The 222342-nt window shown below is 44.9% G+C and overlaps 3 protein-coding genes, 1 non-coding gene and 1 pseudogene across 4 annotated transcripts; 3 read left to right on the forward strand and 2 right to left on the reverse strand.

Annotated features, from left to right (window-relative positions):
* Window positions 1-34121: 34121 nt before the first annotated feature.
* On the forward strand, window positions 34122-144007 carry LOC101608835 (agouti signaling protein). The gene is made up of 4 exons (XM_004668102.2): window positions 34122-34224; window positions 137247-137413; window positions 139154-139215; window positions 143831-144007. Exons 2-4 carry the CDS (start codon window positions 137257-137259, stop codon window positions 144005-144007), a joined length of 396 nt encoding a protein of 131 aa, XP_004668159.1. The 5' UTR covers window positions 34122-34224; window positions 137247-137256.
* Window positions 114840-115906, forward strand: LOC101608548 (C1GALT1-specific chaperone 1-like). Its single transcript, XM_004668101.2, has one exon. It carries the CDS (start codon window positions 114921-114923, stop codon window positions 115872-115874), a length of 954 nt encoding a protein of 317 aa, XP_004668158.1. The 5' UTR covers window positions 114840-114920; the 3' UTR covers window positions 115875-115906.
* On the forward strand, window positions 133644-133746 carry LOC123463125. The gene has a single exon (XR_006638735.1). It is a non-coding gene; the product is annotated as a U6 spliceosomal RNA (small nuclear RNA).
* Window positions 144008-153117: 9110 nt separating the features above from the next.
* On the reverse strand, window positions 153118-171801 carry Ahcy (adenosylhomocysteinase). The gene is made up of 10 exons (XM_045157676.1): window positions 171668-171801; window positions 163690-163880; window positions 161546-161621; window positions 159652-159801; window positions 158819-158931; window positions 158014-158221; window positions 157846-157933; window positions 157636-157753; window positions 155838-156032; window positions 153118-153892 (listed from the first exon to the last, which is right to left on the reverse strand). The coding sequence occupies exons 1-10, from the start codon at window positions 171693-171695 to the stop codon at window positions 153761-153763; spliced, it is 1299 nt and encodes a 432-aa protein (XP_045013611.1). The 5' UTR covers window positions 171696-171801; the 3' UTR covers window positions 153118-153760.
* Window positions 171802-181249: 9448 nt separating this feature from the next.
* LOC123462888 lies at window positions 181250-181845 on the reverse strand (annotated as a pseudogene).
* Between the last annotated feature and the right edge of the window lie 40497 nt (window positions 181846-222342).

Below are 222342 nucleotides of genomic sequence, written 5' to 3' on the forward strand. Positions count from 1 at the left end.
TTCTTTTGCAGTGACTGGATGCCCTGGTGTGCCAGTTCTCCCTCTATCTGCCTCTTCCTCTCTCTTTCCCATCTCAAATAAATAAAATATTTTTAAAATTTCAGATTCATACCTAAATGAGGATCCTAGGTTACCCCCCCCAAAAAAGGGGGGAAATCAAATACTCTAATAAAGGAAAGAATTAAAGTTTTACTGGAGTACATTTTGGAAAAATCTGATGTATTTACAGCTTATTCAATAAAGCTAGAAGGCAGATTTGGAAAATGTTAATTGAAATATTTTCCTAATTTGCATAGAATATTCCTGATGGGATAATTATTTGGCTGAAATAAATCTCATTGTCTTGCTTTTAGCAGCTCTTGAGTCATTATTTGTTTTTCCCTAGAGTTCTTTTGTTTCCAAATCTTTCACACACCAATTGGGGCCAATTATCTTCCACACAATTAATTCAAATACTTTGTTCCAAGCAGTTTACAAGCAGCTGTTTTTCCTTAATCTTGAGCATTTTTTAGGAGCCCCTTCCCCTTCTTCCTAAAGCTCTCCAGTTAGGTAAAACTTTCTCTGGGATTCTCCAAATTTGCAGAATGTAAAGAGCTCTTGAACCATTTAAAAATGGCTGTGCTAGGTTGCAAAAGGGCCAGTAGCCGGTCATGTGTCCCTTTGTGTTTTATTAAAACAATATAAGACTTTAATGAATATTAACTACTTATGTGATGTGAGAATTGGAGGCACAAATGACAATAAATGAAAGTGTTAAATGAAAAGCAGCTCTCACCTCAAAAGGAATAAGAGATGAAAATTTTAATTCATAAAAGAATAATTTTAAAAAATGTTATTTAGGAAAAAAAAAGTTATTTAGGACTGGAGAGGTGGCTTAGCGGTTAAGGGCTTCCTGTGAAGCCTAAGGACCCCGGTTCGAGGCTCGATTCCCCAGGACTCACGTTAGCCAGATGCACAAGGGAGCACATGTGTCTGGAGTTCGTTTGCAGTGGCTGGTGGCCCTGGCGTGCTCATTCTCTCTCTCTCTATCTGTCGCTCTTAAATAAATAAATAAAACAAAAAAATTTAAAATATTGTTTAGATCGGAGCTTTAATCCCAGACTCAGGAGGCAGAGGTGGGAGGATCACTGAGAGTTCAAAGCCAGTCTGGAAATGCAGAGTGAGTTCCAGGTCAGCCTGGGCTAGAGTGAGACCCTGCCTCAAATGCACACCATGTTACTTATTTATATTTTTGCACATGTCTCTTTGGTGTGCATGTGTATTCTTATGTATGGGTGCATGGGTGTGTGTGTGTGTGTGTGCGTGTGTACATGGAGACCCGAGGCCAATGCTTACGATTTCTTCAGTAGCTTCCATTTTATTTTTTGAGGCAGAGTCTCTCATTGAACCTATAACTCGCTGATTCAATTAGACTATCGCAGTTTCCTGTCTCCACCCACCTCCAGCACTGGGATAACTGGTACCCACTAAGGCTCCTGGTGCCCTGCATTTCACATGGCTACTGGGAATCTGAATTCAGGCCCTCATGCTTGTGTGGTAAGCACTTTACCCACTGAACCATCTACCCAGCCCCAGTGAAAATATTTTTTTTCTTAAGTATTTTATTCTTATTTATTTACTTGAGACAGAGAATGGGTGCACCAGTGCCTCTAACCCTTGCACACAAACTCCAGATGAATGCACCACCATGTACATCTGGCTTATATGGGTTCTGGGAAATCAAACATGGGTCCTTAGGCTTCCTAGACATGTATCTTAACTGCTAAGCCTTCTCTCCAGCCCAGAAAATAGTTTTTTTTTGTTTTTTGTTTTTTTTTGAGAAAAAAGTTTATTTTGGCTTATAGGAGAAAGGGGAAGTGCCATCATGACAGGGGAAAAGGATGGCATGAGCAGAGGGTGGGCATCAACCCCTGGTAAACATAAGGTGGACAATAGCAACATGGGAGTATGCCAAACACTGGCAAGGGGACACTGGCTATAATAACCATAAGACTGCCCCCAACAATATACTGCCTCCAGGAGGCATTAATTCCCAAAGTTCCATCAGCTGGGAACCTAACATTCCAAACACCTAAGTTTATGGAGGATAGCTGAAACAAACCACCACATTCCGCCTCTGTCCCCCATAAACTGATAACCATCCATGATGTAAAAAGCAATGCATTCATTACAATTTTAAAAGTCCCCATATTTTTTTATCAATCCTTAATGATGTTCAAACATCCCCATGATCCAAGACCTTTTAATTGAGCCATAATACAAAAAAAAAAAAAATCCCCCAAACTCATAATTACACAGAATAAACATTCATACTGCAAAAGATAACACTGGGAATAGCAAAGAAATATTCAACCAATACAGGATTTAAACAAGGCAAACATACTTTGTAGCTCCATGTCTGATCATTCTAACCAGCAACAAGTCTCTGGAGTTCCAATTCCATGCCTCCAACAAGACTACTCACAATCCTGGAAAGCTTCATCTGGGGCTGGCAGCTATCCTTGGCAGCCATCTCCTGGTCCTGGCATCTTCATTGGGTCTCCACTGCAATCCACGGTTCATCCTCATGGCTCCATCAGGTCTCCATGCAGGCATCCAGCAAACCTGCTTCACACTGCCCATGGCCATTTCCAAAACATAAGACTGTGTTGCAAAGCCAATGACCCTCTCTTTCCTGCATTTCTTATACTACACAATACCAGGTAGAGTGCCAGTTTGTTAATCCAGGGGGGTAAAAAGCAGACTTTGAAGAACAGGACACTCCTTGAGCACTCAGGCCCTTTCAAGAGTCTACATTCTTCCTGTTGCCCCAGTGCAGGTCAGCTGGTCAATCTCAAAGGTTGTAATTGCTCAAATAATTGCAGCTGAATAGACAGAAACCTCAGCCCAAAGATTTCACAAGTTCTCAGGACATGGGCATAACCATAAGCCTCTCACACAAACTGCTTGTAGCTCAGTCCAGGCAAAGCTCTTTCTCACCCTCATAAGCCAAACCTCACAGTCCATAGTTCTTACTACATTCAGCGTCTTTCAACTATGTCCAAAAAACAGTCTATCAAACTGCACTTATAGCACTGCAAGGCATCTCTTTGGCCAAGGTTTCAAATCCTTCTACACTCGTCTTGAAAATCAGCTCCAAAGGCCAAAGCCACACAGTCAGGTGTCTAACAGCAACCCCACCCCTTGGTACCACTTTAGTGTTGCAGTCAGGTTCGCATTGCTGACAGAAATCACCTGACCAAGAGCAGCTTTTGGGGGGACTGGGGGGAAGGTTTATTTTGGCTTATAGGCTTGAAGGGAAGCTCCACCATGACAGGGGAAAGTGATGGCATGAGCAGAGGGTGGACATCACCCCCTTGGCCAACATAAGGCGGACTACAGCAACAGGGGTTGTGCCAAACTCTGGTAAGGGGGGGCACTAGCTATAATACCCATAAGCCCATCCCCAACAATACCGTGCCTCCAGGTGGCATTAATTCCCAAATCTCTATCAGCTGGGAACCTAGTATTCAGAACACCTAAGTTTATGGGGGACACCTGAATCAAACCACCACACCATATTGTGGAGATATAATTTCTATAGCTAAGATTTTCAAAATTATACGGAGTTTTAAATTAACTTTATGACCACAACTATACTCAATCAGTACTTCCTAAGTAGAACATTAAATTTAAAACATCTTTCAATTTACTGAAAAGAGAAATATTAATTTCTCAATAGCCATATGAGGTCTTATGATTATATATACTCAGTACATTCCTAAAAGCTTCAGCACAGCTTTGTACCTTCTTTAATTGCATGCTGAAAATATTAAGGTACTCCAGACGTATAATATAAATTACCAATTTTTGTAAATTACAAATAGTTATAAATAACTTTTCTTGGCTTTGTTACTCCTTTCTTTGGTGTGATTTTATTTATTTATTTATTTATTTTTTGGTTTTTCGAGGTAGGGTCTCGCTCTGGGTCCAGGCTGACCTGGAACTAACTCTGTAGTCTCAGGGTGGCCTTGAACTCATGGCGATCCTCCTACCTCTGCCTCCCAAGTGCTGGGATTAAAGGCGTGCGCCACCACGCCCGGCCTGGTGTGATATTTTTAAGAGAACTATCTCTCTTCGGGTCTGATGCAGCTCCTGATATAATGCCCTGATTTCTTGGCCTGCAGTATAGATAGTACTACCATCATTTTCTGTGAAGGCTTCATTGAAGGTGGAATTTCCTGTGAAGGCTTCATCTTGCAAGTGGAAGACTCTGTTTTTCTCATATCCTTTGCACTAGAAGCAATTATTTCCTGGTAGGTGAAAAACATCTGTCAGGAAACACCATCCAACTTGGAAAATATCTTGTGACTCCTATCTACACCAATAATTAAATGCTCTATTCCAGCCATCCAAGATAATATGAACCTGATCTTCTCTAACAGCTCCAATTGTAGCAGGTATATCATTCCAGGATTTTTTTGGTCAACAGCTTCAACCTTCATCCCAACTTTAAAATTATTTATGGGTAGTTTTGTTGGTTCCTTCTTGAAGAACTTGGTGGGTGCAAGTTTGGATGCAGTCAGTGTCCACGAAAGAAAACATTGGCCAAGATGAGATACTCATCTGGAACCCTTCACAACACGGCTCACAATTCGGATAGCTGCCACAGCTCATTTTGTTCTGCTTTCCACCGGAGCGTCCTCCGGGCCGACGTTCCCCAGCGCCCCGAACAGTCACCGCGCCGGTCCCCGGACGCCGAAGTCCGCCGAGTCACCGCGGCATGCCCACAGCCCTGCGGGCAAGACGGCGACGGGGCTCCGGAAGGACGCGGGGGCTAGTTTTTTTTTTTTTTTTTTTTTTTTTTTTACAGAGAAACATTTTGTCCTCACTTGAGATCTTATGCATATACTTTCTTTCCTAGGTGAAAGTCTCTAGGTGTATTAATCACACCTATTTTCCCTGCTGTATGTTCATGGTTGGAGTTAAAAAATGAGCACAAGGGCTGAAGAGATGGCTCAGTGGTTAAGACACTTGCCTGCAAAGCCTGACGACCTGAGTTTGATTCTCCAGTGCCCACATAAAGACAGATGCACAATGATGCGTGCATCTGGAGTTTGTTTGCAGTGGCTGAAGGCTCTCACGTGCCTTTTCTCTCCCTCCCTCTCTCTCTCTCTCTCTCTCCCTCCCTCCCTCCCTCTTTCCCTCCCTCCCCCCTCCCTCCCTCCTCCCTCCCTCCCTCCCTCTCTCTCTCTCTCTCTCTCTCTCTCTCTCTCTCGGCTTGAAAATAAATAAAATAATTTAAGCCAGGCATGGTGATGCATGCCTTTGATCCCAGCACTTGGGAGACAGAGGTAGGATAGCCATAAATTCAAGGCCACCCTGAGACCACATAGTAAATTCCAAGTCAGCCTGGGCTAGAGCAAGACCCTACCTCACAAAAAGGCGGGGAGGGCTTCAGAGATGGCTTAGCGGTTAAGGTGTATGCCTGCAAAGCCTAAGGACCCAGGTTTGATTCTCTAGGTCCCATGTAAGCCAGATGAACCTGGTGGCACATGAGTCTGGGGTTCATTTGCAGTGGTTAGAGGCCCTGGAAAGCCCATTCTCACTGTCTCTCTCTCTCTCTCTCCTCTTTGTCTCTAGTAAATAAATACAAGTAACAAAAAATATATATATATATACAGAGGCTAAGAGAGCTAGCTCATGGGTTAAGGTGCTTGCCTGTAAAGCCTAACAACTCAGGTTTGATTCCCCAGTACCTACATAAGTGAGATGCACATGGTGGCACATGCATCTGGAGTCCATTTGCAGTGGTTAGAGGTGCTGGTGCGCCCATTTTCACTCTCTCTCTCTATCTTTCTCTCTCTCCATCTCTCTGTCTCTAATAAATAAATTTTTAAAAATCTTTAAAAAAATCAAAATCTAGGACTGGAGACATGGCTCAGCGCTTTAAAACACTTGCCTGCAAAGCCTAACAACCCTAGTTTGATTCCCCAGTACCCATGTATGCCAAATGCACAACGTGACGCATGCATCTGGAGTCAGTTTGCAGTGGCTGGAGGCCCTGGTGTGCCCATTCTCTCACTGTTTGTCTCTCTTCTCACTGTCTCTCTCTGCTGGCAAGTAAATAAATTACGTACACATATGTATATATGAACTAGGTATGTGTGTGTATATATGGAAACTTAAAATGGAAAACACTGGATTAAGGACACAGCTCAATGGAGAAAGAGCTTGCTGCACAAACAACTCCGACCTGAGTTCACACCTTCTGAACCCACATAAAGACCGAACACAGCAGCAACCACCTGTGATCTCAGCCCTCCTGCAGGGAGATTCGGTATGGAGACAGGGAAATCCCGGAGGTTCCCGGGCCAGCTAGCCTGACGTATGCCGTGGTGAGCAAGAGGCCTTGCCTCAGACAAGGTGGGAAACAAGAACCAGCGCTAGGAGCCGTCCTCTGACCGCCACACCTGCACCATGTCACATGTACGCCCACAGTCATACATATGTGTGTGTACATGCACATACACGCACACACACACATGCGCGCGCGCACACACACAGAGGAGAAAGAGAGACGGTATACATAACTTTTGGAGACAATACCAAAGCAGCCCAGCCTGGCCTCGAACCCTCTATGTAACCATGTGCTTCCATGCCTGATTTAGGTGGTGCTAGTGGTTGAACTCGAGGCCTTGTGCACGCTAAGCAAGCACTCTACCAAACAGAAGTACAAAAACAAAAAGCAAGGGCTGGAGAGGTGGCTTGGCGGTTAAGCGCTTGCCTGTGAAGCCTAAGGACCCCGGCTGGAAGCTCCATTCCCCAGGACCCACGTTAGCCAGATGCACAAGGGGGCGCACGCGTCTGGAGTTCCTTTGCAGTGGCTAGAGGCCCTGGTGCGCCCATTCTCTCTCTCTCCCTTTTTCTCTTTCTGTTGATCTCAAATAAATAAATAAATAATGTTTTAAAGAATATTTTTAAAAATGCAAGTGAAAAAATCAGCTGTTATAACCTACAGGATCTGACCTCATTTCCCCCCCCTCTGCTAAGGCAGATTCTTTTTTGTTGGCGGGGGTGGAGGGGCGGGGGGGGGGGATTGAGGGAGAGTCTCCCTGTAACTCAGACTAACCTGGAATTCACGATGGAGTCTCAGGTGCCTCAAACTCATGGTGATCCTCCCACCTCTGCCTCCAAAGTCCTGGGATTAAAGGTGTGTGCCACCACGCCCGGCTCAGATTCTTTTTTGTTGTTGTTTGTTTTCTTTTCTTTTCTTTCTTTCTTCTTTTTTTTTTTTTTTGTTTGTTTTTTGAGGTAGGGTCTCACTCTAGCCCAGGCTAACCTGGAATTCACTATGTAGTCTCAGGGTAGCCTCGAATTCACAGCAATCCTCCTACCTCTGCCTCCCAAGAGCTGGGATTAAAGGCGTGTGCCACCACACCCAGCTTCTTTTTTCTTTCTTTCTTTCTCTGTCTTTCTCTTTCTTTCTTTCTTTCTTTTTAAAGGTAGTGTCACACTCTAGCCCAGGCTTACCTGGAATTCACTATGTAGTCTTAGGCTGGCCTTGAACTCACAGCGATCCTCTTACCTCTGCCTTCCCTGTGCTGGGATTAAAGGCATGTGATACCACCATGCCTTGGCTAAGGCATATTCTTTAGGCTGTCACCTTAACCTGCAGGAATTCCTGTGATCCATCAGGAGTCTAGACTTTGTTTTCCCAGTGAATGAAGACAATGGAAGCCCTGGGCAGGCAAATCAGTAGATTAAATCCTCACAGGCCATTAGCAGCTGCGCAGGACCTTAACCTGGTCTCTCACTTTCTGGCTTTGAGCTTTGAGTGTGAGAGTCCACTGCTCCTGTGAGCCAAGCTAGCGAACCTCTTGAATATAGACTTCAAGCTGCCGGATGTCCTCATAAGGTTCAGCAAAGTTTTGTTCCTATTCATAATTACAGTAATGTCAAGGGTGGCAATCGCCTCCTAATTTATTTCCATAGTTGAAATGATCTAAAGTAGATGTCAAGCCAGTTGTCACTGCAGATGCTTCATTGGAAACATGTTAAGGAGTGTCACCACAAGACATCAGGAAACAATTTTAAATAACTATTTTTCCCCTTCTAAAAACCCATCTACTGACTTGTTTTGAGCGAGTCCTGACGGCTCTTCAGAGTAGAACGAGCCAGGAAAGAGAGAAAATGTCTAATGCCTGGGATCCAGTTTATAGCATTTTTTTTTTTTTTCTTTTTGAGGCAGGGTCTCACTCTAGCTCAGGCTGACCTGGAATTCACTATGTAGTCTCAGGGTGGCCTCGAACTCACAGCAATCCTCCTACCTCTGCCTCCCAAGTGCTGGGATTAAAGGCGTGCGCCTCCACACCCAGCTATATAGCAACTATTTTGAACAAGGGAAGAGTCATCCTTTTTATCCTCCCATAATTTTAACAAATCAAAGGTTGTTTCAAATGTAGTACTTTTCCTCCAAGCCAATTCTCCTAGAACTCTTAAACGTGAAGAGAAACATCTGTCAGCACAAGTTTGCAAGGACAGATGGGGAAAGAATTGCTTCTCCAGCAGGTAATTTACAGCCGAACCCTACCTTGACAGAGGCCAGCCAAGGAGCATGTGGATCCCTGCATCGCCAATCCCTATTCTCTTACTGCAAGAAAGCCACCCTATGGGTAAAAGCAGACCTCCAAGGGCTCTGCACACCACTGCCGGAGCCAGCTCCACATGTGTTTAAATTGGATACAGACTCTAGTTTTACTATTCTTTATGATTTCCTCCCTAACGCTGAATAAATCTTCCCAGCCCAACTGAAATCAGTTTCTCTCAACTCTCAGCCTTTCTCTGGGCACCTTTTCCTCCAAATTATTGTCTTACTTAACGTGGTCAAAGGCGTCACTCCATCCAGAACCCCGCTCCCAGACATCGGAGCTGGCTGGTTCCTGCTTTTCTCCTTAAGCGCTCTTCCCCCTTTTGGCTAGTGTCCTGGCTCTAGATCTTTACCTCCCATGCCAACTGTGAGCACTTGGTTCCTTTGCCTCGAGGGCCCAGTTGTAACAGCTGGCACGTCTGCCTGATGCCCGAATGCACATCCTTACACACAAGCGCCTGGGCGAGAGAATCAACGCAGTGTATACAAGATAGGCATCTGATGCTGTTTGGATTCTCACAGCCGCTTTAAACATCACATTCGGTCCCAGAGCTACTTGCATAAAAGGTTATTGCACTATGGTTGTAGAAGCCATTATGAGCAAATATCTCAATTTAGCTACATATTTTCTTAGGGTTTTTTAATTTTTTTTTTTTCACAAGCCCCTAAGAAATAGAATCCAGTATTTGATTTCCTGCACTCACACAAAACTCTCATTTTTCAAAGCCTCTCACTGATGGGAGGCTGAAACCAAATCCTTCAACCTGCAATTTACTTCTTTTGAGGTTAAGAGTCGGCCCTCTTTCTTCATCGGCCTGACAGGATATTGAGGAACCAAATCAAAAGGCTCTAAATGGCCCCATTCCAGGTAATTGCCTTCGCATGGGCTGGCCTGCGGAGGCCCGTGCCCAAGGTGAAGCCACCGCAGACACGTGTGTGCCTGGAGCGCGAGCCTGATTCCTCCCCTCCGCGTTCGGAGAAGTTGGAGCCAAGGACGCGCATCCTGGTCGGGTGCGGGCCGGCGGGGGCAGGTCTAGGCCGGCTCCTCTGCTCCCTGGACTTTGCTTTTCGGATGGCCTGCGTTGTCAGCTCGGGGTCACACGGCTGCTCCCCAAAAGGCATCTTCTCCTTTCCACCCCTCGCTCAGCAGGGCTCTGCACCCTGCTACTGCCAAGGGTTCAGACCTCCAGCCTTCTGGTACCATTCTGGCTACATGGCATGAACCGTGCAAGCTGCCTTTTCCAATAACTTAGGTGCCTCAACATTTTTAGAAAGTCTGGCACCCGAGTAATATTGTCATTCTGAAACTAACAAGCAGATTATGCCAGGCCAGTATCACCCAAATACCCAAATGAAAGAAACGTTTTACTATGGAAGTAGCAACCAAACAAAAGTAAAATAAGGCCGGGCGTGGTGGCGCACGCCTTTAATCCTGGCGCTTGGGAGGCAGAGGTAGGAGGATCACCATGAGTCTGAGGCCACCCTGAAACTTCATAGTGAATTCTAGGTCAGCCTGGACTAGAGCAACATCCTACTTTGAAAACCCCCCAAAAATAAATAAATCAAAAATAAAATAAGATGTAAAGGAAGGAAGAGGGAGGGTACGCAAAAAGGAGGGAGAGAGAACAAAAATGAATCCGTATACACATTACTGTTATCATAGCATCCTGCATCATAAACGCCTGCTGGAGACTATAGAAGGAATCCCCCCTCACACTGGGTGGGGCTCAATGCTCATTTACAAGGCCCTGTCCTGGACTCTGTAGCTGCATTTTTTAATTCAATAACAGATAATTCCAAATAAAAAGAAGCCTTCTGAGATCAACACGATTTTTTTTTTTCTAATCTAGGACTTTCCAAGTGGAATCTGGGGATGTCGGTGGCTAGCATAAATTCTGCCAGTGTTTCTGTGGGCTAGGTCAAAATGCAAGACACACAACTATTCGGGGCGATTTTACTTTTCTTTTCACGTGTCTTTTTTCCTTTGTTTGGTTTGTTTGTTTTTGAGGTAGGGTCTTACTCTGTAGTCTCAAACTGGCCTTGAATTTACAGTGATCCTCTTACCTCTGCCTCCCAAGTGCTGGGATTAAAGGTGTGTGCTACCATGCCCGGACTTCTTCCTTCTTTTTTCCTTTGAGGTATATTTTCTTTTTATTTCTCTCTGTCTCCCCCCCCCCAACTTTTGTTTTGTTTTCTGAGGTAGGGTTTCACAAAAAAATTGTTCACTTATTTTCATTACATTAATTCTTATTTTTGTCTTTTTGTTTTTCAAGGTAGGGTTTCACTCTAGCTCAGGCTGATCTGAAATACACTATATAGTCTCAAGGTGGCCTCAAACTCATAGCGATCCTCCTACCTCTGTCTCTCAAGGGCTGGGGTTAAAGGCATGTACCACCACACCTGCTTGAAGTATATTTTCCACTGGGAATTTAAATTAAAATCTTAGCCAGGCACAACATTTTTTTTCTTTTTTAAAAATATTTTTATTTTTTATTTATTTATTTGAGAGCGACAGACAGAGAAAGAGGCAGATAGAGAGAATGGGCTAAGCCATCTCTCTAGCCCAGGTACATTTAATCTTACTCATTCCAGAAGTAGGACAGGAGTTTCAGCCTAATCTCTGTAGAAAGTTAATGGCCAACATGAGTTACATGAGACCCTATCTTTAAAAATATGAATCAGTTGGGTGTGGTGGCTCACACCTTTAATCCCAGTCCTTGAGAGGCAGAGGTAGGAGCATTGCTTTGAGTTCAAGGCCACCCTGAGACCACAGAGTGAATTCCAGGTCAGCCTGGGCTAGAATGAGACCCTACTTTGAAAAACAAAAGGACAAAAATATGAATTATTTTAATGAAAATAAGTGAACAATTTTTTTGTTGTTTTGTTTTTGTTTTTGGAGGTAGAGTCCCAGGCAAACCTGGAATTCATTCTGTCGTCCCAGGCTACTCTAGAACTCATGGTGATCTTCCTCCTGCCTCTGCCTCCCAAGTGCTGGGATTAAAGGTGTGACACACCACACTTGGCAAATGAACAAATTTTGTTACATCAACTCTGGTGAAAAAGATGTCTCGGGCTGGAGAAATGGCTTAGCGGTTAAGCGCTTGCCTGTGAAGCATAAGGACCCCGGTTCGAGGCTCGGTTCCCCAGGTCCCACGTTAGCCAGATGCACAAGGGGGTGCACGCGTCTGGAGTTCATTTGCAGAGGCTGGAAGCCCTGGCGCACCCATTCTCTCTCTCTCCCTCTATCTGTCTTTCTCTCTGTGTCTGACGCTCTCAAATAAATAAATTAATTAAAAAAAAAAGAAAGAAAAAGATGTCTCTTGCAAATCACACCTTTTTGAAAAGAAGAAAGTGAGACCCATCTACCTGGGACTTCCCATTCCCCGGTATCATTTCTCCCTGGTCCTATGGTCTAGCCTGATGCCCATAGTCAGAAACCACCACCATCCAGAACCTCCCAGGGATGCCTCAGCTGTCTCTCCTGTGCTTTCTCTTGCAAGGAGCAGGCGTTCAGGTGAAGGGCAGTCCAGTGAGACTGCAGCTTAGGAAGATCTGTTTTTCCTCATCCAGGCCCCACAGAAAGAGTTAACCCCAGGCAAGCTGGGCTACTAGAGGAGAGCTTGATGAGCTATCTAATGACCTGCTTGTCACCCACACAGCACACCGACAAAGCTGCCAGAACGTTCAGGATTCTCAGATGCCATGAAATATTCAGTTGTTGGTTAGAACAGTTTGAATAGCTATAGTTTTCTCGGAAGAACTCAGAACAGATAGGTTTTCTACAACCACAAGTAAACAGTTTGGAAGTTGTATATTAGAATGGACTTGCAGACAACACTGTCTACTTATCTGGTAATTCTATCAATTGAACAAACTGTTGTCTAACCATTCAGATGTCACCCTGTATTACCCAGATGGTCTAACCCAGGAAAGAAGGAAGCAGGCAATGTTCTTCCCGCTTTGCTTGATAAGGTGAAAACAACTTGTTCACTCTTTGAATATGATTAGGAAAAAGGAAAAAGACGAAGAAGAAAAAGAACAAAACCCATCTCAACATCTGGATGGAATTTACTACATACTTTCTGAGACCCCCTGGCTCCTGAACGTTTTCAGCTAATGACTCCCTCTTCTGAGTCTGTAGAGGCTCGAGCCTGCTGGAAAATGATGTTTGGGGCTGCCAGTTACTGTAAGTGGGTTAAATCAGTTGTCAGGGTGCTGTAGCCCTGACCAAGCCCTGCTGGGGGTGTGGTGGGCGTATAGGGTGGGGGTAGCAACTGCCATGCAAGCATGCTCACGTGTTACTGGGTAGACACCCAGCAAAAAGGGCATCCACCACGTCTGTCTCCAGAGCTGGAAGTTCTCTTCTGTACTGCATGGAGCCTCAGCCCTAGGGTCTGCCTCACGCACGAGAGGTCCATGGACTCGCTCACGTCTTTGGAGAAGAGCTGAGGCTCCTGTGACAGATCGTGTTTCTGGACCCCAGGGCAGAGCAGAAAGAAGACCAGAGGATCACAGACCTGGCTTGAGATCCATCTGCCACTCCTGGCTCTGCTGTTGAGCTGGTTTATCTGCCTTCTCTGAGCCTCGGTGCTTTGTGGATAATGTGGGTAAATAATGTCCTCTGTGGACATTCTGCGAAATGGATAGAGCTACTGACATCTGCTGGGATTGGATGAACATGAATCTGGGTGGGGACACACCTTGTCAGAGGGGGGTTCTGGCTCCAAGGGGGAAGACCCCACAATTACAACATGAGCCCAGGGAATGAGTCCAATGACGCCCAAACCCTGCGGTCTTACTGCACTTTCTGGGAGATGCTTGCTCATACAGTGGGATGCAGGAGAGAAACTACACTGAAATCCAGAAAGCCAGTGTTTTAATCCTGCTTCTAGTTAGACCAGAGATTATTTTGAGTAAAATACTTAATCTTGTTTTGCTTCCCTCACATAAAATAGCAATAATCACACTCTCCAAAAATATATTATTATGGTGACGCTTTATAGTGATAAGGGGCTGGAGAAATGGCTTAGTCATTAAAATGCTGTGCAATGTGAGGATCTGCATGCGGATCTCCAGAACCTTCATAAATGCTGGGTGTAACGCCATGTCCCTGGAATCCCACCACTCAGGAGGTGGGGACAGGTGGACTAGATAGATTAACCAAATCCTTGAGCTCTGGACTCACTGAGAGACCCTGACTCAAAAAATAAGGTAGAGATTGATTTCAAAAGATAACTTGGGGGTAGGGGACTGGAGAGATATCTCAGTGGTTAAGGTGCTTGCTAGAAAGCCTAACAGCCTGGGTTTGACTCCCCAGTACTTACATAAAGTCAAGTGCACAAAGTGGCACATGTATCTAGAGTTTCTTTGCCCTCTCACTCTCAACTCCTTGCCAAAAAAAAAAAAAAAATGCTTTTAAAATAGATGCTTGACATTGACCTCTGTCCCCCACATGCATGCACACATGTGCAACCATATCCACCCCCACACATGTACCCAAACTCACACAATCATGCATGCACACTACACACATGCACTAAAAAATGAAAAAAGATGAGAGCCAGATGTAGTGGCTCACATCTTTAATCCCAGCACTTGGAAGGCCATGGTAGGAGGATCACTGTGAGTTTGTATAGCCTCGGCAATGGCCTGTAATGTTTTGGAAGTATCAGTGACCTCCATGCTCCAACTGTCACTGAAGCAGGAAGGTTGATGTGGGAGGAGCAGAGAGGTTAAGTCAGTCCTCCCCTGATGCACCCCTCTCCAGATTGCCTGGAAACAATCACTCCTTCCATATCGGTGAGAATAGGCACCCATTGGCTCTACCATAAGTTCTGGCATGTCAAGTCCCCAGGCAGATCTATTTTTTTTAAGATTTTATTTGTATTTATTTATTTATTAGAGATGGTGGGGGGAGATAGAGCGAGAATGGGTGCGCCAGGGCCTCTAGCCACTGCAAATGAACTCCAGGCACATGCACCACCATGTGCATCTGGCTTACGTGGGTCCTGGAGAACGAACCTGGTTCCTTAGCCCTTGCAAGCATGTGCCTTAACTGCTAAGCCATCTCTCCAGCCCTATTTTTTATTTTTATTCTTTGGTTTTTCAAGGTAGGGTCTCACTCTAGCCCAGACTATCCTGAAATTCACTATGTACTCTCAGGGTGGCCTCGAACTCGCAGTGATCTTCCTACCTCTTGCCTCCTGAGTGCCCGGCTCCCAGGCAGATCTAAAATCCATGTTCTCACACTGGATTCAGATAGCCTTGTCCTTTTTAAAGGGAGGGCATTAGTATTAATTTCTTTTTCATGTTTGAGGATTCTATCTTGGGAAAAAAAATCTAAGACTCTCAGAGAAACTAACATCTGTTAAACTACATAGGGAGCACACAGATAAGGGGCTATTATTTACTTAATATGTCTAAAATGCGGGATTTGTCAGTTCATTAGAGAAGAATAAATAAGGACAGTTTTCACTTTAGGGGGCACCAGTCAGCAAGCTATTAGGGGAGCTTGACATTTTCAACCTCTCAGCATTTATCACTTGAACCTCCCACTGGCCTGGGCCTGAAAATAATCCAACTGGGCCAGAAGTCCGGTAGGAGTCCAAGAACAGGAAGCCCCTGGGAAGGCCCCAGCACTCATGCGTCCAGAGCTGCCAGGATTCGGATAGGCACATCATCTTCACTCCAAAGAGCTTGTCCCTTGGCTGGCCCTCCTCTCTCATATTTTTCAGGCCCTGTGATCTTTACTGCAAAGAATACCATATGGTTTTGATCTGGGCTTCTGGCTTACAGAGAGCTTTTCATGTCTCTGGCAGGAGGAAGTCCTCCAATCCCTGTAAGCAGCCACTCTGGCATCTAGGAGAGGCTAGCTGTTTGGGGTTTTCTTGCCATTTGGGCATGGGAGTCCACCAGGAGTGTGTGCAGCATCCAGAAAGCGTGCTGAGAATATCTGGCAGTGTGGAGAGAGGGTCACACCGCTGGGATTCACACAACTGAACTCCAGGCTCAAGCACCTGTGGGTGCTAGAGAACCAGAGATCTGCCTTGTTTTTCCTTCCCTCCATCAGATTTCCATCTGACTGTTTGTGTGAGATGGCCCTTCCTGGAGATGAGAGAACAGAGCCCAGAGCTTCTGGAAGAAAAGAGGGGAGGCAGTGTCACCTCACACGAGGGACCGCACAAAGATTCAACTCCATGAGTTGGTTCTTCAGTCACCGAGACAACTGGGATCAGATGAATGTCGTATGAGCAGTGGATTCATGGAAAGAAAAGTGTGTGGTTTGAGTGGTAAGAAGGTGAAGGCTGAAGAAGTCACTTCCCAGAAGGGATCAAAGCTACTCTTAGGTGAAGGCATGGAGACACACTAAGAAAATCTCTTTTTGTTTTTGTTTTTTTAAGGTAGGGTCTCACTCTAGCTTAGGCTGACCTGGAATTCACTATGTAATCTCAGGGTGGCCTTGAACTCACGGTAATCCTCCTACCTCTGCCTCCCGAGTGCTGGGATTAAAGGCGTGCGCCACCATGCCTGGTGGAAATCTTTGTAGAAGTACTTTTATCAATTAAAAATATTTTTTTTCTTCTTCTAAATCATTTATTGCAGGTACTTTTCAATTAAAAAATATTTAAATTTTTTTTTATTTATCTGAGAGAGAGGCACAGAAAATATTGAGTGAAAAAGAGAATGGGCATGCCAGGGCCTCCAACCACTGCAAACAAACTCCAGAGGCATAAGCCACCTTGTGCAGCTGGCTTACATGGGTCTTGGGGAATCAAACCTGGGTTCTTTGGCTTGTGAGCAAGCACCTTAACCATTAAGCAATCTCTCCAGCCCCCTCAAAATATTTTACTTATTCATTTGAGAAAGCTAAAGAGAAATGCAGATTAAAACTACATAGAAATTCCATCTCACAAGCCGGGCGTGGTGGCACATGGCTTTAATCCCAGCTCTTGGGAGGCACAGGTAGAAGGATCACCATGAGTTCAAAGCCACCCTGAGACTACATAGTGAATTCCAGGTCAGCCTGGTCTAGAGTGAGACCCTACCTCAAAACAAAACAAAAGGGCTGGAGAGATGGCTTAGCAGTTAAGCGCTTGCCTGTGAAGCCTAAGGACCCCAGTTCGAGGCTCGGTTCCCCAGGTCCCACGTTAGCCATATGCACAAGGGGGCACATGTGTCTGGAGTTTGTTAGCAGAGGCTGGAAGCCCTGGTGCGCCCATTCTCTCTCTCTCCCTCTATCTGTCTTTCTCTCTGTGTCTGTCGCTCTCAAATAAATAAATAAATAAAAATAAAAATAAAAAAAAGTAAGAGTTTGGGCAGAAGTACCCTGTGAGGATGATTAACACTATGTCCAGAAGCCATAGATGATTAAAAGAAAATTTCAGTGCCAAGAGTGGGATGTCTTCCAGAAAACTGCTGGTTGGGCCCCTGATGTTTCCCAAACACTACAGACTATTGCCAAGGCTCTTGGTTGTCCACCAGAACTAGTTGGTAAGACCCATTTGCTAAAGTGTCTACATGCTTGGGCTGTAGGCCACTGAGAAATGAAGCTGGAGTTGAGCTGGAAGTCTCCTCCCTGTTAACTAGCTATCATGATGCTGGAAAGAGCTATGCAGCCTGCTGGATGAGGGTGGGGAGAGTTATCAATGGACTTACCAGCAGTGGACCCTGCAAACATTACACCTGGCCAGCTGGGCCAAATGTGTCAACTGGTGCAATAGTGGCATGTCTGTTATGGGGGAAAACAACTGCTCTCTGATTGGACTTGAGGCCTGCTCCACAGAAGGGAATTCATGCCTGGTACTGAAAACCTAACCGAAAGTCTATGGTTGGGAGACCATAAGCCCTAGGTGAGAAACTATTACTGTTGTCTGGCTAAATGGATATACTATACCGCCAAAGTGCCCTCTAAATATTTGTGTTTATGCCTATATATTAATGCTATTCTCACTTTTGGTTAGAGGAGCTTTTCTTTTCAAGTGACAGAGACCACTGAGGAGACTCAAAACTCACCAAGGTGCTTAGAAGAATTGATAGTGTATGTTCAGCATTAAGCAAGACATCTCTACCACACCTTCCAAGGCTCAGGATCTGCTGTAGAAGAGGTGGCGGGAAGACTGTCACTGTCAAAAGAAGGGCAGGAATGCTTTGCAATACTGTCTTCCAGACACAAAGTGGCCCTGGTATCCATGACCTCACAGTCTACACAAGACTGCATAATATTGGGGGGGGGGGATGATGGCATCAAAATAAAAATAAAAGAGAAGGGAGTCAGTGAAGGGGCACTTGGAATGAGGGAAGGGAGAGTGGTGAGAGGGGATTACAATCATGGTATATTGACTATATGTATGGAGGTTGTAAATAAAGAGGTTTATTTAGAAAGAAATAGAGAGAGAGAGAGAGAGAGAGAGGAAGGAAGGGAAGGAGGGAGGGAGGGAAGGAAACCAACCATGGTGGCACACACCTTTAATCCCAGCACTCGTGAGGCAGAGGTAGGAGGATCACCATGAGTTCAAGGCCATACTGAGACTACATAGTGAATTCCAGGTCAGCCTGGGCTAGAATGAGACCCTACCTCAAAAAAGAAACCAAAAAACGGAAAAAAAAAAATCGCTACATAAGTTTTTTGACATTCCATTCCTTGTCTTCATTTCAAGATTTATGTGCTTGCTGATTCCTCTGGAAAACTTTCTTTTGTAAACAATATCTTATTTATTTATTTGAGAGAGAGAAAGAGGCAGCTAGAGAGAGAGAATGGGCCTCCAGCCACTGCAAATGAACTCCAGATGCATACATCCCCTTGTGCAACTGGATTATGTGGGTCCCGGGGAATCAAACAGGGGTCCTTAGGCTTTGCAGGCAAATGCTTTACCTACTAAGCCATTTCCCAGCCCTGGAAAACTTTCTTAACATATTCCCATATAGCTAAATCCTTGTGTGGCAGTCAGGTTCACATTGCTGGAAGAAAACACCCGACCAAGAGCAGCTTGTGGGAGAAGAGTTTATTTTGGTTTACAGACTTGAGGGGAAGCTCCAGGATGGCAGAGGAAAATGATGACATGAGCAGAGAGTGGACATCACCCCCTAGACAGCAGCAGAAGAACAACAGCAACAGGAAAGTGTGCCAAACACTGGCAAGAAGAAGCTGGCTATAATACATATAAGCCCATGCCCAAATTGCCATCAGCTGGGGACCTAGCATTCAGAACACCTAAGTTTATGGGGGACACCTGAATCAAACCACTACACCTTGTCTTTCCAATTTCAAGTATCTTCTCCGCAGGTATGGCCAACTTTTCTCAAATTATTTCCTATTTTACTCTCTATCATGTTATCATTTTTCCTTCCCAGAACTCATCAGTATTTGGAATTTCTTGTTTGTTATTTGTCTTAGTCTAGTTCTTTGACTAATTAAGTTAGGTAATTGACTAGTTAGTTCTCTAGCCACAATTAAGTTCTATGAAAATAGCCCATCACTGCTGCAGCTTCAGTATTTGATTTTGTTTTGTTTTGTTGTTTTTCAAGGTAGGGTTGCACTGTAGCCCAGACTGACCTGGAGTTCACTATGTAGTCTCAGGCTGGCCTTGAACTCACGGCGATCCTCCTACCTTAGCTTCCCGAGTGCTGGATTGAAGGTGTGCACCACCACGCCTGGCATCTTCAACCTGCAGGGCTGGAGTGATGGCTCAGTGGTTAAAGGTGCTTGCTTGCAAAGCCTTGTGGCCTGGGTTCAATTTCCCAGTGCATCTGGAGTTTGTTTGCAATGGCAGCAGGTTCTGACATATCCATTGTCCCTCCCTCTCTCATCCTTTCAAATAAATAAATATTTAAAAACAGGGCTGGAGAGATGGTTCGGTTGTCAAGGTACCTGCCTGCAAAGCCTAATGACTTGGGTTCAAGTCCCCAGTACCCACATAAAGCCAGTTGTACAAGGTGGTGTGCACATCTGGAGTTCGTTTGCAGTGGCAAGAGACACTGGCGTGACTATTCTCCCCCCTTCTCTCTGTCTTGCTTTGCTTGCAAATAAATAAAAGAAAGAAAGTTAAAATAAAAGAATGACTACATTGTGCCAGATGTCTCCCAGCTTTCTTCACATTCAACAAGTGTTTAAGCACTTCTCATATGCCCAGCATTATGCTAAGAGCTACAGATACAAAGATGGATGAAGTCATAGCCTTGCCATAATGAGGAGAGAGATTGAGCTTAGGAGTGGTTTCTGACTGAGCTTTCAAGCCATTCACTGAGCTCATCATCTCAAGGATGATCCAGAGCTCAGCTATGTGAAAAGGTGGGAAGAAACTTAAAAGGTGTTAGTGAACTTCTAGAAGCGTGTTGAGCTAAACTACAGAAGAGAGGGTTTTAAAAAGTATATTTTAATTTATTTATTTGCAAGCAGAGAAAGAATGGATGCACCAGGGCCACCGCAAATGAACTCCAGATACATTTGCCACTTTGTACTACGTGGGTAGTGAGCAATCGAACCCAGGTTGTTAGGCTTTGCAAGCAAGCACCTTAACCAATGAGCCATCTCTCTATTCTTAAAGAGAGGGCGCGTGTGTGTGTGTGTGTGTGTGTGTGTGTGTGTGTGTGTGTGTGTGTGTGTGTGTGCATGTGTTTGAGTTCAGGCTGACCTCAGACTTAGTAAGTAGCTGAAACTGGCCTTGAACTTCTGATCCTCCTACTTCTCTGTCTCAAAAGATGGGAGATTGGATTGGGGCCATGACTGTGAGTAAAGACCTCATCAGGCAGAGAGAAAGAGAAAGTGTATTCTTTCACAAGCAAGGTGACCACATGACAAAGGCATGGAATACTGAAAGGATTTGCTATGCATGGAAAACAGCAAGCAAACTCTTCCCTAGGAGCAGAGAGATGAGACTAGAAATGTGGATGGACTCGCCAAAGTGCTCAGAAAAAGTGACAGTGGAGTGTTCAGCACTAAAGGAGACATCTCTGTCACACCCTCCAGTGCTCATGATTGAGGAAGAGGTGGTAAGAAAGAATGTAAGAGCCACAGGAAGGGGGGACTTTTGACAATACTGTCTTCCAGACACACAGTGGCTGACACTACCTACACAAGACCTGTATAATAGGAGGGAACAATGATGAAATCAAAATAGAAGAAAGACTATTGGAAAGAAAAAGGGATTCAGTGGAGGGAAGGCTTGGGAGGGGGAGAAATGGAGTGGTGGGAAGGGATTATGATCATGGTATATTGTCTTTATTTATGGAAGCTGTCAATCAAAAGTTTTTAGAAATCTGGATGGCATTAAATGGAAAAGGGCTTTCCTTATTATGACCCACACTAAAGCATATGGACTTGCATCATTAGAGTCTTATAATCAAATTCTTGGATCTTCATGTGACGCCTAATGAGCGGTGGTATCTCCAACTATGACCAAAAAAAAAAAAAAAAAATCAATAAAGGACTCTTGGTTTGATGCCCAAGGATGTCACAGGAGTAGTCTCATCACAGCCAGCTGAAGGATTAGGAGAAATGCTAACCCAGGATGCCAGACCACCAACTCTCACCCAGGACCAAACTGGGGTGTGCTCACCCCACCAGGGGCCTCACGGAGTCAAGCCAGGCCCCTCTCCACATCCTCCATACCACAAAGGCTCCACGTAGCCCTGGAAGAAGCAGCTATTCATTGGTACACTAGGGTGAGATGAGCAAACTCTCAATTATCCAAATTAATTACATGTTAATGAATTTTAAAATAATTTATGTTAAGTAAGTTAGTGTTGAGGAGACTGTTCCTCTACCATCATTGTTTTACTCAGCTTTTTACTCAAGGATAGGTTGGTCCTGGGATACCTTTTTCAAACTTTCTTTTTTTGTTTGGTTTTTCAGGTTAGGGTCTCACTCTAGCCCAGGCTGACCTGGAATTCACTATGTAGTCTCAGGCTGGCCTTGAACTAACATCACATCCTACTTCAGCCTCCCAAGTGCTGGGATTAAAGGTATGGACCACCATGATGAATTTTTCTAAAACATATTTTTAGGGCCGGGCATGGTGGCTCATGTGTTTAATCCCAGCACTCTGGAGGCAGAGGTAAGAGGATCACCGTGAGTTCAAGGCTACCCTGAAACTACATAATGACTTCCAGGTCAGCCTGGGCTACAGTGAAACCCTACCTTGCAAAACCAAACAAAACAAACAAATTTATATATATATATATATATATATATATATATATATATATGTAATTTTTTATGTATTTGCAAGCAGAGAGAGAATGGGTGCACCAGGGCCTCTAGCTACTTCAAACAAACTCCAGACACATGCACCACTTTGTGCATATGGCTTTACATGAGTACTGGGGAATTGAACCTATGTCGTTAGACTTTGCAGGCAAGCATCTTAACCACTGAGCCATCTTTCCAGCCCTCTTCTGCTCATTCTTAGTTGAGCTGGAGTCTCTTACTGCTCTTGGAGCTTGCTGTTTTTTCATAAGCGCTGGTGATTCTCAAGTCTCTACTCCTCTCTAGGACTGGGGTTCCAGACGCACATGGCCAATGCCCAGCTGTTTTTTGTGGGTCTTGGGGATTGAACCTGTGTAGTCTCTCGGGCCTCCTCAGGCCCTCATGCTTGTCAAGGCAGTGCTCTTACCCACTGAGTTCTCTCTCCAACCCTCTCAAATGTATCTTTGAGATCAGGCAAGGAGAAGGCCTAAACCAGGACACCTGTAGGAACTGGAGCCTTGGAGGACTAGCCTGGTCTCCTCGTTAATCTAGGATCCTTCCTAGAAAAGGGGGAGATTTTGCTTACTTCCTACCTGAAACACCTCCCAGTCTGAGCTGGAACCGTGTCACAGTAGATGTCATCCCGTCACCCTCCCTCCTCCAGCTCTTCCTGAAGAGGCCCGAGACAAGCCCTGCTTCACTGTAGGAAACCTGCCTGACTCAGTCCTGTGGTGTCAGCCATTGCTGCTGTTCACGAAGAATGGAGCTTTGCCTTTTCCTCAACACTCCTAACTCCGAAGAGTAACCAGACCTTTTTGTTCTGAACAATCAGCCTCATCCGTCTCAGAAGAACAAAACAAAACAGACAACAACAAAACAGAGATCAACAGACTTTGGATTTTTGCTGTTGTTGTAATTTAGAGGTAGGGTCTCGCTCTAGGCCAGGCTGACCTGGAATTCATTATGTAGTCTCAGGCTGGCCTCGAACTCACAGCGATCCTCCTATCTCTGCTTCCCGAGTGCTGAGATAAAAGCGTGTGCCACCACACCGGGCCAGGTTTTGGATTTTTAAAATCATCCCAGAATCTTAGAGATGATGGAGTTGGTTTGACTGAGAGAAAGAAGAGCTCTCAGGTTTAACGGAGGACAGCACAGAGGGAATTTCCAGAGCCGGGCTTGGAGACCATGGTCATGAAGGGTCCTTATGTGGTTAGATCTTAGCTCCAGCTCCTTTATAGCCCCATTGAGACCACAGGGCCTTGGATGGGAATGATTGTGTGGCCTGGGGGTTAAGAAAAGAACTTGCTGTTGGGGAGCCTCAGCAGACCCCTAGGAGAGGGTCCTGGAAGAGACCACTGGGGACAAAGAGCACCAAAGGGCAGCAGGTACTGGCTGAGCAATCTCTTCTCCCAAATGTGGAAAAGAAATATGTTCTATGTATGTCATAGAACAATGTCAGACCTGTTGACAGTGTTAACTTGCAGCATACACTGCTACCTGTAAGATTTATATGGTTCTTGGCTCACTAACGCCTCCAGCTTTATTTGTTTAACCCTGCCTCTCCGGAATTGGAGCAGGGACATGTTCCAAGATACGTACATGAGTGTGGAGGCTTCCCTGTGAGTGAGCCTCACCCATGGGCACAGGGCCCAGTCCCTCTCTAATCAGTTCAGTGGGAGTCCGAGTTAAAGATGAATTCAGAAAATTACATCCCCCCACCCCAAAGAGGGAGTGAAGGAAACCGGGCAGAAGTGATTTGAGATTGCTCTGGAATGTGGTCCCCTAACCGCGCTGCAAAATCCATCTGCAGGACCACACTGCCCTCACGTGGCCACAATGGAGCTGCACTTGGTGGGCTGAGAAAAGGAACTGGATGAGATGCCCTTGTCTTCCTTTGAGTTAGAGCTCCTTAGAGTCTCAGTAGAGGGGGAAAAAAAGTGAGGGGAGAATTTGAGACCTTGTACATTTTTCTGTAGTTTTGCAGATTACCAACTGTTTTCATATTCATTATCTAGTTTTTTTTTTGTGCGTGTGTATATGGGTATGCCTAGGAACACATGTGTGCACATGCATGTGGAGGCCAAAAATTGATATTGGAATTCTCCTTAATTTCCCTTCATCTTAGGATTTGAGACAAGGTCTCTCACTAAACCTTGAACTCTCTAATTCAGCTAGACTAGCTAGCCAGCAAGTCTGGGAATCCCCTGTCTCTACCTCACCAGTGCTGGGAACACTAGTGAACACCACCACACCTGGCTGTACACAGGGCCGAACTCAGGTCCTCAGGCTTGCATGGAAAGTACTTTACCCACTGAGCCAGCTCTCCATCCTCCACACCCATTATTTTGTTTGTTTGTTTTGTTTTGTTTGAGGTAGGGTCTCACTCTGGTCCAGGCTGACCTGGAATTTACTATGTAGTCTCAGGGTGGCCTCGAACTCAAAGCGATCCTCCTACCTCTGCCTCCTGAGTGTTGGGATTAAAGGCGTGTGCCACCACGCCCGGCTTCCATTATCTTAATATATATATGTATATAATTTATTTATTTGACAGCAGAGAGAGAGAGAATGGAAGTGAACGGGCCTCTAGCCCCTGCAGATGAACTCCAGATGCATGCCATGTGCATCTGGCTTGCATGGGTACTGGGGAATCAAACCTGGGTCTTTAAGGCTTCACAGGCAAGTGCCTTAACCACTAAGCAATCTCTCCAGCCCTACAGGCAAACACCTTAACCATTAAGCCATCTCTCTAGCCATTTTTTCTTTTTTAAAAATTTATTTATTTGAGAGAGAGAGGGAGAAACAGAGAAAGAGGAAGATGAGAGAGAGAGAGAGAATAGGCATGCCAGACCCTCTAACTAGTGTAAATGAACTCCAGATGCATGTGCCACTTTGTGCATCTGGCATTACGTGGGTTCTGGGGAACTGAACCAGGGTCCTTAGGCTTTGCAGCCAAGTGCCTTAACTGCTGAGGCGTCTCTCCAGCCCCCTGATTATCTTAATGCTTATCTGAGAGGTTCTGTAATCTACCTGAAAAAGCGAGGGGGCATTGGAGTTATGCCAAGGCTGCAAGAAACCTGGTCCATTAGACAAGCAAGAGGTGGGGGCTCGGATACCGTCACAGAGGGTGTTTACCGCAGCTGCGCTTTGAAGGTGCTCATGACACAGTATGATCCCTAAGAGGATCTGAAAACCTCTTGTCTAGCGAGGCTCTTAGTTAAGGGCATCGCTGGCCTGTGGCACGTGGGGACAGTGGTAGAAAAGCCAGAAGCGCGGCAGGGGCCTCATCCCCAGAAGCAGGTGCAGCGGGCTTGTGGCCCAAGATTGGGGAGGGGGGAAGACATCCTTTTCAGGGACACGGAGGAGGCAGCAAGGACACTTGCTCCCTCCTGAATTCCCAGCACCGATGGGAGGCATTAGGGTTAACCTGGCCCCACAAGGAGGTCCGTGAGGCAGCGTGGCACGCGGCGGGACAGACAGATGGACGCGGCGAAATGACGCTCGGTTCCTGGGGTGCAGTCGTCACTTGATCCGCGTCTCTCCCGGCCCGCAGCATCTCAGGGCTTCACTGAGTTACGTTGTGCTCTGCTGCTCCAAATGCTCCCTTGGGTGCCTCAGATCTCCCATTTGTGTGTGTGTGTGGCTTCTCCAAGGGCCTACCTACCTTGTTCTTAGAGGATCAAGCAGGGGCCCATGTAGCAGGGGCCCCAGGGGCCAAAGAGAGGGTGTTCAAGAAAAATCTCCGAGCTACTTCTTATTGCTTGAATAACCAAGAATAATTTGTTGTCGTTTTATTTTATTAATTATTATTATTATTATTTTCTTCAAGGTAGGGTCTCGCTCTAGCCCAGGCTGTCCTGGAACTCACTCTGTAGTCCCAGGCTAGCTTCAAACTCATAGAACTCCTTCTACCTCTGCTTCCCAAATTTTGGGGTTAAAGTCATGCACCACCACGCCCAGCTGTTTTATTGTTAAAAACCTCTCTGAGAGCCGGGCATGGTGATGCACGCCTTTAATCCCAGTGCTCTGGAGGCAGAGGTAGGAGGATCGCCATGAATTTGAGGCCACCCTGAGACTACATAGTGAGTTCCAGGTCAGCCTGAACTAGAGTGAAACCATAACTTGAAAAATAAAAGTTTCAACCATTAAAATAATCTCCTTGGGTTCAGTATCTTAAAGCCTCATGCTAGGGAGGAATATGATACTTATTCATTTTAAGATTTATTATCACAATCATGAATTAATTTAGGTCAAACAGGGCAAAAGGGATCACAAATAATATTGGTTGGCTTGAAGGTGGGGAAAAGAAATGCGTCAACCATATCCCAAAACTTCCTATGACATTTATTTATTTTGCAGTTTTGGGGACTGAAACTACAACTTCATGCATGCTAGACAAACACTGTACACTGAGCTACATACCCAGCCCTTATTCTTATCATTATTGTATGCAATCGTTTTTCTTTTTTTTAATTTTTATTAACATTTTCCATGATTATAAAAAAAAATCCCATGGTAATACCCTCCCTCCCCACCAACACTTTCCCCTTTGAAATTCCATTCTCTTTTTTTTTTAATTTTTTAAAAAATTTATTTATTTATTTATTTGAGAGCAAGAGACACAGAGAGAAAGACAGATAGAGGGAGAGAGAGAGAATGGGCGCACCAGGGCCTCCAGCCTCTGCAAACGAACTCCAGACGCATGCGCCCCCTTGTGCATCTGGCTAACGTGGGATCTGGGGAACCGAGCCTCGAACCGGGGTCCTTAGGCTTCATAGGCAAGCGCTTAACCGCTAAGCCATCTCTCCAGCCCTGAAATTCCATTCTCTACCATATTACCTCCCCATCTCAATCACTGTACTTACATATATACAATATCAACCTATTAAGTACCCTCAATCATTTTTCTTTAAATCAACTGGCTCTTCCAGGAAATTTATATCATATTAGTGTCAGTTATCACAAACAGAACATAATCCCAGAAAAAATTAATAAGATAGTTTCTAAATTCTAAATAATTACTATTTCCAGAAGAAACATTTAAGCTTAAGGTCTATTTTTTGGCTTAAAAAAGATATTGGAATCTGGGTGTGGTGGCACACACCATTCATCCCAGCACTCAGGAGGCAGAGGCAGGAGGACCGCCAAGAGCTGGAAGCTACCCTGAGAATACATAGTGAATTCCAGGTCAGCCTGAGCTAGAGTGAAACCCTACCTTAAAAAAAAAAAAAAATCAGATTGAGATGGGGAGGTAATATGATGGAGAATGGAATTTCAAAGGGGAAAGTGCAGTGGGGGGAGAGGTATTACCATGGGATATTTTTTATAATTATGGAAAATGTTAATAAAAATTGTGAAAAAAAAAAAGAGTGCTGGGCATGGTGGTGCACACATTTAATTCCCAGCACTCGGGAGGCAGAGGAAGGAGGATCCCCATGAGTTCGAGGCCACCCTGAGACTCCATAGTGAATTCCAGGTCAGCCTGGACTATAGTCACTGGACTACCTCAAAAAGCCAAAATAAGCAAATAAATAAATAAGAATTACTCAATCCAAACAGGATCCAAGAGGGAAGTAAGTTTTCTTTTTTTTTTGTTGTTGTTGTTTTTTGGGGGTTTTTTGGTTTATTTTTATTTATTTATTTATTTTTTATTGTTATGATGATATCATTTATTTATTTATTTAAGAGTGACAGACACAGAGAGAAAGACAGATAGAGGGAGAGAGAGAGAATGGGCGCGCCAGGGCTTCCAGCCTCTGCAAACGAACTCCAGACGCGTGCGCCCCCTTGTGCATCTGGCTAACGTGGGACCTGGAGAACCGAGCCTCGAACCAAGGTCCTTATGCTTCACAGGCAAGCGCTTAACCGCTAAGCCATCTCTCCAGCCCTGGAGCACCCTTTAATCTCAGCACTCAGAAGGCTGAGGTAGGAGGATCTGGAAGTTCAAGGCCAACCTGAGCTAGATGAGACTCTTAACTCAAAAACAGGCAGGGGACTGGATGGATGGCTTAGCTGTTAAGGCACCTGCTTATGAAGCCTAAGAACCCAGGTTCGATTTTCCAGGCCCCACATAAGCCAGATGCACATGATGGGGCATGCAACTGAAGTTCATTTGCAGGGGCTAGAGGTCCTGGCGTGCCCATTCTCTCTCTCTCTCCCTCCCTCTCTTTGTCTCTAATAAGTAAAAGAAGAAGGAAGAGGAAGAGGAGGAGGAGAAGAGGAGGAAGAAGAAGAGGAAAGCAGGGCTGGAGAGATTGCTCAGTGGTTAAAGGAGATTTCTTTCTTTGTTTTGAGACAGTGTCTCATGTAGCCCAGGCTGACCTTGAACTCACTATGGAGCCAAAGCTGGCTTTAACTCCTAATTCTCCTACATCCACCTCCAAATGCTGGGATTATAGGTATGTGCCACCACACATGGCTATGACCCACCAATTTTTAAATGAGCAGCTGCTTTACCTTTGTGCTATATCCATCAATCACAAAAACTACTAATTACTATGATTTTCAACCCAACTTCAACATAGCAGAGTATGAAGCCAGTACCATCCCGATTCCCAAAGCCAGATCTAAATGATTTGGGAATCGTTTGTTGTTTTAGGGAATTCCTTGCAAAATCCCTATAGAAAATGAGAATTGGGGACTGGAGAGATAGCTCAGTGGCTAAAGGTTCTTGCTTGCAAAGCCTGATGACCTGGGTTTGATTCCCCAGTACCCACATAAAGCCAGATGTACAAAGTGGGGCATGTGTCTGGGGTTCGTTTGCAGTGGCAGGAAGCCCTCGCATATTCATACTCAATCTTTCTCTTTGTGTCTCTTTCACTCTCAAATAAATAAATAGAGCTGAAGAGATTACTTAGTGGTTGAGGTGCTTGCCTGCAAAGCCAAAGGACCCAGGTTCGATTCCCCAGGACCCACATAAGTGAGATGTACAAGGTAGCCCATGCATCTGGAGTTCATTTGCAGTGGCTGAAGGCCCTAATGTACCCATTCTCTCTCTCTCTCTTTCTAATAAGTAAAATTTTGAAAAAAGAATTACTTTATAAAATAAATAAATAAATAAAAATATTTATAGAAAAAAATGAAAATTAATCTTGTAAGTAAATTATGTCATCATCAATGATGTGTGTTCTCTCCAGCTTTGGTAGTGATAGCCTTTGGTCATCAGGGTACAGTTAAATAGATTCTTGAAACAATTCTCCCTTGGACCTACCTAGAGGAAATTTCTAGATGGGAAGGATGATAAATAGTCCAGGCTTTGGTTCAGAGTTTTGGAAGCCTGAGCTGCTAATGACTCCAGCTGTGGGAGCACCCTCCTGACCAGTCTGCCTGGCCTGTTAGAACCTCAGTGCTTCTCGGACCTTGGGGCTCGTAAATTCTTCCCCTCAGAGATTTCCATCTTCAAGGTGCTATTAACAGCAGCTCAACAGGGTTTGTTTCCTCAGTGTGAGTTCTGTTGTTTTTCCCCTGCTTTTGTGTGTGTGTTTTAGGTTTTTCCGAGGTAGGGTCTCACCCTAGCCCAGGCTGACCTGTAATTCACTATGGAGTCTCAGGGTGGCCTTGAACTCATGGCGATTCTCCTACCTCTGCCTCCCAAGTGCTGGGATTGAAGGTGTGTGCCTGGCTTTTTTTTTTTTTTTTTTTCGTCTTTTTCTATCAGAGACAGAAAAAGTACAAGAATGAGAGAGAGAATTGGTGCACCAGAGTCTCCAGCCATTGCAATTGAACTGCAGACACATGCGCCACCTAGTGCACACGTGTGGCTTTGCATATGTGTCACTTTGTGTGTCTGCCTTACCTGGGATCTGGAGAGTTGAACATGAATCCTAAGGCTTCTCAGGCAAGCACCCTAATCACTAAGCCATCTCTCCAGCCCTTGTTTGTTTTTTTTTTTTTTAATTTTTTTTTAATTTTTATTTATTTGAGAGCGACAGACACAGAGAGAAAGACAGATAGAGGGAGAGAGAGAATGGGCTCCAGACGCGTGCGCCCCCTTGTGCATCTGGCTAACGTGGGACCTGGGGAACTGAGCCTCAAACCGGGGTCCTTAGGCTTCACAGGCAAGCGCTTAACCACTAAGCCATCTCTCCAGCCCAGCCCTTGTTTTTTTGAAACAGGGTCTCACTATGTAGCCCTTGTTGGCCTGGAACAAGGCTGGCCTCAAATTTATGGAGATGTGCCGGGCGTGGTGGCACACACCTTTAATCCCAGCACTTGCGAGGCAGAGGTAGGAGGATGGCTGTAAGTTTGAGGCCACCCTGAGACTACATAGTGAATTCCAGGTCAGTCTGGACTACAGTGAAACCATACCCTTTTGAAAAATGAGAAAAAAAATTTATGGAGACCTTCCTATGTCTCTGTCTCCAGAGTTCTGGGATTTGAGGCATGAGCTACCACACCTTGGAATAATGTGAGTTTTTCATTTGCATCAACTGAGTAGTTACATTTCCAATTAAAAAGCAGCCTGAAGTTAAGCTGCAAATCCTGAATTTATAGACCAAAGGTATTTGGCACAATTGCATCTGGGGCTGTATGAAGTCCAGCCTCCTTGTGTGGGAAGCTCCTGCTCAAGGTTTTGGATCAGTTAGGTAATTTGAAATGTCTCTTAGGCACAACAGAGATCTGGTGGAGCCTGGGTCTGACAGATTTCTCAACTAGGACTCCACTAACTGCCACTCTCCACGTCTAAATCACGTCTTTGCCATTTATAAGTTATGTGACCTAGGACAAATTAACAAACTTTTATGGACCTCACTTTTCTCATGTATAAAGTGGGAGAAATGCTAATTATTTATAGTGCTAAACTGAATTTTAGGGGTTTTGTGTGTGAGGGGGTATTATTTGTTTTTTGAAGCAGGGTCTCACTGTAGTTCAGACTGACCTCAAATTCATGGTGATCCTCCTGCCTCTGCCCCCCAAGTGCTGGGATTAAAGAGCCACCACACTTGGCTTTAAATGGAATTTTATTTTTTAACTTTTTATTTATACCTCCCATGGATCTAAACAATATGTCATGATCATAATCCCCTCCCACTGCCTCCAAATTCTGGGATTAAAGTTATGTGCCATCATACCAATTCTCTTCTTTATTTTATTTATTATTATTATTATTTTATTATTTGGGGGGGTTCAAGGTAGGATCTTGCTGTAATCCAGGCTGACCTGGAATTCACTATATAGTCTCAGGGTGGCCTTGAACTCACAGAGATCTTCCTACCTCTGCCTCCTGAGTACTAGAATTAAAGGCGTGAGCCACCATGCCCAGCCGATTCTCTTCTATTTTGAAGTCATCATTACCCCTCCTATCAAGGAAGTCTTGTGCACTTTGCTGAGTTTTGAGTTACCCTAGTGGTCACCACAATCTGTAAAGAGAAACTTCTCTAACCAAAAGTGAGAGTAGCATTAATATGCAGGAATAAGCACAGGTATGTAGAGGGCAGTTTGGTGGGCATAATATATCTATTTAGCCAGACAATGGTAGTAGTTTCCTTGCTAGGACTTCTGACCTCCCCAGCCATAAGTTTTTGATGGGGTTTTCACTACCAGGTTTCCAGTTCCCTCCTGTGTATTGGGCCTCAAGTCCAATCAGAGAGCAGTTGGTTTCCCCATAACAGACATGCCACTATTGTAAACTGAATTGTAAATGAGGTGATACATAGCACATAAGTAAAGGCTCAATAAAATTTAGTTTCCTTAACCTTATCCATTACATTTTGGAGGGAATTTATTTGCTGCCTGCCTTACCTTGTGCTTCATAGGCAAGATGAGGCTTGGGTTGAAAAACATGTTACTCGGGTTGGAGAGATGGCTTAGTGGTTAAGGCACTTGCCTGCAAAGCCTAAGGACTCATGTTTGGCTCTCCAAGTCCCACATAAGCCAGATGCACAAAGTGACGCAAGCGCACAAAGTCACACATGCACATGAGGTGGTACATACGTCTGGAGCTTGACTGTAGCGGCTGGAGGCCCTGGCATGCCAATTATTTCTCTGTCTCTCTCTCTGTCTCTCTCTCTTGCACGCGCGCGTGTTCTTACTCTCACTTTCTCACGTTAAAAAAAAGTGAAAGGGGCAGGTCTAGAAAAGACGTGCATGCTTAGGTAGTCAAAAGTGATTGGTGCCTCCCTTTCTCAGGTACTGGGTTACAACGGCAAGACCACGAGCCTTGTCTGAACTCAGCTGCACTTCACAGAGCACTTGCAATGTTCGCTTCTGGATAATCTTCCTGGGGCGCATGACCAGGGCTCTTCTCTAACATGACGCAGCCAAGAACCTTTGAGATTGCAATGATTATATTTTTCTTATGGTATTGGGGGCTGATCACAGGGCCTTGTGCCTTGCACATGCTGGAGCAAGTGCTCAATGCTAAGCCACAAGCCAAGCCCTCCTTTTGATACCTTGAACACATCAAGTTATTTCTACTGAGTGCCCTTTGCACACACTAGCCTCTGTGTGTGAGGAATGCTTTTTTCTTGGCAATACTGGGGATTGGACCCAGAGCTTTGTGCACGCTAGGCAAGAACTCTACCACAGAGCTACATCTCCAGCACGATGACTTTAATCTTACATTATTGTGTGGAATGTGCACCTCCCCCCCCCACACACATAAATATGGCTTTCAAAAGCACAAGTGCTCATCCTGAAAACATGACATTTCTGGGTCCATATTGAATAAATAATTTATATGACAATCTATTGACTTACATATTAAAGTTGCCCTACTAAAGGGCTGGGGAGATTGCTCAGTGGTTAAAGGTGCTTGCTTACAAAGCCTAATGGCCTGGATTCAAGAAGTCCCCAAGCTACACTCATATATTCTCTCTCTTCCATTCTCTCTCTCTCTCTCTCTTCCCCCCAGTATATAAACATATTTTTAAAAACTTTCTATATAGCCAAGGATGATCTTGAACTCCGGGCTGTAGTACCTCCAACTCCCAAATGCTGGGATTATAAGTAAGTGCCGCTATGCCCGCCTGCTTGAATTGTCCTCTTTCCAGCCAGAGTGCTCCTTTGCTTCAGTGTGCTCCCCACATTCAGATGTAGTTCCTATGCCTCCAATCTCAGCAGATGTCAGTAGCTCTATCCATTTCACAGAATGTCCACAGAGGACATTATTTACCCACATTATCCACAAAGCACCGAGGCTCAGAGAAGGCAGATAAACCAGCTCAACAGCAGAGCCAGGAGTGGCAGTTGGATCTGAAACCAGGTCTGTGATCCTCTGGTCTTCTTTCTGCTCTGCCCTGGGGTCCAGAAACACGATCTGTCACAGGAGCCTCAGCTCTTCTCCAAAGACGTGAGCGAGTCCATGGACCTCTCGTGCGTGAGGCAGACCCTAGGGCTGAGGCTCCATGCAGTACAGAAGAGAACTTCCAGCTCTGGAGACAGACGTGGCGGATGCCCTTTTTGCTGGGTGTCTACCCAGTAACACGTGAGCATGCTTCCATGGCAGTTGCTACCCCCACCCTCTATGCCCACCACACCCCCAGCAGGGCTTGGTCAGGACTACAGCACCCTGAAAACCTATTTAACCCACTTACAGTAACTGGCAGCCCCAAACATCATTTCCCGGCAGGCTCGAGCCTCTGCAGATTTGGAAGAGGGAGTCATTAGCTGAAAACGTTCAGGAGCCAGGGGGTCTCAGAAGGTATGTGGCAAATTCCATCCAGATGTTGAGATGGGTTTTGTTCTTTTTCTTTTTCTTCTTCTTCTTCCTCCTTCTCCTCTTCTTCCTCCTCTTCTTCTTTTTCCTTTTTCCTAATCATATTCAAAGAGTGAACAAGTTGTTTTTACCTTATCAAGCAAAGCGGGAAGAACATTGCCTCCTTCTTTCCTGGGCAGGTCTGCAGCAAGGCAGTATCTGAGTAACACAGGGTGGCATCTGGGTTACTGAGACACGTAGATGGCATTTCGGACACTCACGCAAGTCCCCTGAAGTTTACAGCTTCTAAACTCTTTACCTGTGGTGCACAGAGCGTATCGACGTTGAAATCCCTCTAGAAAACTGTGGCTGTTCAGACTGGTCAAATAGTAAAATGCGCATAATTGCTTCGTTAGAAAGGGAGAGAATCAGTACATTATTTTTTCTCACAGCACCTGAGCATCCTGAACGTTGTGGCCACTTTGCCATGGGCTGTGAGGGTGACAAGCGGGTCTTTAGATAGCTCATCAAGCTCTCCTCCAGCAGCCCAGCTTGCCTGGGGTTAACTCTTACCGAGGGGCCTGGATGAGGAAAAACAGATCCTCCTAAGCTGCAGCCTCACTGCCCTTCACCCCACACCTGAGCGCCTGCTCCCTGAAAGAGAAAGCAGAGGAGAGGCAGCTGGGGCATCCCTGGGAGGCTCTTCTTGGCAGGGGCCGCTCGTGACTGTGAGCTGAGGGCATCAGGATACACTGCAGGACCAGCAACAGATGGCACCAGGTAATGGGGAGCCCAGGGAAGAAAGGATCTTACTTTCCTCAAAAAGGTACGATTTGCAAGGGTCATCTTTTCCCCCTCTGAATTGCTGAGTTTAAAAATTTTTTAGTCTCTCCTACTTACTAGGTTAAACAGACAAACAAGGAAACAAAAGCCACTTTTGAGGTGTTTTGTAGAATTCCTTCTGATTATTCATGGCTCCCTTCAACAATGGTGGCTTTTTTTTTTTTTTTTTTTTGGTGCTTTTAAATTTTGATCTAAATCTTCAGTGGAAAATATGTTTGAAAGGAAAATAAAACCACCCAACACACTTTGTGGGCCTTGAATTTTGAGGCAGCCCGTGAAATGACCAGGAGAATCTCCGCAGAGATCCCTGGATCCAGTTTGGAGAACCATCAATCTGAGGACTATGTCTTGATTTCAGACCCCTTCTTTTCTTCTGGAATTATCTATTATTGACACAGAGGGTGGCTATTGATAAATCCTGGGACAGGATAGAGTGACAGGTGAGCCCTTCTAGGAGAAGAAAAAGAAGAAATTTCTTCGTATCAGCATCGATTTCAGTTAATACCATATCTATGCTGTAGAAAATATCTAGAGGGTCAGTATCACCTTTATTTTTCCTCTTGTCTATCCTCCCCAACCTTCTTCAGCATTTTACCTTATTTTTCTTTGCTTGCTTTATCTATAGTAAAAATTTTCCTCGGATTAGGTTTTCATATAATTTTGGCCTGGCACATTCTGCCTGTTGGGTTTCAGCATGATAATTTGTAATTTTGGGGGGTGGGGAGGGCAAAATTCCACAATGTTTAAGTAACCTAAATTACTGTAAAGGGAGCTAGCCATTGCTCACAACCTTAGGAACTGGCAATAGCAGTAGTAGGGTGCAGAGCCCTGCTGAGCTAGGGGTGGAAAGGAGAAGATGCCTTTTGGGGAGCAGCCGTGTGACCCCGAGCTGACAACGCAGGCCATCCGAAAAGCAAAGTCCAGGGAGCAGAGGAGCCGGCCCGGCAGCCGCCTAGACGTGCCCCCGCCGGCCCGCACCCGACCAGGATGCGCGTCCTTGGCTCCAACTTCTCCGAACGCGGAGGGGAGGAATCAGGCTCGCGCTCCAGGCACACACGTGTCTGCGGTGGCTTCACCTTGGGCACGGGCCTCCGCAGGCCAGCCCATGCGAAGGCAATTACCTGGAATGGGGCCATTTAGAGCCTTTTGATTTGGTTCCTCAATATCCTGTCAGGCCGATGAAGAAAGAGGGCCGACTCTTAACCTCAAAAGAAGTAAATTGCAGGTTGAAGGATTTGGTTTCAGCCTCCCATCAGTGAGAGGCTTTGAAAATTAGGATTTTGTTTGTATAGAAACCAAATACTCGATTCTATTGCCTTGGAGACCCTGCAAAATTAGACATAAGGAGATGTGCAGCTAAGTTAAGACAATTTGCTTTAATAGGTTGTTGAAATGCTGTCCAGTCCAGTGACCTTCACTTCGTTTAAGAAGCCTTGGGTCGGAATGCAAGTCTTTAGAGAGCCCATTTCAGGTTCTTCAAGACAGTCTGGAGGAATCTCAAAAGTTAATACCAAGCAGATCCTGGTTTTACCACAAGTGTTTCTCTCGCCCAGGCGCTTGTGTGTAAGGATGTGCATTCGGGCATCAGGCAGACGTGCCAGCTGTTACAACCAGGCTCTTGAGGCAAAGGAACCAAGTGCTCACAGTTGGCATGGGAGGTAAAGATCTAGAGCCAGGACACTAGCCAAAAGGGGGAAGAGTGCTTAAGGAGAAAAGCAGGAACCAGCCAGCTCCGATGTCTGGGAGCGGGGTTCTGGATGGAGTGATGCCTTTGACCGCGTTAAGTAAGACAATAATTTGGAGGAAAAGGTGCCCAGAGAAAGGCTGAAAGTCGAGAGATGCGTATTTCAGTTGCACTGGGAAGATTTATTCAGATTTTGGGAGGAAATCGTAAGGAATAGTAAAACTAGAATCTGTTTCCAATTTAAATACCTGTGTAGCTGGCTCTAGCAGTAATTTGTAAATCCTTCAGGGGTCTGCTTTTTGCTCCCAGGGCAGCTGGCTGGAAGAAAAAGGAAAAAAAAAAAAAAAAAAGGGGGCCTGGGACTAGAGAAGGGTTCCAGAAATGTCTCGACTGGCTTCTGCAAAAGTAGGGCCCAGAAGTGACTTGCCTGCGAGGGAGCCTCCATCCAGTTCAGTTCCCCAACCTATGCTTACAAATTTTCTCTTCCGAGTCAGGTGTTTTTTGGAAACTCTGGAGGAAAAGTACTAAAATTAAAATGTTCTAAGTCACCTTTTTTTGGGGAGGGGTGGTTTTGAGGTAGGGTCTCACTCTAGATCAGGCTGACTTGGAATTCACTATGTAGTCTCAGGGTGGCTTCAAAACTCACTGCAATCCCCCTACCTACTTCTGCCCCCCAAATGCTGGGATTAAAGGCGTGCGCCTCCATGCCTGGCTCTAAATCACCTTTTGAATCTTGTTGAAAACATAGGAAAATGAGAAGTGTCTCCTTATTACAAATAATACTTGTCTACTCTTCTATACGCGCCTCTAATTGCCTGTGAGGATTTAATGTGCTTGTTGATCTGCCCAAGGAGCCCCTCTTGGCCAGCGCCAAGTGGGAAAACAAAGAGTGGCCTGGCAGGTAAGGTGATGGCCTAAAGAATTTGCCTTAGCTGGAGGAGGGGGGCAGCATCAACCCTGGCGGTTGCAACAGTTGATTACTTTATATGATCGTTTCATTCTAAAAATCATCATTTTTTTCTCCCCTGGAATTTCTAAATGTTCTGTACTTGCTTGTGTTTTCTTTTGTGGTTTGTTTTAATTTTGCTTAGAGACAGGGTCTTTTGTAGCCCAATAGCTTCCGTATTTAGTCAACGGTGACCTTGAACTACTGATCCTCCTGCCTCCACCTCCCAAATGATGGAATTACAAGTGTTTACCCCTTTTCTTGCTTTTACTTTTCTTTCCCTACTCTCCTTCCTCCTTTTTTTTTTTTTTTTTTTTAATTTCAAAGTAGGTCTCACTCTAGCTCAAGCTAACATGCAACGCTGTAGCCTGGGCTGGCCTCCAACTCACGGTGATCCTCCAGCCTTAGCCTCCCTAGTGCTGGCATTATAGAAGTTCACTACTATTCCTGGCTTTTCTTTTATAAATAATTTTTTATTTGAGAACAATTTTTAAGAGAAAACACAGAAAAATGTACAGCTTGATGAATTTTTTTCCTGTGAATACACCAGAACAACAGAACCTACATCTGGAAACAAGCAATGACCAGCACCTAGAAGCCCCTGGCTCCCAACCTCAAGTCCCTTCTCCCCCCAAGGACAGCCGCTAACCTGACTCCTCACACCAAACTGTAACTTTTTTTTTTTTTTTTTCCCCTGAGGTAGGGTTTCACTCTGGCCCAAGCTGACCTGGAATTCACCATGCAGTCTCAGGCTGGCCTCAAACTCTCGGCAATCCTCCTACCCCTGTCTCCCGAGTGCTGGTATTAAAGGTGTGCGCCACCACGCCCGGCTCAAACATGAACTTTTGTGTTTGGAGCTTTCTCTATGTGAGTAGGTGGGTGCTTTTTTTGTGGGGGGGGAGGGCTTCTTTTGCTCTGGCTATGTATCAGGCCAACTTGTGTTATGTTTCTGTGCTGTTTTAAAAGTTCAATTCATGTTTCCATCAATATTGGCAGCTCAAGTTTTTGGTGAGATTTTTAGAGGCAGCCTATAGCCTATATGGGAATTTTAGCTTGTTCACCAAGTGGATAAGAGATTCAAATGACTGATTTATGTGTGTGTGTGTGTGTGTGTGTGTGTGTGTGTGTGTGTGTGTGTGTGGTGTATGCCCATGTATGTGCACTTGCAGTGCCCTACGTGCCCTGCTGTGGTGAACATAACATAGGGCATCCCATTCCATCGCTCGTCTGCCAGATCTTGTTTTGTCCTAGAGTCTCTTCCTGATACCAGAGCTCGATGTTTTCCTCGAGTCTGGGCAATTCCCAGGTCCCTGCACCCCTCTGCAGGCCTGGAGTTACCTATGGCTGTGCCATGCGCAGTTGTTTATGTGGGATCTGGAGATGCAAACTAGTGGGTGGTTTCAGGCTCCCTCAGGTCCCATGCAGGCTCAGGATACACCCTTCATTGCAGGCATGTCCCCAGCTCAACTGATACACATTTAAATCTTTCCTGACTTTTGCAATATTCTTAATTCCAGGTGACTTCTTGGTCCCTCACTGAATATGTGTAAAGCAAGGTAATACTTTGTAGTGTCCTGTAACATCCACTTTTTCTTTTTTTTTTTTTCTTTTTTTCTAAATTGCCCACAGTACTCGACGCTCCTGAAGCTAAGGCAGCTGTTTAGAGGAGAGGGAGGAGGTAGCAGATGCCAAAGGATTTCCATTTCTTTTTTTTAAATTTTATTATTTTTATTTGAGAGTGATAGAGAGGGAGAGAAAGAGGCAGAGAGCGAGAGAGAGAATGGGCACGCCAGCGCTTCCAGCCACTGCAAACAAACTCCAGACGCATGTGCCCCCTTGTGTATCTGGCTAACATGGGTCCTGGGGAATCAAGCCTCAAACCGGGGTCCTTAGGACTCACAGGCAAGCACTTAACCGATAAGCCATCTTTCCAGCCCAACATCCACTTTTTCAAGTTGGAGCACACTGTTAAAAATCATCTAATTTATTATGTTTTTTATTTTTATTGCAAATTTTCTTTAAATGATCTCTGTAATTTGTTTCTATGATAAAATGAATTTAACTTTTAGCACTATTTATTTATTCATTTATTTTGGTGCTGGGACTTGAAGCTAGCACTTCTTATGCTAAGCATTTCATACTGAAAATTTTAGTACTTTAAGATCATGGTTTTCTCCCATAGTAATTTTTTGTTTGTTTGTTTTTGTTTTTTTTTCGAGGTAGGGGCTCACTCTAGCCCAGGCTGACCTCTCAGGGTGGCCTTGAATTCACCACGGTCCTCCTACCTCTGCCTCCCGAGTTCTGGGATTAAAGTCTTGCGCCACGACGCCTGGCTTCCCATAGTAATTTTTTCTCAATACTTGTACCAGATTCTTCCAAGAAATTCTTGGATATCTTTTCAGATAAAATGGATTGAAAGAATGTGTTTCTCAATTATGTTTTTAGTATAATTTTTAAACAACTTCATACTTGCACATGATATATATGTATGTGTGTGTGTATATATATATATATACACACACACACACACACACACACACTTATATGTATATATAGTTGTTGTTTTTTTCATGGTAGGGTCTTGTTGTAGCCTAGGCTGACCTAGAATTCACTATGTAGTCTCAGGGTGGCCTTGAACTCACAACAATCCTCTACCTCTGCCTCCCAAGTGCTAGGATTAAAGGCATATGCCACCACGCCTGGCTGACATAAAATATATTTTATTTAATCATATTTACCCCACATTACGTCTTTGGTCCCATTCCTGTTGAACCCCTTCTTTCAAGTATGTTATATACATATATATATATATATATATATATTTTTTTTTTTTTTTTTTGAGGTAAGGTTTCACTCTAGTCCAGGCTGACCTGGAATTCACTATGTAGTCTCAGAGTGGCCTCACATTCATTGTGATCCTCATACCTCTGCCTCCCAAGAGCTAGGACTAAAGGTGTGCACCACCACGCCTGACAAGTATGTTTTCTACTATTAACTTAGGAATTATCTTTCTCCTTCTACCCTCAGAAGATGGTTTACTTATCTAGCCAACAAGTATTTAAGTTTTTTCTATGTGGTAGGCTCTATTTTAGACAATGGAATATGGGGGTGGGGTGGTTGTTTGTTTTGATTTTGTTTTGTTTTGTTGAGGTAGGGTTTCACTCTAGCCCAGGCTGACCTGGAATTCACTATGTAGTCTCAGGTCGCCTCGAACTCACGAACTCACAGCAATCCTCCTCTCTCGCCCTTCTGAGTCCTGGGATTAAAGGCATGTGCCACCATGACCGGCTTTGTTTGTTTTGAGATAAAGTATTTGTGTAGCCCTGGTTGAGCTGGTACTCACTATGTAAGCCTTAAACTCATAGCAATCCTCCTGCCTCAGCTTCCTGAGTGCTGGGATTATAAGGGTGTGCTATCATGTCCTGTTTGGAATACAGAAAGAAAACATTGAAAATAGAGAAAGATGAAAATAAAGTACATACAACAACAAAAGACAAATTGTAATTAATAGAAGCCAGGAGTGGTGGTATGCGCCTTTAATCCCACTTGGGAGGCTGGGGGTGAGGGTTTGGATAGAGGTAGGAGAATCACTGTGAGTTTGAGGCCAGCCTGAGACTACATAATGAATTCCAGGTCAGCCTGGACTACAACGAGACCCTACCTGGAAAATAAATTAAAGAAAAAATTGTGGGCTGGAGAGATGGCTTAGTGGTTAAGCGCTTGCCTGTGAAGCCTAAGGACCCCGGTTCGAGGTTCGGTTCCCCAGGTCCCACGTTAGCCAGATGCACAAGGGGGCGCACGCGTCTGGAGTCCGTTTGCAGAGGCTGGAAGCCCTGGCGCGCCCATTCTCTCTCTCTCCCTCCCTCTATCTGTCTTTCTCTCTGTGTCTGTCGCTCTCAAATAAATAAATAAATAAATAATTTTTAAAAAATTAAAAAAAATTGTAACAGATAGTGGCAATGCTAAAAGGGAAATTAATAAGATAACATCAAAGGGTAGCTGGAAGGGGCCCACTTTAGTCAGGGTGTCAGGAAAAGCTCTGTGAGGAGGTGATGGCGGGATAAGACTTGAGGAATAAGAAGCCAAGTATGCAGAGAGCTGCAGGAACTGTCTTCTAAATAGCAAGTACCCTGATCATAAGGGTCTGGCATGTTTGGGGAACAGAAGGAAGTGTGTGGCTGTAGCACAGAGAACAGGAAAGAGAGAATGTGGTGTCCTGGGAAAAACAGAGGCCCAAGCATACGGGCCCTGGTGCGTCATGAGAAAGAGTTTGGACCTTAACAATAGGAAACTCTAGCAGTGTTTAATGTATTCAGATTTTTCCTTTTTAAAGTATAGAGAAAAAAATTTACGTGCAGGAAAATACATAGGTCCTTTATGCCTTTAGTGTGATAAGTATTAACAATTGTACTCTAAACAAGCTTCCAAAATGACCAGAGTATGTGTGTGCACATGCATGTGTATGGGTGTTCAAATGGGTGAGTGCAGGTGTGCATGTAAAGGCATGCACGTAAAGGTCAGAGGAAACCTGGAGTGTTGGTCCTCGCCTTCCCTATTCTTTGAGGCAGGCTCCCTTGGTTGGTTTGAGGCAGGCTCCCTTGGTTGGTTTGAGGCAGGCTCCCTTGGTTGGTTTGAGGCAGGCTCCCTTGGTTGGTTTGAGGCAGGCTCCCTTGGTTGGTTTGAGGCAGGCTCCCTTGGTTGGTCGCCACTGCATTCTCCTGACTTGCTGGCCTGCGAGCTTCCAGGGATTCTCATCTCTCTGCCATCCATCGGGCACTTAGACACACTAGGGTTACAGGAGCTCACGCTAGAGTCGAGCTTTATTCAGGTTCAAGGGATTCAGACTTGGGTCTTCATACTTGTGTAGCAAGCACTTTATCCACTGAGCCACCTCCTCAGCCCTTGTTTGTTTGTTTTCGGTTTTTTGAGGCAGAGTCTCACTTCTGGCTCAGGCTGACCTGGAACTCACTATGAAGTCTCAGGGTGGCCTCGAACTCATGGCGATTCTCCTACCTCTGCCTCCTGAGTGCTGGGATTAAAGTTGTGCGCCACCATGCCCGGCTCATTTTTAAAAAAAATTTTATTTATTTATTTACTTAGAGAGAGAAAGAGGCAGAGAGAGAGAGAGAGAGAGAGAGAGAGACAATGGGCGCATCAGGGCCTCCAGCCACTGCAAACAAACTCCAGATGATGCGCCACCTTGTGTCTCTGGCTTATGTGAGTCCTGTGGAATTGAACCGGGGTCCTTTGGCTTTGCAAGCAAACGTCTTAGCCGCTATGCCATCTCTCCAGCCCAAGTTTTGGTTTTTGACAAGATCTCATTATGTTGCTCAGGCTGATCTGAAATGGCCAAGTACAAGTGACCTTATAGCCTCGGTCTGCTTGTCAGTACCACACAGACCTCCACTACTGCTTCTGGTAACGAAGCACTTTCATGCCGCTAGTCACATAGAAGAACCATTACTTGGGAAGCTGAGACAGGAGCATCAAGAGTTTGAAGCCAAGTTATCAGAATGGATTAGAGGTGTGGAATGATTTACATCTTGTATAATTAGTATGCTAGAATTTAGTTCTATGATTATATCATTTGTTTTCTGTTTGTTTCTTCTCTTCTTGACCTTTGTTTCTCCTTTCTGTCTTGCTTGGAATTATTTGAATATTTTAAATTTCCATATGGTGGCTTAACATTTTGTATAGTTTATTTTTTATGAATGCTACAAGGATTACAACATATATTTAAATTTTCAGTCACCAGTGTTTTATAAGTTCAAGGGAACATAGGAACACTACTGCTATATTATTGTATTTTTTCTTTTTGTGCTTTTTATTGTTTTGTTTTGTTTTAAGATAGGGTCTTGCTCTAGCCCAGGATGACCTGGAATTCACTATGTAGTCTCAGGGTGGCCTCGAACTCTCCGCAATCCTCCTACCTCTGCCTCTCCAGTGCTGGGATTAAAGGCGTGCGCCACCACACCAGGTCTGTATTTTTCCTTTTGCCTATTTTATGATGCAGCTGTCCTATATTTCACATCCAAGTGTGCAGAAAACCCTATCAGTATGCCCTGTGCTTTAAACCTCAAACATCCTGAAGAACTCAGGATTAAAAACAGCCTATTAGATTTATTTTGGTTTTTTAGTCCATTTCTGTGGCTCTTCCTTTGTTCCTGATGTTTCCGGTCCACCCCCCCCCAACATCTCCCTTCGCGCTGAAGAACTGTTACCTCAGTCAATCTTTTGAAGCAGGTCTATTAGCAATATACTCTTTTAGCTTCCCTTCCTCCGCGAATATCTGTATTTCATGCTCATAGCGTTTTCCCTGCAAGTGGAATTTGGGGTTCATTTAATATTTGTTTAGCATGTTGAAAATATTGTTTCGCTTCTTTTTGGACTCGGTATTACCGATGAGAAACCTACAGCTTGAAACCTACTAAATAAGCTAGATGGGCAGGCCAGCAAGCCTCAGGGATCCACTTGTCCCTATGTCCCCAGTGCTGGAATTACAAGCACGTGCTACCAAGCCTAGCTTTTTTTTTTTTTTTTTGGTGGAGGGAGTGCTTTCTTTTCTTTCATCTTAGTTTCATTCTCACCCCTCCCTCCCTCTGTACTTCTCTTTGTTTTGCTTGTCTGTTTGTCTAGCCTCTTCACGTGGAAGCTGAGATCATCTGCCTTCAAATCTTTCTTGTATTCCAGTATATTCATTTAGAAGTAACCCTTTCCCTCTAGACACTGGTTTAAGTATAGCCCAGAAAATGTCATTATATGGTTTCAATTCTTATCCCTTTAAAATATACATTAACTTCTTTCAGACCCATGGGTATGTAAGAGACAGGTGTGCTTATTGTCAAAATATTTGGAGAATTTTCCATATAACTTTTCATTGTGGCTCCTAATTTAATACTGTTGTGGCTCCATAATAGCTGGCAGCAAGCTCTGTATTTTTTCCATCTTTTAAAACATATTAAAAGTTTTTTTATGGCCAAGCATACGGTTTGTATTAATGAGTATTCCAAATATGTTTGAAAAGAATGTGTATTTTTCAGTTCAGGGTGGGGCAGTCAATAAATAGCACTTATGTTCATTTGGTTTGCATTGTGTGATGATTTCCTTGCTTAGTCTTTATCTGCCTGTTCTACCAATTTCTAAGAGAAAGGTGCAGAGAGCTCCAACAATAATTGTGGGTTTATATACTTTTCCCTTCCGTCTGCCAGTTTTCATTTCACATGTATTTTGAAGTTCTGTTATTACTTGCATGTGCAGATAGCAATGCTATGTTTTTCTTTTTGTTTTTTCATGGTAAGTTGGGTTGCCCTGTGAACTGGAAATTGAATCTAGGGCCTCCTGCGTGCCAGGCAAAGAGGCTCTATCACAGAGCTACGTCCTCCATCTAATGTGCTGTGTATCTTCTTCTTCTTTCAAGGTAGGGTCTCACTCAAACCCAGAGTGACTTGGAACTCACTCTCTGGTCTCAGGCTGGCCTTAAGTTCATAGCAATCCTCCCACCTCAGCCTCACAAGTGCTGGAATCAAAGACATGTGCCACCACCGTCAGCAGAGAGAAAAAGAGAATGGACAAGCCAGGACATGGGCATCTATCCACTGTAAACAAGCTCTAGTCACATGCCCCACTTTGTGCTTCTGGCTTTAGGTGGGTACTGGGGAATCGAACTTGGGGTAGTCAGGCTTTGGCAAAGAAGTACCTTTAACCACTGAGCCATATGTCCAGCCAGGGAGGGGAGAATCTTTTAATTCCACCTTCTATACCATCCTTATAATTAATTTTTTAAAGTATATTTTATGCCAGACATGATGGCTCATGCCTTTAATCCCAGCACTCAGGAGGCAGAGGTAGGAGGATCGCTGTGAGTTCGAGGCCACCCTGAGAATACAGGGCAACTTCCAGGTCAGCCTGGGCTAGAGTGAGACCCTGCCTCGAAAAACCAATATATATATATACTTACATATATAATTTATTTATTTGTTTACTTGAGAGTGAGAAAGAGGCAAAGAGAGAAAGAGAGAGAGAGAATGGGCATACCAGGGCCTCCAGCCACTGTAAACAAACTCCAGATGCATGCGCCCCCTTGTACACCTATGATTAATTTTTATTTTGAAATTTCTTTTTAATTTTATTTGCTTATTTGAGAGAGAGAAAATGGGTGCACCAGGGCCTTCAGCCGCTGCAAATGAACTCTAGGCACAGGCACCATTTTGTGCATCTGGCCTATGAGGGTCCTGGGGAATTGAGCCTGGGGGCTTTGACTTCGTAGGCAAGTGCCTTTACCGCTAAACCATCTGCCCAGCCCCTGAAATAATTTAGAATTATTCAAGAAAAGGCTACAAAATATTCAGCTCTACATACCTGTCACTCGTTTCTCCTTCAGAAATGACTTGCATGTGCTGAGGTAGGAGGACTGGATTGGCCTGTAGCCTGGACTACAGAGTGAGATTCAGGTCAGCCAGGGCTAGAGTGAGACTCTGCTTCAAAACAAAACAAGTTCCCTGGGTTTGGGTTTGTCTGATACGGCTGCATGATGAGGTTGAAGTCAGTTACTTTTAGCAAGAACTCCACAGTGAGGACGCATCTGTCTTTTATGGACCCCATCATGTGATGTCCTATTACTGTTCATCCTAAGATTAGTTAGTATGACATTTTCTGGGTTTTCCAACTTTGGAAACTATTACTATTTTGGCCTTTATGATTAATAAATACCCTAGGAATATTTTCAAACATACTGTTTTCATTATACTTTCACCTTCTAATTTTAGTACCCATTGATGTTTTTGCCCACAACATTTGTTCATATGTTAAGGGCCATTTTTTGTTGTTGTTGTTGTTTTTGTGGTAGGGTCTTACTCTAGCCCAGGATGACCTGTATAGAAATCACTCCGTAGTCCCAAGCTGGTCTTGAACTTGCAGCAATCCTCCTACTTCTGCCTCCTGAGTGCCACTGTGGTAGTTTGAATGGATAACCCCCAATATATTCAGGAGTTTATTACAGGTTATAATTTAGATCTGCAGACTCTTGGCTGAAGGAGGTGTCACCGCGGGTGGATCTTAGGGTCTAGCCCAAAGGCTGATCTGAATTTCAACCTACCTCGGAAAGAGAGAAAGAAAGAAAGAAAGAAGAAAGAGAAAGAAAGGAAGGAAAAGATTTTATTCTTAGGGCTGGGGAAATGGCCCAGTGGGTAAGAGTACTTGCTGCTCAAAGCACAGGGCCTGAGAACCTCTGGATTCAATTCCAAGCACCCTCACAGAAAGCTGAACATGGCCATATTTGTTTGTTTGTTTGGTTGGTTTTTTGAGGTAGGGTCTCAGTCTAGCTCGAGCTGACCTGGAATTCGCTCTGTGGTCTCAGGCTGGCCTTGAACTCATGGCGATCCTCCTACCTCTGCCTCTCGGGTGCTGGGATTAAAGGCGTGTGCCACCATGCCCAGTTTAAAAAATATTTTTACTTATTTATTTGCAAGTAGAGAGAAGACAGAGAATGAATGTGCATGCTAGGGCATTAATCTTCCATCTCCCTCTGTTTGTCTTCTTATTTTATATGTCATAAATCACTGAGCATAGTGGTACATGCATTTAATCCCAGCACTGGGGGGGCTGAGTAGAAAGGTCACTGTGAGGTCAAGGTCAGCCTGGGTTACAAAGTGAGTTCCAGGTCAGCCGGGATTAGAGTGAGCCCCTGGCTCAAAAAAAAAAAAAAAAAAAAAAAGCAAGAGAGAAATAAAAACTGAATATAGAAGATTACCTTCTGAGACTCGAATATGTCTGAGGGCTGTCAATATAGAGGGGAAAAAAATGACTCAGAAAAGTTGAAAACCTGAAAATCTTTTTTATTTATTTATTTTTTTTTTTTGCTGGAAATGTTAATTTACAAGTATGCACAGCACAGAATGAGAAAGATAAGAGGAAAAACAGGTCATGTAAAATGCTCAAGATCAAGGAGAAACAGCTGTATTAAAGAGCTGTTTGGCATGGACTATTTGATTTTAATTGTGCCAAAGATAATTGGCCTCAATTGATTTCTGAAAGATTTGGAAACAAAAGAACTCCAGAGGAAAAACAAATAATGACTCAAAAACTGCTTAAGCAAGACAGTGGGATGCATTTCAACCTAAATTATCCTTTAAGGCATATTCTCTGCAAATTAGGAAAATATTTCCGTTAACATTTTCTAAATCTGCCTTCAAGCTTTATTGAAAAAGCTGTAAATATTTCCCATCATTTGAAATGGACTCTAAATTTAATTCTCTTCTTCACGAGAGGACTTTATAGTCCATGTTCCCTTGTTCTTTGGCCTAAGATTCTCATCACTGAGGTGTGAAAGTTAAATCTGGAAATTTAAATCTTAAATTAATAATAGTTTACAGTTTTAGATTGTATCTTTCTATGAAATCCCACTCTCCTCATCTTTTCTTACTTTCTTCTTTTCTTTTCCTTTCTTTCTTTCTTTCTTTCTTTTTTTTTTTTTTCTTATAGTGCTAGCTATTTAATTCAGGGCAAGCACTCTCTACTTCACTAAGTAGCTTAGGCTAGCCTTGAACTCCTTATCCTCCTACATCTGCCTGCCTCCTGGTATTACAGTTGTATGGTCACCCTGTCCAGCAATTTTCCTCAAGTCTTGGCTGTCTATCTCAGGCTTCTGAAAAGACTTTGTGGGATAATAAGGTCTTTGTGGCAACTTCTCAACTCTTGTATGGGATTTTGGGGTACAGGAGGCCCTTTTCCCTGGCTTGTGAACCCTAACTTTTTAAGATTCTTGCCTAGGGCTGGAGAGATGGTTTAGCAGTTTAAGGAGCTTGCCTGCGCAATCTAAGGACTGAGATTCGATTCCCCAGTACCCACATAAACCAGATGCACAAGGTGGCACATATATCTGGAGTTCCTTTGCAGTGGCTAGGGGCCCTGGTGCATCCATTCCTTTTCATAAATAAATTTTAAAAGATTGTTGTCTATTTGTCAAGGGATTGAGGAAGTGGACTCTGAGAAGGTTAAATTATGAAGTATGAGTTTTACCTACACATGTTAACCAAGGGGTGGTTAGGAAGATTCCCAGGGAAACCGGAAACAGGGCCAGAACTTAGAAAGGTAACAAGATAGGAAGGAAGAAATTTCCTGGGATGGGCTTACAGAGCAGAGGCCAGGAGGTCCAAACATCAGGAAGGGAGTGAGCAGCCCAGCCCCTTGGCCACATTGGCAAGCCTTTTTACAGCTCACCAGGATGAACTTTATGAGGAGACAGCGACTCAAGTGTTGCAGGATAGGGAAGAAGGAGGCGGCGCTGTTGCTTGAGGAATTGTCCATAGCCACGGAGACTGGATCAGATGCCAAGTTCCAGCTTTGCCACAGCAAACAAAGTGGCACCTCTTTATTTGGGGCCTCCACCCCTGACTGACTACCCTATTTAAATAAAATGTCTTTGCTCCTATTTCTCCTTCAGCCATCACATGTACAGGAGTGGGCATGGCTGTGTTCAGATAATAACTTCACTTACAAAAGCCAGACATAGGGCTGGAGAGATGGCTTAGTGGTTAAGCGCTTGCCTGTGAAGCCTAAGGACCCCGGTTCGAGGCTTGATTCCCCAGGGCCCACATTAGCCAGATACACAAAGGGGGGGTGCATGCATCTGGAGTTCATTTGCAGTGGCTGGAAGCCCTGGCATGCCCATTCTCCCTCCCTCCCTCTCCCCTCTCTCCCTTTCTGTCTGTCTCTCTCAAATAAATAAGTAAAATTTAATTTCATTTAATTTAATTTTAAAAAGCCAGATGTAGACCAGATTTGGCCTGTTTGCTGAAGTCATCTGCTGATCCCTGGAGGATCTGATGAAATCCAGGGTGGTGCAGAGAAGGAAAAGTCAGATACAGAGGAAGAGACAGGGAACCAGACTAAAAGTTGTATCCATGCTGGACAGATGGCTTAGTGGTTAAGGTGGTTGTCTGAAAAGCCAAAGGACCCAGGTTCAATTACCCAGAACCCACAAAAGCCAGATGCACAAGGTGGCTCATACATCTGGAGTTCTTTTGCAGTGGCAAGAGGTCTTTGCATGCTTATTGTCTATTTGCCTCTCTCTGTCTCTCTCCCTCTCACTCATAAATAAATAAATAAAATATATTTAAAATAAATAAAGTCGTGTTCAGTGCTTCTTAAATGTCAAGTATGATACAGACAGAAAATTGTCTACTGATTTTTGCAATGTGGAGGTCATTGTTAACCTTAGAGATAGTTTTTTGTTGTTGTTGTTGAGGTAGGGTCTTGCTCTAACCCAGGATGTCCAGGAATTCACTATGTAGTCTCAGGATGGCCTTGAACTCACGATGATCCTCCTACCTCTGCCTCCTGAGTGCTGCATTTAAAGGCATGTGCTACTACACATAGCCTTAGAGATAGTTTTGTCTTGTTTGTTTTGATTAGTAGAATGACCTATTCCATCTACCTTTTTAGTTATTTGTCAATTTCACTTTTTATATTTTTATTTATTTGCAAGCAGAGAGAATAAGAGACAGAGGGAGAGAGAGAGAGAGAATGAGGGCTGGAGAGATGGCTTAGCAGTTAAGGCGCTTGCCTGTAAAGCCAAAGGACCTAGGTTCGTCTCCCCAGTATCCACATAAGCCAGATGCTCAAGGTGGTACATGCATCTGGAGTTTGTTTGCAGTGACTAAAAGCCCTGGCATACCAATTATCTTTCTTTCTATCTGCCTCTTCCTCTCTCTCTCTCTCTCTCTCTTTTTTCTCTCTCATAAATAAATAAAAATAAAGAGAGAGAGAGAGAATGAAAATGGGAATGCCAGGGCCTCTTGCCACTGCACATGAACTCTGGATATATGCACCTCTTTGCACATCTGGCTTCACGTGGGCACTGAGGAATTGACCCCAGACTGGCAGGCTTTCCAAGCAAGCACTTTGAACTGCTGAGCCATCTTCCCAACCCATTATTTGTCCATTTTTTATCCAATGCACATGAAATACCAGTGCCTGTGGATATATTAAAAAAATGAATAAATGAGAGCCTCTACCCTGAGGGAATTCCCTAATAAACAACTTATTATAACACAATTTATAAATTATCAGAATAAACAATAGCCTAAAGGACTGAGTCATTGCAAGAAACCTCATGCTGCCAAGGGAGCGCCAGCAAAGCGTTCCCTCAGGAATTGTGATCTAGAGAGAGGAAAAGGGTCTCATTTCACCAGAGAGTGGAAGACAGGAAACCAAATTAGAACTGTGCTCTAAAAAGACTGAAGGAGAAGAGCAAATTGTAAGGACAAGTCGCAGCCAGCGAAAGAAGGGTGAATGCTCAATTCAGAAACAGTGCAAGGGCCCCAGGGAGTCTCCACATTATTCCTTAACTCTAGAGCCCTAGCTATCACCAGGTGCTGTGTGGCAGTCTGAAACAATTTCCTCCTGAATTCAAATGTATGACCTCATCTGTTCTAATCTCACCCCCTTCTCTTGCTCTCTCTCTCTCCATATATATATGTATGTATATTTAAAAACAGAAAGACAGGTTTGGCCAGGCATGGTTTGTGCACACCTTTAATCCCAGCACTCACTGGGGAGGCATAGGTAGGAGGATTACAGATAGATAGATAGATAGATAGATAGATAGATAGATAGATAGATAGTGGGCATGGGCATGCTAAGGCCTCTAACCACTGCAAATGAACTCCAGAGGCATATGACCCCCCCCCCCCCGTGCACCTGGCTTCTGGCTTACGTGGGACCTGGAGAATTGAACCTGGGTACTTAGGCTTCTCAGGCAAGTGTCTTAACCACTAAACCATCTCTCTAGCCCCAAACCTGTCTTTCTTAACAGACCTATTTCACTATCTGAATCATAAAGCCTGAGAAAGGATCTTTCTTTTCATATATATGGACAGTTTGACTTATTTTTTTTTTGCAATTAAAACATTAATCCTAAGAATTTATACATATACATATACATATATATATATTTTTTAAGGCAAGCCCAACAGACTGGCCTTTTTTTTTTATGAGAGAGAGAGAAATTGAGAGCGAGAGTGAGAGCAAGAGAGAGAGAGAATTGATGCACCAAGGCCTCCAACCACTGTAATGGAACTCCACACCCAAGCACTACTCGGGTGCATGTGTGACCTTGCATATGCGTCACATTGTGCGTCGGCCTTAAGTGGGACTTGAGGAGTCAAACATGGGTCCTTAGGTTTCACAGGCAAGTGCCTTAGCCGCTAAGCCCTCTCTCCAGCCCCAAGTCTATATCTATTTATCAATTTTTTTTTTTGAAAGAGAGAGAAAAAGAGGCAGAGAGGAAGAGAGGCAGAGGCAGAGGGAGAGGAAGAGAATGGGCCTCCAGTCACTGCAAAAGAACTCCAGACACATGTGCCACCTTGTGCATCTTGTGTTTATGTGGATCCTGAGGAATTGAACATGGGTCCTTTGGCTTTGCAGGCAAGTGCCTTAACTGCTAAGCCATCTCTCCTGCTCCTGAAGTCTATATCTATATCTATGTCTATGTCTATGTCTATGTCTATGTCTATATCTATATCTATATCTATATCTATATCTATATCTATATCTATATCTAATCTGTGTGTGTGTGTGTGTGTGTGTGTATATGTATATTTGGTGTTTTGAGGTAGGGTCTCACTCTGGCCCAGGCTGACCTGGAATTAACTATGTAGTCTCAGGGTGGCCTCAAACTCACAGCGATTCTCCTACCTCTGCCTCCCAAGTACTGGGATTAAAGGTGTGCACCACCATGCCAGGCCAAGTCTATATTTTTGATAATTTACTTTTAATTTATAACTGTGCGATTCCTTAATTTGTACCTTGTTTTTTTTTGTTTGTTTTTTTTTTTTTAATGATGAAGGTATAGGGAAAATGTAAGCTGGTGTTCAAATATGATGACTATACCTTTCAAATCCACTTACATTTCATAGTCATTTATCTTTGCATAAGAGAAAGGAGCAACCAGTCTGGCCCCTGCTCCTGCTTGGAAAGAGTTTAATAGCGAAAGCTCCTGAGTTCCCTGTTCTCCACTCACTACACATAGTTCCAAAGCCATCAGGTTTCATCAAGTCCGAGGAAGGCAGGCAAGACGGATGGCCTAGAAGTGGAGGAAGAGCCAGGCTTCCCATTGGGCTTTTCTGCGGGACTGCGTCCTTACTGCAGGGGAAGGGGGGACCTGCCCACAGCGCTGATACCTGGGGGCCCCCCGGAGCGCTGCGCAGATGCCCGTCCTGCCCGGAGACCAGCTGCCCGCGGCTCGCACGTCGGCGAGGCCTTGAAAGAGCTGCAGTTGGGCGGGCGGCGAGGGAGGCCGCGTCCCCCCTTGCAGAGAGGGTCGGGAGCAGGGGACCCGCCTGCACTTTGAAGTGTCGTCTCCGGCCCGTCCGCACTCGCCTGGCAACCGCGCTGCCCCCGCGTCTCCCCTGCGCAGCAGATGCCGCGGAGGGAGGAGGGGGGATCTCCAGATGTGAGCTGCCCGGGAAGACGAAGCGCAGCCCTGATGTCAAGTCCAACCCCCCCCGCCCCGCTCCGCCTCTCTTCCTGGACTAAAATGACCCCTTCCTCCCAAGAGGTAACTGTATGCCATTAGCGAGCCTCCTTGTGTAAAGAAGAGTAGGCGGTATCTCTTCCAATGTTGTTAAAGAAGGCTGGATATGAAATGAAGACAACTGTCGCTGCCTACAGTCTGGTTTTGGAAAGGGATCAGGGGTCTGGGGAGATCACCCAGTGGTTAAAAGCGCTTGCTTGCAAAGCCTGCTGGCCCCGCGCTCAGCTGTCCAGTCCCCACATAAAGCCAGATGCACAAAATGGAGCATGTGTCTGGAGGTGGTTTGCAGTGGCAGAAGACCCTGGTGCGCCCATTCTCATTCACTCACTCACTCTATCTCTGTGTTTCTAATAAATATAAATGGATAATATACATATTTTAATTGAAAAAATAAAAGTCTGTTGAGGGAAAAGATTCGTCTTTACACTGGCTTAATATAGTTGAAATTTACCCTCTTGTGGTGGAAATGCAAACTACAGAGAGACAGGGACTGTCTCTCTTGTTCACTGTGAATGTGCCTGGTACATCCAGTGCATAACGTATTTACTGGATGAAAGAATAAAAGCATTCCCTGGAGCACTGGGAAGGTGTAGGTTTGAGATGGCCAGAGAATGAGTGGAGAATGGGGAAAGTATGCCAGACAGGAACGAAGATCACAGGCTGGGGCAGGCTTAAGGATGTGGACCCAATGGTGAACAGCTTTGTGGGAATTCCTCACATTCCCACAAGCTGTCAGGTGTCCTGACTATGGTCATGGCTGAAACAACTGCCCACACAACCACTCATTACCCTGACAGGCTGTTCAGAGCTAACACGTGGAAGGATCGGTGCGGTCCTCAAAGCAGATGAGTGGGACAGAAATTGAAGGAAGGGTCTGTGTGGGATGAGGGAAAAGAGCCGGGAAGCCGGCATTAGTCAGTAATAGGGTGGAATCCAATTGCTCTGAATCAATTGTGGGGAAAGCAAAAGGGACTCTGAGGTGTGAGGCCCAGAAAATGGCCACAGAGATGAGGATGGCAGCAGGAGCAGAAATCTCAGAAGCTGGGGGTGCAGGAAGCAGACAGGTTACCATATCTCCAGAAAATTTTCTATGGTAAGAAATGATGATGGAGCCGGGCGTGGTGGCGCACGCCTTTAATCCCAGCACTCGGGAGGCAGAGGTAGGAGGATCACCGTTCATTCAAGGTTACCGAGGCTATGTAGTAAACTCTAGGTCAGCCTGGGCTAGAGTGAGACCCTACCTTGAAACAAAACAAAACAAAACAAAAACATAGTGGAGGGCTGGGGAGATGGCTCAGTGGTTAAAGGCTCTTGCTTGCAAAGCCTGCCTGCCAGGGTTCACTTCCCCCAGTACCCACATAAAGCCATATGCATGTGCAAAGTAGTGAAGGGGAAAGACGCCCTGGCACACCCATAGTCTCATATAAACAAACAAACAAATAAAATGATAGTGGGGCTGAAGAGATGGCTTAGCAGTTAAGCGCTTGCCTGTGAAGCCTAAGGACCCCAGTTCAAGGCTCGATTCCCCAAGGACCCACGTTAGCCAGATGCACAAGGGGGCACATGCATCTGGAGTTCATTTGCAGTGGCTGGAGGCCCTGGAGCGCCCATTATCTCCCCCTCTCTCCCTCTCTCTCTCTCTCTCTCTCTCTCTCTCTCTCTCTCTTTCTCTCTGTCTCTCTCTCTCTGTCTGTCTCTCTCAAATAAATAAATAAAAATAAACAAAAAATTTTAGAAAATAAAAAATAAATGAAATGATAGTGGAGAGTTGAAAGAATCCAGGCAATTACACATAAACAATCCACTTTTAAAGAAATACTGACTACAGTTCAAATGCAAGGGATCCTTCAGGTCAGTTTATGACCCTCAAATGGTCCTCACAGGGTTTGGTTCAGCCTGACCTCAGGAATAGCTCTGTTAGCAGTTTTTGCAGCCTCTACCACAAGTCAAGACACCTGACAGTCCGCATGAACTTATCTGTGTGTGTGTGTGTGTGTGTGTGTGTGTGTGTGTGTGTGTGTGTGTGTGTTGGCATATCAGGACTTCTAGTTAATGCAAATGAACACCAGATGTTTGTACCACTTGACATCCAGCTTACACAGTTGGCTTGGGAATAGAACCTGGGCTGACAGGCTTTATAAGTAAGCAGCTTTAAACATGGAACCATCTTCAAGGCCCCATGGATTCTTTTAATTCTTAATTTTTAAAATGTATATATTTAATATTTTATTTATTTACTTGAGAGAGAAAATTGGCACACCAGGGCTTCCAGCCACTGCAAGCAAACTCCAGACACATGTGCCACCTTGTACATCTGGCTTACATGGGTCCTGGGGAATTGAACCTGGGTCCTTTGGGTTTTCAGGCAAGTACCTTAACCACTAAGCAATCTCTCTAGCCGTGAATCTTCTTTTTCTTTGTTTTTTTTTTCCAGGTAGGGTCTCACTGTAGCCCAGGCTGACCTGAAATTCTCTATGTAGTCTCAGGTGGCCTCAAACTCACGGCGATCCTCCTACCTCTGCCTCCCGAGTGCTGTGATTAAAGGTGTGCGCCACCACACCCAGCTCTGAATCTCCTTTTTTTAAAAAAAAAAATTTTTTTTTGTTCAATTTTAATTTATTTATTTGAGAGTGACAGAGAGAAAGACAGATAGAGGGAGAGAGAGAGAATGGGCGAGCCAGGGCTTCCAGCCACTGCAAACGAACTCCAGACGCGTGCGCCCCCTTGTGCATCTGGCTAACGTGGGACCTGGGGAACCGAGCCTCAAACCGGGGTCCTTAGGCTTCACAGGCAAGCGCTTAACCGCTGAGCCATCTCTCCAGCCCTGAATCTCCTTTTTAACTGAGCGCTACATACGTTGACTCCTGGGATCTGCCACATGAACTTTGCTACCAAGCTCTTTGCTGCCTCTGGGCTACACACAGGTCATTTTCTCTGTTGGAACTACTCTAACCCTATTCTGCTCAAGGCTGTCTTAGTGGTTCAGGTCTCACTTTATTTTATTTTTATTTATTTATTTATTTTTTTTTTTTTTCAAGTTAGGGTCTCTCTCTCTAGCCCAGGCTGACCTGAAATTCAATATATAGTCTCAGGGTAGCCTTGAATTCATAGCAGTCCTCCTACCTCTGCTTCCCAATTGCTAGGATTAAAGATTTGTACCACCACACCAGGTTAGGTCTCATTTTAAGTTTCATTTCTGTAGCAGCCTTAAGGACTTCTGAAAGCCTACACTGTTATTCTCATTCATACCAATTTTTTTGATAAAATTTATATGAATTTATAATTTTATATTATTATGGATTTGTTGATATGTTTAATTTCTTTTTTTTGTTTGTTTGTTTGTTGTTGTGCTTTTTTGAGGTAGGGTCTCACTCTAGCCCAGACTGACCTGATATTCACTATGTAGTCTCAGGGTGGCCTCGAACTCATGGCAATCCTCCTACCTCTGCCTCTTGAGTGCTGGCATTAAAGGCGTGCGCCATCACGAGAATGAGAGAGAGAGAGAGAGAAAGAGGCAAATAGAGGGAGAGAGAGAATAGGTACACCAGGGCCTTGCATGCGCCACCTTGTGCATCTGGCTTATGTGGGTCCTGGGGAATTGAACTTGGGTCCTTTAGTTTTGCAGGCTAATGCTTTAACCACTAAGCCATCTCTCCAGCCCTCTCTTATTCTTTAGTCAGGCTCTTGCTCTAGCCCAGGCTAACCTGGAACTCACTCCATAGCTCAGGTTTGCCTCAAACTCACAGTGATCCTCATACTTTCAGCCTCCCAAATACTGGAATTAAAGGCATAGGAAACTACACTGAGTTTTTTTTTTTCTCTATCTCTATACTTGGTAAAACTTCATGTTCAATACACATTGCTCAAAGCATGAATGAATGAATGTTCACTGGTGTCAACTGGGGCCAATGCCTGATATGTTTTCAAGTTTTGCAATAGAGAATTTAGTAGATTATAAAACAAGACTACTGGTACACAATTTCAAATTAAGGCAAAGTTTTTCCATATGAAAACTTATCAGACTCCTTTAGAGAAACTTGTGAGATAAGGTTGTTGAAGCAAGAATATGGTTTTGTTTTGTTTTGACTTTGATTTTGGGGGTAGGGTTTCACTCTAGCCCAGGCTGACCTGGAACTCACTCTGTAGTTCCAGGCTGGCCTCGAACTCACAGTGATCCTTCATCTCTACCTCCAGAGTGCTGGGATTAAAGGTGTGTGCCACCACAATTTGGCTGCAGGGCGTGTTTGATTATCTTCTTCCAAAAAGTTTTAAAGGGCTGGAGAGATGGCTTAGCAGTTAAGCGCTTGCCTGTAAAGCCTAAGGACCCCGGTTCGAGGCTCAGTTCCCCAGGACCCATGTTAATCGGATGCACAAGGGGCTATATGCATCTGGAGTTCATTTGCAGTGGCTGGTGGCCCTGGCGCACCCATTCTCTCTCTCTCTCTCTCTCTCTCTGCCTCTTTCTCTTTATCACTCTCAAATAAATAAAAAATAAACAAAAAAAGTTTTAAAAAAAAAAGTTAAATAAGGGGGTTGGAGAGATGGCTCAGCGGTTAAGGAACTTGCCTGTGAAGCCTAAGGGCTCAAGTTTGAGTCTCCAGTACCCACATAAACCAGATATACAAGGCGGTACATGCATCTGGAGTTTGTTTTCAGTGGCTAGAGGCCCTCGCGCACCATTCTCTCTACCTCTCTATCTGCCTCTTTCTCTCTCCCTCAAATAAGTATATAAAATTTTAAAAAAATGTCAAAGGATGGGCGTGGTGGCGCATGCCTTTAACCCCAGCACTCGGGAGGCAGAGGTAGGAGGATCACTGTGAGTTCAAGGCCACCCTGAGACTACATAGTGAATTCCAAGTCAGCCTGGGCTAGAGTGAGACTCTACCTTGAAAAACCAAAAAAATAAAATACAATAAAATCCATGTCAAGTGGATTATATGCTAAGTTAATACTATGTGAGATATATAATACACAGAAATTATTATATATCATAATAAGCATATCAAAACTTCTGAGAATAATTTATGCAAATAATAGCATTATTAATGATTTGACATTGATCAGACATAAACCTAAATGAAAACTAAAAAGAATAGTTCCTCCTTTCTCTCTTCTTGTACTTCTAATGTGTAGCATGACCACAAAGTCTGAAACAGATAGTTGCAGGACACTTTTCTGGTCTCATGTGTGATCTTGCCTTTTGTTTTCATTTTGCCTCTTCGAGCTTTCTCATACCCATTTTCTTCTCTGCTTTTGTGTTTTCTCCTTTCCCCTTAGGGATGAAACATGCTCTCCAACTTCTAACATTTACTGAAATCAAGCCGCATTGTTTTTCTTTCATGGTAATCAGATTCATACATCCCAGAGAAGTATTCTTTTTGTTGGTTTTTTTTTTTTTTTTTTTTTTGTGCTGGGATTAAATGCATGCGCCACCATGCCCAGCAAGTCTTGTTTTTTTTTTTTTTTTTTAATTTTTTGTTACTTTTTATTTATTTATTTGGGAGTGACAGACAGAGAAAGAGGCAGATAGAGAGAGAAAGAGAGGATGGGCGCGCCAGGGCCTCCAGCTACTGCAAAGGAACTCCAGATGTGTGCGCCCCCTTGTGCATCTGGCTAACGTGGGTCCTGGGGAATCGAGCCTCGAACCGGGGTCCTTAGGCTTCACAGGCAAGCGCTTAACCGCTAAGCCATCTCTCCAGCCCAAGTCTTGTTCTTTTTATGAATTGATACATCTATTACTCGGCCAACTGCTGTTATCTGGGGACTCCTTCTAGCACAAAGAAGTACTTTAAGGTTCATAGCCAGGACTCACAGTAGACAACACAATAAATCATGGCCTCTAGTTTGCTCTGTAAATAATATCTACTTCCTACTCACACCTGTAGACATAAAAATGTCTTTTAGGAGGTGTTGAGTATAATAAACAACACATATGCAGATCTTTTCTCTTTTCAAGGCCAGTCTGAGACTACAGAGCGAGTTTCAGGTTGGCCTGGGCTATACTGAGCCCATACCTCAAAAATACAACAAGCTGGGCATGGTGGTACATGTCTTTAATGCCAGCACTTGGGAGGCAAAGGTAGGAGAATCTCTGTGAGTTTGAGGCTACCCTAAGACTACATAGAGAATTCCAGGTCTGTTGGGATAGAGGGAGACCCTACCTCGAAAAAAATAATAATAATAATAATAACAATGAGCTGGAGAGATGGCTTAGAGGTTAAAGCACTTGCCTGTGAAGCCTAAGGACCCAGTTTCAATTCTCCAGGTCCCACATAAGCCAGATGCATGTAGTGGTGCATGTGTGTGGAGTTTGTTTGCAGTGGCTGGAGACACTGGTGCACTCATTCTTTCTCTCTCCCTCTCTGTCTCCAATAAATAAGTAAAAATAAAAATTTGAAAAGAAAAATCAAACCTGCTAATAAATGGCTTGTGGTTTGATTCAGTTGTTCCCCATAAACTTAGGTGTTCTGAATGCTAGGTTCCCAGCTGATGGAGATTTGGGAATTAACGTCTCCTGGAAGCAGTGTATTGTCAGGGGCGGGCTTATGGGTGTTATAGCCAGCTCCCCATTTGCTAGTGTTTGGCACACTTTCTTGTTGCTGTGGTCCACCTTCTGTTGGCCAGGGGGTGATGTCCACCCTCTGCTCATGCTATGTCTTCCCCGCCATCATGGAGCTTCCCCCTCGAGCCTGTAAGCCAAAAGAAACCTCTTTTTTTCCCCACAAGTTGCTCTTGCTCAGGTGACTTCTACCAGCAATGTGAACCTGACTGCAATAATGACCTTGGATATCCAGTTTCTAAACCTATGATAAAATATACATCTGGGGGCTGGAGAGATGGCTTAGCGGTTAAGCACTCGCCTGTGAAGCCTAAGGACCCTGGTTCGAGGCTCGGTTCCCCAGGTCCCACGTTAGCCAGATGCACAAGGGGGCGCACGCGTCTGGAGTTCATTTGCAGAGGCTGGAAGCCCTGGCGCGCCCATTCTCTCTCTCTCCCTCTATCTGTCTTTCTCTCTGTGTCTGTCGCTCTCAAATAAATAAATAAAAATTAAAAAAATATATATATACATCTGGGCTGAAGAGATGGTTCGGCAATTAAAGGCACTTGTTTGCAATGCCTGACAGCCTGGGTCCAGTTCCCCAGGACCCACATAAAGCCAGATGGAAAACATGGCATATATGTCAGGAGTTCATTTGTAGTGACTGGAGGCCCTGGCACACCCATTTCCCAGGTAGGGTCTCGCTCTAGCTCAGGCTGACCTGAAATTCACTATGTAGTCTCAGGGTAGACTCGAACTCATGGCAATCCTCCTACCTCTGCCTCCCGAGTGCTGGGATTAAAGGTGTGCGCCACCACGCCCGGCCCCTAATAAATATTTTTTTTAATATTTGAAAAGAAAATGCGTTTCTGTTATTGAAGCCACCCAGTCTGTGGTATTCTGTCATGAAAGCCCTGGCTGAGTTCCCAGCGCCTACAAAATAAGATGCCAGCTTTTTTTTTTCTTTTTCTAGCTAGGGTTTCTCTCTAGCTCAGGCTAACCTAGAATTCACTAAGTATTCCCAGGCTCACCTCAAACTCACAACGATCATCCTACCTCTGCCTCTTGAGTGCTAGGATTAAAAATGTTTACCATGGGCTGGAGAGATAGCTTAGCTATTAAGCGCTTGCCTGTGAAGCCTAAGAACCCCAGTTCAAGGCTCAATTCCCCAGGACCCAAGTTAGCCAGATGCACAAGGGGGCGCATGCGTCTGGAGTTCATTTGCAGTGGCTGGAGGCCCTGGCATGCCCATTCTCTCTCTCTCTCTCTCTCTCTCTCTGTCACTCTCAAATAAATAAATAAAAATGAACAAAAATATTTTTTAAAAAATGTGCACCATAAACCAGGCGTGGTCAGGCATGCCTTTAATCCCAGCACTAGGGTGGCAGAGGTAGGAGGATCGCTGTAAATTCAAGGTCACCCTGAGACTACATAGTAAATTCCAGGATTGCCTGGGCTAGAGTGAAGTCCTACCTTGAAAAAAAAAAAAGTGCACCATCATACCTAGCTCAGCTTTAAAATTTTTTTTTTAATTGTATTTATTTGGGCTGGAGGGATGGCTTAGTGGTTAAGGTGTTTGCCTGCAAAGCCAAAGGACCTAGGTTTGATTCCCCAAGACCCAAGTTAGTCAGATGCACAAGGGGGCGCATGCGTCTGGAGTTCCTTTGCAGTGGCTGGAGGCCCTGGTGTGCCCATTCTCCTCTCCCCCCTACCTTACTCTCTCAAATAAATAAATAACTTTTTAAAAAATTGTATTTATTTATTTGAGAGAGAAAGAGGCAGAGAGAGAGAGAAAGAGAGAGAGAGTGGGCACAGTAGGGCTTCCAGCCACTGCAAACGAACTCCAGATGCATGTGCACCTTATGCATCTGGCTTTATGTGGGTGCTGGGGTTTCAAACACAGACCATTGGGCTTTGCAAGAAAACTACTTTTACTGCTGAGCCATCTCTCCAGCCCAAATGTCAGCTTTTTCTGGGGTGGGGGGGAAGGGGTATTGTTTGTTTTGTTTCGCTTTAGGTAGGATCTCACTATAGTCCAGGCAGACCTGGAGTTCACTATGCAGTTTCAGGCTAGCCTCAAACTCAGAAATCCTCCCACCAAGTGCTGGAATTAAAGGTGTGTGTCACCATAACGGTCAGTCAGCTTTTTTTTAAAATTATTATTATTATTATTTTAATTTGAGAGTGACAGACACAGAGAGAAAGACAGACAGAGGGAGAGAGAGAGAATGGGCGCGCCAGGGCTTCCAGCCTCTGCAAACGAACTCCAGATGCGTGCGCCCCCTTGTGCATCTGGCTAACGTGGGACCTGGGGAACCGAGCCTCGAACCAGGGTCCTTAGGCTCCACAGGCAAGCGCTTAACTGCTAAGCCATCTCTCCAGCCCAGGACAATCTTTTTTATATCATTTTATCTCATTAAATTTTTATTTACTTATTTGCAAGCAGAGAGAGACAAAGAGAAAGAATTGGCATGCCAGGGCCCCTAGCCACACAAACAAACTCCAGACACATGTGCCACTTTGTGCACCTGGCTTTATGTAAGTCCTGGGGAGGCAAGCCCAGATCATTAGGCTTTGCAGACAAGCGCCTTAACACTGAGCAATTGCTCCAGCCCTTATTTTATTTTTCTTACCTTTTATTTATGAGTGAGAGAGAGTGAATACGGGCATGCCAGGGCCTCCTGCCACTGCATGCACCCCCTTGTGCATCTAGCTTTATGTGGGTGCTGGGGAATTGAACCTGGGTTGGTGGGCATTGCAAACAGCTCTTTTAACTGCTGAGTCCTCTCCCCGGGCCTCTGCCTGCATTTGAGACAGTGTCTCTTTCTTGTTTTGCGGCTGCTGCAAAAGCTTCTGGATTCTCCTGGATCCTCCTCCCACTGCCCTTGGCACGCCGGGATAACAGATGCCTGCACCATTTTGCTGGTAGCCTTAAATGAGCATAGAGGGAGTTCAAATTCGGGTCTGCAGACTTGCAAGCAAGCACCCTTAGCCACTGAGCATCTTCCGCAGTCCATGCAATGTCATTTCTCCTGTAGCCTGCAGCCTTGTGGCTATTGGGGTCTTCCGGTTTCCTGTCGTGTCTCAACATAGCTGTTGCTATCAGGCTGTAAGGCTTAAGTCCTGGAGCAGGCTGGGATTCTTTCCCTCTCTATGTCCTGCTTTTCCTCTGCATGGTTCTTAGTCTCCCCTGTCATCACAAAGCATCCTTTACGCAACCAGGGAGGAAAGCAAGCTGGGCGTGGTGGCGCACGCCTTTAATCCCAGCACTCTGGAGGCAGAGGTAGGAGGATTGCCATGAGTTCGAGGCCACCCTGAGACTACATGGTGAATTCCAGGGCAGCCTGGGCTACAGCAATACCCTACTTTGAAAAAAGAAAAACAAGGAAGGAAGGAAGGTAGGAAGAAGGAAGGGAAAGCATGGCAACTTTGGGCTGACACAGTCCCATTTTAGCAACCCAAATGGAAACACAATTCCTTACTTCAGACTGAAAGCGCTAAACAACGTTCTTGGGTCCCGTGGCTACTCCTTGAACCAGTTACTTTTGTCACAAGAACAAGGGACTGTGATTATCCATGGCCAGGGCAGATTCTTCATGCTGTCCTCCCCTGACTTTCAACCCCCCCCCCACACATCGACTGTGTCTGTGGGGAGGGAAGCAGGATATTTCTAGATTTATTAGACACAGCACACGCTATGATCAGTGTTGACAAAGACCTGTGCACAGACGTCCATAGCAGCTTAATAGAAGTCGTAACCTGGAAACGCTCCAAGTGTCCAGACAATAAGTGAATAGGTAGGCAAAGTCTCCTACACAAAAATGCAAAGAAACCTCCAAATAAAAAGGAATGAGTTTTCAACCTGAGCGAACCTCAAAAAGATCAATCAGGGATTGGAGAGATGGATTAGAGGTCAAGGCACTTGCCTGTAAAGCCCAAGCACCCAGGCTCAATTCCCCAGGACCTACGTAAGCCAGACGCACAAGGGGGCACATGCCTCTGGAGTTCATTTGCAACAGCTGGGGCCCTGGTGCATCCATTCTCTCCCTCTCTCTATCTCTAATAAATAAAAATTTATATATATATATATGCATATATATATGTTTATATATGTATATATGTATGTATGTGTGTATATGTATATATATATATATATACATATATGTGTGTGTGTGTGTGTGTGTGTGTGTGTATGTATAGAGAGAGAGAGAGAAAGAACAAGCAGAGGCTGGGGAGATGGCTTAGCAGTTAAAGGTGCTTGCGTGCAAAGCTTGTCGCAGAGGTTCCATTCCCTAGCTCACATGGAGTCAGACACTACAGAGTACTGCATGCATCTGGAGTTGGTCTGCAGTGGGAAAAAAGGCCCTGGTGTGCCAATACTCTCCCTTGCCCTCTCCTTCTCTCTCAAAATAAGTAAATACATACATAAATAATTTTTTTAAAAACAAGCAGAACAAAAGAAGTTGGACACAAAACATATGTAGTGGGGCTTGGAGATGGCTCAGTGATTAAAGGCTTCTGCTTGCAAAGCCTGGTGTTCTGGATTCAAATCCCCAGTGCCCACATAAAGCCAGTTGCACAAAGTGGTGCATGCATCTGGAGTTCATTTGTAATGGCAGAAGGCCCTACTGTGCCCAATCCCTCTCTCTCTCTCTCTCTCTCTCTTTCTCTCTCTCTTTCTTTCTCTCATCCTCTCTGTTTGCAAATAAATAAATAAAAATATTTTCTTTAAAAACAAAAAGTAGTGCGTGCTCCCATTTAGGAGAAACTGTCCAGTTGCCTGGGTGTGTGCAGGTAGATTCAGAAGGAAGTTGTTGCGGTAACTACCATTCCACAAACTGAGTGGTGGAGATTACATAGAGGAACACGGTTGTTAACAGTCTCGAAGACGTGCACTTGAAATGGGTGCGTTTACTGCGTGTGCGTGATTTCTCGGAAAGGGCCTTTCACAGCTGGCTGCGTGAGCGGGGGCTGAGGCTCCCCACGGGACTCTGCGGGTCACTGCGAGCCCCTCCTGCGTCGCTCGGCTCTGCGGCCATCATCTCTCCAGGCTCCTCCTTGCGGGGCTCCCCCGCCCCCCCCCCCACGTTAACTGCAGTTCCTTATCAGCTGGGGGCGGCTTCGCCTGTGCCCATCGCAGCCCCCGGGCAAGAGGCGCCTTCAGAGCTCCGCCAGGCAGCTGCGGCGCCTCTCTAGATGCCTTTAGGCAGCGTGTACCAACCTTTCCTCTTCTAGACACCACTACTCGTATTTCTTTGTACACTGATTGATTACTTTCCTACACTGGGAACTCCTGGGGGAGGGCACGAAGGAAGTTTCTTCTATATGAATAAACGTAAGGGTATTTAAATATCTGGAAAATGAAGATAAAGCAAAAAAAAAAAATTGTTTGTTTGTTTTTTGTTTTTCAAGATAGGTTCTTGCTCTAGCCCAAGCTGTCCTGGAGTTCACTATGTAGTCTCAGGGTGGCCTCGAACTCACGGAGATCCGCCTGTGTCCACCTCCTGAGTGCTGGGATTAAAGGCGTGCGCCACCACACCCCACAAGCAAAAATTCTTGGTTGCTACTATATTACCAGAAACTGTCCTCTACTTTTGTTCACCTCCAATTTGGATATTTGTTGTCCTCTGTGACATCAGAATTACAGAGGGAAGCTTAGACCTGGGACAAGGACAATCCAGAAACAGTCTCTATTTCTGAAGCAGCTTGAGCCGTGTCAGGTTCGCATTACTGGCAGAAATCACCTGACCAAGAGCAGCTTTTGGGGAAAAAAAGAGGGGGTTACTTTGGCTTACAGACTCTAGGGGGAGCTCCATTATGGCAGGGGAAAACAATGGCATGAGCAGAGGGTGGACATCACCCCCTGGCCAACATAAGGTGGACAATAGCAACAGGAGAGTGTGCCAAACACTGGCATGGGGAAACTGGCTATAATACCCATAAGCTCGCCCCCAACAATACACTGCTTCCAGCAGGTGTTAATTCCCAAATCTCCATCATCTGGAAACCTTGCATTCAGAACACCTGAATTTATGGGGGACACCTGAACCAAACCACCACATTCCGCCCCATAAACTGATAACCATCCATAATGTAAAACGCAATACATTCATCCAACTCTAAAAGTCCCCATAGTTTTTATCAATTCCAATGAGGTTCATACATCCCCATAGTCCACAATCTTTCAACTGAGCCATAATACCAAAATATTACCCCCAAGCCCCTAATGGCACAGAATAAACATTCACACTGCAAAAGATGGCATTGGGCATAGCAAAGGAATATTCAACCAATACAAGATTTAAACAGGGCAAACATCAAACTCTGTAGCTCCAAGTCCAACAATTCTAATCAGTGAAAAATCTCCAAGTCCAATAATTATAACCAGCAACAAGTCTCTGGAGTTCTAATTCTGCCCCTCTAGCTAGGCTACTCAGTCCTGGAAGACTTCATTCACAGCCGGTAGCTCTCCTTAGCAGCCATCTCCTGGTCCCGGCATCTCCACTGGGTCTCCACTGCAAGCCACGGTTCATCCTCATGGCCCCACGGGGTCTCCATGCGGGTATCCAGGAAACCTGCTTTACACTGCCCATGGCCATTTCCAAAACACCAAGGGGGAATAAAGCAGACTTTGAAGAACAGGACACTCCTTGAGCACTCAGGCCCCTCCAAAAGAGTCTACATTCTTCCTGTTGCCCCACTGCAGATCAGCCGACCAGTCTCAAAGGTTGTATATAATTGCAGCTGAACGGGCAGCAGTTTTGGCCCAAAGATTTCGTCTGTTCTTTGCCATATCCCTCTGCTCACAGCAGTCCATTTCTACTCAATGCAACCCTGCACAAGTTCTCAGGTCATGGGCATAACAGCAAGCCTCTCACACAATCTGCTTCTAGCCCGGCCCAAGCAAAGTTCTTTCTCACCCTCATAAGCCAAACTTCACAGTCCATAGTTCTCACTGCATTCAAGCCTTTCAGCTCTGACCAGAAGAGTCCATCAAGCTGTACACACAGCACTGCAAGGTCTCTTAGGCCAAGGTTTCAAATCCTTCCACGTTCCTCTCAAAACTCAGCTCCAAAGGCCAAAGCCACCCAGTCAGGTGTGTAGCAGCCATCCCACTCCTTTAGTACCAACTTTACTGTTGCAGTTAGGCTCATGTTGTTGGCAGAAATCACCCAACCAGGAGAGCTTTTGAGGGAAAAAAAAAAAAAAAAAGGTTTATTTTGGCTTACAGGCTTGAAGGAAAGCTCCATGATGGCAGGGAACACTACGGCATGAGCAGAGGGTGGACATCACCCCCTGGCCAACATAAGGTGGACAATAGCAACAGGAGAGTGTGCCCAACACTGGTAAGGGGAGATTGGCTATAAGACCCATAAGCCTGCCCCCAAGAATACGCTGCCTCCAGGAGACATTGATTCCCAATTGCCATCATCTGGGAACCTAGCATTCATACCCAAGTTTATGGGGGACACCTGAATCAAACCACTACACAGAGGGAAGCTTAGATCTGAGCCAATGATAATCCAGAAACAGTCTCCATTTCTGAAGCATCTTGAACACTATCCCAAAACATTTTTTTCTAATTATGAAGAGCTTTCCTGCTAATTATTAGATCCATATGTATTTCAAGGGAAATTTAATCCCTGTTTGCTTCATTCACACTCAATCCATCACAGTTTTACTTTCAAGAGCTATTTGATGTTCAAGAAGCCATTAGATCCCCTATAATTCTCATTTCTGAGAAAAAAGATACAGACAAAATTAAGCAAAACCAAATGTTAACAAAAACCTCAAAGATTAAGCAGAACCTTAATGAAGAAATTTATGTTATACTGTTTGGGCCTTTTAGACTGTAGGTCTGTGTGACTCAGGACACATTCACATCTTTATTACACATTTTCTCCCGAGAGACTGAAAAAAAATGAGAAAAAAATAGTTTAATGGGCATAGAAATGCTTGGCATTCTGTTTCCGGCAATATTTCAGCCTACATTTTCTGAAATCTCTGCTATAAAACATCTAAAGTCGGCCAGGCATGGTGGCGCACGCTTTTAACTCCAGCACTTGGGAGGTAGAGGTAGGAGGGTCGCCATGAGTTTGAGGTCAGCCTGAGACTACATAGTGAACTCCGGGTCAGCCTGGGATAGGGCAAAACCCTGCCTTGAAGTCACCCCCAAAATATCTACAGTCATTAATCGTAATACCCCAAATATTACTATTTTGTTTTACAAATACATTTATTTATTTACTTATGTGTGTGTGCATGACCATTTTGTGTCTGGCTTTACATAGGTACTGAGGAATTGAACCCAGGCAGATAGTTTGCAAGCACGTGACCTTAAACACAGAGCCATCTCCCAGTCCCAGTACTGGGATTAAAAGTGTGTACTACCAAGCCCAACTAAATTTTTTAAATATTTTTATTGATTTATTTGTATATATATATAAAGAGAGAGAGAGGAGAGAAGGAGAGAAACAGAGAAAGAGAGAAAGAGTATGAGCACACTAGAGCTTCTAGCCACTGCCAGCAAACTCCAGATGCATGTGCCACTTTGTGCATCTGGCTTTATGTGGGCACTGGGGAATTGAACCCAGTGATTAAGCTTGGCAGGCAAATGCCTTAACCACTGAACCATCTCTCCAGCACCCAGAAAAATTTTAAGTGCACATTGAGTTCTTATGAAAAGAAAGCTTTGTGGGGACTGGAGAGATGCTCGATGGTTAAGGGCATTTGCTTGTAAAGCCTGACAGGTTGGGTTCAATTCCCTGGTGCCCACGTACAGCCAGATGCACAAAATGGTGCGTTCATATGGAGTTCATTCTGGTACAGTATGATATCTCTCTCTCTCTCTTTCCTTACAGATAAAAGTACCTGGTGGAGTTTTGTTCAGGGTTGTGAGATGGCTCAGTGGTTAAAGACACTTTCTTTTTTGTGGGGCGAGGTTCGAGGCAGGGCCTTGCTCTAGCCCAGGCTGTCCTGGAATTCACTATGTCATCTCAGGCTGGACTTTAACTTAGGGCAATCCTCCTACCTCTGCCTCCCGAGTGCTGGGTTTAAAGGTGTGCGGCACCAGGCCTGGCACACGTTGATGAGTTTTGAGCTTCTCTATCCACAAACGAGAATAGCATTAATATATGGGCATATACATAAGTATTTAGAGGACAGTTTGGTGGGCATCATATATCTATTTAGTCAATCTAGATATTAAAAGTATAGAAGGAAGCCGGGCATGGTGGCACACGCCTTTAATCCCAACACTAGGGAGACAGAGGTAGGAGGATCTCTGTGAGTTCGAGGCCACCCTGAGACTACATAGTGAATTCCAGGTCAGTCTGAGCTAGAGCAAGACCTTACCTTGAAAAGCCAAAAATAAAAATAAATAAATAAATAAACAAAAGTATAGAAGGAGGACCAGGTGTGGCAGCGCATGCCTTTAATCCCAGGACTCAAGAGGCAAAGATAGGAGGATCACTGTTAGTTCAAGGCTAGCCTAAGACTACACAGTGAATTCCACATCAGTCCGGACTAGAGTGAGACCCTGCCTTGAAAAACAAAACAAACAAAAAAGTATAGAAGGAGGGCTTTAACCCTCCTGCCTTCCAGCTAGCAGGAACTCTGCAATTTTTCCTCTTTCCTTCTCCTAATCTATTTCTTAAATATTTTTAAAATTTTATTTATTTATTTTTTGACCGAGAAAGAGAATGAATAGGCATGCCAGGGCCTTCAGCCATTACAAATGAACTCCAGACACATGTGCCCACTTGTACATCTGGCTAACGTGGGTCCTGGGGAATCGAACCTGGGTCCTTTGGCTTTGCAGGCAGATGTCTTAACCACTAAGTAATCCCTCCAGCCCATCCTTCTCCTAATCTAATAAAGTCTCTCTAAACTTAAAGAAAATGTATAGGAGGAGCTAAAACTGAAGGAAAAACAGGAGTTGACCCTATGGCTGGGGCAGTAGAAAATGTTGCTTATTCAGTAGTCAAAGACCTCTTGTTTTGGGGTGGAGATGTAGATTAGTGGCAGAGAGTCTGCCTAGCTTGTGCAAGAACATATATCTAATCCCTTGCACCACAAAACAACAGCAACAATCTGGTGGTTTGATAGACACACAGGAACATAAGAAAATTAAGTGCAAGGACCTGGAATTCAGCTATTCAGAAAAAAAAAACAAAAACAAAAACTTGGACTTTCAAAGAATGAACTATTATAAAACTATGGTTACAGGTTTTTGTTGTTTTCTGTTTGCAGGTTTTTTTCTTAAGTATTTATTTTTATTTATTTATTAGAGACACACAGAGAGAGAATGGGTGCACCAGGACCTCTAGCCACTACAAACAAACTCAAGATGTATGCACCACCATGTGTAGCTGCCCCACATGGAACCTGGAGAATCGAACCTGGCTGGGTCCTTAGGCTTCACAGGCATGCTCCTTAGCCTCTAAGCCATCTTTCCAGCCCTGGTTACAGATTGTAAGAGCAATGGAGCCTTTCTCAGTTCTGAATGGGCTTAGCTTAATGGGTTAGAGTGCTGGACCCTCAACAGTCACTAAAGTTCTTCAACCCAGTGGCTCTTGAGTTCATTGTCTCACAACCCACAAAGAATTGACAAGTGCAGACACAGCAGAATGGCAGGTTAAGGGAGATTTTGCTTTACAAAACAAAGTAAAGCAGAAAGGTCCAAGCTGAGTGGGTGTTTCAGTCAGGTTCACATTGCTGGCAGAAATCACCTGACCAAAAGCAGCTTGTGGGGGGGAAAAAAGCTCATTTTGGCTTATAGACTCGAAGGGAAGAAGCTCTGTGATGGCAGGAAAAACGACGACATGAACAGAGGGCATACATCACCCCCTCACCAAAATCAGGTGGACAACAGCAATAGGAGAGTGTGCTAAACACTGGCAAAGGGAGACTGGCTGTAAGACCCATAAGTCCTCCCCTACAATACACGGCCTCCAGGAGGCGCTAATTCCCAAATCTCCATCAGCTGGGAACCTAGCATTCAGAATGCCTAAATTTATGGGGGACACCTGAATCACACCACCACAGTGGGTAACCTACTCAATAATTTGGATCTTAGGTCCTTATACCCCTAGGGATGTAAATTAGGTATCAAGCTGGGGTGGATTAGATTGGTTATTTTGAATGTATGTGAGGGTTTTGTCCCTTGGGGGTATAAATTGGCCATCCCGTCAAGGTGGATTGGAGGTGCATTACTTTGAGTGTATATGGGGGCTCTTGATTAAAAAAAAGAAGAAGAGGGCTGGAGAGATGGCTTAGCGGTTAAGCGCTTGCCTGTGAAGCCTAAGGACCCCGGTTCGAGGCTCGGTTCCCCAGGTCCCACGTTAGCCAGATGCACAAGGGGGCGCACGCGTCTGGAGTTCGTTTGCAGAGGCTGGAAGCCCTGGTGCGCCCATTCTCTCTCTCTCCCTCCATTTGTCTTTCTCTCTGTGTCTGTCGCTCTCAAATAAATAAATAAATAAATAAATAAATAAATAAATAAATAAATAAATAAATAAGAAGAAGAACCAGGGCCAGGAGTAGTGACGAACTCTTTAACCCCAGCACTCCGGAGGCAGAGGTAGGAGGATCACTGTGAATTTGAGGCCAACCAGAGACTACATAGTGAATTCCAGGTCAGCCTGGGTAAAGTGAGACCCTACCATGAAAAAAATGAAAAAGAAAGAAAGATAAAGGGGGGGAAAAAAGAAGAAGAAGGTCACAAGGGCTGGTTGTCAGCCTGACATCTTGGTGAGTGAGGGATTTTTGGAATTCAGTCCCTGAATTCTCTTCTGTGGACTTGTCTGTAGTTATATTCTCTTTTTTGGACTGTAACTGACTAACCTACACAATAGGGCTCCATTGCTTCGAATTCCTATCACCATCAAAGAAAAATGTTGTACCATCATAGAGAAATATGGAAAAAATTAAAACTGACCACAACACAAGTGCTGATGAGCCATGAATAACTAGAATGCTCACACACTGTGGACAGAGGTATAAAAGTATACGATTGCTTCTAATGAAGTTAAACATTTCCTAAAATTGACATAGGAAATAAAACCTTGGATTTAGGAAGCATAATGGGGTCTGAGCCCAAATCCATACCTAGATATGGTATTGAAAAATTATCAAAAGCTAAGAGAAGGAAGCCATTGCTGGAGCAGCAGCTGTCAAAATGAAGTTCAATCCCTTTTTTGCCTTTTAAAAATCATTATTTATTTCTTTATTAGAGAGAAAGAAGCACATAGAGAGAGAATGGGTACATCAGGGCCCCTAGCCACTGTAAGGGAACTCCAGAAACATGTACCACCTTGTGCAACTGGCTTACGTGGGTACTGGGGAATCAAACCTGGGTCCTTTGGCTTTTCATGTAAGTGCCTTAACCGCTAAGCCATCTCTCCAGGCCCCTTTGTGACTTTTGACCAGAGCAAGAACTATGAAAGGCTTTCAGTGTTCCTGTCTACATGCAAAGGAACATCATGTCTTCCCCTCTCTCCAAAGACCTGAGACAGAAATATAATGTGTGATCTCCAGGACCTATAGTAACAGCTGAGTGTGTCCAAAACCCCAGTCTGATAGGAGAGCAGATACCTGAGAATTCCTGGAGCTAGTGACAAAAACTTCAAGTTCCAGGATCAGTAAGAGATTCTGGCTCAGAAAAGAATGGTCAGAATACAGGTTGTAGAAATGGCTGAGTGGTTAAGGCACTTGCCTGCAAAGCCTAAGGACTCATGTTTGACTCTCCAGGTCCCACATAAGCCAGATACACAACGTGACTCAAGCTTAAGGTCTCACATGTACACAAGATGGTGCATGCGTCTGGAGTTCAATTACAGTGTGGCTAGAGAAGTCCTGGCATGCCAATGATCTCTCTCTCTCTGATAAAAATAAAAATAAGAATGAGGGCTGGAGAGATGGCTTAGTGGTTAAGGCATTTGCCTATAAAGCCAAAGGACCTTGGTCTGATTCCCCAGGACCCACATAAGCCAGATGCACAAGGGGACACATGTATCTGGAGTTTGCAGTAGCTGTAGGCCCTGGCATGCCCATTCTCTCTCGCGCTCTCTCTGCCTCTCTCTCTCTCTCTCTCTTTCTCCCTTTCTCAAATAAATCAATAAAAATAAAGTAAGAAAAAATTTTTTTAAAAATAACTAAAAATAAAAACAAAAAATGAGTGGTCAGATGAGCAATGCAGCAGGACGCTTGACTTTCTTCTCCAGTCAGGCAAGTACGCAGCACCACAGGTGAGCGCATTGAGAGCCGTATGGTTACACACTATCACATGCAAACCCAATGTCAGGATAAAGAGTAACCCTATTCTCGAATAATCCAAGCTCATTCCTCAACTCACCCCAAGTCCTGAATAACTCACCCCTCTAAGTTTGCCCCCTCCCAGAAAAAAACTGTCCCAAATTCCAACAATACAACTCCCTCTCTCTCTCTCTCTCTCTCTCTCTCTCTCTCTCTCTCTCTCTCTCTCTCTCCCTCAAAAAAAAAAAAGCATGCCTTTAATCCCAGCACTCGGGAGGCAGAAGTAGGAGGATCGCCGTGAGTTCGAGGCCACCCTGAGACTACAAGTGAATTCCAGGTCAGTCTTGGCTAAAGTGAGACTCTATCTCAGAAAAAGAAAGAAAGAAAAAGAAAAGAAATTCCAAGTAGGAGCCAAAGAGATAGCTTAGTGGTTAAGGTGCTTGCCTGCAAAGCCTCATGACCTGGGTTTGGTTTCCCAGTACCCACGTAAAGCCAGATGCAGTGGCGTATGCATCTGAAGTTTGCACTGGCATGCCCATTCTCTCTGTCTCTCTCCTTGCAAATAAATTTTAAAAATCTTTTAATATTTTATTGTAGGCTGAAGAGATGGCTTAGCAGTTAAGGCACATACTTGCAAAGCCAAAGAACCAAGGTTCAATTCCCCAGGACCCACGTAAGGCAGATGCACAAGGTGCGTCTAGAGTTCGTTTGCAGCAGCTAGAGGCCCTGGAGCACCCATATTCTCTTTCTCTCTACCTCTTTCTCTCTCTCAAATAAATAAATAAAAATATTGAAAATTATTTTACTGGGCTGGAGAGATGGCTTAACAGTGAAGGCACTCGCCTGTAAAGCCAAGGGTTCAATTTCCCAGAACTCATATAAGCCAGATGCACAAGGTGGCACATGCATCTGGAGTTTTTATGCAATGAATAGAGGCCCTGGTGTACCTATTCTTTTTCCTTCTATCTGTATCTTTCTCTCTCTCATGTAAATACATAAATAAAATATTGGTGGTTTGGGGTTGTTTTTTTTTTTTTTTCCCAGAAGTAGGGTCTCACTAGCTCAGGCTGACCTGGAATTCACTGTGTAGTCTCAGGGTGGCCTCAAACTCACCATAATCCTCCTACCTCTGCCTCTCAAGTGCTGGAATTAAAGGTGTGAGCCACCATGCTCGGCTAATAAATTTAAAAAAAAAAAAACATTGTTTATTTTTATTTATTTATTTGAGAGAGAGAGAGAGAGAAAGACAAGGAGGCAGATAGAGGGAGAGTGAATGGGCACTCCAGGGCCTCCAGCCTCTGCAAATGAACTCCAGATGCATGCACCACCTTACCCATCTGGCTTTACCTAGGTCCTGGGGAATCAAACCTGGGTCTTTTGGCTTTGCCAGCAAGCACCTTAACCACTGTACCATCTCTCCAGCACCCCCATTGTAGTTTTGAGCCACTCACTGAACTCATTATTAATGGGAGACAACACATTGAACAACACATCATGAGACATTATTGAACATATCATGTATTGTAAGCCATATCACCAAATCATTTTATGTGCTAATTTGCCTGTTTCTCCAGGCTTTATGGCCCCTCTCTATTATTCAAGTTTAATAATAATAAGATAATAATAATTATAAGATCTGTTGGTACTAACATAGAAAAAGCATAATTTATTAACTGAAGAAAATATAGACTAGAATGTATCTTATGATGACAGTCTTATAAAAAGAAAAAAAAAACACAATGTTTCTATGTATGTAATAAAATTCTGGAGGACTCTCATTTCTTATTTATGTATATTGTTCCATTTTTATGAGACTTTATTCCCTTTATACACAGAAAAGCAGTATAAATTTCCACTTAGAAAATCTTGAGTAAGAAACAAGCATCACTGTGCTTGGGGTTGAATGAGGATGCGTGATTCCTGTAAACTGGCCAGTGCTTTGTCCCACACCATGTCTGTGAATGCTCAGAAGGTACTAGTGAGGATGAAGGACTCTAGTTGTTCATGGGAGAACAAGATTAGGGGAGAACCAAAACGCTCCCTCTCACAATAAATCGAGCTAAATAACTTTAGAGTCAGAATACAAAGAACAGATCTACCTGGAGAAGTAATGTTCCCAGGGTATTGGATTTCTCTTTTTTTCACATTTCTCTCTCATGACTACTTGCATGAAATCCCAGAGAACAGTGAAGAACCCTTCATTATACTTTAATTTTTCATATCCAGACTCAGGACCAATCATACATTAGTGGTGAGAGAAATGGACTGGGGTATGTCTACTGGGAATCCATAAAGCTTACTATTATAGGAAGCCCTTTTTTGTTGTTTGTTTGATTGTTTGTTCATTTGTTTGTTGTTCCAAGGTAGGGTCTCTCACTCTAGCTCAGGCTGACCTGGAATTTACTATGTAGTCTCAGGGTGGCCTTGAACTCCTGGCGATCCTCCTACCTCTGCCTCCCAAGTGCTGGGATTAAAGGTGTGTGCCACTGTGGTGGTTTGATTCAGGTGTCCCCCACAAACTTAGATGCTTTGAATACTAGGTCCCCAGCTGATGGCAGTTTGGGAATTGGATCCTCCTGAGACAGTGTATTCTTGAGGATGGACTTACAGGTTGTCATAGCCAGGGTCCTCTTGCCAGTGTTTGGCACACTCTCCTGTTGCTATTGTCTATCTCTGTTGGCCAGAAGGTGATGTCCACCTTCTGCTTATGCCATCATTTCCCCCTGACATCATGAAGCTTCCCCTTGAGTCTGTAAGCCAAAACAAACCTTTCTTTTCCCCCCAACAAGCTGCTCTTGGCCAGGTGTTTTCTGCCAGCAATGTGAACCTGATTGCAACAGTAAAATTGGTACCTAGAAGTAGGGTCACTACTGTTAGAAACCTCGTTTTGTAGTTTTGGCCTTTTGGGGCTGCTTTGCAGGAGGAATTTGAAACCTTGGCCTAAGAGACACCTTGCAGTGCTGTAAGTACACCTTGATGTAGCATTCTGGTCAGAGTTGAAAGACCTAAATGCAGTAAAAACTAAGGACTGTGAAGTTTGGCTTATGAGGGTGTGAAAGAGCTTTTTCTGGACTGGACTAGAAGCAGTTTGTGTGTGAGGCTTGCTGTTATGCCCATGTCCTGAGAACTTGTGCAAGGGTTGCATTGTATAGAAATGAACTGGTGTGAGCAGAAGGATATGACACAGAAAAAATGAAATCTTTGGTCCAAAACTTCTACCCGTTCAGCTGCAATTGTATGAGAGATTACAACTACTGAGATTGGGCCAGCTGACCTGCATTGGGACAACAGGAAGAATGTCAACTCTTTGGAAGGGGCCTGAATGCTGAAGGAATGTCCTGTTCTTCAAAGTCTGCTTTAATAGCCCGCCTGATATTATGGAGTATAATAAATACAGGAAAGAGAGGGTCAGTCAATTCGCAACATGGTTTTGTTTTTTGGAAATGGCCATGGGCAGTGTGAAGCAGGCTTGTTAGATGACCTGGGTGAAGACCTGGTAGAGCCATGAAGATGAACCGTGTGTTGCAGTGCAGAGCCAGTGGAAATTCCAGGACTATGGGATGGCTGCCAAAAGAGCTGCCAGCACCAGATGAAGTTTTCTAGGACTGTGAGTAGCCTAGCTGGAGGGGCAGAATTGGAACTCCAGAGACTTGTCAGTGGTTAGAATTATTATACTTGGAGACTTGTCACTATCTAGAGTTGTTGGGCCTAGAGTTACAGAGTTTGATGTTTGCCCTGTTCAAATCATGTGTTGGTTTACTTCTTTGCTATGCCCAGTGCCATCTTTTGCAATGTAATGTTTATTCTGTGCCATTATGTGTTTTTTGTTGTTGTTTTGTGTTATGGCTCAGTTATAAAACCTTGAACTATAGAGATGTTTGAACATCATTGGGATTAATAAAACTATGTGGATTTTTTAAGTTGGATGAATGCATTGCATTTTATATCATCATGTATGGTTATCAGTTTATGGAGGCCAGGTGTGGAACATGGTGGCTTGATTCAGGTGTCCCCCATAAACTTAGGTGTTCTGAATGCTAGGTCCCTAGCTGATGGCAATTTGGGAATTAGATACTCTTGGAGGCAGTGTATGGTTAGGGATGGGCTTATAGATGTTACAGTCAGCTTCCTCCTACTAATGTTGGGCACTCTCTCCTGTTGCTGTTGTCCATCTGATATTGGCCAGGAGGCAATGTCCACCCTGTGCTCACGTCATCATTTTGCTCTGCCATCATGGAGCTTCCCCTCAAGTCTGTAAGCCAAAAATAAACCTTTCCCCCACCCACACAAGTTGCTCTTGTCCAGTTGTTTTCTGCCAGAAATGCAAACTTGACTGCAACAACCCCCATGCCTGGCTCCTAGGACATCTTTTATACAACAGTTAGGATTTGTTTCACTGTCATTCTCATCAGATCCTATTTGTAATTTCACAGCTTAGAGTTTAAAAAAAAATTTTTTTTTTCTAATTCCCTAACTTCCCTGAGTATGCTTGCTCCTGTGTAACTTCTCTGGGGTTTTTGGTTTTCCACGTGTCAGCCACAAATGTAATCAAAATGAGGTTCATTGCCTAGATAAAGATAGCATTTTGCTGGGCATAGTGGCTTACTCCTTTAATCCCATGATAAGTTCAAGGCTACCCTGAGACTACATAGTGAATTCCATGTCAACCTGGGCTACAGCAAGACCATACCTAAAAAAAAAAAAGATAGACTTTCTATGACAATGTAAGTTGCCATATTTATATGTGTGTGTATATATATGGTTTTTTTCATATACTATAGAGCAATTTAAGAATATTATTGGGCTGGAGAGATCGCTTAGCTGTTAAGTGCTTACCTGTGAAGCCTAAGGACCCCAGTTTGAAGCTTGATTCCCCAGGACCTACGTCAGCCAGATACACAAGGGGGCGCACACATTTGGGTCTCTCTCTCTCTCTCTCTCTCTCTCTCTCTCTCTCTCTGCCTCTCTGTCATTCTCAAATGAATAAATAAATAAAACAAAAAATTTTTGAAAAAAGAATATTATTGATGGGCTGGAGAGATTGCTTAGTGATTAAGGTACTTGTGTAGGTTTGATTCCCCAGGACCTACGTAAGCCAGATGCCCAAGGTGGCACATGCATCTGGAGCGTGTATGCATGGCTGGAGGCCCTGGCACACCCATTCTCTTTCTTTGCTTCCCTCTCGCTCTCTCAGATGAATAAGTAAATAAATGAATAAATTTTAAGAGAATATTATTGAGATAATTAATTAGTATAGAAAATTAATGGGTGATAGAGTTAGGAGAATTCCAGAGCTCATAGACCAGTTATTCTAGCCTAATAAATATACAATATAAATATAAGTATATAAATAATCCTATTATTTATCCCTATTACATATATAAAAGGACCTTGTACATTGTACGTTCATATTAAAAGGTTAGATTCAAGCTATGCATGGTGGCACACGCCTTTAATCCCAGCACTCGGGAGGCAGAGGTAGGAATATTACTGTGAGTTCAAGGCTACCCTGAGACTACATAGTAAATTCCAGATCAGCCTAGCCTAGAGCTCAACCCTACCTCAAGAAAACAAAAAGTTAGATTCCATCTAAAGACAGTTACATTTTGCTTACTCTGAAAAAAACACAAAATCTTTGTAGTTCTGAAATAACCAAAGATTTCTTAAGACTGGAAAGTGCTAACCATAAAAGAAAAAAATCAAAAGCAGGAAAAAAAGCAGACGCCAGCAGTTCTTTCAACAGAGCATATAAAAGAAAAAAGATGATTAATGGTACTTCATTTATAATAAGACCTTGGGCTGGAGGGATTGCTCAGTGGTTAAGGCACTTGTTACAAAGCGTAATGATCTGGCTTTGATTCCCCAGTACCTATGTAAAGCCAGATGCACAAAGTGGTGCATAAATCTGGAATTTGTTTGCAGCAACTGGAGTCCCTGTCGTGCCCATTCTCTCTGTCTATGTCTCTGCAATAAATAAATACATAAAAATAAATAAATGGGGGAGAGGTATTACCATGGTATATTTTTGATAATTATGGAAAATGTTAATAAAAATTGTGAAAAAAAAATAAATAAAAATATTTCTAAAATAAAGCCTTAGGATTAGAGAGCTGGCTTAGTGGTTAAAGGACCCAGGTTCATTATTTGGGTCATTCCAGTGATCACTGCCACATGAAAAGAGAAGCTTCTCTAACCAAAAGTGAGAGTAGCATTAATATATGGTTCATATTAAAAGCTACATATATAGGTATGGTTATAAACATTAAGAAAAGTGCCTACAGGGCAGTTTGGTGAGCATTATATATGCATTTATCCAGACAAGAGCAGGTGTTACACTCCTGGGGTTCATGACCTCCCCTGCCTCTCTCTTCTATTTTGATGTCTTCTTATTTTTCTTCCTATTATGCGAATCTTATGTAGTCAGCCACTGTGAGGTAGAAATAGACTCTTTTTTTGTTTTCAAGGTAGAGTCTCACTCTAACTCAGTCTTACCTGGAGTTTACTATGTAGTCTCAGGGTGGCCTTGAACTCACAGTGATCCTCCTACCTCTGCCTCTTGAGTGCTGGGATTAAAAGAGTGCACCACCACGCCGGGCTAGAAGTAGACTCTTAAAGCTCAAAACAAATACACCCCTATAACATTGCAAAAGAGGAGAATCCTAAAATTGGAAGAGATCTTAACAATCATTTAGTGTAACTATCCTTTAAAATCTTCAGTTCAGGGGCTGGAGAGATGGCTTAATGGTTAAGGCACTTGCCTGTGAAGCCTAAGGACGCATGTTCAACTCCCCAGATTCCATGTAAACCAAACACACAAGGTGACACATGTGCAAGGTTGAACATGTGCACATGGTGGCACATGTATCTGGAGTTCAGTTATAGTGGCTGGAGGCCCTGGTGTGCCAGTTCTCTCTCTCTCTCTCTCTCTCTCTCTCTTTCTCTCTCTCTATTCTCACTCTTGCTGTTTCTCATAAAAAAAGGGGTGGGACAAGCCGGGCGTGGTGGCGCACGCCTTTAATCCCAGCACTCGGGAGGCAGAGGTAGGAGGATCGCCATGAGTTCGAGGCCACCCTGAGACTCCATAGTGAATTCCAGGTCAGCCTGGGCTAGAGTGAGACCCTACCTTGAAAAAGAAAAAAAAAAGAGGGGGGGACAGTCTGTTGGGCTTGCCTCAAAAAAAATAAAAGAGTAAATTAAAATCTGTAGCTCAGGACTGGATATATTTGGCCCACAGTTTAAGATGATACAGTCCATGGCAGGGAAGTCACAGTACAGTTCGTTACAGCAGTGGCAGCAGGAGAATGAGGCCACTTGCTTATACTTAGCAGATCAAGAAATACAGAGCCCAGGGGCTGGAGAGATGGCTTAGCGGTTAAGCGCTTGCCTGTGAAGCCTAAGGACCCCAGTTCGAGGCTTGATTCCCCAGGACCCACGTTAGCCAGATGCATAAGATGGCTCATGCATCTGGAGTTCATTTGCAGTGGTTGGAAGCCCTGGTAGGCCCATTCTCTCTCTCAGCCTCTTTCTCTGTCTGTCGCTCTCAAATAAATAAAAAAATTCAACAAGAAAGAAAGAAATACAGAGGTCAGAGCTAGGGAGATGGCTCAGCAATTAAAGGCACTTGCTTGCAAAGTCTGCCAGCTCAGGTTTGATTCCCAGTGCCCGTGCAAAGTCAGATGCACAAAGTGGTGCATGTATCAGGAGTCTCCCCACATCTCTCCACTCACAAATAAAGAAATAAAAATATTTTTAGGGATGAACAGATGACTTAGCACTTAAGGTGTTTGTGAAGCCTAAGGACCCATGTCCAACTCTCAAGATCCCACGTAAGCCAGACACACAAGGTGACACAAGCGGGCAAAATCACACATGCGCACAAGGAGACACATGCATCTGGAGTGTGATTGCAGTGGCTGGAGGCCCTGGCGTGCCAATTCTCTCTCTCTCTCTCTCTCTCTCTCTCTCACACACACACACACACACACACACACAAAATTACTACAATTTTTTTTTTTTAAAGAAGGTGGTGGAAAGAATGTAAGAGCCAAAAGGAGGGTAGGACTCCTTACAACATGCTCCTCCAGACACAAAATGGCCTGGATATCCACGACCTCACAGTGCCATAACAGGGGGAAAAGACAATATCAAAATAAAAGACAGACTGATTAACGGGGGGGGGGGGGCAGGATAGAGAGTGGAGTTGTGAAGGGGGAGGGAATTATGGTTTGTTGTCTATAATGATGGAAGTTCTCACTAATTTTAAAATTTTTTTTAAAAGAAACATGGAGCTCAGCTTGAAGCAAGCCAGCCTATAACCTAAGGCCTGTTCCCAGAGAACTACTTTTTTTTTTTTTTTTCAAGTAGGGTCTTAGGCTAGAGAGATAGCTCAGTGGTTAAGGCACTTGCCTGCAAAGCCTAATGACCGGGTTCGATTCCCCAATACCCACATAAGCCAGATGCACAAAGTGGTGCATGTGTCTGGAGTTCCTGAAGGCCCTGCTTTACCCATTCTCTCTCCTGTCTACCGTCTTTCTCTCTTTTTCTCCCTGTGTCTGTCTCTGCTTGAAAATGAAAATAAAAAACAAATATTTTTTTAAAAATCAAGGTAGGGTTTCACTTTAATCCAGGCAGACCTGGAACTCACCCTGGAGCCCCATGCTGACCACTGGGACCTCCTTCTGCTAGCTAGGCCATCTCTCTCTCTTTTATTTTTTTCAAGGTAGTGTCTCGCCTCTAGCCCAAGCTAACCTGGTAGGCCTCGCCTCTTAAAGGTTCCACGATCTGCCAAAATGACTCTACCAGTTGGGTAATAAAAGTGTTCAAACACATGATCCTGTGGGAGTTATTTTATATTCAAACCATTTTTTCTTTTTTTATGAGAGAGGGATAAGGAGAGAGAGAGAGAAAGAATTGGCACCCCAGTGCCTTAGCGCAAACAAACTCCAGATGTGCGTGCCACCTTGTGCATCTGACTTACATGGGTTCTGGGGAGTCGAACAAACCTGAGTCCTTAGGCTTTGCAAACAAGCGCCTTAATCGCTAAGCCATCTCTCCAGCCGATTTTTCTTGTTTTTTTTTTTTAAAAAAAAAAAACACATTATTTCTTTAACAGAGAGAGGGAGAGAGAATGGACACATCAGGGCCTCTAACTGCTAAAAATGAACTCTAGTCACATGTACCACTTTGTACATCTGGCTTTATGTGGGTACTGGGAAATTGAACCCAGGTCATTAGGCTTTGCAGGCAAGTGCCTTAACCACTGAGCAATCTCTCCAGACCTCAACCCACTTTTCTAAGATCTAACTAAACTCCAATAAGTCCACTGACTATGACCAATATTCCTGTACTGTCTTCTAGTTGTCACAGTTACGAGCTGTGACAATTTACTAGAGACAGGCTTGTCCTATCTATCTTTCTAGAAATTTCCACATTCCTCTTGGGTCTTTCTTTATTGCTCTTACATCTATTTATCTTTCATGCTTTACAGTTTTGCTATTATTTGTGTATTTCTATCTAAGCAAAACTTGTGCATTTTATGGGGCTGGAGTGATGGCTTAATGGTTACAGGACTTGCCTTCAAAGCCTAAGGACCCAGGTTTGATTCCCAAGAGCCCAAATAAGCATGAAGCACATGGTGGTGCATGCATCTGGAGTTTGTAGTGGCTGGGGGCCCTAGCGCACCCATCCTCTCTCCCTCCCTCCCTCTCTCTCTCTCTCTCTCTCTCTCTCTCATAAATAAAAAATTAAAAAATAAAAACTTCTGCATTTTAACCAACAATTTGATCCCAGATAATCTCAGGTGAGAATTTTAGGCAACAGGGCTCTTTGTTTTTGTTTGTTTCTTTGTTTTGAAACAGAGTTTCATGTAGCCAAGCTGCCCTTGAATCCAGTATGTAGCCAAGGCTGGTCCTGACCCTTCTCCTTCACCTTGCATGAACTGAAGTACAGAAATGCCCCACCACACCAGGCTCAGGTCAGGTTCATGAGAAAGATATTCGTTGCTGGCAGCCATGCCATCCTCAAAGAAGCAATTTTGTCTCTGCCTGACATTCACAACCAGTCTTGGGAAGGGTGCAAAAAAGTTACAAATTTATTCCTGACCTACGCATAGTGCACTTTAACAAAATACATTTCCCATCTATTCAAGAAAACAATGTGAATATTTTTTAAAGCAAACTAATAAAGAAATATTAAAGACAAAGCTTTTTTTTTTTTTTTTCAGCCCATAGCATTTAAAAATAGGGTCTGCTTTTTCTCCAAAGCTGCTCAGTTAAATTGATCTGTAAAGGGAACAAAGAGCTAGAGAAATCTGTGTTCTGTTTACTGACACCCCTGGTAATTGCTATAGTTTGAAGAACACTTATGGTCTTCCTTGGGGCTATATCAAAAAACAGAACAAGGGTGAAAAAAAAAAAACATAAAATGAAGTCAATGTGTTGACATGAAAAGAAGGGACTAGGGCTGGAGAGATGGCTTAGCGGTTAAGCACTTGCCTGTGAAGCCTAAGGACCCCAGTTCGAGGCTCGGTTCCCCAGGTCCCACGTTGGCCAGATGCACAAGGGGGCGCATGTGTCTGGAGTTCGTTTGCAGAGGCTGGAAGCCCTGGCGCGCCCATTCTCTCTCTCTCCCTCTAACTGTCTTTCTCCCTGTATCTGTCGCTCTCAAATAAATAAATAAATAAATGAACAAAAAATATTTTAAAAAAAAAAGAAGGGACTAGAAAACGGAAGAGCCAGACTCCAATCTCTGCTACTTCCCGCATGCAGTTCAGCATGAGCAAACTGCTTCTCTGGCCTGGACCTCAATTTCTTTTTTCCTTCCTTCTTTTCTTTCTTTCTTTTTCTCTTTGTTTCTTTCTTCTTGGTTTTTGTTGTTGTTGTTGTTTGTTTGTTGTGTTTTGTTTTTGTTTTTGTTGTTGTTGTTTTGTTTTGTTTTTCAAGGAAGGGTCTCACTCTAGCCCAGGCTGACCTGGAACTTACAATGTAGTCTCAGAGTGGCCTTGAACTCACGGTGATCCTCCTAAGTACTGAGATTAAAGGCGTGTGCCACCACATCCTGTGTCTTCTTTTTTTTCAAGGTAGGGTTTTGATCTAGCACAGGCTGGCCTGGAACTCACTATGTAGTCCCAGGTTGGCCTCGAACTCACAGCGATCCTCCTACCTCTGCCTCCCAAGTGCTTGGATTAAAGGCAAGTGACACCTCACCTGGCCTTCAATTTCTTTTTCTTTCTTTTTATTTTTTCTAAGGTAAGGGTCTCACTCGAGCTCAGGCTGACCTGGAATTCCCTATGGAGTCTCAGGTGGCCTGAAATTCACAGTGATCCTCCTACCACTGCCTCCTGATTGCTAGGATTAAAGGCGTGTGCCACCATGCCCAGCTCTTCAATTTCTTTACAAGGTGTTATGTATGGCTTATAAAGTCTTTACAGATCTTTTTTCTTCTTCTGCTTGTGTGTGTGTGGTGGGGGGTGATGCACATGTATGTGCCATGCAGTACCCCATGCATTTGCCTGGGCCATGACATGCTCATCCTCAGTAGCTGGAGTATATTGACTGGTGTCCAGCCCATTGCTCTTCTGCCCTTGCTTATTTGAGCCAGAGTCTCTGACTGATCACAGAGCTTATGATTATTTTTGTTTACTTTTATTTATTTATTTGAGAGCGACAGACAGAGAGAGAAAGAGGCAGATAGAGAGAGAGAATGGGTGCGCCAGGGCCTCCAGCCACTGCAAACAAACTCCAGACGTGTGTGCCCTTGTGCATCTGGCTAACGTGGGTCCTGGAGAAATCGAGCCTCGAACCAGGGTCCTTAAGCTTCACAGGCAAGCACTTAACCGCCAAGCCATCTCTCCAGCCCTGTGGTTATTTTTTGCAAGCTCAAGAGATCCTTGGGTCTTGGCTCCCCTGTGGGGCTATGGTTACAAAGGGACTTGGCAACACCCAGCTGTTTATGTGGGTTCTGGGGATCCAGCTGGAACAGTCTCTCAGGCCTTCTCAGGCCCTCATGCTTGCACAGGGAGTGTCTGTAACCACTGAGCAATCTCCAGCCCTTTTCCAGCATTTATATAGCATATATATATATTTATTTATTAGAGAGAGGAAGAGGCAGATAAGAGCCAGGTGCTGTAGCTTACTCCTATAATCCCAACACATGGGAGGCAGAAATAGAAGGATCACCATGAATTTGAGGCCACCCTGACACTACATAGTGAATTCTGGGTCAGCCTGAGCTAGAATGAGACCCTACCTTGAAAAAACAAAAAAAGAAAGAAAGAGGCAGTTAGAGAGAAAGAGAATGGGCATGTCAGGTCCTCTAGCCTCTGCAAACAAACTCCAGACACATGCACCACCTTGTGCATCTGGCTTTACATGGGTACAGGGGAGTTGAACCCGGGTCCTTTGGCTTTGCTGGCAAACACTCTAACTGCTAAGCCATTTCTACAGCCCTTTTCCAGCATTTGTGTGTGTGTGTGTGTGTGTGTGTGTGTGTGTGTGTGTGTGTGTGCACGTGTTTATGGGGGTGAGTGCAGGTGCATGTGTGTGTCATGGTACATGTGTGGAGGTCAGAGGTCAGCTTTCCAGTGTCAGCCCCTGTCTTCCTCCTTGTCTGAGGCAGGGTGTCTCTCTCTCTATTTGTTCACTGCTATTTGCCAGGCCAGCTGGACCTCAAGCTTCTGGCAGGTTCTCTTGCCCCTGCCTTTCATCTCAGTATGAGTGTGCTGGGATTATAGACACCCACTACAGTGTCTGGCTTTTTTTGGTTTTGTTTTTGCTTTTTCAAGGTAGGGTTTCACTCTAGTCCAGGCTGACCTGCTGACCTGGAGTTTGCTATGTAGTCTCAGGGTGGTCTTAAACTCATGGAGATCCTTCTACCTCTCCTTCCCACGTGCTGGGATTAAAAGCATGCACCACCATGCCTGGCCCTATTTTTCATCTGTTTAATTTGGCTTTTTTGTTGCTGTTGTTTTTATTGGTTGTGTTTTCCCCTATGCTAGGAATGAAACCAAAGGCCATATACAAACTAAGCAATCTCTCTACCACTGAGAAACACTCCCAACTTTAAGTTTAGGTTTTTTTGTTTTGTTTTGTTTTGTTTTTTTGATTTTTCGTGGTAGGGTTTCATTCTAGCCCAGGCTGACCTGGAACTCACTCTGTAGTCTCAGGGTAACCTTGAACTTACAGCGATCCTCCTACCTCCGCCTCCAAAATGCTGGGATTAAAGGCGTGCACCACCACGCCCAGCTAAGTTTAGTTTTAATATGAAAAAGTATAGATATGTTTCCAGTATTAGAGTGGTTATGCTTGGATATGTTTGATAATCACATAAAAATTAATGATGGTAATAATATAAAATTCAATAATAAAAACTAGATCTTCTGGGGAAAACTTGTTTGGTTGTGTAACAAAATGATGGTGTGACTATTTCACTAGGGTCAGCTTTCAAATTATTAATAGTGTACTAGCAAAATTCCTGAACATTTATCCATCAGCTCTCAGAAGCCAGGCAGAGCAAGCTAGAGACCATCACCAGACAAGACTCTACTTTCATTTTTTTTGAGTGGTGGCTCATGCCTTTATTTTATTTACTTATTTATTTATTTGAGAGAAGGGGAGAGAGACAGAGAGAAAGAGAGAATGGACACACCAGGGCCTCCAGCCACTGCAAACGAACTCCAAACGCATGCATGCACCCCCTTGTGCATCTGGCTTACGTGGATCCTGGGGAATCGAACCAGGGTCCTTAGGCTTCGCAGACAAATGCCTTAACCACTAAGCCATTTCCCCAGCCCAAGACTCCACTTATTTATTTGGCCATATATTCATTCACTCAACAAACCCTCAGCAAGCATTTCTCATGTGGAAAGCACTAAACAAGATGGAAGAGACAATGACATGTGTGACCTGGCTCTTATTCCCAAGGGCTTAGACTCGAGTAAACAGAAAATAAATACAGATAAATATAATGCTGAAGAAATCATGACAAGTAATAAAAAGAAGACATAAATAAGGTACTATAAAAGTTCAGGGGGACAAAAACGACTATTCCCTGTACTGAGGTTATGTGGGTGGAAGGAACCTCCAGGGGGAAAGAAAATGAACATTTTCTCACAGAGAGTAGGCTGCTTAAAGAGGGTTTTGTTTTGCTGTGTTGTGTTTGGAAGAATTACGTAATAGAAGAATGCAACGTCTTTTAGAAACATAGGGGCCTGAGGAAAAACACTTAAAGGAAACAAGAGAAAGAGGCCAAGAGGTGATCATACTTGTAGAATAATAACAAATGCCACCAGCTCAGAACTGCTGCCAAGAGCAGCCTTACTGAAATATATTAAACATCATTAAAATGAATTCAAGTACAAATTAGAAAAGAAGGTAATTTGGCTGGAGCTTGCCTGCAAAGCCAAAAGACCCAGGTACAACCCCCTAGAACCCACGTAAGCCAGATGCACAAGGCGGCGCATGCGTCAGGAGTTTGTCTGCAGTGGCTGAAAGTCCTCATGTGTCATTTTCATTTTATCAGACTCTTTCTCTCTCTTTCTCAAATTTAAAAAAAAAAATTAATCATAAAAGAAGAAAAGAAGGTAATTTGAGAAAACCCTTATTTATTTCAAATGAGCCTAATTTTTGTAGTTTCAAATTTTCATCCCAGTGTTCTTTTGTGGGGTTTTTTTCTTTTTTTGTATGTATGGTGTATGGGGTGTGTGTGTCTTTGTGTGCATGCGGTATACGTTGAAACATGCATGTGAAGACTGGAGGAGGACGTCAGATGTCTTCCTATATTACTCTTCTACTTTATTTCACTGAAACAAAGTCACTCACTGAGCCTGGAGATCAATTAAATGACTGGCTGACCAGGGAGACCCAGCGACCCTCCTGACTCTGCCTCCAGCGCTGGGGTCATAGGCATGAATGGGTCCTCAAGCTACACAAGTGCTCTTAGTCACTGAGCCATTGCCTTAGCCCTATCCCAGACTTCTCAAAGATTTTACCAATGAGGTCATAAATTTGCTGCCAGTAATCTCCAGGAAATCAAAGGGATAAAGAGTCTAGGGACAAGCAATGATGGTCCGAGTTTTCACATTTAGGAACATAATGACTTCTAGAAAAAGCAGCCTATACCAGGTATGGTGTCACACGCCTTTACTCTCAGCACTGGGAAGGCAGAGGTAGGAGGATTGCCAAGAGTTCAAGGCCAGCCTGAGACTACACACTGAATTCCAGGTCAGCTTGGGCTAGAGAGAGACCCTATTAAAAAGAAAGAAAGAAAGAAAGAAAGAAAGAAAGAGAGAGAGAGAGAGAGAGAGAGAGAGAGAGAGAGAGAGAGGGAGGGAGGGAGGGAGGAAGAAAGGAAGGAAGGAAGGAAGAAAAGAAAGGAAAAAAAAGGAACCAGGTATGGTGGCACACACCTTTAATCCCAGTCCTCGGGAGGCAGAGGTAAAGAGGATTGTTATGAGTTTCAGGCCACCTTGAGACTACATAGTGAATTCCAGGTCAGCCTGGAGTAGATCAAAACCCTACCTCAAAACAACAACAACAAACAAACAAACAAACAAAATGGAAGAGAGCTCTGGAGAAATGGTTTGGCTGTTAAGATGCTTGCCTGTGAAGCCTAAGGACTCTGGTTCAATACCCTAGTACCCACATAAAGCCTGATACACAAGGTAGCACCTGTATCTGGAGTTTGTTTGCAGTGGCTGGAGACACTGGCACACCCATTTTCTCTCTCTCTCTGTCTCTCTCCCTCTCCCTCTTTCCCTCTCTCAAATAAATGAATAAATAAAAATAAAATATATTGAAAAAAAGAAACAAAGAAAAGTTATGCTACCTTATTTTATTTTAACTTTTATTTTTATTGGTTTTTTGAGGTAGGGTCTCAGTCTAGCCCTGGCTAATCTGGAATTCACTATGTAGTCTCAGGCTGTCCTTGAACTCATGGCGATCCACCTACCTCTGCCTCCCGAATGCTGAAATTAAAGGCATGCACCACCATACCCAGCAAGGTATGTTATTTTATATCATAAGTCTAAACAGACACTCAAGATTACTCCCTCTCTCAAATGCTTATCAAGATTATACTTGTAGAGCTGGAGAGATGACTAAATGGCTAAAGGCACTGGCTTGGAAAGCTTGCCAACCAGAGTTCAATTCTCCAGCACCCATGTAAAGCTGTAAGTTCGAGGCCAGCCTGGGACTACAGAGTGAGTTCCAGGTCAGCCTGGACTAGAGTGAGACCCTGCCTCAAAAAATAAAAATAGGGCTGGAGGAATGGCTTGGCAGTTAAAGCAGTTGCCTGCAAAACCTAAGGACCCAAGTTTGATTCCCCAGTACCCACATAAGCCAGATGCACTAGGTGGTGCATGGCGTCTGGCTCATTTGCAGTAGCTGCAGGCCCTGGTGCACCCATTCTCTCTATATATCTGCCTCTTCCTCTCCCTTCTTCTCCCTCTCTCAAATAAATAAACAACATATTTTTAAAAAAATAGCCTGGCATGGTGGTGCATGTCTTTAATCCCAGCACTCGGGAGGCAGAGGTATGAGGATCACCATGAGTTCAAGGCAGCGAAACCCTACCTAGAAAAACAAAAGAACATAAATAAATGTTAAAAAACCAAAAGCAGAACAAAAATCAATATTGCTTTGATTATTTTCATTTCTTTGCATTTTAGAACCACACATTGATAATTTCTTCAAAAGAGCCTATTGAAGTCTAGAGATGATCTGAAGTTCTGTGTCATATAAGTTGCCTCCAGAGACAATTTACTTAACATTTCTGTTAAGTAAACAGACTAACAGTTGAACAGCTTTGTTTTGTAAGTGCCTGAGAATTTCAAAGAGAAGCTTCTGTCCTTGTGAGAGCTGGTCCACTCCTCTGGGTCCTTACTCCCACGTTAGGACCCTTCATGGTAACTCTGGGCATTGGCCAGGGCTCTTCTTTCTTCTTTTCATGTTCTATGCCTCTAGTACCCATTTCCTGAGAGCTGCCTGTGACCCTGCTGACAACTCCGACTTTTCATCGGCTACCTTCGGTAGCTTCTCCAAACATCACGCTCACCTTTCTTGGCTGTTCCGTTCTTCCAGATCCTTAACCAGCAAGAGTTCTCATTGTTTCGGTAGCTCTTCTATGCCTCTGACTTGGTGTTTAAAACATTGTAATTTGTCCAACTTTCCTAATTGTTCTCAATAAGAGATTTGTCTGAAATAGTCTAATTAGTCAGGCTTTGCTGGAAGTGGAACTTTATGACATTTTTTTTAAGTTTAAATTCATTAAAATTAACTTTGTTTTGGAAAATATGTTCAGGCTTTGCTAATGGTTCTAGAGATGATTGGAAATTCCTTAGGGGAGTAAGTGTTGCTAGAATTGGCTTCAATATTGTTAAAGAGAAAAACTATCACAGACCCTCAAATTGGAGGGAGAGACCACAAAACAGAATGTGATGTTGAGAGCTGCCCACTAAAGCTATTCCATGTGCCTCATGGATTTACAACTCCCTCACCACCATCAGCACTGAAAAGGGAGGTTGGGGAGACCTTCTTGCTCATCCAGCCCCACTGAGGCAAAGTGGCGTCATCCACTCATCATTTATTACTGCGCTGTAACCACATGTGTGTTTATAGCTGGGTAATACAGAGGAGCATTCACTCTATTGGCCTTTGAGGTCAATGATAGAATCTGCTCACCCAAATAATCCCAGAAATCATTAAACTGTCATTTTGTGCAGGTGGCCACACCATCTTCTGCAATTTTATTTTTATTAATTTATTTTTTAATTTTTTTATTTACATGAGAGAAAGAGGCAGAGAGAGGGAGAGGAAGAGAGAGAGAGAGAAAAAAAATGAGCATGCCAAGGCTCCAGCCATTACAAACGAACTCCAGAGACATATGCCACCTTGTGCATCTGGCTTACATGGGTCCTGGGAAATCAAACCTGGGTCCGTTGGCTTTGCAGGCAAGTGCCCTAACTGCTAAGCCATATCTCCAGCTCTTTTTTTTTTTTTATTTCATTTTGGCTTTTTTAAACCTTTTTTTTTCTCAATTTTTATTAACATTTTCCATGATTATAAAAAATATCCGGGCTGGAGAGATGGCTTAGCGGTTAAGTGCTTGCCTGTGAAGCCTAAGGACCCCGGTTCAAGGCTTGGTTCCCCAGGTCCCACGTTAGCCAGATGCACAAGGGGGCGCACGCGTCTGGAGTTCGTTTGCAGTGGCTGGAAGCCCTGGCGTGCCCATTCTCTCTCTTTCCCTCTATGTGTCTTTCTCTCTATGTCTGTCGCTCTCAAATAAATAAATAAAAAATGAACCAAAAAAAAACTTTAAAAAAAAAAAAAAATATATATATATATATATATATATATCCCATGGTTTAAAACTACATTGAGATTCCATCTCACTCTGTCAGATTGGCTACCATCATGAAAACAAATGATCATAAATGTTGGCGGGGATGTGGAAAAAGAGGAACCCTTCTACACTGCTGGTGGGAATGCAAGCTGGTCCAGCCATTGTGGAAATCAGTGTGGAGGTTCCTAAAACAGCTAGAGATTGATCTACCATATGACCCAGCTATAGCACTCCTAGGCATATATCCAAAGGACTCATCTCATTTCCTTAGAAGTACGTGCTCAACCATGTTTATTGCTGCTCAATTTATAATAACTGGGAAATGGAACCAGCCTAGATGTCCCTCACCTGATGAGTGGATAATGAAGATGTGGCACATTTATACAATGGAGTTCTACTCAGAGGTAAAGAAAAATGAAGTTATGAAATTTGCAGAAAAATGGATGGATCTGGAAAAGATTATACTAAGTGAGGTAACCCAGGCCCAGAAAGCCAAGCGCCACATGTTCTCCTTCATATGTGGATCCTAGCTACAGATGATTGGGCTTCTGTGTGAGAAGGAAAAAACTCAGTAGCAGAAGCCAATAAGTTAAAAAGGAAATATAAAGGGAAGAGAAAAGAAGAGAGGAGGGCACTTAATAGGTTGGTATTGTATATATGTAAGTAGAATGATTGAGATGGGGAGGGGATATGATGGAGAATGGAATTTCAAAGGGAAAAGTGGGGCGGGGAGAGACGGTATTACCATGGGATCTTTTTTTCTCAATTTTTATTAACATTTTCCATGATTATAAAAAATTCCATTCTCCATCATACCCCCTCCCCATCTCAATCAGTCTCTCTTTTATTTTGATGTCATCATCTTTTCCTCCTCTTATGATTGTCTTGTGTAGGTTGTGCCAGGCACTGTGAGGTTATTTTGGCTTTTTTTTTAAGGTAGGATGTCACTCTAGCCCAGGCTGACTTGGAACTCACATTGTAGCCCCAGGCTGGCCTTAAACTTATAGTGATCCTCCTACCTCTGCCTCCTGATGCTGGGACCAGTGTGTCACCACGCCTGGCATCTTCTGCAATTTTAACTTAGGCCTCTGAGTTTCTTAGGCCCTATGTGAGGTACACACACATAGGCACCCAGGTAGATTCCCAAACACATCCATCTTACATGTCTAAATATATGTTGAGATAGATTAAAAGCTTTTAGGGAACAGGACATGTAAGAACAAGAAGTCCAAGATTACATTCAACTATGTCATATAATCCTAGTGAATACTGTATATAAAAACAAGGTGGTGCTGGAGGGATGGCTTAGCAGTTAAGATGTTTGCCTGCAAAGCCAAAGGTTCGATTCCCCAGGACCCACGTTAGCCAGATGCTCAAGGGGCACATGCGTCTGGAGTTCATTTGCAATGGCTGGAGGCTCTGTTGTGCCCATGCGCTTATTCTCTCTCTCTCTCCCCCTTTCTCTGTCAAATAAATAAATAGATATATTTTTTTTAAAAAAGGTGATCAGGGCTTGAGAGGTGGCTTAGTGGTTAAAGCATTTGCCTGCAAAGCCAAAGGACCCAAGTTCAACTCCCCAGGACTCATGTAAGCCAGCTGCACAAGAAGGTGCACACTCTGGAGTTTGTTTGTGGTGGCTGGAGGCCCGGACGTGCCCATTCCCTATCTGCCTTTTTCTCTCTCCTTCTCTCTCTCAAATAAATGAATAAAAAGTAATTTTAAAAAGGAAAAGAAAAAGATGATCAAATGACCCTTTCTTTCTTTTTTGTGTGTATGTGTAGTAAAAATGCTTATGTGTATACGAGGCATGTATTTAGGACGCAATGTGTGTGAAGACCAGAGGACAGTCTCAGTTGTCATTCCTAAGGTATACTATCTACCTTTAAAAAAAATTTATTTTTTGCCAGGCATGGTGGTGCACACCTTTAATCCCAGCACTCGGGAGGCAGAGGTAGGAGGATCGCCATTATTTCGAGACCACCCTGAGTCTACATAGTGAATTTCAGGTCAGCCTGGGCTAGAGTGAGGGCCTACCTCAGAAAACAAAATACATTTTTTTAATTCATTTATGAAAGAGAGAGAGAAAGAGAATGGGTACGTATGGCCAGTGCAAACAAACTCCAGGCATGTGTGCATCTGGTTTATGTGCCACTCTTTCTTATTTATTTATGTATTTTATTTATTTGCAAGCAGAGAGAGATAGAAGAGAGACAGAGAATGGGCATACCAGGACCTCTAGCTACTGCAAACGAACTCCAGATGCGTGTGCCCCTTGCGCATCTGGCTTATGTGGTTCCTGGGGAATCAAACCTAGGTCCTTTGGCTTCATAGGCAAATGCCTTAACTGCTAAGCTATTTCTCCAGCCCTTTCTTATTTTTTTTATGAAAGACAGAGAGAGAAAGAGAGAATTGGTAACCCAGGACCTCTAGCCACTGCAATCAAACTCCAGATGTGTGCACCATTTTGTGTGCATGTGTGACCTTGCACACTTGTGTTACCTTGTGAGCCTGGTTTACGTGGGATCTGGAGAGTTGAGCATGGATCCTTAGGTTTCACAGGCAAACACCTTAACAGCTAAGCCATCTCTCCAGCCTTCTCATTTTTTACTAATTTGATTGATTGATTGATTGATTGATTGATTGATTGATTGGTTTGCAATTATGTGTGTGCACGTGCGCATATTGGGGTCTCTTACTGCAAACAAACGTCTATCCACTTGGTATGAGTGGCTGAGGAATTGAACTCAGGACAGCAAGCTTTGCAAGCAAGTGCTTTTATCTGATGAGCCATCTCCACAGACCCAAGGTGCCACCTTTTTTAGCATCACATACTCAACCCTCAAAATGATCTTACTGAGTAGACATTATTATCCCTGAGTCTTTTGAAACAGGGTCTCCCTATGTGGTCCAGGTTGTCTTCTATCATGATCCTCCTGTCTCAGCCTCCTACGTGCCCATTTTGAATGTACAGTTCCAAAAGACCGCATCCAAGGTCTGACAGCTAGTGTATTTGTAGAACCAAGATTCATATCTAATTCTGCCTTGCTCCAAGCCTACTATCTTAAAAAAAAAAAAAAGGAACTAAAAAGCAAGAGTTCTTACTTAAGCAACTAAATTCAGTCATAGCGTTTCTTGAAGGATAATCAATGAATTTATTTCTGGTTTCCCTCACGCAGTGCTCATCACTGTTCAGCTCAGTGAGTGACACTCTGTGGAGTGCTGACTAAACACTCAGTTCAGTTGTGAGGTTTTGGGGGTGAGGATGAAGCCAGGCACAGGAGCTGAGCGTAGCCAGAGCACAGAAATGTTAATGGTCACGTAGAGTCAAACTTCCTCTGAACACTTAAGCATTCACAATACAAAAATAAGAAGCCTAAAATTTAGTCCTTCTCCTTCAAAACTTACAATTTAGTTATTTCAGTCCTTCTCCCTCGAAATTTACAATTTAGTTATTTCAGAAGTTATGTTGGCATCTACATGTATGAAATCTACATGCTCTAAAAGACACAGACAGCCGGGGGTGATGATACATTCATTTAATCCCAGCACCCGGGAGGCAGAGGTAGGAGGATCGCCGTGAGTTTGAGGCCAGTCTGAGACTCCATAGTGAATTCCAGCTCAGCCTGGAAGCATAGAGTGCCATGGGACCCCCGGGAGGGGGCATCTAACTCAATATGGAGATCAACAAATCTGAAAGATGCTTTGGGCTTCGGGAAGGTTGTGATGAGTTTAAGGCCAACCTGGAGTGAGTCCCGGTTCAGCCTGGCCTAGAGTGAGACCCTGTCTCAAAATGAGAAAGAAGTGCTGGAGAGATGGCTTAGCAGTTAAGGTACTTGCTGGCCTGGCCAAAGGACCCCAGATGGACAGATGTTTGTTTGCAGTAAGAGACCCCAATATGCGCACGTGCACACACATAATTTTAAACCAATCAATCAATAAATAAATTGATTATCCAGGATACACATAAAGCCAGATGCACAAGGTGGCACAAGCATCTGGAGGTCGTTTGCAGTGGCTGGAGGCCCTGGCATGCCCATTCTTTCTCTATCTGCCTCTTTCTCTGTCTCTGTCTCTCTCTCTCTCTCTCTCTCTTCCTTTCTCTATCTCTCTTTCTCTCTCTCAAATAAGTAATTTTTTTAATATTTTTTATTTATTTATTTGAGAGCAACAGACACAGAGAGAAAGACAGAGAGAGGGAGAGAGAGAGAATGGGCACGCCAGGGCTTCCAGCCTCTGCAAACGAACTCCAGATGCATGCGCCCCCTTGTGCATCTGGCTAACATGGGACCTGGGGAACCGAGCCTCGAACCGGGGTCCTTAGGCTTCACAGGCAAGCGCTTAACTGCTAAGCCATCTCTCCAGCCCCAATTTTTTTTTTTTAATAAGAAAGAAGCCAGGTGTGGTGGCGCACACCTTGAATCCCAGCACTCAGGAGGCAGAGGTAGGAGGAGCACGGTGAGTTCGAGGCCACCCTGAGACTACACAGTGAATTCCAGGTCAGCCTGAGCTAGAGTGAAACACTACCTCAGAAAAAAGAGAGAGAGAGAAAAAACAAAAGAAGAGAAACCTGGAAGAAATTACTCCTGAACCAACATGGTAAGGCCAATGAGGACACTTGAAACCCTTAGCAAGAGGTACTAGGAATGTATCTGCTTGCAAGGATACAGATCACATCACTAGACAAAGTTTTTGACTGAAAGAGTCCCTCAAAAGCTTCAGAGTAATTGCAGATGCATCACTGACATTTTTCTTTCTCTTGCTTTTTTTTTAAATTAATTTATGTATTAGAGACAGAGAGAGGAGGAGAGAGACACAGAGAGAGAGAATGGAAACACCAGGGCCTCCAGCCACTGAAAACAAACTCCAGACACATGAGCCACCATGTGCATCTGGCTTACATGGGACCTGGAGAATCAAACCTGGTTCCTTAGGCTTCGCAGGCATGCGCCTTAACTGCTAAGCCATCTCTCCAGCCCTCTCCTACTTTTTGCAATGGCCAGAGCCCCTTCTCTCTTGTGCTTTGTGTTTCATTGTTGCTATTGCTTTTTCCTTCCTTTCTTCCTTTTCTTTATTCTTGCTTTTTCTTAAAAAAAAAAAAATAGTCTTTAAGCAGAATATGAGACTTGAAGGATTTAAAAAAAAAAAAAAGCCAGCTGCAGAGCTAGGGCGATGTCTGAGCAAGCCTGCTAAATTCAGTCTACCTCAGTCCCAAATAAAGCCAGAAGCAAAGTGGCTCTCACCTCTGCAATCCCTCCACATGTGTATCACGGCACACATGTGCCCACATTCACACACATGAACATGCACTCACACACATATACACATATCATACATACCCAAAAATGTAAAATAAAGGAGTGAAGTCAGGCGTGGTGGTACACGCCTTTAATTCCAGCACTTGGGGGGCAGAGGTAGGGGGATCACCATGAGTTTGAGGCCGCTCTGAGACTACATAGTGAATTCCAGGTCAACCTGAACTACAGCGAGACCCTACCTCAAAATAAAACACCAAAAAAAGGGGGGAGACTGGTGAGATGGCTTAGCGGTTAAGGCATTTGCCTGCAAAGCCAAAGGATCCCAGTTTGATTCTCCAGGACCCACATAAGCCAGATGCACAAGGGGGCACATGCGTCTGGAGTTCATTTTCAGTGGCTGGAGGTCCTGGCATGCCCTTTCTCTCTCTCTCACACACACACACTCTCGCTCTACCTCTTTCTTTCTCAAGTAAATAAATAAATTTTTTTATGTATATATAAATTATCTTTTAAAAAATAAAAGGATTGACAGGGCATGTGTATATAGAAAATCTTTGCTTGGAGCTATAGCTCAGTGGCAGAGAGCTTACCTAGCATATACAAGGCCTTAGTTCAATCCCTAGTTTCTAATAAAATTAAAAAAAAAAAAAATCCTGGGCTGGAGAGATGGCACTTAATGGTTAAGGTTCTTGCCTGCAAAGCCTAAGAAAGCACGTTCAAATCTCCAGGTCCCACGTAGCCAGACACAGTGATGCAAGCATGCAGTGTCACACACGCACACAAGGGGGCGCACACATCTGGAGTCCATTCACAGCAGCTGAAAAGGCCTTGGCATGCCCATTCTCTCTCTCTCTCTCTCTCTCTCTGTCTGTCTGTCTGTCTCTCTCTTTCTCTCTCAAAAATAGAATTTTTGAAATCCTAACGGAGACTATCTAGTTCCCAGATATCAGTATTACTTTAGGAAACACCCAGCTACGGCTTCTAGAACTTGGAAGAATCTAGGTCAGTAATGGTAGGAAGGAAGGAGAATAAAATAATAAATAATTAAAAGACTTGGGCTGAAGAGTTGGCTCAGTAGTTAAAGGTCACTTTGGGCATCTGGCTTTATGTGGGTACTGGGGAATCAAACCTGAGCCTGCAGACTTTGCAAGCAAGGGCCTTTGATCTCTTAACCACCTCCGCAGCCCTGCAAGCATGCTTTCAAAGGCTACATCCTGAGAAGTTTATAGATCTGAAGCAGGGCCCAGGAATCATTCACAGGCTCTTAAAGTAAAAAGTACCGAAGAGGCCCTCAGGAAATATTCAGGGGAAAAATTAGTTGCCTGTAATGATGATCATGCTGGTCTCTGTGTGTGTGCCTTCTTAGAACTCCTGTGAATTCACCCTACCCAGCCTTGTGACTGCCTGACTATTTTTTACCATCAAAGCCATTCAATTCCACTGGCCATGAAGGAGAGAAATATTCATGTTCCAGGAGAGCGGCTCAGACAGACCAGCTCTTAAGGCTGTTAGACGCCAACAGTTTGCGTGAATGATCATAATAGTCATGAATCAGAAACATGCATCTATTGCTTAAATGACCCTGTGGGAATGGAGTGGAAAAGGAAGGGGCTGCCCAGATTCAGGGTGTCTAGCAGAAAAGAGTTGCCTCACAAGCAAAACAACCAAAGAGGACTCCTGAGATCCTCCCACCAGGACTTCTGAGGCAACTGTACTGAAATGATTTAACGGTGTGGTGGAGTAGTCTCTGTGGCTTCCACACTGGCCTAATCCCTGTTGAAATTGCACAACCAGTGTGTGTGCTAACAAGCTCTGGGTATACAGAGCAAGGTCTAACATTCAAAGCTTGGAAAACCTGTTCGAGACTTTTCCTCACTCTCTCTTTTGAATTTTTATGGTGTCCCCCCCCCCCCCCGGGGTATAGATCAGTAGAACCAAGTAAAGTCTAAGGATGGACTCAAAAATATTAATAAAACTATTTTAGATAATAAAAGTGATATGGTCAGGCTGCAAAGGACACAAAGATGAAAGACATCCACATCCAATCTACAAGAAGGTTGAGTTCAGAGCACAGCATGAAATAAGCTCAAATGACATTAAGAAAACATAAAAGCTGGGCGTGGTGGCACACGCCTTTAATCCCAGCACTCGGGAGGCAGAAGTAGGAGGACAGCCGTGAGTTCAAGGCCACCCTGAGACTACATAGTGAATTCCAGGTCAGCCTGAGCTAGAGCAAGACTCTACCTCAAAAAAAAGAAAGAAAGAAAAGAAAAAAGGCTGGAGATATGGCTTAGTGGTTAAAGCACTTGCCTGAGAAGCCTAAGGATTCATGTTCCACTCTTCAGATCCCACATAAGCCAGATGCACAAGGTGCAAGGTCACACATGCACACAAGATGTCATACTCATCTAGAGTTCAATTATAGAGCGGCTCTGGCACACCATTTCTCTCTCTCTCTCTCTCTCTCTCTCTCTGTCACTCACTCACTCTTGCTCTCTTGCTTTAAAAAAAAAAAAAAAAAAAAAGGCCAGTCTGTTGGGCTTGCCTCAAAACAAAGATTTTGGGGCTGGAGGGATGGCTTTAGTGATTAAGGCATTTGCCTACAAAGCCAAAGGACCCAGGTTGAATTCCCCAGGACCCACGTTAGCCAGATGCACAAGACGGTTCATGTGGCCCATTCTCTTTCCCTCTCTCTCTCTCTCTCTCTTTCCCTCTCTCTCTCTCTCCCTCTTTCTCTGTCAAATAAATAAATAAACAAATAAGTAATATTTTTTAAAAAAGATTTTGCCATGGGGCCTGGGGCTAGGTCTGTAGCTCAATTGATAAAATTCCTAATATGCATGAACCACCGGGCTCAACCCCAGTACCCCATAAAGTTGGGTGCAGTGGTGCAACTCTATAATCCTAGTAACTGTAAGGTGGATGCGGGAAGATTAGAAACCCAAGGTCACCTTTGGCTATACATCGAGTTTGAGGCCAGTCTGGTATACATGAGACTGTGTCAAGAAAAAAGATTAATCTTTTTTTATTTTTATTCATTTATTTGAGAGAGAAAGAGAGAGAGAAAAAAAATGGCCACATCAAAGCCTCCAGGCACTGCAAATGAACTCCAGACGTTTGTGCCACCTTGTGTATCTGGTGGGTCCTGGGGAATTGAACCTGGGTCCTTTGGCTTTGCACGCAAGTGCCTTAACAGCTAAGCTATCCCTCCAGCCCAGGGGGAAACAAAAAATCTCTTTTTTCCTATGCATCACCATTAGGATAGAAACTGGCTTCAAACTTGTGACAATCTTCTTGCCTCTGCCTCGCCAGGGCTGGGATTGCTAGTGTGTGCCACCACACCACGATCTGATTTTCCAAGATTAAAAAGGCTGACCTAGCTGGGCACAGTGGTGCATACCTTTAATACTAACACTCGGGAGGCTGAGGTAGGAGGATTGATGCCATGAATTTGAGGCCAGCCTGGGCTACAGACTGAGCTCCATGTCAGCCTGCCTCAAAAACAAACAAACAAACAAACCAAAGGGGGCTGGAGAGATGGCTCAGCAGTTAAGACAGTTGCCTGCAATGCCTAATGACCAGGATTGGATTCCCTAGTACCCACGTAAAGCCAGATACACAAAGTGGTGCATGCATCTGGATTTGGTTTGCAGTAGCTAGAGGCCCTGGAACACCTATTCTCTCTCTCTCTCTCTCTCTCCTTGCAAATAAATAACTTAAATGAAAAGAAACTGATCAGGGCAGGGGATGTAGCTTAGTTGGTAGAGGCTTACTCAACACACATGAACCTCTGGGTTCAACCTCTAGTACCACATAAGCTGGCCATGGTTGCTCACACTTAGGTCTCAGAAGCTGGAAGCTGGGGAATCCAGAGTTCAAGGTCATCCTTGGCTGTATAACAACTTCAAAGTCAGCCTGAGATATATGAAACCCTGACTCAAAAATAAAAAAAATAAATAAATAATATTGACTATATGAAATATTCGCAAGGACATGGAGCAAATGGGACTCAGATGGCCTGGGGTTTTAATTTTCCTCTACTTATGAGTTAATAAATTATCTGTTCTTTATGGGTGCTGACAGAAGATGTCAAACTCTTGGGCCCAAGACAGAGAGCTTTATTACAACACAGCAAGCACTGTGAGCACGTGCCTTTCGCATCAATTCCCTCTTGCCCCCCCCCCCAACAAGCCCAATAGGGACAGCACAGAAGACCCAATTGGATGTTGTATACATGGTGAACTGCATTACACAAGAAGAGTACTGAGTTTGGGGAAACGGCAGTCTTACAGCAAGTAGTACACAGTGCTGCTTTTTTGTGCTCAAGGCTGCTGTGAAGACAAATCCTGAAAACCAGCGTGACTAGTACCTACATTCTTGACGCACTCTGCAAGATGAGGTGGCATGAAAGGAAGGAGCCATGGCGGAAAGCCCCACGACATCCCCCTTGGTTTGATATTATCTGGCTTCTGACAGATTTTCTCATGATTGTGCTGTACTGCAGGCCACTCACGTTAATCTGGTTCATAAGAGACTGGAGCCATGGCTAGGCCACTCCAAACAGCACGAGGCCAGCCTCTGCAGCATTGACCTCAGAGTCCCAGATTCATCCTGGGACAGTGAATGAATCCTGGGGAGGATTGCTAGGCTGGGTTTCAGATGTCTAAAATGTAGTTCAAGGCCTACCTTAACCACCATACGTAGCATTACCAAGGCTACCAGGCGTCTGTGTATCCAAACTTCAGCTTTTCTCCAATTCTCATATCCTCACATCAACACTTTTCATCTAGGTTCGATGTAAAGGGGACAAGGACAATTTTCAGAACTTCAAAGAGATCCATTACAGTCCTCCTATCAGCCAGCTTTGAAAACTGTAGGACGATTATTGAGCAGTGTACTCTAATCAAATGGTCATTGTCTGTCTACTTTCTTCCTTCCTTCTCTCCTTCCTCCCTCCCTCCCTTCCTTCCTTCCTTCCTTCCTTTTTCCTACCTTCCTTTGTTTGTTTCTATCTTTTGCCAGGGTCATGCTATGTAGCCCAAGCTGGCCTTAAACTTTTAATCCTCTTGCCTCTGCATCCCAAGTGCTGGGATGAAAGATATGCATTACAATGTCTGATAAGACCATGTTATCCCAACAAGAGAATCCTGTGTGGCTAACTCAGTCGTGTTTGAGTCACTCACTTTTCGTTTTTTGTCTGGGCTATCCACCAGCCAGGCCATTCTGGAGCTGCTGTTAATGGACAATAGTCAGGAAGTGTGCCAGGCATGATGGCACATGCCTTTAATCCCAGCAGTCCGGAGGCAGAGGTAGGAGGATCATGGTGAGTTTGAGGCCACCCTGAAACCACATAGTGAATTCCAGGTCAGCCTGGGCTAGAATAAAACCCTACCTCAAAAAAAAAAAAAAAAAAGAAAAGAAAAGAAAAAGAAAAAGAGAAAACAAAAATTGTTAGGCAGGGGCTGGAGAGATGGCTTAGCAGTTAAGGCACTTACCCGCAAAGCCAAAGAACCCAGGTTCAATTCCCCAGAACCCACATAAGCCAGATGCACAAGATAGCACATGCGTCTGGAGTTCATTTGCAGGGCTGCAGGCTCTAGTGTGTCCATTCTCTCTGTTTATTTCTCTCTCAAATAAATAAATTAGATTAGGGCTGGAGAGATGGCTTAGCGGTTAAGCGCTTGCCTGTGAAGCCTAAGGACCCCGGTTCGAGGCTTGGTTCCCCAGGTCCCACGTTAGCCAGATGCACAAGGGGGCGCATGCGTCTGGAGTTCGTTTGCAGAGGCTGGAAGCCCTGGCGCGCCCATTCTCTCTCTCTCCCTCTGTCTTTCTCTCTGTGTCTGTCACTCTCAAATAAATAAATAAAAATAAAATTTAAAAAAAATTAAAAAATAAAAAAATAAATTAGATTAAATATTTAAAAAAAAGAATTGTGCTGGGCATGGTGGTACATGCCTTTAATCCCAGCACATGGGAGGCAGAGGTAAGAGGATCACTGTGAGTTCAAGGCCACCTTGAGACTACATAGTGAACTCCAGGTCAATCTGAGCTAGAGTGAGACCCTACCTTGAAAAAAAAAACAAGAAATAAATAAATAAAAATTAAAAATGAATTGTTAGGCAGAATCCTGAATTTTCAAGAGAGGTCTGTGTAATTCTCCATCCCATTCATCTTGATCATTAACCTATAGCAGCCAACTAAGTAGAGATGATTCAACCAAGAAATGAAATTAACTTCTGACACATGATACAACATGGCTGAACCAAACAAATTTCTAATTTTTTTCATTTACCCACAACTCAAAATCTTCATTACTGATGGTGCAGAAATTCTCCTGAAAGATCACTCCAACGCCAGTAAGAGTGAAAGTAGTCCCTGGGGGCCAAAGAGCTTGAGGTAGCCCTCCAAAGAAGCTCTGGCCTGGAGCTGAGATTTTATTTCCATTTTCTAGTTTTCATAGCCAAGGGGAAGGGCAAGTGAACAAACTAGAAGTGGCAATTTGCATATCAATCATTTCTGTAGACAGGCCACCCTAACAATGAACTCCATTTCACTTTGTTTTAGCCCAAACTGTCTTTCCTCCTTATGGTCCCTCTGGGCCCTTTCTGGATAGTCCCCTCTTTGGGATTTTTCCATCTGCTGACAAAGGTAAGTTTTAGCAACTCGGCAATTAATCTTACAGTAACTCAGTGAATCAGTTCAACTTTTAGCGTCTTTCCTACCACACTGACGCTAAGTGTTTCAGCCTTGGAGACTTCTGGCTCATTAGCTAAATTAGCTTCATTACATTTTGGATGGGTCCATCAGCTTCGCTGTCCCATTGTCCTGATAAGACGCTTTACTCCTCAGACCCTGAGCAAGTGGCAACTATTTCCACACCATGTGGGTAGTTTGTTTCATATTTCCCAGTTAACTTCATTAATAGGATAGTGAAGACAGTTACTACCCACCCAGCCCTGAACTTTCACTGCCAGATCCTTAAACTTAAATATATATATATACATATTATTGTTGTTCTTGTTGTTTTCGGAGATAAGATTTTTCTCTAGTCCAGGCTGACCTGGAATTAACTATGCAGTCTCAGGGTGGCCTTGAACTCATGGTGATCCTCCTACCTCTGCCTCCCAAGTGCTGGAATTAAAGGTATGTGTCACCACACCAGGCTTAAAATATTTTTAGTTATTTGAATGGAGATGCTATGGGGTCTGGGCGTCGCACAAGTAAGACCATCAACTCACAAAATGTGAGGCAAAGTTGTATTGGGTAAAAAGAGAGAAAAGGAGGAAAGCTGGTGTGCCAAGTCTGCATCCCAGAGTTCAGGATCTCAAGAGGCAGCCCTGATCGGTTTGGAGTGTCAGCTTTTATTGGAAATAACCACATGATGTTTATAGTAAAAACAGGATTGGAAGCTAAACCACAAAGTTGCATACTGTTAAACAAGGGGGGAATATTATAAGAAGTGTCAAGGTTACATAGGTCACATAGGCGAAACTGAGGCAAGAAACATTTTATGCTATGTAATCACAAAGATCTCTAGAAACAAAGAGATACAGGGAGGTCATGGTACATTGCACAGAGGGATCATCTGCTTCCTTAGGTAATAGTAAACACCTGCATTGTACAGAGGGATCATCCCATTCCTTACACATTCCATTTTCCAGAGAGAGAGAATTGACACACCAGGACCTCTAGTCACTGCAAACGAACTCCAGGTGCACTTTGTGCACAAGATGGCACATGTGTCTAGAGTTCATTTGAGTGGCTAGAGGCCCTGGTGTGCCTATCTTCCCTCCCTCCCCCCCCCCCTGCCTTTTTCTCTCAAATAAATAAATATTTTTTTTTAAAAAAAGTTATAAAAGTTTTAGCTGGGCATGGTGGCACACGCCTTTAATCCCAGCACTCAGGAGACAGAGGTAGGAGGATTGCCTTGAGTTCAATGCCACCCTGAGACTATACAGTGAATTTCAGGTCCGCCTAAGATAGAGTGAGACCCTACCTCGAAACACACCCACACACACAAAAAAAAAAAATTATAAAAGTTTTTTCAAAAAAGAAAGTGTCAGGCTGGAGAGATGGGTTAGTGGTTAAAAGCTTGCCTGTGAAGCCTAAGGATCCTGGTTCAAGGCTCGTTTCCCCAGGACCCACGTTAGCCAGATGCACAAGGGCGCTCACACGTCTGGAGTTCATAGTGGCCTTGGCAGGCCCATTCTCTCTATCTGCCTCTTTCTCTGTCTGTTGCTGTCAGATAAATAAATACAAATAAAAACAAAAAGAAAGAAAGAAAGAAAGTGTCAAGCTGGAAAGACGGCTTAGCAGTTAAGGCACTTGCCTGCAAAGCCTAAGGACCCCGGTGCAACTCCCCAGGACCCGTGTAAAGCCAGACGCACAAGGTGGCGCACATCTGGAGTTCGTTTGAAGTGGCTGGAGACCCTAGTGTACCCCTTCTCTCCCTCTCTCTCTCTCTCTCTCAATTGCTTTCTTTCTCTTTCTTTGCCTCTTTATCCCTCTCAAATAAATAACTAAAATAAACAGGAAAATGTCATAACCGAACTGATTATTGTGTACAATTAATATATGCTAATAAAAAGTTCTTGGGTGCTGGGCATGGTGGTGCACGCCTTTAATTCCAGCACTCGGGAGGCAGAGGTAGGAGGATCGCCGTGAGTTCGAAGCCACCCTGAGACTCCATAGTGAATTCCAGGTCAGCCTGGGCTAGAGTGAGACCCTACCTCGAAAAACCAAAGTAAATAAATAAGTTGTGGTTATATGGCTGTATTTACCGACACAGAAGAACATCCACACCATATTTCAGGAAAGGGCAGCTGATACAGCTGGCACATTGTCACTAGAGCCAGTGTGCACTGAGCACTTGCTGTGTGCAAGCTCATGCCCAGCGTTCTCTATGCACTATGCCATGTCGCCCAAACGACCCTCAGATGAGGCCCCATGACTCTTTGCATTCGATACTTTAGAAAGCTGAGGCATTGAAACTTGCTTACTTTCAGCCTTACAAACTGAGATCTTAATTGAATGTGGTTCATTCCAGAGCCTAAACTCTGAACATATCAATATACTACACTGTTTTCCTTATCTATAGTACAATGCTCCCCCTCCTTAAAAAAAAAAAGTCAGAGGGCGGGTTGAAGAGATTGCTCAGTAGTTAAAGCACTTGTCTGGAAAACATAATGACCTGGGTTCAATTCCCCAGTACCCACATAAAGCCAGATGCACAAAGTGGTGTATGCATCTGGAGTTCGTTTGCAGCAGCTAGAGGCCCTGGAGTGCCCATTCTCATTTTTTTTTTTCTCTCTCTCTCCTTATAACTAAATAAATATTAGCTGAGTATGGTGGCACACGCCTTTAATCCCAACACTCAGGAAGCTGAGGTAGGAGAATCACCACGAGTTTGAGTCCACCCTAAGACTACATAGTGAATTCCAGGTCAGCCTGGGCTACAGCATAATGCTACCTCAAAAAACCAAAAATAAATAAATAAAAACATGTGTGTTGTATATGCATAGAAAGAGAAATTGGAAGAAAATACATCCAAATGATTATATTGTTAGTAGTTACTTGTAGGTACTAGATTTCTAGTGATCAATCTTCTTTCTCCTTGTTATACATTTTTTTGCTTTTTTTTTTTTTTTTTTTTTTTGGTTTTTTGAGGTAGGGTCTCAGTCTAGCCCAGACTGACCTGGAATTCACTATGGAGTCTTAGGGTGGTCTTGAACTCATGGCAATCTTCCTACCTCTGCCTCCCAAGTGCTAGGATTAAAGGCGTGTACAGCAACGTATGGCCATTTTCTGATTTTTTAAAAATATTGGGCTGGAGGGATGGCCTAGTGGTTAAGCACTTGCCTGTGAAGGCTAAGGATCTCAGTTCAAGGCTTGATTCCCCAGGACCCATGTTAGCCAGATGTACAAGGGGGCGCACGCATCTGGAGCTCGTTTGCAGTGGCTGGAGGCCCTGGCGTACCCATTCTCTCTCTCTCTCTCTCCCTGCCTCTTTCACTTTCTGTCTGTCGCTTTCAAATAAATAAATAAAAATTAACAAAAAATTTTTTTAAATATTTTATTTGGGCTGGAGAGATGGCGTAGCGGTTAAGCGCTTGCCTGTGAAGCCTAAGGACCCCGGTTCGAGGCTCGGTTCCCCAGGTCCCACGTTAGCCAGATGCACAGGGGGGCGCATGCGTCTGGAGTTCGTTTGCAGAGGCTGGAAGCCCTGGCGCGCCCATTCTCTCTCTCTCCCTCTATCTGTCTTTCTCTCTGTGTCTGTCGCTCTCAAATAAATAAATTAAAAAAAAAAATATTTTATTTATTTATTTATGAAAGAGAAAGAAACAGATAGAGAGAATGGACACCCCAGGGCCTCTATCCACTGCATACAAACTCCAGACACATGTGTCCCCTTGTGCATCTGGCTTACGTGGGTCCTGGGGAATCAAACCTGGGCCCTTAGGCTTCGCAGACAAATGCTGTAACCACTAAGCTATTTCCCCAGTTCCCCTTTTATGCTTTTTAAATAATGAGTATATATAAATATGTCAACATTTCTAAGCAAGAAGCAGCAGCAGCCAAGCATGGTGGCGCACACCCTTAATCCCAATGCTCAGGAGACAGAGGTAGGAGGATCACTGTGAGTTCAAGGCCAGCCTGGGACTACAGAGGTACAGAGTGAGTTTCAGGTCAGCCTGGGCTAGAGTAAGGACGCTGCCTTGAAAACAAAAACAAAAACAGTGGGCTGGAGAGATGGCGTAGCAGTTAAGCGCTTGCCTGTGAAGCCTAAGGACCCCGGTTCGAGGCTCGGTTCCCCAGGTCCCACGTTAGCCAGATGCACAAGGGGGCGCACGCGTCTGGAGTTCGTTTGCAGAGGCTGGAAGCCCTGGCGCGCCCATTCTCTCTCTCTCCCTCTATCTGTCTTTCTCTCTGTGTCTGTCGCTCTCAAATAAATAAATAAATAAATAAAATTAAAAAACAAAACAAAACAAAAAACAAAATAACATGGAGCTTCTCTTGTCTGGAGAATACTATTTTATTTTATTTTATTTGGCTTTTTGAGGTAGGGTCTCACTCTAGTTCAGGCTGACCTGGAATTCACTCTGTAGTCTCAGGATGGCCTCAAACTCACAGCAATCCTTCTGCCTCTACCTCCCAAGTGCTGGGATTAAAAGAGTGCATCACCACACCCGGATGAGAATACTATTTTAAAGAAAAATTTCTGGAATGAAAGTGCCTGGGCTTGAACTTCTGGATCTCTCAATTTTATAGCTTAAAACAATGGGTGAGAGGTTGGGAAGATGGATCAGCAGGTAAAGGCACTTGCTTTAAAGCCTGCCAGCTCAGGGTTCAATGCCCCAAGCCACCCAGGTAAGCCAGACTCAGAAAGTGGCATGTGTTGGGAGTTCATTTGCAACAGCAAGAGGTCCTGGTGCACTCATACACCCATGCAAAAAATAAAGAGAAATTAAAGAAGCCAGGTATGATAACACACGCCTTTAATCCCAGTACTTGGGAGGCAGAGATAGGAGGATCACTGTGAGTTCAAGGCCACCCTGATACTACATAGTAAGTTCCAGGTCAGCCTGGACTAGAACATGGCCCTACCTTGGAAAAAATATATATATATTAGGGGCTGGAGAGATGGCTCAACAGTTAAGGCACGTGCCTGCAAAGCCTAATGACCTAGGTTCAATTCCCCAGTACCCTCATAAAGCCAGGTGCACAAGGTGGTGCATACATCTGGATTTTTTTTACAGCAGCTGAATGCTCATTCTCCACTCACCGTCCTGAAAATAAATAAATAAAAATAAAATATTTTATTAAAAAATTAAAGACTGGATGCATTTTGCAGCCTTTCTAAATTCAAGTTTCCTCACCTCCATAATAATAATAATAGCACCTAGAGTTGTTTCTCAAAAGCCTGACATAAGAAAAAGCTGTCAATCAACATTATTTATTGTGTTGTCATTTTGAGTTTAGCGTGTTTTCTGACATCGTTTTGTTTTGGTTTGGTTTGGTTTTGGTTTTTTGAGGTTGCATCTCACTCTAGTCCAAACTGACCTGGAATTCACTATGTAGTCTCAAGGTGGTCTTAAACTCGCTGTGATCCTCCTACTTCAGCCTCCTGAGTGCTGCGATTAAAGGTGTACGCCACTATGGCCAGCCAATTTTGGGGTTTTCTTTCAAGCAAGGTCTTACACTAGCCCAGGCTGGCCTAAAACTCACAGCGATCCACCTCCCTCATGGGATTCAGGACGTGCCACCATCATGCCTGACACTCAGCATTAATTTTTTAATATACCCCAAGCACTAGATCTGTTTACATATTAGAAAATATTATATTTACAGTTGGAGCTCTTTTGGTGAATCAACAGAAAAAAAAAAATTAAAAAGCCAGGCATGGTGGCCCTGACCATAATCCTATAACAGAGGCAAGAGAAGTTCATGACGAGCTTTGCTGCATAAGGAATTCAGGGCCAGCCTGGACTAGATGAAACCTCATCTTCAAACAACAAAGAAAGAGAAAAGAAGAAAAGAAGAGAAAAGAAATTTGGAAGCAGTTAAAAAAAAAAAAGCAAGATCACGTTCAGAGGTACCAGAAGGACATGAATTTTGAGTAACACAGTGCCTTCTATATTCATAATTGCTAATCAGTTTAATTAAAATTAAATTAGGGTAAAATAAATTTTTAATTAAATTTAACTTTCTGGTCTAATACTTCTAATTAACTATAAGTACAATAAGGTACAGAAAAAAAGGATTAAGATAAATAGTTCGAGTCTTGACCCAGCCACAAAGTATTTGACAATGGCAGAAAATTTCTCTGGAGCTCTGCTTTCTATTCCAATAAATTAGGGGGGTTAGACTGAGCACAGTGTAGAATTCTCTCAACTCTCAAACGCAGTGGTTCTGAGATCACATGCATACTCATCTTTCACTGGACATTACTATAGAACCCCCAGGGCTAGGACCTGGGAAATGAAGTTACTTCAATGCCCCTTTCTGCCCACGGAGCTCACATCTAGAACTACAAACCTTGATGACAATGGCCGGGCAAACAGCATTTATTCTGCCCCAACCTGTAAGTATAAGAATTGAAGTAATAAACAGTAACATTGAACCACACACCCTTGGACAACTCCAGTAAGTTCACAAGTTCAGAATTGCCATGGAAAGCTTAGTAGCGGCATTGTTTCTAATGGTCATGACCCATTGCTAAATCGTTGAACAATTTATGAGTAAGTTAGTTCCATAAAAACAAGGAAATGGGGCTGGAGAGATGGCGTAGCGGTTAAGCGCTTGCCTGTGAAGCCTAAGGACCCCGGTTCGAGGCTCCATTCCCTAGGACCCATGTTAGCCAGATGCACAAGGGGGCGCATGTGTCTGGAGTTCGTTTGCAGTGGCTGGAGACCCTGGTGTGCCCATTCTCTATCTATCTGCCTCTTTCTCTGTCTGTCACTCTCAAATAAATAAGTAAAACTAAACAAAAAATTAAAAAAAAAAAAAAAGGAAATGGCTGTGGTAGGAGGGCCAGTCAGATGGTGACTCAAATAGATGGTTCCTTTATTCTAGTGATACCTGTCCCTAAGGATTTTATGTAAGGATTTTTTTTTCTCTAAATCTCACATTCAACCCAAACTCTGAGAAACCACACATTGTAGTGTTCCAAGGCATGTCCCCCAAACTCTCTCAATTTCTTTCCAAAAAAAAAAAAAAAAAAAAAAGAGAGAGAGAGAGAGAGAGAGAGACTGGGATCTTGGCAGTGCCTCTGGAGTGGTCCAGGGGAGATGGGCAGAGTTGGTTGGTGGGGTGGGGGCCAGGGGATTGGCACTGACTGCCAGTTCAACAGCAGGGGAGCTCTCTTCTTGACCCTAATTGCAGTGTGATTCCAGGTCATGGTGTTCACCTCTAGTCCTTTTTTCACTGGAAAAAAGGGGCTGGAGAGATGGCTCAGAGGTTAGGGTGTTTGCCTGCAAAGCCAGAGAACCCAGGTTCGATTTCCCAGAACCCACATAAGCCAGGTGCACAAAAGAGCACATGTATCTGGAATTTGTTTGCAGCAGCTGGAGGCCCTGGCATGCCCATTCTACCCCTCCCCTCTCTCTATGCCTCTTTCTCTCTCTCTTTCTCTCTCTCAAGTAAATAAATAAAAGGAGGCTGGATGTGGTGGTGCATGCCTCTAATCCCACCCTACCTCGAAAAACAAAAAAGGAAAGAAAAGGAAAAGAGAAAAGAAAAAGGAAATAATGACTTGTCTTAGAGGAAAGTAAATGAGATCTTTGAAGTTCTGGAGGACAATCTTCTTCGCCTGTGTTGCCAAGGCTGTTTCCTAAAAAGTGTTCTCTCTCTCTCTCTCAATTTCTCTGTGTGTGTGTGTGTATGTGTATCTAAGGGGCATTTGAGAGCTGGGGAGATGGATCAGTGGTTAAAGGTGCTTGTTTGCAAAACCTGCTGCCCTGGGTTCAATTCCTCAGTACCCACATAAAGCCAGATACACAGTGGTGCGTGTGTCTGGAGTTTGTTTGCAATGGCAAGAGGCCCTGGCAAGTCCATTCTCTCTCTTTCTCTCTCTCTCTCATCAATATTTTTTTTTTAAGTGAAACATACCTAGCATTCAGGAAGCCTAAGTAGAGGTGAGGCAGAGGGAGGCACTGTGAGTTCAAGACCAGCCTGAAACTACATAATGAATTCTAGGTCAGCCTGGGCTAGAATGAGATCCTACTTTGAAGATAAATAAATAAATAAATAAATAAATAAATAAATAAATAAATAAATAAATAAATGGTAAGCAATAAAAGAAGGACCCACCTTTAATCCCAGTGCTCAGGAGGCAGAGGTAGGAGGATTGCCGTGAGTTCGAGGCCACCCTGAGACCCCATAGTGAATTCCAGGTCAGCCTGGGCTAGAGTGAGACCCTACCTCAAAAAAACAAAAAAAAAAGGACCCAGAGCCGGGCATGGTGGTGCACACCTTTAATCCCAGCCCTTGGGAGGCAGAGATAGGAGGATTGCTGTGAGTTAAAGGCCACCCTGAGACTACTAGTGAATTCCAAGTCATCCTGAGCTAGAGTGAGACCCTACCTTGAAACACACCCCCCTCCCAAAAAAAAGCTGGGCATGGTGGTTGTGGTGGTTTGATTCAGGTGTCCCCCATAAACTTAGGTGTTCTGAATGCTAGGTTCCCAGCTGATGGATATTTGGGAATTAATGCCTCCTGGAGGGAGTGTATTGTTGGGGGCTGGCTTATGGGCTGTATAGCCAGTTTCCCCTTGCCAGTGTTTGGCACACCCTCCTGTTGCTGTGGTCCACCTTATGTTGGCCAGGGGGTGATGTCCACCCTCTGCTCATGCCATCGTTTTCCCCTGCCATCGTGGAGCTTCCCCCTCAAGCCTGTAAGCCAAAATAAATCTCTTTTTCCCAGAAGCTGCTCTTGGTTGGGTGATTTCTACCAGCAACGCGAACCGGACTGCAACAGTGGTGCATGCCTTTAATCCCAGCACTCAGGAGGCAGAGATAGGGGGATCACCATGAGTTCGAGGCCACCCTGAGACTACAGAGTGAAATTCAGGTCAGCCTGGACTAGAACGAGACCCTCCCTCAAAACAAACAAACAAACAAACAAACAAACAGAAAGATACCCAATGTTCAAGAGGACACCCAACATTTTCCTCTGAGCTCCACAAGCATGCACATGAGGCACATGCATCTGTATACACACGTATATCCACCACACATCATACATACCACACATTCACGCATATATGCATGCAAAAGAAAAATTAAAAAGAATGCCTTGGGGCTAAAGAGATGGCTCAGCAGTTAAGGCACTTCCTACAAAGTCTAATGGTCCAGGTTAGATTCCCCAGGACCCATGTAAAGCCAGATGCACAAAGTAGTGCATGCATCTTGCATTCATTTGCAGTGGCTAGAGTCCTTGGCACACCCATATTCATTCATTCCTTCTCTCTGTCTGTCGATCTCTCTCTCTCTCTCTCTCTTCTCTCTCTCTCCTTGCAAATAAATAAAAAATATTTAAAGTAAACAAAGAGAGCTGGAGAGATGGTAAGCAGTTAAGGTGCTAGCCTGTGAAGCCTAAGGACTTACGTTTGACTCTCCAGATCCCATGTAAGCCAGACACACAAAGCTGAGGCATGCACAAGGTCACACATGCCCACTAGGTGGCACAAGTGTCTGGAGTTCGAGTTCAGTGGCTGAGTCCCTGGCATGCCAATTTTCTCCCTCTCTCTGTTTCTCTGTCTGTCTCTCGCTCGCTCTCTCTAAAAATAAATAAGTAATTTTAAAAGTTAAAAAAAAAAAAAAAGAATGTCTTAGCCAGGTGTGGTGGCACACTTTTAATCCCCACACTTGAGAGGCAGAGGTAGAAAGATGGCTGTGAGTTTTGAGGCCAGCCTGAGACTACAAAGTGGATATCACTATAATATCGCCCCCAAAATGCAAGCCAACTTCTTTAAAAAAAAAAGAAAAGAAAAGAAAAGAAAAAGATTTATTTTTATTTATCTATTTATTAGAGACAGAGAGAGGGAGAGAGTGTGTGAGAATGGGTGCTCCAGGGCCTCTAGTCACTGCAAATGAACCTCAGACACATGTACCAGCATGTGCATGTGGCTTATACGGGACCTAGAGAATTGAACCTGGGTCCTTAGGCTTCATAGGCAAGCGCCTTAATCACTAAGCCATTTCTCCAGCCCCAAGCCAACTTAACAGCAACCTGCTGTAGCACTGGGAGACACAGTGTCATTTATTAAGAGAGTAGAACTCCAAAGTGGTATCATAGAGATATCAGGGTAATTAATTTATTAATTTTCAGGAACAATTTATTTGTGAGGGAGTAGATTAGGGTAGTTTATGGTCTTGTTTCTCGTTTTTTGTTGTTGTTTGCTCTAGCCCAGGCTGACTTGAAATTCACTACATAGTCTCAGGCTGACCTAGAACTCACAGTGATCCTCCTACCTCTGCCTCTCAAGTGCTTGGATTAAAGGTGTGCGCCACCACGTCTGGCTATTGTTTCTGTTTTAAAAGAGAGTCTCTTGTAGCACAGCCTTGAAATGGCTATGGAGCTGAAAATGGCTTTAAACTTCTGATTCTCCTGCCCCCATGTTCCAGGTGCTAAGATTAAAGATGTGCACCACCATGCCCAGTTCATGGGGTGCTGGGGATAAAACCCAGGGCCTCATGCATGCTAAGCAAGCATTCCACCAATTTAGCTGCCTCCTTGGCCCTATTTTTTTTTTAATGGTTTATTTGTTTCTCTATCTGAGAGGGAGAGAGATAGAGAGAAATAGGCATGCCAGGGCCTCCTAGCCACTGCAAACAAACTTCAGATACATGCACTACCTTGTGCAAATTTTATGTGGGTACTGGGGAATCGAGCCTGGATCCTTTGGCTCCACTGGCAAATACCTTAACCATTAAGCCACCTCTCCAGCCCCCTGTGTTTGTTTTTTGAGGCAAAATCTAACTATGTAGCCCAGGCCAACCTCAAACTAATAGCAATACTCCTGTCTCAGTCTTTTGGGTGCTGGAAGTAGAGGCATAAGCCACCATGCCAGGCAATTCTATGCAATTTTAACCATGAGGACTGAATTTAGAATCTTACTCCAGGTTCAAGTAGGCCTTGAATGTATTCAGTTAATCTGTCATCACCCATTAGTTGTGTGTGGGGCGAGGGGGAGAATTAAATGACTTACATTTATGTATAAGCTTATTATTATTAATCATTGAAATGAGATCTACCTTGATTACAATATTCAGTAAATAGGGCTGGAGAAATGAATTAGTGGTTAAGGCACTTGCCTGAAAAGCCAACGGACCCAGGTTCAAGTACCCAGGACCCATGTAAGCCAGATGCAGAAGGTAATGCATGTGTCTGTAGTTCATTGCAGAGGCTGGAGACCCTGGCATGACTGTTCTCCCTCTTTCTCTTTCTCTATCTATCATCTATCTATCTAATCTGCCTCTTTCTCTCTTAAATAAATAATGTGCCCAGCTAGCTCAGTCAATACAGCATGACACCCTTAAATAAATAAAAGTAAAATATTTTAATAATATTCAGTAAATAATTTTGTCTTTAAATTGTGTTGTCTTTGCTTTACCTTTTTCATCCAACAAACTGACATCCACTAATACCAGGGGAAATACTAGATAACTAATCTAATATAGATAATTCATTACAACTGCCATTTATTTTTTTTAAATGCCCAGCCTGGGCTGGAGAAATGGCTCAGCCATTAAGGTGCTTGTCTGCAAAGCCTAATGACCCAAGTTTGATTCCCCAGTACCCCCATAAAAGCCTGATGCACAAAGTGGCCCGTGCATCTGGAGTTCGTGTGCAGCCGCGAAAGGCCCTGGTATGCCCATTCTCTCCGTCTCTCTTCTCTATTTCTCTCTCTGCTTGCAAATAAGTAAATCAAATTTTTTTTTTTTTAACGCCCACCCTCCCTTGAGGATCTACCATGTCCCCAGACCACAGAAGGGCTAGATGGTGTCTGAGAGGGCAACAATGTGACTATGTGCCAAGGTAGAAAGTGCAAAGTCTGATGAAACTTTACTGACTCTGAAACAAGTCTACAAAAAGCGCTTTTGCCGGGCATAGTGACACATGCCTTTCATCCCAACATTCAGGAGGAGAGGAAAGAGGATCACTGTGAGTTCGAGGCCAGCCTGAGACTACATGCTGAATTCCAGGTCAGCCTGGGCTAGAGTGAGACCCTACCTAAATTAAAAAAAAAAAAAAAAAAGTACTTTGTAATTTACTAAGAATATAAATAAGCCACCGGGAGCGCAGCGCGCCGCGCAGGACCGGCGGGACGGGGAGAGACCGTGCATCCCAGCCCGCCAACGACGATCGGGCCTGGCTGGCGCCCCCTGGCCCAGCCCCTGCCCCCCAGCCTGCGGGCATCGCCCCACCTCCACCGAGACCAACGAGACGACACCGCCTGCATCTAGAGCAGCCCGGGCCGCGGCCGGAGCGAGCGGCTGGGGGACGTGAGCGGAAAACCGCTTTCCTGCCCCCTCCTCTCCCACCGCCCCGGAGCCTTTCTGGACGTCGGGGGGTGGGGGGGGGTCGGGAAAATGCTCTCTGAAAGCAGTTCGTTCTTGAAAGGGGTGATGCTCGGGAGTGCTTTCTGTGCTTTGATCACCACGCTGGGACGCGTGGGCACCGGCCACGGCAGCGGAAGGCACCACGAGCATCACCACCTGCAGGCGCCCAACAGGGACGAAGTGGGGAAGATTGCCGAGGATGAGCGCGTGGAGCTCAGTGAGCGCTTTCGGGTGTACTGTATCATCCTAGTAAAGCCCCAAGATGTGAGTCTTTGGGCTGCCGTGAAGGAGACTTGGACTAAACACTGTGACAAAGCAGAGTTCTTCAGTTCTGAAAATGTGAAGGTGTTTGAGTCAATTAATATGGATACGGATGACGTGTGGCTGATGATGAGGAAAGCTTACAAACACGCCTTCGATAAATATAGTGACCGGTACAACTGGTTCTTCCTTGCACGCCCTACTACGTTTGCTGTCATTGAAAACCTAAAGTATTTTTTGTTACGAAAGGATCCATCGCAACCTTTCTATCTGGGCCACACTGCAAAATCTGGAGAACTTGAGTATGTGAACGTGGAAGGAGGAATTGTCTTGAGTATAGAGTCAATGAAAAGACTTAACAGCCTTCTCAATGCTCCTGAAAAGTGCCCCGAGCAGGGAGGAATGATTTGGAAGGTATCTGAAGATAAGCAGCTAGCAGTCTGCCTGAAATATGCTGGCGTGTTAGCAGAAAATGCAGAAGATGCTGATGGAAAAGATGTGTTTAATACAAAATCCGTTGGGCTTTCTATTAAAGAGGCAATGACTAATCACCCAAACCAGGTGGCAGGAGGATGTTGTTCAGACGTGGCTGTTACTTTTAATGGACTGACTCCTAACCAGATGCATGTGATGATGTATGGGGTGTACCGTCTTAGGGCATTTGGACATGTTTTCAGTGATGCATTGGTTTTCTTACCTCCAAATGGTTCTGTTAACGACTGAGAAGGGGAGCAAAAGCATGTATTTGAACACCATGTAGGGTGTGTTGTCGTTATTTGCTATATTTAGGGGCTGGAGGGATGGCTTAGTGGTTAAGGCGCTTAGGACTCAGGTTCGATTCCCCAAGATCCACGTTAGCCAGATGCAAAAGGGAACGCATGCGTCTGGAGTTCGTTTGCAGTGGCTGGAGGCCCTGATGCCCATTTCCTCCCTCCCTCCCTCCCCCCTCCCCCCCTCCCTCTCTTTGTCAAATAAATAAATAAATAAATAAATAAATAAATAATTTTTTTTCCAAGCAGGGCATGGTAGTGCACGTCTTTAATCCCAGCACTCAGGAGGCAGAAGTAGGAGGATCACCTTGAGTTTGAAGCCACCCTGAGACTACACAGTGAATTCCAGATCCGCCTGAGCTACAGTAAAACCCTACCTCAAAAAAAAGAAATTTCATTTCTAATCTGGTGGCACAGGCATAATCATGCATTAAAGTTTACTTGTACATTTTCAAATGGGACGGTATTTTTTCCTTTAACAAACACACTTGTGAAGAATTTAAACGTGTGGGAACTGATTTTTAAAAAATTATTAGTTATTTGAAAGAGAGAAGAGACAGCAAGAGAGAGGGAGAAAGAGAATAGGTACACCAGGGCATACAGCCACTGGAAACGAACTCCAGGCGTGTGCGCCACCTTGTGCCTCTGGTTTATGTGGGTCCTATGCAAATGAAATCTCTACTTGTGAATTTGTGATTAAAATAATGCTTAAAAAAAAAGAATGTAGCCACCAAGCCTGGTGGCTTTTTTTTTTTTTTTTTTTTTTTTTAAGTATTTCTACCAGCACTCGGGAGGCAGAGGTAGGAGGATCGCCATGAGTTGGAAGCCACCCTGAGACTACATAGTGACTTCCAGGTCAGCCTGAGCTAGAGTGGAACCCTACCTTGAAAAACAAAAAACAAACTACATATATGTATGTATGTATGTATGTGTATATATATATATATATATGTATATATATACATATATGTATATATATACATATATGTATATATGGAGTGAGTGCGTGAACCACCACGCCCAGCTAGGCTGTTGCAGTCTTACTCATTTCCCTGATGATCAACATGTGAACATTTTCACATGATAAACTGATAGTACAAATCCCCCTATCACCCAGCATGGTGACGCACGCCTTTAATCTCAACTAGGGAGGCAGAGGTAGGAGGATCACTGTGAGTTTGAAGCTAGCCTGGGACTACAGAGTGAGTTTTAGGTCAACCTGGGCTACAGTGAGACCCTGCCTCAAGAGAGAGAGAGAGAAAAGTGTTGTATCTTTTCTGAAATCCATTTTCTTCATTTATTTCAATGTATTCTTCTAGCCTGCTGACAAAGTGTCTTAAACCTAAGGTGGGGGAAAGGGGAACTGACTGGCTTATGTCACCGGGAGTAATGAACTATGACCTTATAAGTACCATAACTAATTCAAGGAAACAAGTGAGTACAGAAGAAAGCCACAGCCTAATTAGCATGTTTACAGGGTCAGCACAAGAACAGCTCCTTCCACTGATGAAAATTTACAAAAACTTGAAAATTATAAGACCAATAGTGAAAATCCCCAAAGAGACTCTAACAAGGCAGCCCAGTCCCACCAATGCGCCTATCTACTTTGATTTTCCTTCTCTGTCAACTGCTCCAGAGCCCACCCAGGATTTCCAAATGAAACTCCATTAATCCCTTCTTGGGCAGCATTTGTTTTTCCAGGTTAAGTTGCGAAGTCTTGGTTTCTTTCTGCCTCCTGGGGTTAATTCTGAATTAAATTCTCATTAGTTCTGCCTTCTCCCCCATCGCCTCCCAACCTCAGTGTCAACACCAATTTCAGTCCCAAGACTCAGGAGAAATACAGGGAGCCCAGACCACGAAACTTGTGGCCACTGGGATGTGTCTGAACCCAGGATTTTTCTTTTCTTTTCTTTTCTTTTCTTTTTTTTTTTTTTCTTTTTGCTTGGCTGAAAGTAAAGGGGGAAGATGGGGGAAGGCAGCTACTGGAGGGATTCCTAGGGTCTTTAAAATATCTCAGAGCAACAAGCCTTGCCTCTGCTACCCAAGGACTGGGAGACGCTTTACTCTGGCTGTGCCCCTCTGAGGCTGGTTCAGGGCATAGTCACTGGCACTGTAAGTAGGAGGAAATAACTTTCTTTTACTCTATCTCCTCTATGGTTCTGTTTCAGAGATCCCTCTGTAAAGTAAAGATGACCCTTTCCATTTTGGCTATTTCTCTCAAATATGTGCTACTCTGCTTTAATATACTGACGAAATGTGTTCTCTTATTAGTAGATTCCTAGGGGAATCTTCTTGCCTCTGAGATGGAGTGATTTAAAATATTTCTACTTTTACTGTTTAAGTTTTTTGTTGTTGTTGTTGTTTTTGGCTTTTGGTTTTTTTTATTGGCTGCTATATTTAAAATTTCAAACAAGTAAGCAGCAAGTCCTCTGTTGTAAGACCTCCACTCCTTGGTGGGGGGTTCAGGGTTCAGTTGACAACTTTAATCTGCTTCCAGAATGAGGAAAGAACATCTTAGTCATCCCTCATGTCTTATATAGTTAAACTCATCTATTTAATTTAGTTCTGGAGGTCAGAATAGTTAAGAGGAGGTTAGCATAAAGGAAGCAATCGACTTTGTGTTCATGAGTCACTTCTGGATTTTATTTATTTATTTTTTTATTCATTTATTTGAGAGCGACAGACACAAAGAGAAAGACAGATAGAGGAAGAGAGAGAGAATGGGCGCGCCAGGGCTTCCAGCCTCTGCAAACGAACTCCAGACGCGTGCGCCCCCTTGTGCATCTGGCTAACGTGGGACCTGGGGAACCGAGCCTCGAACCGGGGTCCTTAGGCTTCACAGGCAAGCGCTTAACCGCTAAGCCATCTCTCCAGCCCACACTTCTGTTTCTTATATCTCTTTACCCTGCTTTCCCCTTCCCCAAGCAATAAAAAAAAAAAAAAACAAGAGTAAATTATTTCAAGGAAGAAATACTCCTAAATGTCAACCTTGACCCCCAGTCACATTTCAGTGTTTCTTCAGACGATTACAGAATGTTGCTGGTGGTATTAGAGGTCTAATGGCTCTTACACAGCAGAATTTGGCCTGTGAGAATTAATTATTCTGCTTGTATAGCATTTATTTCATAGGTATTCCAACCAAAGCCAACAGCTAAAGTTCCATGGATTCCAAACAGCCTTTTACTTTTTTTTTTTTTTTTTTTCTTTCCTGATGTTTTGAGGTAGAGTCTTGCTCTGGCCCCTGACTGATCTGGAAACTCACCATGTACTCCCAGGCTGTCCTCGAACTGACAGTGATCCTCCTGCCTCTGCCTCCCTACTTCTGGGATTAAAGGCATATGCCACCATGCCTGGCCTGCCTTTTCCTGTTTAAGAGTTTGATTATTCAGAATGGGTGTCCTGGGCTGGAGAATTGGCTTAGCCGTTAAGCGCTTGCCTGTGAAGTCTAAGGACCCCGGTTCGACGCTCGATTCCCCAGGACCCACGTTAGCCAGATGCACAAGGGGGCGCATGCATCTGGAGTTCGTTTGCAGTGGCTGGAAGCCCTGGCGTGTCCATTCTCTCTCTCTCTCTGCCTCTTTCTCTCTCTGTCACTCTCAAATAAATAAATATAAACAAAAAAAAATGGGTGTCCATTCAGACTAAACATCCATTAGATGAAATTTTGGGTAATGTCCGCAACTGTGGATAAGTTTGCTATGCTTCAATGACATTGGACATTTGTTCTGTAATTTCCAGGAGAAGTTCTGAGAGGCTAAGTGGAGGGCACATTAAAGTCACTTCTGGTTTTCTTTGTTTAGGGAAGGCCCTTATGGGACTTGACCCACTCCAGAAATCATTTTCACAGTGTATTTTGGAAGCTTTTGTGCTTTCTCCAAACAAAACTAATTCATGCATGATTCTGAAGGTTTGTTTCACAGAACGCCTTTGGTTCAGACTTCATTCTTCCCAGCAGAAAAATGTAATCTAACATTAGACCCCTTTTTTCTTTTCTTTCTCTTTTTAATTTTATTTTTATTTTTTGGTTTTTCGAGGTAGTGTCTCACTCTAGTCCAGGCAGCCCTGGAATTCACTATGTAGTCTCAGGGTGACCTCAAACTCAAGGCAATCCTCCCACCTGTACACCCCCTCCCCCTCTCCCCCGCCCCCTGCAGTGCTGGGATTAAAGGCTGAGCCACCATGCCCGGCACTTTAGATCCCTTTGTTTTCTTCAGGGGCTATAGCAGATCATTGACTCAGTTTTAACCATGATTAATGGGTGCAAAATGGTACCCCAAATAAATTCAGAAAATTTAAATACATTGTGACTGCTGGGAGACATGTGGTATCTGAAGAACAAAACCAAAATCAGGATCACACTGCTGTCTGGTCACTTTTGTGAAGTGGTGATAGATAAAGCAGGCTGAAGGGACGGTGTCAGGAGACTTAAAGCCATCATTTGAGCAGCTCCTAGCAGCAGTATATTCCTTGTACACTGGGACTGAGCACACCGGGAAGCCGGTGCTCTGACCCCTGTTTCAGTGACAAGTAGTGACTTCACCTCCCCAGCCAACATGCCTGGTCTCATGCAGTTTCTTCAAGAACAAGAGCAAGCCTCCTCCACTTCCTGATTCAGACTGTCACCAGGAGACAGTCCTGAGTCTTGAGAAGTGAAGCAAAGCAAACCTATGACCTGTTTTTTTGGTTGTTTTTTTTTGTTTTTTTGTTTTTTTTTGGTTTTTCAAGGGAGGGTCTCCCTCTAGCCCAGGCTGACCTAGAATTCACTATGGAGTCTCAGGGTGGCCTCGAACTCACAGCACTCCTCCTACCTCTGCCTCCCAAGTGCTGGGATTAAAGGCGTGCGCCACCACGCCCGGCTAGAGTGAGACACCTACCTTAAAAAAAAAAAAACTCAATTTTCTTCATATGGCTCTTGATTACACTTGGGATTTATAATCTGATCCTGAAAACAGTTTTTCATCCTAAAACAAAAGTCATAGTAATTATATGACCTTACTGTTGTTTTTTGTTTGTTTGTTTGGTTGGTTGGTTGGTTGATTGGTTGATTTAGCCCAGGCTAACCTGGAATTCACTATGTAGTCTCAAACTAGTCTCAAGTTCACGATAATCCTAGTACCCCTGCCTCTCAAGTGCTGGGATTAAAGGTGTGCACCACCATGCCCAGCTTTAAAAAGTATTCATTTTATTTATTTAAAAGAGAGAGAAAGAATGGGCATACCAAGCCCTCCTGCCTCTGCAAATGAAACCTAGACACACGCAACACTTCACGCATCTGGCTTTATGTGGGTGGTAGGGAATCAAACCTGGGTCTGAAGGCTTTGCAAGCACTTTTAACCACTGACCATCTCACCAAATCTAGGCTTTTTGAAATTTTATTTTATTTTGTTTCATTTTTGGTTTTTCAAGGTAAGGTCTCACTCTAGCCCAGGCTGACCTGGAATTCACTCTGTAGTCTCAGGATGGCCTCCAAACTTGTGGCAATCCCCCTACCTCAGCCTCCCAAGTGCTGGGATTAAAGGCGTGCACCACCACTCCCAGCTGGCATTTTCTTGTCTTGTCTTTTTTTTTTTAATTTTTTTCTTTTAATTTATTTATTTTTGAGAGCGAGAGTGACAGACAGAGAGAGAAAGAGGCAGATAGAGAAAGAGAGAGAATGGGCACACCAGGGCCTCCAGCCACTGCAAACGAACTCCAGACACATGTGTCCCCTTGTGCATCTGGCTAACGTGGGTCCTGGGGAATTGAGCTTCAAACCCGGGTCCTTAAGCTTCACAGGGAAGCGCTTTAACTGCTAAGCCATCTCTCCAGCCCTTGTTTTGTCTTTTAAGACAGAGCCCTAGGTATCCTAGACTGGCCTTAGACTGACTAGCCAAGGATGACCCTAAACTTCTGATGCTTCTGACTTCACCTCCCCAGCCAACATGCCTGGTCTCATGCAGTGCTGGGGATGGAACCAAAGGCTTTGTGTACGCTAGGCAAACACTCTACCAACTGAGCAATATCCCTAGCCTGAGACCAGGTCTTCCTAGGTACCTCTGGTGCTCAATATGTAGTCCAGACTGGCCTGTCTCAGCACCTTCCCCATCCCCTGGGATCAAAGCTGGAGCCACCACACCAACATGTAACACTTTTTTTTTTTTTTAAATAAACTGTCTATCATTTTAAAAATATTTATGTATTTGAGATTAAAAGGCAGATGGAGAGAGAGAATGGGCACCAGGTTGCCCAGTCACTGCAAATGAACTCCAGATGCTTGTGCCACCTTGTGCATCTGGGTTTACATGGGTACTGGGGAATCAAACCTTGTTCTTTTGACTTTACAGGCAAATACCTTAACAGATAAACCATCTTTCCAGCCTACTTTTTTTGTTTTTTTGTTTTTTGTTTTTTTTCGAGGTAAGGTCTCACTGTAGCCCAGGCTGATCTGGAATTCACTATGCAGTCTCAGGGTGGCCTCAAACTCAAGGCGATCCTCCTACCTCTGCCTCTGTGCTAGGATAAAAGGTATGTGCCACCATGCCCAGCTCTTGACACTTAAAAAGAAATTTTTTTTTTCATGCGTTCAAGGCCACCCTGAGACTACATAGTGAATTCCAGGTCAGCCTGAGCCAGAGTGAGACCCTACCTCGAAAAACCAAAATAAATAAATAAATAAATAAATAAAAGAAATTTTTTTAAAATTCTTTTAGAGAGAATAAGACAGAGAAAGAGAGAATTGACGCACCAGGGCCTCAGCCATTGCAATCGAACTCCAGACATTTGAGCCATCTAATAGACCTTGCACTTGCCTCACTTTTGTGTATCTGGCTTTCGTGGGACCTGGAGAGTTGAACATGGGTACTTAGGCTTCACAGGCAAGCACTTTAACCGCTAAGCCATCTCTCTAGCCCCACGCTTTTTTTTTTTTTTTTCTTGTATGACTAGTAAATCTGCTCTGAAAGCTTGTCTAGAAACCAGAGATATTTTAGGCAACTGGCAGCACTAAATGAATGTGTGGCCTCTCAGACTTACAATTTCAAGGGGAAACAGTCAACTGTCTCAATTTTGGTTTCATCAGCTACAAATTAAAATCATTTTTAAATTAAAAAAATTCCATGATTTAGGCCACATCTATTTCTTTACCAAAACTACTATTATCCTTACCAGAGTAGACTGCAAATTATCTCTTTCCAGAAAATAAAAAGCTCATTTTCTGAGGAAAGCACTGCCGTGCAAAGGAACTTTCCACCCAGCATGCTGCTTCCTCTCTGAAGAGAATGCCACACTCTTGGGATCACAGCAAATGAGATTTAGAAGAGAACTTAAAAATACAACCCAAGCTGGGCGTGGTGGCGCACGTCTTTAATCCCAGCACTCGGGAGGCAGAGGTAGGAGGATCGCCATGAGTTCAAGGCCACACTGAGATGATGGAGTTAATTCCAGGTCAGCCTGGACCAGAGTGAGACCCTACCTCAAAAAAACAAACAAACAAAAAAATACAACCCAGGGCTGGGGAGACGGTTTAGCAGTTAAGACACTTGCCTGCACAGCCAGAGGACCCAGGTTTGATTCCCCAGGACCCACATAAGCCAGATGCACAAAGGGGCACACATATATGGAGTTCGTTTGCAGTGGCTGGAGGCCCTGGTGTGCCCATTCTCTCTCTCTATTTGCCTTTCTGTCTGTCACTCTCAAATAAATATTTTTTTTTAAATCAACAAAAAGTAAAGGCATCAGTAGGGACCCCATCAGAACTCACTCTTCTCTTAATACCTTTGGGCTGGACTACAGGATCTGCCCCTGCCCCCACTGACACCTCTGCCAGCCAGGCAGCTGGATATTCAAGTTATAAGTTTTAATAAAACACCTGAGTCTATGGGGGACACCTATTCAAACTATCACATAACTATTACAACCAAACGAAGCCTGGTTACCTGCCACCAATGCTAGTTTGCTGGCTGCCTGGAAACCTGGCTGCCCTCATGATGCCACTAGCAAAGCCCAGGGCAGTTTGTCAGGGCTGTGCTCATTAGCACCTGATGTTTAGTCAGCAGCTGAACTGTTCACTGCCTTCAAGAAGATTCTTCTGAGCTGGGCGTGGTGGTGCACGCCTTTAATCCCAGCACTCTGGAGGCAGAGGTAGGAGGATCGCTGTGAGTTAATGGCACCCTGAGACTACACAGTGAATTCCAGGTTAGTCTGAGCTAGAGTGAGACCCTGCCTCGAAACCCCTCCCCCCAAAAAAAGAGAGGGAGATCCCCAAAAAGAGGGAGAGAGAGAGATCCTGGTGCACCCATACATACCGAGAGAGAGAGAGATTCTTCTGCCTTTACCTCTTTAGTTCTCAACTCTTACTGTACCTCCAACCCAACAGATGATTAGCCATCGTCCATCACTGGAAGGTTGTAAGCCTTTCTTTTGCTTTGAAGATCAAGACCTTGACCCCACAGGATTAAACTATCAAGCTATTCTCAGTGCCCTAGCTAAGGGCATGCCTCTGGTGCACCACGACGTGCTAAGTGCTCAGGGATGATCTGAACTGTGTTGTCTCCCATCTCCATCAGTCGGAGTCCATGTACATGTGCAGTGTACACACAGATAATCAAACACATCAGGACTCCTGGTATAGAGGCTGGGGAGACTGCTCAGCAGCTAAAAGGCACTTACAGGCTAGAGAGATGGCTTAGTATTTAAGGCATTTGCCAGCAAAGCCAAAGGGCCCAGGTTCAATTCCCCAGTACCCACATAAAGCCAGATGCACAAGGGGACACATGCATCTGAAGTTCAAAGCAGTGGCCAGAAGCCCTGGCATGTCTGTTCTATCTGCCTCTCTCTCCCTACCTACCTATCTCTCTATATCTATCTATCTATCTATCTATCTATCTATCTATCTATCTATCTATCTATCTCAAATAAATAAACAAAAATAAAATATATTTTTTTAAATTAGAGGGAGCTGGCATGGTGGCACACACCTTTAATCCCAGTACTCAGGAGGCAGAGGTAGGAAGATCACTATGAGTTAAAGGCCTCCCTGAGACCACATAATGAATGCCAGGTCAGCCTTGGCTACAGCAAAACCCTACCTGGAAAAAAAAAAAAAAAAAGAAGAGAAGAAGGAGGAGGAAGAGGAAGAAGAAGGAGGAGGAGAAGGTGGTCGTAGAGGGGCTGGGAAGATGGCTCCGTGATTAAAGACACTTGCTTGCAAAGCCAGCCATCCAGGGCTCAATTCCCCAGCACACATGTAAAGCTGGATGCAAAGTGGCTTATGCATGTGTGATCCCAGTGTGCCTAAGACGATGGGAAGTGGAGCCAGGAGAATCTGAAGATTGAAGACAACTAGCCTGATGTTCCTTTGCAGTTTTAGAACGCAAACACCTTCAAGTTGTCCTCGACCTTCACATGCACGCGGTGATATGCTTGCCAACAGATGATTGATGCTAGATGCTAGATAGATAGATACATAGATGGATAGATTAATTGATTTTGAGAAGAACAAAAAAGGTGGAAGGAGAAGACAAACACCCCAAAGTTATCTTCTGACCTACACACTTGAGCTAAAGCAGGCATACATCCTTGTAAATACAGCATACCTATATACACATGTAAGCACACACATAAATTAAAAACTAAAAATAAAAAGACTCCTGGGGCAGATAACCAACTGCCTTTAGCCATGACTCTCCATATGCTCTTTTTCAGGGCTTAGTCAGATTCACTAACACCATGCATTTGTAAATCTGTCAGCTCTGATTTTGTACATAGTCAGTGTTCTTTATAAGATCTGTCTTGTGTAACTGTTTAACCTTCCCCAAAGGTACAAGGACTAGGGTACTTGTGCTCTCCTAAGTTCCTATGTTGAAATCCTCACCTCGGAGTGATGGCATTTAAGAGATGGACTAGCAGCTGGAGGGATGGCTTAGCAGTTAAGGCGTTTGCCTGTAAAGCTAAAGGACCCAGGTTCGATTTCCCAGGACCCACGTTAGCCAGATGCACTAGGGGCGCATGCGTCTGGAGTTCATTTTCAGTGGCTGGAGGCACACTCATTTTCTCTCTCTCTCTTTCCCTCTTTCTCCATCAAATAAATAAAGAAAAAGAAAAAGAGAGAAGGACTAGGTCATGGAGGTAGAGCCCTCCTGAATGCGCCTACAGGAGAGAGACCCCTCTGCTCTGGGGGGTTTAGAGGGAGAAGAGTTGTCTATGAAGAAGTCAATCTTCACTAGACGATGCATCTGCCAGTGCTTTGATCATGGGCCTCTCAGAGTCTAGAACTGTGAGATAGAAATTTCTGTCGGTGGAATAAAATGAGATCCTAACTCAAAAAAAAAAAAAAAAAGAAAAGAAAAGAAAAGAAAAGAAAAGAAAAAAAGAAGAGGAGGAGGAGCAGGAAGAGGAAGAAGAAGGAGAAGAAGAAAGAGAAATTTTGGTTGCTTGGCTGGATAGATGGCTTAGCGTTTAAGACACTTGCCTGCGAAGACTAAGGACCTATGTTCCATCTCTCTCCAGATCTCACATAAGCCAGATGCACAAAGGTGAGGCAAGCGCAAGGTCATACATATGCACTAGGTGGCGAAAGTGTCTGGAGTTCAATTTCAGTGGCTGAGACCCCAGCATGCCAATTCTCTTTCTCTCTCTCTCTCTCTCTCTCTCTCTCTCTCTCTCTCTCTCTCTCTCGCTGCAAAAAAAAAAAAAGAAGAAGAAGAAGAAAGGAAGGAAGGGAGGGAGGGAGAAAGGGAAGAAGAAAGAGAGGCAGAGAGAGGGAGGGAAGAAGGAAGAGAGAGAGAGAGAGAAAGAAAGAAAGAAAGAAGGAAGGAAGGAAGGGAGGGAGGGAGGGAGGGAGGGAGGGAGGGAGGGAGGGAGGGAGGGAGGGAGGGAGGGAGGGAGGGAGGGAGGGAGGGAGGAAGGAAGGAAGGCAAGCAAGCAAGCCAGGCGTGGTGGCACATGCCTTTAATCCTAGCACTCCGGGGCAGGGGTAGGATTGCCATGAGTTTGAGGCCACCCTGAGATGACATAGTGAATTCCAGGTCAGCATGGGCTAGAGTGAGACCATACCTCAAAAACCAAAAACAAAAACAAAATATGAAGAAGAAGGAGGAGAAGGAAGGAAGGAAGGAAGAAAGAAAGAAAGAAAGAAAGAAAGAAAGAAAGAAAGAAAGAAAGAAAGAAAGAAAGAAAGAAAGAAGGAAATTTCCATTGCTTATAAGCCACCCAGTCATAGCAGCCTCAGTGGACTACAATAGAATTCATAGAATTGTAGAATGGAAGTGTTCTTAGACATTTTTCACTCATTAAATTAGAAATCTTTACTAAATGTCTATCTTAGTTTAGAGACAAAAAAGCTGAGGTTTACACAGCCATTTAGATGGCAGGTTCAGCCAGCCGATCCGACCTCTTTTGGGGTTATTTATATCCACCATGCTACAAGGAAAGTTTGCTGTAAGTTTCAGTGGTAACTTAAAGCAGATGAGAGGTCCAGGGGAGGAATTGCCATCAGGAGTAGCTCAGATCAAAGAGCAGTCTTCCCTGTTGCAGAGCGGAAGGACAAATCACCCTTGAGAGACGGAGCTGTCTAGGTAGTTGTGGATTTCAACACCATGTTCTGAAGCAAGAGCCGTGAGCATGTGTCTATTGAATACTCACATCAATGAGGGCTTGTACAGCTCCGTAAATCTTTTTTTTTTTTAAATTTTTTTTATTTATTTGAGAGCGACAGACACAGAGAGAAAGACAGATAGAGGGAGAGAGAGAGAATGGGCGTGCCAGGGCTTCCAGCCTCTGCAAACGAACTCCAGACGCGTGCGCCCCCTTGTGCATCTGGCTAACGTGGGACCTGGGGAACCGAGCCTCGAACCGGGGTCCTTAGGCTTCACAGGCAAGCGCTTAACCGCTAAGCCATCTCTCCAGCCCTCCGTAAATCTTTACCTCCAGTCACTTTGTATAGCAAATGAGCTCCCCTGGTCAATTTCTACCCTGATTCTACCATTCTTTCAATGCTCACTTGAAGAAATGGTCTCCATGTCTAGAACATTTGAAGAAGAGACCCAAATAGCTGGGCCCCACCCTCATTCTAAGCTTCCTCTTGCTTTTATTTTTTCTTCTAGTTTTTCAACATAGGGTTTCACTCTAGCTCTGGCTGACCTGGAATTCACTATGTAGTCTCAGGGTGACCTTGAACTCATGGCTGTCCTCCTACCTCTGCCTCCTCAGTGCTGGGTTTAAAGGTGTGTGCCACCATGCCCAGCTTTTTTTTTTTTTTTTTTAAGCAGACTGCCTTTTTTTATATGAAAGAGAGAATTGGCATGCCAAGGCCTCCAGCTGCCACAATCGAACTCCAGACACATGTGCCATCTTTTTTTAAATTATTATTGCTAGTGGAAGGATTCTTTTTATTTTTATTTATTTATTTGAGAGTGACAGAGAGAGATAGAGGCAGAGAGAGAGAGAGAGAGAGAGAGAGAGAGAATGGGCGTGCCAGGGCCTCCAGCCACTGCAAACGAACTCCAGATGTGTACGCCCCTTGTGCATCTGGTTAACATGCGTCCTGGGGAATTGAGCCTCGAACTGGGGTCCTTAGGCTTCACAGGCAAGTGTTTAACGGCTAAGCCAACTCTCCAGCCCGCATGTGCCATCTTGTATACATGTGCAACTTTGTGCACTTGCATTGCCTTGTGCATCTGGCTTATGTGGGACCTGGAAATTTGGATATGGGTCCTTAGCCTGTGCAGGCAAGCTCCTTAACCACTAAGCCATATCTCCAGCCTCCCTTTTTTATTGAGGTAAGGGCTCACCATTTAAAAAAAAAGTTTTAATTAATTTATTTTTTGTTTTAGAGAGAGACAGAGAGAATTAGCCACCAGGGCCTCAGCCACTGGAGTTACACTGAAGACGCTTGTGCCACCTAGTGGGCATGTGCAACCTTGCACTTGCCTCACCTTTGTACATCTGCCTTACATGGGATCTGCAGAGAGATGGAAATTGGTCCTTAGGCGGCACAGGCAAGCGCTTTAACTGCTAAGCCATATCTCACTCTTAATTTGAACTCTTCATCTTCTGCTTTTTGGTTTGTTTTTTGTTTTGTTTTGTTTTTGTTGTTGTTGTTGAGGTAGGGTCTGTAGCCCAGGCTGATCTGGAACTCACTTTGTAGCCTCAGGCTGGCCTAGAACTCACAGCGATCCTCCTACCTCTGCCTCCCGAGTGCTGGGATTGATGCCATGTGCCACCATGCCAGGCAAAAATATTTTTAAAACGCTTCATGAAATAAAAGTTTAAGGGGCTGGGGAGATGGCCCAGCAGCTAAAGGCATTTGCTTGCAATCCTGCCATTTGCCAGCACCCATATAAAGCCAATGCAAAGTGGAAATGTGACTGATCCCAACGTGCCTGTGACAGTGGGAAACAAGCCAGAAAAATTTGAAGTTCCTTTGCAGTCTGGTAGATTGCAGCCATATACACACACATACATACATACATACATACATATATATATATATATACACACACATACATACATACATACATACATACATACATACATACATACATACATTACATACACACACACATTTGTGAGCAGAGAAAGAGAACTAATAAATAATATGAACATATAACAGGGCTTCTTGCCACTGCAAATTAACTCTAGATATATGCACCACTTTGTGCATCTGGCTTCATGTGGGTTCGGGAATTGAATCCAAACCAACAGATTTTACAAGCCAGTACCTTTAACCACTGAGCCATCCCCCCAGTCCTTCCTAAACTTTCTGGAAGTTGAAGGGACAGTCTGTCCCTTAAGGTCAAGGATTAAAAAGAATCATTTAGCCAGCATAAGGGCAGCATGAGGCCTGCCATCCCAGCACTCAGGAGCTAAGGCAGGAGGGTCAAAAGCTTAGGCTAGGGGCTGGAGAGATGGCTTTGCGGTTAAGCGCTTGCCTGTGAAGCCTATAGACCCCGGTTCGAGGCTCGGTTCCCCAGGTCCCACGTTAGCCAGATGCACAAGGGGGCGCACGCGTCTGGAGTTCGTTTGCAGTGGCTGGAGGCCCTGGCACGTCCATTCTCCCTCTCTCCCCCGCCCCACCTATTTCTGTCTCTCTAAAAAAGAAACATGAGGGCTGGAGAGATGGCTTAGCAGTTAAGCGCTTGCCTGTGAAGCCTAAGGACCCCGGTTCAAGGCTCGGTTCTCCAGGTCCCACATTAGCCAGATGCACAAGGGGGTGCACGCGTCTGGAGTTCGTTTGCAGTGGCTGGAGGCCCTGGCGCGCCCATTCTCTCTCTCTCCCTCTATCTGTCTTTCTCTCTGTGTCTGTAGCTCTCAAATAAATAAATAAATAAATTTTAAAAAATAATTTAAAAAAAAGAAAAAAGAAACATGATAGCAGAACACAACTGACTGATGTCCTCCTGTGGCCTCCACACATATGCATGCATCTATACATGCATACACCACACACATACAAAACACATATTTCATGTATACGGTCAAACACACACATATCCACACACAAAATGCCACTTACTATAAATGCAGGAACATTGTAACTAGTATCGGTAACAAATATTTATAGCAGGTACTTTACTGAGTCCTATTTTAATTCCCAGAACACCCTGGATGGTGAGTATTATGATATCCCTGTTCATGATGCAGAAACTGAGGCTCAGAGTGATTGAGTGACTTGGTCTTGAAAAAGGTAAGGACATACCATCCCAAAATGGGCAAATTGGTATGGCAGTCATTTTAAGCTGAAATCACTTGAGAAAGTACAATGTCAGAAAGGGCTTTGATGGTGTGTGTGTGGGGGGGTGTTGTTGTTGTTGTTTCTGTTTCCAGGTAGGGACTCCTCTAGCCCAGGCTGACCTGGAATTCACAATGTAGTCCCAGGCTGGCCTTGAACTCACAGTGATCCTCCTACCTCTGACTCCTGAGTGCTGGGATGAAAGGCATGCACCACCACGCTCACCTAGAGAGGGCTCTTTGGACTGTCTTTTCTTACATGTACCAAGCTGTGAAGATTATTTATTTGGAAAGGGATGTCCTTCCTTCACATACCAAGACCAGAAAATGGCTCTGAGCAGTGGAGACGGGTAATCGGGGCTGTAAGGAAACACTAAACAAACTGTGAAGTAACCCTTACCTTTCACTAGCTTCTACGTCCTTCATCCCATCTATGTCTTAATAACATTTCTAGAATTTACACCCCCCCTCCAGTCCAGATAGCCATTGGTCCTGTCATTACTTCACAAATTTATTAATTTTTTGTCTAAGGAACATAAAAGTACCATGCTTTAGGCATTTCTTCAGACTTCATTCTCTTGTGAGGATCCTAATGTACACGTAAATTTAATAAAAGGTTTTATGTCTTTCTCTTGTTAATCAGTTCTGGTACTAATTGAGTTCCTAGATCCAGCCAAAGGGCCCGCATAAGAACTAAGCTGGGTACAGAGGACCTCTCTCCCCTATGCCCTCATATAACTTGCAAGTAATGAAGTCACGTATGTCTAACCACAGAGGCAGCATTCTTTCAACTGCCCTCTACCTCTTTTACACAAAGGATTGTGTCTAACTGATGAGAATGGCCCACATGAACAATTAAAGAATAATGCAGAACTGAACAATGCTTATGGTGTTGAGTTTAAGAGCTGGGGGAGTTCAAGAGAAGGGAGAGCATAGTATTTGGAGCCATCCTGGTGCTAAAAGAGAAAATGTGCTAGGGACAGCATTTGAACAGGACACAGCAATGGCTTAAAGTGGATGATGTTTGTAAAGCAAGAGGAAAGCAGAGAGATGGAGACTATATGAAATTGGCTCCACTGAGAGTGAGGCTGAGGTGAGGGAGATATAAGCTAAAACTCCACGAGAGAATACAAAGGTGGGGAGGGGGAGTAAAACTAGAGACCAAAAACAAAATTAAAACAAACAAAAAAAAACAACTAGGCTTGGTGGCGCACGCCTTTAATCCCAGCACTGGAGAAGCAGAGGTAGGAGGATTGCCATGAGTTCAAGGCCACCCTGAGACTACATAGTGAATTCCAAGTCAGCCTGGGCTACAGGGAGACCCTCCCCTGGAAAACAAAAATATATATAAATAATTAATTAAAAGATGGGAATCCAGGCATGGTGGTGCACACCTTTAATCCCAGCACTCGGGAGGCAGAGGTAGGAGGATCACCACGAGTTCGAGGCTACCCTGAGACTACATAGTGAATTCCAGGTCAGCCTAGACCAGAGTGAAATCGTACTTTGGAAAAAAAAAAAAGAAAAAGATGGAGGGCTGGCTTAGTGGTTAAGGTGTTTGCCTGCAAAGCCAAAGGATCCTGGTTCGATTTTCCAGGACCCCCATAAACCAGATATACAAGATGTGCATGCGCCTGGAGTTCATTTGCAGTGGCTAGATGCCCTGGTGAACCCATTTTCTCTCCCTCTTTCTCTATCTCAAATAAATAAATAAAATATATTAAAAGAAAAAAGACAGAGACCAAGATTCTTTGCTAGGGATGATGGTCTCTGAACAAAGAGACTACCATGGAGTCAAGTCTCATGCATGTTTCCCATATGCAAACTCAACTGCATGTACTTCATGGGAGAGTGAAGCCTGGAAAGGAATATTCTAGAAGTGCAGGTGATCCTGCTTGATGTCTCATTCAGAGAGGCTTGGCTATGGGGTGAGAAGACATTCACCTCAGAATTGGGCGCTGGTTTCTGTTTAGCCAGTCTTAGCCCTGGTATATCTCTCTCAGAGTCAGGCTTCCACTGTGGGGACTGTGGTCATGGTGTCCAAAGAAAAGGAAATTTTTTGTTTGTACAGTATGAATCCTAAAGACAAACCAACTACTTATTTTGCTGCAGAATGAAAGAAGAAAGAGCAAGGTCGGAGAGGAGAAAGAGGGAAATGCCTGCCCTCATTTGTCATTCTAGAATAAACGTGTACTTTAAAATTTTTCACTTAAAGTCTAATTTTAGACCTAAATCACTTGTATCACGCAAGTATATTGTAATTGGCAAGGTAAACAACCTTTAATGTTTTTTTTTTTAACTTTTTTAAAAACTTATTTATTTATTTATTTGAGAGAGAGAGATACAGAAATAGGCAGGTAAAGAGAGAGAGAATGGGCATGCCAGGACCTCCAGCCACTGTGAACGAACTCCAGATGTGTATGCCTCTTTGCACATCTGGCTTCTGTGGGTCCTGGGGAGTCGAACCTGTGTCTTTTGGCTGTGCAAGCACACACCTTAACCACTAAGCCATCTCTCCAGCCCTAACTTTTTTTTTTTTTTTAATTTGCAAGGAGAGAGAGAGAGAGAATAAGAGATAACTGGCATGCCAGGGGCTCCAGCCACTGCAAATGAACTCCAGACACATGGGCTACTTTGTGCCTCTGTCTGTACATGGGTACTGGGGAATCAAACCAGGCCCATTAATGCTTTTCAAGCAAGCACCTTTAACCACTCAGCCATCTTTTCAGCCAGAAAGCATCTTTTAAAACGCCTTGAGTTAAAAGCTGGCCATAAACTGGGTGTGGTGGCGCACACCTTTAATCCCAGCACTCAGGAGGCAGAGGTAGGAGGAATACTGTGAGTTCAAGGCCTCCCTGAAACTACATAGGAATTCCAGGTCAGCCTGGGCTAGAGTAAGATCCTACCTCAAAAAAAAAAAAAAAAAAAAAAAAAGCTGGCCGTGGCAGCACATGCCTTTAATCCCAGCACTCCAGAGTTAGGGAGAATCACAAGTTAGTTCACAGCCTATATAGTCGCTCTCGCTTCGTCAGCACATATACTAACATTGGAATGATACAGAGATTAGCAGGCCCCTGCGCAAGGATGACACACAAATTCATGAAGTGTTCCTTTTATTTATTTATTTATTTTTAATTTTTCAAGGTAGAGTCTCACTCTAGTTCAGGCTGACCTGGAAATCACTCTGTAGTCTCAGGGTGGCCTCGAACTCAGGGTGATCCTCCCACCTCTGCCTCCCGAGTGCTGGGACTAAAGGCGTGCGCCACCATGCGTTCCTTTTTTTAAAGAGGAATCACAACGTCTGCGCCACTGTCAACCTTGACAAATTATAGACGTTGGTCAGTGAACAGGCCAGGATAAATGCTGCCAAGTGCCTTAAGTGTTAAGCCAGCCATCTCTCCAGCTCAAATTGTTCTTTTTGTGTGTGTGAGTGAGAGAGAAGGGGGGAGAAGGAGAGGGGAAGAGGGAGAGACTGGGCATGCCAGGGCCTCTTGCCACTGTAAACGAACTCCAGACGCTTGTGCCACCTTGTTCATCTGGCTTACATGGGTCCTGGGGAATCAAATCTGAGTCCTTAGGCTTCACAGGCAAGCACCTTATCGCTAAGCCATCTCTCAGAAATTTTTGTTTGTTTGTTTTTTCGAGGTAGGGTGTCATGCTAGCCCAACCTGACCTGGAATTCACTATATAGTCTCAGGGTGACCTTGAACTCACAGCAATCCTGCTACCTCTGCTTCCCGAAGTGCTGAGACTAAAGGCATGTGCCACCACACCTGGCTTCAAACTGTTCTTTTTTAAAAAGAAATGCTTTTTGTTTTTGTTTTTGTTTTTGAGGTAGGTTTTCACTCTAGCTCAGGCTGACCTGAAGTTCACTATGGAATCTCAGGGTGGCCTCAAACTCACGGAGATCCTCCTACCTCTGCCTCCCGAGTGCTAGGATTAAAGGTGTACGCCACCACTCCTGGCTTAAAAAAATATATTTTGGGGGGGGGGCCGGAGAAATGGATCAGTGGTTAAGGCACTTGCCTGCAAAGCCTAACAATCAGGGTTTGATTCCCCAGTACCCACGTAGAGCCAAATGCACGAAGTGGTGCTTGCATCTAGAGTGCATTTGCAGTGGCTAAAAGACCTAGTGTGCTCATTCTTTCTCTCTCCCTCTCTCTCTCCTTGGGAATAAATAAATAAAATGTATTTGTAACATTTTATTTTTATTTATTTATTTGATAGAGAGAGAGGGAGAGAATGGGCATGTGCCAGGGCCTTCAGCCACTGCAAACAAACTCCAGACACATGTGCCACCTTGTGCATCTGGCTAACATAGGTCCTGGGGAATCGAACCTGGGTCCTTTAGCTTTGCAGGCAAATGCCTTAACCACTAAGCCATCCCTCCAGCCCAATAAAGATATTTTTAACGGCTGGAGAGATGGCTTAATGGTTAAAGCGCTTGCCTGTGAAGGCTAAGGACCCATGTTCAACTCTTTAGATCACATATAAGGCAAATGTACAAGGTCGCACATGTGCACAAGGTGGCACATGTGTCTGGAGTTGGATTACAATGGCTAGAGGCTCTGGAGCACCAATTCCCTCTCTCTCTTTCTCCCTCTCTCTCTCTCCTCACTTGGAATTCACTATCAGGTTGCCATCTAACTCCTCACAGGCATTCTTTGGCCTCTGCTCCCCCCACACACACCTCACATAAAATAAAAAGCCAGCCAACTGGGCTTGCCTCAGACTTTTAAAAATATTTTTTTTTTTATTTGCAAGCAAAGAGAGATAGAAGAGAGACAAAGAGAATAGGTGTGCCAGGGTCTCTAGCCAGTGCAAATGAACTCCAGATGCATGTACCACTGTGCATCTGGCTTTATGTGGGCACTGGGAAAATCAAACTTAGGTCATTAGACTTTTCAGGCAAGTGCCTTAACTGCTGAGCCATCTCTCCAGCCCCATCAACTAACTAACACACACTGTCTCTCTGTCTACTAAATAAATATAAATAAAATACTTTATAAAAGAATAGTTGTTCTTGGCCTGCTCCTGAGCTTCCAGGTTCTGGTAAGCTTCCTTCTTCTCAGCCCCGGGGCTGAGAGGAGAAGAGACCCCCCCCCAAGCACACCCTTAGTCCCATATGGGCTCTGCCGTCTCCTGCCCTCCACATGGCAGGAGCTCTCTGCACTTTCTTCTTTCCTACACTTAATCTAAGAAAGTTTCTCTAAGCCTTACCCTCTGGTTTATGAATTTTAATTCTTTAAATTCATAAAATAATCCAGGGTACCCTAAGCATGTTGGTGCCTTGGCATATTGGTGTATTGGCAAGGAACCTCAAAATTCCCATTTCAGTCTCATCCTAGTGGTCCTCTGGAAGCATTGCTGACCCTCCCCCATCCACAAAAAGAAAAAGTGAAATGAAATAAAAAGAACAGTTTATCCAGGCGTGGCGGCACATGCCTTTAATCCCAGTATTTGAGAGGCTGAGGTAGGAGGATCGCTGTGAGTTGGAGGCCACCCTAAGACTACAGAGTGAATTCCAGGTCAGCCTGGGCTACAGTGAGACCCTACCTCAAAACCAAAGAACAGTTTATGATAGCCTAGTACCTGGGGATACAGTATCTAAAGAAATCAGAAGAACTGGCATTTAGGTTGCGATGGGTAAAACAAGATGGACATCTAATGGTCAGGCCTCTCTCCTTCTACTTCACGAAGACTGGAATGAGGGTTAGAGGCCAGCTGTTTGGATCTTCTACTACGTAACAAACATGTGGAAAACCTGACTCCAGCCCACCTGAGGACAGAGAGAAGGAGGCTAGAGGCTGTCTAGGCTGCTGATAGCAGTGACCATGAGTGGCAGAACCAGCATGAACAAAGTATTTTAGTTTAGGGTGCGTTCTTATGGCTGGAGGTAGGGGAGAAGAGAGAGAGTGAACTTTGGGAAAGAAGTTGCAGTCTTTTCTATGAGCAGAGAGAGAGGTGGGGAGCCCATAGTCAGAGAAGGCATTCACGAGAAATCCACCCTAGGATCCATTTGCCCCTTCAAAATCCAGCTAGCAGAGAAATAAATCCATTTCGTTCACACTGCCATGTCCATCGACCCAGACTGTCCTGTCCTGTCCCTGCGCTTGTTTCTTCTGGTTGTGGGGCTGGGATGCATGAGATGATGTACGCGCTTGCCTGCAGGAGCCTTTATACCTGCATTACCGTCCTGAGTTTCCATTTCTTACCCTTATTCTCTCCACCTTAGTAAAACCTCTGCCACTTTGAGACACTACAGGAGGCCTTTCAACAGCTCTGCCCAGGCATAAGGTCTCCTGGGACCACGGCTTTGAAAGAAGAAGAAAAAAAAAAAAGGAAAAGAAAAGAAAAAAGTCAGTACTCCGCCCTCTGGACAGCAGAGACCAACACAATGCATTCCTTTTCTCTTTGCCTCATTCTCCCTCATCTTCCTTTTCTGTCCTCTCCCTGCATCAACGGCCATTCCCCATCCTAAGCTGCGCTGGTCCTCTGGCCCTTCTGAGACATTTCTGTAACTGAGCCCGGCCCAAAGGAACGCAGAGAAAGCAGGAAGGGGCCTCCTCTCCACTACCCCTGGCCACCCAGCACCGACTGCCTTCTCTGTCCAACCCAGGCCTTTCAGGATGGATGTCTCACGCCTGCTCCTGGCTACCCTAGTGGTCTTCCTATGCGTCCTCACTGCTTCCAGCCACCTGGTGCACGAGAACCCCAGAGATGACACGAGTCTAAGGAGCAACTCCTCCGTGAGCCTGAAGGATTTCTCTTCGGTCTCTATTGTGGGTAAGTGGTCTGGCCTGGGACCCAGCCTCTGGGCTCTGGTAACTGACAGAGGGTTTAGGATGTTAAACCCGTTGCCCAAGCTGGTGCCAGAATAGCTATGGCTTGCTCCTTGTCTTGACTGATCCTGGGTTTGGGAAAGCCCTCCACACTACCAGTCGAATATAAAGTTTAATGGGTTAGACTCTGAGAAAGCCTGAAGTCTAGACACTTGGAAACTTGGTTTAATTTAGTCTCTCTGAAACTTAATGAATCACAGGACTCCTATCAACAGTAACAAACTTTAAGAAATACTGAGTAATCTAACCAAGTCTTGGATAGGCCAGTCTTGCCATTCAAGGGGGAACTATCTGGAGCATTATGGCCTGGCATTGGAGATATCTGGCCTGTCTCCACCTGATAATAGTGGACATGAGCTGAGGATGCAGGTCAATGGTAGAGTCAGTGCCCATAACCAAAATAATAAAAATAACAACAGATATACTGTGTGATAGCACTGTGAGAGGGGTCTTGTTTTATTTATTTATTTTTATTTATTTGAAAGAGAGAGAAGGTGGTGAAGTAGCAGGCGCACCAGGGCCTCCAGCCTCTACAAACACACTCCAGATGCATGTGCCACCTTGAGCATCTGGTTTATGTGGGTCCTAGGGACTCAAACCTGGGTCCTTTGGCTTTCCAGGCAGATGCCTTAACCACTAAGGTATCTCTCCAGCCCTTGTTTTAATTTATATTTTACAATGGAAAACATTGAGCTTATGGACTTTAAGTAACTAGATTAAACCACACAGATCCTAATTGGCAGAGCCAGAATTCAAACAGATGGATTCTGCCTTTATGTTTATTAAAAATAGTATCCTTTCATTGCTTTGCCTCTAAATGGGGAAAAAGAGGTATTCTAGACATCCCAGGGAGGAAGATTAGGAAGAGAGGAAATATTAATATTTATTCATCACCTTTGATAGGTCAGACTTTTTACTTTATTTTTAAAATATTTTATTTATTCATTCATTTATTTGAGACAGAAAGAATCAGATAGAGTGAGTATGGGCATGTCAGGGCCTAAACAAACTCCAGACTTGTGTACCACTTTGTGCATCTGGCTTTGTGGGTACTGGGGAACTGAACCTGGGCCATCAAGGTTTGCAAGCAAGTTCCTTTAACCACTAATTCCTCTCTCTGGCCCAACTTTTTACTTTATAAACCTCATTTCCTATAGAACCCTATCTGCAGAGAAGAAAACTGAGTCTCACCAGCAATAAGTAGGTTACAGAAGGCCAGACTGTTACATGGCAGAGTGAGGGTTCAAGTCGGGTGTGCCTGCCTCCAAGCTCTGAGAATGGAAAAGAGATAACAGAGGTGCCTCCAGGAATGAGCCCCAAAGAACACTTTCAGGTTATCATGTTCTTGCAACCTTCAAGGTTAAAGACTAAAGAAGGAACACCCATGGTGACCAAGAGGCCCATGGCTAACAAGGTCAGGGACCAGAGAACAAGTTTAAGTGTCTAATGGAGGCCACAGGCAGATCCCAGGGCCTCCTTGGATTTCCTGTCTGACTGCTCTCAGTCTAACCACAGGTCAGCAGCCAGCCTAACAAGATCCTGCTGGTTTGGGACCCATAATTTAAATAATCCCATAACCTCTTTCTTCTCTACTCTGAGACTCCCTGGAGCCCTCTCTGCTCCTCCCACTTTACCGGAGCTCAGGGACACCAGAACCATAGGGCTTTATTCCTTCTCTTTGAAGCACTGAACAAGAAATCCAAGAAGATCAGCAGAAAAGAAGCGGAAAACAAGAGATCATCCAAGGTAAGCCTGGGAAAGCTCTCTGTGGGATGGGATAGGACCAATGAGCCATGGCTGAAAACTAAATTAAAAATATTTCCAGGCCTACACTTGGGAGATACGGGCAGGAGTTCATGGTCATCCTCAGCTACATGTTAAGGTCTGGGCCAGGCTGGGCTACATGAGACCCTATTTCAAAACAAACAGTGCTGGGGAGATGACTCAGTGGTTCAAGGCACTTACTTGAAAAGCCTGCCAGCTGGGGTTCAATGATCCAATGCCCACAAAAAACTAGATGCACAAAGTGGTACATGTATCTGGAGTTCCTCTGCAGCAGCAAGAGGCTCTGGTATGCCATACATTTTCTCTCACACACACTTTTATTATTATTATTATTTTTGAGGAAGGGTCTTGCTCTAGCCCAGGCTGACCTGGAAATCACCATGTAGTCTCAGGGTGGCCTCAAACTCACAACAAACCTCCAACCTCTTCTGCCTCCCAGGTGCTGGGATTAAAAGCGTGAACCACCACACCTGGCTTCACACACAAATTTTATTTTTAAGTAGGGTCTAATTCTAGCTCAGGCTGATTTTGAACTCAGATTAGTAGTCCCAGGCTGGCCTCGAACTCACTGCAATCCTCTTGCATCTGCCTTCCAAGTGCTGGCTTGCACAGCTGGCTTACGTGAGTACCGGGGAATTGAACCTAGGTCCTTAGGGTACACAGGCAAGCACGTTAACCACTAAGTCTTTTCTCCAGTACATATGTACATACATACATATATATATAATTTTTTTTTTCCTTTTGGTTTTTCAAGGTAGGGTCTGGCTCTAGCCCAGACTGCCCTGGCCTTGAACTCACAGTGATCCTCCTACCTCTGCCTCCTGAGACTACATAGTAAATTCCAGGTCAGCCTGGGCTAGAGCAGATCCTACCTCAAAAAATAGCAATAATAATAAATAAAAGTATTATAGAAAATCAGCATCATTTGCTGTAAAGACAGTAACTATAAGAACTAATGAAAATAAAACTGTTAGCTGAGTGTGGGGGCTCAGGCCTGAAATCCCAACTACTCAGGAGGCTGAAACAGGATGACTGAAAGTTCAAGGGCTACCCAAGGTTCACAGCAAGTTCAAGACCCATCTGGGTAACTCTCAAAATAAAAATTACTAAATATTAAAAAGAAATTTTTGTGTGGCTTTTTGAGGTAGGATCGCGCTGTAGTCCAGGCTGACCTGGAATTCACTATGTAGTCTCAGGGTGACCTCGAACTCACAGTGATCCTCCTACCTGTCTCCCAAGTGCTGGGATTAAAGGTGTGCACCACCACACCTGGCTCTCATATATATATGTATATATTTCATTTGTTTGAAAGCGCAAGAGAAAAAGGAAGATAGAAAATGGGTGCACCAGAGCCTCTAGCCACTGCAAAGGAACTCCAAACATATGCACCATCTTACAGGATTTTCAGGCAAGTGCCTTAACTGCTAAGCCACTTCTCCAGTCCCACATTTTGCACTTTTGAAGCCCTGTTGGTAGCAATGTGGAGTACTGGACTGAAGGATGAAGAAACCAGGTACCAGGCACCTGAAATATTTTTCTACTTGCAAGTAAATAGTAAACCATTTTTAAAAAGAAAAACACATTTCATTAATTATTTATTTATTTTTGGGTTTTCGAGGTAGGGTCTCAATCTAGCCCAGGCTGACCTGGAATTTACTATGTAGTCTCAGGGTGGCCTTGAACTCACAGCAATCCTCCCACCTCTACCTCCCAAATGTTGGAATTAAAGGTGTGTGCTACCACACCTGGCTGGATCCTGCTTTTTTTACATTTATCTATTACTTTTTATTAATAACTTCCATAATTGTAAATAATATCCCATGGTAATGTCCTCACTCCCCCAAGTTTCCCCTTTGAACCCAGCATCCCTTTTACTTTTTTAAAAAAGGTTTATTTGAGCCAGGTGTGGTGGCGCACTTCTTTAATCCCAGCATTTGGGAGGCAGAGGTAGGAGGATCGCCTTGACTTTGAGGCCACCCTGAGACTAGTGAATTCCAGGTCAGCCTGGGCTAGATGAGACCCTACCTTGAAGAATGAAAACCACACATGCACACAAGGCAGTGCATACATCTGGAGTTTGATTGCAGTAGCCAGATGCCCTGGCATGCCAATTCTTTCTCAAACAATAAAACTTAATTTTTTTTGGGGGGGGGGTTTGAGGTAGGGTCTCACTCTAGCCCAGGCTGACCTGGAATTCACTATGGAGTCTCAGGGTGGCCTTGAACTCATGGCAATCCCCCTACCTCTGCCTCCCGAGTGCTGGGATTAAAGGCGTGAGCCACCCTTTAAAAAATTTTATTTATTTGCTTGAGAGAGTGGGAGAGAAAAAAGGGGAGAGAGAGAGAGGGAAAGAGAGAGAATGTGCACGCCAGGGTCTTCAGCCACTGCAAACTCCAGATGCATGCACCACCTTGTGCAGCTGGCTTACGTGAATCCTGGGGAATTCAACTGCACTCCTTTGGCTTTGCAGACAAATGCCTTAACCACTAAGCCTTCTCTCCAGCCCTAGATTTTTTAAAAAAATAATTTTATATTCTTTAATAGACACACATTAAAAAGCTTAGATTTACTATGTTTTTTTAATATTTTTATTTGTTCATTAGCAAGCAGAGAGAAATAGAGAGACAGAGAAAAGTCACAGCAGGGTCTCCAGCCACTACAAACTCTAAATACATGCACCACTTTGTACATCCGGCTTTATATGGATACTGGGCGTTTGGCTTTGCAGGCAAGCAATTTAACAACCGTTGAGTCATCTCTCCTACCCAAAAAGCTTAATTTTATTTTATTACTTTTTGTTGTTTTGTTTGTTTTTTCAAGGTAGGGTCTCACTCTACCTCAGGCTGACCTGGAATTCACTCTGTTCTCAGGGTAGCCTTGAACTCATGATGATCCTCCCTTCTCTGGCTCCCGAGTGCTAGGATTAAAGGCGTGCGCCACCATGACAGGCTCAAAAAAAGCTTAATTTTATTTATTTATTTATTTTTGGTTTTTCAAGGTAGGGTCTCACTCTGTCTCAGGCTGACCTGGAATTCACTATGTAGTCTCAGGGTGGCCTCGAACTCTCGGCAATCCTCCTACCTCTGCCTCCTGAGTGCTAGGATTAAAGGCATGCACCACCATAGCCAGCTTAAAAAAAAGCTTAGACTGGAGAGATGGTTTAGCAGTTAAAGTGCATGCCTGTGAAGCTTAAAGATGCAGGTTCGATTCATCAGGTCCCACTTCCGTTGCAATGGCTAGAAGCCCTGGCGCACCCATTCCCTCTGTCTCAAATAAATAAATCATTAAAAAAAATTAATTAAAGCACATGCCTTTAATCCCAGCACTCTGGAGGCAGGGGCAGGAGGATCACAGTGAGTTCAAGGCCAACCTGAGACTACATAGTGAATTCCAGGTCAGCCTGGCCTAGAGCAAGACCCTGCGTTTGAAAAAAATAAACAAACCATTTACACCCCTTGTTTAAAAATAAAAACACTCAGTTTCTGGTCTACACAGCACTGAACAGCACTACCAATATTGGACGTCCGAATGTTCTAGGCTAGGGCATAGCAAGCTCAAAGGCCATACAGCAGAGATGGGCAGAGGTCAAGAACAGTGGGCCTCAAGGCCAAAGCGTTTGTTTCGTCCTGAAAGCAAAGAGAAACTGTATGAAGGTGATGCAATCATGGAACATTGTCCGTTTGGACATGTGGGATGATGACTCTAAAGGGCTTCTGAACTAAGGGGAGAAGATACGGCCTAGCACAGGGAAGTGGTGGCTGTGAGGTGAAAGGGCTCCGGATCTACCTTAAAGATATGCCAGGGAAAGGACTGGAGAGATTGCTCAGCAGTTAAAGGCGCTTACTTGCAAAGTCTGGCGGCCCTGGGTTCAAATCTCCAGTATCCACATAATGCCAGATGCACAAAGAGGCACAGGCATCTGGACTTCGTTTGCAGTGGCAAGAGGCCCTGCCGCACCCATTGCTCTCTCTCTCCTTGCAAATAAATAAGATTAAAAAAAAAAAAAAAAAGCTGGGCGTGATGACACACGCCTGTAATCCCAGGACTCGGGAGGGGAGGCAGAGGTAGAAGGGATCGCCATGAGTTCAAGGCCACCCTGAGACTACCTAGTGAATTCAGGTCGGCCTGAGCTCGTGACCCTATCTCGAAAAATCAAAAGAAAGAAAGAAAGAAAAAAGAAAACAGGGATTGTGGACAGCCTTGGAAGCTAGAAAGTTGTCTAAAACCGGGGGTCGCCGGACGTGGTGACACACGCCTTTAATCCCAGCACTTGGGAGACTGACACAGGAGGATCACTGTGAGCTCCAGGCCAGCCGGGGCTAGGGCAAGACCCTACCTTGAAAAAGCAAAACAGTAGGGCTAGTTGGGGCTCCCTAAAAAGAAAGAGGCGAGGCCCTGGAAGATGAGGAGCGGCTGTAGCTGAGGCAGCGGACAGGGTCTCCGTGGGGTGGTCCAGCCGGGTTGCAGATATGTCCCGTCCCGGGCCTCCAAAGCCCCAGGAACGCGCAGGCAGCGAGGAGGACTGCTGGAGAGCAGGCGTGGCCGACTGGAGCCGCCCTCGTCGTTTCTCCTACAGAAAACCGCCACGACGAAGAAGGCGCCCCGGCCCCGGCCCCCGCCACCCACGCCCTGTGTGGCCACCCGCGACAGCTGCAAGCCGCCGGCGCCCGCCTGCTGCGACCCGTGCGCCTCCTGCCACTGCCGCTTCTTCCGCAGCGCGTGCTCCTGCCGCGTCTTCAACCCCAACTGCTGAGCGCGCCCCGCGCGCCCCGCTGCGCGCGCAGCTTCCGGGGCGGGGCTCCAGGGATCGTCGGTGGGCGTGGCTATGCCGGGGAAACCGGGGGCGGGGGCGGGGGCGGGGGCGGGGGCGGGGGCGGGGGCTGAGCTTTCAGCAAGAGCTATGCAAGGGCCTAAAAGCGCAATACAGTTCGTATAGGCTGCTCAAAAAATGTGTGGCTGTTTCTTTAAAGGACTCTTCGCCGAAGCCCCTTCGGGGGCTGGTGGGAGAAAAACAAAAATCCCACAGACTGCGCACGCGCTGTTCTCTTGCAGCTAGGGAAATGGGTTATGGCGGGCTTCTCCTCATCTTCCTCTAAATCTGGTAACACTGGGGCCGTCTTCCAAAACGAGGAATGTCGACCAGGCAGAAAGGAGCCAGTAAGGAGTGGCCTTCCAATCTCACCCTCCTTTCTTCTTCCCCATCCTCCCAACTCCCCCCCCCCCAACAAATGTTAGAAGTTCATATACAGTGTCACCAGGTTGGGGGATGAGGTGAAGTTGTGGATAAAGGTGGGTGCAGCTGATTATGACTGCTCTTAGTTTATTTGAGAAAGAGTCAGAGAGAGAGAGAGAATGACCTCGTCAGGTCCTCCAGCCACTGCAAAGGAACTCTTGGCTTATGTGGGGATTCAAACTGGGGTGCTTAGGCTTCGCAGGCAAGCGCCTTAACCTCTACGCTATATCTCTTGCTATGGGTTTCTATAGCCAGCAAGTAGAGGCACCATCAGAGCCCATCTTTTCGCATTCAAGAACCCATAAAGGTTTTACTCCAGGCACTTTTAACTGATAGCCTAGAACTTGGGTTCCCAAACAGGAGGCAAGAATTCAGGTATCTTGCTGGGCACGGTGGCTCACGCCTTTAATCCCAGCACTCAGGAGTTCAAGCCCACCCTGAGACTACATAGCGAATTCCAGGTCTGCCTGGGAAAACCCTATCTCCAAAAACCAAGGAAGAGTCAAGGATGGGAGTAGGTTCTGTAAGGAAGGGCCAGTCAGGATGAGAGATCCCATGAAATCCTAGCACCATCAGAAGGGGAGCCCCAGTTCTTGTTCTTGGCTGATGGCACTTGAGCCAGTACTCTGACACAACAGCACCTGTCGCTGCCCCCATTCTGAGCTATTCCTCCAAAAAGTCAATACAATAGTAATACTAGAAAATGACCAAGAAAAGAGGCCTGTGCCAAAACAAGATTTATTTTGATGTTTTTGAGAGAGGGAAAGAGGCAGATAGAGAGTGAAAGAGAAAGAAAAAGAATAGGCACTCCTGGACTTTCAGCTACTGCAATCGAACTCCAGAAGCATGCACCACCTTGAGCATCTGGCTTATGTGAGTCCTGGGGAAGTCCAGGTCCTTTGGCTTTGCAGGCAAGTGCCTCTACTGCTAAACCATCTCTTCAACCTCCCCCACCCCACAGAAACCAGATTCTTGAGAGAGCTTATGAGACAGAAAAGTGTGCAGTCCATTCCTCAACCCTGGTAACCACCATGTACTCCTCTTTGGGGGAGTGAGAACAGTGGAGCATGGCGTCCATGCAGGTGTGGCCACCCCCTCTGGCCCTTTTGTCCACTTACCATTGGTTTCCACTGCATTATCCTCATTCAAGATACCCTTCTTCTCAAGGCCCTTTGCCCAAATGCAGACTGGTTGTACCTGCGATGACATAGTTATCTAATATGGAAACAGTGAGGTAAAGGCCTCCAGCCAGCCAGACCCTGACTTGAACTCAACCATCTGGACAGAGCACAAAAAGAACAGGTGGGTGCTCCAGGCTAGGCTATCCACACAGTGCTGCACACCCGACACCTTGTGTCTGTCTCTCTGGGCTTCCCTCACTTGTCCATAAAGTGAGAACTAATCCCTACTGTTCTTGTTATAAATCCCAGGAACTGTTGTTTCCTGTGCCTTCACACACGCTGCCACTCACCCACTCACATCCACAGAAATGCTGCCAGTTTTTTGCTGGGTTTTTTTTTTTTTGCTTTTTTTTTTTTTTTTTTTTTAATGTCACTTAGACTACAAGCCTACAGGGCAAGAACCTTTTGTTCCTTGTACCACAGCCACTGTTGAGTAAATGTCATCAGTAATGAGAATATTGGGAACATATTGCAGCAATTGTTCTTGTGCTTTCCAGACACTGTTCGCCAACCAGGCACCATTTGGCTCCCAGCAGTGAGCCCAGGATGCAAAACTAGATTCAGTCCATTAGTAACAGCCATTTAACTACTGGGTTCAGACAACCACATGGAAGGCTGATCCAGCCATTCACTCATTCAGCACGTGCATTGAACACCTACTGTGTTGTAAATATTCTAGTGAAGAAATCAAATGTTGGTGCTTTCCCTACAGAGCTTAACAGTTCAGTGGTCTATAAACACTGCTCCTTCTTAGAGACTAGAACAGTCCTTAACATATGGGATCAGCTGGGCATGGTGACACAGACCTTTAATCCCAGCTTGGGAGACAGAGATAGGAGGATCACCATGAGTTCAAGGCCACCCTGAGTGAAATCCTACCTCGAAACCTCCTCTCCACCCAAAAAAGGGATCTTTTCCCCTCAGACTCTCAGTTCTTGCTTCTGTGGACTCGGATATCTGGCTAGCCTGAGTTTCTTCCTCCCATCAGAATGCCTCCCTCAATCCCTAGGGTCCTGAGCGAATGCTTCTAAGCCTCTGTTAAACTCTTCCCATTTTGATGACCAGAACTGAGACTCCTGTTGGGGGGCTCAGAGTAGTGGTTCCACAGTTATGAGCCTGTGGCACCTCACCCCATCTCTATCATATTTCTCTCCTCTTTTTTTTTTTTAATTTTGTTCATTTTTATTTGAGAGTGACAGAGAGAGAGCTAAAGAGGCAGATAGAGAGAGAAAATGGGCATGCCAGGGCTACCAGCCACTGCAAATGAACTCAAGACATGTGCACCCCTTGTGCATCTGTCTAATGTGGGTCCTGGGGATCGAACTTCAAATCAGGGTCCTTAGGCTGCACAGGCAAGCACTTAACCGTTAAGCCATCTCTCCAGCCCTTCTCTTCTCTCTCTTTATCCCTTTCCCTTCACACTGGGTGAACTCTGTCCTGAAAAGATTTGCTCTAGTTGTTTTTTTTTTAAATTATTTATTTATTTATTTGAGAGCGACAGACACAGAGAGAAAGACAGATAGAGGGAGAGAGAGAGAGAGTGGGCGCGCCAGGGCTTCCAGCCTCTGCAAACGAACTCCAGACGCATGCACCCCCTTGTGCATCTGGCTAACGTGGGACCTGGGGAACTGAGCCTCGAACCAGGGTCCTTAGGCTTCACAGGCAAGCGCTTAACCACTAAGCCATCTCTCCAGCCCCTTGCTCTAGTTTTAATCACTTCTTCCTTCGGACATAGCCTTAAACTTATGCTTAAAGTCTTTATAGTGTAGACTTGAGTGGATGTCTCCCACCATGTTTTTTTCTTTTTTTTTGAGACAGAGTCTCATGTGTCCTGGGTAAGCCTTGAAATTGCTATGTAGCCAAGGATGCCTTTCTCTCCCCAGTGCTGGGGATCAAACCCAAGGCTTCCTGCATGTTTACCAAGCACTCAACCAACTGAGTTGCATCCCTATCTCCACTAGCTAAGATCTTAAAAGAGAACCTCATCATGTGATACATATTAAAGCATTTTAACTAGTATCATTCTATGATGCTGCACACAGGCATTTGAAATCAGGGATTAGATGTTCATCACTGCCTTGCTGATTCGGGCTCAGCACTAGTTTATTTTAGTCTTTTGTTTTGCTTGTGGAGAAAGGTTTCAACCACAGGTCAGTCTTGCCAGGCATGGTGGTGCATGCCTTTAATCCCAGCACTCAGGAGGCAGAGGTAGGAGGATCACCGTGAGTTCGAGGCCAGCCTGAGACTACATAGTGAATCCCAGGTCAACCCCTGGACCAGAGCAAGATTCTACCTCAAAACAACAACAAAAAAAGTCAGTCTTCTATTAAACAGTAACAGCAAAAGGTTTATTTTACTGTTTGGCCCAGGTGGTTTCCAATACCTTAAAATTCAGTGCATAAAACATTTTTTAAAAAATGAAGTGAACCTGGGCATGGTAGTGCATTCTTTTAATCCCAGAACTTGGCAAAGGTAGGAGGATTACTGTGCGTTCAAGGCTACCCTGAGACTACAGAGTGAATTCCAGGTCAGCGTAGGCTAGACTGAAACCCTACCACAAAAAAAAAAAAAAAAAAAAAAAAAAAAGTCTTCAACTGGAAAGATGACTCAGCGGTTAAAGGTGCTTGCTTGCAAAGCTTGGTCTTGATTCCCCAGTGCCCACATAGAGCCAGATGCACAAAGTGGCACATGCATCTGGAGTTTCTTGGCAGTGGCAGGAGTCCCTGGCACACTCATTCTTTCTCTCTCTCTTAAATAACTATTTTAAAAATGAAATATTTGGGCTGGAGAGATGGCTTAGCGGTTACGTGCTTGCCTGTGAAGCCTAAGGACCCCGGTTCGAGGCTTGGTTCCCCAGGTCCCACGTTAGCCAGATACACAAGGGGGCGCACGCGCCTGGAGTTCGTTTGCAGAGGCTGGAAGCCCTGGCATGCCCATTCTCTCTCTCTCCCTCTATCTGTCTTTCTTTCTGTGTCTGTCGCTCTCAAATAAATAAATAAAAATTTTTTAAAAAAGGGATAAACATAGACATTTAGAAAAAAAATGAAATATTTAAAATATTTTTAAGGGCTGGAGAAATTGCTTAGTGGTTAAGGTACCTGCCTGAGAAGCCTAAGGACCCAGGTTCAATTCTCAAGGTCACATGTAAGCCAGCAGCACAAGGTGGTGCATGCATCTGGAGTTTGTTTGCAATGGCTAGAGGCCCTGTCACACCCATTCTCTCCCTCTCTCAAATAAAAAATATAAATGCATAAATATTTTTTAATATTTAAAACTCTTAAAAAGCACTAAGTTTTTGTTTGTTTGGGGGTTTTGTTGTTTTTATGTATTTTATGTAGGGACATACCAGGGCCTCCTACCACTGGAGATGAACTCCTTTATGCATCTAGCTTTACGTGGGTAATGGGGAACTGAAGCCAGACCAGCCGACTTTGCAAGCCAGGCCCCTCCTTAACTACTGAGCCATGCTCCTCAGCCCTTTCTTGGTTTCTTTTCCAAGGCAGGGTCTCATTCTAGCTCAGGTTGGCCTGGAACTCACTCAATAGCTCCAGGCCTCTCTAGTGCTGGGACTAAAGGCCTGAACCACCACACACAGCTGACTTTAATGTTTTTAAAACTAGAGATTGAATTAAAGCTTATGATCTCACAGAAGCAATATACTAAATAAACAAGCACAGGTCTACTGATAGGAAATTACCCTCAGTCATACAATAAGAAGTTCATAAGGAAACTTAGCTCAAAGAGCCAATCCCATGTGTGAAGGGGACAGGATAAATGATGAAGCAAAGAACATGATTTGAACTGTTAGCCAAACCATCTGTAGTAAATTTAAAGAGTTTTTTTGTTTGTTTGTTTTTTACTCTTTTTCCATGGGTCAAGAGTACAGGGTGTGTGTGTTGAAGATGGCTGGGAAGGATAGAAAAGGTATTTTGTTGTTGTTTTATTGGTAAAATCTTTTAAGATTTGGGAGCTGAAGTGAGACTACTGAAGTCATTTGTGCTGGCTGCTACTCAGGCCCAGTTTGATGCTATTTTGCTTGCTGTTCATTCCACTTTCAGCAGGGTTACTTTAGCTGTTGTGTGTGTGTGTGTTAATTATTTTTATTTATTTATTTGCGAGAGTGAGAGAGGCAGACACACGTGGGCGGGGGAGAGAAAATGGGTGCACCAGGGCCTCCAGCCACTGCAAACGAATTCCAGATGCATGCGCCCCCTTGTGCATCTGGCTTATGTGGGTCCTGGAGAATTGAACCGGGATCCTTTGGCTTTGCAGGCAAATGCCTTAAATGTTAAGCCATCTCTCCAGCCCTAAGTGTGGTTTTTTGAGGTAGGGTCTCACTCTAGCTCTGGCTGACCTAGAATTCACTATGCAGTCTCAAACTGGCCTTGCATTTAAAGAGATCATCCTACCTCTGCCTCCCTTGGGATTAAAATTAATGTATGTGCCACCACACCTGGCTTACTTTTTAAAAAATACTTGTTTGTGTTTTCGAGGTATAGGGTCTCACTCTAGCCCAGGCTGACCTGGAATTCACTATGGAGTCTCAGGGTGGCCTCGAGCTCATGGCGATCCTACCTCTGCCTCCTGAGTGCTGGGATTAAAGACATGTGCCACCATGTCCGGCTTAAATACATCTTTTTAAAAATTTATTTACCAGAGAGAATGGGCACACCAGGGCCTTCAGGCGCTGTACACGAAATCCAGACACATGCACCACCTTGTACATCTGGCTAACGTGGGTCCTGGGGAATCAAACCTGGATCCTTTGTCTTTGTAGGCAAACATCTTATCCACTAAGCCATCCCTCCAGCCCTAATTTTTAAACGGGAAATGCTATGTTCCCTCCAAAGAAGAGCTTTCTACTGATATCTTACAAAGAATGCACAGGTAAATAACAGCTTTCCCCACTGTACGTGAGTGGCAGTCTGGGAGGTGGCATCTTCCATGGTGGTGGTTATAATGCTTTCATCTTTTTGTCTCGTGTGGTGTGGGCCACTTCTCCCCATAGGCCAAGTTTTTTGTTTTTTGGTTTTATTTTTAAATTTATTTATTTATTTGAGAGAGACAGACACAGAGAGAAAGACAGATAGAGGGAGAGAGAGAGAATGGGCGTGCCAGGGGGAGGTGGTGAGAAACATTTAAGAGCAGGACACCCTTGTGAAGCTGGAGTCTTCAGACTTTCATGCCTCGGTGACAGTGGACCAGAATGACCTAAGGGTTTTGCTTGAAATCATAATTTATAAAATAAAATTTATTTATTTATTTGCAAGCAGAGAAAGACAAAGGGCATGCCAGGGCCTTTAGCCACTGCAAAGAACTCCAGATACATGTGCCCCTTGTGCATCTGGCTTACTTGGGTTTTGGAGAATTGAACCTGGGTCCTTTGGCTTCGTAGGCAAATGCTTTAACCATTAAGCCATCTCTTCAGCCCCAAGTCACATCTTGAAACTTCAGGTGAGCCAGGTGTGATGGCACACACCTTTAATCCCAGCACTCAGGAGGCAGAAATAAGTGGATCGCTGTGAGTTTAAGGTCAGCCTGGGACTAGACTGGGCTACAACTGACCCAACCCCCCTCAAAAAACAAACTTGAGGTGAGCGGGGTTGGGAGATGGCTCAGTGGTGAAAAGACTTGGCACTCAAACTGGATCGTAAAAGGCTGGAAGCCATGGAGGGCTTCTGTAATACCAGCATGCTGATGGTGCAGTGGGAGGCAGAGACAGAATTTCCTGGAAGCTCATGGTGAACACAGCCAAGAATGGCAAAGAAACAATCCAGAGCAAAAGCCCCACCTCAGATGAGGTGGACAGAGAAGTACTGACCTGACATTTGTCCTCTGACCTTCACATGCATGCACACAACAGGCCAAAGATGTGGCTCGGTTGGTAGACTGCCTGCCTAGCATGCACAAAACCCTGACTCCAATCTCCAGCAGCCCATGAACTGGGTGTGGTGGCATATGCCTATAATCTCAGAACTCAAGACACAGAGGCAGGAGGATCGTAAGTACAAAGTCTTCCTCAGCTACACAGGTTTGAGGCCAGCCTGGGATACACGAGAACCAAAGCAGACAACAACCCAACAAAAGACACACTTCGGTGTTTGTTTCTGTTTTTTCAAAGTAGGGTCTCACTCTAGCCCAGGCTGAGCTGGAATTCACTACAGAGTCTCAGGGTGGTCTTGAATTCACAGCAATCCTCCTGTCTCTGCCTCCCGAGTGCTGGGATCACACTTCAGTTTTTAAAATCCATGAACATGCCACCTCTTCCCAGGGGCTCTTCTCTTCCTGCTGCCATTGAAACTCTAAAGCTGGGCAGCAGAAAAAGGGTAAGTGCTAGGAGATGGCAAAGCTTTTCAGGTACCTAACTTCTCTCTGGCTTGAGACCCCAGCACCTCTATTAGGGTCCCCAGAACAGTCTCTAGTCATCCTGTGCAAATGGCTTCTCAGTTTTCAAAGTCACACAGGAGCTGGAGAGATGGCTTAGTGGTTAAGGCACTTGCAGGTCCCACATAAGCCAGAGACCCATGTGCTCAAGGTCACACACACCAAGATAGCACATTCATCTGGAGTTTGACAGCAGAAGCTGCTAACTCTCTCATGCTCATTTTAAAAAAAGTTGCTGGGCGTGGTGGTGCACACCTTTAATCCCAGCACTTGTGAGGCAGAGGATCGCCCTGAGTTCAAAGACACCCTGAGACTACATAGTGAATTCCAGGTCAGCCTGGGCCAGAGTGAGCCCCTACCTTGGAAAACCAAAAAAGTTACACAGGAATATAATAAATGATCACTTAGGCAAATTGAATCATGCTCAATTTCCCGCTCTTTTTTTGAGTGGTTCAAATCATGAGGCCTCTTGTGTGATTTTCAGGAAAGCCGCCTCACAAGTCTTTTCCCCAAGTGCTAGGACTAATGTGGGAGCCACCGTCCGGCTGAGTCTCCCCTCTATAAAAGCCCAACAATCTGAGTCTGCTCTAGGACCCATGTAAAGCCAAATGCCCAAAGTAGCTCATGTGTCTGGAGTTTTTTTGCAGTGGTTAGAGGCCCTCGGGCATCCATTCTTTCTCTTTCTCTCCTTTGCTTACAAATAATTTTTTTTAAGATTGGGAAAATAGCTGGGCAAGGTGGTGCACACCTTTAATCCACACTCAGGAGGCAGAGGAAGGAGGTTTGCTCTGAGTTCAAGGCCAGCCTGAGACTACATAGTGAATTCCAGGTCAGCCTGAGCTAGAGCAAACCCTACTTCAAGAAACAAAAGCAGCTGGGCATGGTGTTGCATGCCTTAATCCTAGCACCCAGGAGGCAAAGGGAGGAGGATCATCATGAGTTCAAGGCCACCCTGAGACTACATGGTGAATTCCAGATCAGCCTACCCCCCAAAAAAAGGACAAAAAAAAATTAATGGTGGGAATATAAATAATATATATACATATATATAATAAAAGTCAAAAATTCTTTAGGCACCAAATATTTTATTCATCTACCTTCCTGCATTCCAAACATCACATGAACAAATTAATCATTACAAAGTGATGGCAGATCTTTGTCCATTCGTTTCTCTGGCCCCTCTTAACCTCTGGCTGTCAATTAATTCTGTTATCATTTCTTGGTTATCCCTTAACATTCTAGTCTAACCGCTGTGTTCTGAGGTTTAAGAAAAGGCTTAGTGCTAAATAAGGCAAGCTCTCGGGACCATCCAAATTCCATCAGTTCTCTGCCTTTTGAAAGAACACCTCATGTCTTAGAGACTGAGAAACAGTCAATCTGTAAGACTACAAATGGATCTAAAAACCAAGAGAGGAGCTGGATGGTAAGTGCACGGGCCTGTGACCACCCCTTCCAAGGTTCCTGAGCCCATGGTCCCCCTGTGGATGGCTCTTTTGTACCACCACCTTCACTGAAGCCTCTCACTTCCCCTCAACATATCTGGACCCATGAGGGTTAATAAATACAGGCCAAAGACTAAGTGACCAGCCCAGAGTCTCAATGGGGGACACTGACAAAGCAACTGCAAAGTTGGTGCCATTTGCTCTTGAGGCAAAGGGGTGGAGTCTGGACCAGGATGGCAGCTGGAAGGAGAGGGGCAGTCACAGCTCTAGTAGCGGTAGTGATCAGGCTTGAAGGGGCCATCACGGGACATGCCCAGGTACTGGGCCTGCTTCTCCGTCAGCTTGGTCAACTTCACATTCAGCTTGCCCAGGTGGGCTTCAGCCACTGCCTCATCCAGCTGGGGAGAAACAAGGGAAAATTGGAATCAGCGCCATGCTCTGGGACCCTAACGTGCATCCAGCACCAACAGAGAAGCTGCTCTATTAAGGTGCTGGTGTGTACATTACCCTCATTGCACCTCATTCTATTCTCAAGCAAGCCTCGGTGGGTGTGTTGTCTCAGCTGCCCAGCTCCCCATTCTTTTTTTTTTGGTTTTTTGAGGTAGGGTCTCACTCTGGTCCAGGCTGACCTGAAATTAACTCTGTCATCTCAGGGTGGCCTTGAACTCATGGCAATCCTCCTACCTCTGCCTCCCGAGTGCTGGGATTAAAGGCGTGCGCCACCACGCCCGGCTGTGCAGCTCCCCATTCTTGAGGGAATCATATCATATTCTCCCAGACAAATAGCCCTGCTAGGTTCACCAATTACGCTCCAACTAAAGCAGTTAACCAAAATGCTTCTTTGGAAGTGGTCTAGGGCCCAGGCAGGGACCCTCAGATTCCCTACATAATAAGGAAAGATAGCCTTGGTTCACTGTTAGCAAGTCTGACAAGTAAACAATATATATCTAATAAAAAATACCATCCTCCCCTTTACAAATAAAGAAATCACGGCTCAGAAAAGTAGAATGAACAGCTGTAGTTGTGACCAAGTGGTTAAGGCGATGGACTAGAATCATAGAATGAGGCAGGTGTGGTGACTCACGCCTATAATCTCATCACTTGAGAGGCTAAGGCAGGATTGCAGTGAGCTGAAGGTTAAGATAAGATACACAGTGAACCCCAAGCTATTCTGAGAACCTGTCATGCAAAAAAGAGTGGTAACTGGGCATGGTGGTGCATGCCTTTAACTCCAACACTTGGGAGGTGGAGGTAGAAGGATTGCTGTGAGTTCAAGGGCAGCCTGAGACTAAATAAATATTGAATTCCAGGTCAGCCTGGACTAGTGTGAGACCCTACCACGAAAAACAAAACAAAACAAAAAAATTAAAAAGGGGGAAAGATTAGGCTAAGGCCACACAGCTGGCTAATGACAAAGTCAAGGTCTATCCCCTAAATATGTCTCAAAGCATGAAGTAATGATCCTCCAGGGCAGATTGGAAGAGATCAAGTTGGACAAGGAAACCTCTACTTCAGATCAGATGAGCTGAACAGGCTACTGGACTGCACTTAGAGAAGGCTCTTCCTTTCTTCTGGCTCTGGGTGGGGCCCCCTTCTACCTTTAGGGCCCTAAGTTCTGCCACATGATGGCATGATGCTTAACTGTAGCCCAGCCCACAAAGCTTCACCAACAGCTCTCAGAAGTGGAAGATCAGGCTTAGCCTTATGTTGTACAGATGGAGAAACTAGAGCCTAGACAAAGTATAGTGGGCTCAGGCTAGGTGCAGGTAAAGGCAGGGTGAAGGCCTCCTAGTCCCACAGCATACTGAACCATCCCTGTGTGCGGCCTGGCAGTGTGACATATGGTTAGCAGCCTGGTTAGACAGCATGTGTTCTCAATGCTTAGTAGCTCCAACGGCCAATGGAGCTGGGCTCTGGGGTGGCAACAACTAAGTGACAGACACCCCTTTACCCAAAGTAAGTGCTGTTCAGCTTTTCAATTCCCCCACCCTGCTTCATCATTTACCTATCCAGTCCCTGTACACATGGGAGTCTGTGACCCTGATTTAAGGAGATCCTCATAATCCTTAAGGACGTACTACTGCTCATGAGGAAATGAAGAGAGAGTTTGGGGGGTCACATAGTCTCTAAGTGGGGAGGCTGAGATGCAAACCAATGCCCATGCTCTTCTCACTGCCTAGTCCTACCACTCTGGGCGTGTTCCAGGAAATCACCGTCCTCCCATTCCCTCTTCTGCCAATGTGGAGAAACTCTGTGAGGACCTCTAGGAGGGCGGAAGGACAAGTACTTCATGAGCCCCACCAAGCCTGCATGGAGAGTCCTGAGGCAGAGTCAAGAGCTTACCTTCTTGGGCAGGAAGTGAACTCCAACAGAGTATTTGTCTGGGTGGGTCCACAGCTCAATCTGTGCCATCACCTGGTTGGTGAAGGAGTTGCTCATCACGAAGCTCGGGTGGCCCATGGCACAACCCAGGTTGACCAGCCGGCCCTCAGCCAGAAGGATGATGCGGTGCCCATTCTTTAGTCTGTAGCGGTCCACCTGAAAGTCCCCAGGGCAGCAGTGAGGGCAGGTGGGGCACTGCCCAGTCTATACTTGCCTCCCACCCTGCCCACAAGGGGCTTGGGATGACCCGGAATAACCTCTTCATAGAGCTAGCACACACAATAAAAAGCCAATTACCTCACATATTTCCTGTAAGAATTTAAAGAACTCCCCCCTGTAAAGCACTCAACACACACTAGGTATTCAATACATAGCAGCCAGCATTGTTACTATTATTGACACATATCCTGTACTGAGTCCATTACATATATGTCACATATAATCCTAAAATGCCTATGACTTAAGTAGTGTGTTCACCCCATCTCACAAACAAGTTCACAGAGTTCAGTCACTCTTCCAGAGAGCCACACACTAAGTAGCTGCAATCTAAGCCTGGAAGATCTAAAAACAAATTCCATGCTCTCAATCACCATTACAAATTTGAATGCCGAAGCTGAGAACGGGGCTCAGTGAAGGACCATGCTTCCCTAGCACGTGGGAAGCTATGAGCTCCAGCCCCAGCCCCAGCTCCACAAGGAAAAAGAGCTTGCGTAAACTGAAAGCTCTTGACACACAAAACCCAAATGTCTTCCATAAATGTAACTTTAATAAAGAGGCAATAAAAGAAATAAATATGACCCAAATAAAATTCCACAAACCCAAGCATGGTGGCAAATACCTTTAATCCCAGCACTTGGGAAGCTGAGGTAGGAGGGTCACTGTGAGTTTGAGGTCACACTGAGACTACATAGTAAATTCCAGGTCAGCCTGCACTAGAACGAGACCCTACCTCAAAAAACCAATAAAGAAAAGAAAGAAATAGCCAGGTGTGGTGGCACATGCCGTTAATCCCAGCACTTAGGGAGGCAGAGGTAGGAGGATTGCCATAAATTCAAGGCCACCCTGAGACTACATAGTGAATTGCAGGTCAGCCTGGAACCTAAAAAAAAAAAAAAAAAGAAAAGAAAAGAAAAAGAAAACAGGGGCTAGAGAGATGGCTTAGCTGTTAAGGCACTTGCTTACAAAGCCAAAGCCAGGTTCGATTCCCCAGGACCCATGTAAGTCAGATGCACAAGGGGCCACACATATCCGGAGTTCATTTGCAGTGGCTAGGGGCCCTGGCGCGCCCATTCTCTCCCTCAAATATGAACTCCTTTCTCAGTGCCCTGCTACAAAGTTGTCCTTTCTTCAGGCCATCAGTGGCCTGCTTTTCACCGAGCTATTCTAGCTGTAAACCCCGTATCTTTCTCAATTCCTCCCCAGTCCTGACCCCACACCCGTTCAGCCCACACTCCACAGCTAGAGACCACCATCATCCCTGTCAGGCTATGAGAACACACTCCATCTGCCACTGTTTCCAACACTTCACACAGAGGAATAAATGCTCTTTCTGAAGCAGCCAGCACCGCCACATTTGGCTTCCCTGCCTAATACCTTCACGACTCCAGCTGCCCTCAGGATCAAGGCAAGCTCTGCAACCAGGATTTTTACCGTGCATCCCACGTCTAGGTTCCACCGACTTCAGTAGCGGGCTGCCCATACGCAGGCGCTTCCTCAGCCCTCCACCGCTCACCCTGCTGTCAGGCCCGGGGCTTCTCACCTGCGGCTTGATGTTCACCTTCTCCACAGCGTTCTCATCGAGCCACTTTACGTCAATCTCCACGTCAAAGTGTCCAATGTTGCACACGATGGCATCATCTTTCATCTGTTCAAAGTGCCTATGAGCGAGTCCAAACCCATGAGAGACCATCAGAACAGTCCCAAGCCTGTCCCCGCCCTTCATTTGCTACGACGCCCACCTGAAACCTACCGGCCAAGGATGATATCAACACAGCCCGTGGTGGTGACAAAGATGTTTCCCTCCTTACAGGCCTCATCCATGGTGGTCACCTCATAGCCTGTACGGACAGTGACCGTGGGTTATCTAGGGTTGCCTCAGGCCCCAGTGGCTGACAAGCCAACCCTCACCCTAGCGTACCCTCCATGGCAGCCTGCAGTGCATTGATGGGGTCAATCTCGGTGATGATGACTCGGGCCCCAAAACCCCTCAGGGCCTGGGCACAGCCCTTGCCCACGTCTCCATAGCCTGCTACCACTGCCACCTTGCCCGCAATCATCACGTCTGTGGCCCGTTTGATGCCATCTATGAGTGACTCCCGGCAGCCATAGAGGTTGTCAAACTTGCTCTGAAAGGAGAAGGGGCAACGGGACGATGGGGGCAGACAAGGCCCTGGGGCCAGGCCCCAGAATGTCCCACAGCATTCCAGCCTGGGCGGATCCCCCTTCTGGGACCCCTCCCCATATGTCCTCACGCTGACCAGCTCAAAGGCCTTCTCCCTATTTGTTCTCCACCAGTCCAGAAAACACCCTGGGGATCAACAACCAGGGAAGGTGGCTGGGTCACTGAATTTAAAGCTCCTGACAATCAAAGCCACAATGGTCCCAAAGCACAGCTATGGCTCACTTTACTGTACTCACTACCATCAATCTCCTGCCCCTGTGCCCCCCAGAAGATGTGCCAAGCCCATAGCTTTCTGAATATATCCTATTCTCTCTCTCTCTCTCTTTCTGTTTGGTTTTTCAAGGTAAGGTCTCACTCTAGCCCAGGATGACCTGGAATTCACTATATAGTCTCAGGGTGACCTTGAACTCACGGTGATCCTCGTACCTCTGCCTCCTGAGTGCTGGGATTAACGGCGTGTGCCACCACACCTGGCTAATATCCTACTCTTAAGCTGCACTGCGAGCCAACAGCTAGAGCTGACACCACTCCGAGGGCTCACCTTGGTGACAGAATCGTTGACGTTGATAGCAGGCACCTTCAGTACCCCGTTGGCCATCATCTTGTACAGGTTGTGGACCCCTGTCGTGGTCTCCTCAGAGATGCCTCGGATGCCTGAGTGACAGGCAGGGTGAGTGTTGGGGCCACATCCAGCGTCCTTCTCATCACTCCCTCCCTAATGCCATCCCTCCTTCTGGGTTCCCATTTCTGGAACTGATGGCACCCCCAAGCACCCAGGCCAGCAGAAGGTGGTATCACCTGCCACCATCACCAAGCCTAAAGATCCCACTTCCCAACACCGTCCAGCTTCTCCATTTCTGCTGCTACTGCCCTACTCCCTGACCCCGTATTTCTCACCCAGGTTACCGTCTTTCATGTGGCAAACAGCAGCCATCGTTAGAATGTATACTTTCAGAGAAACCTAGTCCAGAACTTCTGGTTACTTCTCTTGGCACATTTAGGCCACATCTGGCCTTTACTATAGCTCCCTTCATTCCTGACAGCCATGCTGCTTTCCTATTACCTGCTTCGGGGTGTCTGCACTATCCATAGCCCACTTCTAGACAACTCTCCTCCCCACCAGGCTTTCAATGAAGCTGGCTCCTCTGCAGCTGTTCGCAGGCCCGGTCCTACGTTGGCCTCCCCCAGCCACCCTAGCCTCACATCGTCACAAGTCAGCAGGCCAGACCCAGAAAGCCTCGGGAACCCCTTATCCTCGAGCACCACACAGACGCAGGGAGCTCTGCAGGCCTTCCGCCTCACGTGAAGGAGCACCAGCAGGCCCCATCCAGGCCACCAGCACCTAACCCAGTCTACTTGCTCCACTGTGCTCACCTGACAGAAGCTGAGGATACTTGGTGTGGATGAGGTTAGTGAGGTCACCACCATCATCCAGAATCATGTTGAGGGGGCCATCCTTAAAGTACAGTGTCTGCTCAATGCACCACAGGTACTCCTCATCCGTCTCACCCTTCCAGGCATACACTGGAGAGAAAGAATGGGGGGGGGGCAATGAGGGCCTCGTCTCCCCCACCTCCAGAGAACTTGGCAGATCCTTTCTAATTCCCACCTCTAGAGACATAGCCAGCCCTTCCAAGAATAAAGCAGTGAAAACCGCAGCACAATTGAGAACCAGAAAGATCTCAAATCCTGGTGCGGAACTTACCAGGTATAACCTTGAACAATTCATTTCACCTCTCTCAGTCTTGATTCCCTCTTATGTAAATAAATGGTCTCACAATAGTATGATTTGAATGAAACACCAGCTAAGAACAAGCCTAGATACACAGATCTAGTAATAATGATTTTCTTTTTTGGGGGGGGGGGTGTTGAGGGGTCTTGCTTTAAGCCCAGGTTGACCTGGAACTCACTCTGTAGTCCCAGGCTGGCCTTGAGCTCTCAACAATCCCCCTGTCTCTGCCTTTCGAGTGCTGGGATTAAAGGTGTGTGCCACCATGCCTGGCATGATTTCCTGTCATATCCCCTCCTGCCTAGGCTCCCAGGAGGACAGCAACCGCCTGTATCAGACCTCCCACTCACAGCAGGAGTTCCTCCTCCTCAGTGGATCATCCCACCCGATCCAGGGTTCTGTGGTGGGTAGTTCCTGGTGATGTCTGGCAAAAGTTTATGAATAGCAACTACTATGGATGAAGCTTTTGTCTATTTTAGACACTTCTGTGAGTACTTCAGGCTACTTTTCATTTTCCTCATGGAAACTTTGTGAGGCAGGTGTTATCAGTATGTACAGAAACCTCAAGAGCTATTAAGATATGTCACCTAGCATGACATTCCAGAGTTGGCACCAGAACCAAAGGCTACTGACTGCCAGCTGGTGCTCCTCCCATCGTGTGGTATGACTGGGCACAGATGTATAACTCACAGGAACCTCCTGTGAGCAAAGGACATGGGCCAAACAGAGTCAGCTGCCCCCTCCACTGGAGAAGATAATGGTCTAGGAAAGAGTCTCCTCCAAAAGAGGACAGAGTCCAGCCTAGGGGAGAAGTGGGGGACATGCCCATTCAGCCTTGGGCGGGCTGTGGAGGAGCCACTCTACCTATGCCGATTAGAAGGAACCTCGAATGTCCTGTTCAATCACCACCATACTGAATAACTCCCTCCCTCAGCCCGCGCAGACATGCACCCTTCTCCAGCACTACAAGAGAAAGCTCTCCCTCTGTAGCTTTGGTATTCCCCCAGCGCCCTTGACTACCAATCCTCGGTCAGTGGACTTCGGGGAATCTTGTTCTGCCTTATCCTCCACAGTTCTTAGAAAATGACCCACATCCTTCCTTTAATCAACTTTACCCTCCTCTACATTATGCATCTCCCAATCATAAGATGCTGCCCTTCCTTGGTCATGTGGTTTAAGATGAGTCAGTAAAGTTCATGTCTTTAATCCCAGCACTTGGGAGGCAGCGGTAGGAGGATACCCGTGAGTTTGAGGCCAGCCTGGGACTACAGAGTGAGTTCCAGGTCAGCCTGGGCTAGAGGGAAACCTTACCTCAAAAAACAAAACAAAACAACATCAACAACAAAAGATGAGTCAATAAGCATCTTCCATAGCATTTTAGATGAAGGGACAAAGTAGCTCTTCCCTGAGTACCTGGACCAAATAAAGTCTTCCAGCCAACATACAGAAGCTTGTCACTATGGCAGTCAGTGACACCAACAAGGAAAAGCAGACCCTCTTCATTCATTCCCACATGACGCACAAAGAAAGCGGGCTCACCTGGAATGCCGGCCTTGGCAATGGCGGCTGCTGCATGGTCCTGTGTAGAGAAGATGTTGCAGCTGGACCACCGTACCTAAGAAAGGCCAAGAAAACAAGACTGTTGGTCACTGGCGGCTAGAAAGCACCAGGGTCATGAACAGAAAGAGAAAAGGCCCTGCCGCCAAGAGTAAAAGGCTGGGCATTCAGGAGGAGGGCACAGAAGCTATAGCAGTGAAAAGAGACCAAAGTTTCTTCATTTTGCATGTGTGCACGCACAAGTGTATGTGTGTACATACATGTTATGTGGTATGGTGTGTGAGCATATGTGCACAGATGCATGCACAGAGGCCAGAGGAGGACTTCAGGTACACTCTATTGCACACTGTCTCCACACAGAGCAGCTGCATTTTTTTTTTAATTTTTTTTTTTTTTTTTTTTTTGAGAGCGACAGACACAGAGAGAAAGATAGAGGGAGAGAGAGAGAGAGAATGGGCGCGCCAGGGCTTCCAGCCTCTGCAAACGAACTCCAGACGTGTGCACCCCCTTGTGCATCTGGCTAACGTGGGACCTGGGGAACCGAGCCTCGAACTGGGGTCCTTAGGCTTCACAGGCAAGCGCTTAACCGCTAAGCCATCTCACCAGCCCAGCAGCTGCATTTTTTTGAGACAGCATGCTCCAACAGTTCTCAGCTCGAGGCCTTCACAGCCTGGCGTTCAGATGTGTGTGGCCATGCTTGCTTTTTCGTTTGTTTTTCTGAGGTAGGAACTCACTCTAGCCCAGGCTGGCCTCAAATTCACAACAATCCTCCTACATTGGCCTCCCAAGTGCTGGGGATTAAAAGTGTGTGCCACCACGCCCAGCTCTTCCTGCTTTTTATGGGGGGCTCTAGGAATTCAAACTCAAGTGGCCTCAGACCCTCCCATATTTTCATGCCCAAGTGGCATGGTCTTTTAACCACTGAGCCATCTCTCTAGCCCCACCATTCAGGTTTTTAAACAAACCACTCTTGGGCTGGAGAGATGGTTTAGCAGTTCAGGCGTTTGCCAACAAAGCCAAAGGCCCAGGTTCGGTTCCCCAGGACCTACATAAGCCAGATGCACAAGGTGGCACATGCATCTGGAGTTTGTCTGCAGTGGCTGGAGGCCCTGGCATGCCTGTTCTCTCTCTTAAATAAATAACTAAATAATATTTTAAAAAATAAAAATAAGCCGGGCGTGGTGGCGCACGCCTTTAATCCCAGCACTCGGGAGGCAGAGGTAGGAGGATCGCCGTGAGTTCAAGGCCACCCTGAGACTACAGAGTTAATTCCAGGTCAGCCTGGACCAGAGTGAGACCCTACCTTGAAAAACCAAAAAAATAAAAAATAAAATAAATAAATAAAATAAAAATAAGAAAGAACTAGAAAGATAGCTTAGCAGTTAAGGCACTTGCCTGAGAAGCCTAAGGGCCCCGGTTCTATTCCCTAGTACCCATGTAAGCCAGATGCACATGGGGGTGCATGCATCTGGATTTCATTTGCAGTGGCTAGAGGCCCTGGTGCACCCATTCTCTCCCTCTCTCTAATAAATAAATAAATTAAAAAAATTTTAAGCCAGGCATAGTGGCGTACACTTTAATCCCAGCACTTGGGAGGCAAAGGCAGGAGGATTGCTGTGAGTTCAAGGCCAGCCTCAGACTACATAGTAGATTCCAGGTCAGCCTGGGCTAGAGTGAGACCCTAACTTGAAAACTAAAACTTGAAAACAAAAAAGCTATCTTCCAGGCTGGAGAGATGGCTTAGCCTTTAAGGCATTTGCCTGCAAACCCAAAGGACCCAGGTTCAACTCCCCAGGACCCATGTAAGCCAGATGCACAAGGTGGCACTTGCATCTGGAGTTTGTGTGCAGTGGCTGGAGGCCCTGAACGCCCATTCTCTAGCTGCCTCTTTCTCCTTCTCTCCTGACCCCTCTCTCAAAAAAAAAAAAAAAAAAAAGCAATCTTCCGAAGCAAGGAGACAGCATTTAAAACAACATCTGCACTGGGAAATGGAGAGCGAACCCGTGTGACAGGGACAAGAGGCCCTGCTAGCAGGAGGTCTCCCCACCCACCCCACCACTGTCTACTTCCCTGGCAGACTGCAGAGGGCACAGGACTTGCCAGAGTCACACAGCTGTGAGCCTCACCTCCGCGCCCAGGGCAACGAGCGTCTCAATGAGGACAGCAGTCTCCACGGTCATGTGCAGGCAGCCCGCGATGCGGGCACCTTTCAGCGGCTTGGAGGCCGAGTACAGCTCGCGCATGCGCATCAAGCCTGGCATCTCATTCTCTGCGATGTTCAAGGCCTTTCGTCCCCAGTCGGCCAGGCCGATGTCCGCTGCAGGAACAAGATGGGGAGAGTGCCCTGAGCCACTCCTGAACACCAGCAAGCAGAGTCACTGTGCACTGATCTGATCCAAGTGTGGACTCAAAGCCCTTGGGCTGGGCATTCTGTCACTCTTTCATTATGTGTATGTAGAAACCGGGCAGTCTAAAAAGGCAACTCAGGGGCTGGGAAGACGAGCCAGTGGCCGTACAAGCACGAGCACCTGAATGAAGACTCCCCAGCACACACATGAAGCCTGGTGTGCAGTGTGTGCCGGTAATCCCAGGACTGGCAGGTGGCAACAGGAAAATCCCTGGGCCTGGCTGACTAGCTAGTCTAGTGTAAAGGGTGAGCCCCAGCTTCAGTGAGAGAGTCTGTCTCCAAGGAAGGACAGAAGAAAGGAAGGGGGGGGGGGAGAAAGAAGTAAGGAAGAAAGGAAGAGAGGGAGGGAAGAAAAGAAGGAAGGAAGGAAGGAAGGAAGGAAGGAAGGAAGGAAGGAAGGAAGGAAGGAAGGAAGGGAGGAGACAATGACAAAGGTGAAGCAAAATTCAAAAAGATACCACCTCATGTTAGTCTCTGGTCTCCACACACACCTATATACACATGTACACACTCCCTCTTCCACTCCTCCCCCATCCAAAAAAAACCAAAAATCTATAAATGGCTGGAGGGATGGCCTAGCCGTTAAGGCACTTGCCTGTTAAGCCAAAGGACCCAGGTTCGGTTCCCCAGACCCCACATAAGCCAGATGCACAAGGTGGCACATGCATCTGGAGTTCATTTGCAGTGGATGGAGGCCCTGGCATGCCCATTCTCTCTCTCTCTCTCTCAAATAAATAAAAATTAAATTAAATTTTAAAAAACTATAAATGGGGCTGGAGAGATTGCTCAGCAGTTAAGGTGCTTGCCTGCAAAGCCTAAGAACCCAAGTTTGATTCCCCAGTACCCACATGATGCTAGATGTAAGAGATGGCACGTGCATCTGGAGTTTGTTTGCAGTGGCTAGAGGCCCTGTTGTGCCCGTTCTCTTTCTATCCACTTTTTTCTCTATCTCTTTCAGATAAGTAAATAAAATTAAAAAAAAAAAACATAAATAGGGCTGGAGAGATGGCTTAGCTGTTAAGGTGCTTGCCTGCATAGCCAAAGGACCCTAGTAAGCCAGATGCACAAGGTGGCACATGCATCTGGAGTTCATTTGCAGTGGCTAGAAGCCCTGGCACGCCCATTTTCTCCCCCCCTCCACTCTGCCTCTTTCCCTCTCTCAAATAAATAAATAAAAATAAAATATTTTTTTTAAATCTATAAATAAAAAACGAAGAGCCAGGCATAGTGGCACACGCCTGTAGTCCCAGCACTCGGGAGGCAGAAGGATTGCTATGACTTTGAGGCCAGTCTGAGACTACATAGTGAATGAATTCCAGGTCAACCTGGGCTAGAGCAAGACCCTACCTCAGAAAAAAAAAAAGAAAGAAAGAAATGGCAGGCTGGCAAGATAGCTCAGTGACTAAAGGCGCCAGCCTGCAAAGGTTACGGACTTGGTTCCATTCCTCAGTACCAAGGTAAAGCCAGATGCACAAAGTGGCATATGTATCTGGAGTTCATTTGTAGAGGCTAGTAACCCTGGCCATTCTCATTCTCTCTCTCTCTCTATCCCCCTGGAAATATATATATATAAAGGAAATTGTCTTCATCCCCTCTCCCCTCCAGTTTTCACATCTGCCCTTCCAGAGGCAGGGAGAAGGCAGAGACATGTGGTCATCAATTTTGCTGTATGGGTCTAGATCCCAAGTCCTGCAGCCATCTGTTGCGGAGCATGCTCACTAGGCTGCTGGTGCTGCAGGAACACGCAAAGGCCTCATGGGCACAAGTGGACAAGATGAAGTGCTCTGTGGAGAAGCTCACTGACTGTGAGCTGGGAGACATCAATAAATGAACCCTAACTAGGCATGTTGGCACACACCTTTAATCCCAGCATTTAGGAGGCAGAGGTAGGAGTTCAAGGCCACCCTGAGACTACATAGTGAAATTTCAGGTCAGCCTGAGCTAGAGTGGGACCCTACCTCAAAAAACCCAAATAAATAAATAAATAAATAAATGAACCCTGTGCATGGCTAACTTGTAGCTCACAAAACAAAAAGGGGGAGGGGCTGATCTCAAAGATGTTTAAAGTACCAACCCCTCACCCCCAAGATCAGAATGGAAGCTACATGAGAATGCTACAGTACCCCCAAATCAGAGTTATCAGAGTTAAATCACATTAGCCAGATGTACATGGAGGCGCACGCGTCTAGAGTTCTTTTACAGTGGCTGGAGGCCCTGGCGCACCCATTCTCTCTCTCTCTCTGCCTCTTTGTCACTCTCAAATAAATAAATAATAAATAAATAATTTTAAAAAAAAACACCAAGCTGGCCGTGGTGGCACACACCTTTAATCCCAGCACTTGGGAGGCAAAGGTAGGAGGATCGCCCAGAGTTCGAGGTCTCCCTGAGACTATACAGTGAATTCCAGGCCAGCCTGAGCTACAGTGAACCCTACCTTGGAAAAAAAAAAAACCACTAGGCACCAGGCATTCTTTTTTATTTTTGGATTTTTCAATATAGGGTCTCACTCTAGCTCAGGCTGACCTGGATGGAATCCACTATGTGGTCTCAGGGCAGCCTCAAACTTATGGCGATCCTCCTACCTCTGCCTCCCAGAGTGCTGGGATTAAAGGTGTGCACCACTACACCTGGCTCAGGCATTCTTTTCTGTTACAACAGATGAGCTGCCCTGGATCCCCTAAATTCTTACCTCCTTCAGGATCTGACCATTCCACTGAAACTGTTCTTCTCCAGGGGTTCAGAATTTAGCCAAATCCCTCAAGTATTTGGGTAACTGAACATCAGGTTAATTACCTGTGTTCATGCTTCCCCTAACAGCGAGGATGCCAGTGTAATAATTCCTTCATTTCCAAAACCCTTTTGTTTCTTGGCTTCTGTGCTTTTCCTCCTACCTTCCTGGCTCCTCTTCATCTTGCAGACTAATGAGAGCCCTCAGGAATCCATTCTCTCTTCTCCAACTTTTGCCAAATGAACTCATCCAATTCATGTGGTTTGGAATACCTTCTCTTAATCTCTGTACAATAATGAATCTCATGAATTTAATTCCAGACCAAACTTCTCCTGGGAACTTGAGAATCACACAATCCAACTGCTGACTCAGCATCTTGATGTGGCCGTTCAGTTATAATGTATCAAGTGTTGAGCCCTCAAGGCTCCTTGGCCACACACTCTCCACTTTCCCATTTTAGGAAGTGATACCACCATCCAACTAGGCACTTCCACCAAAAGCTTGCAAGATTTCTTGATTTCTCATTTTCATTTCTGTCTCCATCTGCAGATCTTTGGCTGAACATCCCAAATACATAAGCAATTCAATCACAACTCACCACTCCACTAAACTGCCGCTTTTCAGTCGCACTGTCCTCGGTTTCCATTCTCCCCCAAAAGCCCAGAAGGAAGGTTTTATGTTTTGTCCCTTTTAAAAATTATTATTATTTTAGAGGGAATAGGCAAGCTAGGGTCCCCAGCCAATGCAAATGAACTCCAGATACCTGTGTCATCTCTTGCATCTCGCTTATGTGGGTCTGGGGGAATGGAACCTGGGTCCTTTGGCTTAACCCCTAAACCATCTCTCCACAGCCTGAAGGGAACCTTTTTGTTGTTGTTATTTTTTCGAGATAGGGTCTCACTCTAGCTCAGGCTGACCTGGAACTCACTATGTAGTCTCAGAGTGGCCTCGAACTCATAGCGATCCTCCTACCACTGCCTCTGGTGGGATTAAAGGTATGCCTACCATGCCCGGCTTTGAAGGGAGCTTTTTAATATAGATAGATTAAAGGCATAGTGGAACATGCCTTTAATCCCAGCATTTGAATTCCAGGTCAGCCTGGGCTAGAGCAAGACAATACCTTGAAAAGCAAAAAAAAAAAAAAATCCTAGCCAGGTGTGGTGGTGCAGGCCTTTGATCCCAGCATTCTGAGGGCTAAGGTAAGAGGATCACTATGAGTTTGAAGTCGGCCTGGACAACAAAGTGAGTTCCAGGTCACCCTGGGCTACAGTAAGACTCTGCTTCAAAAATCCAAACAAGAAAAAAAAATTAAATCCTACCTCCTCATCTGCCCTTCAGACCCTACCCCTATAAGCTTCCCCTGTCTTCACCTTCTTCCCCCCACTATCTGCTCAGCCAAACAGACCTCTCCACTGCAAGGCTTTCACAAAAGCAGTTCTTAGTCTGGAAGGATCTCCCCAGTTACCTGATGTTAACACCAGGTGCTCAAAATAACCTGAAAATGAAAAAGAACCTGGTATATATCTTCCCTGGAAGACCAGAAAACAGACCAGACAAACTCAAACTGAGAGAGCAGAGTCAGGATACTAACTACTCCTCCGGAGGTGGCACACTTAGAGGTTTTAAAGGGGACAGCACTCAAAGGCCAGACTTTTCTTTTGAAAAGAACCCTCTGACACACTCCAAGGCTTAGGGTACTTTGTGGAAGAGGCAGAAAGAATGTAAGAGCCAAAGGAGGGGGACTGCTTACAATACAACTGTCCAGATAGAAACTGGTGTTGGGCTGGAGAAATGGCTTAGCGGTTAAACACTTGCCTGTGAAGCACAAGGCTCAATTCCCCAGGACCCACGTAAGCCAGATGCACAAGGGGGTGCATGCATCCGGAGTTTGTTTGCAGTGGCTAGAGGCCCTGGCACACCCATTCTCCCTCCCTCCCTCCCTCCCTCCCTCCCTCTCCCCCCCCCTCTCTCTCTCTCTCTCTCTCTCTCTCTCTCTCTGTCACTCTCAAATAAATAAAAATAAACCAAAAGAAAAGAAAAGAAACTGGTGTTATCCATGACCTCGCAGTGCCTAGCACTATCTTCACAAGACCTTCATAATAGGAGGAAAAGATGACGATATCAAAATAAAAGACTAATTGAAAGGAGGAGGGTATATACTGGAGAGTAGATTTGTGAAGGGCAAAGTGGGAAGAGGAGAGAATTATCATGGCCTATTGACTATAATTATGGAAGTTGTCAATTAAAAAATGCAAATCAGGGCCGGTGGAATGGCTCAGCGGTTAAGGTACTTGCCTGCAAAGCCTAATGACTCAGATTGGATGCCCCAGGACCCATGTAAAGACAGATGCAGAGGTGGTGCATGCATCAGAAGTTTGCAGCAGCTGGAGGCCCTGGTGCACCCATTCTCTCTATCTGCCTCTTTCTCTCCCATGCAAGTAAATAAATAAAATATTAAAAAATATGAGCTGGATGTGGTGGCGAATGCCTTTAATCCCAGCCCTTCGGAGGCAGAGGTAAGAGGATCGCCTTGAGTTCAACGCCACCCTGAGACTACATAGTGAATTCCAGGTCAGCCTGAGCTAGAGTAAGACCCTACCTCAAAAAAAAAAAAAAAAAAATCTAGATTAACAAAAATGCAAAACAGAGAGAGCTGGGTCTGGTGGCGCATGCCTTTAATTCCAGCACTGGGGAGGCAAAGGTAGGAGGACTTCCATGACTTGGAGGCCACCCTGAGATTACATAGTGAATTTCAGGTCAGCCTGGGCTAGAGTGAGACCTTACCTCGAAAAACCAAATATCTAAAAAATTTAAAAAATGCAAATAAACAAAAAGTACCCCCTGGCAAACTGTGGTGACACATGCTTATAATCACACACTGTGAAGGCCACGGGAGGAAGGGGACTTGAGTTCAAGGCCAACCATGGCTACACAAGCAAAGAAAACACACCCTGTGGGCTACAACCTGATCTACAGAACAAGAGGACAGAAACCACAATGAGGGTGGCAACCATGGAGAAAGAAAAAAAAAGAATAAAACCAACCACCAGTACTATTTATGTTTCATAAATAATACCAGTGCCTGTCTTCCATCTAATGGAATCTTTTTTTATTTTTTATTTATTAATTGTGTGAGAGAGAGAGAATAGGCGTGCACCAGGGCCTCCAGCCACTGCATCTGGCTTGAGGTTTCTGGGGAATTAAACCTGGGTCTTTAGGCTTTGCAGGCAAGTGCTTAACCGTTGAGCCATCTCTCCGGCACCTCTAATGGAATCTTGGAAGTTACTTGAAAAGCTAGTCAGCATGAACTCTGTTGTTTCACTTTGCGTTGATAGGGTCTCCCTATTTTGTCCAGGTTGGCCTGGAACTCAGTGTTAGTACCCAGGCTCACCTCTAAGTAATGATCTTCCTGCTTCAGCTTACCAAATGCTGGGATTACAGCTTTGTCCCACTATGCCCAACCTGAACAGGGTTGCGTTAAAATTTTCATTTGGAGCCAGGTGTGATGTCACACTCCTTTAATCCCAGCACTAGGGAGGCAGAGGTAGGAGGACTGCCATTAGTTTGAGGCCACCCTGAGACTACATAGTGAATTACAGATTAGCCTGGGCTACAGCAAACCCTATCTTGAAAAACAGGAACAAATTAAATTAAATTAAATTTAAAAATTCATTTGGCACCCCCACAATGACTGCTGCTCTCACAATTCATAACACACAAGCCCATGATGCATACCAGCAATCCCACTAAGGAAAGCCCTCAGTACAGTGTGCAGCAGGAAGGGGGGAAAGGATGGTACCAGCACATGATGTATCCATTCAAAGTTTCTACTTAATAATAAAATAAAATAAAGCCAGGCATGGTATCACATGCCTTTAATCCCAGCACTCAAGAGGCAGAGGTAGGAGGACCGCCATGAGTTTGAGGCCACCCTGAGACTACATAGTGAATTCCAGGTCAGCCTAGACTAGATTGAGACTCTACCTCGATAAACAAACAAAAACAAATTGATTTGGTTGTCCCACGTGTGTTCTTGTGCACAGACTGGTGAAAAGGTTGTGCCCAGAGAGCTGGAAGACATGAGTTCAAATCTTAACCTATCGCTTCCTGACTAAAATTGTGGGCAAATAACCTCTGTCCCTCGGAATTCCCATCCGAAAACTAAGATTGCCCCTTCCTTAGAGGACTTTGGAAAAAAGAAAAAATGGGTAGACCTAGAAAAAAGCTATCAAGCCGTTCTCATCCCACTGTAAACGCTCAAACGAACGCGTTTGCTATCAGCCTTCCACCGGTGGGACAACAGCAAGGGGATTTCTAACGAGTCCCAGTGCTCTTCGCGATTCTCTACACGACTGTCCCTGCGGTCCAGATGGGTTATTCCATAGGCTGTAAGTAGCTGGCCGAAAGCCCCGGGTGCTCGCGGACCTGGACGGCGCTCGGGCTGGTTTTCCAGGCCTCTCTCTTCGCGGGCACTTGGGAGCTCCAGGGCTCTCCCCTAGCCTTACACAAGGCCCAGAAAGCGGAGGGGCCCTCGCCAGGATCTACACCTAGCTGGCCAAAAGGCAGGACCTAGACCTCCTCGGACCGATTTCCACAGGAGCCAATCAACCCGAAAATACGCTCTGGGCATCAGCCCTCCCACGCGCTAGCTGAAGAAGCACGCCGGCGGCAAGACCTAGACTCGCAGCCCGCGCGGTGTGAGGGCACGGAGTCGCGGGGCACGCCGGGACTTGTAGTCCGCAGCCCCCTCCCACCGCCAGCTCGCAGCGGAGCGAGGACTCCAGTCCCCAGAAAGCCTGCGCGGCCACGGTGCGCGCGGAGCCTGCGATTCTTACGGGATCCCGGGTCACCCCCCGCCCCCCTCTCCCTGGCCCCCACTCCCGCCAACAGAATAAGCCCCGGGTCGCCACAGACAAGCCCACCGCGAGAGCTGAGCTAGCCATGGCAAGCGGCACATCCCGGAACTCACCGACTTTGTAGGGTAGTTTCTCAGACATGCTGGCGGCGCTTCCGCACGGGGTGACAGACTCCACCGAAGGGGGCCGGGCAGCGCGGGCAGGGAGCTGCGCGTGGCGCCGGCGTCTTTAAGTATCTCCTCATTTGCATATTCATGAGTCCCGCCGGGGTTGAGCCTACGGGGCGGAGCCCAGCGCCCCGTGGAGGGGCGGGGTGGGGTGGGGCGGGGTGGGGCGCTGGACATCGATCCCGGTACAGAAGAACACATATTTCATCCCATGCTCTTTCGACCTCTGGCTCTGGTCTGGAAGGGAGAGGCTTGAGAACGAGCCAAGGACCAGTCGTTCTCTCTACCTCTCTCACTCATCTATCTACTCATCTGCCTCTTTCTCTCTCCAATAAAAAAAAAAAATACATATATGTGTGTGTGTGTGTGTGTGTGTGTATTTTTTAAGGGCTGTTGAGATGGCTTAGCGGTTAAGACATTTGCCTGTGAAGCCAAAGGACCCCAGGTTTGATTGCCCAGTACCCTGTAAGCCAGATGCACAAGATGGTTGCATGTGTCTGGAGCTCGTTTGCAGCGGCTGAAGGCCCTGGCACTCCCATTCACTCTCTCTAAGTATCTATCTACCTGCCTCTTTCTCTCTCCCTCTATCTTTCAAATAAAAATAAAAATAAACTTAAAAAAATTTTAAAGTCCATTCGTTCACCCATTGAGTCCGATGTCAAAACAAAGCAGAATTCGAAATGTCAGCCAATTTATTACCCTGAGCCTCCGTTTCCTCGGCTGTAAAATGAACCAAATGATATCTACCTCACAGATTACAGAGTTGGGTGTGTGGCGAAGCAGGCCTGTAATCCCAGTATTTAAGATACAGAGACAGGATTGCTGTGAATTACAGTCCAGCCTGGTATACATAGCAAGTCCCAGTCTACCCTGAACTAGAGTTAGAATCTGTATGATTCTGGCATGCATGAGGCCCTGAGTTCAATCCTCAGCTTCTCATAAAACTGGGCAAGAAAGTGCTACCTGTAGTCTCAGCACTCAGAAGTTCAAGGTCAAACTGGGTATGGTGGTGCACTTCCATAATCACATCCTACCAGTGAAGTCGGGAGAATCGCAAGTTTAAGGCCAGCCTGGGCTACATGAAACCTTATCTCAAAAATCAAGCCAGGCATGGTGGTGCACCCCTTTAATCCCAGCACTTGGCAGGCAGAGGTAGGAGGATCACTGTGAGTTCTAGGCCACCCTGAGACTATATAGTGAATTCCAGGTCAGCCTGGGCTAGAGTAAGACCCTACCTCGAAAACCAGAAAATAAAACATGCTTCTCTCTCTCTTTCTCTCTGCCCCCCCTATCTAAAATAATAAATAAATATTTAAAAAACAGGCTGAAGCCAGGCATGATAATGCATGGCTTTAATCTCAGCACTCAGGAGGCAGAGGTAGGAGGATTGCTGTGAGTTTGAGGCCACCCTAAGATTACATAGTGTATTCCAGGTCAATCTGGGCTAGAATGAGACCATACCTCAAAAAAAAAAAAAAAAAAAAAAGGTCAGAGAGATGACTTAGCAGTTAGACACTTGTCTGCAAAGCCAAAGGACCAAGGTTTAACTCCCCAGGACCCACATAAGCTAGATGCACTGAGTGGCACATACATCTGGAGTTCATTGCAGTGGCAGGAGGCCCTGGCATGCCCATTCTCATTCTCTCTCTCTCTCTCTCTCTTTTTTTTTTTTTTTTTTTTTTTTTTATTTTTCAAGGTAAGGTTTTGCTCTGACCCAGGCTAACCTGGAATTCACTATGTCGTCTCAGGGTAGTCTCAAATTCACTGTGATCCTACCTCTCTGCCTCCTGAGTGCTGGAATTAAAGGCATGTGCCACCACACCCAGCTCATTCTCTCTCTACCTGCCTTTTTCTCTTCCTCTCTCTCTCCCCCAAATAAATAAATAAATTTAGAAAAAAAAAAAAACTTTATATAAGGGCTGGAGAGATGGCTTAGTGGTTAAGGTGCTTGCCTGCAAAGCCAAAGGACCGTGTTTAACTCCCCAGACCAGATGCACAAGGGGGCGCATGTGTCTGGAGTTCGTTTGCAGTGGCTGGAAGCCCTGATGTGCCTATTCTCTACCTGCCTCTTTCTGTCTCCTTTTCTCTCTCGAATGAAAATAAAATGTTAAAAAAAAAAAAACTATATAAACTGGGTGTGGTAGCACACATCTTTAATCCCAGCACTTGGGAGGCAGAAATAGGAGGATTGCTATGAGTTTGAGGCCACCCTGACACTAATTCCAGGTCAGCCTGAGCTAGAACGAAACCCTACCTTGGATGGGGGGGAGAACCTTTATATAAATACTACCAACTGTGTTTAGCCTCTGCTTCTGTTTCCAGCCTCTTTTCTGCCAGTGTATATGTAAGAGTTATGTAGATAGCTTGAAGGGATTTGTTTTTCCTGCCTATACCATTTCACTGGATACTTAACACTTTTTTTTTGTTCTGTTTGGCTGACATTCAGGTTGTATTACATACGTGGGGCAATGAGCATTTCTGTACTTGTCTCCTGGGACTCATGAGTGGGTTTGTCTGTGATTTGAGTGTACCTAGTAGCAGAATTCCTGGGTTAAAGGTGCATCTTTGGCTTTCCTATTGCCAATTGCTTTTGCAGGTTGCTTTATAACCCACCAGCCGCAGTGACTCATAGGGCTGGTTGCTCTACAGTGCCTGTTACTGCTTGTCATTAACATAAATTTTGGTTCATTTGGTTGGTGCAAAAACATATCTCCATGTGGTTTTGATTGGCCACCTCAAGACTATAATATCTGTCTAGGAATCTTCCCGTGCCCCCAGGTAACCCTCTCTCATCCCCTTTCCTCCCACTTTTACCATCTCCATCACCACATCTCCCCCTCTCATCCTTGCCACATTCTTCTCCCTTTTTACCCTTCTCAAACTTTTCCAGAAGTGTCCTCATTCTGAGTCAACATTTCTTTCTCACTTTTCAAAAGTGGGGCCTCTGGCTCCACTGAAACTACTACAGCCAAGGTTATTAGGGAACCTGGCTGAGTCCAGTTGATGTGCCTCAGCCTGCATCCCAACCCACCTGTTGGCTTCTACTCACTTTATTTCTCTCCCATGGTTCTTTTTTTTTTTTTTTTTTTTTTTTGGTGGGGGAGGGCATAACAACTTTCTCCTCCACCAAAACTTTCAGAGTTAAAGTTCCTTCTATTTTATGGTCCGTCCCCCCCCCCCCCCCGTTACCCAGGCTGGCCTCCAACTCCTGTACTCAAGTGATCTTTCTCCTTCAGCCATCCCTATAGCTGGGACTACAAGTGCTTATCACTGTACCTGGCATAGTACTTCTTTAACCTGGGCCATCTTACCCACACTATGGCTTCTGTAACCATGTATATCCAGTGGATACATGTTATTAATAAAGCACTGTGTTGTTATGCCCACCAAATTGTCCTATAAGCACTTAAAAAATATTTTTTCAAGGCAAACCCAACAGACTGCTTTTTAAAAAACTTATTTAGGGCTGGAGAGATGGCTTAGCGGTTAAGCGCTTGCCGGTGAAGCCTAAGGACCCCGGTTCGAGGCTCGGTTCCCCAGGTCCCACATTAGCCAGATGCACAAGAGGGCGCACATGTCTGGAGTTCGTTTGCAGAGGCTGGAAGCCCTGGAGCGCCCATTCTCTCTTTCTCCTATCTGTCTTTCTCTCTGTGTCTGTCGCTCTCAAATAAATAAATAAAAAATTAAAAAAAAAACTTATTTATTTATTTAAGAGAGATACCTGGAGAGTCAAACATGAGTCCTTAGGCTTCACAGGCAAGTGCCTTAACCACTAAGCCATCTCTCCAGCACTAAGCACTTTTAAAATACATACACACACACACACACACACACACACACACACACACACACACATATGTACTGTTTTTCTGAGGTAGGGTCTCACTCTAGCCCAGGCTGACCTGGGATTCACTATGTAGTCTCATGGTAGCCTTGAACTCACAGCAATCTTCCCACCTCTGTCTCCCAAGTGCTGGCATTAAAGGCATGCACCACCACACCCAGCAAGTCTTTTATTGTTTGTTTGTTTGTTTATTTTTATTTATTTATCTGAGAGTGACAGAGAGAGAGAGAGAGAATGGGCAAACCAGGGCCTCCAGCCACTGCAAACGAACTCCATATGCATGTGTCCCCTTATACATCTGGTTTATGTGGGACCTAGGAAATTGAGCCTCAAATGGAGATCCTTAGGCTTCACAAGCAAGCGCTTAACCACTAAGCCATTTCTCCAGCCCAAAAGTTTTTTTTTTTTTAATATTTTATTTTTATTTATTTATTTGACAGAGAAAGTGGGAGAGAAAGAGAATGGGCACACCAGGGACTCCAGCCACTGCAAACGAACTCCAGACATGTGTGTCCCCTTGTGCATCTTGATAACGTGGGCCCTGGGGAATCAAACTTGGGTCCTTTGGCTTTGTAAGCAAACGCCTTAACCACTAAGCCATCCCTCCAGCCTCCAAAGGACCCTGGTTCAATTCCCCAGGGCCCACGTTATCAAGATGCACAAGGGGACACACATGTCTGGAGTTCGTTTGCATGTACCAGGGCCTCTTGCCACTGCAAATGAACTCCATATATATGAGCCACATTGAGCCTCTGGCTTTTATGTGGGTACTGGGGAGTCAAACCAAGGCCAGCAGGCATTGTAAGCAAGCACCTTCAACCACTGAGCCATCTCCCCAGCCCTGAACATTTTTGTTTTTAAAAAAGCAACATTCAGTAAGAGCCAAAGGAAGGGTAGGACTCCTTACAATGTGCTCCCCCAGACACAAAATGGCCTGGATATCCATGACCTCACAGTGCCTGACACTACCTACACAAGATCATCATAACAGGAGGAAAAGATCATGACATCAAAATAAAAGAGAGACTGATTGAGATGGGAAGAGGATATGATGGAGAGTGGAGTTTCAAAGGGGAAAGTGAGGGGAGGGAGGGCATTACCATGGAATATTTTTTATAATCATAAAAGTTGTTAATAAAAAAAAATTGAAAAGAAAAAAAGCAACAGTCAGAACACTATGCTTACAACACTGTTATCTGTGTTTAAAGAAAAAAAGAAAAGAAAAAAAATAAGAAAAAATAACAGCTAGGCTTGGTGACCTATGATCCTAGCACTAAGGAGGTGGAGGCAAGAGGATCAGGAGTTCAAGGTCATCTTCAGCTATCTAGCTACATGAGACCCTATCTAAAGGAAGGAAGAAAGGAAGGTAGGAAAGGAGGAAAGAAAAGAAGAGAAGGTAGTCATAAACAAGCATTTCCATATATAAGCAAAATGTATGTAACCAGCCAGATACACACAAAGTACTGCTCACACTGCTGGGGGTGGAGGAATAGGCTCCAATGAAAGGCACAGTCACAAAGGACTGTCAGGTGCCTGTTTCTAAGTCCAGGCTCCAGTGGTGCTTCTGGACACGCCACTGGGCTCCCGATTCCTGGGCAGAGACAAATCCAGCCCCTTCTCTTACCCTTTGCACCTGCCCGTCCCCTGTTTGCTTTTTCAGTCAATTAGGTCTCGGTGTCAAGGGTGGAGAGGACAGGAACTCTCCCATTGGCCAGGGGACATACCAGGCTGCCCCCTTTGCAGCGTCAGTCCTCGCCCACCCTTGAGGTTCCAGACCCTCACTGAGGATTAATTTGCAGACTACAGAGAGGTGCAGTCCACAGGTGTAAATGAGGAGGGCACCCGCCCTGCAGATGGAACTATACCGTTCAGCCCTTTGACCAGGTGTCTCTACCCCTTCTCCTTCGCCCCTCCCTCCAGGCCCCTCTGTGATGTGTAAACCCCCTTGGGTGGGCCCTGAGCTAACAACTATGAAAGAGTGTAGAGAACTCTTAGAGTCCTTGAAACAGGGCTCTGCCTACTGCCTCAGCTCTTCTCTTCCCAGAGTGCTCTACTGCGAGTGATAAAGGGGTTGTCCATCCTGGGACCTGTCCATGCCACCCACCCACATGCCACTATTTTTGCAGTTGTTCTCCACACTCATCAAATCGAACACAATGTTTGAGCCCAGCATGGTGGCACACACCTCGCTGTGAGTTCGCGGCCAGCCTGGCCTGGGACTACAGAGTGAGTTCCAGGTCCGCCTAGGTTAGAATGAGACCATACCTGGGAATGAAAATAAAGAAGAAGAAAGAAAGAAAAACCAACCAAACAAACAAACAAGGGCTGGAGGAATGGCTTAGCTGTTAAGGCACTTGCCTACAAAGCCAAAGGACCCAGGTTCAATTCCCCAGGACCCACGTAAGCCACATGTACAAGGTGGCACATGAGTCTGGAGTTTGTTTGAAGTAGCTGAAGGCCCTGGCACGCCCGTTCTCTCTTTCTCTCTCAAATAAATAAAATAAATTTTAAAATAATAATAATAAAGCTGGACGTGGTGGTGCACGCCTTTAATCCCAGCACTCTGGAGGCAGAGATAGGGGGATCACCATGAGTTTGGGGCCACCCTGAGAATATACAGTGAATTCCAGGTCAACCTGGGCTAGAATGAAACCCTACCTTGAAAAACCAAAAAAAAAAAAAAGACAATGTAGGTAGGCACCACCACACACCTTTAATCCCAGCACCTGGAAGGAAGAAGTAGGAGGATTGCCATGAGTTCAAGGTTCAAGGCCACCCCAAAACAACTGAGTGAATTCCAGGTCAGCCTAGGCTAGAGCAAGACCTTACTTCAAAAAAAAAAAAAAAAAGGCTGGAAAAATGACTTAGCAGTTAAGGTGCTTGCCTTCTTGAAAGCCAAAGGACCCAGATCCGCTTCTGCAGAAGCCACATAAGCCAGATAGATCCACAAGGGGGCGCACGCATCTGGAGTTCGTTTGCAGTGGCTGGAAGCCCTGGTGTGTGCCCATTCTGTCTGCCTCTTTTCCTCTCTCAAATAAATAAATAATAATAATAAAATAAAAACAATATTTCTCCGTACTCAAGCATCCTCTTTGAGCTTTGGTCTTTCCACCAGCAAAATGGGTGTGGCATAATGGTATCAGAAGATGTTTATATGGCTGGATGTGGTGGCACACACCTTTAATTGCAGCACTCAGGCGGCAGAGGTAGGAGGATCACCTACAAAGTGAATTCCAGGTCAGACTGGGCTAGAGTGAGATCCTACCTCAAGAAACCAGAAAAAATAAAAGCTTATATGGGTATAATTTCATCATAGTGAAAATTGATTATGGGTGTGGTGGATTGAATGAAATGACTCCCACAAGCTCAAGAGGTTTTTTTTTTCTTTCTTTTTTTTTTTAAAAATTGTATTTATTTGAGAGCGACAGACGCAGAGAGAAAGACAGGTAGAGGGAGAGAGAGAGAGAATGGGCACGCCAGGGCTTCCAGCCTCTGCAAACGAACTCCAGACGCTTGCGCCCCCTTGTGCATCTGGCTAACGTGGGACCTGGGGAACCGAGCCTCGAACCGGGGTCCTTAGGCTTCACAGGCAAGCGCTTAACCACTATGCCATCTCTCCAGCCCAAGAGGTTTTTTTTTTTCTATCATGTATTTTGAATACTTGGTCCCCAGCTGGTGAGGAGGTATGTCACTGGAGGTGGGCCTTGGGATTTTACTATACAGCCCCTCTTGGTCAGTGCCAGCAAACTCATTCAGACCACTTCCTTCCTGCTGCTATGGAGACATGATGCCCGCCTTGCTGTCTGCTTGGACCATGCTTCCTCCTGCCCCTGGAAACTGCAAGCCAAAATAAACCTTTTCCCACCAAAAGCTGCTTCTGGCCCAGTGTTTGGTCCTAGCAATGAGATGGTAACTGCTACAGTAAGGCTGTCCCATTACTTCTAGAAGAGGCAGAAAGGTGTTTGGCTTGGCCACCTGCTATAATCAATACCCAGCTCAGTATCTGACGCAAAGTACACAGTATTTGTGGAATGAATGTTCCCAGATGTCTGCCAGGGCCTCTTGCTTCAGCCCGTAGACCTGGTTGTTCCTGAAGTAAATGATCCCCTGAATTCATATCCATTCTCTCTTTTTCTCTCTCTTATTGAAAAAGGGTTTCATGTAGCCCAGACTGGCCTATCATTCAATATATAGACTATAGCCAAGGGGGACCTTGAATTATTTTTGTTGTTGTTGTTTCTTTTTTAAGGGTTGTTTTTTTTGGGGGGAGGGGTTTGAAGTAGGGTCTCACTCTAGCCCAGGCTGACCTGGAATTCACTATGTAGTCTCAGGGTGGCCTCAAACTCTTGGTGATCCTCCTACCTCCGCCTCCCAAGTGCTGGGAGTAAAGGCATGCGCCACCACGCCTGGAGTCTTTGATACTTTTTAAAAATTTATTTATTTAAGGAACAGCGTCAAAGAGAGAGAGAAAAGAGAAAATGGGTGCATCAGGGCCTCCAGCTACTGCAAATGAACTCTAGACACATGCACTACCTTGTGCATCTGGCTTACGTGGGTCCTGGGGAATCGAACCTGGGTCTTTGGCTTTGTGGGCAAACACCTTAACCGCTAAGCCATCCCTCCAGACCAAGACCTTGATTTTGTTGTTGTTGTTGTTGTTTTTGTTTTTCAAGGTAAGGTCTTACTCTAGCTCAGGCTGATCTGGAATTCACTATATAGTCTCAGGGTGGCCTTGAACTCATGGCTATCCTCCTACCTCTGCCTCCCAAGTGCTGGGATTAAAGGCATGCGCCACCACGCCTGGCAAGACCTTGAATTCTTGATTCTCCTGCCTCTACCACCCAAGTCCTGGGATGACAGGCATGAACCACCAAGCCTTGCTCATAAATGAGAGTCTCTAATATCCCAGTTGAAGCTGGAGTCTTTCCCCAACGGATCTGGACGGCCAGCTTCCTTGGGCACTTCTCACTGGGCCTGGGCATCTAATATCCTTTAATTCTAACATCTGCTAAGCGCCTTGTCTAGCGGCCATAGGAATCAAGCATTCAAGGATGCTGGCCTCCCCTTTACTTCTCAGATGATACCCCACAGAGGAATGAATGCAAAAGGAACACGGGGTTCTCTGAGAATTGGGCCAAAATGACCTCAGAGGGAAGAGGACTCAAGCAAACCAGGAGGCGGGTAGAGGAGCGGAGGGGCCCTGACAGCGTCTCCTCCCTCTCGCTGGCTCACTTAATCCTAACAGCAACCCTCTCTCTCTGAAGGGCAGCCTGTGCCATACTGCAGTGGCCTTTACACGGTTCTGCCAGGTGAGGGCGCCCTGCTCCCAGTTTTGGCTTCCGCTTTAGGGCAGAGTTGGAATGCTGTGACCTATAAATCTCCCAACTTCCCTGGGAGACAAGCGAGATGCAGTTTATGGCTCCTTCTGATAGAAGAAATGGAGTCTCAGAGAAGTTGGGTGGACCTTGCCAGCGAATGGTCTTCTGGCTTCTTAAAATATATATATTTTGTTGTTTGTTTATTTTCTTTTCTTTTTAAAATAATTTATACCGAGGAAAAATTTTTATTAAAGTACAGATTACCAGTTATTTAAAAATACATGAGAAAGACAAACATACAAAGGCAGTATGTATCATACAATTGATTTTTAAACTCAGTACTTCTGAAATACAAAACAATGACCACTAACTACTAAAAGGGAGTTTATTGACACAAACTGTGTTTAGGATGAAGTGAGTTGGATCATACTTCGTATAGAAACTTGCCAGAAAGTATAGAATTGCTGGAGAAATTGTAAAAAATTTTCATGACAATGCAGACTGTACTCCATAGTCCACTTGTTCTCAATGCGGTAGGAGCCTTGCTTTCCCCTGGTCAGGAGTTTCAAAAAGTGTTCCTTTCACTGCATGCAAAAATACATACATGCCCAGATTGTGTATAATATATTTGTTTGTTTGTTTGTTTGGTTGGTTTTTCGAGGTAGGGTTTCACTCTAGCTCAGGCTGGCCTGGAATTCACTCTGTATTCTCAGGGTGGCCTCAAACTCATGGCGATCCTCCTACCTCTGCCTCCCAAGTGCTAGGATTAAAGGCGTGCGCCACCACGCCTGGCAATGTATACTATTTGTTAAGGTCCAAGCAACAGGAACACTGGAGAAGGGAATGCTGAGTAAGACAATATGAAGCAAGCCAACTTCCAATGCATATGTCAGCCACACACCCCGGCTATTCATTACATGGGTGTTTGGATTCGCCTCACTGTGGGCAACTCCAACATTCATGTTTGCTATGCCGCCTAAGTCCCAGAAGCTGCACCTCGCAGGACCAGCCCGGAGGCGATTAAGGAGTTGTTTCTTCATGTTTGTTTGTTTGTTTTCATTATGAAGAGATACAGAAAAAAAGAGAGAATGTAGGCACACCATGGCCTCCAGCCACTGCAAACAAACTCCAGATGCATGCACCACCTTGTGCACATGCGTCACCTTATGAGTCTGGCTTACATGAGTTCTGGGGAGTTGAACCTGGGTCCTTAGGCTTCACAGGCAAGTGCCTTAACCACTAAGCCATCACTCAAGCCCTTGCCTTTCATTCTTTACATCCAAAATGATCCTGACTGATTGACAAATTCTGCCTCTTGATGTCAAAACACCAGGTCTGACTGCAGGATACTAAGAAATCAAGTTGAAGCTGAGCTGGAAGCCTCCTCCCTCTTGACTGTCACAACAGTGGAAAATGTTATTCAGCCTGTTGGGAGAGAAAAGTCATCAGCAAGTCATAACCAGCAGAGGACCCTCCATAGTGAATTTCAGGTCAGCCTGGGCTAGAGTAAGACCCAACCTCAGAAAACAAAAAATAAAAATAAAAAAATTATTGCCAGGTATGGCGGCACATGCCTTTAATCCCAGCACTTGGGAGGCAGAGGTAGGAGGATCGCTGTGAGTTCAAGGCCACCCTGAGGCTACATAGTGAATTCCAGGTCAGACTGGGCTAGAGCAAGACCCTACCTCAAAAACCCAAATATATTTTTTAAATTTATTTTTATTTATTTACTTGAGAGAGTAAGAGAGAAAGAGACAGAGAGAATGAGAATGGGCACACCAGGACCTCCAGCCACTGCAAAAAAAACTCCAGACAGGTGTGCCACCTTGTGCATCTGGCTTTTGTGGGTTCTGGGGAAGTGAACTGAGGTCCTTTGGCTTTTCAGGCAAATGCTTTAACCACTAAGCCATCTGTCCAGCCATATATATACATATATACATATATATCTTTTTTTTTTTTGTTTTTTTTTGAGGTAGGGTCTCACTCTAGCCCAGGCTGACCTGGAATTCACTATGAAGTTTCATGGTGGCCTTGAACTCACAGCAATCCTCCTACCTCTGCCTCCTGAGTGATGGGATTAAAGGCATGCACCACCATGCCTAGCGCGCGCGCACACACACACACACACACACATATTTTTTTTTTTTTTTGAGAGAGAGGGAGATTGGATTGCCAGCCTTAGAATACATAGTGAATTCCAGGACAGCATGGGTTAGCGTGAGACTCTACCTCAAAAATCCAATTCAAATAAAAAGGAATATATCTGGAGCCTACCTACCTCCAGACTCTCATAACATGAGATACTAGCAGCATTCCATTGCTAAATCCATTCCCAGTTGGGTTTTCAGCTATTTGTAGCAAACTTCTGATTTGTACTAGCAGGATGATAAGGCCCAGGGTATAACCCATGAATAGGGCCTGATATTAAGTGCAAGTGAAAGCCATGCATGAACAAGAGGTGACAATGGAGAGGCCAAAGTAGAGAGAATAGGTCAACCTCAAAAAATTAAAAACAAGCCAGGCGTGGTGGCGCACGCCTTTAATCCCAGCACTTGGGAAGCAGAGGTAGGAGGATTGCCATGAGTTCAAGGCCACCCTGAGATGACAGAGTTAACTCCAGGTCAGCCTGGACCAGAGTGAGACCCTACCTCGAAAAACCAAAAAAAAAAACAAACCAAAAAACAAAAAATTAAAAACATTTTTAAAAAAAAGTTCCAACCAGGCATGGAACTGGATCCTAGCACTTAGCATCCTGATGAAGGAAGAGCAGAAGTGGAGGCCAGTCTGGACTACATAGTATGGTCCTGTCCTTAAAAAAAAAAAAGGAAAGAGTAGAAATGGCAGGACTAGAAGGCAACATTCCCAGCCGGGGAACTGGCATGGGGGATTCCCCAATGGGCCTGACACAAGTTTGTCCCCAAGTTTAAGAATCTGGCAGCTGGCTGTTGCGTGACCGGTTTCGATGGTTGGAAGAGAGGCTAGATAGGAGTTCTTTGCCAACACCCGAATGGGCTGTCAGGATTCACACAGGGAGCTAGGGGCCTTCAGCCAATGCCAGAGGGTAGCCCTGGCCAAGAGGCTTCAGTTGCCCTGTCGCTATGTTGCAATTCCACACGATGGCGCCAACCGAAAGTAAAAGAAGGAAAAGAAGTTTACAAAGACCAACAAAGAAATCCCGCAGCTCCTGTGTCTTGCAAATCTGACTGAATAGTCTTTAAATAGTTTGCCTAGAGCTTTGCGTCGCTCTTCTTACCTTAATCAGATCTGTATCACAGGTGGGCTTCTGTGGTGATCACTGTGTGAATCTTCACTTGCCAATGAGGTGGCAATTCAGGGAGAGGAATGGCTGTTCACTTGAGCGACGGTCAGGTTTTTCTTCATACCTAGAGCCCTACGTTCGGGCGCCACTTGCCCCGGCCAGTGGGGAGTTGAACAAGGACCCTAGGGGAAGTTAACCTGAATGGGAAGAGGCAAACAGACACAAGGAAGGAGACCAAGCCAAGTTTCTGGTCAAGGCCTCAAGAGTTTATTCTTACATGTAGGTTTATATAAGGTTGTAGGGGGAAGGGGATGTAATCAGACCAAAGATCACAGAGTTACTGGCTAATCTCTGTTTCTTTATCAGTTACCGGCAGCACAGGGGCAGGGGGGCTTATCACCCAAGGGTACGATTTCTTCATTTCTGGTAACAGAGCATTTAGATGAGGAGATAGAAACTTAACTTGCTATATGGTGGTTTCTGTCAACATGGCCGAGGTTAGGCTCATAGCTCCCAACAGTTGCTGGGCCACCACACCGTTTGTTCTCTCTCTCTCTCTCTCTCTTTAATTTATTTGCAAGCAGAGAGAGAAAAAATGGGCACTCCAGGAACTCTAGCCAAAGCAACTCCTGATGAATGTGCCACCTTGTTCATCTGGCTTTTCGTGGGTCCTAGGGAATCCAACCTGGGTCATTAGGTTTTGCAGGCAAGTGCTTTAACCACTGAGCAATCTCTCCAGCCACCCCTACACCCTCCCCCCCCCCGGGAAAAAATATTTCTTATGTACCAAGCATTTGGAGGTAGGCTGTGAAGGATTGATATACAAGTTTCGTGTTACCATTTGCAACCCAGAAGTTTATCTTTCTACTTCTGTAGCCTTAGTGTAACTTCTGTCGAGGTTATCCCATAGTCCAAGATATCTGTTTTAATTCTTACCATTTTATGTCCTGCCCAGACAAAAGAAAGGAACAAAAAAGGTACCCCTCAATATACACAAATATCCAGGCACGGTGGTGTATGTCTTTAATCCCAGCACTCAGGAGGCAGAGGTAGAAGGATCCCTGTGAGTTCAAGGCCACCCTGAGACTACATAGTGAATTCCAAGTTAGCTTGGGCTAGAGTGAGACCTACCTCAAAAAAAAAAAAAAAAAAAAAAAAATATATATATATATATATATATATATATATATATATATATATATATATATATATATATATTGGACACACACATACACAAATATCCCAGAAATCCTACGCAACATCTAACAGCTTACATCACCTTGGCCAGATGTAGTCATATGGCCACATCTAGTTATAGAGAATGCTGGAAAATCATAATCTTTTATTTTGTGAAGCTAGATACCTGGCTAAAACTATACTGCCATGCTTTGCTGTGGTCCAGACTTCTTTTCTTGATATTTGGAAGGTTGCATGGGAGGAGGGTGGGGGTAGAGACTCATGACTTGCATTAGATTTGAACTTGAATTCTTCCTCTGACAAAATCATACACAGTCAAGTCAACTGGACTATTTGAGCCTTTGTTTTCTCAACTGTAAAATGAAGGTATTCAAAATACTGCCTATGGTGGTTTGATTCAGGTGTCCCCCATAAACTTAAGTGTTCAGAATGCTAGGTTCTCAGCTGATGGAGATTTGGGGATTAACACCTCATGGAGGCAGTGTATTGCTGGGGGCAGTCTGATGGGTATTATAGCCAGTGTCCCTTGCCAGTATTTGGCCCACTCTCCTGCTACTGTTGTCCACCTGATGTTGGCCAGGAAGTAATGTCCACCCTCTGCTCATGTCATCATTTTCCTCTGCTATCATGTTGCTTCCCCTCAAGTCTATAAGCCAAAATAAACCCTTTTTCTCTTAAAAGCTGCACTTGGTCAGGTGATTTCTACCAGCAATGAAAACCTGACTGCAACCTGCCCAAGAATGACATTGGGGGCTGGAGAGATGGTTTAGCGGTTAAGGCGTATGCTTGTGAAACCAAAGGACCCAGGTTCGATTCTCCAGGTCCCACGTAAGCCAGATGCACATGGTGGCACATGCATCTCATTTGCAGTGGCTAGAGGCCCTGGTGTGCTCATTCTCTCTCTCTCCATCTGTAATAAATAAATAAAAATTAAATTAAAAAAAAGAATGACATTGGCTACAAGAAGTAGAAAACCTGGGAGGAGGGTATTACCATGGGATATTTTTTATAATCATGGAAAATGTTAATAGAAATTGTGAAAAGATAAAAATATATATAAAAAAATTTAAAAAAGAAGTAGAAAACCTGACAGAGGGGCTGGAAGAATTGTTTAGTGGTTAAGGCACTTGTCTGCAAAGCCAAAGAACCCAGGTTTGATTCCCCAGAACCCACGTAAGCCAGATGCACAAGGTGGCACATGTGTCTGGAGTTTGCAGCGGCTGGAAGGCCTAACATGCCCATATTCTCTCAGTCTCTCTGTTTCCCACCCTCCCTCTTTCTCTCTGTCAAATAAATAGAAAGAAAACCTGACAGATAAATAACAGTTTAGGGAGTTTCTTTGTCTCATAGGAAGCCAGCCCAGAGAGTTACTCATTTACTTGGACTTGATGATGTTTTGAGCCAGTGCTTCTGGGATGTTCTTGACCCTTTCTTCATGGGTGTGGCCTCATGGAACATGTTCCATGGACCATATCATGGAGCTGTCCTCTTAAGGGCAATGTGCCCAGAGCTGTCATGTTGAATGTTTCATAGTGCAATTAGAACTATTTATCTGGGCAACATTTATTAAACATTGTTTATTAAGCACTTTCTAAGTGCCGGGCACATTGATGACATTTTCTCTCATTCTCAAAAATTCCCTATGAGTTTGAGGTTGGGAAATTATTTTTTTTTCCATTAGTACTAAGAATTGAACTTAGGACTTCATTCATGCTTAGTATGCACTCTACCACTAAGCTATACCCTTTGTCCTTTTTTTTTTCCTTTTTCCTTGCTTTTTTCCCCCTTCCTTTCATGTTTTTTGTTTATTTTATTTAGTTATTTATTTATTTATTGGTTGTTCAGGTAGGGTCTTGCTTTAGCACAGGCTGACCTGGAATTAATTATGTAGTCTCAGGGTAGCCTTGAACTCACTTCAGTTCTCCTACCTCTGCCTCCAGACTGTTGGGATTAAAGATGTGCTCCACCTGGCCTAGCTTAAAGATTTCTTTTTAATTTTTTTTGTTTATTTTCATTTATTTATTTGAGACTGACAGAGAAAGAGGCAGAGAGAAAGAGAGACAGAGAATGGGCGTGCCAGGGCCAACAGCCACTGCAAACAAACTCCAGGTGCGTGCGCCCCCTTGTGCATCTGGCTAACGTGGGTCCTAGGAAATCCAGCCTCAAATCAGGGGTCTTAGGCTTCACAGGCAAGCGTTTAACCAGTAAGCCATCTCTCCAGCCCTTAAAGATTTATTTTTTTGTTTGTTTGTTTTGTTTATCGAGGTAGGGTCTCACTCTAGCCCAGGCTGACCTGGAATTCACTATGTAGTCTCAGGCTGGCCTCCAACTCATGGCAATCCTCCTACCGCTGCCTCCTGAATGCTGGGATTAAAGGGTGTACCACCACTCCCGGCTAAAGAAATATGGGGCTGGAAGGATGGCTTAGCAGTTAAGGTGTTTGCCTGCAAAGCCAAAAGACCCAGGTTCGATTCCCCAAGGCTCACATTAGCCAGCTGCGCAAGAGGGCGCCCACGTCTGGAGTTCATCTGCAGTGGCTGGAGACCCTGGTGTGTCCCATTCTCTCTTTCTCTCCCTCTTTCTCTATCAAATATAAATAATAAAAATAAAATATTAAAAAATGCACTGGGGGGGGGGGCGCTGGAGGGATGGCTTAGCCATTAAGCGCTTGCCTGTGAAGGCTAAGGACTCTGGTTCAAGGCTCCATTCCCCAAGACCCACGTTAGCCAGATGCATAAGGGGGGGGGCGCACGCGTCTGGAGTTCGTTTGCAGTGGCTGGAAGCCCTGGCACGCCCATTCTCTATCTATCTGCCTCTCTCTCTCTCTCACTCTCTGTCACTCTCAAATAAATAAGTAAATATGAACCAAAAAATATTTTTAAAAATGCACTAGGGGCTGGAGGGATAGCACTTGCCTGCAAAGCATAAGCACCCAGGTTGGATTCTGCAGATTCCATGCAAGCTAGATGCACATGGTGTTACATGCATCTGGAGTTCCTTTACAGTGGCTGGTATGCCCATTGTCTCTCTCTCCTCTCTGTCTCTCTCTAATAAATAATAAAATATTTTTTAAATAAGGCCGTGTGTGTGTGTGTGTGTGTGTGTGTGTGTGTGTATACACATATACATACATACATACACACATACATACATACATACACATATGAGTCAAAGCCAGGCATGGTGGCTCATTCGTTTAATCCCAGCACTTGTGAGGCAGATGTAGGAGGATCGCTCTGAGTTCAAGGCCACCCTGAGACTACAGAGTGAATTCCAGGACACCCTGGGGTACAGCCAAACCCTACCTCAAAAAAACTACAAAATAAAGTAGGACTGAAGAGATGGCTTAGTGGTTAAGGCACTTGCCTGCAAAACCAAAGGACCCAGGTTCAGTTTCCCAGTACCCATGTAAAGCTAGGCATGCAAGGTGGTATATGCATCTGGAGTTTGTTTACAGTGGCTAGAGGCCCTGGGGCCAATTCATTCTCTATTTCTATTTGCCTCTTTCACTCTTTCTCTAATAAATCAATAAAATTAAAAAAAAAAAAGAAGTAAAGCCAGGAGTGGTGGTGCATGCCTTTAATCCCAGCACTCAGAGGCAGAGGTAGGAAGATTGCTGTGAGCTCAAGGCCAGCCTGAGACTACATAGTGAAATCCAGGTCAGCGTGGGCTAAAGTGAGACACTACCTTAAAAAACCAAAAAAAAAAAAAAAAAAGAAAAGGTGAGAAAGAAGCTGGACATAGTGGTGCACACCTTTATTCCCAGCATTTGGGAGGCAGAGGTAGGAGAATCGCCATGAGTTTGAGGCCACCCTGAGAATACATAGTGAATTCCAGGTCAGCCTCGACTAGAGCGAGACCTTACCTCGAAAAACCAAAAAAAAAAAAAAAAAAAAAAAGTAAGAAAGAGCCAGGTGTGGTGGTGCACACCTTTAATCACAGTACTCATGAGGCAGAGAGAAGTAGAAGGATCGCCATGAGTTCAAAGCCACCCTGAGACAACATAATGAATTCCAGGTCAGCCTGAGCAAGACCCTACCTTGAAAAACCGAACAAACAAACAAACAAAAAGTAAGAAAGAAATGTACTGGACTAAAGAGATAGTTCCGTGATTAGGGTGCTTGCCTGCAGAGCCTAACGACATAGTCTCAATTCCACAATACCCATGAAAAGCAGGATGCACAAAGTGGCACATGCAGCTAGAGTCCCTTTGCAGGGACTAGAAGCCCTGACACACCCATACTCTCTCTCTCTGCTCGCATATAAATAAATAAATATGTTTTAAAAAATTAAAAAATAAGGGCCTGGTGCAGTGGCGCACACCTTTCATCCCAGCACTCAGGAGGCAGAGGTAGGAGGATCACCATGAGTTCAAGGCCACCTTGAGACTACATAGTGAATTCCAGGTCAGCCTGGACTAGAGTGAAACTCTACCTCAAAAAAAAAGATAAATAAATAAAATTTTAAAATGCATCATTAGGTAATTTTGTAATTGTGCAAACATCATAGGATACTTGTGCAAATCTAGGTGTCATACGTCAGTCCTTGATGTGGCCTCTTGCTGCAATCATAAGTCCCAGTAAACACACGGTATCAGAGGCTACTGCCCATGTAACACTGCATATTAGGTGTTTTCTTTTTTCCTGAGACATGAGTATGTAGTAGAGGCTGTCCCCTTGAACTGGCTATGTAACTGGGGATGACCTTGAACTCCTAATCCTCTTGCCTCTATCTCCCAAGTGCTGGGATTGCAGAACTGTTTCACCATGAACAGCTGTAGTATAATTTATCTATTTATTTATTTTTGAGGTAGGCTCTTACTCTAGCACAAGCTGACCTGGAGCTCTCTCTGTAGTCCCAGGATGGCCCCAAACTCACAGTGATCCTCCTACCTCTTCCTCCCAAGTGCTAGGGTTATAGGTCTGAACTACTCACTGCTCCCTGTTTAACCACTGATCCTTTTTTTTTTTTTTTTTTTTCCCTAGGTAGGGTCTCGCTCTAGCTCAGGCTGACCTGGAATTCACTATGTAGTCTCAGGATGGCCTTGAACTCATGGTGATCCTCCTACCTCTGCCTCCCGAGTGCTGAGATTAAAGGCGTGCGCCAGCATGCCCAGCTTAATCTCTGATCTTAAGTCCTTCTCTTTAAATGGGCATAAGGTCTCTTTCCAGGGAACTGTAATAGGGCTGAAGATTTGTAAAACACAGATAAAGTTCCAACCCACAGCAGGTGCTCAGCAGCCTCCCTTTGCACAGGGTTATGCTCTAGGTACACACCAAGTACATTACCTCCATGGTCTTGCCTAACCCAGCCCTCCAGCCTACGTTCTGGTGATAGCCCTGTTTTACAAATGAGGGCACGTGCTCAGATATATCAGCTTACAATAAGTGGCATGGATGCCCAAGTTGTTACCCAAAGCTCCAGCGTCAGCCAGGCGTGGCAGAGCATGCCTTTCTTTAATCCAAGCATTTGGAAGCACAGAGGTAGGAGAATCTCTGTGAGTTCAAGGCTACCCTGAGACTACTGAGTGACTTCCAGGTCAGCCTGAGCTACAGGGATAACCTACCTCGAAAAACCAAAATAGAAAATTTTAAAAAAGTTCCAATGCCCACTCCGCAGCCCCCTCCTCCTAGTCACCCATTTATCCATGAAATTCCCAGAATGAGCAAGAAAAAAAAAAAGATGGTTCAAGCCAAGAGAACACCCAAGAACACGGAACACTAAAGAAACCCGTTTTCTTCCAAACAAACACAATATGAAGGCATGCCCCCTGAAACTCTTAAGCCAGGACCCTTCTGCCCTAAATTACACCTGTCCCAGCCTCAGCTTACAAACTGACACCCCCTCCCCACCTCTAGATTTGATTTTCCCCAAACACTCAATTCTGGAACCCTCTTACTTACTCAATACACACAAGCCTTTGGTTTTTCGAGATAGGGTCTCACTCTAGTTCAGGCTGACCTGGAATTCACTATGTAGTCTCAGGGTGGCCTCGAACTCATGGTGATCCTCCTACCTCTGCCTCCCGAGTGCTGGGATTAAAGGCGTGTGCCACCTCACCCGCCTGTGAAAGACTTTTGTTATGAAAAAGTTCAAAGCCTAAGAATAAGTAAGGGGATTTTAATTGAATTTTATCAGGAGCTATCTGAAGACCAGCTCCGGTAAGGGCCCTAGAGAGCAAATAAGGAGTTCAGTGGGATCAGGTCCAGCCAGGAGAATGTCATCCATTTAATGAATGATATACAATGAAGGCCATCTATTTCTAAATGGATCTATAACTTGGGCCACAAATTTTTTTTTAATTATTTATTTGAGAGTGACAGACACAGAGAGAAAGACAGATAGAGGGAGAGAGAGAGAATGGGCGCGCCAGGGCTTCCAGCCTCTGCAAACGAACTCCAGACGCGTGCGCCCCCTTGTGCATCTGGCTAACGTGGGACCTGGGGAACCGAGCCTCGAACCGGGGTCCTTAGGCTTCACAGGCAAGCGCTTAACTGCTAAGCCATCTCTCCAGCCCACAAATTTTTGACACAGTGTAGGGCTATTGGTCATCCCTTGGGGCAAGACTTTCCATTGGAATCTCGGCATAGGGCCTCTAAAACTTACCACCGGCAAACTAAATGCAAAATGCTGACAATCCTCAGGGTGGAAGGGAATTGTAAAAAAGCAATCCTTTAGGGCAATAATGATTTTACAATATCCTGCAGGAATTGCCACTGGAGTGGGGAGGCCTGGTTGCAGGGCTGCCATAGGTACCATGGCCTTATTAATTTTTCTAAGGTCCTGGAGCAATCTCCATTTTCCAGACTTTTTCTTTATAATAAAGATAGGAGTATTCCAAGGAGAGGTGGTAGGTTCAATATGACCTGCAGCAAGTTGTTTCTGCACTAACATCATGGCTGCAGCTAATTTTTCAGAGGCCAGAGGCCATTGAGCAACCCAGACAGGTTCATTCTGTTGTTTTCCAAGATATTTTATCTGCATGGGGTATAGGCATGTCAACAGCCATTAGGATAAATTTTCATAGCCTATTCCAGCCCGATCAGTCTTTATAGTAACTGGTATTGGCTCTTTTGTTCCCTGTGAATGTTTGCCCAGTCCTTGTCCCAGGTGGAAGCCTTGGTTAAGCATCTGGTGAGCTACCAACTCATTAGGGCTGCATGTAATAAGTTTCATTTGAGAGAGGATGTCTTGCCCCAGATATTAATGGGAGGCCTGTGATCACATAAGGCTGAACGATGCCTCGATTGCCTTCTTCATCCTCCCAACGAATAACTTCAGAACTTTGTAAGGGGTTAGAGGCCTGTCTGATTCCTTTGAGATGAGCCATGGAAGTGGTGAGAGGCCAAGATGCAGGCCAATTTTTAGTGGAAATAATTGTGACATCTGCACCAGTGTCTATAAGTCCTTCAAAGGTTTTTCCTTTTAACTTTAAGAAGGGGTCTTGCTTGAGTGACCTCTTGTGTCCAGTAAATGACTGATGACCCAAACCCACGGGGGCCTCTCTTTTGCTTCTGGCAGGGTGCTTTATCATAGAGGGGCAATAGTATTAACTGAGCAACCCGTTGGCCAGGAAGAATGGTAATAGGCCCCTGAAGGGCAGTGGCCATGAGTTTTAATTTCTCCAGTATAATCATTATCAACGACTCCTGGAGAAATAGCGAGGCCCTGAATGGTTGAACTGGCACGTCTCAAGATAAGGCCAAAAGTGTTTTTTTGGCAAGGGACCAAAAACTCCTGTGGCAAGGACCTGAGTCCCCACCTCTGGAGTTAGCATTGATCTGGAGGTGGGACAGAGGTCCAGTCCTGCACTGCCAGCAGTTGCCCAGGAGAGGGCAGAGATGTTGCATTTTGGGTCGATTGAGGGACGAACCTGACAACCCCAGGGTTCTGTCCGGTATGGGTCTTGGGGCCCTGGGGTGGGCCCCGTAAGAAGTTTCCCTGCCTCTGGGGTAGAGGTTTCCCCTGTATATCTGTTTTGGAGCGGCATTCAGAGGCCCAATGCTTGTCTCAGGGGCACAGAGAGGATGGGAGCAGCTGCTCAGCCCTAGGGGCTGTGCATTCGCTGGAAAAATGACCCAGTTGTTTGCAATTAAAACAAGTTCTGGGGGCTGGAGAGATGGCTTAGCGGTTAAGCGCTTGCCTGTGAAGCCTGAGGACCCCGGTTCGAGGCTCGGTTCCCCAGGTCCCACGTTAGCCAGATGCACAAGGGGGCGCACGCGTCTGGAGTTCGTTTGCAGAGGCTGGAAGCCCTGGCGCGCCCATTCTCTCTCTCTCCCTCTATCTGTCTTTCTCTCTGTGTCTGTTGCTCTCAAATAAATAAATAAATAAAAATTAAAAAAAAAATCTAAAAAAAAAAAAACAAAAACAAGTTCTGGGTTCCATCTGGTTCTCCCACCGCCCCAGCCCTGGGTCCTAGCAGTTCGGGCAGCGGGAGGCAGAGCGGCGGGGGCGGGCGGGCAGCGTAGCTTCGGGAAGGTTCTCGCGCGCCCCGGCCCGCAGCATCCGCACGCGCCGCCAAGATGCCCAAGAGGAAGGTGAGCTCGACAGCGAAACCGGCTCCTGCGAAAGTGGAAGCGAAGCCAAAAAAAGCAGCGGGAAAGGATAAACCTTCAGACAAAAAAGTGCAAGCAAAAGGGAAGAGGGGAGCGAAGGGCAAGCAGGCTGAATTGATTGAGACTGTGAGCATTTGAAGATGTTTGTACATGAGAGCCTAATAAGGAAAATGCCTCTAAGATTGAAGTTGGGTGTCACTGGAATAGCTTCTAAAGAAACAATACATGGTCTTTAGATTTTTGGTACGTGTGTTAAGACTTGTGTACAATTGAAATGTTATGTACTGTTCCTCAGCACCAATAAAAGTATGAAAATAAAAAAAAATAAAAATAAAAATAAACAAGTTCTGAGCTTGTCCCCCTGGGTAAAATCTTTAAGGGCCACTCCTCTGGCTTATCCAATGCTGCGGGATGTAGTGTCTACGTCAGCACAGAGTTTAATAAAGTCAGAAATATTTTTGCCATGGCGATGGGGGCATATAGCCATTTGGCAGGCAGAGTTAGCATTCTCAAAGGCAAGATGTCTGACAAATTCATTGTCTGTTTCCTCCTTTCCCAGGAGGCGTTCAGCAGCCTCTGTAAGGTGGCCGATAAAGTTACTATATGGTTCTTGTGGACCCTGTCTGAGTTTATCAAGAGAGGTGACAACTGACCCTCTAGAGGGAAGGCTCTTCCAGGCTTTGAGAGCCACATGTTGAATTTGTGTAAGTAATCCTGGAGGAAATTTGGATTGTTTTTCATTCGTATCATAGGGACGGTTGCCCAAAAGTTTATTTAGTGTCCAGGATTTGGAAGAACCACCAGCGGCCAAATTATGGCGGACAGCATCCTGGCACCTCTCAGTGTAATCAGCTTCCCATAGAAGAAAATCGCCCCTACCTAAGGTAGCTTTAGCTAACATCACCCAATCATTAACAGTAAGTGAGTCTTCACTTAGATTCTAACAGCGAGACAGTAAAAGGAGCAATAGGACCATATGAAGATACTGCATTTTTAACTCTTTTATATGTTTAAACTTAAGACGGCGATATCACTGGGTTTTAGTAAGTAAAGTTTCATCCCCCTCCTCATTCTCAGAGCTTTCTGACCCAGCAGGTTTCCTAGTTTCAGATTCTCCCTCCCCGTCTTCTGGGCTTTGTGGATCCTGCGGCTCAGCCGCATTAGATCTTCCTTTGATAGGTTTAACTTGGGAGCGAGTTACAGGAAAGGCGTGGAGAGTTTTACTTTTGGTTTTAGTTTTCTGAATGGGGTGAGTGAAGGGGGAGCATATTTCTAAATCAAGATCACGTAATTGATTGAGCAATTGTGACTTTTCCTTTTTGGCTTGGAGGAGCGTTTTAAGAGACTGTGCCTCCTGGGAAAGTTTATTAATGGCTTGTCTAGTTATTTCTTCTAGATCAGAGGGAGCGTCAAGTGCCAGGGCACAAAAAGGGAGTGGTATGTTCTAGGGTGGTGGCCGTGTACCCAAAAGTGCCTGGGGGGGGAAATCAGGGTTATGATATTTGGCAGCCTCATCTTCTAGCTCTGATTCCTCATCTGGGGAAAGAGGGGTATTAGTGGGAGGGGTAATTTGGAGAGAATAGGATAAATAGATTTAGGGACAGGTGCGTCAATCTCAGGTATAGGAATAATGACAGAGGGGCACCGCCAAGGGGGATCATTTGTCCCACCTAGTGCCTTTGCCTAGGAGCTGCATCAGCCTTGATGTCCACCTGGAGGGTGGGGCGGCTCAGGGGAGGGAGCTGCAGCCCCTGAAGCTGCAGCCATAGAAGCCACGCAGGGATCCTGAGGGCCAGGAGTTAGTTCATGAATGGGAGGGGTCTGGCTAGGTTTAAGATTATTTTTAAGAAAGAATTCCCCATCCCTAACAACTTTTGAAATGTCCGGTTGGCACCAGTGAACCTGGAGGATGTCATTTATTCAGGCCCAAAAGTCCTATAATAGTCCTTTAAACAATCTCCCACTCCCCCCATCTATGTTCATCAATGGTACCTTCCTGGGGAAACCATGGACATAAATCTTCTAAGAAGAGGGAAAAGCAAGCAAGATCTTTTTTCTTAACTTTCACCCCACGAGTCCTAAGGGAGTGTTTGAGTCCCTGGATAAAAAGTTCCTGTTTACTTAGGGTTTGTCCCATGACAGAAAGGAAAGAGGAGAAATGGCAAGACCAGAGGGCAACATTCCTGGACAGAGAACCAGCACGGGGAATTCCCCAATGGGCCTGACACAAGCTTGTCCACAAGTTTAAGAATCTGGCAGCTGCCCTAAGGGCATCTACTGCCTGTTGCGTGACCAGTTTCGATGGTTGGAAGAGAGGCTAGATAGGAGTTCTTTGCCAACACCCGAACAGGCTGTCAGGATTCACACAGGGAGCTGGGGGCCTTCAGCCAATGCCAGAGGGTAGTCCTGGCCAAGAGGCTTCAGTTGCCCTGTTGCTATGTTGCGATTCCACACGATGGCGCCAACCGAAAGTAAAAGGAGGAAAAGAAGTTTAGAAAGAACAACAAAGAAATCCCGCAATTCTTGTGTCTTGCAAATCTGACTAAATAGTCTTAAAATGGTTTGTCTAGAATTCATCGCTTGTCTTACCTTAGCAAATCTGTATCACAGGCGGGTTTCTTCTGTGGTGATCACGGTGCAGGTCTGTATTACAGGCACGGACTGCCTGCAGTGACCTCTATGCAGATCTTCACTCACCCTCCCCACACACCCCCCCAGTGGGGTGGCAATACAATGGCGGGGACGGCCATCCACTCGAGCTACGTTCAGGTTTTTCTTCATACCTCAAGCCCCACGTTTGGGTGCCACTTGCCCCGGCCAGTGGGGAGTTGAACAAGGACCCAGGGGGAAGTTAACCTGAATGGGAGAAGGCAAACAGACACAAGAAGAAGACCATGCAGGGTGTTTGTCAAGGCCTCGAGATTTATTCAGGCAGACATAGCTTATATATAGAAGACAGAACTTTTTTGACAATGTTTGCATGCCTAAGGTCAGGTTCACCAGGGTCATATGTTAATCCCTCTATCAGGCACCCACACCAACTAGGCTGTATACTAAACAATGCTTTACCGATCAGGAGCTTACTCTCTCTAGGCTGTATACTAAACAATGCTTTAGGATCAGGAGCTTACTCTCTAGGCTGTATACTAAACAATGCTTTAGGATCAGTAGCTTACTTTATCTAGGCTGTATACTAAACAATGCTTTAGGATCAGGAGATTAGAGATCACCCTAGCTCCCAAGGTCAAAGAGCAGCTGCAGGTCACGAGAGATCTCCTTTGTATTAAGAGATAAGAGAACACCCTTAGTTCCCAAGGTCAAAGAGCAGCTGTGGCTCCCAACACACAAGCCACTATTAATCCTCTTCAACACACTCAGCCTTGACCCACGCTCCTCTAAAACACACAACCCTGACCCTCCACACACTGCACCTCATTATCTTTTTTTTTTTTTTTAATTTTCATTTTTTGAGGCAGGGTCTCACTATAGCCCAGGCTGACCTCGAACTCATGAAAATCTGCCCATCTCAACCTCCTGAGTTCTGGGACTAAAAGGTAAAAAGGTTGCGCCGCCACACCCAGCTATTTTATTATCAGTATTACGTTCTGTACATAATTCTACTATAATTCTATATAAGTGGCAATGCAGTAGGTTTATGTCAGGATCACTATAACATAAGAAAAGTTCAATTCTATGACAGTAACAAAAGCTATAACATCACTAGGAAGCAGGAAGTTTTCAGCTCCAATATCATCTTCTCTTTCTTTCTTTCTTTCTTTCTTTCTTTCTTTCTTTCTTTCTTTCTTTCTTTCTTTCTTTTTCCTTTGGGACACAGTCTTGCTGTGTAGCCTATGCTGGCCTGGAACTCAGAATCCTCCCACCCAAGTCCATCAGTGCTGGGATTACAAGTGTATACTACTACACCCTACTTCCAGTGATAATCTTAGAGACCAGTTCATCTTCATTGTTGACCAAAATGTTAATTCATGATTACTGTTAAACTCTTATTTATTTTTTTTTTTTTTGGAAGTATTGGGCAATTGGGCTGGGGAGATGTCTCAGAAGTTAGAGGTGTTTGCTTGGAAGTATTGGGGCATTGAATCTGGGGTCTTGCACATACTAAGCAAGTATTCTAATACTGAGCTGTATCCACAGCCCTCATTTTGGGGGGGGTTGTTTTGTTTTTCAAGGTAGGGTTTTGCTTTAGCCCAGGCTGACCTGGAATTCACTATGGAGTCTCAGGGTGGTCTCGAACTCATGACCTCTGCCTCCCAAGTACTGGGATTAAAGGCGTGCGCCGCCACGCCTGACTCCTCTTCATCTTTAAAATGGAAAAAAGGGGCTTGAGAGATGGCTTAGCAGTTAAGCACTTGCCGGTGAAGCCTAAGGACCCCGGTTCGAGGCTCGATTCCCCAGGTCCCACATTAGCAAGATGCACAAGGGGGTGCACGCGTCTGGAGTTCGTTTGCAGTGGCTAGAAGCCCTGGCGTGTCCACTCTCCTCTCTCTCTCTCTCTGCCTCTTTCCCTCTGTCTGTTGCTCTCAAATAAAAAAATAAACAAAAATTTAAAATTAAAATAAAATGGAAAAAAGTATAACTGTGGTAGTGCTATAGTGAGATTCTGCCTCAAAGGGGAAAAAAAAAAAAAAAAAAAGAAGCAGCAGCAGAAGAAAGAAGCCAGGTGTGGCGGCACACGCCATTGATCCTAGCACTCAGGAGGCAGAGGTAGAAAGGTCCTTGTGAGTTCAAGTCCAGCCTGAGACTACATAGTGAATTATAGGTCTGCCTGGGCTTCAGCGAGGCTCTACTTCAAAAAACAAACAAGGGCTGGAGAGATGGCTTAGCAGTTAAGGCGTCTGCCTGCAAAGCCAAAGGACCCAGATTCAATTCACCAGGACCCACATAAGTCAGATGTACAAGGTGGCACATGCGTCTGGAGTTCGTTTACAGTGGCTGAAGGCCCTGATAAGCACATTCTCTCCCCCATCCCCTACTCTTTCTCCCCCTTACCTGCCTCTTTCTCAATCTCTCTCTCTCAAATAAATTAAATCAATAAATAAATAACAAACAAAAATGCGTGAGAAATAAAGAGAAAATTAAAAATGAAAAGATTGCTAAATATACATCATGACCTCCTTGAAAAGGACAGTGACATATCTCCACATGTTTTTGCCACAAACACATGTCAACAAGACTAGCCAGGATATAACCATGATTCTTGAGGCAAGGACTTGCAGAAGAGATGATGGGAGAGGTTTTCTTCCTCCCCCCGCCCCCCGCCACCCTGACTGAGCTACTACTGTGATCTTGGATAGGTTACATAACCTCTCTGAATGTGTCCCCATTTGTAAAACAGGAGATTTACTGGAAGCAATCTGATAACTGATTGCAAGGACTAAATGAGTGCACACACATTAAAAAATGTGTAACAAAGCAGCCGGGCATGGTGGCACACACCTTTAATCGCAGCACTCAGCACTTGGAAGGCAGAGGTAGGAGGATCGCCATGAGTTCAAAGCCAGCATGAAAAATCGAAAACAACAACAAAAAAGAAGGGCTGGAGAGATGGCTTAGTGGTTAAGGCAATTGCCTATAAAGCCAAAGGACCAGGTTTGATTCCCCAGGACACACATAAAGCCAGATGCTCCAAATGACACGTGCATCTCGAGTTCATCTGCAGTGGCTGGAGGCCCTGGTGTGCCCATTCTCATTCTCTCTCCCTCATTCTCTCATGCAAATAAATAAAAATGATTTTGAAAAAGAAAAGAAAATAAGACCAGGTGCAGTGGCACACACCTTTAGCCTCAGCACCCAGGAGGTTGAGGTAGGAAGATTTTTTTTCTTTTTTTTTAATTTTTTTAATTTTCTTTTTCATTTTTATTAACATTTTCCATGATTATAAAATATATCCCATGGAATTCCCTCCCTCCCCACCCCCACACTTTCCCATTTGAAATTCCATTCTCCAACATATTACCTCCCCATTACAATCATTGTAATTACATATATACAATATCAACCTATTAAGTATCCTCTTCCCTTCCTTTCTTTATAAAATTATTTATTTATTTATTTGAGAGTGACAGACAGAAAGAGAAAGAGGCTACAAGAATGGGCGCACAGGGCTTCCAGCCTCTGCAAACGAACTCCAGATGTGTGGAGCCCCTGTGTACCTAGCTTACGTGGGTCCTGGGGAATTGAGCCCCGAACCAAGATCCTTAGGGTTCACAGGCAAGCGCTTAACCACTAAGCCATCTCTCCAGCCCATGAGGTAGGAAGATTTTTGTGAGTTCAAAGGGGAAGCCAGTCATAGTGGCACACGCCTTTAATTCCAGCATTCAGGAGGCAGAGGTAGGACGATTGTTATGAGTTAGTGGCCACCTTGAGACTACATCGTGAATTCCAGGTCAGCCTTGACTAGAGCGAGACCCTACTTCAAAAAGAAAGAAAGAAGCTGAGCGTGGTGGCGCACGCCTTTAATCCCAGCACTCGGGAGGCAGAGGTAGGAGGATCGCCATAAATTCAAGGCCACCATGAGACAACATAGTTAATTCCAGGTCAGCCTGAGCCAGAGTGAGACCCTACCTCAAAAAAAACAAGAAAAAAAAAAAAAAAGAGCTAGATGCACAAAGTGGCACAGACATCTGGAGTTCTGTTTGTAGTAGAAGGAGGCCCTGTCATGCCCATATTCTCTTATTCTTTCTCTTCTTGCAAATAAATAAAATATGTAAAAATAAAAACATGGGTCGGGCATGATGCCATACACCTTTAATCACAGCACTCAGGAGGCAGGAGTAAGAGGATTGCTGTGAGTTCAAGGCCACCGTGAGACTACATAGTGAATTCCAGGTCAGCCTGGACTAGAGTGAACCCCTACTTCGAAAAACAAAAACAAAAACAAACAAACAAACAAAAAAGCTGCTGGGGGGGTGTGCTGGAGAGATGATGGCTCAGCAGTTAAAATACTTGCAAGCAAAGCCCAACAACCTGGGTTTGATTTCCCAATACCCAACTAAAGCCAGATGCACAAAGTGGCATATGCATCTGGAGTTACTTTGCAGTAGCTGACCGGAGGCCCTGGCGCACCCATTTTCTTTGTCTCTCTTCTCTCTATTTCTCTCTACTTGCAAATAAATAAATGAAAATAGTTTTTTCTTTTTTTTTTAAATAATAAAAACAGGAGAAAACATGACAATGACTTCAGAATAAAGACAAACCTGAGTGGTAGAAAGGAATTGCAGGGCAGGGCCAGTAGGGGGAGGCATCGAGTAGGCCCGACTCTTGGGAGAATGTTTAGTTACTGTATTTCATTTATCAAATTTAAGGCCCACCTCTGTAACAAAACACTGTGTAACTTCTTCTTAAATACTGCAATGGATTCATTTATAAGTTCCCATCAACTGCTACAGGCATCTCAATTTCAAAGGCATTAAATGACAACTGTGCATCACAGGAACACAGGAGCCCCTAAGTACTGAAACTGAAAACAGTGCCCTCACCCCATGTTTTAAAAATGTCACTAAACTGTAGAATAAGTGTAAGGGGTTCCCCCACCCCGGGATAATTATTTTGAAGTTTTATGGTGGGGTGGTAAATGTCAAATTCTTTCCCTAAACCATTTCTCATCTCCTTTGTTCCCTTGTAGGGGCTGAGTCAGCCTGCTGGGTGACCCAGGCCTGCCCTGGGGGAGGGAGGAGGCCACACAACTAAGTCCTTTGAGCCTCTCCCCTGGCCAGAGGGCAGCAGAAGCTGGCAAGAGGCCCAGCTTTATAGGGGAACAATGGTGCCAGCCAGCTGTGGTGAAGCCAGGCTTGAATGGCCTCCCTGATCTGGCCTGGGGCCAGAAAAGTACCCTTTACACCTGAGGGGACCATTCCCCTTAGAAACAACAGATATGTCCTCCAGTTAGGGATATTGCTCAGACCACTTAGGTAAAGACTTGGGAGAAGCCAGAGAATATGGAGAAGGAAACTCCCTTAGCCTTCCCAGTGGCTTTCCCAGAAATCCCAGAATCTCCCAGCTAGAGGACCTCATAGTCCAATGGATTCTGGTGTATGGATAGGAAAACAAAAGACACCAAAGGAGACTAACTCACCTGGGGTCCCATAGTATAAAACAATTGCAAAATTGGAGCCAGAATCCAGGCTTCCTCTGACCCAGCAAGTCCATAGTATTAACTGATACCTTGTGCAACCTTTTACGGGCATGCTCAGTTGTGTTGCTTTGATAATCTATCTGACACATCAGATTGGTGTCTGATCACCTGATCCCTGGAATCCTAAGCAGGATCTCAAGTACAGATGCATCCAAGCTGGGAGAGATCTGTAAACACCTACTTGTCCCCAAGTCCTTCAAGCCAGTGACAGTAATTGCCTGAGTCAAATCTCATTTCCTATGTGTGACCTTGGGTAAATTAGTCACTGTGGTAGTGGTTCCCAGACTGCCCTCAGTGATCCTTACCTCCTGGTATTCATTCCTTTGTGTAGTTAGTTCCCTCCCATGTGGAATATGATTGACATGAATAACCACCAGGGGATTACAGAAGAGACCAAGTCAGAAAGGACACCAGGACTTCCACCTTTCTCCCTTGGGTCGCTGGCTCTGGAGTCAGCCGCAATAGAGAGATCTACACAGCAAGGGGTTGTATTCTCTGCTGCTACCACAATGTGCAGACTTAAGTTATAAACAGTAGAAGTCTATAGATACTTAGGAAATCCAGAACTAAGAGACCACTTCTGCTGAGGGCTTTTTTTTTTTTTTTTCTACAGCAGAACCCATCATTCACTCCATTTTTCTAGCAACTCAGCTCCAGTTCAGGGCTGAAATGTTCTCTCCCAAGAGAGGAGACCTGCAGGGAATCCCCATCTCTTCTTAGAAGGCAGTGGGGGACTCTTGAAGCATCACCCCTGGTGGTTCCAATCCTTCCCATCCCCACCTGAAACCTGGAGCTGATTAAGTAATTTCCTGCTTATCTGCTAGACCCAAGCCACAGAATCTGCTCCATCGTCGCATTTTCCAGGGATGTTCCCTGAGCCCTGGAAGTAACCCAGCAAGGGACTACTGTGTTCCGTAGTCCGTCTCTGAGAACCAAGTTTAAATTTTAACTCTGGAACAGATTTACACTTTGACAAGTCAGTCAACCTCTTGAACTCCATTTCTTCATCTGCTAAACAAAGGTAGTGAATTGTGCCTCCACGTTGTAGAGGCAAGAAAATAAGTGAGGTCTGGGAACTTTGCTGAGTGTAAACAAGGAATTGGAAATGGTCCCCATGACCCGTTCTTTGCCTGTCGCCAGTCAGTAGCTTCTTTCCGCAGTGGGAGCCAGTTAACTCCCACTCTTCCCTGCTCTGGGCTTGAGACCAACTCTGTGTTTTGATCAGGGATATTGAAGTGATTTAATCTCAGGACTGACCTAGCCTGCAAAGCCTAACGACCTAGGTTCAATTCCCCAGTATCCACATAAAGCCAGATGCACAAACTGGAGCATGCATTTGGAATTCCTTTGCAGTGGCTAGAAGGCCTGGTGCATGCCCATTCTCTCTTTTTGCAAATAAATAAATACCACACACACACACACATACACACACACACACACACACACATGCACATGATTTTTCAAGGTATGGTCTGGCTTTAGACCTGGCATTCACTGTGTAGTTTCAGGGTGGCCTTAAATTCATGGCAATCCTCCTACATCTGCTTCCCAAGTGCTGGGATTAAAATCATGTGCCATCATGCCCAGTTATTTTTACATTTTATTACTATTACTATTAATATTGGCTTTTTGAGGTAGGGTCTCACTCTAGCTCAGTGTGACCTCAAACTCATGGTGATCCTCCCACCTCTGCCTCCCAAGAGCTGGGATTAAAGGCATGTACCATCAGTTATTATATATATATTTTTTTAGTTTTTTTTTTATTAACATTTTCCATGATTACAAAATATATCCCATGGTAATTCCCTCCCTCAGTTATTATATTTTTTAAAAAAATTGTTTTCTTTTTTTTTTTTTTTTAAGGTAGGGTTTCACTCTAGCCCAGGCTGACCTGGAATTCACTATGTAGTTTCAGAGTGGCCTTGAACTCAAGTGATCCTCCTACCTCTGCCTCCCCAGTGCTGGAATTAAAGGCATGCCCCACCATGCCTGGCTTTTTAAAAAATTTTTTTGATGTGTGCGCATGTGGGCATGTGGAGGACAGAGGTCAACACTGGGTGTCTTCATTGGTTGCTTTCTACCTTATTTCGTTTTTGAGACAGAGTCTTTCTTTGAACCTGGTGCTCATGAATTCATCTATTCTGGTGAGACAGGAATCCCTAAGAATTTCATGTGGGTGCTGGGACCCAAACCTATGTCCTCATGCTTGCATGGTAGCCACTGTATCCACTGAGCCATCTCCCAGGCCCTGCTGTCCCTTAAAGACCCTAATTGAGTGCCAGGCTCATATATTTTCTTCTCAATTTTTATTAACATTTTCCATGATTATAAAAAATATCCCATGGTAATACCCCCCACTTTCCCCTTTGAAATTCCATTCTCCATCATATCCCCTCCCCATCTCAATCAGTCTCTCTCTTATTTTGCTGTCATGATCTTTTCCTCCTCTTATGATGGTCTTGTGTAGGTAGTGTCAGGCACTGTGAGGTCATGGATATCCAGGCCATTTTGTGTCTGGAGGAGCATGTTGTAAGTAGTCCTACCCTTCCTTTGGCTCTTACGTTCTTTCTGCCACCTCTTCCGCATTAGACCCTGAGCCTTGGAAGGTGTGATTGAGATGTTACTCAGTACTCCAGTCACTTCCTTCCAGCACTATGATACCTTCTGAGTCATCCCAAGGTCACTGCCATCTGAAAAGAGAAGATTCTCTACCCAAAGTGAGGGTAGCATTAACATAAGGGTATAAATATTAAGAGAAGTGCTTACTGGGCAGTTTGATAAGCATAGTATATACACTTATCTGGACATCAGCAGATGTTATACCCCTAGGGCTCATGGCTACCCCTGTTTTAAGTTTTCAGTATCAGGGATGTATCCCCGCCCCCCCATTGAGCGGGCTTCCAGTCCAATTGGAAGGCAGTTGGTTTCCACCATGACAGACATGCCCAGGCTCATATTTTTAATACCAGCACTCTGTAGGCAGAGATAGGAGGACTGCTGTGAGTTTGAGACCAGCCTTAGACTATGTAGTGAGTTCCAGGTCAACCTAGGCTAGATCAAGACCCTATGTCAAAAACATATTCATTTGTGAGCAGAGAAACAGAGAGAATGGGCTCACCAGGGCTTCTTGCTCAAGTTCCAGACACATGCACCACTTTATGCATCTGGTTTTATGTGCATGGATACTGGGAAATTGAATCTGGGCCATCAGGCTTGCAAGCAAGAAACTTTAAGAGCTGAGCCACCTCCTCAGATTCTTCTCATGTTAACTTGAGAGTTATTTATACTTGCACACAGTCCCCAACACACGTAATATTCAACACTAGAGCTCTGGCCCTCGTAGAGATTTTTTCTGTTGTGGTTCTCCCCCCCCCCCCACCTGTGAGGTAAGGTCTCACTCTAGCCCAGGCTGACCTGGATTCACTATATAGTCTCAGGGTGACCTCATACTCACAGCGAGCCTCCTACCTTAGCCTCCCCAGTGCTGGGATTAAAAGTGTGTGCCACCATTCTGGGAAGAGAGAAAGAATGGGTGTGTACCTGGGCCTCCAGCCACTGCAAACTCAAGATGCATATGCCTCTACGCATATGTGGGTACTAGGGAATAGAACTCACATCATTAATGGCTGAGCCATTTTTCCAGCCTCTTTTTTTTTTTTTTTTTTTTTTTGAGGTAGAGTCTCTCTATAGCCTAGGTTGACCTGGAATTCACTATGTGGTCACAGTGGCCTTGAACTCTTGGCGATCCTCCTACCTCTGCCTCCCAGTGCTGGGATTAACGGTGTGCACCATCACATCCTCCTCGACCCTCTTTTTTATTTATTTATTTTGTTTTTTTGAGGTAGGGTCTCACTCTAGCTCAGGCTGACCTGGAATCCACTCTGTAGTCTCAGGGTGAGAATGGTATTGTATATGTGTAAGTAGAAGAATAGATTAATGGGGGTGAAAAGGCCCAAGTGAGGTCAGGGGAAGAGATCGATTAAAGGAAAGGTGGAGGGAGGGCTAATCAAAATGTAAGAGGAGGGCTAGAGAGATGGCTTAGCAGTTAAGCGCTTGCCTGTGAAGCCTAAGGACCCCGGTTCGAGGCTCGGTTCCCCAGGTCCCACGTTAGCCAGATGCACAAGGGGGCGCACGCGTCTGGAGTTCGTTTGCAGAGGCTGGAAGCCCTGGCGTGCCCATTCTCTCTCTCTCCCTCTATCTCTCTTTCTCTCTGTGTCTGTTGCTCTCAAATAAATAAATAAATAAATTTTTTAAAAATGTAAGAGGATATAAATAAATCATATGGAAACCTACTTTTTTGGACAATGGAACACTCAGGAGCCATAGATTGTTACTTGAAATTTTTCAGCGCCAGGGATGGGATACTTTCCAGTGAGTTGTTGGCCATGGAGGCCCCTAATGCCCCCAAAACATTATAGGCTATTGCCGAGGCCCTTGGTTTCCCAACAGGAATAGATGGCAAGACTCTATTACTGAAGACTCCACATACTTGAGCTGGAAGGCCACTGAGAAATCCTGCTGGAACTGAGCTGATCACCTCCTCCATGTAGACCAGCTGACAGAAAACTAGAAGAAGCCATTCTGCATGCAGTTCAATAGGAGAGAGAGAAATCACCAGTGAAAATACTCAACAGTGGACACTGCAAGCATTATATTTGGCCAGCCAAGCCAAATGAACCAACGGGTGCAATAGTGGCATGTCTGACATGGTGGAAACTAACTGCCCTCTAAGTGGACTGGAGGCCCGCTCAATGGTAGGTAATACATCCCTGATACTGAAAGCCTAAAACAGTGATAGTCATGAGCCCTAGGGGTTCAACGTCTGCTGCTGTCTGGATAAATGTATATACTATGCTTATCAAACTGCCCAGTAAGCACTTCTCTTAATGTTCATACCTATATATTAATGCTAGTCTCACTTTTGCTAGAGAACTTCTTTTCAGATGGCAGCGACCTTAGGACAATTCAGAAGGCATCATGATGCTGGGAATAAGTGACAGGAGTGCTCAGTGCTGCAATATCTCGATCACACCTTCCAAGGCTCAGGGTCTAATGTGGAAGAGGTGGCGGAAAGAAAGTAAGAGCTAAAGGAAGGGTAGGACTCCTTACAATGTGATCCTCCAGACACAAAATGGCCTGGATATTCATGATCTCATAGTACCTGACACTACCTACACAAGACCATCATAATAGGAGGAAAAGATCATGACAGCAAAATAAGATAGAGACTGATTATGATGGGGAGGGGATATGAGGGAGAATGGAGTTTCAAAGGGGAAAGTCAGGGGAGGGAGGGCATTACCATGGGATATTGTTTATAATCATGGAAGTTGTTAATAAAAACAAAACAAAAAAAAAGTACTTACAAGACAGTTGTGGTGGTGCATGCCTTTAATCCCAGCACTCAGGAGGCAGAAGTAGGAAGATTGCTGTGAGTTCGAGGCCACCTGAGACTGCATAGTGAATTCCAGGTCAACCTGGGCTAGAGTGAGACTCTATCTAAAAAAAAAAAAAGCTTACAGGGCAGTTTAGTGAGCATAAGTCAAGCATTTAGCCAGATAAGAGCAGGTGTTACTCCCCTAGGGCTCATGACCTCCCAGCCACAGGCTTTTCACTAGGTTTTCTATACTAGGCATGTATTCCCTTGTGTGGTGCACACCTTTAATCCCAGCACTTGGGAGACAGAGGTAATAGGATCGTCATGATTTCAAGGCCACCCTGAGACTACAGAATGAATTCCAGGTCAGTCTGTGCTAGAGTAAGACCCTACTTAGAAAACAAAACAACAACAAATGTATATATATATTTGTGGAAGGGAAGAGGCAGAGAGAGAGAGAGAGAGATAGAGAGGATGGGTGCCCCAGGGCCTTCAGCCACTGCAACAAACTCCAGATGCATGTGCCACCTTGTGCATCTGAGCTTACATGGATCTTGGGAAATTGAACTTGGGTCCTTTGGATTTGCAGGCAAATGTCTTGAGGGTTAGCAGTTGAAGTGCTTCCCTGCAAAGCCAAAGGACCTCGGTTCGATTCCCCAGTACCTGCGTAAGCCAGATGCACAAGGAGGTGCATGCATCTGTAGTTCGTTTGCAGTGGCTGAATGCCATGGTGCACCCCTTCTCTCTCTCTCTTTCTCATGCTGCCTCTTTCCCTCTTTCAAATAAATAAACATAAATAAGTATTTAAAAAATCTGGGCTGGAGGGATGGCTTAGTGGTTAAGGCATTTGCCCGCAAAGCCAAAGGACCCAGGTTTGATTCCCCAGGACCCACATTAGCCAGATGCACAAGGGGGCGCACAAGTCTGGAGTTCATTTTCAGTGGCTGGAGGGCCTGGTGTGCCCATTCTCTCTCTGTCTTTCTCTGTCAAATAAATAAATAAATAAAAATAAGGCCAGGTGTAGTGGCACACGCCTTTAATCCCAGCACTCAGGAGGCAGAGGTAGGAGGCTACCCTGAGAATACAGAGTAAATTCCAGGTCAGCCTGGGCTAGAGTGACACCCTACCTTGAAAAAGAAAAAAAAAAAAAAATATATATATAATATTTTTAAAAAGAACCTATCTTGAGATTCCATTTTACTCCAGTCAGAATGGCTATCATCAAGACAACAAATGACAAGATATGCTGGCAAAGATGTAGAAAAAGAGGTGGAATGTAAACTGGTACAGCCATTATGGAAATCAGGGGAGAGGTTCCTGAGACAGCTAAACATAGATTTACCATATGACCCAGCTATACTACTCCTAGGCATATCTCCTAAGGACAAGTATCCTAAGAGATACTTGCTCAACCATGTTTATTGTTGCTCTATTCCTAGGAAATAAAACCAGCCTAGGTGTCCCTCAGCTGATGAGTGTTAGGTCAGGACATAATGGAGTCACTGAGGACAGCAGGAGGGCAACAGAGACACCAGGAATTGGGTCATCCACATTCCTCAAGGAACCACCCAGCCATCATCCCCTCCTTGCCTAACAATGGCCCCGGTCTAGGTTTCCTGCCCCCTTATGTCTCAGGTCAGGTCACTGTTCTGGTCTCATACCCTATGGCTTATATAAAGAACAAAGGAGTTCCTTCCCTTCCTCACTTTCCCCCAGCTGCAGCGCTCTATATAGTGCACTATCTGTAATCAAAGTTGACTGCTCTGCTCTTGAGAGTCAGTCCTAGCAGGTCGTGTCCCCTGAACCAACAAAAACTTCCATCTTTGCCTCAGAGTGGTCTCCATGGTCTTGGTCATTCCTGAACCTTACAATGAATAGATAATGAATATGGGGTACATTTATACAATGGAGTTCTATTCAGTAGTAAAGAAGAATGAAATTATGGAATTTGCAGGGAAATGGATGGATCTAGAAAATATTATACTAAGTGAGGTAACCCAAGTCCAGAAAGCCAAACACCACCTATTCTCTCTCATAAGTGGATCCTAGCTACAAATGTTTATACTTACATGTGAGTTGGAGTAAAAATCATCAGCAGGGCTGGAGAGATGGCTTAGCGGTTAAGCGCTTGCCTGTGAAGCCTAAGGACCCCGGTTCGAGGCTCGGTTCTCCAGGTCCCACGTTAGCCAGATGCACAAGGGGGCGCACGCGTCTGGAGTTCGTTTGCAGAGGCTGGAAACCCTGGCGCGCCCATTCTCTCTTTCTCCCTCTATCTGTCTTTCTCTCTGTGTCTGTCGCTCTCAAATAAATAAAATAAAATTAAAATTAAAAAAAAATCATCAGCAGAAGCCAGTAAGGTAGAAAGGGGCTATAAGGGAGGGAGGAGAGGGGAGGACTTAAGGAGAGGGTATTGTACATATGTAAGTAGATGAACAGATTACTGGGGGTGGTTTGCTGGGTGTGGTGGCTCATGCCTTTAATCCCATCACTTGGGAGGCTGAGGTAGGAGGATCACTGTGTGTTCCAGACCACCCTGAGACCAGAGAGGATTTCAGGTCAGCCTGGGCTAGCAGGAAACCCTATCTCATAAAAACAGACAAATGAAAAACCCCCAAAACACCAAAAACCAGATTACTGGGAATGGAATGGCCTAAATGAGGTCAGGGGAAGAGAGATTGAGGAAAGGAAGGGTGGGGAGAGGGTTAATCAAAATGTAAGATCTTGGGCTAGAGGCATGGCTTAGCGATTAAGGCATTGTTTGCCCGCAAAGCCAAAGGACCCAGGTTCAATTCCCCAGGACCCATGTTACCCAGATACACAAGGGGGTGCATGCATCTGGAGTTCGTTTGCACTGGAGGTCCTGGCGCACCCATTCTCTCACTCTCTCTCCCTCTTTCTCTGTCAAATAATGAATAAATAAAATATTTTTTAATGTAATATCTTATGAATAAATCATATGGAAGCTTACTTTCTTGGCCAGCCAAGCCAAATGAGCCAATGGGTGCAATAGTGGCATGCCTGTTATGGAGGAAACCAAGCACTCTCTAATTGGACTGGAGACCTGCTCCACAGGAAGGAATACATGTCTGGTACGGAAAACCTAGTCAAAAGCCTGTAGTGGGGGAGGTCATGAGCCCTAGGAATGTAACACCTGCTATTGTCTGGCTAAATGTGTATATTATGCTGCCAAACTGCTCTGTAAGCACTTTTCTTAACATCCATACCCATATGTTAATGCTATTCTCACTTTTGGTTAGAGAAGCTTCTGTTTTCAGATGGTGGTGACCACTGGGATGACTCAAAAGGCACCATCATGCTGAGACGTGATGGAGGAGTTCAGCACTGAAATATCTTTATCACACCTTCCAAGGCTCAGGGTCCATTGCAGAACAGGTGGTAGAAAGAACGTAAGAGCCAAAGAAAGGGTAGGACTATTTACAATGCCATCTTCCAGAGCCAAATTGGCTTCAATATCTATGACCTCACAGTGCCTAGTACTACCTACACAAAACCCCTTAATAGGAGGAAAGATGATGACATCAAAATAAAAGAGAGACTAATTGAGAGGAGGAGAGGATATGATGGAGGGTGGATTTGTAAAAGGGAAAGTGGGGAAGGAAAGGGAATGGTTTATTGTCTATAATTATGGAAGTTGTCAATAAAAAGTTTAAAATTTTTAAATATTTATTTATTTATTTGCAAGCACAGAGAGAGAGAGAGAATGGGTATGTCAGGGCCTCTAGCCACTGCAAACAGACTCCAAATGCATTTGCCACTTTGTGCATCTGGCTTTACATAGGTACTGGGGAATCAAACTTGGGTCATTAGGCTCTGAAGTCAAGCACCTTAGCCACTGAGCCATCTCTCCATCCTTATGTTTGTTTGTTTGTTTTGAGGCAGGGTCTTGCTGTAGTCGTCCAGGCTGACCTGGAATTCTCTACGTAGTCTCAGGCTGGCTTGTGCTCACAGTGATCCTCTGAACTCTGCCTGCGCCTGGCAGAAAGAGAGAGAAAAAGGAGAGTGGGAGAATGGGCACACCAAGGTCTTTAACTACTGCAAAGGAACTCCAGATTCATGCATTACCATGTACATATGTTTTTACATGGGTACTGGGGAATCAAACTCGGGTTGTTAGGCTCTGCAAGCAAGTGTAATAACCACTGAGCATCTCTCCAGCCCCCTTTAAGATTTTTGTTTGTTTGTTTTTCCAGGTAGAGTCTTGCTGTAGTTCAGGCTGACCTGGAATTTACTATGTAGTCTCAGGGTAGCCTCAAATTCATGGCAATCTTCCTACCTCTGCTTCCTCCCAAGTGCTGGGATTAAAGGCATGTGCCAGGGTTGGAGAGATGGCTTAGCGGTTAAGCGCTTGCCTATGAAGCCTAAGGACCCTAGTTCGAGGCTCGGTTCCCCAGGTCCCACGTTAGCCAGATGCACAAGGGGGCGCACGCATCTGGAGTTAGTTTGCAGAGGCTGGAAGCCCTGGCGCGCCCATTCTCTCTCTCTCTCCCTGTATCTGTCTTTCTCTCTGTCTCTGTCGCTCTCAAATAAATAAATAAATAAATCTTTAAAAAAAAAATAAAAAATAAAGGCATGTGCCACCACACCCAGCTTAATTTTTTTTTTTTTTTTCTGAGTCACTCTGGTCCAGGCTGGTGTTGAATTGAAGGGGTTCTTTCTACCTCAGTCTCCTGAGTGCTGGTATTATAGATGCGAGCCAACCCATGCAGCTTTTTCTCATCTCTTATATATCCTGGATTTTTTTCTTTTTAAAATTATATTTATTCATTTATTTACTAGGGGGAGGGGGAGAATGGGCGTGCCAGAGCCTCTAGACACCACAAATGAACTCCAGATGCCTGCGTTTCCTTTCTTCTTCTTTTCTTTTCTTTTCTTTCCTTTTTTTTTTTTTTTCAGAGGTAGGGTCTCACTCTAGTTCAGGCTGACATGGAATACACTATGTAGTCTCAGGGTGGCCTCAAACTCACAGTGATCCTCCTACCTTTGCCCACCTCCCAAGTGCTTGCTGCATACTTGATTTTTGTTTTGTTTTTAAGACCAGGTTTCATGCAGAAGCTGACATTGAACTCCTGATCCTCCTACCTCCATCTCTCAACTACTAGGATTATAGGCATGTGCCTCCATTCCTGGTTGTGTGTGTGTATTTTAGGGAAAAAAAGAGGCAGAGAGAGAGAATGGGCACCTCAGGGCCTCCAGCCTTTGCAAACGAACTTCAGACACATGTGTCACCTTGTGCATCTGGCTTACATGGGTACTGGGGAATTGAACCTGGGTTCTTAGGCTTCACAGGCAAGCGCCTTAACTGCTAAGCCATCTCTCCAGCCCAAACTTTGTGACCTTTTAATTAATTAATTAATTTTGAGGTAGGGTCTTGCTCTGGCCCAGGCTGACCTGGAATTCACTATGTAGTCAGGATAGCCTTGAACTCATGGCGATCCTCTTACCTCTGCTACCACACCCGGCTCCTTTTTGACCTAAAATCATCTTGTAATGCACAACTCCATGAAAGACAAGGGGAAGACTGGGTAAGCTCTTCAACTGGGCCGGTCAGGCTTGAGTCCTTCTGCTCCTCACTAGCTGACCTCAGGTTAGTCATCTAACCACTCTGTCACATAGTTGCTATATCTGCAAAATGAAACACTAACTTTAATTGCACTTTTGGACTTGTCCTGTGTGATAGCTTTCTCATTTGTCCTCACACCTTAACAGGTTAGGAACTAGCGCCAGTCTGGCCTCCCACAGAGGAAACACCCTGTGTCAATGCTGGTGATTATACCAGTTGACCTTGAGGGATCTAGAAAGTCCTCTTTTGAGGACTGATCTGACAGCATTATTGTTCAATTTTTTCTTTCTTTTCAAGAAAGAGGGAGAGAGAGAAGAGAGAATGGGCGCACCAGGGCCTCCAGCCACTGTAAAGGAACTCCAGATGTGTGCGCCTCCTTGTACATCTGGCTAAGGTGGGTCCTGGGGAATCCACCCTGGGTCCTTTGGAGAGGTAGGGTCTCGCTCTAACCCAAGCTTACCTGGAATTCATTATATGGTCTCAGAGTAGCCTGGAGCTCATGGTGATCCCCCTACCTCTGCCTCCTGAGTGCTGGGATTAAAGGCATGCGCCACCACGCCTGGTTTGTTTGCCTGTTTCTAATTGCACTCTCTGTCACCTCAGGAAAAGGTTGCACAACTCAGAGATGAGTTCTGAGATTCCTGGAAATGTTTCCATCTGACAATTTATCAGCTTACATAAGGTGACCAAGATGTTTGTTGCTTTGTTCTTTCTTTACCTAAGGCATTTACAGGTGTTACTTTAATCTACTTTTTCTTTTCTTTCTTTCTTCTTCTTCCCCCACAGCCCTCACCTCACCTCCCCAGCAGATAGGGCCTCACTGCAGCCCCAGGCTGACCTAGAGCTCACTCTGTAGTCTCAGGCTGGCCTTGAACTAACGATAACATTAGATTTAAAAACAAAAGTGTCGGGTGTGGTGATGCATGCCAGCACTTGGGAGGCAGGGGTAGGAGGATCACCATGAGTTCAAGGCCAGCCTGAGATTCCATAGTGAATTCCAGGTCAGCCTGGGCTGGAGTGAGACCCTACCTCGAAAAACAAAAAACAAAACAAAACAAAAACAAAAACAAGAAGAGTGAGTACTGAGTGGGTGGTAAATGCTTGAAATCAAAGTACTGAGGCAGGAGAATTGTGAGTTGAGGTCAGCATGGGTTATATAGTGAGAATCTACCTCAAAAGCAAAAAAAAAAAAAAAAAAAAAAAAAAAAAAACAAGGTTAAATGGAAATGCTCGAGGGACTTCTGGCCAAGATGGCAACCGCCTAGCTGTGCTGCAAATCCCGGAGAAAGAAAGATAGATGCAGATCCTAAAGAGAGAGCCACCCCATCATACCCCAAAAGGACCCCGACTGAAACTAAGGAAAACTGGCGAAACAAGCAAGGGTGCTGTTTTCCTGATGAACCGGATACCAGCACAAGGGGGAAGGAGACCAACACAGAGAAAAATCAACTACCAAACCAGAGAGCCAAAGCCTCAGAGGCCCCCAACACCTCAGCACTGAGGCAGACCAAAAATGAACCCAACATGGCTCGGGGAAATTTTGCGGAAGAGGGAACAGAAAGAATGTCAGAGCCACATGTTGGGTCAGGATCTGCAGAGACATTTATCGTACCAATAACTGTGGGCTCACTCCACGATGCACGACCCATATACCTCAACAAGGTGGGGCCAGCGGGGAGAGGGTAGGCCATGGATGAGCCTAATAATGGTACTAAACTGCCTGTATTTGCTGAAATTATAGAAAATTAATTTAAAAAAAAAAAGGAAATGCTCTACTGTAAACAAAGGCCTGGGTTAGTTACCAGCATCACATAAACCAATTGTGATGGTGCACCCTTTTAATTCCAATACTTGTGACATAGAGGAAAGAGGAGTTCAAGGAGTCCTAGGGAGAGGCCAGGTCAGTTGGAAATACATGATATAAATTATATACACACACATAGTGGTTTTTTAAAATTTTTATTCATTTGAGAGGGAGGCAGAGAGACAGAGAGATAGAGGGGGGAGGTAGAGAATGGGCACATCAGGGCCTCCAGCCACTGCAAAAGAACTCCAGAAGCATGTGCCACCTTGTGCATCTGGCTTAAGTGGGTACTGGAGAATGGAACCAGATTCCTTTGACTTTGAAGGCAAGTGCCTTAACCGCTAAGCCATCTCTCCAGCCATATATATATATATATATATATATATATATTCTTGTGATGTATATTAGAAATCTTATTAACACAAAGCAATTTTATGGTTTACCCATGACTTAAAATTGGCAAGCTATTCCAACATATTTTACCTAACAGGATAAAGGTTACAATGACAGAAATTAAACCACTTAAACTTTAATGATTAAACCTACTGATGACCATTTGATAGAATAAGCATAAATAAAACAGGAGATGTCTTTAAAGTCATAATGTTCTTAGGTATGATAAATAGCCTTATTTTGGAAATGATACACTTACAAATGGACCTTTACCTTAAGACTCAGTTTCCCCTATAGTTAATGCATTGGCAACTAGAGAAACATAGTTAACTTGGCTAAGTACTTTAAAGCCAGTTTTGATATCTCCTAAACCATGAACAAATCAGTATCAGGGAGCTGCTGATGAGTGAACCTTAACCATAAGACTCAGTTTCTCCAATAGCTAAAGCCTTGACAAGTAGGGGAAGTTAATTTACTGAGAGCCTAAAAGTGAGCTTTTATAACCCTTAAACCATGAACATAGTGAACTGTTGGACTCAGTTTCTCTACCAGGCAGACATATTTTAGATTTTTATCCATTTAAGGTTTCAGTAGAAGGGCTCTTCCCTGAGCAATCTTCATTACTGCTATGAATTCCTGGTAATGCTTATCCTAATTTTCTCTTTTTCTATGTCCATTTCTGGTCTTTCTGGGCCTCCCCCCCATCTTTTTTTTTTTTTTTTCTATTTCTGCTTCCCTTCTTTTTCTCTCAGCTTGCAGATCTTAGAAACTGATTATCCTAAGTAGAGGGATTAGAAAGGTATGACCAATCACAGCCAACAGAATCCTTCCTTTTGCAGAACCTGAAGTTTCACAGGTGATGAACAGGCCACCGGGAGAAATTGCCTTTCCATGGTAAATATATTCATAACATTATGGTGATGGGTCCTACCTTCCTGCTCAGGTGGGCCAGAGAGACTATATATTGGTTTTTCGAGGTAGGGTCTTGCTGTAGCACAGGCTGATCTGGAATTCACTATGTAGTCTCAGGGTGTCCTTGAACTCAAGTGGATCCTCTTACCTTTGCCTCCCGAGTGCTGGGATTAAGGCGTGCGCCACTATTCCTAGCTAAATAAAAATATTAAAAAAATAAAATAAATTAAGAACCAAAAAAGGAAAAAGAAAAAAATATTTCAAAAATAAACATGTGGGCTGGAGAGATGACTTAGCAGTTAAGGCACTTGCCTGCAAAGCCAAAGGTCATAGTTTGATACCCCAGGACCCACGTAAGCCAAATGTCCATGGTGGCACATGCATTTGAAGTTTGTTTGTAGCCGCTGGAAGCCCTGCATGCCAGTTCTCTCTCTCTCTGTGTCTCTCTAATACATACATAAATAAACCGGGCATGGTGGCACATGCCTTTAATCCCAGTACTCAGGAGACGGAGGTAGGAGAATCACTGTGAGTTTGAGGCCACCCTAAGATTACATAGTGAATTCCAGATCAGCCTGGGCTAGAGTGAGACCCTACCTCGAAAAACAAACAAACAAACAAACAAAAATTTAACGTGCTTAGGGAGTTTGTTTGCAGTGTCTGCAGGTCCTGGTGCACCTATTTTCTCTCTCTCAAATAGAGTATTAAAAAAAAAACAAAACTAACATGCGGGCTGGAGGGATGACTTAGCAGTTAAGGCATTTGCCTGCAAAGCCAAAGGACCCAGGTTTGATTCCCCAGGACCCATGTTAGCCAGATGCACAAGGTGGTGCATGTGTCTGGAGTTCATTTGCAGTGGCTGGAGGCTATGGCATGCCCTCTCTCTCTCTCTTGCTCTCTTTCTCTGTCAAATAAATAAATAATATTTAAAAAATTAACATGCAAGCAGTTAACGACAATTTTTGGCTACACAAATAGAAAAATAATCTATCTACTGTTTAAGTATATATTTTTTCTTGGTTGCTGGAGATTAAATCCAGGATTCTGCACAAGCTAGGCAAGATATCAGTAGTTTATCTGAAATTTATCTAGGCATCCATCCCGTTCTATATCTTCCAACCCCACAGGGTCCAAGGACAAAACCTGCATGGCTCATTTTGCAGATGAGAAAACAAGTCCAAAGAAGGGAAATAATACAGCGACAAACTCAGGTCTTAAGTGGTCTCTGGGTCCAGATGCTCTTTGAACCCCATTAACGCACAGCTTCTCAAACAGTCCCTGTCTCTGGCAGTTGAAAGGAGAGCAATTCCAGGGAGGAGAAGGGCAGCTGCATGACTAAGTGTTCTGCAGGGAAATCCAGAAAGGGACAGGAGGCATGTGGGCTGCTGGGGTTTCTTTTCCAAATCCTTTCAACTTTAAAATGAGTCTCTCTCTCTCTCTCTCTCTCTCTCTCTCTCTCTCTCTCTCTCTCTCTCTCTCTCTCTGTCTCTCTCTCTTTCTGCTTTTGTTTATTTGGATTTACTTTATTCTTTGAGATGGGGTCTCATATAGTTCAAGGGTGTCTTCAAATTCGCCATGTAGCTGAGGATGACCTTGAACCACTGATCCTCTTGCTTCCACCTCTCAACAGGTATGCACCACCACATCTGGCTCTTCCCTCCTCCTCTTCAGAGTCCTGAGAACCTCCTAACTAGTGGCAAATTCCTCCAGGCTGGGTCCTTTCCTGCCTGATGTGGGTATCCTATGCAGAAGGAAAATGGCAACAGTTCTTTTTTCTTCTTCTTCTTCTTCTCCTTCTCCTCCTCCTCCTTCTTCTTCCACTTCTTCTTCTTCCTCCTCTTCTCCTTCTTCTTCTTCTTCTTTTTTTCCGAGGAAGGGTCTCACTCTTGTCCAGGCTGACCTAGAATTCACTATGTACTTTCAGGGTGGCCTCAAACTCACAGTGGTCCTCCTACCTCTGCCTCCCAAGTACTGGGATTAAAGGCATGCGCCACCATGCCCAGTTTGATTTTTTTTTTTTAATGTAGTATCACTACCTCAAAAAAAAAAAAAAAAGTTCAAGGTTGGGCTGAGTTCTGGATCAAGGAACCTAAGAGACAGAGCCACACAGCATGAAAGAATGAGGAAATGGCTTGGCTGTGATTTGCTGTCTTAACTAACACAGCTCCTCCTTGGAGAACCACCAATTACCTATTTTGGATCTCCCTGAATGCTCATGCCATCCCAGGAGATAGGATCTACTGTTTTCAATAGGGATTTGAGTATGGAGGTTCAGGTGACTTTGTCTAAGATTTCCAAAGCAATATAATAGCTGGTTCTTTGAACCTACTTTAGCTTCCCCTCTCTTTGCCAGGCATTCTAAAGAGAATTTTCACTTAAATGATTAAGGTGTTAACTGTAAAATAGCCTTACTTTAGATTACAGAGACTATCTGGTGACCTTCACATAGCATCAAAATATGTAATGCCTTTCATCTTCTTTAATTCTGTGCATCAGGTAACACAAATCTTATAAAATTGCTGTGAGATTAAACTGGGAAATTGAACCTGAGTCCTTTGGCTTTGCAGGCAAACGCCCTAACTGCTAAGCCATCCCTCCAGCCCTATTTATTTATTTGGGTTTTTAGAAGTAGGGTCTTCCTATAGCTGAGGCTGACCTGTAATTTACTGTATAATCCTACCTCTGCCTCCTGAGAGCTGAGATCAAAGATGTGTGCCACCACATCTGACCTTATTTGTTTTTAAAATATTTATTTACAGAGAGAGAGAGAGAGAGAGAGAGAGAGAGAGAGAGAGAGAGAGAGAGAGAGAGAGAGGGAGGGAGGATAGGCACACCAGCGCCTCCTGTAAATCAACTCTAGATGCATGTACTACTTTGAATATCTAGCTTTATGTGGGTACTGAGGAATCAAGCTACGGCTATTAGGCTTTGTAAGACATCTGTCCAGCGTATATGTATCTATGTAGTATTTTGTTGTTGTTGTTGAGGTAGGTTCTCACTGGCCCAGGCTGACCTGGAATTAACTATGTAGTTTCCAGGTTCTGGGATTAAAGGCGTGTACCACCACACCTGGATTCTTGCTTTTAAAAAATTATTTATTTATTTGAGAGAGTGAGAAAGAGGCAGAGAGAGAGAGAGAGAGAGAGAGAGAGAAGGAGAGAATGGGTGTGCCAGGGCATCTAGCCACTGGCAAACAAACTCTAGACGCATGTGTCCCCTTGTGCATCTGGCTAACATGGGTCCTGGGGAATCAAACCTAGGTCTTTTGGCTGTTCAGGCAAGCGCCTTAACGGCTAAGCCATCTCTCTAGCCCCTTGACTTTGAGTTTCTAATTCTCCTGCCTCTCCCTCCCAAGGGCTAGGATTATAGATGTCTGCCACCATGCCCTGTTCTGTGCTATGCTGAAGATTGAACCCCGGATTGAGCTCTAGCAACTGGAACCAATCTCTTTCTCTCCCTCTGCTTGTGTGTATGGAGTATGTGTGGTAAATGCAAAAGTGTGTGCAGATGAGAGTTTTGTTCATACATGAAGGAGAATGTTGGGTGTACCCCCTTCACTCGTTCATGTGATTCTTTGAGGTGAAGTCTCTCTCTGACTCCGGAGCTTGCCAATTTCAGGATCCCCAGCAATTCTCACTCCCAACAGTGCTGGGGTTGACTGAGGTCTTGGGCTATGCCCAACTGTGTACATAGATTTTGGGGAATCCAACTGAGGTAGTCTCAGGCCCCCTCAGGTCCATGCTTATGCAGGAAGTGCTCTTACCCCTTGGACTATCTCTCCAGCCTTAAAATCTTATTTGTTTTATTTTTAGATTTTCTTTTTTTTTTTTTTTAGAAGTATCTCGATTCCCAGAAAGAGATACTCTCATTCTTTTTTCTTATTTTTTTCTTATTTTATTTTATTTTTATTTATTTATTTATTTGAGAGTTACAGACACAGAGAGAAAGACAGATAGAGGGAGAGAGAGAGAGAGAATGGGCGCGCCAGGGCTTCCAGCCTCTGCAAACAAACTCCAGACGCGTGCGCCTCCTTGTGCATCTGGTTAACGTGGGACCTGGGGAACCGAGCCTCGAACCGGGGTCCTTAGGCTTCACAGGCAAGTGCTTAACCGCTAAGCCATCTCTCCAGCCCTATTTTTTATTTATTTATTTGAGAGTGACAGACACAGAGAAAAAGACAGAGAGGGAGAGAGAGAGAATGGGCGCACCAGGGCTTCCAGCCTCTGCAAACAAACTCCAGACGCGTGCGCCCCCTTGTGCATCTGGCTAACGTGGGACCTGGGGAACTGAGCCTCGAACCGGGGTCCTTAGGCTTCACAGGCAAGCGCTTAACCGCTAAGCCATCTCTCCAGCCCTAGATTTTTTTTCTTTTTATAAATTTTTTTATTGACAACTTCCATAATAGCCCCTGATAATTCTCTCCTTTTCCCCACTTTCCCCTTTGAAACTCCACTCTTCATCATATCCCCTCCCCCTCTATTTTTGGATTTTCAAGGTAGGATCTTGCTCTAGCCCTGGCTGGAATTCAGTTATGTAGTCTCAGGGTGGCCTCGAACTGATGGTGATCCTCCTACCTCTGCCTCCTGAGTGTTGGGATTAAAGGTGTGTGCCACCACACCCAGCTTTATGTATTTTTATTTCAATTTAATTTTATTCATTTATTTATTTGAGAGAGAGGCATAGAGAGAGAGAGAGAGAGAGAGAGAGAGAGAGAGAGAATGAGCATGCCAGGGCCTCCAGTCACTGCAAACTCCAGATGCATGTGCCATCTTGTGTAATTGACTTACATGGGTACTGGGGAATTGAACTGAGGTCCTTTGGCTTTGCAGGCGAGTGCCTTAACCACTAAACCATCTTACTAGCTGGCCCCCCCCTTTTTTTGGTTTTCCGAGGTAAGGTATCACTCTAGTTCAGGCTGACCTGGAATTCACTATGTAGTCTCAGAATGGCCTTAAACTCACGGTGATCCTCCTACCTCTACCTCCTGAGTGCTGGGATTAAAGACGTGTACCACCACACCCGGCTCCTTTTTAAATATTTTATTTATTTATTTATTTATTTATTTATTTATTTATTTATTGAGAGAGAGGGAGGGAGAGAGAGAGAGAGAGAGGGGATAGATGAGAAGGTACACCAGACCAGGGCCTCTAGCCACTGCAAAGGAACTCTAGATACATGCACCAGTTTGTGCATCTGGCTTTACAAAGGTACTGGAGGATTCAAACCTGGATCCTTTGGCTTTGCTGGTAAGCATCTCAACAGCTAAGCCATCTCTCCAGCCCCTATTTATTAAAAAAATATAAAGATATATTTTATTTTATTTATTTTAGAGGGGGGGGGAGAGAAAGGCAGATAGAGAGAATGGGCACACTATGGCCTTCAGCCCTGCAAAGGAACTCCAGATACATACACCACTTTGTGCATCTAGTTTATCTGGGTTCTGGGGAATAGAACCTGGGTCCTTTGGCTTTTCAGGCAAGTGCCTTAACACCTAAGTCATTCTCCAGCCCCCTACTTATTTATTTATTTCTGGAGACAGAGATAGAGAGTAAGTGAGAATGGGCATGCCAAGGCCTCTAGCCACAGCATATGAATTCCAGATGCATGTGCCACCATGTGCATCTGGCTTACGTGGGACTTGGAGAATTGAACCTGTGTCCTTAGGCTTCATAGGCATGCACCTTACCTGCTAAGCCATCTCTCCAGCCTATTTATTATTTTTGTAAAGACATTTAAACATATTTTATTTACAAGCAGAGAATGATGGAGAGAATGGGCATACTAGGGTCTCCAGCCACTGCAAATGAACTTCAGATCCATGCATCACTTCATGTAACTGGCATTATGTGGGAACTGGGGAATGGACCTTGGGTTGTTAGGATTTATAGGCAAGCACCTTAACTGCTGAGCCATCTCTCCAGCCCTAAAAACCTTTATTTTTATAAATTTTTATTTTTATTTATTTATTAGAGACAGAAAGGGGGAGAGAGAGAGAGAGAAGGAGAGAGGGAGGGAGGGAGAGAGAGAACAGGCACACCAGGGCTTCCAGCCATTGCAAACGAACTCCAGACACATGCACCACCATGTGCATCTGGCTTACGTGGGTTCTGGAGAGTCGAACCAAGGTCCTTAGGCTTCACAGGCACATGCCTTAACTGCTAAGCCACCTCTCTAGCCCCAAACCTTTATTTTTAACAAGCTTTCCTAAGGCACAATGCATAAAATA

Source organism: Jaculus jaculus, chromosome 8 (assembly GCF_020740685.1).
Source record: "Jaculus jaculus isolate mJacJac1 chromosome 8, mJacJac1.mat.Y.cur, whole genome shotgun sequence".
In the NCBI taxonomy this organism is placed as follows: domain Eukaryota; kingdom Metazoa; phylum Chordata; class Mammalia; order Rodentia; family Dipodidae; genus Jaculus; species Jaculus jaculus.

Bases quoted from the DNA above. Each gene is read 5' to 3' on its own strand.
- LOC101608548 (XM_004668101.2), top strand. From the start codon at position 114,921: ATGCTCTCTGAAAGCAGTTCGTTCTTGAAAGGGGTGATGCTCGGGAGT.
- LOC101608835 (XM_004668102.2), top strand. From the start codon at position 137,257: ATGGATGTCTCACGCCTGCTCCTGGCTACCCTAGTGGTCTTCCTATGC. The intron at 137,414-139,153 runs GTAAGTGGTCTG...TTCTCTTTGAAG, and splicing joins CTCTTCGGTCTCTATTGTGG to CACTGAACAAGAAATCCAAG. The intron at 139,216-143,830 runs GTAAGCCTGGGA...TTTCTCCTACAG, and splicing joins AAAACAAGAGATCATCCAAG to AAAACCGCCACGACGAAGAA.
- Ahcy (XM_045157676.1), bottom strand. From the start codon at position 171,695: ATGTCTGAGAAACTACCCTACAAAGTCG. The intron at 159,802-161,545 runs GTGAGCCCGCTT...CTTTCTCTCCAG, and splicing joins TGCCAAGGCCGGCATTCCAG to TGTATGCCTGGAAGGGTGAG. The intron at 158,932-159,651 runs GTGAGCACAGTG...CCTGTCACTCAG, and splicing joins GTATCCTCAGCTTCTGTCAG to GCATCCGAGGCATCTCTGAG.